General features: G+C 40.3%; 4 protein-coding genes across 8 annotated transcripts; 2 read left to right on the top strand and 2 right to left on the bottom strand.

Annotated features, from left to right (window-relative positions):
* Nucleotides 1-7069: 7069 nt before the first annotated feature.
* AGT (angiotensinogen) lies at nt 7070-15572 on the top strand. 3 transcript variants are annotated; one of them, XM_058834103.1, is made up of 5 exons: nt 7070-7287; nt 9684-10500; nt 12701-12965; nt 13394-13538; nt 14050-15572. In XM_058834103.1, exons 2-5 carry the CDS (start codon nt 9711-9713, stop codon nt 14239-14241), a joined length of 1392 nt encoding a protein of 463 aa, XP_058690086.1. In that variant the 5' UTR covers nt 7070-7287; nt 9684-9710; the 3' UTR covers nt 14242-15572. The 3 variants fall into 3 exon arrangements, with proteins under 3 accessions (XP_058690086.1, XP_058690085.1, XP_058690084.1); XM_058834102.1 differs by having other exon boundaries at nt 7070-7291; XM_058834101.1 differs by having other exon boundaries at nt 7281-7421.
* Nucleotides 15573-19471: 3899 nt separating this feature from the next.
* On the bottom strand, nt 19472-46503 carry COG2 (component of oligomeric golgi complex 2). Of its 3 annotated transcripts, XM_058834096.1 has the most exons (18): nt 46386-46503; nt 45704-45865; nt 44916-44981; nt 43924-44004; nt 43216-43319; nt 41900-42008; nt 39975-40154; nt 38837-38961; nt 37408-37534; nt 33581-33720; nt 30393-30454; nt 28999-29150; nt 27483-27683; nt 26623-26695; nt 25377-25519; nt 24777-24916; nt 21493-21673; nt 19472-19905 (listed from the first exon to the last, which is right to left on the bottom strand). In XM_058834096.1, exons 1-18 carry the CDS (start codon nt 46452-46454, stop codon nt 19804-19806), a joined length of 2217 nt encoding a protein of 738 aa, XP_058690079.1. In that variant the 5' UTR covers nt 46455-46503; the 3' UTR covers nt 19472-19803. The 3 variants fall into 3 exon arrangements, 2 of the variants coding, with proteins under 2 accessions (XP_058690079.1, XP_058690080.1); XR_009277116.1 differs by lacking the exon at nt 19472-19905 and having other exon boundaries at nt 21656-21673; nt 24777-24881; XM_058834097.1 differs by lacking the exons at nt 44916-44981; nt 45704-45865; nt 46386-46503 and having other exon boundaries at nt 43216-43321; nt 43925-44004.
* A 51307-nt stretch (nt 46504-97810) lies between these two features.
* PGBD5 (piggyBac transposable element derived 5) lies at nt 97811-157520 on the top strand. Its single transcript, XM_058834100.1, has 8 exons — nt 97811-98063; nt 98160-98246; nt 123661-124088; nt 132166-132300; nt 143236-143418; nt 150109-150304; nt 155745-155850; nt 157325-157520. The coding sequence occupies exons 1-8, from the start codon at nt 97811-97813 to the stop codon at nt 157518-157520; spliced, it is 1584 nt and encodes a 527-aa protein (XP_058690083.1).
* Nucleotides 157521-179949: 22429 nt separating this feature from the next.
* On the bottom strand, nt 179950-266985 carry GALNT2 (polypeptide N-acetylgalactosaminyltransferase 2). The gene is made up of 16 exons (XM_058834098.1): nt 266781-266985; nt 218051-218141; nt 216039-216192; nt 211076-211174; nt 210460-210527; nt 209476-209541; nt 206296-206417; nt 199606-199693; nt 195764-195851; nt 195128-195231; nt 191141-191267; nt 187606-187698; nt 187315-187398; nt 185423-185549; nt 181668-181787; nt 179950-180436 (listed from the first exon to the last, which is right to left on the bottom strand). Exons 1-16 carry the CDS (start codon nt 266901-266903, stop codon nt 180281-180283), a joined length of 1710 nt encoding a protein of 569 aa, XP_058690081.1. The 5' UTR covers nt 266904-266985; the 3' UTR covers nt 179950-180280.
* Nucleotides 266986-286173: the final 19188 nt, after the last annotated feature.

The following is a 286173-nucleotide window of genomic DNA, read 5'->3' as shown; positions in this document are numbered from 1 at the left end:
AGTGAGGAAGGAGCCAGTCTATTTCTCACTAATGAGCTGCACAAACTGCATGTGATTAAAAACACTCCTCGAGTGAAGCAGGAGACCACCACACACAGTCTGCTCAGAGGAGCACCAAACAGTGCCCAAAATAGCGGAGTCCTGCTGACTGCAACTATTTTCCCACCCAGGCAGAGGAGCAGGAGGAGGGGTGGAGGTGTCTTGAGAGAGGCTGGGAAAAGATAAAAGGGAACCTGAGTTTGTGCAGGGAACACAGATATCCCATCTTCCAAAGGTCTTTCTATGGCTGTGCTTTGAATTTCCAGGCTAGGAGACAATAACAATTGTGCACAGTGCCCCGTGGACAATTCGGCCAGGGTACAGGAATTACAACCAGAGTTTCAAAAATTTCAGTAGTGCCAGAAAAGATCAGCCACCCAAAGCATCACTTAGGAGATCCCTGGGGAGTAAATCTCAACTGAGCTTATTGTAGCACCCTTGCAATACTGAGGGCAGCCAGATGTTTGGTGGTGGAGGCTTTTGGAGCTGAATATTGTGGCATTTCCCAGACAGTGGTCAACTGGCCACTTCCCTTGCTCAACCTGGGTGACAGCTTGAAGACTTCAGTGCCTGACCTAGCTGGCAAATATTGGGACAGTGCAAAATCCCTCCCTGACACAAGGACATCTGCCAGGGTTCTGATAACAAAGCTAGCAGTAGCTCTTTCAGGCACTTTGCTGTGCTGGCCCTGCCATCCCTGCTGCACTGCCTTATCCATGGGACTGGATGAAGATAGAGTGTGACCAAAAAGGTAAACTCACTGGGCTGGGAGTAGAGAAGCCTGGCTGATTGTCCTTGAGATGCTGCCAACCTGTTGCATGACTGAAGGTGATTCATGTCACCTCTTTGTGTCCACTTTCACTCTCAGGACAGGCTGCTCTGTCCTGGCTGCTTCAGTCTGGGATTGTCTCTTGCTCCTCACAGGCACAGCATGTGCCACAGGAAAGGACCCAAAATAAATTACATGTTGCTGATGTAACTGTTAGACTGAAAAGTATTTTGAGATCCTCAGGGAAGGAGGTTTCCTCTGCCCACACACACAGTGGGCCCACAGTCATGCCTCTGTGTGCATGTGCAGGCTGTGCACAGATCATTCTTAAAATGCTCTTAAAAACTGCATCTCCCATTGGGACAGGAAAAAAATAGGGCTATGAAAATTCGAAGCAATCTTTACCCTCAGGGCCTGCAAACACAAGCTGTGACAAACCAAATGTAATTTTAGGCTGGAATATGTACCAGTGTTAGTACAAGCTTCCTTGAGAAGCTGAAAGAGACGGCAAGACGGTGATGCTCCCTCCTCCAACAGGGAGGATTTATGGCACTGCCAGGGCAGGCCAGGCAGCTGGCTCAGCCAGGGCACCTCTCCTGTGGGGAGGGAGCAGCGTGCCACACCAGAGTCAGATCACAGGCTGCCCACTCATCATGTGCATTTTGGCATCATGCGGGCAGACACGCTGTTTCCCTCCACCCCAGCACAGGAATGGCACACGTGATCCTTGGGGTTTATGGGAGCCAAGTTACCAAGTTTTCCATTGCTCCTTGCTGTGAGAACCCATGGCAGAAGCGGGATAATCCCTCTCTTTCATCATCTGTACTTTGAATGTTATTATTGAAAAGCATTTTTGCAATCCTCTTTACACAAAAAATTGGGCAAGCTCAGTACATCCCTCATGCTAACCAGAAGCTTTCACAGAAAAGTGGTTCCAGCCAGCATGGGCAGAGGTCAGGCATACAGAGAAAACACAGGAAAAATCACAGGCAGACCTATCCCTGTTTTATTAAAACAACCAAAAAAAATATTACTTTACACTGCCTTTCCCCACCAGAGACAGCAATAATAAACAAATAAAATCGGGCCCATGGCAGCTTGCCACAATTCTTACGGAATGGGAGGAAAATTGGTTTACTAAAGTATAGAAAATTGCCAGTGGTACTCCTTTCCTACTTATTCACTCTAGAAAAAGTTACCAAATTCTCTGTGTGCACCTGAAGTTAGAACAGAGCCCACAGGTCTGTGGTCTGACAGAGATACATTTTAGACCCCAATGCAGTAACTCTGATTAAAAGACAAAAAAACTGAAACGTGGCTAATTAATATGAAGAGCCTACCCACAGTTTTTGAAAATTGTTCATATTTCCCAGGGTTTATGTTGATTTTGAAGAGATAGCAGCGTGTTCCTAAATGCTCTTTGCACAGGAACAACGCTGAGGCTGAGGGTCGGGTTTGCTGAGTGCAGTGTTTCATCAGTGTAGCTCTACTGAAGGAGTGTTTTCAGTCTGTGCTGCAAAGTGAGTCAGCATAAGCTGGCCTCAGCTCAGACATCTTTATTTCCACAGCAGGTTGAAGACAATCCCTTGGAGAGAAGCATAGGAGATGCTGGAACAAGCAAAATTCATGACAGCTGTCTGTCTGGAGATTTCCCCAGTTAGCAACCACACCTGGACCATCATATTCTGCAGAGGCCAGTGACCATGCCCTCTATTACTTCATTTAATCTCCTTTTGTACTGAGACCTTTGGTCTCTGCAGCATCCTGTGGCAGTGTCTCCTGAGGTTCAAGCATGCAAAAGGATTCTTTCTTTATATTTGTTGCCTGATAATTTTACCAGGAATATGCTGATTCTGGCAATATTACAAGAGTGATTCAAGACTTCCTGTTCACCTTCAGCATTTTATGTTTATGCTTCCCATACCAGTGGATCCTCTCCCATATTGAAATGTCTTGGTCTCTGTAGGCACTCTACTGCTCTACAAAGTTTTTTTCCCTGATGTCTCACAAATAATCATTTTTCCATTCCATCCTTACGACTGACTGCCACACCTGGGGTGACCACTGCAGCAGCTGATGAAGCAATAGTCACCGATCTTCCTTTTGTCAGATCCTCCCACACAGGCAATCTCTTTTGCCTTTCCTCCCTGTCCTTTTCCCAGTGCCTGCTTGCCCTCTCCACTTGGAGCCTTGTTAAGACTCCAGGCTGTGTTCCCTTACCAGAACAGATGAGAAAGGGAGCACTGTGAATGTTGATGGGATGTAGAGGTTCACGGTTACCAGTGTCAGCTCACAGGCTGTACAAACAAACTGTTTGTGGCCTATTTCTCACTCAAGATACTTTTAGGCTTAATAAAAGAAACTCTCAAATTTAGTAATGAATTATATATGCCATGTACATGCTATTATGCCTAAATTATCCATATATTAATTAATAATCTATGTATGTCAGACATGCCAACCCAAGTTAGGAAGACATTATGTGAAGGTGTGTGGTCTGAGCCTGTGAGCAGAGTAATTTATCTCTCCTCCAGTTCTGCTGCCTCACAGGAGACAAGAGCATCATCACAGGAGTACCTCTGGTCCTTTTGAGTTCAGGTCTCAGAGCAAAATTTGGGAAAGTTGGAAAACAAATGGAAAGAAACAGAATAAAATATTTACTATTGTCTCTGCACAAAGTGCTGAATTTTATGCAGCTTTTCCTGGAACAATTCAGATCAATTAAAACACTTCTTGACAAAGTGGAGACGCAATGTTCTTCGTCAAAAGAATAGCCGCCTGGTCGATCAGTCAAAATTCTAGCTTGGACTAAAACATTTTCCCATTCAAGGCTGAATTACCATGCTGCTGTCAGTAGGGTTAGTGTTCCTCTGCCAGGCTTAAAATTTCTGAAGCTTTTTTGGCAGTATTTGCATGAAGAAGTACTGGAGCACCATCACCAAGAAATTTTTCATGGGGCAGGGGAGGGCTTCCACATTAGCCCTTCAGAACAGTGAGGCTGACCAGGAGATCTGATCCCTAGGATGGCTGCAAGGAAACCCATAACTGCAGCACCAGTGTTTTTCCACCCCTCTTTGCTCCCTCTCAGCAGCTACCATGAATAACAAGCAGGAAAAACAGAGGCAGGTTTTGAAGAGAAATGAGGGCAGCGGTGGGGGGGAGCGGGGCGGGCCCGGCTTATGCAAGAGAGGGAATAAAAGGGGGAGCCGAGTACCCCTCCAAAATCGGAGAGTGGGGCAAAAGGAGAGCACACACCTCACCGCTGAAGAACAGGTTTGAGAGGTCTGCGTTTCTTTGTACCTTTACTGTGGCTGCTGCAGGGAGAGGCTCATTAGAAAACGTGTATGGGCCTCAGGCTTGTTTCGGATAGGGGATGCTTGTAGAACAGCCTTGCTTTCACCTTCTTGGGTTCCTTGTTGCCAGAAAGCTTTTTGCCCAAATTTGGCCCAGTGCAAGTTCTCTGGCACAGCTCTCTTTAAGGGGCAGATTCCTTGGACACCGGAGCTGAAGGGCAGGATAGAGACTCCGCTTTCTCAAGTCGAAGCTCTATCTTTAAGCACACTCTCATTGCTAAAACCATGGCAACCCAACAAAAAAAGCCTGACAACAGAGTCCACATATAGTAATTGGAATGATGCTCATGCACTCCTGCTTAAAAATGTCTCAGAAGTAAAATGAAAGACTAACTGTCTTTAAGTTCTACTAGGATAAAATATGTTGCAGGTGTGGCAGGATTTGTTCTTTGTAATCTGAAACCTCCTTTAGAGGAAACTGTTAGAAGATAAAAGACATAGATCTAAGAGGTGCACTGGTGTGTGATGCATCTTAATAGGGGAATATTAATTGAGTGAGCACGAGTGACCGGCAAATGCGGGGGGGAAACTGTCTGAGCTTTTAGTAGAGTGTGAACATAAGGTGAAATCAAAAGTTCTCCCTCATTACTGGGGCCAGCCAAATTCCCAGTGGCCTGAAGCAGGAGGAGGACTGTGATGGAAACAGGACATTGAACATTACCTGGTGAAGTAATCTGAAGTAATTCTTCTTTTTCTGGAGAAAGCTGGGTATTTTAATTTGATTACTTTATTGATGTGGGAGCATGGGTGGGGGGCAAAAGATAGACTTCTGTGTTCCTCAAAGACACTGACCATTTTTTAATAGATGGAAAACAACAGAACTGAGTGCACAAACACCAAAAGAAACACCCAAAGATCAATCTGGCTGAAAACTCTGAGAGTATTCAACTCAGCTGAACTTTATATGGCAGAGCCACCAGACCAGCATGCTGGATTTATTATTCAGGTGACTCCTGCTCCTCCTCCTCTTCAGGGCAGCATCTCCTGCAGCCAGGGCTGCCTGTTTAGGGCTGGTACTTACGGCAAAAGGAGACCAACAGCTGCAGCACACCTTGGTCATGACCTTCAGGGGAGCTGGAAGCAGGGGATACCCAAACAATATTGTCTAGATGCTACAGAACAAAGGCATCATGATTAAAGGAAAAAAAATACAGTGAGGGTGAGGGGTTTGTGATTTCACCTTCCAGTGTTTATTGTCCACAGAAAACACATAAGTCTGACAGCTGTATTATATGTTTTTAGCATCACTTGGAGCTTATTAGCCAAAGCCACTAATTCTTTTTAATAAGGATACTTCTCAAAGTTTTATGGAATACAAGGTGCCCTACCATGAAACAGCTTTCATTTGTGTGTCCTTGATACAGAGGGTACTGCGATGGGTTTTCTTTTTACCTGTGTTCCAGCCTCATCTAGGGGGACACAGGAGACCAGCTATAGCTCCGACTTGGTGTGGTCTGGCCATTTGTGTGCGCTGCTGATGCCTGCCTGGTGCCTCAGGTGGACTCACATGAATGGTGGTGCAGGAGATACAGATTTGGGCTGTGCTCACATCCCACCCGCAGCTCCACTGGCCTCTAAAGGACCCTGGTGTGCCTGTGGGAAGGAGTCTTCAGGGTAGAGGGGAAAGAAGGGGGATTGCAACCTGAAACCTAACTTGATCGCTTAGCATTTAGCTGAGCAATATACATTTTTCATTTTTCATCCTTCTCCCTTTTGCCTGTATTCTTTGCTTGGCTAGAAGTGTTTTAAAGCTGTCTGGAGATGGTACAAACGCTCAGGGATTGTTCTGTGGGCAGATGCTTCCTCAACTGAGAGGCTCAGGCAGCAAGAGGACAAAACACCTTGAATGTTTCAAGCTGTTTGTTTAAGCCTTCAGTGCATGATAGCATGTTATACAAGCCCAGGCTCAGAAACACATTTGGACCTCATTAGAGTGAGGGTAATCAGATTGTTTAAATGAAAAGCAGGACCGCAGAGGCAGAAATTTCTCATCTCTTTGGTGTTAGGCACCTGGCATACAGCCCTTAGGCTGGCAGGACTCAGCTGTCGCTGTCTCCAACTTCATCTCCACCAGCTCCAGCTGCCCAGGCACACTGAAAACATCCTCCTCTCTCAGCTCTCTCCTTGAACCCAACATGTAGCTGGGCACTGCAGTCCAAATCATCCCTGACTGGCCCTCTAAAATCGAAGCTCAGATGATAAATCAGCCCTACTCCTGTTTGAGCCATAGGATTTTAATTGCTAAGAATAGCAGGGGCACCGAACAAGACCCAGTCTAACCAGTTGCGTTGTCCCTGGTTTGATTCACTGTTTATTTGCTTCAAGAGGAAGAAGGGGTGCACCAAAATTGAAAGATTGTTTCAAAAGCAGCAGAAAGATCTGCATATCCTAGCCCCTTTTCCTGAACATGACTTGGGAGGCTGAGACTGGGAGGGATGAAGTCTTTGTGATCCAGCTCTGGCAGTCTCACCTATCTGGCTTTCATCTTCTCCATTTCTACATGTTTTGTTCAAGAGGAAAAAGACCAAAGCCTTGACATTCTGAACAGTTCAAGAGGGAAAGAAGGGGTAAAAATTAATAGCTTAATCACTTTATTCTGCGGTAGCACGCACACCTCACACACTCCTGGATCCCCAGGCTGCAAGGTAGAGATTAAAGGCAAATTATCTTGTGAAGACAAGAATCTGATCCAAACTGTACAACAAACCTAAGTACAAAGAAATCTGTATTCCTTTCAGTCTGGTGCAAAATGAGATCTTTTCAGCTCCTATAATCAGTTACTCTGCAGAGGAAAACGCCTGTGTCTGCCTCGGTCAATGTGTAACTGCGACTTCGTAGGTGTGCTGGGTCTGGCTAAAGGTTGTGTGTCCATCCCTGGAACTTTCTGTGCAGCTGGTGTTAAGCGGGGCTCAGGTTTCATTGGGCCCTGCCTGGCCTGAGGTAACTTCTCTGGGCCCCCAGGCTGTGATGTAAAGCAGCTTTGCGCAATGCTGCCGCAGCCCTGTGGAAAGGGCAGAATTCCACCTGCAGCCCCACTGCCCCGGGGGGAGAGGTGTCCTGAGGAGCTCACCTGAGCAACAGCAGCATCGGAGGGGCAACAGAGGGGAGACACCCCCCAGGACAGAGGCGAGTAAGCGCTCTTACTGCATTGGCTTTGAATGCTGCTTTTTCAACTCAGGTGCTCATGCTTTTCCAAAGGGCTCGGGGCTCTCTTCTTTAGCCAAATAAACCACGCTGACTTTCCGCAGATGGGGCTTAGGGTAAGTGCTTGGCAGTGAGAACTGCTCCTCTTGCTTCTGCTCATGGGACAAAAGCTGATGGGGGGCTCTGGCAGCCAAAGAGAAGTGACCACTGGCTGCCAATGGTGCCTAATGGCACAGCCTGCCTGGGTGGCACAGGGTCACCCTCCCTGCTGTGCAGGAAACATTAAGTAATGCCTCAAAAGAATTGTATGATGGAGAGAACAGTGTGGGAAGGGCATTCCTTATAATTTGTGGCTTTTTGTTTCATTTTCCTGATCATCCCAATGTGAAAAATGCTTTGAGTAGTCTAGAAATCCACTAGCACAGTAGCTGGGCTAACTGTGAACGTGAAGTTGGGAAGGCACCTCCCAAGATAATTTTTTAACCAGTCATAAGCAATGAATATGCTCTGTCATGAACATCACATGCTACCAGCAGGGTTGGGAAGGTGAAGAGGGGCTGGGAGCAGAGGAGGCAGCAGCACGACTGTGTCGCCCATACAGTAATTTAGAGGATGAGGTGGGAGTTAATGGGGAAAGAGCAATTCTTGGGTGAAGGCAGGGACAGAGATCTACAGCAGGTCCTCCCCTGTATGCCTCTGGGGAGCAAATAGTTTCAGGCTTGACCCACATGCATTCAGGAAGACACTTGGACATCCTGAGTGACCATCACAGCAACAGAAACTCAATTTGCAAATTTTGCAATAAACAAAGCTGTTAGACAGGAACCTGGGAATATAGATATCCATGCTGGCAGGCAGACTTACTTAGCAAGGTCTGTCTAGTTACCAAGCATCTGCACATCTCAGTTTTTGTATGTGCAATAGAGTGGTGATACTGCAAACCGGGATATTATTAGACATTAAATACTTGGGGATCCATCAGGGGAAAGAATGAGGTTATACATTGTAAATTAGGCTGGGAAAGGGCCAGGTCTTGAATAGATGGATTTAAACACAAGTGTTTCTACCCTGTGTAAAATGTTGGTGAGACAGACATTGCTGTATGTCCTCTCAAAAGGCTTAGGCTACCAGAATTACAATACCTGACAGACTGGCGTGATTCAAAAAGCCTTGGAGACAGAAAGCACAGAGCAGGGCTTGGGTACTGGCAAGGCTGATAGCACTTTGCCCATCCAATGAGCTCTGCAGAACTTGAAATGAGTGAGAGGGTGAACAAAGCTACAATAAAAAGGAATTACTAATAGAATAAAAATACAGCTCTGAATAACAGCATCTTGGCTGATGATATGTGTTACCAGATGCATAATTTTCAACACACTTCAATTTGGATTTCAAATATACAGATTAAAAGTCATGTACTAGAAATCTAAGAAAGTTACAGCAGAGCTATTAGTTATCAAAAAGTTTGATATAGGAAAAGAGAGAATTCTAAAAATACAGTATTTGTCAGTGGGTATAATTTTTCAGTGTGTGTGTGTGTCCATGACATTCTCATTCCCAATATGCATTACATCCTCTGTGCTAAAACACCAGTGACATCCACATACAGTAAAATTCACTGCTTCTTGTCAGGAAAAACAAGAGCAGCAAGTGGTCTTTTACCACAGGAGAGGACTGCCTGCACAGCTGAGTAACACTCAGCCTACCCCTCCTAATTCTGTATTCAGGGATAGAAGGTGCAATGAAAATGGTTTCGGTGTGAGCACATTTGTATAAGGGAGCCTGGAGTATGTTTGCCTAGAAGCTAGAATGAATGTTTGCACTGGGCTATGAAAACATAACATGCTCTGCTAGTGCCAAGTATTTTGCTGACTAGACATACAAAGCAGGACATTTTTGCATTTGGACCTTAAGAGAACTGGTTTCCAAACCCACTTCCTGTGTAACAGCAGGCACACTGCTTAGCCCGTCCGTGTGTCTGCAAGGCTCTGTGCAGCAGTTTGCAGAGATGGAGCTGACCAGGTCCCAGGAGCAAATGTTGTTGCATTTGCTGCAAAACAAGGTTTCACAGAAGTAGCATGGTCTAGTTAGTAGGCACAACCAGCATCTGCAACCATTCCCATGCTAAATCCTTAGGGCACTACAGCGGGTAATGGAGTCACATCTGCGCTTACCATTTCCCACCTGCTGCCATTGAAACTGGTGTCTGTCTCATCCTGGGCTTTTTGGGGGCAGAGTCAGACCAAACACCACTAAATACTGAAATTTTCTGAACACCTTTGTAACTCCAGCAGCGCTAGCACCTCACCCTGTGATTAAGAGAAACTGTACTTGAAACAGACTGACCAGTCTCCTTTCCTCCTCTTTTTTTCTTTCAGAAGACACCGTGGAGGCAATTTTCCAACATGAATCTGGTGGCAGGTCTTCTCTGCTTGCTGGCTTGCCTTACCATGGTGACTTGTGACCGGGTCTACGTCCACCCTTTCAATTTGTTTTCTTTCAATCAAAGTGAATGTGACAAGCTGGAAAAATTGGTTCAGGAGGGAAAGACTATTGTCCCTGTCTCCATTGAGTCCCAAACTACACCTGAATATGAAGGTGACGTGAATGACAAGAACAAATTGGAAGCCCCAAGCCTCAACACCTGGGGGAAAGAGGAACGAGGCTACCTGAGTGGCTTGGTGTACGTCCCGGGCATGCGGTTTTACAACGTGCTGCAGAAAGCACGGACGGGCCAAAATGTGCTCCTGTCCCCAACCAGCCTCTACAGCTCCTTGGTGTCATTCTACCTGGGTGCCTCAAACCAGACAGCACTTGATTTGCAGGGATTGCTGGGATTTGTTCCCCCCTCTGGAAACCCTGACTGCACTTCCACGGCAGTCGGAAGCAATTTCCTTTCCAGCCTGAGGACGATCGAAAGGCTTGTGAAGAGCGGGGACGAGGAGCTGCTCTTTTCCAAGACACTGAGCCTGTTCTCTGCCCCTGGCATACCCCTCTTCCAGCTGTTCATAGAGCACTTGCTCCCCAGTGCTGATGCATTCTACGCCCGAGCTGTTGACTTGACAAACCCAGGCGAGGCAGCAAAACAAATAAATGCCTTTGTGGAGGCCAAAAGCGAGGGCCAGAGCAAATGCTTACTGGCAGACATCGACCCATCCGCAGAGCTGCTGTTTGCGGTGGACGTCCGCTTGGCAGGTATGAGGCAGCGCTGCTCACTTTGGGAACAGGCTTGGGGAAGGATGGGCAGTAACCCTGCTCCTGGGAAGGAAGCAAGGTCATGCCTGGCCAGTGGGGAAAGGGAAGGGCTCAGATGAAAGGCTGGACCTCTGCTCCCCACAACCGTGCAAGGGATCCTGCCTGCACTCTGCCACGAGCCAGCAAGCGCAACAGGGAGTGAGAAGGGGGGAGATGGCCTCCAAGAAATTTTCCTTGTCCAGGAAACTAAGGATTAGGAAAGGTGTGGAAAGGTGCATGAGAAAGAACTGTGCAGCATTTCTGGCTGCAAAGGAACTAAAAGTCATGAGGGGCCTCCAGCAAGATTGATCAGGGTGTAGCTTTAAAGAAAGCCGAAGGAGCTGGGGGTAGCAGGCCAGAGGTACAGATACATAAAAGGCTAAAAAATACAGTGGACAAGACTCCTCTAGTGGCTATTAAACACAGAAGTCAGGAGGCAACATCTGGCTCAGGAAGCAACCAAACATCATCAGTTATGGAAGCAGGGCAGCTTTTAGGAGAAAAAACCTAGGAGAAATAAGGCAATCCCTTCATTGCCTAGGGTCATTCCATGCTGCTGTCCCAGAAATCCCCCTGCACTACAACTGAGCCTTCTCTTCTGAGTGTAGCTGCTTTCCTAGATCCTCGTGACTGAATCCAATACCAAAGACTGCACACTTCAGACAGCTTGCCTACCTGGGACTGTATTTTAAAAAACTTGCAGTGAGGCCCAAGTTCCTGAGTGGGCCTCTATTGCTAAAGGTGGAGTTGTGGTGCCCAGGACACCTTTTTGTGCCTCCATCCTCCCACCTCAAAATTTTATGTCAGGTTTTCTTTGCCTTTCATGGGTGCTGTCATTCTCTCAGCAAGCTGTGGGCATCAGCTTTCATTTGTCATTTTAAGATCTAGCATAGATATGATACTACAAAAGTAACTGGGTTACAGACTTGGGCATGGTCACAAAAGCTGAGTTTTCCTTTAGCAGAACCATTTTTTCCTCTTCCTCTGTATTGGAAACTTGTAATTTGTATAAGCTTAGAAACACATGTTCAAGGGTCTGCCTCACTGGGTCAGCTCTACTACCTTCTCTCTCCGAAGATGCATTTGAAAGTCTGCATGTTGCAGTCCCCACAGGTGGAATGGACAAAATTGGCTCAAGAACAAATGAATTACACAAGCAATTATCTTCTAATAAACATAGAAGGTAACTTTAGCATTTGGTTTGCCATTTGGTTGTGAAAGGGCATCCATGACAGCTGATGCTATCGTGCTCCATGTCTGTCCCAATAGCTGCAGAAAGGAAAAAGCCCTTTTCTTTTTCCTCTCTGAAACACGTTATATAAGCTCTAAGATGCTATCAACAGCCATAGCATTGATAAAGTGACAGAAATCCATACAAAACATCAGCTAAATGTTCCAGTGGTCTCAAGTGTTGGTCACTTGCACACAGCTTTCTTTTTCATTTGTAGACTTGCTGCCAAGCAGGGCCTACCATTTAGAATTCAATGCAGAACATCAGGTGCAAGCTTCATTGAGGGCAGTAGTTTCTTCAGTGCTGAACAGGATTATCTGCCCAGCTGGGCTGCAGCATTGATCTGTGGCAGTGAAAAGATAACGTATTGAAATGCAGAGCTGCACAGACGTAGTGTAAGGTGAGAACAAGGCCTCTTATAATTGTGAACGGGGAAAGAAATTTATTTTAAGGTCTAGTAAGTGTTCAAGTATGTTTTTTTTAACCTCCTTGGCTCAACCAACACTTCAGTGTTGTGCTAACAACCTTCCCCATCGCTTTGGTTTGTAAGATGGTGAAGGGTGAGACCTCAGGCAGAGCTTGTGCTGCCTTACCTCTCCTGAGACCACCCAGCTGCCTGAGAGTGCTCCTGCAGCAAGGGCTGGCCCTGATGGATGTGCTTCCAAACATGCCATCACTGCACTTGAGAGACAGAAAGGAAACCAGTACAGCAGTCACAGTCCTGATGGCCATGGTCCCTGTGCTGTGAGCTTTATGGCACCAGAAGGCAGATTAAAAGGGGGAGACATATGATAAAGTAGTTAAATGTGATTTTATACACGCAGTCCTTCTCTAAGGCACAGTGTGTTCTCAAAAAGACCAGCTAAGGGGCAGAGGGGAGGAGGGAAGGACGAGAAGAATCAATTTCTCCTTTCTTGATTTGTTTTTCAGTGAATGTTAAGCAAGCCTTCCCACTCAAAGAGCCTCAGGAGTTCTGGGTGGATTCAAACACAAAGGTCTTGGTCCCTATGTTGTCTATCACGGGGACACTCAAGTACAAAACTGACGCCAGTGGAACTTTTTCTGTGGTGGAAGTCCCCATCAGCAAGACGGCGCTGCTGGTGCTGCTGCAGCCCATCAATGGCAGTGACCTGGAGCATGTGGAGTCCGAGCTGATGTCGCAATCCTCAGCTTGGCTCCAGAGGCTGTCCCCAAGGTAGGGAAGGGGCACGTGCATCCTCTTGTAGTAGGGATGGATGGGATGAGCCACACAGGCCTGCCCCCTCACCCGGGGTTGGATCCTGCCAGGGAGACTTTACTACGGAGCACAAAGAGAAACCCCTGCACAGCCAGGGAGCTCATTTCAAAGGAGCTCCACTTTGGTGGGATCAGCTTTTTATCTGGGGGTATTTCAAGGAAACAACAAAGCCCCTTTGCATCCCACCCACAAAGTGGGATGCTCTGGGGTTTAGCCTGGGTGAAGTCTGCGAGAGTTCACACTTGGAAACAGTAACAGGCACCCACTGTGTTTGTGCCCCTACACCAAGCACTTGTTGCAGCTGTTCTCACACTCCCCAGGACTGCCCAACCACGATGCTTTCACAGTGAACACTCACTTGCCTCTCTCTCTCCCTCTCTCTGCAGAGACATCAAATTAACGCTGCCAGCATTAACACTAGAAGACAGCTCTGATCTACAGGAGCTTCTTGCAGATATGGAACTGCCTACACTGCTGGGGAAGGGGGCAGATTTCAGTAAGATAAGCAACGCCAGTCTAACAGTTGGAAAGGTACAGTATATATCATTGTATTATTTATTATTTATTTAGTATATATCACTATTATTTATTTATTAGTATTTATTTTAAAAAAATTACCTTTCCTGCACAATTTCAGCCTCCTAAACTGAATAAATTTACCTACAAAAAAGCAGTCAGAGCCATGTAGGGGACATGCTTAGTAGGGGACTGAGTATCACATAGAATATATGTTTTGGATTTAGTAGGAGAATAATGCTGATAACACAAGAGTTTTAGTTGTTGGCAAGTGGTGGGAGGAAGGAGTGAGCAGCTGTGTGGTACCCAGCTGCTGGCTGGGGTTAAACCACGGTACAAGAGTAACAGGATTACAGACCATCCCAGCGTAAAAACAGTTACAGAGCTTTTGCACGTTATAGACAAGTATCCAACATCTTTTTAAAACATCTATGGAGTACAATGTGCTTTATCATTTACTCAGAGTCTCCTTTGTCCCACCACAATCATGCTCTGATGACTCCAGAGTTATGTTTTTTTCTTGCAGGTAATAAATAAAGCCTTTTTCAAGCTGGCCAGTGATGGAACAGATCAGGCAGAAGACCCTGCAGCACAAAAGGAAGATGGGGCATACCTGGATGTAACACTGAATACGCCATTCCTTTTTGCTGTTTTTGAAAAGCAGTCAAGGGTGATGCTTTTTCTTGGCAGAGTAGTAAACCCTCTGCATGAGGATTAAATGCAAACACAGAGGATAAGAAAGGAGTGGAATGATGCACATTTCCTGTCACCTTTTTCTTATTCATCAGATATTTTTGTTGAGTGCTCTACTTAGCTTTGAGATGAAGCAGTTAGTGTTTGAAATACAGCTTTTTGAAAGCTAACACCTTGCAACATTTCATCCTCATTCATCTATTTCATGTGAGGTGACTCACATGCTTCCTCCAGCTTCCATCTTATTCTCTGTCTCTCTTTTGCTCCTAGTTCCCTTTCTGGATGCAGTGGGGCAGAGCATGGTTTCGATGCAAGGCATCAACTTGAAAAAATAGATAAGCAGCTTCTACTATACTATTTTTTTTTTTACTATAGAAAATAACCACTTCATTCTTTAAAAAGCTTTTTAACTGTATGGTCAGTTTTCCAAGAGAGACTCCCTTTTACATAACAGTGAAGATTTTACAATTACCCACTAAGATTTCTAGCTTCATCAGCAACATTTCCCTTTAAAAAGCTGCCAACAGTACAGGCAGGCTCCACTTGTCCCACTGAGACAAGATTTTTTGCCTTGGAAGCAAAAACATGCTTAGGGGAAGTTTCTTCTTTCTGCAGCCCAGATGGATATGTTCACTTCTTAACTCTACGGAAATGCTAAAAATAGTGTTTGGTAGTATTAATGAAATGTGATGGATAAATCCTCAGAGTCTGACAGAATTATCTCTTATGTTTTTTAGGAAAAAAATCCCACAAGGTCTACTATTCCAATATAATTCCATTTCTTGGATTACTTTATAACCTGTGAGGCATTTCTTATAGCCTTACAGCAAAGATGGACATTACTGGTTAGAGTCCAATTCTGTAAATTTTAACATATCCAAACCATATGTTCTTTAAAAATAGCATTAATGGCAATAATATATATTAGTATAAATAGTGGATGTGGTGCAACTACTTGTGAATAAAATGATTACAGCAGTCCAGTCCAACTCTTAACAGAGTCATAAAAATTTGAAACATTAAAGTGGAACAATCGATTATTAGATGACTCTTGAATTAGGAAGTGAGGAACTGGGAGACAAACCTTGGTACTGAGGAAAGCCTGGAACAAGGATTTCCACCTCTCATCTTGATTTATTGTTAGGACTGATGGCACTTAAAAATAACTGCAAACCTCTTTGGCGAGATGTATCCCACAGTGCACAGCAGCTCATTATCATCTGCAGTGCCCCAAATGTGTATCTAATCCAAATGCACTAATGCCAGCAGCTTGCTGTCAGTGATGTAGACATGTCCTTGTAGCTCAATGGAAAATGGCATAACATTGTAAACAAAATAACCCTCAGAATACTAGGATACAGCATCCATGTATTTACCCATTTATACTCTATGTACTCCAGATGCTCTAACATCTAAATACTGTACTTGTATTAGATACAGAAGTAATTAAGTATGAACATGCAGAAGAAGAAAGATGCAAATAAACTCACTTCCAAGTTTCTTTGGCACAGCTCAGTTGGGCTTTTGTCCATACAAATAAGTTCTGGATTCAAAATCTGCTCCAAATCAGATTTATGTTTTTAAGACAGTAAGTTGCATATTATCAAGCACAACAGCCAATGATATAGCTCTAAGCATGGAAGAGGCAGCTTCATACTAATTTAAATGTTATCCTGTTTACTTGTTGAAGTCAGAAGGTAGCATCATCTACAAATAAAATTTCAGACCATGAAATGTCCCATTTTTATGAAGAAGGTGGAAAATAACCAGAGGCAGCCCTTGGATACACTGATGGAAAGCTCAAGGGAAAATGTCTTTATATTCTCAGGTGGGAGCTGCATGCTCTGGAATTCCATATCCCTGTTCAGTGGTTACAGGCAGAAAAACAAAACAAGTCCGTCAACACACTTTTCAGAATAGAAGTTTTGTGGTGGAGAGCACCTCTCCACTGACACCCTGGAGAAGAAAAGGAAGAAGGAAAAGGCAGAGACAGGGAACTAAAAGTAAACTGACCAGAGTAAGGACTGCCGAGAGAGATGTACTGGAGCAAATGCTACAATACCAACAACATAAGCTATCTGTACAGGTACCCATTCTCCTATATAATCAAATGATAAAAAACAACCAACTAACCAAAAAAATAATCTATGTCCAATTCCCAACTAAGTCTCTGCTTCCACAACAATGTGCACTACCCTGAGACTTGTTTCTGACATCAATTTTATATATAAATTTTTTATGGCATTTTGCACTCTTCACTCTCCTCTAATTTTACCAAATTCCTCTATCAGGCACACCACAATGCAAATTCCAAGCATCCTAGACACCACTCACATACTGAGATCCCAAATGCAATCTACAGCCTAATAATCCAGTGAATGAAGCACCTAAACTCAGCCTCTAAAAAGGTGGGAGATTTGGAGAAAGAGAACAAAGACAAGGATGAGCTTTTTAGGTTTCAACAAACAGCACAGTTTATCCCTGGGCATAGCTGACAATTCACTGACAGCTTAAAAAACAAAACAATTTGTAAGAAATCTATGCAGTGTGCTTCCTCATCCCTCCAGTTCAACCTTGAAAATACAATGGTTGATGGAAAAAGGAGAGTAAATATTCCTTGAGTGGTCCAGCCAAATATACATACTGGTAGTTATCTTTAGATGATGAGGTTAGAACAGTCTGGTCCACTTCTGGTATAACCTACCAAGTTGAGAACCCAGTTACCCTTTTAGAGGAAGACATGCCATTGCTCTTTCTCTCCTCAGTATTGCACAAAAACTCTTCCAGCTAAATTCCTTCCAAGATTACAAAGGCATAGCAAGTTTTCTAAAGTTCCTAGAATGGAAGAAGAAAAAGGCATAAAATCAAAACTGTATTACTGTCATGAAGTGCACATCAAAAATTACCTAATGAATAGAAGAAATAGGATTAGCAGCAGCAGACATCTCCATCAGAGCACACTTACATTGTATATCCTCTCCTCACTGATCCACAGTGTTTGAAAATGCTAAAATTCAGGGTACCAAAGGCAAAATTAGTTCACACCTTTCTTTCAACAGAGGGTATCACACAAACTTCTTATTCATAAGCAGTAAGAGTTACATCCACTCAGCAGTGTGTGCCTAAGGCTGAGGATTTCCACGTGCCTGCAGGAGACAAACAAATCTGTCATCTGACAAGTTGGTTTATTTTGCTGTTTCTTTTTCCACCAATAAATTTGGATGCTCCCTCAATTGTGTATGTGCCATGAACAGAGAGAAGCTAAGCAAATTAGAAAAGCCAAATCCTGCTCTCCATTACTCAAGATTGAATCCAAGCACCACCACGTACTTCTAAGCAGCAGGACTTTCCTCACTGCCACCCTTCAAAAAATTAGTATTAGAAAAGTCGTAACAGCCACTTTTCCTAATTGCTTCAAAAGCACTATGACCACATGGCTGTGTCTTCTCAACTAAAACAGCATCAGTTTCAAACAGTGAGGAATGAAAGCCCTCAAGATGTGAAAGGTTTGCTCACTACAGCTTCAATTCACACAACAGCTACGAACTTTGTATTTCTAAGTACTTGGAAAATTTGCATGATCTTGGCAATAAGCCCCAAGATCTCTAAATACTTTAGGAAGCAATAGGTATTTTTAATTAATAAATGGGAACTAGAATTCCAGTGTTAAATTTTCACAAGGTAAAAAAAAAAAAAAAAAAAAAAAAGTAAAAAAAATCAGTACAACAAAACACAAACAGAACCAGGGCATTCTCTGACTTTAAAGCCTTAAATTCACCTCCTACTGTGCCTAGACTATGTTGCCTGTCCTTCACATATGAAAGAGAAGCATCAGTAGGGAGATCACTCTAGGTTCAAGAAAGATCTTTGTTAATCCTTCTACCATTTTAAACACTAGTAACACTTTCGAATTTCCTGCTATATAAAGATGTACCTTGCACTGATCTAACTAGGTCTGAAGTTACAAAAATTCTACATGTATGCAGGTGAATTCTAATGGATAATGTAATACAAATCAGAAATATGCTAGGCCTGAATAAATTATACTTAGTGAATTAAGTATTAATTTGAAGGAAAACAGTCTGAATGTAATAACCTCTAAGTTAGATACTTGCAGTAGAAATTATGTAAAAAAATTTGAAGTACTTTATGAGATTTTGTCACACAGCCCTTCACACCAACCTGGTCTGTGAAAAAAAACAACACATCAGTTAAATGAAGACATTAAAAAACCAAATAGGAGCTAACCATATCCCATGATGAGGGAGGGAAAGTAACTGCAAAACAGTAATGAGAAATAGCAGAATCCTACTCCTGCGAGTACTTTATCCCAGAAGACCTGGAATAACATCTGGAAGTTTTTGACACCCTGTAGAGTTAAAGCACATAGCTGCCTGTCTCAAACACTGTCAAGGCCACAGACAGAACTTGCCATAAGATAAGCAACCACAACAGGAGCTAGAGATAAGCACAGAAGGAAGGAATTTGTGACAGGAAGGTGCTGATTCCAGACCTGTCAAAGGTGACATCTGGTTAATGCATCCAGACAAATTCTCTGGCAAACTCTGGGAGAGAAAGCAAGTGCTCATACTCGTATCACTGCTCAAAATCACCCTAAGTTATGGGACAGATGTAGTCTGTGACCACCACCAGCCCCGATTTGCCCCAGACGAATTTCTGGGGCCTCCCACCAGAAGTGATCCACAGTGTTAACATCAGACAATGTAAAACTCCTGCCCAGGGGATGTACCAGGGCACTCCCACCTGACCTAAACATGTATGAACCCACTGAACTCTTTGTTTCTTGGGCTTCCCCCACCCCTGATGCATCAAGACCTTGACCATCACTTTGACCAACAAACATCTAAAATGGCAACAATCAAGTTGCTGGATCTGTGGATGGTGTTATCTTTCATCTCTACTATGTACTCACATACTTTCTTTTCACCATATATTTTCCTAAGTGGTACTTTTATACTTTCATATTGTTCTATTTCTATAGACAATAACCAAAACAGCTACATACCTTTCTTCCATTGCAACCAAACTGCTCTAAAATAAAGCTGACATATACATATAGATATATCTCTCTCTATATATATATATATAGATACATACATAAACTCTGGTCACTCAGTGTCGTTTCACTCTAAGCAAGGGTTCTGTTAACAAGAACCTGACTTTGCCCCTGGAGCAGGTTGTACACAGCCATCAATCAATCCATTTTATTCAAAAACATATCTGGACATCAAAAGTTAGGAAGACAATTTATTACATATTACTTTCAACATAGAACTTTGTTCCTGTATATTTCAAGTTATACAACAAAAATAAGAAAAACATCTTATTCTACTTCTATTCTATAGTAGAAAGTTTAGAACTTTGATTGCTTTCCATATAATGGATAACTGATAAATGCTCAGTCTTTTGGTGAAGCAAATTTATCAAGGCAGAAGATACACTGATTTGCTGCTCAAGATACTTTAGGAAGCACTTCATTGCTATTTATTTGGTAAAACAAAGAAGAGTTAAATTCTCTTTCTTTCAGGAACATTGTTCATCTTCAATAACATGCTTTCAAAAATATCTAGGATGGTTCCATTGTAGCCTGATCCTTGGCAGTCAGAACCAGCTCTGCAAGGGCTGAAAAGCTTTTTATGCTGCTTGTTTCCAGTCCCATCTTTCGTATCTAAAAAGATACAGAAAACCCATTAATTTTCTTTAAAACATTAAAAACCCACTAATTATTTTATTTAAGACATTTAGTGAAGCCTATGTTTTGTCCTGCACTGACATGTGGCAAAAACCACAACTGTATGCATATACTGCAAACTATAAAAAAATTCATCCAACTTTGCTCAGTTAAGTCTCTCCAGTTACAGAAGTGTCTTTCAGGGAATTATTTCACCATCTTCTTGTAACTAAAGCCAACTGGAAGTTTTCCAGTGAAGCAATCAGAAAGAGAAACTTTGCTGTAGTTGGTTTTAATGCATTGATTTCAACTGATTCTTTTTTTTCCAACTCCAAATGAAGTTTCTGGGCAATACTTAAAAGATCAACGTGAATACATCCAAGAAGAGCCAACAGCATGACAGTGAAAGCATTTCAATAGGCTGCAAGAGCCTATGGTTCTAGCCTTGAACTTCCTGGGAAACAAAAACAACTCTACAATTACAGAGGTTGCTGCAAGTAATTTCTTAGCCAGGAAATCTATTGCTCTGACTATAAGAAAAATACAGCCATGAAAAAACTAAGCGTGCAGTGAAGCAGAAAAATCTGGATCTAACTAAAACCATAATGAAGTGATTCTGAAAAGGTGTTTGCTGCTGGAACTCTTTGTAAGAGTCACATGTACCAAAACATTTCCCAAATGATTATGAATAATCTGTCCCAGTTCAGCTTAAATTCACACTGCAGCGATGGAAAAGAACAACAAAAGATCAACCCCAGGCAAAAACTGACAATAGGTTTTTTTAGTGAGATTTCCACAGTTCCACCCAATTGTGGTTAGTCTCATATTTGAGAAAAGCATCTGGTCACACACAAGCATTCTTAATCTACCTGTTACAATGCATCAACAGCATCTGCTCATAAACAAGATCAATGACAATTCCTTGGCAACTAATGATACGGACTCTTAGTTCAAAGTTTGTTTATACTTAAATATGATTTTTAGAAATAAAGGTGTACAAAATGGTATGTTTATACAATTTAATGTAATTACTGCATATATTTCCTGGAGTAATTTATTCTATGTTTTGCTATTTAAAATTTCATCTTTGGCACTGAAAAGCACTTACAGTTGTGCAGCACAACAAATCAAGCTGACATCTTCAAAGCTCTTGGGAACAGACCCTGACCACAGAGAACGTCAAGGCTGGAAACACCCCAACAGAAGGTGAGCAAAAGAAGAGCCATAAAGAAGTTTCTATCAGACCTAAGTCAGGTCTCTGCCCTCTCATCTGTAAACACAGGGCTTCTTCTTAATGCTTCCAAGCACTGAGCAGTACTTGAATTTTGAGTAGTAAGAAATACAAGCTCTGCATTTGTGTAAGGAAGCTCAGGAAAGGATGCATTGCTAAAGTGGTATCTATAATCACCAAGGTCTGAAATCATCTCCTTTATGCAAATGTGAAAACACCAAGTAAAAATCCAAATCCCAAACCCATACCTACATAGCTGTCAAGACCAAAAGCTGAGTCAAGGTTCCCTTTCCTCCTTCATCTCCCTTACAGATCTATTAATAATAATAAAAAACTTGTCTCTCATAACTTACTTGCTCTCCAAAATACTCAACATCTAGGGCCAGCTGCAGTCGGATTTTGTTGTCATCACTCATGCCGCCATTTGTACCAACAGGGTTTGAAGTTGCAGTTCTTCTGGCTTGCTTCAACCTTTTTAGACTCTCTTCCATTTTCTTAACAGAACTGAGCACATCTGATACAGTTTCATAATACCTGAATTAAGGAAGGTTAATGAGAAAGAAAAAATCCACTTTACTGAAGAGTCTACTTCATACAAAGAAGTACATCACTGGCCCTGCTGAGCAATACCAGAAGGAATGGCTTCCCTTGCAAAGAAGCTACTTATTAGCATTATTAATTAATCAGTATTTCCATTATTTGTTCCAGAGGTTAATCTGAAGATTACTATTCAGTCTTGAAGACTCCTCATCACAACATTTTTGACTTTTCAAAATGTTTGTACTCAACAGTGACCAAGGAATGCAACTGCTCAATTTTAAACAGTCAAGATCAGCCCTTCTTTACAATCAATAGAATATTGAGCAAAACTGCTTTTACCAACAGCACAGGAATAACAGCCTGACAGACCACCCATGTATTTTTAGGCAAGTTATAAAAGTGTATATTCGAGCACACATGTGCACACCAGTCAGAAATACCTATTTCCAAAATGAAGAAACTGATTTAAACAGGAGTCTCAGGAAGCTGGCAGGAAAAGTCAGAAGAATCCTAACCCTAATTTAGAAATGGTAGAGATAAAATCAAACACCACTGCCCACAGAGTGGGATCCACATTAAAGAAAACATAGAATCAAACAAAGTACACACATCAACTAGTCAACAGTTGTTCAAAAAGACTTACGGACTGAAGAAATCAGAGCAGCATATCATACAAATTAACAGATTGCTAATTTGTCCTGTGCCCAGGATAGTGAGTTAAGAAGAGAAAACAGAACAACAGTGGGAAATTAAAAGATCCATGAGAGATGTGACCAGATTGGGCTCTGTTCTGCAATTTGCTAAAATATCTAACTTTCAAAGAGCCTATGAAAATTATTATTCTAAGAATTAAAAGAGTTGGAAGAATCTTCCTGATGATTACTTTTAAACAAGGAGGCAACAGAAAGAAGACAAGATTTTTTAAAGGGTAGTTGGAAAAGGATGGTTAAAGAAAAAGTGCTTGCCAGTGCCATAGAAACTTGTTTCACGATACCACTCTATGAAAAGAAAAAGTATTCCAGTAAAAGTCAGTCATGTCCTCTTTTCATATCTTGGTATTTCCTAGTCCCACTCACTTGTGATTAATTCCTATTTCTGTTGTACTCCCAAATCCTTCTGCCATTTAAGCAAAGTGATTTTAAACTAGTTTATGCTGTTTTCTGTTTTTTTTTTTTGTTTGGATGCAAGAATCTATTATCACAGGAAGAAATTAATTATATGCATCTGTATTCTCAATAAAGAAACTACAATATTCCTCCATTTAAGAATTCAGTTTCTTTGCCTTGTCTCTTGTCAGTGAGGATAAGATATTTTAAAACAAAATGATGAAAATAGTAGCAACAAACCACAAAAACAGAACTTGACAGAAAATTCTAACGAATTAAGAAATGAACCTGCCAGTCTTACTGGTGTTTAACCACTGCCACTGGGTTTAACCTAGAACTTAATTCAGTTTTGAAAAGTGAAGAACTGCTTTTTGGGGGGCAAAAAAGCTCTGGCTGGGTCCAAGGAACTACATAACAGCTACTTTGCATGGTGTAACCAGATTTACTGAAACTTTAAAAGCAAGACTAACCAGGCACAAAGACATAAAGAAACAGACGAGAATTCATCCTAAGATATTTTAACTCAATAACCTTGAGTGGCTTGAGATTCCAGGAATCTTTGCAGTTCTTCAGCAAAGTTACTTACCAAATGCTGTGGGTTAACAGTAAGCTTTTTTCTATGCACTAAAAACTGGTTAAGAGACACCAAGCTTGAAAAAAGAGGATTTGTGCAAAATGAAGATGACCAATGCAGTCAAGACCAACCTAAGCTTAGCCCTGTCCAAAATACGTAAGAAAAATTTTAAGAATAGTTGGTGAAGGTGTAAAATTGTCTTACAATTTTAAGTATATTCTGAAAGGTACCAGAAGAGTAAGAGTAGGGAAGCATAAGGAGGTAAAGGGCAAGAAGCTATGTTCTGACTATGGTTTAAAACCTCAGTATTACTATGCAGTTAAATCTCAGAAAAAAAATATCAATCTAAGCTCAGCAGCAGCCAACAGACAATATAATATATAGAAATTTATTAGGAAAACCATTTAAGGACAGACAGGAAGAACACTTTATACTTTAACCTGCATAGATTCTTCTGGTATTATCATCTATGGTCAGATAGGTCAAAGAAAACCAACAAAGCAAAACTACAAAGATGGAAAAAGGAAAAAAAAAAAATCCATCAAAATAGGCTAAGGTGACTCTTCAGTTTTAGGCAAGGTTAGAGATATAAAAAAATATAGCTACCACAAAGAGTAAATTGCCCACAATGCAAAAAGTAGATGGTACCTGTGAAATTTTCTGGCAGAACTTTCAAACAAAAGCAAGTATTGCTGTCTCATGTTACATGCTTTAACTGGCAGAAGTCACAGAATGTAACATCTGTGCTCAGAAAGAATTCAAAATTCAGCAGTAAGAATTTAAAATACAGCTAGAGAAAAGGAAAAAAAATCCATTAAGGAACCTAATGCATATGACTACTCATGGTCAAAAGTCCTCAAGATGCTAACTAGGAAACAGAAGATCTGCCAAAGAAAGTATTGCTTTATGACAGCCTTATTAAAACTGTGAAAAATTAGCTCTTCAGCAGTTTAAAAGGCCCAAAGCTTTTTTTTTAAACCACTAAAAAGTTGGATAATCATTACATACATTAAAAAAGTCAAAGAACAGTAGAACTCAAGTTCTTGAAAATTCAACCACCGTTCATTGAAAATAACACAAGGTTAAGGTCTTACATCAATTCTGAAACAAAATGCACATCTTCAGTTCACTGTTGCATTCCCAGAACTAAGCAATTTTTCAAATGCCCTATCCACAATGTCATGGTTTGCAAGATCTGAGCAGGAGCCAGGTCTTTGGATTCCCTGCCCAGCTTTTCATCTGCCGAATACACAACACGAGAGTAAACCTAAGGAAATATATCACACCTAAAGAGTGCTGCATTTTGGTTTTCTTTACAGTTGTGTTAATTCATAGTGTTTTGTTTTTTTCCTGTGCCTGTTCAACGGACGTTGGAGTTTTTAACTAAGGCAAACAATGTTCTGTACGGTTCTCTTACTTCTGTGTGCTTTCAGAGAGGGCACCTTCCAGCCACTGATGAATCATGGGCTGCTTCAAGGCATCTCTGTAGTCATTCTGCAGTCGGTGGAAGGGCTTAAGAGCACTGTCAACATAAGGTGAAGCTTTAGTTGGCACCTCCTGGTAGATGACAGGGAAACAAGTGGGGGAAGAAGGAACCAGTCATTTACTTACATAAAGTATCAACACCCAATTCTAGCTTATATTAAAAATGCTAAGCCTGTACCTAAGCAAAGAGATACATAAACCATTTAAGACAAGTCAATGAAGAGATCATTGTACACAGGAAAGACACCATCACAAAATTATTCAGTAGTGTTATACAGCATGATATAATATAGAATATAATACAGAATATAATATAGCTCATGCTGATTCCAGAGAAAGCTGAGCAGACTCAGTGCCTAAAACAGACTATTACAGCTTTTTTAAAATACCTACAGATTTGTGCTGTATTTCACTAGGTTGAAGACATTGTCATGGGCTCTGTTAAGCAGATATGGACATGCCTGAAGAACTGGTAACAGCCTCAGCACAGCCCCTTCTGAGATTTATTTTTTCACTTGCAAGCAGCACTGACCTTGTTGGTTCTCCTATATAACCTTGGAACTTCCAGTGCACTCTTCAGGTATGCAAAGGAGGAATCACTGAGATCCTGGATAATCCTGTTATTCAAAGTGGGCACACAGGCTGATAGAGAAGTCTTTGAATCTTCCAAGGCTCCTATTAAAGTAAAAATGCTGAAGTTTAAACTGAGCTACCCTGCCCAATCACAACACAAATTATATGAATTTTGTGAATCCCCTTATCCTCCTAATCCCACTCACTGTCTGATGTCATGTACAGGACATGCTTACCAAATAAATACACACCAGCCATTTATAAAACACTGACAGTAACACCAACCATTCCTCAGCCAGACAAGTGGAGTAAAGCAACATTCTCCAGGTTCAAAGTTTTTCCAGTATTACCAATGAAGCAAGGGCTTGAACTGCTCTGACCTTCCAAAGAAACTATGTGAAATTCTCTCTAAACTCCCTATGGAATGACTGGAATATGTTCAACTCAAAGCCGTAATTGGCAACAGATCATCTACTGAGCAGGGGATGTGCACAGGCTCCTACATCTCTAAGAGACTTGGACATCTACCAGTAGTTCTGATTTAGAGATTTCAGTGGAATTCATGATGCAGAACTTCTGGCTATGCTTGCAGACAGGGACTAGTTCACTTATGCAGCTACATGCCTAGCTTTAATTATTAAATTAAAATCAAACTCTGTATTTCACATAAAGAATGATCAAGTAAAAAAAACAAACAAATGAACCAGAGACAAACCCAAAAACCAAACCAATCCAAACCAAAAACCCGGAAAGAAAAAAGGAGGCTAAAATACTGAATTACTTCTACCCTCTGAAGTTAAGGTATTTAACTATGATACTTTGATAACCCCCTGCCTCACATGACTCATCAGGCCTGAGAGAGAACAGTCAATTTAGAAAAACATTTTAGTTTCAACCAGATAATAGAAAGCTTCTCCTTATGTCTTCCCCAGTTCTTTCAAAAGTTTAGTGATATGAATGTTCTAGGACAAATTCCTCACTTTCTGGAGAAAAATCCTAAAAGCACTTTAGACTCACTCAATTTTAATTGTTAAACATTTTCCAGACTCAATAGGTCTGTTCAAGATTGTTTCTATTTAACAATTTAAACAAAAGGCAAGTTTTATTAAGTATTTTCATCCTAAATAATGAAACTGTAAAAGTTCATTTTCTTTCCTTTGACAGAGGGGATTTGGGAGAAAAGGGAAGGAGCCTCTCAGCTTTACCTGCAATGCAAGATATATTCTTGAAGCCAATCATTTCAAGCTTTGGTTTAATCATGTCTAAGATGTCAGGAATCTGAAAAAAAACCAACCCAAAACTGAGAGGGATACAGTCATGTTATAAACATTTTAATTACTTTTTCTACATCCTGTAAGTCTGAAGGGCATCAAAAGACACGTTCAGTTTCTATGGTTTTACTGCATTTCTGTGCAATCAATACCAGAAGTTCACAATACACACAGGAATTTAGGCTGACACACTAAATCCTCTACCTTACTATTGTACTCAGAGGAAGTAATTGAGAATTAACAAAATCCACCTGCAATTTACAACTTTGCATACTACAGAAAATTCAGCCTTTCTGAAAATAAATACACAGGAATCATCCTGTGATGATTCAATTAACACCATACATCTCTCCTAAAGATTCTGGATTGTTAATCAAGTATAATCATAATGATAAAACCTTTTCCAACCTCCAAGACTAAAACCAGCAAACACTTAAAAGAGAAGATAACATTAAAGCTGAATGTTGCACCACCCTCCAAGCTGCAACAGGGACTTTACTACAAAAGGTAAGACTGGCAGATTCACAGCAAAAAATTGTAGAAAGGTATTATTTTAGGAGTTAAGTCCAGCAGCTCTGATAGAAAAAATTTAAATACCTGAACTAGTTTGTCCATAATCTGCCATTCCAAATAAGCCCAGAGTAGGCCATGTATTTCAGGTATCAGACACCCCAAGTTTTAGCATTTAAGATTAAAAAAAAATTATGGTACATTATTTTAAACAGTTTAATGCCTTTACAAGATGCCAAAAACATTGATGAAGATTCTTTCTAAATAAAGCCAAAAGCACAAACCCGATCCTGGAGTTTGTCCAGATCTGCAGCAACATATACCAGCTGAGTACTAGATATAGAAGACAATGGCAGACTTTCTGTAGAAGATCCATTCCCTTGGTCCTCACTGGGGTTGAGGCTTAAAGAGGACTCCTTTCTACCAACTGGCACAGATTTTTTGCTTTCCTTTGTATTCTCACTGGAAATGGGCCTTACAGAAACCTGAAACATCAAATTGAAATGTGAACCCTAGTGATAGTGAAGGCAGTTGAAGTTGGATAAACTGAAACAGTATATAAAGGATTTGTAAGACTTCAGCATTAGAATGCCACACTTTCAAAGGATATCACCAAATACCATTACTAAATTATGTAAAAAGGAAATTTTAAAAAAATTTGAGTGTGCTACAAAGTTGGACTTTTTAGAACAAATTTGTCTAACTAAGGTTAGTAGAGGGCAGTCCTGTCCTGCTGTCAAACAACTCCTTTCTCCCACCTCCTCAAGCTCTGTTGTCAGGCGGCAAGTGCTATCAGGCAAGTGCTTCCCCTGACTACTCTGTTTTAACTCTGGTACTTATCAGTGCTTCCCATGAGCTAATTTAGCTGAGAGAATTAAGTCACTGAGTCACAAAAGAAATTATAAATGGATTATAAAAATTATAAAAAGAAACTATAAATCTTACTGCTGTTTTGAACTACCAAAAGGGCATGTAAAGGGAAGACAGAATCAGATTTTTCCTTCAGGCACAGTGACAGAGTAATGGGCAATGGATATCTACTGTAGCAAAAGAAACCCTGATCAAATAGGAGGAAAAAGCTATCAGTCATTGGATCAGGGTCCCCAGGAAGGAGTGCAATCACCATCTTTGGGTATACTCAAAATTCAACTTAAGAGGCTCTGCAGAACTTCATCTAAGCTGGACCTATTTTGAGTAGGAATTGGGACCAAATGATTTCCAGGAATCTCTTCAAATCCCAATCATTCTATTGCGCTATCTCTCTATAGCACAAGAAACAGGGGCTCACTTGTATGGCTGGGACCAGGCAGAACAAGAGCAAAGCACAGTTTCTCTGCTCAGAAGCAGTAATCATTGATTGCTGAGTCAACTGCCCAGGAACATTCGGTTTGGCATCTTCAATACGAAACAACTGATCCAGATTATATTACTCCTTATTGCAGGGTTATTTTTCATCTGGCTCTGTTTCACAACTTCATTTCCGCTATCAACAACACGGAAACAGAAGAAAACGAAGATTTTGTCTTCTTGTTTCAGTTGCAGAGGCAGCACTAAGCAGCATGAAGTACAGCTTTGGCAACCACCAGACAGCAACAGTGCAATAGTACTAATATTTGTGGTTAATCACGTATTTTGCAGTGATACTTTTTATAAGCCAAACTCATGAACTGCTTGAAGGTTAAAACACATTAACTTCACAAAAAAAACCTCTTAAAAAGAGGTCACATACTTTGCTTCAAAAAGTCTCTTTTTGATGGACATGCTCCATCACCGACCCCTTAAAGCAGGCTGCTCTCTCACCTCACTGATGAACACAGAGTAGCGTGCCAAGATCTGGAGGCTGAGTTTCCATAGGCGGTGCGCTAAAAGTGGTAAAAACATCTGATCTGACCAGCACTTCACAAGACTCGTCCAGACCATGTGAGTAGCCAAGAGACAGAAGGAGCTCCCACCTAGAAATTATTAGGCAACAAAGGTCAAGCTCCTAAGCATGTTTTTAAAAGATGCAACATCAGTGTAATTGCATTACCCAAAATTTAGAAAAGCAAAGTCTTACTAAAATATACGATCATAAGATAGAAAATGTATTAAGCATTGCCTGAAATAAACTCTTAAAATACTATCTCCTCAATGCTTTAGATTTCAAATTCCACTAAAGTCTTGCTGTAGCTGTGCAGGCAAAAGCAAGAAATGAGAATTTGCCTGCAAAAAAGGCAGAAACAGCTTGACCAAATAATCCACTTCAGGAAATAACATTTCCAAAATAATTTCTGGCAGTGTTTTGAAAAAGTTACATTAGATATGCCTGCCAGCCATAACATAATACTCCCTTAGCACTAAACTATTGCTCTTCTCCCAGTTACATGAGATATTTGCTATAAATATTTATTTAAATCACTGTACAAATATCCGTATTTAAACAAAATACTTTAAAAGGCATTTACACAGTAACATTTTAGAGAATACAACTAGAAAGATAAGGAATGTGTCTGCAAGTTCCAAGCCTATGCCTTGAAGTGGCAAGATTTATACATTTTGTCTCCATTAGGATTTTTTTCTCCTGGTTTGCTTCAGATGGCATGTGTGGATACACACACACATTTAGGTGGCCTATATCTACCTTCCTCGTAAGTATTTACTCTGTTAGCTGAAATTAGCTCTTCTGATTACAATATGCTTCTAATGCATGCATCATGTTACACCCTTCCACTCTTACTCTCCCTGTGCATACCTCCTCATCTCCTCATAAATCAATGTATGTTTTTGGAGCAGACACCAACACTATGAATGACAGCAAGTCTAAATGCTGCCAACAAAGAACCATTTCCACCTCTACACAATGCTACAACAATTAAGAAAAATATGCCCCAATAACACAGCACAACATTTAGCTTGTCACTTAGAGGATGTTAAATGCTAACAGCTCCTTCTTGCACTGAGGGGATGGTTCCATAAGTATGTTAATGGCAGCTGCTACAGAGGAGATTTTTAGTAAGCAAAGTGATCACTGAAACTAATTCTTACATTGCCATCTCTATAACAATGTTTTATACTGTTTGATCAGTTAATGAGAAATCGGGAAGCTCATGTGAACCACGGGATGCATGTTACTGAATACTCAAGAGACATATTGGTCACTGCTACTTATACAACTGGCTCCTTTACAATAAATATTTTTTGCAAAACAAGTTTACCTGGTGCCTCCTCTAGTGTATCTGAAAGTGCTTCCTCTAAGGCCCCTGCTATTTCTCTGAATCTGAGGGAAGGAAAAATTTTGAATATCACAATTCAACAGTTGCTTAAATTGATGCCTAAACATTTTTCAGTGTTTAGTGTTATTTCAATGTGCTATCATTCGACATACACAGATTTGAAACCTAGGGTTATTTTTGCCCAACTTAACACCAGCATTCAAACACTGGAAAGAGAATCTTTGACATTTTACAGGCATATACAAAACTTATACTCTGGGATATTATCAAAGTCGCCGTTGCAAACATTATCAAAATGATAGCTCACAGAGTGACAAATCCTCAGCTTTTTGAGGAGAGAAGCTTTTTTTGTTTTGTTACTGCTTTTAAACTAAAAGCAAACAAATTGACACATGCTTTCTTTAACGTTCAGATATGTCAGGTGATACCAGAGTTCCAGCTTTCTACATGTTTGTTAATGAGAAGTAGCATTAAGTTCTGCAAACAATTCTGTACCTAAAAAAAATCAATAGCTTCTCAAGGACACCTTTTTTTTTTAAATTCCCCTTTTAAAAATACATTTTTTTAAAAAATTCAAAGCAAAAAAAGAACCCCAAATCAAAATGACACCTCCAAACTTCTTTAGGTATAACAGCAAAAGTTATTAAAATGTCTGCTACTTTTCCATACTTGAATCATTTTAAGCTTCCCTGGAGGTAGTTCTGTTGTCGCCAATTTCCTCTTTTTTGCTTTTATGTGCATCATAGTAACTCTGTAAGTCTTTCTATCAAACTTACTAATTACAAACCTGTAGGGTTTCTTTAAATTATCTTAAATATCATTTCCAGATCAGGAGAGGGGCCCACCTAGCTTTTCTTGTTCAAACTCCTAATGGACTAAGATGAATATTTAGCAAATAAACCTGTTTGTGAAATGGCTTCAAAACCTTAGTTCTGCCTATGCACTGCTTCCATCAACAGATCAGTGTCTTTAAGTCTTATGGTGAAAAGGATTAAAGAATAGAATAAAGTTTTTAACAATGCTGTAATTTTTGCTGAGTATTTCTTACATAGAAAATAATTTCCCCAGTGTGGGTTTCACTACAGTTCCACCATCAGCTGTACTGACATAACTGAAAGACTGTAACACCAGAAAGAGTTACTGGTGCTGTTTGTGCCAGCACTGCAAGGAGGAAATGCCTGAACATCTCCATCTGTTCCTCAAAAGATCACTTCTAAAGGCTTTAGTAATGGCTGACTTTTCTGGGGAATTTCTGTAATTGAAAAAAGTAAAAACCAAACAACCTTAACTATAAACCATAAACTATAATGCCGAAGTGTGACATAACAGTTCAATAAATATCTTGAATGACTTAAAGGATATTAACACACATCAGGAGAAAGCTTCCCTGATAGATATAATTAATATGCTGCATTATTTTCACAACTGTGCACTAAAGAATTCATGGGCACTTCCAAAGTTAGCAGATTATTCCAATATAAAGGAGTAATACAGTTGAAGATGAATCAGCTGCTGTTATCCAAACATTTCTCAAAATAGTACACTATCTAGACTTACAGCAACCTTGGATTAAAGGAAAATGATTTTTTGAAAGTGTTTTAATCAATCAGAGCTCAGAATACCTAATGGGAAACATTTTTGAAGAGAAATAATATCCTGAAGCTCCATTTCAATTTTACGAGCAAGATTATCAAAGTTTGATCAATTGGTCTCCTACTAGAAAAGTTGCATTTGAAGGGCAAAAAGGGCAGACACAGAGACCTGTTAATGATACATATCTGTTAAAAGGTTCATAATGGCTTCAGTTCGACAGACACTTTTAGTCTGTGCACCACTATGTAGTGAATACTCTTGCCCCTTCCCTTGGGCCAGCATGAATATTTGTACAGTTAAGTGGTTTGGGAAAATTGACTGGAATTGAACATCAGTCTTTTTTTTGTCCTGAGTAACAGATCCTTATCAGTTCCCTACAAAACTGCAGGAACAGATGTTCAAGCAAAAAACCAAACCAGGGTATCAGATGCTGTGACTACTGTTTGACAAAAAACCATGAACAACCAAAACACTAAGGCCCAGCTCCAAGCCCCAAGCTCTTGTCACTTATATTAACTCTGTGACTCCTAAAATTCCTGGATGGAATTTTCTGGCACAAATGTAGATTCACCCTGGATTAAAGAAACTGTATAAATGTGACTGTGGTAGTGTTATTGCCAATTACATACTTGTGCAATAAAAAAGGCCACTAAAGTGATTCAGGTTAAAAATAAACATCAATTTCTCTTCCCCATCTTTTGGAAATTACACTTTTTTACTTTTTTTTTAAGAGGCTCTCAGAAGGCTTTGGACCAAGAGAGATCACACATGGCACACTTGGGTCATAGCAGACCTCACCAAGGGTTCCTTGCCTGGAAGGTTGCCCTCCAGCCCTACATTCAGACCTCTAGACTACACTTTCTAAAAATACAGTTCTACATTCTACTTTGTTCATTAAAATTCTAACATTACTAGAATTAAAAGAAGGCTTTTTTGGGTCTCTCTGTTCTTTTCTAGATGCAAGGTCTGTAAAAGGAAATATTACAGATACATCAGACCTGCTAGTAAAATAACCTATAAGTTATTACATAGCTCCTCAGGAATAGGGAATAGGACAATCTTTGGGAAAGCAATGCTACAAAACCCAGCACTTTAAAGAGTGAGACAAAAAGAATTTCAGAGACATGGCTAGATCTGGAAAAGCTTAAAGTTCTTAAGTCCTTTATTTCTCTATGTCTAAGAAAAAACATTTCTTCCCTAACAGTAAGCATTCCCCCAGATTTGCACAAGTAGCATCTTTCAACATACAGCTTAGTTTCAGGGACACTGGAGAAAAAGAATTTGAAACAAGAGCCCAGGACTTATTTAGATGTGTTCCTGAAAGTCTTATGAGTAGCTTATCAAATCTGATGTAACAAGGCAGTACATATTGAAGAGTAGTTATGTGTTTTTTTGCTAAATTGGTGAAAGTTACATAAAAGTTACTTGACTTAGTAATTGAATTCTTAGTTTGATTTCCACTATGAATTGTTGACAAGTGAGACTTTGAACAACGAGGAGGTGTGACCTTAAGCCAGATGATCTTGCCGTGACTAACCTCTGCTTTTGCAAGAGTGAATAAAAAAGTGCATGCCAACCTTATTTGAAAATATACAGGCAAATTCCATTTATTGTTAAAGCTGTGGTAAGAGGGATGAGCTCTTAACCGTTTCACACTGGCCTGGGAGCCACACTGTCGTTCAAATTTCCGTACGAAATCCATACTGGTGGTGTATTTCTGCAGGAACAGAAGGAGCATAATGATCACACAAAGGCTCCCAGCAAACAAGGAAGGCCATCACCCGTTCAGCAGAACTTTTGTATCATGTTGACACTGCCCCTCATCACCTAATCACACAAGGCTAAAAGCCTGAGCTGCAGCAAAACCAAAACCAAACTAACTGGAAAGTGTTACTCTATGGTAACAAAAGCTAGACCAGGACACTTCTATAAAATTGTCCAAACACAGTGATCAAACAGAACTGATCAGAGATTTGTGAGTATTTCTGAGCTCAATCACTGGGTCATGCTGCACAGTGCTAACAGAGACAGGTGCAGCAGATAAAAATTATGCAACAAAGAGAAATAATCAGGAATGAAACTCAGAAGTACACATAGCCAACCACACATGAGAATGGAAGCACAATTATTTTTGTCTGTTACACAGGCCCTGTACTGTAAGAATTTCTAGATCTGGTTCCCTAAAAATGTTTTGCAAAGATCAAATATATGCAGAAGAACCTTAAACAATTTCAGATAAATTAACTTAATCCAGAGTATACTTCTAATAAGATGTTTATGAACAATATGAAGTTGGTTGCAAGCAAAAAAAATTTTACATTAATCCCCAAACACACTGTGGATTTTGTCTCAACAGTATGAGAACACTGAAAATAATGAAATGATAAATCAAATCATGCAGAAAGCAGAAGGCCAAACACTTGTGAAAACCAGAAGCAAAACAGTACAAAAAATGTTATTTCATACAAAATAGACCTTGCTAACAGACCACAAAACTTACATAAATGAATTTAAAACCAAAACATAACTGCAGTTAAAATTACTTCTATGGAATGAAAACTAATTTGGTTTCTGTGTAAGTTTCTTCTATTATAAAAATAGGAAAAAGCCATAAAACCTACCATATAGTCTCATAAATCCCCTACTGAATTAATGAAATAAGCCTGACTGAATGTCTCAGTGCTTCTGACTTCACTGCAGGGTCAGGGTTCAATCCACAATCCAGAGCACAATGGGAATGATGTGATTTTGCCTCTTGTGAAGCAGTAAAACCTTATCAGGAGAAGCCCCTGCGTTGCTGCTCAGAGGGTCTGCTCTCAAAAACTCTCCTGTGAGCAAAGGACATGAACTGCTAAAGGGATGCTTTTGTATTTTGCATCTCAGTAAGTTCATAACTTTCTGTTAAAGGTATAATTACGGACAATCTTTCTTGTCAACATAGTATTTTGAAAGATGTACACAGAAGCTTTTATGTAACTTCTTTTCTCCTAACCTGTCTGTATTTATAACACAATGAACCCGTAAAAGGTATGGGAGGAGTTAGACCCAGAGTGAGTGACAGATTAGCTCTCTTTCAGGCCTCCCTTCTTAGATAATAAACCCAGCACTGTTAAAAGGCAAACAAGCTGTTAATGCTCTGCTACCCTAAGTGCAAATCAGAGATTACACCAAATACTCTGTAAAGACATATCACTTTCAAACTAGAAGGCACCTCCAGAGACATTTATCTCAGTATTGAGAACATTATATCCAGGAGGGGGAACAAACTGCAAGACTGGTTCCTATTTCAGGTTGTAGGATTGGATTGTAGCACAGCTATTTAAGAGAAGTAAAATAGGTAACCAAAATGGAGCAGTTTTCAAATAGAGAAATCTAAACTTAATCTCAAATAAATGTTTCGGGATAAAAGAAGTATTCTTTTCAAATACCCATAAATCTACACATCTAACTCAAATAAGGGCACATCAACCTGAAACAATTTTTAAAAACCACCTCGCACAAACTTAACTTACTTAACATTGCCAGTCTGATTTTTAAAGGATTTAAAACAAATGTTTCAATCCCTTTCTCTCTCCTCTACACCCAAAACCCCCATAACAGATAATACTGCATATTCAAACTTTTCAGCATTAAACCTATACATAGACATATATGCAAATAAACATGGAGAAAAAAACTTTTCTGCATTTCTGTCAACCTAGAAAACAGAGATGAAAGATTGTCGTCTAAAATCTGTGTAGCATTACTTGGCTCATCGTCAGTGCCGAAACAATTTTAAAGGGCTTTAGCCCTCTTAATTCAGAACTATTAGTCTTTAGATAGGTATAATAGCATTTTTACACTTGGCATTTCAACTTTGTATTGATTTTTAAGTAAAATATTATAATGATTTTAAAGACTCCAAGTAACTTAAGTAGTCAAAAGCAGTCTGGAAAGTACTTAGCACTTACTATGTGATTTACCTGGAAGTCATGGGTGGGTGTTGGCTTTTTATGGTTTGTTGTTTTTTTGATTGTTGGGTGTTTTTTAAATAAACACAATGCCTTTGTTGGCCAGTATCAGTGTAACACAAGACGGGCCTTTTAAGCAAATATGGCTTTTCTGAAGACAAAATACACTCCTGTACGTCATGCAGCACAGTACAGCAAAACAGGCTGACAACCTGCAGTATGCAGAGCATAAGGTGGAAGCTTGAAGAGTGGCTAAAACTTCATGGTAAACGAAGAATTCTCATGAGGGAGGAGGAACACACTATGGTGTCACCTGCATGGCACTACCACAGTTTTCCTCAAGATCCATGTAACTTGCTTCTTATTCAGAGATAGCACTGCAAACACATTCAGTCATGCCTACCTGCCTTCACTTATTCAATCTGCCTGTACAAAACAGATCTTAAATTCCAAGAAAAAATATCTAAGTGTTTAGTAAAAGCAGTTTTGCAGGAACTCATGAAGAACCATGTGTGTTATAAACCTCCACCAGCAAGCCAGCATTTTCTTAAGTCATCTGTCCTGATACGCCAACAATGCCTTCTCTCAGACAATTTATCACTGCTTCCCATCTCTATCTTGAAAATAAAATGTTTCACACTAATCACAAGTCAAATTGCCAGAGGAAAAAAATCCAAATTTTTTCAATAATCACGGTTAAACACAAGTAGACAGGACATGAGGAAAAGCAGAAAGTTCTTATTTTCTACTTGTAACACACTTTAAAGCATTGCCAGAGCCAATATTTGTACTAGACCATGCAATCTATTTCACCATTAGTAAAAGATGATGTTTTAGAGAAAGAACAGCACTATCAATGAAGAAAATACAAGCATGACAAGTACTTTAAATTCATTATTTAATATAAGCTTGTAATACCAGAGAAATACTATCTCTGTTTTCTAAATCTGATGGTGCTGCCAAGTATTTTCAGGTTTCAGTTGATTTGTGCTTATAATCACAACATAATCTGCAGTACTGCAAGAGAGCAAAAGCTAAAATAAGCAAGTGAAACAAAGAATTTTTTTAATCTTCCCATAGTGAAAAACAAGTTGCAACCCAAGCATTTAATTAACATGACAGCTCCTGCTATACCAAAGTTCTAAACTTAAGTGAACACTGGAGTCACCCACTCCCACCTTCAATAATGTTGCAATTCTACTCCCAAAATGAACAGTAATTAATCTAACTAAACGGCGTCCAATAACTTCTGTATGAGCTTTCCTAACAAACTTGAGGGGAAAATTAATTCCTACGAAAACTGAACCAAGCGGTTTGAGAACCTCCTCTTCCAAGCCATGCAACAACATGAATTTAGACAAAAGCAGCAGGGGGTAAAACATTAGAGAACATCACTCTTTCAATTCTCGTGTGTGTCACAGAAATTTGAAAGGGAAAAAATGAAAATTAATTACCTCATGAAACACATCTGGGTTTCCAGGGTTAAAAAGTGATGGTAGTTTCTCTTCCAAACCACGTACTATTTCTGGCCACACCGAATTCACTAAGAAATCATATCCAGGAACAATATCTGCTTTTTCACTGAAAAAAATTGCAATTATTCCATGGTTGTATTTTACCACCAGGCTTCTATTTGGAGGCAGGAATCACTAAAAAATAGATGCAAGGCACTAGACAAAATGCAATTAAATTTTCTTACATATTTATGCTGATTCCCTTAAACTGCTCTTCCTTTGAAGAGTCCTTATTTGATTCCAAAGTCTCATCAAATCCAAAGTGATTTTTTGTAACATTCAAAGCGTTTTAAAAATTTATCAGTTATATATTTTGCAAGTGTGTACTAGAAAATCAGTACATTTCAGCTGAGAAATCCTATTATTATTGGCATAATTCAAGTTTTAATAGCTCCAAACTTGCAAGACCTACCAAGTAGGAATAATGTGACTAATGCAATTAAAAGAACTTTTTCCTAATTGTTCCAAACTGTATTTATACATGATATTGTGTTTGATCAAAAGATTAAAAGCTACCTTGATTATGAAAACTTAAAAATTGAGAGCAGAAGAGATAAAAGCATTCAATTCCAATTTTATATTGTATAGTGTACTGCATTACAAAGTAGAAACATTCCATTATTAAGAAGAACAATTAAAACTTGCTGAGGGATTAAAAGAATTAAAATGTTAGTAAAACTTAGGAGTCATAAAAAGCTCGGCAATGGATGACTAATTAGAAAAGTAATTCTGCAGTCCCTAGGGGCTACATCCATAGTTCTGCTAATTACAGCAGCCTACCATATTAACCATCCTGCAAAGAGATGAATAAATTGATACAATCCAGTAGACCTGAATTATTTAAGCTTGAAAACAGGCAATTTAATTGCATAAGGAATTAAGCATTTTTTGAGAACACAGTGGAAGCACAAATCAATTAAACCTGTAGTTTCTGTACATGCAATAAATCAGTCAAACCTCTGAGGATTATCCCCACTTTTCTGATGTGCACTAACAACTCAATAACTTCTGAACTTGTATTTTAATAGCTTTATTATGCTCTTCTCCTTGGATGAAGCGTACAATCATATTTAATGAGTTCAAAAAACCAAGTTACCTGACACATTGTATTATGCACAGAACTCACTTCTACTACTGAAATACAGAATTGTCTTTGCTTCCTCTAAAGATCTGGGCTGCAGCATCAGGTAAGTGTTCACTGTTTTGTTTTGAAAACACAGGCGCGAGATAGAAATCAAACTTGACTATCAATCTTCAGGAGAGACCAGAGAAATCATCAGTGCATGAAAGCTGATAAGGCAAAGGATTTACAAGCATACAATACTTGTTGTAACTTCAGTGCAGCTGAGAGAAAGCCCAAGATATTTACCTGGAAATTGCTCCCCCTGTTACTTCACGCAGGAGACGGCAATGATGAGGAACAAACTCCAACAGCCTATTGTACATAGCCTGGAGGCCATTAGGGTGGGATTGCACATACTGCTCCACCATCACCTGCCAGGAACAGCTCAATGTTAATTGCTAGAAAAGTGAATATAAAATATGCTGTAATGCAAGACTCACAAAACGCTAACACTATAACCTCAAATACTGGAATAGTCAGTATATTACTTCACTATATTTTCCAAGGACAACTTGCCAGCTTGAATTATTACTTCCTTTCAAGCAGCACTTTTAACTGCCAAGATTGGCCTCAAAAAGGAAGGAACTCCCTTCTTTTAAATGTGAACCACTGTGTCTGTCCTCCCAACCCACTGCCACATCACTGTCACTTGAAGCAGTCTGCCAAGTTAAACAGGCAATTGGTAAGCAAAGTGCTAAGCAAACTCAGAATAAAGTAAAAACTTCTGAATGTTGGGGTGTTTGGTCCAATCCCAAACACAGGCAAACCAAAGCAAAGAATCTTGTGTGACATTGCTAAGCCTTTAATGCAGCTAGCAAATCAGTTTGTCTGGACAGTGTCTCACACTCAGTGAAAAGGGATAATCTCTGCCATAAAGAGAAGGAAGACAGTAGGAAAAGAACAATAGCTTGTTTATTGGTACTCTTCCACATGTCTGAACACATTTGCTTCTTGCTACATAAACAAGTGGAATTGTGCAAAAGTGGTGAAAACCTGAGAAGCGGTGAGACCCTGATAAAACCAAGGGGAAAGTGACACATCCCACACTGCAGCAGCTGCTACAGCACTTAGCAGACTTCCAATGGAAATCTGTCCTAAACAGGAGAGGTTTGGGTTTTTGATTCTTCAGCCCAAGAAAAATGGAAGTAAGAAAAAGCATCCCAACTGAATATAAACTGCAACTCGTAACAGGTAGGTAAGAGAATTCCTCCATACTTTTTTTCTTAAATAGCAACAACAACCAAATTGACATTTTGTTGCAGCTCAGTTCTGTTCTCTCCACAAAGATATTTTGAAGCTGCTAACAAAAGTTGGAGGTTCACAGGAAAAATAAGCCATTTATTTCCAATTGGTAAACAACCGGAATTTTTTTTCATTATTTTACCTCATCTACATAAGGTTTTACAAGCACTTGACCAACTAATGCCTCTGCATCTCGTGTTTTGTCAATTGTTGCATAAGTGCGTAGACAGTGGCGTATTATGTCAACATTTGAAGTTTGAAGGCCTTCCAAGAGCAGCCCTTCCAGAGACTGCTGCAACATGGCTGTTATTCCAGCTATACGCTACAAAGAGAAAGAAAATACAGTCATAAAAAGCCAAAATCAAAGCCTTGTCATCATTGTTGAAGTAAATTCATCCAGAAGTATCTAACTTAGCTTTCTATCCTCACTTGAAAAGCACAAAAGTTTTGATAACTGCCAGTGTTGAACAAACATTAACACAAACTTAATGAGTTACTGATGACATAAGATTATATGCAAGACAGGATTTATTTGAATAAATACAATAAATTATATAAATTAATATAATAAATATAATAAATTATAATAAAGTGAAAGGCAGTTATTTTCTTCTACATGTTGTAAGTTCTATGGTAACTTATGTCAGGTCTGCTTTACCCTGAGGAAATAAGTCAGTAATTATTCCTTGTTCAACCAGGATCCAACAATAAACAAAAGATTTACAATAAGTGACCAGGGATAACAATTGTAGCATTTATCCCTTACTGTCAGAGACTAAACAGTGTGTACCCAGCACTGCTTGTCAAATTACCACAAACAAATGACACTGAGTGATACTAGCAAAAACCAAAGTAATTAGATTCCTTCTGGCACCTGCCAAACATATTCTCCTTTTTGCAAACCATTTTTCCTGATCACCCATGGCATCCTTTCTACTAGATTGAGTCATTGCTGCACTACTTGCAGATATACTCCCAGCCCAAGATGGTCCCTACAACTCTGTATTCCAAGGAAGTTCAGCAACACACATTAAGGTAGTCAGAGCTGAAGTGTGAATATAGCCAGATCTCTCCCTTTTTACATGCTACATTGTGTTCATCCATCCTAAAACGATTCACAGAATTTGCACTGAACATGCAAAGTCAGGAACCCAGCTGATGACTAGTCATGAAAGCTACATTCTGATGAGCCTTAGCAACAACACGTACAGGACAGAAGTCCTGGCAAACACCACTAAGGAAGCTGTGTGACAAATGTTCTCCCACCACATACACTATTCTGCTGCTCATGCTCATTGCTGCTATTATCCAAGTTTGCTAACTCAGTGGCCAGAGGAGTCTTGGGAACTGTCCATGTAACAATAAGATTCCATGGATGTCTGGTGCAGAAACAAGTTTATATTGCCAACAGGCAGAGGCACAAAGTGAAAAACTGTAACTCTGAACTACCTCACTAGCTTGAAAGCCATTAAGAATGACACCCTCATGCTAATCAGCTTAAAGCAATACCCCATCTCCATATTCACAGCTTTCTTTGACCACAAGTTTTCATTTATTCCCTCTCCCCACTGAATAAAAAGAAGAAAAAGAAATCCCACCAAAATATCAATTAATCTTTTACAGTAGTAAAACAGCATACTGGGAGATTAGTAACGGCCAGCATTATTTCATGAGAAGACAAACCTGAATATATTCAAGCCAGCCACCGTGTAGGCACATTCCATTTATATTCTGGTCTGTACACTGCAGCTAACAAAGCCAACATAAATTGCTAGAATGAGGCCTCAGTATCAGTAAGCAGACAAACTGCAAGATGCATTAGGCTGACAAAAATGTCTGTCATATTTCCTACTCTTATTCTCAGTAATTTAGCCTAAGTAAGTAAGCAAACAGGGCATAAATCCTCAGACAAAGCAATAGTACTAGTCAACGGATAAAAATGACCTCATGAAACCCATTTTTTCTCCATAAATTAATTCAATAAAACTCTGAGGGAACAGGCATTTGTCTTCCAATTATATTGGTTTTGCTTGACTGCACAAGTGTTAAGTGTCATGCAATACTTACTGGTCTCACTTTGTCTAAAAGGGGCATTCCTTTGCTTTGTACTGCATGAAACTGTAGTTGATTAAATTCTGTGGCAATTCTCTCTAAAACTTGTCCAGTTAGAAGTGGACTAGAAGAGAGGTGATACAAAATGAGAATACACAGTTAGATCCTTTTAAACCAACACTCTCATCTGTAACAGATAGAGCTCTCCCTCAATTTTTTGTAGTTTAAATATTTTGAATTCTGATAGGTACTAGTACAATTATTGCAATCAAGCAATAATGATCTGAAGCACACTATATGATCAGTGCTGTTTTGCAGCTCTAACATGAAGTGGGTGAAGCAGAAGCTGAGAGGAACATAAGCTCTTGCCTCAGCAGTATGAAGCACTTTTTACTAGACGGCAGTTTTATTCTCACATGAAAAGTCAGTCTTAAGAGAGTTCTGAAACTGCACCTTCAGGTGACCTTCGCCCATATTTGCTTCTTTCTTACTCTGTCATATAGTAAAACTAATGACAATTATCTCTAGAGAAAAACAGTCCTACCCTTCTCAAGTCCACACAATCCAAATAATGAGCCAAATTTTTAGTTGTTCAAGTATGATCTTAACGGCAAACTTAATTCTGCAAAATGCCTGACCTGACTGAAAACATCTGCTTTTGTCCCTCTAGGTAGGTATCAACCTACTTTGTGGTACACCTACCCCCCCCACCATGTGATCCAGCACACTGAACTAAAGAGACTCTCAAACCGTGTCCTCCCTCTAGTTTAAACTGTACTTGCATCCCAGTCATGCCTTTCACAGGTATGACTGGTACATCAGTTCTAAAACTGGCTGAAAAACATCTTGCAAAGGCAGAGGAAGAGGTTTGACTGGAATTTGTCACAAACCTTTCTTGTACTAGGTTTGCCTTGCCTGCCTTCAGCTATTCTTGCAGCAGTCCTTTCACTTACACGTAAGCAGAGAAAACAAGAAAAACTATTTTGTTTCACTTCCAAATGACATTGGGATAAACTGTAGACAGTATTTCAGATGTGACAAGATTAGTGACTTCCAATAAAACAAAGTAAAATAAAATAACTGCGCACCAAAGAACTGGCTTACTGAAAGCACCTCAAGTAATTTGGAAGTCTGGAGTTTGAGTTACACATTCTGTGAATGACTGGCTTGCAGAAGACTAAAACCAAGAAAATACTAAAATTAGAGTAATTTATTCCATCAGAGTTACATTCCAGTATATCCTACTGCTTGTAAATTCACCTTCAATAACACCATGAAATTAAGTTAGTCCCATCAATTACAAACAAAACTGAACATTATAAATGTTTTACCTGTTTCCCTCTAATGAGGACAATTCTTTAGTGCCTTGGGAATGTAAAATCTTCTCAATTTTCTCAACAGACTGAATAACATGAATAAGTCTCAGGACACACATCTGTAATTAAAGAAAAAATTTTCATGTCTAACCCCAATCCCAATTGACATCACCTGAAGAAAATATTTTAGATTGTTTCTTAGTTCTTTGGGTTTTTTCTGGTTTAAGTTTTTTCCTTTTATCTTAATACTTGAGTCATGTCTCAGCTGAAGTATTGCTCGCATAAGTCCATAAAACACCACAAATAAACGTTTGCCACAAATGTAGGACAGCTGTTCCTATCCTTGATGTTTTTCAAAGTTAAGCACAAAGACAAATGTTAGTGTATCACCTGCCCATAAAAATTAAACAGCTGTACTTCAATTCCATTCATAATAAGTAAGTTTATATCCTACTGCAGTCAGAAACAAGAATAACTATAACTAAAAAATCCAATTAAATCAAACACATATTTTGGGTAACTACAGTAAAACAAATATTTATGATCAACTAGACACTGTAAAATATGAAGTCTGTCAAGCAAAGTGTCAATATATTTTACAAGTACAAAATCCTACACAGTGTCCATCTAGACAGCCTAGAACTTTCTAAATTTCATTTTCTCTGGCAAAGTCAAAGTCATCCTAAGGATGATCTTTTAAAGGCAGTGATTTATCTGTTGTACCTTTTTTCTTCTAATATCTTCTTGTTTAGTCATCCGGTCATCTATTGCTTGAATTCCTTCACTGACACATGACTTAAGACTCTGTGAAAGAAAAAGTCAGTATGTAAGGCTTGCTTCCCATTTAAGGGTTGAAAAAAAATCTAAAAAAAAATCTAATCCAAGTTTAAGACAAAGATTAATAAAATTATGGGACTAATAAAAGCTACAGTACATCAGGTGAAAAAGCCATAAATACAACTAAATAACTGAAAGTAGGACCTGCTCCTTAGGCATTGCCACTGCAAATATAATTATTTCCACCAGAACCATTCTTTTAGTACCTTAGAGAGAACAAATGACTTTTGCCTAAAAACAGGCAATCAACCCATTATGTTTTTATGTCTTGCAACTCAAGTTATAAATCAGCTCTAAATAATATTTTTCATGTAATAAGGATTTCTCTATGCTAGCTGACCCTGTTTTCTGTTAGACATGAAGGGTGTGATATTTTGAAGACACATTTATGCAGCAAGCATCCCTTTGAACTGGCTGCCAAGATGATCAAAAATTTCCCCTTCCCATAAACACTAAGTCAGTGTGGAAGAGCCAGAACAAGATCCACCTTCAAGAGGGTGATATTTTATGTTTAAACCACGCACTGAGCAAAGGAAGTCCATAAAGGGACAGTGGCATCTGAATTTTCTACCATTTTTAAGTTACTCAAATATTAAAACGGTTTCGAGATATCTTCATAGACTTGTTTTGCAAGAGTCTATTCACTTGCAAATTTAAGAAACTCTTTATCTCTCAGTTGAAATACACTACAGGAAACATAAATTTAGTGCAATACAAGTGCTTGAAAACACAATGTTTCCTCTACTAGCAGTGTAAGTCATCAATTTTCAGAGAGAAGTTTACTGCAATGAATATTAACTTGAGTAGAAGACATTCTGTACATCATATGAGAGTGAGCCAGTTTACCAAGCTGCTGACAGTGATTGTTTTGAACATACCATAACTTCTTCCCTTAACTGTCCCAAGGGTACTGACAGCTGATTGAGAGCCTTGTCCATGCCAACCTAAAGAAATTACCACAAACCCATTTATTTTTTTTAATAAGATCATACGTGAATTACTGACAAAGCCTATAATTTTACAGATATTAAACAAGACCTGAAAAAACAAAACTTCCTTTATAACTTCTAGTTTTAAATTCAATGCAAAAATATGCTATCTCAAATACAGGCATAAAGATATGAGACCGCTTTCACACAAAGCCAAAAGATAAACAAAATTTCCACCTGTGGAAATTTTTCCTCTCAGAAGTATGTCAAGTCTCAGTCTTTGAATCTGTGCAATTGGAACAGTCACAATTTTCAGACACAAAGTTGAGGTTTTTTTTAAGATACTTTGACTATAGAAAAGTTTAAAAATTCCCAAAAGAATTCTTCAGAATAGCCTTACTTTTATCACTGCTATTCTCTTTTAATAATTTATTTCCTTCAATTTTTAAAGTGCTGACAGTTTGAAACAAAGTTTGCCCTGAGTCTCACTCCCTAACGAATCAGCTTTTCATGACAAAATACATACATCTCAAACATTTACTACAGGCCAACAGCAATTCTGTACAGCAGCTAAGTACTACAGGAATGGTGTCTCAGGGCAAGGATTAGAGACCTCAGTTTAAGATGCCTTAAATAATAAAATGCCAAAATAAAAGCCATATATTTTTCACATGAAAAATAAAAATCCCACTGAACCATATTAAGCCTGAACTACACAGTACAAGCAAGAGACTTACTAGATTTGTTGAGAGATTAACAAAATCTGCATAGTCCTTATTTATGAGTTCTACCATAGCAGTTTTAAGGAGTTTGTAATAGAGCTCCAGATCCTCTCTGAGCTCTTCCAACTGCACACGTTTCCTGCAGTCTGACACAAAATGATCGACATCAAAATCTGCCTGAAAGTGAAACAGGAAAAAGAGAAGGACGTAAGTAAATAATGCTCACAAGGAACACACCCGAAATAAAGTACTCCGTATGTTTGTGAGTTGACCAAACTAAAGCTCTCGGGGACAAAAGGCTTCTTAAGGCAGTAGTTAAACTCTTGGTTTTTAGGCTGAAAAGCACAGTGCCGTGGGACTGAATATCCAAAGACCAGCTCTCCAAAATACAGACTTAAAAAAATAAACAAACCACGAAACAACAGCCAAGAGTCGAAATTCAGTACTGGGAACTACCCCAAGCTCTCCAAGTAGTGAGGCCTCTCGCTCCCGTCAGTCTCAGAGCCCGGCCCTACCTGGATGCCCCTGTCAGTGACACCCTCGGCGCTCCTGGCAGCCCCCGGCCGGGCGAAGGGCCGCGGCGGAGCTGTAAAATCCCGACCAAAGCTCCGGACCGCTCTCTCCCCGCACGGAACCCGCCACCTTCATCCTCAGGAGGCCCCACCACAACCCTCCAGCCCCGGCGGCGCCCGCACACCTTCATGAACTCGTCCTTGTCGAAGCAGAGGTTCTCGGGGCCCCGCGGCAGGTTCATCCTGGCCTCCATGCCGGGCCCAGCGTCCGCACCGCCCCCGCGGCCAGCGCGGCTCCGCCGAGCGCGGCACCGCCGCAGCGCCCTCTGGAGGGCTCCGGGCGGCGCTGCGGGCGGGTCCCGTGGGGCGGCGTGTGGGGCGCGGCCCTCAGAGCCGGCCCGCCCAGGCCCTGCGGGGCACGGCCGAGAGTCGCCAGTAACATTTTTTTCTAGTATGTAACCTGAATGTCTCCTGTCTCAGCTTAAGGCCATTTCCCCGTGTCCTGTCAGTGCAGGCACAGAAAGAGACCAGTCCGCACCTCACCTCAGCTCCTTTCACACAGAAAGCAAAGAGGTATCCCCTGGGCCATCTCTTCTCTAGACTAAACAAACCCAGCTTCTTCAGCCGGGTCCAATAAGACACGTTTTTAGACCCTTCACAAGCCTTCCTGCCCTCCTTTGGACTTGGTCCAGCACCTCAATGTCCTTGAATGATTTGGATTGGGAAGGATAATTCCTTGAACGGGTTAGGTTGGAAGGGACCTTAAAGATCATCTAACTTTAACACTCATACCATGGGCAGGGACACCTTCCACTAAACCAGGTTGCTCAGAGCCCCATCCAACACTTCCAGGGTTGGGACACCCACAGCTTGTCTGGGCAACCTGTTTCAATGCTTCACCACCCTGACTGCAAAGACTTACTTCCTGATACAGAATCTAAACCCATGGTTCTTGCCACCTTGAGGTGTCAGGGTAGCTGAGCTGTGCTGCTGGTGTGGGGGCCTGGTGTGTGCCCCACGGCAGGCACCGAGCACACCAGACTGACCCAGTCATGCCAAGCTGCAGGGCCCAGGGCCCACAGCACAAGCCGTGGAGTCTCAGAGCTGCAGAGGAGGAACGGGGCTCCAGGGGATGGACCCTGAGCAGGGTCACCCAGGTCTGACAGCCCACTGCCACGACTCCTCAGGTTTTATGTGTTACCAGGGGTATAGGATACCCAGCCTCTATAGGCAAGAAGTGCCAATTCTGACCATTCTTTAGAGCAAAATAAGCTTCTCCTCATGTTTAAATTTATTGTAGTTTGTGCCCATGTGATCCTGAGTAACAGGAACTGAGTCAGAGCGTGATTTACTTCCCCCATCCTTTTCAGCAGACTCTCTTCTTAGGCTCTTCTTTCCTTCAAAATCTTTTGTTCAAGGTCACTGATGCCTTAGTGAAGACAAATTTAGCTCTAGAAAGCCTCCCTGCTGTCACTTACATTTCTGTTTGTGCCTCAGGATGGAAGACAGCAAATGATCTCATTTCTCGCATGAGCATTTTATGGATTTAATTTCGTCTCAGTGAGCTCAGATGAGGAGCTCTCCCAGAGCCTTACCAAAGAGTTGTAAAGGTGCATCCTCTACAACTGTTTCTCTGCCAGTTGCTCTGTGGATAATGACAGAGAAGAATCCCCAGGACTGATGAATGTGGGCTCAGTGGTTCTCTGGTCTGGAAAACCCCAGAGCTCTTGAGCAGCCAACATTTTGACAGCACCAGCACATACCTCCCCTCCTAAGTCCTTCAGTGCTGCCACAGAGCCTGGCTGGTCTGTAACCAGCAAAGATTCATGCCAGTGATTCATGACTGGCACTGAGTTTCTCAGGACTTCCCTGAGTTACTAGGAGTATGAAGAACCAAGTGGGTCAGTGGTGGACATGTGCATCTGTTGGCTGCTTCTTGTGTGTTCATTGGCCCCGCTTGCTTTCACCCTGTCCCTTTGGAAAGCTTTTCAAGACTGATGTATCTCAGAGTCCAACCCTCTCAGAGATCTCAGAGGTTGGCAGGCGTGATTTATAGCTGTCATGTGTTGTCAGCTGAAGAGCGGGAAACAATACACCCACCTCAAAAATCTACACTGGCACTTTTTTGTAATAGCTATGACTGTGCGTGTCAGGTTTCTTACACTGTGATATTTAAATGTCTACATTCTGTACAGGAACAAAGCCACATTATTTCTTAGCTATATTTTAATTTCATGAGCTGGATGCTTGAAATTAAAATTCTAGCCAGCTTTTAATGTTAATTTTTTAACAAGTAGTTACACCTACTTTTTCTAGGTGTACTAGATAGGACAAATCTTGCTCTAAAAATAATTGTTGTTGCCATTTATGGTTTTGTTTACAAAACTCTAATTTGAGTGCTTTGAGGAAATAAAAAAAGTATTCTTCTAACTTGAATTTGTTTATTGATGAGCTCTTACAGTCTTCATATTTATCGGTGTAACTGTAAATTCAAATATGAAGTTTGTGGAACTTAATAATTTACCAGCGCAGACTGAAATATGGAATTTTCACTAAGTTAATCCGAAAACCAGAGTTAGGAGTTGAAGGTTATTTCCACATGCCTCGTGTCTCTGTACAGCCATTTTCACCTGGGGCAGTGGTGCACAAAATAAAGTTTCTCCAAGATGGAAGAGACACGCAAAGCAGTGAGGGAGCTAGCCATTCCAAAGAGTCCTACAAAGCTCCCTATACTTCCATTACTTTTGTTTACCTAGTCCATTTGTACTACAAGCCTCTTCATCCCTTCCCTCTCCTGATGCTTGTTACTGTCATTCCTATACTTCATGGCTAAGAAAACACAGTTTTAAATGTTTTTTTACCAACCTCAAAGACATGTCACCTAAGAATTTCTTGAAAACTTTTAATCACCATTTAATCTGCAGTTTTTGAATAACGTATGATTAATGGACCCATTAGGTGAATGAAGAGAGAGCACCTGAAAGTCTGTCTCAGTATTACTGTTATTATCTGAATAAGGATAATGTAGGTGCTTGAGAGTAAAAGAGCTACTTTTAGCTGTTGTGTGGGCGCCAAATTTTAAAGATTCCAGGACCCTTTCTTATTCTCAAATAAAGAACATTTCAAGGGAGGAACAATGATACAACAAATTATGTTTAGGATAATTGTCTCATCATTTTACTGAAGGCTGCCAATGACCAATCCGGTATCTTGGAATTATCGGTATGTACCAGTTAAACTTGGAAGGAAAGCAGTTAGTTTTACCTTCCCACACATTCTTTAAAGTAACCTCTCGTTTTATCATTTAAAAAAAGTTGAAGACATCACCTACAACTTATGATAAATGGGATAAGTGTGACTCTGTACAACACGTATATATGGGACAGATATACTACAGCTAAGACATGGTACAATACTCCAGGTACTGAGAAGCTTCAAAAATTTAGGCAATATTAGGAAAACTGAGGTGTCAGTGTTAATGTATTATTTTGAATACCTTGCCTTTCTAAAATGACACCTCCATCAATGTATCTTCTGGCCCTCCAGCAAAACTGTATAAGAAATATTCTGGGTTAGCTGCTTTCAGTAGATGTTAAAAACTAGGAGCATCAGTTAATAAATAGAAATTCAGAAGGCAGAAAAGGATATTTTCCTAATATTGACATCTTACTGAGTGCCTTCGTTTTGTTTTCTTTTGGAAATTGAATTAAAGACACTAAAAAGTGTGGAAGAGTTTATATACCTGACTCCATTCCTGAACACTGAAGTCAGTGAGTGAATGCTGCTGATTTCTGTAGTCAATCACCCAACTCCAGAGGTGTTAATAAGCCTACTGAGCTGGTGAGGGTCTAGTCATGCTTAATGTCAGTAAGTAGATTAAAAAACACTTGTTCCAAATAAACAAGCTAAAGAAGAAGTTTGGAAATTCCTCAGGTGATGGGTCTTGGAAGATAGCTATAACATTGCATTAATGACATTGGTATGTGGATGTATCAAAATATGAATTTATATGTATGATATAAACATGTATCTTGACATAAAAATTATTTTTTTTAAACAATGATTCACTGGAGCAACCTTCCCAGGGACATGGAGAGGTGTCCATGACAGCATCACTGGAGGTTTTCAAGATGCAACTGGACATGGTGCTAAATTATTTCACCTAGGCTCCCCTTCTAATGAAAAGTTGGACCAGATAATCTCTGGAGGTTTTTTCCAAACAGGGTTATTCTATGCTTCTGTGGCACTACAAGATCTGTAGTGAATGTATGTAAAATGTAGAATTGCAGTATGAAAGTATGCCAGCCTAAAACCAGTTTTGAACATACATCATCCTAAAATGTTTTAGAATTGTCCCCTTGCCCCGATGGAGTAAGTAAAGACTGATACTTTACACTGAAGATATTTTGAGTACAGTGACATAAAAAAGGAGAGAGGCGGGAGCAGAGAGAAGTGAAGGAGGTTTCAGCTCTCTCATGCTTGAGTTGCCACGCCCAGACAAGGCATAGCATAAAGGAGATATGTAACTTAAGACATCCTGCCTCAGGGCCCCACATAGCTGGAAAAAAGGCTGGTTTTCCACCATCAGCTTCTCCTGACATGCTCACAATGACAGTTAGGAAAGCTCTCAAAATGGAACTTAATTATTTTGAGTTAACCTGAAAGTTTCTTCTCCATTGTTGAGTTAGCTGGTTGATTGGAGTCCAGTGATATTGCAGGCATTACAGAAGTAGCAAGACTGGAGCAGAGATAACTGCATGTGCCTGATTCAGCAGACTCTTATTCAAAATTCAAGGATTATCAATTTATTTCCATCAGGAGGGGAAACAAATGGCAGAGTTGTTTATTACTTTGATAATGTGCTTACTACAAGAAAATACAAAAGGCTGCCTTTTTAAGACAGAACATTCAAACAACAGCACAATGTGTTAGCTTACAGAGCCAGATCTCCTTTAGTCAGTGCTTTGCCCAAAAATATGTGTTAAACTTTTGATCAAGGTTACATGGTTCACAAGCAGGGCCATGAAAATGATTATACGGCTTGGACAGTCTCTTAGGAAGAAGAAAGGCTCTCTTCTTTCAGAAGAAAGGCTGAAGGAATTGAGGATTTTCAGTCTGAAGAAGAGAAAGGTCTGTGATACCTTATTTCAGCCTTTTCATATGTAAAGAGGGCTTATAAGAAGGATGGAGAGACTTCTTACCAAGACCTGTAGTGTCAGGACATGGAGCAACAATTTTTAACTGAAAGAAGGTTGATTTATATTGGATATAAGGAAGAAAATTTTTTACAGTGGGGCTGGTGAGGTACAGGAATAGGTTGTCCAGATAAATTGCGGATGCTCCAGCACTGGGAGTGTTCAAGATCATGCTGGGCTAGTGAAAGATGTCCCAGCCTATGGCAGGGAAGTTGAATTAGATGATCTTTAAAGGTCCTTTCCAAGCGAAATTTTTCTTGAGTTCTGTGGTTCTGCAATGCTATGACTGTCCAGAAGATCACTGCTGTTTCTTTTCTTTCATTCTGTATTGTTTCTTCAGCATATCTCATTCTGCTGGACACACCCCTACCTGGAACACTACCTAGTGAAACTCTTATCTGCATCTGGTTTATATTTTTCAGCACTTTCATGTTTGTTTGTTTTGCATTGTGATATGTATCTGTGTTTTGATTGAAAGTGGCATTGTTTCAGCAATTTGATTTCTTAAGGAAGCTCTATGGCTCCTTAGGGGACCTCTATAGTTTATTATAGTTATCACAAAGGAGAGATAACAGTTGCATGTTACAAGTTCAGTGAGATTGAATCAAATCCACAATGTGTTATAGAAGAGCTGTGGAACAGAATTTTTTAACTTTCTCCTTTTTCTAATAGGTATCTCTTAGAGAGAGAAAAATTTAGGTGTCCCTTGACAATAGGAATTAAGAATTTTTAGCATTTTAGCCACTGGATGTCACTAAGGATTCACAGAAACATAGACATCTGTGCACTTTTTCCAAAGGATAAAAAATTATTTAAAGAGCACAAGATTTGGAGAAGCATTTCCATCTGAAATGGGAGCAAATTTTATTAGCGTGCAGTAAGCAGAGATCTGGTTGGCCTTGCCATGTTTTGTTTAACTTGACCTTTAAGGTGGCAAACAGATACTCTGGTATAAGATTCTGAGCAAAGATTTTTGCACAGCTCATTTAAGAGGCATGAGCTAACCAAGCTGGAAGAGAAACTCTGCATGGGAAAATGTGAGTTGTGGTGTATATATCACAGATATTGCATGTAATTGTATACTTACACACGTGGAACCCCACCTAGCAACACCAGCAGAGAAATAATGAAAAAAGGCTCAAATGTGCCATTATTGTACAAACCAATTAAGAGGAAAAATACACATCTGAGGACTTTAATAAATGTGCTTTAGGATGGCAAAGAATCTTCTGGCCTAAATGCCTGTTGCCGCTGGTGCTGAATAGATCACACGGACACAGGTCGAGGTGTGGTGAAAGGAAGAGAGAGTTTATTTTTCCTCCCAGGATTTAGAGGTTTCTGACCACAGCCAGGGATTGGATGGTCAGGATAACCCTTTCTCACAGCACTGGCCATGAGAGATGCCCATCACAAGACATGTAACAGAAAGAATGTACACATATCTATGTTTACAGTTCCTGTCCTGGGAAAGTCTTTAGAAAACCATGTCAGCAAGCTCAGAAGCTGAGTTTTCAGGGCGACACATGCCCATGTAAGTGCCATCACTGCTGTGCCTTTTGCACTGCAAGTCTCAAGAATACCAAATGACTTAATGCTGTCGTGATTTTTGCACTAAATTAGCAACCCCTACAGGACCTGTTACAGATGTGTGTAGGGCTTCTAGACTTCTCTTCAAGAAATCCTAGAGAGCTATTTCTATTTATGCAGCACACATGCCAGATACCAGACATAGCCCAGCTGCTTCAGACTTGCTGTGAACATACAGATCAGCTGTGCAGCCACTGTGCAAGGGACGCTCTCTGCTGCAGTCCAGGCAGGGGTTTGGTCAGGTCCACTGGCCTCAGACACATTCCTTTTGACTGGAATGCCATGAATTTCCTGGCATACCCAGTAGATCTTCTCAAGCACCACCAGCTATCTGCCAGGGGATGCCTGATTTCTAGAAACTGCAGAAAAATAACCAGAGACTGCTTTTTCTTCTAGGGCCTAAATTGCAGGAAGGAAAAGATGACATGCCAATCAAAAAATGAATCTATAAGCAAAATACAGAGAGATTTTATTATAGATTTAGGCAATAACACTATAAATACAGAATAACCATTTCAGTCTGGGAGTGGCCCACATGTTAAGGCAAGTTGCTCTTATTAATAAACACATATTTGACCAAATTGTCACTTCAGTCTTTGGGGGTTTTTGCTATCTCTGTTTTGAATACTATTATTTTTTGGTTTGCCCATTATCATTTCCATTTTAAAGTTTCATCCTGGTTTCTAAGCTGCAGTCAAGTTCTTGTGCTTATTAAAGCCTAGGCACAACTGAAAGTGATAGTGGCAGTATATTCACGGTGACATTTCTACAGTATGGGTTACAAAAAAAACTCAGGCAGACTTTAACGAGGCTCAATGTACTAACCACCTTGGTACAACTCTTATTATATGAATTGAATAAAAACTTAGTTTCTCAATGTGTACAAAAGGACATGCTGTGTCATGAGGCACAATCAGTCAGTGGGTGCTGAACATAAGAGAGACATCTGTGCTTTTAAGGGACTGATCATTCACAGACAGCATACCCATAGCTCTCTTTTATCAGTGCTAGGGGCCAAGGACAGACACCAAAAGATGTGCTACCAGCTCCTTTGTGGGACTGAATCCTGGTTTAAGGCCTTGGGGAGCTGAAACTTAAAATCTCAGCTCTGACATTAAGTTACTTTTTGATCAGAGACAATGTGCTTACTCTTTGCTTGTACATTTTTTAATGTACATTCCTGTACATTTTTTAAAATTGCTCTGCCAGCTAGAAACTGTGACATTATTTTAAAAAATAATGTCCTCAACTAAAAAAAAAAAAAATACAAAAGAAAAAAAAGGAAAAATTTAAGTAGAGAACCACCTAAAAATAATAATCCTAAACTTATTTAAGTAAAGCTTACCCAAGGCTCAGAAAACTTGTATTTGATTGGAATTAAGTTTGCCTGTTCTTACCAGGATGCTGTCAAGCTGCATCATTTTTTTCTGAGAAGAATTCTTAATCCTCATGCAGATGGGAAGTAACAATAAACACCATCTGCTGCAAATTAGGTTACTCTCTTAGCAACGGGTGAGATCAGGCTCTGTCTCAGACTCCCTTTTTCTGTGCTGAAGTACACACTGGCACTTCACCCTGTAACAGAGCAAGTGATCAGAAACAAAGTGGAAATAAGAAATGAAAAATCTTTCTTACTCCCCTCCTGGCAAGATCCTTCCTGTCCCTGACAACCCCACAGTTTTATTGCTGTATGCCAGAGGGGCCAAGATCCGCTCATCGCCCCATCTTCCTCTGGCTCCTGGCTTCTCCCGTGGGAGTGGGAGCAGCATCATGAAGTGCTGGCAATCTCTCATGACTACTAGGTGCTGGGAGCCAGCCCAGGAAGTAAATAGCATCAGCAGGGGAGGGCGACATATCAGTTGAGAGTGGATTTAAAGCTGGCAGAGCTCACAGGGAAGAGGGCCAGTGAGACATTCTGCCTGGCTTCCCCTGGCAGAACGTGTTCCCTGATTCGGCTGCCCGTGGGTGCTGTTCACCTTCCACCCCCAGCTCCACCCCAGGACTGCTCCATGATTACAGCACGTCAACTTGCTAAGGAAAGCAGGTGTCAGCTTCTCATTAACTTGGCATGACATCTCTCCACACAAAGCTCTCCTGTACCATGACAGGGTGATTTTGAAAGAGAATGGTCTGGTTTTTTCCAGTATTTTATACTGTGTCTGATGAACTTTCTCTGTTGGTAATGTTCACAGTGTCTTGACCAGGTTCAGGCAGCTGTTAATTCCAGTGCTATGCAGATCACAGATTTGTATACACTCTTAGAAGATAAAAATTCATAGACTTTGGAAGTCATTTAAAGCATCTTTCTGATGCAGCTATATAAGGAGATGTTATATTTGCCCTTAAATCACCAAAAATACACTTAGAGTTAAAGGGCTCAAGTTTGACTCACTACCAGGGGAAAGTTCTCTCTGCTCCTTATTCAAATATTTGTGGAAAAATCTGCATATCTTGACAGTTCCAAGACCTCATAGAAATAATGTTTGTGTCATTTCTTTTTTGTATTTGCCACACTATGGTTTCCAGTTAATGCACAGGTAGGTGAGTGTCAGCACCATTAGTCACAGGGAACCAGGGAACCAACCTTTTTTAATATGCTCAGAAAATTTTACTGGCTCTGTATTGGATTTGGTAAATTAACATTGGTGATGTTTTGTAAATTTTAAGACTCAGCTAAATACTAAAAGCCATAAAGAATATTCAGTTCTTCTATGATACATCTCCTGAGCATGTACAGATGTGCTCATCAGCTGTTGCTCCTGAGAAGGGTACAGGTCATGAGCACACGTGCTACACCATCCACGTGGCCATGTGCTGGTCCTGCAGGCCAAGCACTACAAATCTAATCTGGTGCTCTGAGGAAATTCCCCTGTGTTCCAGACATACAGTAGGCTGGCTGGAGCTAGTGAGAAATAATGCCAGCTGCCCAGAAATCATAGGCAAATGTGAGATGAGAGATCCCTTCAGTCTGCCCAAGAAATTTTTTGAGTGGAAAGAGACCATACCTGAGACAGATGCTATCCTGAACTAGGGTCACACAGGGCTGTGAGCCACTGCCTTTGTCTAATGCTGTACAGATAGAGAGGGGAAAAAACCCCAAACCACACGGCTGTGATTTTCAATCCTCATCCTGTCCTTAGGCTAGTTTTGTCAGACTCTCACTTGGGCTACCAAATAATTTACACACAGCAATAAATGATTGGACATGAGCTCATATTTTCTGTTGATCCCACCATTTTCTGCTTGTCTTCTGCCATCTAATCTTAAGAAATGGCTCTTGTCAGGACACTTGTGCAGCCCAGTGCCTTCGATAAAAAAGTTTTTCTCTTGTCTCAGCTGCAATGAAGAAAGATATTGCAATTGCAGATGAAATTTTCAATCAACTGGTTTTATGGACCTTTTGGTTTAGATAACTTACAGAATTTTGAAGGGACTGCATATTTAAAAACCATGTTTGAGGCTTCTTATGAATCAGATCCCTACAAAATGGACCACATTCAGCATCTGAAAAGCAAAGCAGGCACAATCATGAGTCATTGATTAAAAAAAGTAGGACATATCTGTGCTTTACCAGGGGTGTAATTATATGCACTAGGTTAAGAAAGTTTTTTTGATTAAAAAGAATTTTTAGCATGCACCCTCCCGAGATATAAGCAAAGAAATTAGCAAAAGAAATTACCTGATTGGTCATTAAGTCCATCCCTTCACAGCAGGATAATTGCCGTGCAATAAAGAACACAAATCGCTCCAATGAGCTTAAATTTGTCATGGGGAAGACTAAAGACAAGATATAATTTCTTTATACAGATTAAAAGGACTTGTTACGATGAAGTGGTCACCATTTGTTATATAAAAAAATAAATCTTTGTGCCAGGAAGGCAATGCCCAGCCTGACCCAGTTCTTCAAATGCAAAAACTGTGTTCTCATCTTTTCCAATATACATTGGAATATGCTGTTCCTGTGAGATATGGAAAAGATGTGCAATGGAGATCGATCAGAAACAGAAGCACTAAATATCTTTTGCTATGAGGAACTCCTACTCCTCCCTTACAGATCAAGGTTACTGGCATTGTCCACTTTCTGAGAAAATACGTGTGGTCCTATTCTGCAAATCTTACATGAGGAGCACTGGACATATGGAGTTGCTGGGGCTCCTCAGACCCACACGAAATGTCAGGATGGAGGGCAGGATTCTGGAGTGCCCACAATATTACCTGTGGCCTTTATCTAAGCTGACAGACCCAGCTACCGCTGGGTCACCTCTGCGGGGGAAGTGCCAGTGTGAGGGAGGAGTTTATGTCAGCTGCTCTCAGTGCTCCCACACCTGCCACTTGCTGGGAATTTTCATTATAAGTCTCACAATGCAGCACTTGTTTCCTTGAGCTCCTCTTGCATTTCTCTTTGTCATAGCCAAGTGGCAGAGTGGACAACAACTGTTTTTCACTACTTGGATGAATCCTTAAGGCCATGTACAGGGGATGAGGCGTATGCATTTGATTGACATTTAGAGAAATTAGGAGAACTTCTCAGACTGAGATCAGACTTTTACACCTTGCTGATACCAGGTGCAACCTAGAGATTGGCTGACAGGTGTTCTTCAGAGTGTTCTCTGGGTTGCTCTCTTTAAAAGGTTTTGGCATTGAGGAAAGCCCCAGAGCACATCGAGTGCTACTTTGCATTTTAGAATACTTGCATCTCAGGTAAGAAGAGTAGGAAAGCAAAAACAGAGGAAGAAAAATAATGAAGGAGCCAAAGTGGTCTGATCTTACTAAATAAATACATATACAGATGCTGCTAAGATGCCCAAGAGTGCTGTATGAAGCATTTCAGTTAGTGGAATCACAGGAAATGAACCTGGAAGTTACAGGACATCTGGAAATGCCAAAGAAAGTGGATTGAACTCAAGGGAAGGAATAGCTCCTGCTTCAATTATGGGAGACACTCATGAGGCAAACAATGAGGCCGTAATACTTTAAGCCCTTCTGAAGCTCACGTCTGAATTGTTGCCTTCAAAATTCTTGGCAGTGCTGAGTCATCTGGTGCTCTGTGATGACAATTTCCCTCACTGTTCACAGCTTGATTCCACTTGACCAGGTACCTCTAGATCTACCTCCATTACCTGATTGGTTTTGTACACACCTGAAGTCTCATAAGCTGCATTTCACAGGGCTGTAGTAAGTGATTCCCAGCTGAGTATGTTGTCATCCACAGCAATGACATTGTCTGATAAAGAGAGAAAAGAGCCTGGGAGAATTTTCAAGGTTAAAGTACATTTTGAGTAGATATAAATAGACTAAAGCTATCACCACACCTGCTTCTCTTCTCTAAAGTCCCGCAGATCACAGGCTCTAAGTGTCATACTCAGCAAGGACAGGAGAATACAGGAGAAAGAAACGAGTGCTGTGGGCAGTATAAAAAAATACAGGGTTTAAATTTATTTCTGACTCATAGACCCTAAACCATGACTATTTTGTGCAAGTTGTGAGTTCAGCCATGAAAGCACCTTGGGTCACCTTGCTACAAATAAAACTCATTGCTATTTTCTCACATTGTCTCATAAAGTATGGCAGGTGAAATTTCAGTTCTGCTCTGCTGTTCCAGCTTTCTCACATTCTGCAACATCCATCTCCTAAAATGTTTTCTCTAGTCCCCTTTTTAAATTAAAAATGTTTCTAATTTAGGTTTTGGGTTTTTTTAAGATGATAGCAGTTGCTACAGAAAGTCTGATTGACAGCTCAGCTGGCCCCTCATTCTGTCTTTGATGGTATCTAAAAAGAAATAAAAATATTTATTAAATTCTTGAAAGATACTCTGCTGAAATATCTCCCTAGATAATACTACTCAAAGGGTAGATGCCTCAAAGCAAATTAGCAACCTGGGATGTCAAAAAAATCTCTTCTTATGCCAAAAATTGATTGCAATATTGTCATTCAGGAAACAAAAGAGCTAGAATTAGGCCTACAGTTAGATCCAGCCTCAGCCAGATCCAGTGACTGTCTTAGCCTTGTGCTTATAAGGACCCTGCCACATGTCAGACCCTGTATCCTATCAAGGCAGCCCTCTGCAGCAACCACTGCTTGGGGGATTTAACTGTAGATAATTGAAGATCTCTTTCCCTTGGAAGGAAAGACAGCTTGATATGCACTGTAGCACAAGTTAGTAGTGATACTGGAGAAACAGATGTGTTCTTGTGGGATGTGGTGGGTTTGCAGCTCACAGATCTTTTCTGCAGTGCCTCATGCAAACGCTGAGCCTGTGTTAGGATCAGCACTGCCCTGTAAAAGTCCTGGTGAGGCTTGGGAAGCAGGGTACAACGTGGGAGGGACACACTGGAGGTGAGTAAAGAGAACATGGGAGAGGTGGAAAGGATGATAACAGTCATGGGATGGAACCCTCACCACGTGGGTAAAGGTAAATGTGTTTATTTTAGGACAACTTAGAGCTCTGAATCCAAGTTTGGCAGATGGCCCGGTTTTATTTCAGGCCAGTCTTTACAGCACACATTCACTCCTCACCAGAGAAGGAGGAGAATTTTCTTCCCAAACATGTCAGCTGACAGGGCTAGCTGGAAGCAGATAGCATGGAAAAGGGAAAGCAGGCTTCAACCATCTTGGATGAAGGCAATAATGTAATTTGTTCCTTCAACTCAGAGGCTTTGAAGAGAGTAGTGTCTCATCAGCATCCCAATTTATCTTTGTGACCCTAGGACAGAAATCCATGCTTGCATTTCTTGCACTGACCTCTCAGATTTTTGTTTGTTTTGTTTTGTTGTTGTTTTTTAAAGAGGGCACAAATGCTCTAACAGAATTTGCTGTTTATTATCCTCCATCTCATTCAGATTATGGCTTGCAGCTTTTGCTCGCTGGGGAAGTTTGCATAATAGTTTCAGTTCACTTGTTAACAGTAATTATTTTTTCCAGTCTCTCTTTTGATGTAAACTGAATAGCTTGGCCTCTAAGAGATGTAATTAGTGATTCCTGCAGTTTGCTATGGAACGAGGCAATAGCGTCATTAAATTCAAGATAAGTCTTCACTTGGTGTTTCAGACACTCACATAACATGTTATGCAACAAGGAAATAAAAGCTACACAATCCTGCCCTTTAGAACTTTCGCCCAGTTTTCTCTCCCCACAGCTTCAACGCAGAGAGGCAACACAGATTTCCCATTGCTGATGAAAGGACATCAGCTGCTCAGATAGCTCAGCTGGCATGTGCTTGGCTAGTGCGATGTGGGATGAGGCAGTGCAGCTCTCCCTCTCCCCACACCCTTTTGTCCATTCAGCTAATGTGGTCTGGGTATAACATGTGCAGCAGCAAAAATGAGATGTGACCCTAACACAAGAGGGTGGAAATAAATAGTCCCAACTTATTTGGATGAAATATATCTAGAGAAGTCAGGCCTTTCATTCAAGAGGCTTATAATTTACTGTTTTCTTTCAGTTTGTTTATTGTCTTCTCTAGAAACCCATTTACTGTAACAACAGCACTTGAAAAAATTTTAGCATTTAATCTCAGTAGATCTTAAAATACTTAGTGTTATTTAAGCCTTATCTCACTCCTTTTCTCAAGAAATCATGATGTCATTAATAGAAACACTTATGACTTACTTCATAGGGAAACCAAAGCACAGAAATTGTAATGTTGTTTGTGTATGGCTGTGCACGAAGTAAATGATAGACCAAAGAACTGTCCTCCAGTATCATGCAGCTTTACCAATTCCCTACCTCCCCCTTTTATTCCAGTAAAAAAATAATTCAGTAAAAAAATCTAATCACATGGAAAAAATAGAATTTTATGTAGTAATATTGAAATCTACTGTTTAAAATGTTAATTACTATTTTCATTTTATTAACACCCTTTCTTTGCCGATAACTAGGGTTGATTTTAAAGTAACAGTTCCTGAAGTTTATGTAAAATCTCCTTTAATAATCCTTGTTTTGCTTCTGTCCTTTCCTCAAAGTCATATGGCAAACCTCAGACATGGCAGTGTTGTACCTGCACACAGAAATCCAAACTGCTGTGAAGATTAATAGGACACTGCAACATAGGAGACAGGAGCACATTTTTAACAAATTTCAGTCCTGTCCAGGAGTGTTATGCAGACGTGCATAACACTCAAAAAAAGTGGCAACTACAGCAAAACTCATCCATTTTTTTTCTATCTCCCCTGACCTAAAAGCTATCACATAGCTGGATGGGCATCTCCAGTATTTCTTATTAAACCATCAGTTGTTCAAACCATGCAAAGCCCACACAGTCATTCTTTGACTGTTCCCTCAAGTGGGAGCATACATACAACATGCTTCCCTTCCACAAACAGAAGTTTTAATAGGACTAGTGCTCCGTCCCTCTGATATTCTCAGAAAGCAGAGAGAGAGCAGAAATGTTTTCTTCTTTCCTGAAGTAGTCTTTTTTCACTTATTTTTGTGTAGTGTATCTCTTGCCTACATACATGTTGTGAGATGCACTAATTGTCTCTTCCTGCCTCCCCCTTCTGTTTTCCAACAGCTTTTTCTTTCTGTCTCTCCACTCTTCCCTTCCAATTCTTCATTTTTATATTTCTAGGCGGATATTCTAAATATCCCAATGGATTCTGGGACAGATTTAAAATCCTTTTTAACCAAGGGAAATCTCTCCATTTCTGCTGTAGACAGAAATAGCATATCAAGAACTGTTGGCTGGCATATCTGGTGTCTTCTTCCACAGCACAGATCACACACTGGAATTTGGCGGCTCTGTCCCATATGTTGATTTTTTTATCTTTGCAGAGATATTGTTCATATGTAGGCCTTGTGCATGTTTCCTAATTTCTGAATTAGCCAGAGTTCTTTCAGTTTTAACATCCAGACTGTCTAGTAAATATGTCTTATTACAACAGTACCAGTATTCCCTTGAAGATAATATCCATTTCAATTTTTGTTTTTTTGGACAAGCTGCATCTTGCCTAAAACCTAAAACTCAGAATCAATTTTTAAAAAAGTCCCTCTACACTCAATTGATTTTTCTGTTGTATCTAATGTATGAGGCATTTAGTTCATTATTCTTGCTGTGGCCAATAGACAAGAGGAATTCCTCTAAAGCTTGTTACCAGAGGGATCAAGCCCAACTTCCTAGGATGATCTATGGAATATGCATGGCTGTACTCAGGTGGCTGATCCTCTGTTTCTCTTCCCCACAACTGCCTGTCCCACTGATGGATGCACTTTCTTGAGATCTGTGATGTGAGAAGGACTGTGTAGTGTATCTCTTCCCTGCTTTGTTTTTGCCAAAAAGAAAAAAAAAACAACAGGTGAAAATCTCTGATTAGGTTGGGAGCAGAGACTGTTCTAGTGACACATGTGAAGAGCAGCTCCACTTGCATTCCCAGGAAGATCAGCTATCAATAGATGATAATTAGTTCATTAGCATCCCCATTAGTGTCTGACAGCATGTGATTAAGCTGCAGAGAGCACAATGTAGGAGCCAGTCAACAAGCCACTCAAGCCACTCTGAAGAAGTCTGCCAACAACAGAGCATTGGGAGATGCCACTGAGGTGTCAACACAAGTCACAATGAAAGGGATTGGACATCCCACCAGATCTGAGCGAATGTGAAAGGTTGATTGGCTTGTTCTCCACTTTCTCAATCTCTTCTTTCACCACATCCCTCAAAACCACAAACTTTTAATTGATTCCCAACATGATGCAGTTCCATGGAGAGCACTGTTCATCTCTGGACAATAAAGGCCCAGGTATTTAATTCTCTCCTCTCCTTAAACCAAGCTTTAATGACTAGCAGCTCTGAGCAGCATAGCAAGGCACAAATGCAGATAGATGTTCAGGAAAGCAGGACCTGTAAGCTGACCCTAGAAGAGTATCACAGACAACCTAAGTGTGACTGCCCTGTTGTTTTGGTGGTGGCTTTGGTCCTGTGGCTGTTGCAAGTTGTCATACTACCCTAGGATCAGTACATCACCCAGAGCAGGTTTCTGTGTCCTTAAAAAGGCCTCTGAAAAATAACTGGATGGGGAATTTTTAAAAGAACAACTGTGGGAATTATTCATCCCTTCATTGCTAAGACATTTTCTTACACCTCTGTCTTCTATTGTATTCTATATGTCTATAGCAAAATTTTGCTACCACAAGAAAGCACTACCCAGTACTAGTTCTTTTGTTTTTTGCCCTCTTTCATGTTATAAACTGCGTTGCTGATGGAAAAAGCATGTCTTCTTACCTATGACATAGATTCCATGCATTACCTCTAAGTCCTTATGGGTGGTATCTTTGACAACCAGAATAGAAAATAGTCTGGACTTCATTCTGTTTCACAGAGAGGGAAAGACGTATGATTGTTTGCCTTATAGTTCCTCTATTTCCTAGGACCTGCAAGGCTCCTCTCATTGTGTGGGAGGTGGGTAAGAACATTACTTTTGCGTGATTCTGCCTTGAACAGCTGCTCCATACCTCAGACTTGACAGTGAAGGTGTGCAGAGGTTCAGATGACACCAGCAGTTGCCTGGACCAAGGCAACTTGCAGAGGCATTTCCATCAGCCATGCTCTGCCCTGTCCAGTCCAGTCCTCACAGAGCCACCCAGAAAAAGAGCTGAAGAAAAACCAGAGTCCCTGTTCTAGTTGTTCCAATTTCCCACTCTTCTCAAATAAAGAGGGCATAGCCTTCCAAGGCAACACACACACAACCCCAAATCCAACGGGTAGCGTGCCAAAATCCAGAGATGTGGTGTCCCCTTAGGGCAGTGTAGCTGCTAAAAACACCTCCTCCACAGTCACTAAAGATTGCATTGTATAACATTTTTTACACTCACCTGGGGAAATATTTTCTCCATGCCTTGCCTATTGCAATGACTTTGCAGTTTGTGAGAGGCCTAGGCTTTACTGATTTGAAGGATTTGTTACAGTATACTCTTTATTTTTAACGAAGTGGCCTAAGAAAGTTCTGGTAGCTCATTTTCTCATTTTTCCCCTCAGTGTGTCTTAAGCACTATTTTTCCTGTAGTTACCTCTCTTTTAAGAGAAGCATGAATCATCAGTTGTATAGCACTGTAGTGGGGATACAACATTCAAAAATGTGAGAAAGAAGCCAATTACTGTAGAAATTATTTTAGATAGCCAAAGAAAGCTGTCTTCATATGCCAAGCTTAGCTGTCCTGACAAGACGTTAATATTATGTTGGCAAACCTTTTTTCTTTTAATCTGTACTTTTAATTCAGAGGCTACACCAATTTTACAAAGACTAATAATGAACTAGTACAACCTGTGTAAAATCAGGGCATAAAGTTACACAGAAAAAACAATGAAAAGGAAAAGAAACATGAAAAAGCATATTGTGGCAGGGACTGAGTTCCTATCACTGCCTGTAAGTAAGTTTGCCTCACACTTCCCAGATAAGACTGCTTTCTGTTGACTATAATTATATAACTTTTTAGCTGTTTAGGATGAAACATGCCTTGCTGGGTGACTGCCACAAATAGATTTTTTTATTTTTTTAAGCCAGTCAAATACCAAATAGCAGAAATGAACCCCAGGGAAGCTTTCTCTGATGTTCTGATGTTCACCATCTGGAACAATAAATTTCAGAATGGCATTTTACAAACCAGAGCTATCCAGAAAAGTATTTTTAATGGATTATGATATATGTTGCTCTTGATATAAGCAAATAAAAACACCCTGCCTGCTTCTTTAACCTAGGCAGCAGTTCTCTGTCCTTGGAAGCTTCAGTCTTATTCAGTGACCTATCCATTTTAAGAACCCGCTGTTTCTGTGATGGGATGTGACAACTTCTCAGTTTTGCAAGGCAGTGCAGTACATTAGATCTATTTTTCTGCAGCTTTGAGGACAGAAAAGGTGACTGGCTTTGCTGGTAATGAAGAGGAGAGACTAAACCTCTATATGTATTTTGATCCTTGCAAGAGGCAGCTGTAGTCAATGTTGTGAGCTGCAAATGCAGTGGCACATCTTTTGGTGAGGAGGCAGACAGTCTTTGCATGCTAACTTCACAAGGTCCTTTGTGCTTTGAAAGCAGTGCTCCAAAAGTGCTTTGTGACTCCACCTGTCAATGGCTTAGATCCCATCTCTTCTGTGTAGAAGGATGAGTTGTGTAAAAGCTGTCACTCTACCCTGGACCTCTCTGTCTCTTTCCTCAGCCCTCAATCCGATCTGTGTTTAAATTCATTGAGGCTCATGCTCATGCTTCATTTCAGTCATATCCGCACTTGGTCAGCTCTGAAGGATGGATGACTCCTCCTTCTGTAAATGCTGCCCACATCCCTTAGCTTCAGGTCCCTCTGCAGAAAGCAAATAACAGAAATACCTTTCCCTGGGGTCTGTGATCAGTGACCAGCTTTGGCTGGGTAACTTCAGGTCTGCAATTTATGACAAACTCAGACCTCATTTCCAGTGAACAGAGAGCACCCAATGGACCAGTCTGAGGCACACAACCCAGAGAAAAGCCACAACAGTTTTAGGGACTGGTCCTCACTTCTCTGACGTGCTTATGGGTGTCATGGTTTAACCCCAGCCAGCCACCAAGCCCCATGCATTCACTCACTCACTCACTCACTCACTCACTCACTCACTCACTCACTCACTCACTCACTCACTCATTCACTCACTCACCCACCAGTGGAACTGGGGAGAGAACAGGAAGGGTAAAAGCTAAAAAACTCATTAATTGAGATTAGGACAGTTTAGTAGGGAAAACAAAAGCCATGCATGCAAGCAAAGTGAAACAAAGAATTAATACACTGCTTCCCATGGGCAGGCAGGTGTTCAGCCATCTCCTGGATCCCCCTTCTCATCCTTCCCTCACTGTACATACTGAACATGATGCCATACAGTCTGCAATTTCCCTTTGGTCAGTTGGGGTCACCTGTCCTGGCTGTGTCTCCTCCCAACCTCCCTTTCATCCCCAGCCTCCTTGACAGCATGGCAATATAAAAAGAAGAAAAGGCCTTGGCTCTGTGTAAGACTTGCTCAGCAATAATAAAAACATCTCTGTACTATCAATCCTGTGTTCTGCACAAATCCAAATACAGCCCTGTACTAGCTGCTGGGTAGAAAATTAACTATACCACAGTCAAAACCAGCTCAGTGAATTATATTAGTGGATAAAGGGCACATTGCCTTTGGAAGAGACAATCATGTCTCAGTCTTATTAACAATGGAGGAAAACAGTCATGACATAAACTCACTAAAGCTATACTTTTTCTAAGTGTGACTTCTGAAGCTCAAGAGGTGCTGAGCTTTTCACTCTTTTTTTTTTTTTTGCATTCTCAAGGCATTCTTCTGCAACAATTGGAAGTCAAAAAACATCAGATTTGTGCTTGTATGAGGTAGAAAATATTTTCTTTTTGTGTTCTGATATCCTGGTCAAAGTCACATTTTTAATATGACTTACAGCAGGTCATTGGTTGTATACATACTATTGCCAGTTCTACCAAATCAGCTAAACAAAGCTGAAAAATCAGACAGTTGTAGCTGGATTCAGAATGCTGGTCTATAAATATACTCCAAGCTGAAATTTTTGTTAGCAATAGGATTGGTAAGAGTTGTCAGATTCTGAGCAATTTTTGCAGCTCTTGCCTTCAAATCTTGATTTGATACTAAACTTTGAGAAATAAAATATTTGAAATGGATGGCTTAAAACCATGAATCTGTTACTTTGATTGTCTGAATTTACCTGTCACAGGCTTTTGCATTTTGTCAGATTTGTAAAAATTATTATTATTATTATTATTATTCACTTGCAAACCTCATCAATTTCCAAGCTTCTGGTAGCATTGCTACCAGAAAAAGTTGTGGCTTTTCGTGAATAGAATTGAGCTGGATGTTGCTTTCATAAGAGGGTATGAATTGATGAAACTTCCAGACTGCAGAACTTCAGAGAGATTGTTCATTGTGATTCAGTAGCAAAGGGAAAGATTAACGTTTCCATCTGATGTGACATACTGCACCATTCAAAGTCTCGTTCCATGAACTTTCACTGCACCCTTTCAAAACACAGTGTACCAGACAATTTTAGAAAGTAAAGCCAATGCCTTTACACAGACAGTTCCTCTTGTTAGATTAAAGACATGCATGCCTAATGCTGTGACTAACACTTCCCACCTTATGTCCTGAAATGCAACATCCTGTTCAGATCATCTTTTGCTTCCTTTTTCTTCTCCATGGAGTTATATAAACAGCTTTTGGCCTGTCTCTTATGGCAGTTTTGGCTCATTGCATTCAGAGCATGCCTGTGGCAACAACTACATGTAGCTCAGATTTCCTTCTGTTGCCATCTGCTTTCTGCACCTGATACAAAGCCTGGCCTGTTAGCAAAATCATCATTGTGTATGCTCTATTTTTCTTCCACAAGAATCTGTTCTTGTTCCTCAGAATTGCTAAACTCAATCCCATCCTTCAAGAACTTGGGGGTGCTGGTGGATGAGAGGCTGGACATGGCCCAGCAATGTGTGCTTGCAGCCCAGGAAAGCCAGCTGTATCCTGGGCTGCATCCAAAGCAGGGTGGGCAACAGGGTCAGGCAGGGGATTCTGCCCCTCAGCTTCGCTCTTACAAGAACTCACCAAGTACTGCATCCAGCTCTGGCATCCTGAACACAGCAAGGACATGGGCCTTTGGAGCAGGTCCCAGAGGAGGGCAGCTAAAACGATCCTAGGGCTGGAGCATCTCTGCTATGGAGAAGCACTGAGACAGCTGGGGTTGTTCAGCCTGGAGAAGAGAAGGCTCTGGGGGATACCATGCAGCAACCTGACAGTCCCTAAAGACACCCTACAAGAACCCTGCAGAGGGACTTTTCAGCAGGGCCTGCTGTGATAGGCCAAAGGACAATGGTTTTAAACTAAAAGATGGTCAATTTGAATTAGATAGAAGGAGAACTTTTTACAACATGGGTGGTGAAACACTGGAACAGCTCCAGAGAGCTGGTAGATTCCCCATATCTGGAAGCATTCAAGGTCAGATTGTTTGTGGCTGTGAGCAACCAGATCTAGTTGAAGATGTCCCTGCTCATTGCAGGGGGGTTGGACTAGATGACCTTTAAAGGTCCCTTCCAACCCAAACTGTTCTATGATTCTATGTGACTTGTTTATTTAATGTCCTTCTGTTTATTTATAGCTCATTTGAAATCATCAACAGCTCCTCCCTCATGCAGCAGAGTATTTGACCATGGAAGCTGGTTCACAAAATTGCCCTGAGCAGGATGGCTCACAAAGGTGCTTATGCTAACTCTGCATCCTAATATTGAGGCAACAGAAGATCTAAAAAAGACTCCTCCTTGCCTAGATTGTTTTCTTTTGGGGTGGTTCAGCACTAGACATGCAATTTCTGCACTTAAAAATATGGTTGTCTCTTTGGAGGCTGCTTTAATTGCACACTCAAAGTACCTGGGCTGGAGACTGTGTTTACTTGTCTCCATTCTCAGCTTAAAGATGCTTTTGATAAACAGTTTCTGTATAACCTTTTTACTTTAATTACAGGAAGGTGCTTGTACTGAGTCAAAATAAAGACAACTCTAACTCGACATCATGTCTCTGATACTGGCCAATACCAGCTACTTAGAAGAAGAAACTGAGGAAAAGGGCAAATATGAAAAAATCTTTATTCTATTTATTGATGCCTCAGCATCAAGAGCTGCAGGTTTTTGGACTGGGAGGTTTTTTTCACCTCCAAGATTTAACTGGGCTTATGTTAAATATCCCATGGCCAACTTCCACACTAATGAATATATCTAGAAGGGTTTTTTTAACCCATTCTTGCTTTGGTCTCCCTAACACCTATGGCAAAGAGTTACATGGTTTCACTACCTGCTGTGCAAAAAAAGCACTTATATTTTTATTATATTTGCTACTGGCTATTTTGGTTTTGTGCACATTAACTCTTTCATTATAAGAAGCAGTGAAGATCTGTTGTCCTTTTCCAAACCATTATAATTTCATAAACGTTGATCATATTTTCCTTCAGTCATGTCTTTTCCAAGTTAAAATGCTCTGAACTATTTCCATAGCTTTGAACAGACTTTCCTTTGTCCACATCTTTTATGGAAAAAAATATTCTCAGAAAAAGCGTGGGCACACTGTACTAATCCAATTAATGATGGTTTCTATTTGTGATTCCCATTCTTTTTTTTCCCCCCAATGTCAGTAGCTAAATTAGAGCTCATTCACTTTCATGTATACATGGAAGTGTTTTTCCTGAATGTGATACAATGGTCTTAACCTTATGTTTCATCTGCTATTTTATCTCACAGCTATTCAACATTGTGAAATCCCTCAGACACTTCTTGCAGTCAGCTTTAGAACTGATCTTACTAAACCATTTTTAATCATCACAAAAGGTTTTTCACCTACACATGCACCTTCCTTGCCTGTCTGTAACTGCTTCCCATGTCTGAGCACATTATCTGTGGGATTCTTAGTGGCAATTTCCCTTCTTTGTGAAAAGTGACCATTTGTTCATATCTTCTTTTCCCTATGTCATTAGCAGATTTTAAATGCAAGAATGACTTCTCTTCCATGCCATGATGACTATATTTGTCTAAGAACTTTCTGTGAGAGCTCACTGAAAACACAAAAAGGAGCAGTGGAGCAGCAGCAACCTGTGAAAACTGGGGATTCAGATTAAAGAAGCAAAGCATCTGGGTCAGCTGGAGGGAAATAGAGCTGCTGAAGGTCATGACAAAACAGAAACCTAAAATGAGGTCTGTCTGAGAGAAAATCAGCTGGAGAGGCTGAATAATCAGCCCATATCAGGTCTTGCTCAGAAAGCTAATACAGATTAAGCCATGCAATGTGAATGCAAAGAATTATATTAAAATCATGTCACAGAAAAAGAATTACATTACTTGAGGGACATGCTGTATGTCTCATTCCTATTTGATTGTCATTTCAAATCCAGATTAGGGCTGTTCTCCTTAAGACTTATTAGCATCTCATGGCCTATCTGAGTACATTAAGAACCTATATTTACAAGCAGTCATTCAAATAACAGAACACAGAATTTCCTCTGGGTGACTCCTCCATGCCTGGGCCAGTTCTCATGACAAAGCCTGCTACTGTGTATGGATGGCATTTTGTCCCAAAATTTCATATTAGAAACTGCTCCTCTTTGGGTGGCAATTAATTCAGAGGAGAAATAGCACTTGGTTTTGTCTCACAATAAATTTTGAGGAGACAAAGCATGAAACTGGTTTTGCTCCAGTCTGTTAGTGATGAAAGGTGCCAGCAGAGAAGCCAAAGACTGAGTGGATAGGGAAAACATCATTCACAGTCCCCAGCAAGCCCATTTCCAATGGGCTTGCACTAATGGCTGAAGACACACTATTTTGCTTGGTGAGATCTTTCACTCAGCCTACTCTATTTTGTCTTTATGCCACTGCTTACCTCTGATCCAGCAGATTTATTTGTTTCATCATTTTGAGAGAGAGGTTGAAAATTTGTTTTGAAAAATATTAGGAATTTCTTCTTCATTCCCCATTGGCTTTTTGTATGTGCTGCATGCCCACTCCATCTTTGTAAGGGTCCACGGAGCTTACTGCCACCAAGTTGTCCTTCTCAGTAACAGAATTGTGGTACTTTATCAAATGTATTTTTATTCTCCGGAATTACATTTTCAACTGCTCCTTCTGCAGTGTTAATACACATTTTTAAAAAGGCAAGGAAACAAAAATACTACACGATCTTTTTGAAGCAAAGCAATGGCTGACTGCAGACTTGAGTTTATTAAAAAATATACACGGTTTAGTTGACTGAGACAGGGCTCTAACCACATATCAGAAAATTCCTTCTGTATGTATAGTTAAGTGACTGACAGAATTACAGGGGAAAAGAGATTGCATTTCTTTGTAGAGCTCTCTCATGTTTCATCACAGAAATGTACCTGGTTCACCATTGAAGGAATGTTTTTGCTGCATGAAAAGACAGGGCTTGTTATGATGTGTGGCTGTGCTGTGCTAGTGGAGGTTTTTGTTATGCTGTGCACAGAGCCAAAACTTCTTTCAGTTTGGATGACTTCAATTAAAATTTCAGATAACAAAGGCAGAAAAAAATTCCATGTCACAGAGAATACAGCATGTGTCTGTGTGTCTTCTGCTCAGACTGTTGTAAACTCCTAGAGGGTTATTAGCTTGAAAAGCTAGACACTGGAAGGGTAAGTTGTATTTCCAATGCAAAGCCTTTGTCTTGAGCATCTTTGTCCCCAGCTTTCCAATTTAGTAAATAGATGTCCAAAAACCTCCTTGCCACCTTCTCTGCCTTTATCCCAACATATCTGCTGATCAATTTTCATTGGGAATTTGATAATTGAAGACACCCATTCTGAGAATGCCCTTCCGTTCCCACCCATTGGGATGGGTGAATTTGTGATGGGTGAATTGTGAATTCATTCATAGTTTCCAGGCAAAAACTTTGTGTTGGGTGAGTGTGGGAGAGTGTGAATTAGTGGAGAATGCAGAAGGTGAGAGAATCAAACTAGCAGAGGGAAAAAGGATGCCTGAAACAGACTATTTAAAGTGGGGGGAAATAAATATTGAGTTTAAGTGTTTGCTTGAAAAAAAGGGGCAGAGAAAAGCAAAAATGCTTGAATTAAGAGAGAAAAGGGCAAACAGAAAGCCAATGATCACAGAGAAGGAAAGAATAAAACCATAGGGGGAAGGTAACAGAAGGGATGAAAGCCTAGGAGAATGGTATTAAAAACCCTCAGTATTTTCATGAGAAAGCAGTTTGGTTTTATGCCCATGCCTTAGTGAATGAAGTTGGCTGTGGTGCCAATTAGTTTCTGAGAGTTTACAACTTGTCCTAATTTTTCACTGCACTTTTCCTCTCTTCTCAACTGCAGTTTCATTTCACGAGCACAGCTGTAAGTCCCTTTTCTCTTGCTGGAGTTCTGGGAACTGTGACCTTCCATGCCACCAGAGTCTCACTGGACATGCATGAAAAACTGCAGGGACCATCCAAGGCAGGAGAGGCTGTCTTTAGACAGAGCTTCTTCTGCAGCCACACACATTCCTCAGAGTAATAACCCAACTTGTCAGGGTCCAGCTTCACTTTCGCAACTGCTCACACGTTCTCAAAATTGCATTGTCACAGTCTGGGGCTTCAGAAAACATTCATTTGTCTCTAGACCTTTAAAAGGTGGAAATGTACAGTTTTTCAGAGGAGTTTGTGTGCTTTCTGTAGCATTTTAAAATTGTGGGGAAGACATCATTTTTCCTTAAAAATGATGAACATTTTAATATTCATTTCAGTTGAACTCCGTTTTGACACTTGAGTGTTGCTCCCAGAGACCACTCAGAGAAAGAAAGATCTTCCTGAGGCCATAGGATGTTGTGCAGAAGGACAACAGGAGCAGCAGTTTTGAAATATTCTTTTTGGCATAAGGAATAAAAATTAAATTTTACTAAAGAAAGGAGAAGCCAGAGAAACCTTTCACACTTCCAGCTGAAGAGCGCATAAGAACCCATTTCCAGAGCTCCCTGAAAAAAGTGATGAGCTTCACTTCTACTCTGCATGTTCCACAGTGGTGTCTCAGCTCTCCCTTTTATATGAAAGCAAGGTACCCTATGACTAGTTTGTTTAGCATCAAAAAGATGCTAAAAATCCTTAATTCCTCATACCCTGTAAAAAATCTGCAGTGAGACAACAGCAAAAAAAAAAAAAAATTGTAATTTATATAAAAAATTTTTCTTATAGTTTTCTTATGCATGAATACTTCAGTAAGAAACTCTCTGGAGAGTATTTTTATTAACAAAAAGGAAAGTAATGATAATAATGATTGCAAAAATGAAAAAATACATTTTGCCTTTATACAAAGTTAAAAAATACCTAGAACTTTGCTTCCAACAGTGATATTCTTCTAGGGACATGCACTTACCATGTTTCATATATATCAAATGAAATCTAGACAACCATGATCCAGGTTCAGGTATCTGATATTTTTAATAAACTGTGCAAGAGTAAAATCCATCTGTCAATAGCATGAAGATCTTTCAGGGACAGGTTTTATTAATGTTTATTCCTGCCAATGAGCCCTTAGTCACATGAGGAATCCTAGTTAAATGAACAAGAGAAATGTGAAACTTCTGCACCTCTATAGATAATTACATGTAACTTAGGGAAGAAATCTTCACAATATTTTCTTTGTTCCTACTCTTACTGAAGGTAAGGTGGCTGAGCAAAACATTTATAAATCACATCTAGAGATTTGTAAACAGTGCCTGAAATTAGGGTTTTAAAGTCACTTTCTATTTGTTTTGATCCAATTTTGGGATGTGCATGGTAAACATGAATGTTAATTAAGTCCTTGTGTTGACTCCAGCTACTAACATAGAATGCATTCTGGTTATCAATAATGAAATGCTTTCCCTTGCATTAGTGGGAAACTGCCATGTAATATCAGATTTGCATGGTATAATCTTGAGTCTCTATTTTTCCTCTGGACTTGAGCCCCTTAGAATTCCCTTAATTATTCAAATGGTCAATATATGTTTTGGATTCTGTGTCCCTTAATTTAATTTTCTTAACATTGTTGTTGCTATTTTTACTAGATATCCTTCCTTCCTTCTTCAATGAGTTCCCCCAGTGACAGAAAGAATAAATGTGTCAGGTGTAAGAGACAATTTCTAAAGTCCACGCTTATAGAATTATTCACATCTCTCTTCACTCCCTCTCATCCTTTCTTTTCTCAGATACAGGGAAGGTAAATGATTAATCACAAAGTTGATTGATAAAAGCAACAATAACATCAAAATCCTTTGATTGTTTTTATTGTGCAGTAACTTCTTACACTTTTATGTTTTTCAGTGCAAGTCACATTCTGTTCAAAACTAACTGACAATTTCTTTCTAGATTGTAACTGTGGGGTATTACGCTGAGGATTTATTTCGATCCTGGAGTTTAGATACCTGCCTTTTCCTTCATTGATTTGCCCCTGGCATTCCAGGTACTTATCTCAGCAGAATCATTGACTTAAGCTAAGACAACCACAACAAGCATATGCAAAGCTACACACCCACACAGCAATTTCTGCCTGGCATACTACACAAATGACAAACGCTCTTTTGCCTGTTTATGCCAATCACCTATGTTCTACTCACCAGTTTGAAGGCTATCATCATTTTCCCTTTCATCAGGTAACTTTAACAACCTCTCCACTGCTGCAACAACAGTTTAAACATGAATGCTCACCCATCAGTGCTCAGACTCACTCTGAGTGAGCTAGCGCTCAGCTGGAGGCGTGAGTGGGTATACAAGTCTCAAAGACGATTTTTCTGGTAGCAGTTCTCCTCTGTGAGTCAGATTCCACAGGGACTATGAGAACACAGATTGAAAACCCCTCCTCTAATTTGATTCTGTATATTTTCTCTACTTTTCCAGGCTATGGTTGTAAGCAGGCATCATTAGTGCCTACAGAGGAGGTCACGGCTCCAAATGATGTGAGATAAAGTAGTTGGGAAGAACATCTGAAAATCAGTTTACTGTCTTTAAAGAGAGTATTCAAATGTTGTGACATCCACTCATCAGCAACTACAAAGGAACTGCAAATGAATATTAGATATTTATCTTGAAAACTAGGTCAACATTTGTCCCAAATACCGGTTCCTTAACCATGCTTGCATGCTTTCTTTTGAAACCTCCCTGGCACGTAATAGGAAACACATAAATAAGTAATAGAAAACGATGATTTTGCCTTCTTGTGTGCCTAGCCCATTACCTATTTTCAAGCCTGGGGACCTTCACCATCAGAATTCTGTTGCTCAAAGCCCTCTTGATTTTGCATTTGAAAAACATTCACGAATGGAGGGAAGAAGCCTGTTCTCTGCAGTAAACACTCCTCTCTGTGCTACTTTTTTGCTTCATGATGCTTTTCCTATTTGGGGGAAACAGACAGCATTTAGTTGAGTATTACCATAATGCCTTCTGAAAGCACTTTCCATGATTGAAGAGACCACTGCTGGATTCCTCATATGCCTGCTTGGTAGCCTTGCAACAAGCTTATTTAAAAAAAAAAAAAAAAAGAAAAAAAAAAAGAGAGAGAAATCTACAAACTGAAATAATTCCCCACGTTAATAAATATTTCAAATCATCCCAGTAATGCTGCAATTTTCTAAGAATACCCAGAACCTTTCATTAATGACCTCTGCTAATGCCTTTTACTGGCTGGAGTCGTTCCTCTCCGTCGCACTAATAGCAGCATGACAGACAGGCCAGTAATGGCATCCTGGGGGCCGCAGCCACCGCAGCTCAGCCGGGGCCTTGCCAGGGAGAGCAGGCTGCAGGGAGCCAAACCATCCCTCGGTGATGGCCAAGGGTGGCTCTCAGCCAAGGATGTCTCTGTCAGGGCTGGTCAGGGAAGGAGTGGTGCCCACGGGACAATAGGGATGATCCAAAAAAGGGGAAAGGTGGGGCAGCCCATCAGCTGCTCTGAATTATGTGGGGGACTCAGCACACCCATGGCCACTTCAGCAGCAGGGAAACAGTGGGTGAAGGTTGTAGGAGCCCCTTCCTCCCCACCTTAGCTGCTGCACTCGGGAATATTGTCCAATATTTATAGCTAGCATTTACCTTTGGTATTAACGTTTCTGCAGCAACATCTCCTAAGAATATGAGGGACTAGGAGCAGAAGTTAGCTATGTAAGAAGGTAAAAAAATCCAGATTTTGGTAATCACGACCCAGTCATCATTTTGGTCCCCATATGCAGACAAATATTCTGAACACTTCTTATGGAATATTTCTCATGCATTTTTCTGGCATCTGTTGAAAATGTAGGTATGCTCCTGCCCCCACAGAGGCCACTGAGGGGTGGAAACTGTCATCATCTAAGTGGGGAGGAAAAGGCTGCTGCTGCTGTCTTTGATGCTCTGGGACACATTCATTTGAATATGTCAGGGAGAAAAGGCTGAGAGCTACAACAGCACCCTGAAAAGGCCCCTGCCTGTCCTCAGGGCTGGCTGGGAGCCTGTTGTCATGGCCTCTTACACTGTAGGATCTTACTCTGTCACTGGCACAGAACTCACTGCAGGACCCAGCCCTCCCTGTGCCCCTGGGAACACAACTATCTGGTGTCATTTTTGAAAGTGCCTTGCCCACTTTTCAGTAGCAAACTTCTGGGGGAGACCTTGGGACCACCACTGACACTGGGACTGACAGCTCCACCCAGAAACACCCATACTGGCAGCCATTCCCAAGCTACTATTTCCCCAAGGAAACAGGGTCCGGGTTAGGTTAGGCACTGTATTGTCCATGCATGGCCATCACAGGAACAGGGGTCGTTCTTGGGATCAGCGCTTGAGCTGGGTGAAGCTGAATTCTTGAGCATAAATTGTGTTAGGTCGGCAGACTGATGGGGAGCAAGACTGATCTCTGAATCCTTGTTTGAAGCAAAAATGTCTAAGCTCCCTCTGTGCTAGAGACAAACATGACACCGTTCCTAACATTTTCCAGCACTATCTCTGTCATGCAGGAAATTATTGACAAACAACTCCAAGTTATGCAGTACAAATCTACCTGGTGTGCACCTCTGTAGTGCCTTTCGTCCATTCACAGCATCAGTGTCTTTTCAGACAGATGCCAAATGGTGGTTGCAGGGGTGGTTTTTTTTTTCATAGGCTTCTGGTGTGAAGATCTTTTCCTGGAACCACAGATGAAAAAACCTAGATCTATAGCTCAGCATGAACAGTTCTCTTACAGCCCTCAAAATAGCTTAGAAGCAAAGAATTTATAAGACCTGGTGAACTGAGTTTGTCCTCCACATTCTTCTTAAACATGCACAATTAAGTGAGAAGCTGAAGAAGCAAAGTAATGAAATAGGACAGGTACTCTTGACAGACATATCAAATATACCTGACATCAAACTGAGGTGAAATCAGCTTTGCCTCTGTATTGCATCTTGAGATTTCTAATATTAACATGACTGAAGGACATCTTTGCTTGCTCTGCACTGAATGGCTTGGGGCAAGTACAGACAGGGCAGTGGCCAGCTAAAGCAACAGGTAAGGAGCAATAAAGGTCTCTCCTGGCTAGCATGTGATTCAAAACAAAGGGCCACATCTGCAGGTGATAAATCTAATTTCACTGTAACCCAAGGACAACACTGGTCTGTTTGCTTACAGGATATGGCCAGCTCTCTTTGTCACACGTTCTTGAGTAATGCACTGGAGACTATCACAGACTACAACTTCTGCAGCTTTGACTTAATGCTTTATGGTATGCCACTTGTGTACCTTTCAAAGAGAGGAACAAAAAACTCAGTAAGGCAAAGTTCTGGTTAGTGAGTTTCAAATGTTCCACTTTTGGATATATTATCTAGAAAAATACTACCTGTAAACCCCACTGAAGTGATAAATTAAAGGATTTTTCTTCTTGATTTTGACTCTTGATATTAATTAATTGTTTTTCTTAAAATACTGTCCTTGATGAAGATTATGTTACCTTGCAAAAACCTTTGTTTGTAGTTTTTATAAAACATTGAGCTATAGCGGTCCCTCCACTGGGGAAGTTAAAATGTTTAATAAATGCATATCAACTAACCTCACCACTTAGCCAAGGAGCAGAAAAATCATTCTGTTTCTGGTTTTACAAACAAGGACAGGATCCTGAATATGCCAGAGTCAGTGGAAGAAGCAGCTCTGGTTGTGCTTCCTGATTGCATCCCTTCCCTCTGGAGGACAGGTTCCTTAGTATTTGTCTTCCTGCATGCTACTGTGATCCCAGGGACATTTTTCATCAAAAGAGGGATCACCTTCATGTCTAACATTTCACAGAGCTGAGTGCCTGATCAGTCCAAATTTGGATCAGCCTAAAACCATTTAAAACCAGCTTTTTTTTTCAATTGGAATGTTTCCACTGAAAACAACTGGCATTTTCTAAAAACTGATCAAATTCCCTTCCAAGTTGAATTAATGCTTTAGCACTTAAGAGAGATATTTGGACTCAGCCAGCTATAAAAAGGCAAGTCCTTCTCTGACCACTGCTGAGTAATTCATGCATCTAATTTCTAAATTGATTTCTCTTAAATTACATACACCTGAAGAAGTCAGAGAGCCAAAGAAATTCTGTTTAAGTTTAATATCAAAAAGTCAAATTGAGATGAGACTGAGAAATCAGATTTCAACACCCTCTCCCCCCATCAAATCAGCTGATCCAAACTCCTTCCTTGGACATAATGGAATTCCTTAGAAAGTTTTTTATCAAGGAAAATATATGCATTTAGGTAAAGGACTACATGGAAGTAAAATCTCCTAAAAAGTTCTCATGTCAAATTTACTCATTATTGAAAATTATAAAACTCTTTTGCATCAAAGGACTGTGGTGGGTGACACCTGTGGTGCATAATCATCGGCTTTGAATGAAGCTTTGGACAACCAAGGTAATTTTCAACAAGCTGGTTTCTTAAGGAATAATGCTGAATCATTCAAGACAAAACTTTTTGCAGGAAAGTGTCAGTTCTGACATTTCTTTTTACTCTTAAAAATTTTCAAATTGATAAAAAAATTCAATTAAAGTATGTTTCTGATTACTAATTTATAATTACAGCATATTTCTATTATGTTTAGAGAATTTCCCCATGTTGAAACACTGATTTATTACACCATGGTTTAAGTAGTATAAGTATGAAAATTGGCAAAAAGTTAAAAAAGGAAGGAAGGAAGGAAGGAAGGAAGGAAGGAAGGAAGGAAGGAAGGAAGGAAGGAAGGAAGGAAGGAAGGAAGGAAGGAAGGAAGGAAGGAAGGAAGGAAGGAAGGAAGGAAGGAAGGAAGGAAGGAAGGAAGGAAGGAAGGAAGGAAGGAAGGAAGGAAGGAAGGAAGGAAGGAAGGAAGGAAGGAAGGGAGGAAGGGAGGAAGGGAGGAAGGGAGGAAGGGAGGAAGGGAGGAAGGGAGGAAGGGAGGAAGGGAGGAAGGGAGGAAGGGAGGAAGGGAGGAAGGGAGGAAGGGAGGAAGGGAGGAAGGGAGGAAGGGAGGAAGGGAGGAAGGGAGGAAGGGAGGAAGGGAGGAAGGGAGGGAGGGAGGGAGGGAGGGAGGGAGGGAGGGAGGAGGGAGGGAGGGAGGGAGGGAGGGAGGGAGGGAGGGAGGGAGGGAGGGAGGGAGGGAGGGAGGGAGGGAGGGAGGGAGGGAGGGAGGGAGGGAGGGAGGGAGGGAGGGAGGGAGGGAGGGAGGGAGGGAGGGATGTCCAAAGCCCACCTAATCCCAGGATTTCACCCCTTGATCTATAGATAAAGAAAATTCTTTTATTTGTTCATTTTTCCTAAAAAATCTGGGTCAATATATCTGCATTTAGCACATAAGTTAGTTTCTTAACACTGACTAATATTTGTACTGGTCTTTTTTTTTTTTTACCGAAAGACCCTGATTAAGTTGTGAAAGAAACCAATGTTTTAAAGTTCAGCACCACGAGGAAATTACAGGTGGTGCATCAAGCCCATGAGAGCCTCGCTAACAGAAGGGAATGAGCCTGTAGTTATGAAAACACAATAAAGGTCTATGAATTCCAGTGTGAATTCCATAGGCTGTTCTCAGCCCTCCAGCAAAAATTAGCACCAGGGAAATTTCTGTAGCTGAAAGACTCAAGCCCAGTCTCAAGTTCTGCTATTAAATGTTAACATCTGTGGTTGTATTGTATAGTACTTCCAGAAGATCTCTCACTGAATAAATATGATCCATTAATAACATGTTATTCTTCATGTTGACCTTCAGCCTCATCTTGGTAATTAGAAGATGAGTTTGAGTCATTCAACCATCTTCTGTTCCGAGGTAGCATCAGGTAGCATCACTTCCACCCCTTATTCACACTGGAACATTAAATCCCCATGAACTAGTTACCAGCATTTGCATCTCTCTTCCAGAAACAAAAGGTAGCCTGGGGCACGTTCTACCATTGTTGTTTATTGGTTTAGCATCTCTTGGTCCCAAGAATACTAACTTTCAAAATATTGACACATAAATGGCAAGTACAGATGACAGTGACATGTATGTTCCTGCTATGACCTTCATTTCTATTAGCTTTAAAACTAATTTCAGTCACAACTGAGCAGCTCCACTAGCATTGCAGGGGTGAAGAAAGGCATGACCAAGACTGAAACAACCTTTGTTTGTAATTGCCCTTCTCACCCTGGCACCTTATGTGAGTATGTTTTGGTTTATATTGGCATTTGTATTCTCAGTATCTTTAGCAAACAACATCTGCATGCAGCTGTTTGTGTTGTTAGAAAGAGCAAGACAGCAAACAGCACAACACAAGACCGTCCCTGCAGGTGAAAAGGACTTGCCTTTTCCCAGAGGACCTTGATCCAGCTGAAGCATCCTGTTAACCACATTGATTTTCGAGCTGCTACCGGGGTTTCAATAGGATCAGATAGGAACCTTCCACACTGTCCTTGTGCCAAGGCTTGATTTGGTTTCCTGAGAGCACAGGTATTCCCCACCTCCCTGGACTGTCCTCAGCAAGACAAATGATCAATGTCTGCACAATGACAGTGCAGTGACAAAATGGCCTCTCAACTCCCTCACTTTCCTCTGGATAATTTGTTACTGTCCTTGTCTGTTTAGCGATGCATTTTATAGTGGCGGCTGATTCTTTCAAGCTTAATAATGCAGCCAAGCTGCTTTCTGACATTATCCCAACATAATCACTCTAATTCCTTCTGTTTCCAATATAGGTCAAGTTCTGCCTGATTCAATAAAACACCATTTTTAAGTAAGCATCATTCATCTTAGGATGTATTAGTCGGTTTCATTTTGGTAATTGGTCTCTATCATTTTTTGTTTGCTCTTTCACATTTTCCTTGCTCCTTAATTATCTAATCACACTATGGATTATTAAAAAGCTGAATCCCTGTTAAATAAGGTGACTATATACATAAATTTCTTTGCAGTTTAATTTCCATTCTTTCAGGATTCAGAATTCTTGGAGTTGAGCAAATAAGTGAGTTCTGACTTTCAATTATAGGCATAGAAAAGAACAGGAAATAAAGCCTCTAGTTGTATTCAAATCTGTAATTGAATAGAAGAGGAAATAATTTTAAAAATAAATGGATTTAAAAATAAATGGACTAACAGAGATGATGTAGGGGGCACAGGGACTGGAAATTCAATATTCTGTGGCATACGATAACTTTTGGAATGTGGAAAACATCACCAGTGTTGGAGAGGGAAACAGGCAACTGTAGATGTAAGGGATTGTACTTTTCTTTATTATTAGATGTATCTGAGCCCAGTGTCCAAAATGACAGACATGCAGGTCAAAGAGATTTGCAATTAACACAGTAAAAATAAATACTAACCTATTTTTTTTTACTCTAAGTGGCTTCAGCCTAGAAGGGGCCTCTCAGCCACAGGCAGAGGCTCCTCAGCAGATGAGGGTCCCAAACGTAACGACTTAGTTTGGAAGAAGCAGGTTTGCAGAAAGTTCCAAATATTTGTGGAAAGAATGCATGATAAAAATCGGCCTGGTCTTCAGTATCTTTTGGTGGGTAGTAAAAAGTTGCAAAAAGAGGTTGTATTTTGTATCAAAAAATGAAATTTGCTTAAAATAATAAATGTTTGCATTCTGAATTTAAATTAATTCATATGTTAAATACTTAATTCTAATTCTACTGAATCAGTTAATAAAGACTAAACATAAAACAGAAATACGTTTAGTACATGTACTGATAAATATAATATTAATATTTTAATGAGTCAAAATTATGCTAATGAAAACAATGCAACCTAAATTAAATTATCAAAACAAGACAAACCCATGCTATTTATGTCTGTTCCCTACTGAACATGTGAAAAAAAAAGGCATATTTCTGTGAAATATGGAGAGGGGGAAATCACATTTTTAGGGAAAATGGAAATAGAGATAGTTTTGCAGACATGTTTCCAGCAGACATTTTTAAAAACCACTCTGCTTACTGTCTGATGGCAGTTGAAAGTTTAGCTTCTACTGTACAAAGTGATGAATACTGAAAGTAATCACAAGTAATTATTATATATTATTTATTCTTACTTGTATTCACAGTGCTCTTATAGCTCCATAGACCCAGCAGAAGGAGTGGTGCCTTCCCAAGAGAGAAGCTAGAAGACTTTGATCTGTGACAAGCTTTCTACTCCTTCCAATAAAATAAATATAGAGCAGAGGTCTACCTCCTTGTATTCTGCAGAGAACTGCCAAATAAAATTAATACAACCCTTGTCTGATTTGACATTTTTTGCTGGCTTGGCCTAGAAGAAACTTTTGCCACACTGAAGAACAATTCACCATGATGCGATTCCTTACACTGATTAAGTCTTTGACGTGACTTCTTGAGGGATCACGTCTTTTGAAGAAAACAATTTTATGTAAGTGTGCTGTGATTTCCAAGTGTATTCATGTGGAAAAAAAGGCAAGCTCCTCAGTATCAGGGACAGCAATTAAGGTTGTGAGTTCCTGAAGCAGCAGCGACTGGCTTCTAGTTGACTTAGAAGATGACTGAAATCAGAATACGAGATGAAGTTGCTGTGTAAGAGGTGATTTTAAAAGTAGTCAAGGCATGATTCAAATAACAAGTGAAGTGGAAACACAACTGTCTTAAGGAAAAGAAAGCATTGAACTTTAGATTTTCCCTAGCATTTTGTTTTATGCAGTCCAATTCATGGAGGCCCAAGAGACTTCATAATTTCTGCAGAGTCTCTGCCTGTGTAGGGGAGCTTCTGCAAGCATAACAGCCTCTTGATTTGGACACAGACAAAGTCTGACCCCAGGCACTGGAGGAGATGGAGGCAGACTTTTTCTGCTGTTTCACTGCCAGTGACTAGTGCTCCAAGGCAACAAAAGGTTTGTCTACAACACCTCTTCAATATAGGAGCTAGCTGGGTTATCAGGTCAGACTCATCCAGCACAGACGTATATACGCAAGAGGCAGAAACCCCCAGGTTTGCTGGATGCTTTAGCCTGTACCAAACATCTCCTTTGGGTGCATGGTGTGGCCTCAGGACTGAGCACACAGCAGCCCCATCCAGCTGTCCTGCATGGAGCTCAGCTGAGGCCCAGGCATGTACAGCTGCATCAGCACAGACTGGTGCTTCTCAATGCCTAGGGACAGGATCCACCGAGTTGAATTTATTGTTCTCACCACAGGGAAAGGGGGCAGAGTGCCAGCAAGACACAATAGATTTCCCTCTTGTAAGATTTTCTGTCTCTGGTGCCCAGAGGACACCATCAGGGGACTGTGTGGGCCATTCATTATCTCTGTGCGAGACCTCCAGTGAAGTAGTGGGACAAATCAGGCACTCTCCAAACCCTGGGGAAACCCGCTGTAATTCTGCATTTTTCTGGAAACAGTGTGGTGTTTGCTTTTGTTTGGAAGAAACTGCTTCTTTCCACTGTGACCTCTTTATATAAGAGGACAGAATAAACCAGTTTCCAAAGATGCTATTATTTTCTTCAGTGCTGGCTCCCAGACCTCATTTAAGTCCGCTTTTAATATGCTTTTTAAGTCTGCTAATGAGTACATTTATCACATTTCCCAGATATTCTTTTGTAATTCACTGACTTGACCATTCTGGAAATTGCCACATTATTCTAAACAATTATTTTAAGGCAAAGATATCTGGAAAAAAAAGGAAAAGACATTTATTTCCATAAAACTGTTCCTTTTTCTTCAGGCTTTCAATATCCATTGTTTTCCTTAGATCACAAAGTAACCAAGATGAACTAACTGAAACCAAATCAATTATTTAATTAAAAATAATAAATGAGGAAAATTAAGATTTATAACTAGAGGGAGAAACCTTCCAGCCTTCATTCTGGCTAGCAACAATTTTTACTAAACTAATCAGGCTACAACAGGTGAATTTAAACATTCTTGGGGTGAACAGGGAAATATAAATACCTCTTTGACCAATGGTCATCTCCTTGTAAGGGACTGAAAATATTAAACTATTTAGATTTCATAAAGCAAACATGTGCATCATAATCCCATAAGGGACAAGAAAAATGAATAATGTTTGGAGCACATGAATTTTCACATGAAATATTCTAAGACAGAACTGCTGGAAGCCTCTTAACGTAACAATGGCTGTAAATTTGTATATTACATGTAAATAACCTTGCTGTCAACAAACACAGGGAACATTTTAATCAAAATAATTATTTTCATCCTTTTACAGTTTCAAAAATAACAGAAAGGGAACTGGGGACTTGTCTTCTAGTTTTGCATTTGTTATTAATGGTACTGTGGGCTTAATACAGGCAGCAGCGCAATAATCAGAATGAAACTGTTTGTCCTACCAGCTGCTGACATCCACCCCTTGCTTCCCCCATCCTCCTAGGCTGCACCTGGGCCCCTCTGGTAACTGGTCCCTGGTGTAGTTGTGTGCTGAATAGCTACATCATTTCTCCTCTCACCTTTTCATCTCCTCCTGTCTTGACTGAAATGCCACCATTTTCACAATGGTGGCATTTTGATTATTTTTGTCCTCATCATCATAAGAATTACAATAAATGCTGTTGTTCCTCATTGATAATGTCTGCTTCATCCAGATGTGAAAAGAGAAGTTGTATGGTCCACATCTTGGTCATCTCTTACCTCTCACTGCAACTTGGTTCTCTGTAACTTCCTCTCATACAGCTACCTGTTCTTTCTGAAGAAGAGCTGAGGAAGAAAAAGTCCGCATTACGTATTTTCTTATGATCGTATGCACCCTTGTTTCCTTTTCCATACTTTTGTCTCTGTTTTTGCATGAGATTAAAGCACCTCAGTTCTGAAGCTCTCCACCTCATTATGCTCTAATCAGCAGCTGTTATCCATGAAAGAGAAACTGATTATTTTTCTGACTAATCCCAGAAAACAATTCACTCTTCAGCATCCATGAAATAGGAAAGCAGAAGGCAAAAAAATAGTGAGAAAGGAATAGAAAATAGAAACATCAATAAGTCTTTGCCAAAGTCTGCAATGCACTCACACCTAGAAATCTTCATGGAGCTTTCATCAATCAATGTTTAAAAGGATATAGTGAAACTAGAACAAATGCAAAATTAAATAAAATAATAATTTAAAAACACATAAATGTATAAATTTATTATTATCACAGAGAAGATTAATCAGGAATAATTATTAACTTTTTCCTGCAGTACAAGAACTGAGGGACATCAGATGAAATTATCAGGTGACAGGTTAAAAAAAAGAAAATACTTCACAAGCTGTTCTTAAATTGTGGAATTCATTGCCATAAGTGTGTTGCAAAGAGTGTTGAGAAAGCTGAAAGTACAAGTTTGCTCAAAAAGGAATCAGAAGATTGATCGGAAGTAAAGCCTACCAAGACCATTAGACAGAAAGGTATAGTTACATCTGTTTATGAAAATTCATAAGCATTATAATTCTTATTTTGTTTCCTTCACTCTTGCTGGGACTACTTTTCCTTTTCCCCTCCTGAAGGCCACCATTCCTATTGTAATCCTCCCATGTCCTTCACCTCTTTCATAGGAATTTCTGGGTTTTGATTTGTCCTGAAAACACATCATGATAAGACTTATACTTTTAGTGCATATGTCATCACCTAAACTGAAACATCAACTGGTTTTCCTAAGGTTTCGTCCTTTTTTAGCATTTGCACACTGTTGAGAATGTCTCCAGGGATGAAGAAATATGACTATATCTTCCAGCTTCATAATATCATGCCTGTATCTCACAGACTTTCTTGTGGTAGCAGAGATCAATATGAAAACAAAAATAGGAGAAAGAAATAAGAGATGGATGGGTACACTCTGCATTCAGCATTGATCAAGGGGATGACTTTTGCTTCTGAGTTAATGCAGAAAAGTTATGACAGTGATGGAGATATATGAAATCCTGACCAGAAGAGCATTTATGGAAAGGAGGCTCCATGCTCATGTCAGAGAGGGATGCTTCTGATGGAAGGCACAAAAATATGGCCCAACATCTGTCTGGTGACAGGACATTCATGTGGCAACTGAGCATGGCATCTGGCACTCTCTGTCAAAGCCTGACACACCCATCACCCAGTGGCAGCACTGCTCTCTTAATTAACATGATAGATGTACATCCAGCCACTCCTAGCCGGCTGCCACTGCTGGAAATACTCCTCCAGCCAGCAGCTGGCTCTCTGCTGTTTCTGAAGTGTCTTTCTGAAAGAATGTGGCAGAGCCTTTACGAAGGAAAAAAGGATAAGGTGGATCTTGTCTGTGTCTCATGGGATACAGGCTGCAAGCCTGCATTTTTGTGTTGCTTCCCATTCTGCACACAAGGCAGAGGAAAGCACTGACCAATGGAGGCTTCCCCAACATGCTCAGTATACATCTTATGGCCAGATAAAGCTAATAGAGCTGAATATTACTGAATCACTGCTACAGCCCCAGATTATCTGTCCTAACCTATTGATTGATCTCAGTACATTCTGCAAGCACATATCCTCATGAACCAGCAATCATTCATTGATGTGGAAAATTATAAATGCATTTATGTGATGAAGAAGTAAGGAGATTTTCCTTAATATACGAGTACATTGGTGCCAGACTCTTTTTGGAGCTGTGGCCATAAACTAAAACAGAAGAAGTTTCAACTCAACAATGTGAAGAGCTTCTTTACATTGAGGGTGGCAGAGCACTGGAACAGGCTGCCCAGGGAGCTCATGGAGTCTCCCTCTCTGGAGACATTCAAAACCCACCTGGACACGTTCTGGTGTCACCTGCTCAAGATGACCCTGCCTGGGCAGGAGTGTTGGACTGGATGATCTCCAGAGCTCCCTTCCAACCCTAACTATTCTGTGATTCCATGATATTCCACAATTACAGAAATTCATATATATGCCCTTATTCCTAAAGAAGTGTACATATACAGCCAGCTATTTTGTCAGTAGTCTTTATTTATTACTTTCTCCCAGTGGAATCAATGTCTCTTTACTTAAACCACCAGACAAAAGGTGCCCAGTACTGAACACATCTGTTTAACAAGCTTTGTAAGATAAATCTTGCAGAATATATATTTGGAAGTACATTTCCAAGACAGTTAAATGCTCAAGGTTTTCTTTTAGATTTCTGTGTGCTTTTGTGTATTTCAAGATCAAGGAGATTTATGGGATTTGAGCTTGCTGAACTAGAAGAAAGGGGACAGTGTTACAGCCAACAGCTGACGATTTGACCTCTGCTCATCTTTGTAGAGCCTCTGCTTGGAAAAAAAAAGGAGTTGAAATTAAACAAAGTTGGTTTAAAAGTATAAATCCAGCTACTTTCATCATACATTATATTTGGGGCTATGAAATGACTGAACATTCAAAAATAACCCCAGTAAGTGTCCTTGGAAAATAATTGTATCAAATTATTAATCTACATTAAATAAATTGGTTTGACTTGTACTGCAGCTGCCTGCAGCAAATACCTACTTTACTAAGAAGTTCAGGGCTCCAGAGTAATGTAATTTACATACCAGTCTTTAAGTACTGCTAAGAATAATTGTCTTTGGGAGAGGGGTGTAATACTCAGTGTGTTCCTGAGGTATCACCTTGTTAGTAGGTGCTGAAGTAGTTGAAGATATCCAGGAGGCAAAAGTGGATGGAAAGGTTTCCTGAAGACATTTGTCAGACACCTAGTAGCAGTAACTGAGGATGGGAAGAAATCATGAACCACATTTTGCCTTCTTTCTATAAGGCAAAGACATGGGTTACATAGGAAAATGGAGCCCCAGGAATGACAGGTACAGTTACCCAGGGACATTTCTTGGTGTTTCAAAGGCTATTCAGACCACACCTGTAATTGCAGCACAGCTTTAAGAAGGAAGGTTGAATCAACAGAGCAGTGTGATTTCCCCTCTTTAATGGGTAAGGAATCATAGTCAAAAGAGAATGTTCCCTCTGCCAAAGGGGAAATCAAGCCATGCAACTTTTATTTTATTTTTTTAGGTAATTACTATAAATCCAAAAACCTACAAGATGTTTTTGTGTCATCTAAGTTAGTCAGTTCCTGATTCCTCATTGCTCCACAGGCGTGCATACACACACACCAGGGAGTGATATTAATTTGTAATTTTTTTCTATATTTTGAGCATGGATGGGGGGAAGAGGAATTTTTAAAAACCCAGCAAAAGAAAACAGAACCAGCATGTGAAAAGACTCCTAAAATCAGATACTCTACCAGGGAAACCTTACAAGGAAGATGAAGTCCATGAGCCTGTGCATAGCTGAATCAGTGACAAAAACCCTTACTGGTCCTGATGAGACAGGTGGGCCAGATGGCCAATTCAGGGCTGTGTGTAAAGGAAATGCAGGAAACCACTGTCACTGTCACCAGCCTACAGTCAGCACAGAAAGCTCTCATCTGTGACAGCAGATTTCCCAGACAATAGTTGTGCAAAATGGAGAAGATTAAGGAAAATGAAGGTGTTGTATATATCAGGAGAATAACACCGTATTTCCTTAGGTTGTTTGTGCAATCTCCTCCAGGGCCATATCTTACACATAAAATACTTTGAAAAGGCAGGTGGCCCAAGTGAGGAAAAATTAAGCAGACACTGCAGTGCACAAATGAACAGTTTGACAGCGAGCAGCTGGAATATTTTGCATAATATCTATCTTAAGCTTCAATAAGTCAACTGGAATTCAGAAGTGTTTATCTTTTTCTTTTATATTAGACTCCATGTTACAGACTAACTTTGAAAGATTAATAATTAAGTACCTGACAAATACCAATGTCCCTCCAAAATTTAGTAAAGCCTTTACCCACTGTGGTTTTTCATTTACTTGCTGAAATTAAGCAGACTAGGACGTGACACATGAAGCACAGACATTTATAGTCATGGCTGAATTTCCATGAACATTCTGCTGCTTTCAGCATACATAGCTTTGCCAAAAAAACAATCTCAGGAAAACTGTGCTCACCTAGCAGGATTTTTAAATTTATTTTTTTGGTATATATATAGAAACATCAAAAAAATTGTGATTTTTTTGTCCCTTTTTGGAGAGAGGAGACAATGGGGAAGGCTGATACCCTGCTGTCTTAGAAGGTGCATATTCCAACCCAGGCAAATGTGCTCTGCACAATTTTTGTAGATTTCTGATAGCTGAACAATGATCTGATGGAAAATCCATTGTAAATCTCCAGATAAACTACACGTGTAGTGTTTGACCAGTGACAAGAGTAAGTACAAAGACAGAATTGATCTCTACAAGTAGTCTCTGATGATTTAAGAAGAGCAATCCCCACACAAAGCCACTAGGAGATGTTCCAAGGTCTGAGAAATTGTCTGCTCTGCCATGAAGCCTCAGTGAGAGGGAAGTAGCCCAGTACTCTGGGACGATGTCCTGCAATAAACTGAGCTACAACAAGAAACAGTGGCGTTACAGCTCTTATGTTGGACTTAACCTCTAGGCTGATGCTGTCAGGGGGAAGCCAATGCAGTACCTGGGGCATTGCCAGCTCTGCAATGGGGATCCGTTCAGCAATCCACCACGTGGCAATGACACAGCACACATGGAAGAGCAGCCCTCTAGCTTGGGGTTGCTGCATCTGGTCACCAACACTGCTTTAATGCCTCTCAGACCACATCATCTCCCTGCAAGAAAAAAAGAATAGGATTCCATCACATAACAGTGTTCTTAAATTTTCTTAAGTCAGTTGGAACAGGCTTTGTAAAAAAAATGTTAAGCTTCTTTTGAAATGCAGACAACCCAACACACAACAAGGCCACTGATCGATGAAGAAATAAAGGAGTTTGTCAGAGCATGCCCATCTGAATGAAAGTAACAGTCATTAACCAAACTATCTAAGCTACACAAACAACAAAGGGAGAACGTCAATCTGACGTAAAAGCTGATTTGTATTATTTCTTTTGGTTTTGTAAAATTATTTTCTGCATTACTTATAGGAAACTTCTAAAAATGCATTTCAATTAATAATTTTCTCCATCTTGCAGTACCAAAAAACCTGATTTTTATGTTGACAACACTCTTTGGAAATGATCCTCTTTTGAATCCTGACTGCATATTTGGAAAAAAACTGGCATGCAAATAAAGCCATTTCTGACAGAAGATCACAAACACTTTTTTCCAGATGTCTTTTAAATATCCTATTTCCAACAACATTACAAGCTATTTAGAGACCTCAGCTTCTGGAATTGGTAGCTTTTGGTGGTGCATCTCAGAATAGAAATACAGAGTGTGCTGAGCCAGCAGCCAGTTCCGTGCCCTGAAAGGACCATCTAATGGGCCAAATCCTGAGAGCTGGGAAGTGTTTGTACATTTCATTCACTGCTGCAGCTGTTCAATTACCCTTAAGAGCAAAACCCACTTATTTTGTGATGGCTGAACATTCAGACTTTGCTTGGAAAAAGAAATTATCTCCCTTGGGGGGGGGGGGGGGGGGGGGCGCAGATGTCAAACAGAAGGTATTTTTGAGATTAACAATTATTTTTGTTAATGAAAATAGTCTGTCACTCTTCTTCCCTGCTCCATCACACATTTTCAGTATTGCCCCCTTTTATGATCAAAGTTTGACTTCTGAAAGACTTCTTTTGCCACAGATAATTGAGACCTGATCTATTTCATATTTGCACTGATTGAACAGAGTGGGTAAACTCTCCTAATTTAATGGTGACTAACAGACATATGCCACAGTCTGTGGCTAACATTACTCTGTTTTTGTGAGAAGATGTGATTCCATTTCAGATCCTTAAGCGATTCAAATCTCCCTATAGAGAAGATATTTTGACTTTTCATCCTTTTTCCCGTCTCTGGAAAGAAATTGAAATCCATAAAAAAAGTGATGAAGAGGGCTGCTTTTAACCACACTATAAATGAATATTTGGTGTCTGATGAAATGCAGCAGAGCGTGAGTCTAAACTCACTTTGCTAACCTGCACCGCTTTGCAAGGACTACCTATTTCAATAGGATTAAAATTGTTTGACAAGTTAGTAGAAAAACAAAATACAGAAAAAAAAAAATCTCTTATGAGAAGGTTTAGCACAGGTTATTGATGAGTTGGAGCATGTTTGGATAATGCTAATCAATGATCTTGGCAACTGCCAGATGGGATACTGTATTTCCTGATGGCTTTAAAAGGGCATTTTAGAAAAACATGCTAGAAACCAGAATGCATTTCCCCATAGAAAAAGAAAGTGATGGTAGATGATAAAGACAAAGAATTCTAGGAACTGGTTTTGGGTACTATGGCTTATCTACCTACTCATGGGCTGTGTTTTCTGTATCCAAGAAGAGGTCTTCATAATGTTAGTGCATATTTGGAGCCTCTTTTCAATAACATCATATCCTAATTTTATTATATTATTATTATAAATGTTAATGGTTTAATAATAATAATATGCATATGATAATTTTAAATAAACCATCAATTATTAAATGTTTATTATAGAAGATTAATGTTTACACTATTTAACAATTTTACCACTTCTGTAAAGGAAAGGTAAATTAACAAGCTGATACTCAGAAAGAATGAGCACATTCTGCAGCTGAAGAACCCTCCAGCCTGAGCTGCAATGGGAAGATGACAGTGTATCTGTGGAGAAATAGACAGAATATGGCTGTACCAATGCACTCAGGCAAGCATCTGACTTGGCAGCTGAGGCATCCCTCAAGAAAAATCTCAAGAAGGCAAACCTGGGAATCTGCAGACCAGTGGTGATAAAGCAAGGATGGCCATGGCAAAGCAAATACTATGCAAGACAGCAAACTAGGAACCAGCCTGGCTGGGATCCCATTCTCTAGTCACTTCCTTTATGTGTTTCCACAACACAGATTTCCCTGAAAATCCTATTATGTTTTTACCTAATAAACTAATGAACAAATATAGGATAGGAACTGAAATTATAATTGGCAGCAAACAGGGTTGTAGATGATAGAAATTCAGATAGATTTGCATGTGTGATTTGCATAAGGAGTGTTATCACAGACCTGACTCTGAGTTGTAGGTCACAAAGATCCAAGTTCTTATCACTAACTTTGGGCATCAAGCCCTGCAAACTTAATAATCCTGCAGTGTGCTTTAATAGAATTACCTAGCTAAACAAAGAGCCTCCAGATGGTTCCACATTACCAGTCCCAGGGACTTTCTAGGTTCAGCTCCCATGCTGATCAAAAGTCAAACCTGATCTACACTGCAGGGGACACAGGCTGTTGTAGAGCATTGGCTTAAGGACTTTAAGAGTGCTCCCCTGAGGCTCTACCTTATTCACTCAGTTCTTACTGTGGACTGAGTGCATGGGGTCAGCCCTTCCAAAAGTGCATTTCAAAACTGCATGGTTTTCAATGAAAAAGCAGCCTTACAGCACTCTGATTTTTGAGTGACAGCACTACTCTGTGCTTCTGGCCTACTGCACTTAGCTTCTGCTTCACACTCCCACCAGAGAGGAAAGGTTTTTGCAGACCATTGCAGAACATCCTATGAACCCTACATAAATTATTGATTAAACAGTTGATTTTCCATGCATGCATGAGCAACACACCTTATCTTTCCTTTTGGAGCTTAGGTGAGTCTTGTTCACAATACAGCTTTCGGTAAAAATGTACCAGGCATGCACAAAAATGTGGTTTCCAAAGGCTCTTAATCTGAAAATCAAAATTGTTCATCACTGAAGCACTGAAATTTCTCTCCTAAATTTTTAATTTCAGTGCACTTTTGCTTCAGTATTAGAAGAGTCAAAAACCATCTCTCCCTCTCATACTATAAGAAAAAAACCCGTATTTGTTCCACGTCTCTCATGTGAAAACAGGAGCTTGCTTTTTTTCCTCAAGTTTTCGGTCAGCATTATACTTGGGAAATGTTAAACATCAATCCAAGAAATACAGGGTTCAAACAATACAAAGCAGCTGGAAAACAGAAAGCAAAAAAGAAATACCTAGACAAGCACTTTTATTGTATTCAACATGCCATGTGCTGTAAATACTTGATGAATTTAAAAGAAAAAAACCCAACCCACATGTATTATAAGTGTTACTTCCAACAAGAGAGTTGCAGGGTGGATGAGAAAGAGCTCCACAACAACCTGCATGGAGCTGTTTATTAGGCAGGGCAGGACAGGGGCAGATCAATCCCTACTGAGCTGCTTTTCCCTGTGCCATTGCTCTGGTTTAGGGCAAATCTGGGAGAGAATCTCTGAATGGGGTCCCTCCAGAAAGCAAATTTCCCTAACCAACTGGTTTGGGAAAAAGAATTTCCTTGGAAAGTGGAAAAAACTAATTATTTAACAGAAATTGAATAATATTAAACAATAAAACCTCTTGCTATTCGATGAGATGGGCAAATCCAGGAAAAAAGTCCTTTTCATGGGGTGCAGCTCAGCTTGCTCAGGTTCTTATCTCCGGTGCTGGAAAGTGCCGAGGCCCAGGCCCTGGTGGGCCACAGACGTGAGCTCCCGGGGTTTGGCTGGGTTTTCAGTCCAGAGTAGGTTTGAACAGATCCAAGCAAAAAGCAAAAAGAACAGTCTGGGGAACTTCTCTGCCTCAGCTATCTAAAAACTAACTAAAATCAAAGGAGAACTCTGTCCTGCTGTCTGTCCATGCCACAGACACCACAGTCCAGGAGCAGGATCTGGGGCCGTGAGGGCTCTTTCTGAACACAAACCACATGCTTCTTCTTCACCTCTTTGCACTCAGAGCCAGTCTCAAAGGTGCAGAAGTTAATATGTAGCATAAGGCAACTGGGGATACAAGCATCATAAAGTCCCCCCAGGACAGCCACACAGCATGATGTAACAGGAGCCTTTGTGGAGGCTGTGCAGAGCAGTAACAGCACTGGCTGTGGTCACAGAGATTTCTTCCCTGCAAAGTAGGGACACCAAATGGTGATGTGTTTGAGAACCAGCCTGATCCATGGTCTCTAGCCAGGCACGGGACAGTCCCTCCCTACCCTCTTCTCAGGGGCTTGGGAGGAAACAGTCCACTGGCTCCAATTCCTTATTGTTTTCAGTCTTGATGAAGCTTTTCCCCCAAGTTTTTCTGTTCCTCTGAGGCCATGCAATAATGGAAGAGGGAACTGAAGCCTATTGGCCTCACATTGAGTAATCAACTCGACTCTGACTCTACAGACTCCTCTTAGTGGGGCGTTGAGAGAGAAGACAGTTTGAAATTCAGATTCCAGGCTGCACTTTCAGAAAAAGGGATTAGAAAAGAATAATTTTGTAATCTGATTAAATATTATTCCATCTCAGTGTATTTGTGCTATGAAAGGACCAGGCACACATCAGGGCTTGGGTGTACAAACTCCGTGAAATCAATAGGAAGTGAGGCAGCTTAGGTAGGAGACAGAAATGTCAATATTCTGTTGGATCTAGGCCAAGGTTTGACAGTGTAAATATGGTGGAAGATGGCATGAGACCCTTCCTCAAAAAGCTAACTATGAAAAATGAGTTACTGAGAACTGATAAACACAAGATTTCTCACTATCATAGTCTTAACCATGAAGATTATCAGGGTCAGAAGGAATGTACAGAAGGCATATTTGCTGTTGCAATAAAACCAGAAAACTTCAAGGATAAAACACCAAACATTTTCTCTGTAGACAAATTAAAAGTAGATCCACAGGTTGCCATGGCTACAAAAGTCCACTTACTCTAGTAGTGTTTTCTAGCAGCTAAACACAAATTTAAGTGATTAAGGAGAAAACACAGCTATGTTTGTAACATTCCATTAGGTTTATATAATTAGATCTTTCAACTGCAAACCACCCCTGGTAATGGTTTTCTTGACTGTTCACAAAAACCCAGTGGACTTATGTAACCATTTTTAGAACCATCCATCATCTCTCTCTGCCTCTGCAATCATTTGGGATCAAATGACTAGTAGCATGTCATACATGGCAATTTTCACAATCCAGAATATTCATTCTGGGTTACGGTAATTCAATCAACAGCATCTGAGGATGGTTGGAGGGGTATATATGGCAAGCTAGGTCTTAGACCATAAGGCAAGCTAAAACCTTAGGCGTGCAGCCCCTGTGTGGGAGCCTCTATAGTTCTGCCTTAGAAAATTAATCTTCCCGTACATGCACAAGAGACTAAAGCAGTTTCTCTGCTCATGGGACAGGCAGAAGAGGGACTTCTCATTGTACAGACTATGCTGAAAGAGGGGAAATTTCCATCAACAAAAACTGCATGTGTGTGCATGGCAGCAGACTCCATCATTAAAATGTCATGTTGGATTGGTAAATGAAAGGGTCAGTCTCACCTCTCTCCATAAATTGAGTGGTCTCTTCCCAGAGCTCTTGTGTCCATCGCTCTCTTAAAAAAATGAAAACTGAAGTTTCAGCCATTAGCTGGGAAGTTTCTGGAAGTGTGCATCAGTCAGCTGGGATGGGAGCCTGTTTTTTGGCACAAAGCATACATAAGTTGGGAGACACTGTCTTTGCTGCAACCAGCAGCTAGAAAGGGCTATGTGGGTTTTTTCAGTCTCTGGACTGTTCCCATCAATTCTTTTACTTGGGAGCCCATTCTGAAAAATCTTCTCTTTCTGTCTTGCGCTTTGGAGCAATCCTTCCAGCTTTTGTGTTTCCCAGAAAAGAATCAGCAAATTTGAAGACATTTGAGTGTCCATGGACACTTCCACAGAACCTGGATGTCAAGGTGAATTCTACATCACCTGGAATGACACCTCCATCCTTGTAAAAATCAAAAGTTTGTTTCAATGTCCCTACTACAAAGAACCTGTCAACATATTTAAAAGTGGCTTTTCTTCAGTCTTAAAAACCATTATGTGAGAAGGTTAACAAAGGTCATCCCTATTTTTTTTTTTGTTTCATGAGAACAGCTATAAAACAGACAACATTTGTGAAGAAGAATCTGTGGCTTTCTACATGTCAGCCCAGCAACGAGGATTCATGAGATTCAAGTCGGTCAGTCATCATTACCAGCAAGAAAGGTCCTACATATCCAATCATGCCTTCCCATCACAGTATTCTGAAGACACAGGGTGCCATGGATTAATTAAAATGATAGCTTGGCTTACAGAGCTAAGATTTCTGGTGATCAGTGAGATGAAATGAAGACAGTGCAATGCTCAACTCACAGGCTAAGCTGGCTGAGCTTGCAATTAAAAAAAAAAGGTTTGTATATAAGTTTGTATATAAAGTTACAGATTTATTAATATAATCTGTTTTGGCATTTTTGAAAGTAGAAAGTAGACATGCAACTTAAATCTCATCCTTCAAAATACACTGGGCTTTACTATTCACTTAAGGATGCAGAAGATGGATTCTTTTCTCTGGATTTGCCTGTATACATTATGCAGAACTTTAAAGCTTCAGTGAAGCCATTGCAATTAAAAAATATCTGAAAATAACATAAGGTTTGTCTTTTAAATACCTACACAGTCCAGCTTTTATAATTTTCCATGTTGTGCTAGAGTCCTTGACAATCATCAGAAGGTCATTAATCTTTCTTTTTTAAAGACAGAAACATTCAGTGTTATAAAATTTGTTAAATCTGTAGCACTAACAGATCTTCAGACCAACATTACATTGAAAGTTTGCATCAAAAATTGCAAATAATATGCTGTGACACCCCCCCCTCCACACCGAATCCTATTACTGTTTATTTTGAAAGTAGTGCTGTGAAAGGGTAAGCTCGATAGCTGGTATTGTTGTTGACAGGGGAGGGAAGGACTGTCGTCCTAATAAGTGTTTGTACAGTAACCAGCACAGCGGGATGCCCAATAGCAAATAATAAACCTTGATCAAAGATTTCAAACATTCCTGAAACATGAGAGAGACGCTTCTGACTGCTGTGCAACCAGGGGCATCAGCTGCTGTATGAAATCCTTAGATTACTCCAGGGATACTTCTGAATAATGTTTAACTAACCCAGTCAGGGCACGGGTGTTTCCACTTCCCTCGTTTCTCTTGTGCCATGATATTGCTTTTAAATCGGTGGCGATTTTGGAAGAATGGTTACTTCACTCTGTACTCGCTGGAGAAACCAAAGCATGCACTGGAGGCGCTGAGCCCCACGCCCTGCAGAGAGCTGGACAGGCAGGAGCATGTGTGTCCCCCAAAGGCAGTGCAAAGCCTCCACGGAGCACAAGCGGGGTGGTAGAGCCTGGCGGGTGTCCCACAGCGCTGTGCTCCAGCGCCTTCCCCACATTCCCTCAAGCGCTGCCCCGGCGCTGGAGTTGTGTCCTACTCTGTGCCCTGCGGCCCCCGCTGCTCACACCGTCCTGCATGACGAGCTGTGTGGGCCCAGCCACGCTGTCGGGGGTTAGCACCTCGGCGCCCTTCTCCTCCCTCGGGGGCCCTTCACCCTCTCCCCGCAGGGCGGGCGCTACCGAGGGACCCGCAGGCACCGAGCCCGGCGCTCCAGCACCGCGGCGGCGAACAGCTCCGGCCAGCATCGGGGGCCGGGCCGGGCCGGGGCCGGGCCGGGGCCGGAGGCCGGGATGGAGGCTGGGATGGAGGGCTAGGTCTGGAGCCAGGCCCAGGAGTTGGAGCGCGGCTGGGCTCAGAGACCCCCTCCCGGTGTCGGGGCGCAGCGGCGGCCCCGCGGTGCCGGCACTGTGGTTTTAAATGGGCGGAGCGGCGGCGGGCGGCGGGGCGGGCGGTGGGCGGCCCGCGCTGGCCCGCGGCGCCCATATAACCCCACCTCCCGAGCGCGGAGTGCCGCGGCAATTGGCTGGATGTGGTACTTGGAGATGTTGAGCTGGCTCCTTCCCCCCATGTCCCTGCACACACACAGGGGCGGGTGGTGCGGGCGGGAGCGGGAGGCAGGGCTCAGCCCCGGTGGCGGCGGCGGGGCTTCCCCTCCTCGCTGCCTGCCCGCCGCCGTGCCGGAGCCGCTGCTTCTGCTGGGCTGCTGCCTGCGGCCGCAGGACCCGGCCGAGCCGGGCCGAGGGGAGCGCGGGCGGCTGCTGGCGGCGGCCGAGATGATGGCGGAGGGCGGCGGCGGGCCGGCGCGCAGGAAGGCGCTATCGCTGCTGGAGGCGGCCCGATCCCGCTACGAGAGCCTGCAGATCTCCGACGATGTCTTCGGGGAGTCGGGCCAGGACAGCAGCGGGAACCCCTTCTACAGCACCTCGGCCGACTCCCGCTCCGCCGCCTCTTCCCAGGACGAGGACGACGACGAGGAAGACCAGGGGCGCCCGGGGGTGCCGAGCCCGCGGGGCAGGGCGGCCCGGCGCCGCGCTCCCCGGGCGGCGGCCACCCCGGCGGAGCGGCGGCGGCAGCGGCAGGTCTGCGGCGGCAGCGCCGTCCCGGGCGGCCCCGGCCCTATGGAAGAGGAGGAGGAGGAGGAGGAAGCGGAGAAGGGGGGCTGGACCCGGTCGCTGCGAGACGTCCCACCCCCTCATTTCAAGGATGGCAGCGGTACGAGGAGAGCGAGCTGCCGGGGCCGGGGTGCCGCGGGGATGCCAGCGGGGGATGCTCGGAGCGCGGCCCCGGGCTTGGGTCGCGGCGCAGCCACGGGAGGGAAACCCGTACAGGGGCCCGGCTGCGGCTTGGGCTGCTGCCCGGCGCCGGGCCTGGTGAGCGGGGGCACGGCAGGTGCCTCCTGCCCGGCCCCTTCCCGGGAGCGGCCCCGCTGTCCGGCCGCTGGTGCCCGGGGCCGGGCGCGCCGGTGCTGGAGAGCCCGGCCGAGGCGGTGAGCGGGAGGGCGAGGAGAGGCCGCGTGTGCTTAGTCACAGGCATCCGCTCCCCGGCGGGGCTGTGGCGGTGCCCGGAGCACCGGCAGCGCAGGGTTCCCCGCGGGATGAGGACAGGCGCTGGCCCGAGCAGAGTGGCTGCCCAGGCCCCCGGCGTGGCTCCGCTCCGGGGTGCGGCTTGGCTCCTCGTCCCCACTCTCGGGTGGGGAAAGCCGCTGGTCAGGGCGCTGCGGGTCACCTGCCCTGCGCTGTGCGGGGGACTGGGACGGGGATTCCCCCTGGTTGCAAGGTTTTCTTTGCGGCTGTCCCTAAACTTAACCCTCCCTGCGTGGTTTTTGGCCCGAGCGAATAGCAAGAGTGTGGTGAAATGACACAGCGCGACCTACAGCAGCAGTGCACAGCACGGAGATCTCAGTGGAGTGGCTTGTGTGGCAAGTTACACCGCTGAGGTTTGCCGAGGGAGCCATTATAGCATATATCTGCAGGCCTCGACAGCCAGGTTGACTGTGTAGCAGAGCAGCAAGGCATTGTAAAAACAGCTTAATGGTTAGGGAAAGCTGGGATGTGAAATTCAACATGTGCATCTGTGCATAGGATAGGATGGTTGCTGTCCGTTTTGACGGTTTGCCTGTCCTAAGGTTGCTTGTCTTTGCTCTTTTTTGGTAGTGTTTGATTTCTTCATTTGGCTATTAGAAGAAAATGCCAGAGTGCTGCTGCACTTGGTATAGTGTGCTGAAATTTGTGCAGTGGGGCAGGCAGGAACCTATCTGAGGAAGCAGCTTGGGATGGTTGAGGAGGAAGGTGGAGCTAGCACTGGAGCCCAGAGAAAGTTCAGTTGTGCTTCTGACAAATGTGCAAAAATAGGAGCTGCGTTTGCCTCTATAAATAGATGAACCTTGTAAAATGTTAAAAAATCATTGTTATATGCCTTTGTAAAGAACCCAGTTCTATTGCAGGTTCTTAATCATAAACATATCTAAGATGACGTTCTGGATTACAAGCTTGATGTGATGATATTTCAGCATTGATTATCATTTAAATTTTCTGCCTTTGATGGCTTATTACTTCATATTATTACTTTATAGTTATAGTAATACCCTTTTTAACACAGAGAGAACTGGGATTAGTGGTTTAATACTGGTTTGGAAAGGAATTGAGTTGACCTGTTAATTCAGGAATTCATATTTCCTTTGAAATAAAGGAGTCAGATTTATGGTTGACAGGAACAATTCAGATGTCTCATGAGAGAGGTGTATGGATATTGCTGTGAATATTTCCTTCCACTAATAGATGCAGAAGAGGTTACTTCTGCCCTTTAGTTCTGTTGATTGTGATGATGATGATGATGATAGATGCTGCATGCTCTTCATAGAATGGTGATTTGGTTTGGCAGAAGTTTAGGAGGTGTCGTGATTTGATATGTAGGAAACATGTATCATCTGTGATATTTTTATTTTTGACTACTCAAATTCCAAGCTATGAAACTACTACATTGTATATAACTGAGCACTTATCTAGTTTGTACATTGACTGGCTTTAGGCCTTGCAGATATTGTCATCAGAGTCATGCTATACCTGCTTGTGCTGGCACCATTGCTGCTTCATTGGACAGAATTCTCACACAAGTTTGTATCCATACCTGTTGAGGAAAAGGTCTCCACTGAGGTGCCTTGCAGTGACAGCATGTCTTTCATCCCCTTGTGGAGTAAAAGCAAGAAACACAGGGTTAGATAGAGCACCAAGAAAACTGTATTCTCTGTTCAAATGTGTTGGATTCAAGATCCTTTCTTTCTAGGTTCTGAGATTAAAAGGAATAGGTTTACATGAGACTGAGATAAAAGTTACCTTTGGTTAGCACCAAAACTTCAGAGCATGGCCTTTTGGTCAAAATCCCAAGGTTTGCTTAGGGGCAAACATCAACTTGACATCATCTGATGCCAGGAGACAAAGATCTCATGAGACTTCAGCCTCATTGATGCAGGAGATAAATTTTTGAATCAGACTAGGGTCAAACCTAGTGTCAAGCTCTTTGGTTTGGGAGACTGTCCCTTCATGAAAGGGAGTGTGTGGAGGAGGAAAAGGTTTGAGTTAGTTATTGAGTGAGCTAAAGCTCCCAAGAGAAAAAATAAAGAACCACTTGGTCTTTTTAACTACAAGTAGAAAATACTAACACTTCCCTTTTTTCTTTTGAAGAGATTACCTACTACTGCCTTTCCCTTCCCAGCCTCAATATTAAACTTAGGGCTTTTAAAAGCACTGTATCCATACCTAGAATTAATCTTAAGCACAGACAGGCTAACTTATACTTCATCCCAGAAATACACTCGAGGCCCAGATGTGCTGGGGGCTGCTGGCAGTGTGTTAGATGGTTGAATATGTCCTCAGTCTGCATGTGTGTGTGGCGATGCTGCAGTGCTTGTGTGGAGGTAGGTTCTGACAAGCTGGGAAAGGTCTGGATTGACTTATGTGTGAGGAGATAAGTGACTGGCATTGCTATGCAACACAGTGCTGTTTGTGTCCCAGATTTTTTGTTTTCTGCCTCTTCTTCAGGGATTTCCAGTTCCTGTTGTTCCTGTTCCATTTAATAAAAATAGTGGGTGCTTAGATTCCCTGGGGAAAAAAAAACCTACCCAACATGAATACCTTTAGCTGATTTCCTTTGTTGCAAAATAACTGTTAACTTTAACATAGAGGTTAGAACAGATGGCTTGCTGGTACTTTGTGTTATTTCCTGTTAAACTATTTTGCAAATCATTCTGTTAGTTGGTGAGAAAATTCCAAACCATACAATTTGATACCCTGATTTTTAAACTGGCAACTTGTGGCACTGTGCAGTTCTAATGAAGTCAGGTTGAGGAAACAAGTGTCTATCACAAATACCAAGGCAGTAATAAAAGTTCTGAGGTACTGGGATGTCAGTAATGGATAGGAGGTCTTGGGGCAGTTGCTGAAATGCTTTTCCTTCACACAGAGCACCTGGCTACAATGGGTTCATGGGTAGGTCAACATGTGTGTTTAAAAAGATGATGTAATCTATGATCAAATGCTGGATCCAAGCTTTTTGACCTAGTTGTAGAGTGCAGAAAGAACAAGAGGACAAATTGCTGCTAGGATAGGGAAAGAATAATTGAAAAGGAGAGAGAGAGAGTAAGCAACTACTGTTACAAGCCAGCATGTGCCAGTAACTCAACATAAGCCCTTATTTCTGGTTGCTCCTGCCTCAGACTTTATTGGTGTGCTTTTCCTTTCTTTAGGAGCGGGGTGGCTCTGAGTGATGCTTTCCCTTGTTAGTTTAGTAGTCTGGCCAGGAACGGTTCTATAATACAAAGAGGCACTATTGCTTCTGTTCTTGGTTCTTTGGGGGTCTTTGGAGGTGTGAATCTCCTGGTATTGCTGCAGCTTGATGTTCCTGATTTGGGGTCTTCTGGCATTTTCTTCCTAGGATCCAATGTGTCCTATATCCATGTAGTTCAGCAACCAGAAAATTTGACCTCGGATGTAAGAGCACGTCTTACTGTTAGGATGCTATGTTATATTTATGTTTTAGGGTGGCAGCAATAGCAGGGAAATCAAATTCAGAAATTAATGTTGAAGTCCTCAAAGATACAGGCAATCAGTGCTACTGTTTCCTTCATTTTCTACGCCCTCCAAACCCTGTTCTTAATCCTAGACCTAAAGACAAAATATTAAGAATGTTCCTTGCAGAAAGAGCATAGCAGATCCTCTTTGAGTTGCATTTAGACAGTGAAAATAGCTTTTATGAATTTTCAGAGTGTTTCTCTGAAACAGTTAATGTGCCATAAGTTTCCATCTTTGAAAGACATGTTGCTGTGTAACAGAATGCTCTCAGGAAGAAGCTGCTAAGACCATGTTTAGCAATCTTGTCACCTTGAAGAACTTTAAGCAAATATTTAAAGTAGTTTCTAGTATTTTCTGTTCCCAAGAGCGTGGACAGTCAGATGGGAAGGCAGCAGCATTCTAGTAGCAAGGAGCCTGGAGGAAGAGCTCGTGGGTCAGGCTGGGCCATAAGAGGGCCATGTACATGCTACCACCTAACAATGCAGGAGCTCTTGGTTCAAGTCCTGAATAGAATCTGAAGGCTTTAGTCTTACTAGATTGATGTCAATAGTTGAAGGTTTTAGAGTAAGAAAAGTATGAAAGCTACTTAGTCACTTATGTCAGAGTCTGCTTCAGAAATATCTGGCCCAAATTCTCTGACTGTAAGTGGATAAAGTGATGCTGATATGATTTGTTCTTATTTATGTCATCATAGAACTTAGCTGCTTTTGACTTGCATAACTATGGAAGATACTGGGAAAAAAATTGCATATTTATATAATCTGTTCTTGCAGTCTACATAGAAGTTACTTATAATGACAGTATCACAACATTTTCAGGAAGATATGATAAATACATCTCAAAGATGTGCATTACTACTTTGTAAAGCCTTTATAGGATGACAAAGTCTTGAAGTTTTGCTAAGTAAGTGAATTGTGCAAAGGCTTAATATCTCATACATCTTACAAAATCTAGATGTGCTTTTCAGGAGGTTTTAATGGCTTGAGAGCACATTTTTCTACTTCCATCATCACTGGAGAGAACAAAGTGCATATGACAGCTTTATTGATTAAAAAATTTAGTGAAGCTTTGCTATCTGTGTTCCCTTGCTCCTTTTGCCCACACCTCTGACTTAAACATGCATTTGAGGAATAACCTGGTATTTAGATAGACTTTACAGGAAAAAAATCCAAAAACCACAACACTGTTTTTTCTCTGCTTTTATAAAGAGAATCTGTTTTGGTCAGTACTTGAGACATGAAAGTCTAAAAGCACTTAAGGTCTTCTCCATAGATACTTGTCTAGCCTTTTACAGAGAAAAAGCATATTTACTCCTAGATCTGTTACTGCATAAAATGAGTCTTTTCTCCTTGTAGCTATTGATGGGGTCATTTAAAGTAGATCAGTTCCTACAGCTACTCAGGTCCTTTAGTCAACATCTCAGAAACAGTACAGCAGTTTCCATGTCTGTATACCTTTAAGTCAGCCTAGAGAGGAAATCAGCCTCTCTGCTCAGTCTAATGAGGATGCTAATGGTGGAGTTGACTTGCAAACTCTGTATTGACTGCTAGGTCACAGAAAGTTGCCTTGGATGCTATAGAATTAAAAGAAACTGGAAATATCTCTTACATATTCGTGTTCATACAAGAGTTTTGCTTTCCTCCTGTGCTGAAGCTTCAAAATTTTTGGAATAGATGGATTTAGCAGTTTGGAAATCCAAGATATTTCTAAAAAGGAAGGTAATCATGGATACAGTTACACATCCTGTTTAGAGGTCAGTGGAGTATAATCCCTGAAATGCCTCATTCTTTCAAGTACTGCCAAAAATTTGGCATGTTATTAGAAAAGAGAACAGATGGACTCAAAAGGAATGCATGGCTAAGACAATTGCATGAGGATACTATTGATGCCTTAAGTTTTAGCTTTCATATTTTCCAGATTCTGTCCTGTATTGGTTTATAACTTTGAACTTCATATAAAGTGTTAGCAAGTTCTATTCACAGTGCAGTTAGGCAAAACAATCCCTTTCCAGCCTGAGAACCAAAGATACCGTTGCAGCTTCAGGCCCAAAAAGTATAAACAGTGGCAAATTGAGGGGTGGAAACTGGGAGGATGGGACTTCATAACCTGAAGCTGTAATTGGACAATTAACCCAAATATGTAAATGGACCAAAACTTATAAAAGTGTGAAAACTTGTGACTGGTTGTCCATCTGGCATCCATCTTGGGTGGAGCCATGGCCAGGCTCTTGTACTGCCTGAGGTGTATGGTTTTTAGGAGCTTATCCAAGTGTCCACTTCATATTCTTTAAAGAACAGGATGTTAACCAGTCACTGGTTCTGTGTGAAAATGAATGAGCACATACCTGAGTAAGTCCTTTAAAAATTAAGCCTGAGTTCCTTGATTGACAGACTGCAGGGGAAAAAAAAAGGCTTGGAAAGCTCCACAGCTGATTTTGTGTCTGTATAAATTACTTCTGGACTATGCCCTTATTTTCTGTGAGAACAACTGGTATTCATGTAACATGATTGATAGAGAACATCCTTTTGATTCTGCTTTCTTGGATAACATGCGGGATTCACATGACCTCTACTAACAAACCATACATGGTATTAAGGACAAAGAACAAAATCAAGGAACTTCTTTCTATTCAACAAGCAATACGAAACTGTAACTATGTAGCTGCATAGTGGGCAAGTTGAAGTGCAGTAGATGAGGCACACTGTAAGGATGCCAAAATCATGTTGTAGAGGGATACACAGGAGACACAGAAGAAGAATGTATGTCTGTATGGATGGGGGCAATTAGCTGTGTCTTGGACAGGAAGATTATTGGACTGACATGAAAGATACAGCAAACCCATCAGTGGGCACAAATGAAGGTGTTATCTCTAGTGAAGGAAAAGCAGGAAAAGACTTAAAGCAACTGCTGTTATAACTGTGATTCATTTCTGATTACATATGGCAGGGAGGTGGGTGTGTATGAAAGATTAAATTCAAGGAAAATATGAATATCTTTCTTTTTAAAAGTTACTTACAAAATTCACTGTTGTGGAAAGTCTGACTATCCAGTGCATGTAGTCATCTCTGCTTTTTCTGAAAAGGTGGTTAATGTATGAGTAGGGAGCACCTGTAAGTGTGCAGTACTAGGGGTCAGTGTGTAGCTGTGGGTGTGTGGCTCTGCCCATTGATGTCATGGTGCTGTCTGCTGCTGGATGCACCCTATTGACAGAGGGCTTGGGCAGTAGTAATCTTGTCAGTTCATGCTCAGGAAAACTATTTGGAAGCGGGTACATGTATTGAAACTCACACATGTGATCACTTACACATTGGGAATTGCAGAATCATTAAGGTTGGAAAAGACCTTTAAGATCACCAAGTCCAACTGCCAACTCAGCACCACCATAATGTCCACAACTAAACCACATTCTCAAGTGCCATATTCATAGGTGTTTTGAACACTTACAAGATGGTGACTCCACCTCTTCCCTGGGGAAGAGGTCATCCATCTTCCGCAGAGGGCAGGGTGGTGGTCCATAAACCTTGTGCTGCAGCAGCCAGCTGAAAATGAACCACCTTTGGTTTGGGGCAAGGATTCCCAGAATGATCTTGAAGAATGTGAGATGCTCTTAAATCTGTCTTGCTGGATGTGTTGCATTATGGATATAAATATGTGGATATAAATTCTTATTTAGCCTTTCAAAGGACCCATCTCTGCAGTACTGGCTCTGAGTTTCACATTGTACTTTGCATTACACTACATGTGTTGCAACAAATCTTATAGACATTAAAATATATAGTGGGGCAAAGCAGCCAGATGCAGAAATATCTGATTAGATAAATACCATCTAGTTCACATCAGGTATTCTCACTGAAATTATTATTACTGAAAATGCCTGTTTGTCTCCATTTGAATTGGATAGGTGTAGCCTAGCATCTTCAAAAATGTGTGGCATAAAGATCTTTAAAAAGCTTAACTGTTCTGATGGGACATTTTTACTTTTATTTAATTTCACTTAATTTTATTTTTAGCGATTAAGAACCCAAAAGCGTATTCCTGAATGGAGCTGGACTTCTTGAATTTGTTTATTAAACCTTTAGATAACATGAAGTTGGGAGTGATTCCATGTATACTGAAGAGCAAGCTGGGAATTTCCAAGGTTGTTGATAGCTTGAAATTGTCTGGTGTAGGAAGCACAATAGCATGGTGCAGGAAGGAATGCCTAGTGTGAAGGCAGCAGTGACTAACAGCAGAAGTGGAAAATGGAGAGGAGGAACTGTCTAGGTGGAAAAGGAGCTGGTGGTTGAAGCTGAGCACCAGACAAATGCGACTCAGTGTCATGCTGTTGTGAAAAAGGGAACATCCAAATGGATTGTATGAGACTTAAAATGAGACTGTTTTGCCACTTAAGAGAGAGAGTCTGGGTTGCCAACCCAGGTGAGAAGCACATAGTTAAATATGAAGAGAAAGGACAGCAGGAGAAAATCTACTAACTTGGCTGCCTTTTAGTATTTTGGTTTTAAGCCAAAGGGCCATATGGGTAAGTAAAAGAGCTATTATAGGAAAGGGAATTATCTGCATTACCTGCTCTGAAAACTAAATATGAGGAATAATGGGTATAAATTGGTGGATAATTGAATCAGACATGATAGAAGCTCTCAGGCAGTGCAGTGGTGCAGAAGACAAATGTGTCACTGCAAACCTAAGAACAAGTGTCATTAACCCGTTAAATCTGTTGTAGCAGACTGACACCCAGTATGTGTGCTGAATGGGGATAGAGGCCTTGGACTGAAGGACTTCTAAGGTCCCTTCCAGCACTCTTTTCCTTTGTTTTACATAGGCTAAGATAAACTAGCAAACTGCTTAGTGGCAAGTTTAATGTTGGTGTGTTAGGGAAAGGACTTGCTACTTGCATCTTCCATGTCAACTTTTGGAGTGGGGAGAAGGCTGTGCAGCTTCTGGGAAAGAGCTGTGTGCTCACAGAAGGCTGCCTGGTCTGTTAAGGTGAAATTCCCTGCTTCCCTGTGGCCCAGGCAGACTTGATGGTTACTTAGGGTAACCATCTCACTTCTATGGTAATGAGCTGTGTGTCCATGAATCTTGTATCTTTACTCAAGTCACTTACTCTGAAACTCCTTTATGTTCAAAGCACTAATCTGCTTATGTTAGGGATGGCTGGTGTGCCGCTACCCAAAAACTTGTGAGATTAACAGAGCTACACTCTGGAGGCAGTGCATCATCCACTGGTGCCTGGGTTTGTACCTGCCTCTGTTCATGACACTTCTTGAGGTATAAGGAGCTTCCTTGCAAGTGAATCCCAACACAGCCCTCTGTAGACCACAAGGATGGATATGTGGAGGAAGACAAGCACAGGTCTGGAAGAGGCCCAGCTAAGTCATGGTGTGGACACTTGCTATTGTGTAACAGGCGTCCTGGCAAGAACAACAGAATGTCTGCTCCATGTTTTTCCAGTTCATGGGTTGGGTATCAGAAGGTTGTTCCTCTGCTTCTCTGTGAGCATTGCAAAATTGTTTCATCTTCAAAGACTACTTTTTGGCCCTTACATATTCTTTTTTCCTGATATTTACCTCAACTGTGTTTAAAGAGATTTGCTTTTTAGTTGTCTTGTGGTTTTTTTCTTTCTCTAGCTATTTCTTTCTCTCTTTTTTCTTCTTTCTTTTTTTTTTCCCCCAGGCTAAAAATATTCTTCGCAATATTTCCCTGCAAGAATACACCCCTACTTCTAGTAGTAGTTCTCCGCCTTTTCCAGTGCAGGATCAACTCTTTGTTGACAAATTGCACAAGTCCAAGCAAGGTCTCAAAGTTCCTTGTTCAAAGGTACTAGCATGTCACTATCCCCACTAAAGATAATCAATAACCTGCTTTATGCTGTCCAAAAAATGACTCTTCTAGAAGTCAGTTAGGTAACACTTCTCTGCAGAATAAGAGATTGTGTCTGATTTCAGCAGATAATTAGAGAAAAAACTTTCAATATGGGTTTTTAAGATTTATTTTGGCCAATAAATTCAGATGCTATCTAGTAGGATGATCAGCCCAGTATTTTCTGACAGTGTTTGAGCATAAAATTGGTTCTGATTTCATGTCCTGGTAAAAGAATGAAATAATGCCTTTCCCAAAGTCACCTCCCTTCATCCAGGGAACTTTTTTCTCAGTCAAGGATCTGGGTAAGAAGGACACACTAATACTCTTTCTCACCTGTGCTGCTGCCAATCTACAAGTATCTAGCTAGAAAAAGAACAGATAAATTCAACTTTCCTGTAAGTAATATCTTAGAAGCTTACCCACAAAAATGGTTTTAAGGTGACCTGTCTTACGGTGCAAATGTCTGCATTTGTCTTGATGTCTTTCATTAGTCTTTCCTTAAAATCTCTTCCATGTTTAAGGAGTATTAGGTTCCGAGCAACAAGTTAAAGTCACCAAGGCTCTTGCTTCTTTTAGGAGGATTTTGTTTTCCCAGCTTAATATGTTACCTTGAACTTGGATTCACTTAGGTTCTTCTTTTGGGACTTCTAGTATCTGAGGATTAGAAACAAAAATATATACTAAATTGCAAGATTCAGATTTTTTCTCTGTCTTTGTCACAGGTATTTCAGCTTCTGGTGTCCTGTCCTTAGACTCTTGAAACTTAATCTGTTGTGAACCTTATTAGTTGCCTTGAGAATGAAGCCAAAATCCCTGCCCTAACAGCTGATACACACCTAGGTTATCATGAATCTCTGTCAAGAAAATTGCTCTGGCTTCACTTCTTCCTTCTTCCCCTTCATCCCCCTTTTATTTTATTGAAGAGCATTTTGGATCTTTCTGTACAATGCATAGCCGTTTCTGGTTAAGAGGAGTGTGAGTTCAGCCGGCAATACCAAAACCTATAATCCCACTAGACTCGGATAAATTCAAAACATGTTGAACTATGTTGAGTGCAAATAGTAGTGCAGGCACCTAACTGCTTTCTGGGGACAGATGGTGGATGTAAAATACTCAGCCATGGATATTTTTTAATTGGTGCTGTCAGAGTGGGTACTGACTATGAAATGGTTCTAGAAATATGAAATGGACTTGACACTGTTAATGTGACGCTGTTGTTGAGATTATACTAGTTTTTAACTCTCTCCTTGTTTTGTTTTGTTTTGTTTTTGGCTGCTGGCTATCTCTCCCTGAATCAATCAAAAGATACTAAGTGAGCATTAGTTTTTTTTCTAAAAGCAGCCATTTGTATCATATGATGAAGCAGAAAGGTTTGATAGCATTTTATGGACATATATTGCTGGAGAGTGAGTGAGATGTTAAAATAAAAACTGCCTTTTCTTCAGGTCTTTTGCCAAAAGGTTGACTCAGAAGGGGTCTGAGTACTGACCTGAAGCAGCTTGACATCGAGCAGTGCACTGCCAATTGTTCTAATGTCAGCTTTCTTCCTAAGATAAAAGGGTGATGGGATTCTTTTTTTTTAAGCTGAAATGGGCAGCTAAAGGGAGAATCTTTCAGCACTGTACTTTAATCAGAAAAAGAACAAGAAATAAGTGTAACAAAAACTGCTCAAAACTTTACTTTCAAGCTTTCAGTTTCTACTGAATCCTTTTGATCTGTACTATAACCTCTTTCTAACCTGCCCTTCTGTGCTACAGCATTTAATTTCTCTAATTATATTTTGTTTTCTAAAATCTTCTCCTGTCATAAAAATGAATGTATCTCTTATATCTTAATATAGATTCTATCAATACTTCACATTTTAACATCTTGTTCTTAGTCATTATGAAACTTCCATCTTTTTATTCTCTGGGCTCTGTTGGATACCATGTCTCCACTATTCTTGCTAAAATTAAAGGTAGTCAGGGGCAGGAGTTCGTAAAATCTTGCTTCTTAGTAAGCCAGGCTTTGTGTAGTTTTTCTCTGTCCCATGTGGTCAAGTCCATTCTTGTGGAAGGAGAAGGTAAAGGTCGCCCAGATACTGAGTTCTTTCCTAACTTACGGGAAGATAGCGGATGGGATGACAGCCTTGTGAATTGCCCTTGCTGAAAGATGGCTCACTTGAGTTCAATCCTTGTTAGACAGCACATTTGTAATGGGAAAAGCCTGTAGGCTCCAACAGCATCTCCTGTGATGAAAAGGCCGGTTGATGTTGAGACGTGAGGTCATGTGAAACCAGACTCTGCCTGTTCTTGTCTCTTAATGTCACATAAAGACAGTAGCTGGTACTTCTAACATACCAAAATTATGGCCTCCTGCCCACATTGCTCACTGTCGCTGTTGGACATGAAATGATTCACATGGACACAGCTCAATGTGTGGTAGGAAAAAGAGCGCCATTTATCCTGTGACTCCAGTATTTATAGATTCTCGACAACGACCAGGGATTGGATGGTTAGGTTACCACCTTCCCAACCACAGTGGTCGTGAGAAACGTCCATTAAAAGACATTACTTTAATGGAATGTATAAACATCTATGTTTATAGTTACTTTCCTGGGAAAGTGGTTAGAAACTATGAAAACAAGATCAGAATGTTTAATTCTCAGGGTGACGGCTCACCCCGCTTGGTACAGCTGATGTTCCAGACCTGCTTTTGTGGGAGATACAATGTATGAACTGTCACACCCACCACCACATCAGAGGTAGCATTAAAAAGCTGGAAGAAATGCAGTATGCAGCTCAACAAAATGTAAGTTCAGATCTAATAGTGGTGTTTATCTATGTGTTTGGTTATCCCATGATTATTCAGCTTTCTTTTTGGATGAATTCTTTTGGTTGCACTTCAGGAGTGTCAACTGCCCCCACATGGAGTTTAGAGTTAGCATTTTATTGTGTCTGAGTTGTGAATGCAGCTGTGCTGCTGCTGCCTATTAGAAGAGACCAGTGCAACTTTAGAGGCTAATGCACCAAGTAATGAGCCCAATTCTTTATAGCAAGCATTTAAGGAGTATTCTCCCTTCTCAATCACCTGTATTAGCAGGAGTGGAGATTGTGTCTCTGTCTGGTTCTTTGCTCACCTTGTGAAGTATATTCTGTAGTCCCTTACCTGCTGGACATTGGTTCTAGAGGCAGGAGGATGTGAGCAAAATCAAGTGATAGTTTCTATAAAGAAAGCAAAATCTCATGGTTTTTATAAGCAGTTTTGGTATAGCTGTTGCTTTTTGTTTCCTCTTTGAGGCTGGCTGAACTCAATATTCTACATGCTGGTGGATCTTGAATGCTTCCTAGATGAAGGAGATTTCTCTTAGAAGAAACAAAGATTTAAGTTTTGCTTTCTTTGATTGCTGCTGTAGAGAGTCATTATTAGCTGCCTTATTTGTAATTTAGAAGAGGGAGGAGAAAGCAACCAAGTTTTTAAACTCAACTGAAAAACTTTTTCTAAGCAGAATCTTAAGCATATCTTTTTCTATGTCTTCAAGGACTCTCTACTATACTTGCCAATATTCATTCTTTTGACGTTATTTCTGTATTTTATTGTAGACTGCATCATTTGATGTTATTATACTTATACCATTCAATTGTTTTATTGGAGCAATGCTAGGCTAGAAAAAATATGCTTAATCTCACTTCAAAAACATGCACATCAGGGTAGTGTTGCACTGATGCCTAAAAATAATTTGATCACTGTAGCTTAAGGTTAAGTATCTGCCTCAAATGGCTTCTGCTGCGCTAGAGTGAAAAGGCCCTAGAAGAGGTTACTATTGTCAAACTGTAGCTGCAGTGTTCTTAAAAGACATCCCTTTGGATGTTTATTGAAAGTACAACCTGTTTGCTTCATATTGTCACAACAGCAGAAAGTTTGATGTCAGATCTGAGTGGTAGGAACTAACATTAAATCCCTTGACCAAAAGGAAAAATCTGTGCTTCTTGAAGAACATGAGTTCCAATTTGCTTGCTAAGGTTTGCGAAGAGTGATCAAAATTTGTGATGGTCATAAGGCCCAGGAGGGAGGGCAAAGGGGCTGCAGGATAGACTACAGAGAATTTTGGTAATAAAAAGACATTCCCCTTTTGTCCTGCCATGACACATATTGCAGCCTCAGTCTTGCTTTTAGGATGAATATATTTCAGGGCTGACTGCAAAATGAGTGTCTGCTCTGGAAACCTATTTCTGTTAGAGAAAAGCACAAGTCTCTTATACATTCTTTTGGTTAGTGAGTGACACGAATTAAAATTCAAAGGGGAGTGTCAAGGGATGTAAATATAGTGCATTATTCTTTGAATCCAGAGATGCATATAAGCATATGCATAGGTGGTACTGCCTTAGTGATATGTGACATATGACTTGAATATTACGTATTTCTTTAGTGACATGAAAAGTGTTATGCCAATACAGAAGGACCTCTGACTGACACCACTACTCCCCTGTTCTTACAAGAAGACAGTTTTCTTGGAGGACAAAGGGAAATGACTCCTTTTGATATTGGTATAAAACCTACAGATCAGCTGAAGCTTTTGGATTTGAGCACACATTCAGCTTTCTGCTAAAAAGTGGGTGAACTGTATCTGCTAGGCTGGTTTAGTCCTGAATGCAGTTACTGAAGAATTTTAGGGCAGTGTTCTCATAATTTTTGATCATTCACCCCTGTCAGTAGAAGTCTTTTCAACAGGTACCCCCAATCTATGTGTATTTAATCTATAGATTATATGCCTGCACTATTAATAAACTAATATAAAAGCATACAAAACCAGAATTTAAACCAGGATGAGATAAATATGAAATTAACACTATTTAATTTTTTTTTTTACTTTCTATTTGTTAACAATAGACAAAAATATTTTCTTCCAGCACCCTCGTAGATTGTCTTGTGGAGCACCCCATGCTGGAAAGCACTGTGCTAAGACCTATGAAAGGATCTTGATAAAAATTCATCTATGGCCAAGCTGATGGTGCCTGGATCCTGGCAAGGAGGACTGTGGTCATTTGTGTCCAGCTCTGCCAAACTGCTTCAGTCCAGGCCCCGAAAGAGAATTTCTGTGAAGTGGTTTGAATCCCCCTGCCAGGGATGCTACCAAGACCCAGATGCAGCAGTGATGAAAAGCCATATGTTCACCTGCTTTCTCTGTCTTCTATTGCCTTCCCAAATAAATAACATTCTATCTTGCCAAGTAGGCTTGGGGTTTTCTCACACAAGGCTATAAAAACTCCAGGCCCAGTTTTGCTAATAATAATGTGAAGGCTTTTTTAAACTTCCCCTAAAACATCAATGGGGGTTATAGAATCTGGACCTTAAGGGAGTCATGTAATAAATTCTTGATGTGGAAGGTAAAATTCTACCTATTCAGGGCCATTCACAGTGAGCAGGAAAGGAGCTGTATCAAAGTTGATGGAAGAAGCTGATGGAATTTCACAGTAGGTCTCTTTCTTAATTTTATTTTATGAAATAAAAATAAAGAATGAATGGAAAGAAGTGTAGTTTAAAAGAGAGCTTTGTGAATGTAGTGACAAATGGCTGAGGAACTGGAAGGGTCATGTAAAGAAGTAAATCTGTCTATAATATAAAACCAGCTTTAGCAGTTAGGTCCAGAAAGCTTAGGAAGCAGGAAGCTCCCTTTTTTTAAAATGTAAACACACAATGAAGTTCTTTGAAAATCTCTGCTGTGTAAAATCCTGCTGTTAGGTCCAAGATGAGAAATACAAGCTACTTTCTCCTTTTATAACCTTTTATATTCTCCTTTTATAACCTAAACTCTGTTCTTACAGTATTAATTCTTACGATATCTTTCAGCTTTCATTGGTTCATGTGTTGGCAGTCCCCAAGAAGCCTGGACAAGTTGACCTCGAAGTGTAGCTGTGATCTTGTGTCCTGGATGGCTACTAGTAAGCAATGCCTGTGTGGTGACCTTCAGTCTTTTCCCTGCCTAATCTCAAAATACAACACTAAACTTGTCCTTGAAGAGGTAGTCTTTGGCTCCAGAGTGACAAGGCATCTCGCCTGAAAGGCTGTGGGGGAGAAGTACACAATGCTTTTCCTCGCAAACCTAGTTCCTTGGCCTGGTTCCTGCTCTGTTTGTGCCTGCCAGCCGTGCAGCACAGCATGGGCCGTGGTGGGAGCTGCTGGGAGCCGAGCAGTTCACAGGCTGCACACAGCAGCTGGGCAGAGGTTGTGGGAGTGGTGCTGTGTTGCTGAGGGACTGCTGCTGCTCAGAGTGAGCAGTGCTGTCCATCTGAGGATCCCACTCTGACTCTGTGCACTGTTTAGCTCCGAGCTGTGTTTCTGGCTTGCTCTCTGCAAGATGCAACTCCATGAAAACCTTCCCTGGGGGGTACAATGGCTTGTAAACATATTTGTGTCACCCTGAAGTTAACATAAGCACTACAAGTAATAAATCCCATCTTTTTCCACCGGTGACTGCCTTTCTTCTTCACTCTCAATTGTTGAAGAAGTGCACTGACTTCTTAAAACTGGCAAGTTGTAGATTTATAAGAGTTATCAGGAAGCCTAAGCACTTGGAGTGCTGTGGAGTGTGTCATGTATCCTGCACGTGGTAAGAGGATTAGGGATGTTGATGTACATGGCATATAGAAGTCATTTATTGAGCTTTCCAAGTGCTTGCCTGTTTTGAGTTGAGGTGTTCAGACATCTTGAAGCAGTGGTCGCTTCTTAGGGCAGGCAGAAAAAGGATGGAAAAAGGCAGTGTAACAACAGGGGCAGGAGTAAGAGCAAAAAGAAAACAAAACGCACACAAAGGCATATTGTACATATGTAAAGGAGTCCTGACCCTAGCAAAGATTGCAAATACATGATCTCCACCCTGCACCTTGGGTGTCCTAAGAAAATATTAAGACTCTCATCTACCTCTGGTCCCAAGATTTTTGAGGATGTTGGGGAGGAACATGGAGAATATAAAGCGAGGGAATTATGAGTTTAAAAGCAGGTATGTGAATGTAAATGCAATATGGAGTGATGGGAGCTCCTTTGCCTCTTAGTCTGGGGTGATGATAGCAGAGAAGACTTTTCTTACCTGGGCAGTTGATGAAACTCACCTGGAAATCCAAGTGCATGCTTTGCTACAGAGAGCAGTAAAATCCAAGGGAGGCTGATACAACCTAAAAGAAACAGGTTTGAAAAAGCCTGAATATTATCCCCATGCAGCTCTTGTCACCAGCCTTCTTGGCAGATTCCAGGTTTTGAGGTCTTCTAGCAGAGCTGTGGCATCACCCTGCTGATCACCCTCTCCCAAGTGCTGCAGTAGGTGCTTATATCTGTTTGTAACATTAAATACTTTGGGGACCGTGCGCTCACCCTAACAACTACTCCCTGTCTTCTCCAGGAGGAGTCTGTTGCTGCTGGGAAGCAATTGCAGAGCCCAGTAGTGTAGCTACCTTAGCTTGTGTGGGATGGAGATGAATCACTAGGAGGGTCTGTACTGAAATTAATGTTCATGCATTATAAGGTTGTCTCCAATGCTTTACTGAACTGTCTGGATTTCTGGTTGCTATATTTGTTTTTTCCTTTTTTCTTAAATAACTGATTTTTAAACAAAACAGTTTCTTTGTGAGACTTACTCAAAAACTGGAGGTTCATTTTTCAATGGCATATGTGTGTGTTGTATGTAAATGGCCGGAGTTGATGTGAAGGCTTTCAGCATCTCATTAGTTGCACCACTTATATTGACTTAATTGACTTTTATTTACAAATGATAAACTAAATATTCTGATGATTTGCTTGGAAAGCATATCAGACTATTTTACCTTCTTCAAACACAAAAGTCCTACCTTTCAAGGCAGGGTCCTCCCATCAAATATTGCTGATGCTTATACAGGTGGATTTTTAATTTTTTTTAATTTCTGGAAAGGAGGAAGTTGCATGGGAGTAATGGTATTTTTGAACAGTGTGTACTAGAACAGACCAGGAGCCTGGGACAGAAAGATGGGATGGTGGGATTGCACCTGCAAGAGCTGCCAGTGCAAGAGGGGAGTCCCCCCATGGAACCACCCCAAAGCAGCCTTCTGGGATTTAGTTATGAAGGTCACCCTGCTGGTAATGGGAGTTGTGCTGACATAAAACTATCCATGCTGCTTTGTGCAGTTATTTCATAAATGTGCACAGCTGTGCCCACAGACAGATGTGTAGCTGCTACGTGACCTACTAAAAGCTGTATTACAGGTGGTGCATGAAGTCAGCAAATCGATGGTCATCTCTAATCTGCTAGATGCACCCAGTGTCAGCTGGGCTGCCAGGAGCAGTGCAGTAAAATGTTAATAGAAAACTACAGTGGCAAAGGAGCGCAGTGCACTATTGCCGTGGAAGCTGCTGCAGCACGAATTTGCCTGTGAGGAGGAGCATATGCAGTCCCACAGCCAAATAATGTGGAAAGAATTATGTAAATGGACACAATATGGTGCTACTTCAGCATTAACTCTGCTGCTTTAAGGTCTTTGGCTTTTGGAAATTATTTTAACCATAAGACCATGTACCAGTGTTTTGGGAGGTTCTGTTGGATGTTGGGAAAATGGTGATTGATAGGTTGCAAGATCTCACCACAGAAATTAAGTATATAATTAAAGGTGTCAACATCAGCTGCAGTGAGCTTTTTCTTCTTTGTACTTGTCACAGCTTGAAAGCTTTGTAGCCTTAAAACACAATGGTAAACACAAATAAGTACTTTCTTAATTAAACAGGTTTTTGCCATGGCTTAAATCTACAAGGCACACTTCCATGGAAGACTGCCACAACACGTCTGGCACGTTCCCTTTCTCAGACCGGTGCTGTTGGTGGTACAACGTACATTTGGTCAATGGCAAAGGTGTAAGACCTGCCTGCTTGGTCTCTTTAAAATGCCCCCAGATTTCTTCTACAGTGTCTTATCACACAAGGTAATTTACTGAGTGACAGCCAAAATTTTTTACCCTTGGTATCCCAGTCTTGATGCCTCATTGAAATTCTTCACGTTTTCCAAGCTGAGCTGCCAGCACATGGCAGTATGGAGGAGGAATGGGGCAGGGTGCCTTGGTTATCACCCCAGGCATTGGAAGGTCACTGTCACATCAGGGGAGGAGTTGTGTTTGGTGGAACAGTGCATTACTCATCCCTGACCTATGCCGCATTGACCTGCTACACTTAATGCTCAAGGGATTTGCTGTAATGCTTAAAAAATCTGAATGACGGTCTAGATCCAGTACACAAGCTGAATTGCAGGAAGATCCAGTACACAAGCTGAATTGCAGGAAGTTCCTTAGTTTGCTAAATCCTTCATTAATTTTGCTGTTTAATTTAAATTTTACTGTTTGATTTACTAAATAAGTTCTCTATTTAATTTATTTGTAACTCAGTGCTGCTTGCTGTGGAGACCAGGGACTGTTAGGACCAGAGTCAGCTTGGAGCAGCTCTGTGCTGGTTTTGAGTCCACTTTCATTTGTCCTTGGATTGCTTCTAGACACAGCTCTTAATGCTCTCTATGGATAAAAGTCAGACTGCAGTCTGTGGATCGCTTTATTGCTGACGCTGTGAAGAAAACAATCCTTTTTAATGCCGGGGAGGGAAGAGAAAGTGGCCTTTCAGAGAAGCTGTTTGGAACAATTTTTTGACTATGGTTATTATGTGCAGACGTGGAGGCATTGTCAAAGGCTTATAAATAAAGGTTGGAAGAGTGCAGTCGAATCACGCTTTGCTAAATAGCTTGGAATAGGCTTACTGAAACTAAATGTAGAGCAGAAGTGCGGCTACTGAGCTCCCACGCAAGGGTGCAAAGTAAGTTTCTGTAAAGGTGACCTTGCAAAAACTTACTCAGAAGCATGGGCTGCTGAGAGCAAGCCCTTATAGTTTACAAAAAGGATCATCTTTGAAAGGACTATATCCAGATTCTTCTTTCTCAGCCAAGAGTGTCTTCTTGGGAGTCGCTGACTTTTTTTTAATTGCGTCCTCCTAAATTTGCTCTTAACTCCAAGCAGTGCCACGGTATGGATCATGTTTTTGTCATTTATATTGAATTCTTGTGCAAGGCAGTCCCTAAAGGAAGCTAAGATTTTTCTACCAAAATAACAGATGCAGGCGTCTATTTGCCCAAAATACTGTGTCAGAAGCACAGCTGGTGTAAAGTAGGATGATGCCTTTGACTTAGCAAAGTAGTCCTGTCACTGAAGCTTTGGTAGCTTTTTCTAATGAATATGAACAAAAACATGCAGCATACTATCCTAAAGACCTGGATACTTGCCACCCAGTTCCTACAGGAGAGTGGTCTCTGAAATAAACTGGAATAAAACTCAGAAAAGAAATGTTACATGAATTTACTTCAAGCTGTCTTGACAGGCTTGTCGTAAGGCTGTCAAACTGGCCATGGCTCGAGGATGGTCTGATGTACATTTCCAGGCCATTAAGAATAGAGCTGATATGAAAACTGATGTTCTGGCAAGACAGATAAGCTCCAGTGCTTCGAAAGGTTACATGAGGAAATTCAGTGTAAACAGAAATTCTGAAAAATATTCACTTGGGAAATATTAAAACATCATTTTTTGTTTTCTTGCCTTTTTTTTTTTTTTTAGCTCTTTATAATGCTCTACACATTGAAAAAGATGAGAAATTGTTTTAACCGTCTGTCATATTTCATTAATTGACACCTTCCATAAAGACATCATGATTTTTTTGATGGATGAATATTTTCTGATGAAAGGCTTCTGTCAGCATTTTTTTATGTTCTCTAAATAAGACCCAAAAATCAAGTTGTGCACCTTTGCAAATGTAACTTTTCAGGAATATAAAACAGTCTATAATTGCTTGGACTTAGGAAAAAGGAATTAATTGGCTTTTTAAACCTTGGTTTTTGAAGGCTGTACCATATGCTGGAGGAGAAAGTTCTTCCCAATGGCCAAAAAAAATAGTTTCTGGCTTGATTTTTCTTACGTATGTGTCTGTATATAATATACTTACTGTGCTATTCTTATGGGTAGCTATAAATTGTTAGATTTTTCCTCAAAGAAGACAATAAAATTTCTTCAAAATTCTTGAACTGATACTTCTACCACTCCTGTTCTTGATTTGGGAATACTGGGGTCTGCCAAGCTGTTAATGAAGTTGCATTAATTTCAAAGTCAGCTGTGATTAGCTCTGCACAAGACAAACGGTGCAATTTGGGTTATTATACATAGGGTAACACCTGGCCCTGTCAGCATAATGGGATGTTTTATTGTGGGCCTCAACTGCAGTTTGAATGAGAGCAGGGTCTTTAGCACAGCAGAGCAAAAGAATTTTCTTTCACTGTGTTTTCTCCTTACATATCTGATTTATCCTGCCCAAAATGACGATACTTTTGATGTTCTTAACATTTGTTTGCTATGTTGTAAGCACTGATAGGTTACAGTACATTTTGAAACTTTCCATCTTCTGTCTATCCCTTATTCTGAGTCGGTGAACTCTGAGTTACTAAATTACAGGTTGGTAATCAGAACAGAAAAAATGGGAAAAGATGCATGAACCTCTTAAAAATGCTCAAAACTTCTTGATTCTGCAAACCAGTTAAATAAGGAAAAAGCATTTAATTCACTTGGGGTTCTTATTTTTTCCTATTGTGTTGCTCAGCAAGAAAGACTAGAAAGAGAATAAAGCAGGGGAAAGAATGTGGCCAGTGGGGACCCATTCAAGAGAAGACCAGAGATTGGAGAATGACGTGCAGGGGCTGCCTGAAGTTCCACCTGAACTTTTTCTTAAATCTTTCTGGGTGTTCTTCAGTGGCTATGTTTGCTGAGAAGCTGAATATGCAGCCTGCTCTCTTGCTAGACATCAGATTCAGCAGGGCAGCTGCAGTTTGCCATGAGCCAAGATAGGCTCTGCAAAGCACGCACTCCAAGGGCAAGGTGCCAGCGTTTGCTTCATAGTCCGATCGCCAGTACGGACACACAAATGGCTTCTCATGCTTAGGTTTTTTCATTTATTTTGATACTATCATACAAATGGAGATGTTTCTTTGTGGGAGTCATTCCTTCTGAGTACAAAAGAGGAAATGGAACCAACTAGTCAAAATAGAAGTAATGACTTGCAAGGTGGTTGCTGCTGATTGCACAGGTAAGTTTTTGCTGGCAGACAGGGTGGGAAGGAAGAAGAGCTTGTGTGGGTAGGTTGTATAATAACAGAAGTTGTTTGTTATTTTCCACATCCTACATCCTACAAGGTCACTTAGAGCAAGCCCAAAGTTCTGGTGCTGGCACGTGTACTGCCCAGTCAGAGGTTTCTCAGTAGAGTTCTGTCCCTGTCCTGACTGTGCACAGAATACTGGGTCTGGCTGCATGTTCAGACACTCCCAGAGTGCTTTTGCACTTTGTAATTTGTATCAGAATCCCTGATTGGCTTTTAAAAAAACCCTATGAAAGTAAATATATTCTCCATGCAAATACTCTGTAGCAGAGGAGAGAGAAAAATCTGAATTTTACATACAGTGATAATTGTGTAGTCATTCTGAGAATGGACAACTAGGAAAAGCCACTCTTTCATTTGACTGAGGAAAGCTTTGAAAGGTAAACTGCATGTATGAAACACTGAACTCTTCACATCAGTACTTCTGGGTAAGTGCCATTTAAATCAATGTAAAAATCCTCAAAATGTACAAATTAGCTATTTAAGTTCCTTATGCAGACAGTTAGCTCTCTCTATGGGATATATTTGTGTATTTAGAAAGTCATATTTTAATATTTTGCACTGGTCATTAACTATGCAAAACTCAATTCATGTTAAAAATTCAGTTCTTTTCCTACTGAAATTCAATGTCACTCTTGTTATATTGCGTATCAGTAAATTATGAATCAGTTGTGTTCACTTTGCCAGTAAAGACTGTTTTTTAAGACAATGAGATTATACATGGGCTTTCATAATTTTATTTAATCAACAGTTGATGTTTGAGTCAGAAAGTGATTCATCTTGCTTATTTAGAGCTGTGTGGGTTCTGCATGACCAATGAGATACAAAGCTTGTATATTTATTTCAGGAAGGAGACGAGATAGGTTCTCTGTGGCTGGAGCAGGACTGCTGGCTAAGAAAGGATTATCATATCCCATATACAGGTTTCATTATCACTTGTCAAGGGAAACTCGTGCAAATTGGCAAAATTGCCCTGCTGAAATTTTAATTACACCAAAATTACATATTTTGTGCTTCTGACTGCTCTTACCTCCCTAAAGATGGAGTCCAGCATGTCCCATATCCATTTTTATCTATTATATTAGATACTGCCATATCTATTGTCCATATCCACAAGTCTCAAGATGAACATATTTCACTTTGCAAGAAGTTTTTCATAAAACTCAATGTTTTATGAATTCTTGTTTGCTGTAGACAACAACTAAAACATTACTCCTACTTCCAGCTTCTGCTTCTGAAGCCTGGTATTTAAAAACTATCTCTGTGTGCTACCTGGGAGGTTGCCTGACTGCTGGAGTTGAGTTCAATAGGTACTCAAATTTCATATATAACTAAGAACACACTCTGTTCCATGTGTTGTTATCAGAAAGCCATACCTACTGTAGAATATGAAAACTTGGTTAAGTTATGGAGGAGAATGAAGATACAGAATCACGCATAGAGCATCTTTTGTGAGCTATAACAATCAAGCCAGTGCTAGCAGAACATAAACTTCCTGATCAAAAGAAGAAAACATTTGTTAATTTATTATTATTGTACTAGCAGTTAAGGTGAAGGAAATAGATCTATTCTAGCCCCATACTTTTCACTTGATACTGAAAACCTGTTGTCATTTAAACTGAAATTTTCTCTTCTGTCCTTACCAAAACATGGTTTGTGGCTTTTTTCCTCTGGTCTTAAAATTTAGAGGCATGTGCTTTCAACTGAAAATTTCTCAATCTAAAAAATTAAAATTGGAAAATAATCTTTAAATAGATGGGTTTTTTCCCACTGTGCTTACAAAAAAAAAAAATAAATCCTGTTTTGTTTGCTTTTTTGGCATTCTTTGCAATCTGGAGGTTTACTGTTTCAAAGTCTTGATGCTACTAGTAGCTTGAGTTCAGCAGAGTCAGCCAAACATTAAGACTTAAGAGCAAGTGCAACCATAGAATTTGTGTACTGTGTACTTTGTAGTTCTGTTTCATGGAAAATTTCTGCAAGCTGTAGTTGTTGCTGCAATGAGGAATGTGAACTGAGATATGGGGGTGCTGGAGAATGTGATCTGACCAACGTGCTAGTGGATCTTTGCAGAGCCAGACTGTGGAATGGTTAATCTCAAACTCTGCTGCAGTGGGGAGAGCTGATGCTGAGATCCGAAGAGCCCTGTAGTGCAAGAAAGACTCGGTCTTGTTGGGCAGAACTCCAAATGAGAAGCTGTATGCCTTCTCCTTTTGATTAAGATGAGTGTTTCAGACAGTCCCAGGGCTGAAAGCTGCTGCACTAAGGTGCGGTATTTCTTGGAGCCAGCTCTTGGCTTGGGATTATACCTATGACATTGTCTTTTTCACAGGGGTGTAGAGCTGCTTTTAAGTGCTGCCCTGTCTGCTGGGTTTGAAGAGGCTGCTTCTCTCAGGGTATTGGTTTTCACTGCTTCTGTAGAATGGAGAATGTTCCCTGCCTTTACCTGGTAACTAAAACACTACCACAAGGTGCAAGCATGAAAACTACTACTTTTAGAATGGAGCTTGGTTAGTTTGTGGGAGGGATTAGAGGAGAGTGGGCTGTAAATACTGGTGTCTGCATCCTTGGTATTGTGGATTTGATGTTCTTAATTCGGTTTAGTGTTATCTGGTGTCTGACTGGCTGACCTTGTAACACTGGTACAGGGCTGCCAGCCCTTAGAGCTTCCTTTTTGTTTTTTTGCCGTCCTCTTATGGAGTAGTTGAAGCTGGCAGAGAAGGTGCAAGATCAGTAAAATGCTAGAGTAATGACAGCATGGGACTGCAAGGCTTATTACATTATGGGAGGAAGAGGACCACTGCATGCATTATAGTGCTAAAAATACTCAGTGTGACGTGGGACAGTGACACTAGCCACATGGTAGCTGTGACTTGTTCTGGTAATGTGCTTTCTTGGGGATGTCGGAGTGCAAGATAAAACTCCAATGTGGTGGCAGAGACACAAAACTTGAAGAACACATAGGCATGACCTGTATGTGACTGTGTGGAGCAGGGGCAGATGTGAAAGTCAGAGAATTATGACAATGAACTAGGAAGGAATTTGAGGTACAAGAGAAAAGGTGGGATAAGGTTCTAGAGCCTAGGAATCATGTTATCTGGCATGAGGGCAGTGCTGTCTCTGGAGGACTTACACTGCCCTTCTGGGCTGTTTGGAGGAAGGCACTACTTTGACACACATATAGACAAATAAAAGACTACCCAGAAAAAGTCCAAAACAGCTGCTGAGGATAAAAGTTGCAGATAATGTGTAAGTGGAGAAATAAAATGCCTGCTTGTCTCACAGGCCTGCATACTGCAAAGTAATGAGTGTGCAGAGCAGAGGGAGAAACTTTTCAGTGTGTATAGCATCATACAGGAGGAAGAATATGTTGGGGGGTGGGGGGAGGGGAAGTTTCCTGATGAAGTCTGTCAGACAGTGGGAACATGCCATCATGTGCATTAGAAAAATTAGTCATGCTTTTAATTTCTGGTATTGTGCCTTGTGGTGATCAGGAGTGTGCCTATCATTCCTTCTTTCTTTTGTCCTAGGTCCAACACGGAAAATGCCCCTGACTGCCAGTGCCATGGACTTTTTTCAGCTCTTTGTCCCTGACAATGTACTAAAGAATATGGTGGTCCAAACCAACATGTATGCCAAGAAATACCAGGAGAGGTTTGGTAGTGACGATGCCTGGATTGATGTCACCTTGACAGAAATGAAGGCCTTCTTAGGCTACATGATATCAACCAGCATCCACCACTGTGAGTCTGTTCTCAGCATCTGGAGCAGCGGCTTCTACAGCAACAAGAGCATTGCACTTATCATGACACAATCGAGGTTTGAGAAGATTCTGAAGTACTTCCACATTGTGGCCTTCCGCTCGAGCCAGACAACGCATAGCCTCTACAAAATCCAGCCTTTTCTGGACTCTCTGCAGAATGGCTTTGACTCTGCTTTCAGACCTTCACAAGCCCAGGTAAGAGTTAAGCTGTTGGCAGGGAACATCTGAACCGTGCGCTCTGGTTGTCTCACTGTGACACAAAGTGCAGAGTGCAGCTGTCTGGGGAAAGAGCTGCGGCTTCCCAGTGAAGCCTGTGCTGCGGTGCCTCCGTGAAATGAGAGAAAGCAGCGCTGTCCTGTGTGAGTGCTCATCAGTGTCTGTACAGGCACAAAGCAAGTTTCAGTGGGAATGGTGCTCTCCAAGCTGGAGCTGCTTGCTTTACTGACCTAAACAAGCCTGGACACTTCTCAGTGAGGCTGGCACCAGTAGGTTTTGCTGTCCTGAGGATGGGAGGTTGCAGGTTGTGCAAGGGTAGAAAGGACTGAGCTGGTGCAGCTGGGCTGGGGGGAAGCAGGTTGAGTTGGATGGAGGAGTTGAGTTTGCTAGAGTGACTGTCCCTGACCTTAGCAGTAGGTGCTTGCAGTATGGTCCAGTAACACAGCTGCTTCCTCATGGCTGGAAAGGGGGACAGGTGAAAATCTTCTAATATTCATCATACTCTATTAAAACTTTGTTCAATACAAATGATCTGCTTTAGAAGCTGTTGCTACTGGTCATGTTCAGAAATGCAGAAAGAAAAAGGAATAAGCATGAAATATGTTACTGCTTGATATAACTTTTCAATCAATTCTGTATTTCCAGAATATAAATATTTCACTTAGGCGTTTGGAAAGAGAGTTGTGTCCATAGTCCTATTTTTCTTCCTGTTTCCCTTCTGAAGCATCCCATTTCTGCCCACAGCACAAAACTAATGAAGGCGTAGATGCATCACATCCACTAAAGTGTGCCTAAAATAAATAGCGAGTGATTATAGTTGATTTTTTTATTTTATAGACAATAAAAATCATACCTATATAACTCATGAGAACACAGCTGCCTAAAAAGCTGTTAAGGTAGAGGAAGGAGGAGTGTTCTCACTAAGCTATGCAAGGTATGTTTCCATTAAGACAAAACAGGCAGTGAAAAACATGGAATTGTTGGGACTGAGCTCCCATAAAGATATGAAATCTTATCCTTATGCCTGCTGAATTCAATGGGCAGAAGATAAAGGCTTCAGAAATGTGATTACTGTGTCTAATGCAAATGGGTATAATGGTGTGCTGTGGCACACACTGTGAGTGCAAATCCATTAAAGAATAAGATTTTATTTGCATGTATATCCCTTCTCCCGAGCAAGGCTTGAGAACTGAATTGACAAAATCACAGTGCCCTGTTTGCAGTGGTAAAACATCTAAATCTTTGCAAGCAAAATGTGTTCTTATCCTGAGCTTGGTAAGGAGATCCTACTTTAAAAAAAAATAAGGGGGAAGAAGAAGCAGAGACAGCCCAATTTTCTTCCTTCCCCCTCCACTTCTCTGCTCCTTTGTCAGTGTTTACGTCAGTGATTTCTATGCAGCATGTTTCAGTTATATTGAGTGGAACACAAAGCATTAAAATACGGCTTCAAAAATAACACTGTGAGAAAGAATAAGGTTTTGAATCTGTTGTTAAAAATACCCTAGTGTACCTCCAGTAGCCTACTGGGGGATGTTCCAGGCCTCCTCCTGAAAGAAGCCTTGTGCACATCCTCCTGGGTACCATCAGTCAAGGCTTCACACTACCTGTCTCAAGAGATGAGGACCCCATCTGCTCAAAACAGCAGGAAAGACCTCTCCCTGCAAATTGTCTTGAGCGTAGACTGCAGTAAAGAACAAACCCAGAATGCCCACTGAGAAATACCAGAAATAATTAAAAATAAGCCAGTTGCACAGAAACAAATGGAAAAATGAGGGGGAAAATCACTTAGATGGGCTTTTGGGAGTTCTGCCTCTGAAAGCCAGTTGGAAAGGGGGACCCAGGTTTCTGTGGTCAGCGATACCTGAAATCCCAAGTTCAGAATGGATTTGTTGCTTAAGGTACATCCATATTTTAAACACGAGACTTGTGGTACCTGGGTGGCTTCTGGCTGACCCACGAGCTTTATGCTGTCCTCTTGTAAGTGGCTTCAAACAGCTGAATCACCAGCTCTTGAATATTGAATCAAGCTAAATCACTGCTGTTGAATGTAGCAGGGCTGTTTGGGCTTATGGCTAGGCTTGTTACTGACCTTTTTTCTCTGGCAATGTAGATTCACAGAACACAGATTAGGAAGATTCCACGTTTAACTCACCCCTATGGACAGAGCAGGGACAGTCTGCATCCAGCAGGCAGTACAACATCTGCCTTCACAATTATTTCTTCTATAGATTTGATCTTTTCTTTGTGGAGAGCTGGAAAAGATTGTTCAAGTGGAACCTCTGTCAGAAAATACTTAGGGTTTTTTTTCTAATCTGTGACGCCTCCCCCTGCCCAAATGTGCCTGTAAAAATAACACCACAGTTGCTATGAAAGGAAACAGGGAGAAAGAACTAAGCCAGCAAAGAAAGCAATCTAGTGAATTATAATTATTTTGCTAAATATACTGAGCAAACAAAAGGAAATAATTACTCTTCAGCTTATGAAGGAATTGAAAGTCCAGAAAATTTTGATTGTGTATCAGCAATGCTAGCTGTAGTTTCTGAAGTTAAAAAAATGATGTTCTGACCTAGAAAAAAAATGGCAGAAATATTCTCTACATGTTATGCCTCCTCAGCATCATCTGTGTAAATCAACACTGCCTCTACCTGATCAACAAGAGGTGGAGACTTGGGTCTGTTCTTGTAAGCAGTGTTGTTTCTTTGCTACTTGGCTTTGCAGCTGTGCTACTGTCTGCAAGCCTGAAGGCAGGGAGGATGCCCTGCCTGGGCTCAGGAGGTATAGAGCAACAAATTCAAAGGTACTCAGCTGCCAAGGATATACATTGAATTCCAGAAACCAGAGGAGTTTAGGGGAAATAACATCACTGCTCAAATATCCTTCTGTGCCTGCTGAGTGTTTATATGCTCATCAGCAGGATGCGGCTAGACAGGATTGCTGTCTCTGACTGCCCCTGACTGGTGTGGGAGAGGTCAGGAGCATAACTCCAGGTACTCTCTGCTTCCCTCTCTCTAAAGTACCTTCTCTTTGGTGTTTTGGAACCAAACAGTCTTGCATCTGCCCAGTGAAACAGCAGCTGGGAATAGTCACCTTCTTGTCTCCAGCGGGAGTGAACCCCCTGGCAAAAAGAGGGGTGTAAGTCCAACCTCTTGCTCCAAGGGCAGGTGCTAAACTTTGGCCAATTGCTGGGCAGCTTCTTTGTATTTCACTCTTGGTGGTATCATAGGGTACACCTAAGCAGTTTCAACATAGCTGTTCCAAACCAGCTCACAGCTTTAGATGACAGCCTCTTTGAAAACACAGAGGGGCAAAACCAGTCTGCTTAACTTGCTTTTGTGTCTTCCTGATTAAATGTTCATTTGACATTGGGTATTTCCAAATGATAAGATCTTGCTTGTGCTGTACCTCTGTATTTCAGATTTCCTGTCCTCAAAATGATTCTTTAGGAGTTAAGGGAGCCGGTCCCAAATGAGAATCATTCTGTCTTAGGGCTTCTGTGAGTGTGACACAAATACATAAATATTCAAAGAACACTGGCCAAGTATAAGACGTCAAGCAAGAGAAAGACAAATGAGCAAAAGACTGTTGAATAGCAAGGTAAATTTCTGATGTCCTGTAGCTCTTGGCCAGTTGATCATTTCATGAAGATTTTAGGGAATTTGGCAACAGAAAATGATGAAACATCATTGCTAATTTTAAATTACCTAATGGTAATGGAGTGCTGTAAGAACTGACTTTTTGTTTTTTAAGATGATTGATTGAAGACTGAACAAATGGGCAGAGGAGCATGGAATCATGGCTCCATTGGAGGATAGCGTTAACCTTTGAATGATGACAAAGAGGATCTGTAAAATGTGGATAGGCCAAGCAGAACTCTGAAAATGAGAAGGGAAATGTCTGCTATATTGGAGAAGAACTATGAGAGAGAAATTAAGAAAAGTGATGTGGTCAGTGTGATGGACTAGGAAAACAGCTTTTCAGCAGTAGTCTGTAGGAGAAGGTTGCCTTATGTTGAGTAAAACTGTTACAGGGTGGTTGTGGGTCTTGGATGTAAGCTTGTCTGGGTGGGTGGGTTGTTACTCTAAAATGAGTGCCATTTTAGAGCTCTTACTCAGCGTGGAAAATGCAGGCATTGCCTGGATGAGGAGATTTTGCAAGTAGGAGGTAAAAACTGACACTCAGATTCACCAGCCAATGATATCGGCAGCAGGAGGAGAGGGACGTCTGCAATGACCAAAGAAGGAGATACTGAGGGGTTCTTAAGGGAATGGAGATGCTCTCAAATGCAGCATAATGAAATCAGAACTGGCAGCTAGATATGCAAGCAGAGATGTCAGACACCAGCAAGAGAATTTAGATTAGACAGGAGGAGCTTCAGAACAGAGAGGCAGAAGCATGAGCTACTCTTGCAGGAGGAATGACTGACTGCATCCAGCTGCAGTTACCCAGGGCTTCTGCAACTGGATGGTACCCCCCAAAAGCCAGAGATGAGGCAAGCTGGGGCAGCTTCTCTAGGAGGCAGGCTGAAGAGACAGCCTGTGTTGTGGATGGTCATGGAGCTCAGGGGGAGAAGTTTCCCAGATATGTTGGTTCACTATCTAAGTATATGGAGTCCAGGAGTTCCAAGTACAAAAGACTTAGTGATTTGGGGCTTTGTCTAGAAGCCTGTTTGGGCTCTGGTGAGAGAGGATGGGTGGAATTTTGGTGTGGAAAGAGCATTGGAAATGATATAAAATGGAGAAGAAAGAAAGGCACTCCTGACAGTGGCTGTTTTGTTCTGTGAGTGAAAGATATTGATGGAGTCCCATATTGGAGTCTTGTTTGCAACACTTGGAGTACAAATACATATTGAGGGGAAAACAGTTAAAGCTTGGCAGGCGGAAGGGAAGGGAAGGGAAGGGAAGGGAAGGGAAGGGAAGGGAAGGGAAGGGAAGGGAAGGGAAGGGAAGGGAAGGGAAGGGAAGGGAAGGGAAGGGAAGGGAAGGGAAGGGAAGGGAAGGGAAGGGAAGGGAAGGGAAGGGAAGGGAAGGGAAGGGAAGGGAAGGGAAGGGAAGGGAAGGGAAGGGAAGGGAAGGGAAGGGAAGGGAAGGGAAGGGAAGGGAAGGGAAGGGAAGGGAAGGGAAGGGAAGGGAAGGGAAGGGAAGGGAAGGGAAGGGAAGGGTGTGATAGCAGTGGGGGAACAAAGCAATGAGGATGAGGAGCTTCCAAGATCTGAACAGAACTGGGAATTCGAGAGAAGAGAATGGGGATGATTTCTATGAAGAAATCCACAAGCTATCTTGCATCAAAGGAAGTCAGAATAGGAAGAGGGGAGCACTTGGGGAGTGAGGAAAAGATGGTGAAGAGGCGGCCAGGAATAAGTGTAGGAGTCAATTAAGCCTGAAAGTAGATTTTTATCAAGGAAGATGAGAAGCAGGAAAGAATATGCCATGGGGGCAGTAAATTCATTCCTGTAAAAGTGTGTTGCAGCAACAGCAAGATGGTGAATGGAGAGAGATCAAATATAACTTTGCATGGGGATTTGGCAAATAGATGGATTTGAGATTACAGGAAAAGCAAGGAGACTGAGAATACAGGAGGGTGAAACTAACTAATAGGATGAGCCAGTAGCAACATGGCTAACTTTTGTCCTAAAAACACCATGTTAGTGACAGGAGCAGACACAGCCTATACAGTGCCTTGCTGGCAAAGTTCTTTACAGCTGTTGAAGCAGTGGTTGCATGTGGAGGGGTGACAACACTTGTTCCCCACTCTCTGAAGGAAGAGGAAGCTCCAGGATTTTCAGTTCATTTTCCTTGCCTGTCCACGTTTCGTCTCTGCAGCAACAGCAGGTCTTGCCCTAGTCTGTTCACATTTTTATTCTCTCTTCACAAAAGTTGAGTAGGAACTGACAGAGGAATTATTTAAATTCAGTACAGGGGAGCAAAGGAGGAAGATGGGGCTGAGCATGGGCAGGAGGAAAAGGAAGATGGAGAGAGGTTTTAAATATTCAGATTTGCTTTCTAGATGTAAGACTGACAGGCCTTACAGTGTCACAGAAGGCAGAAAGAGTGTGAAAGGTAGACAGGATGCAGTAGACCTGCTGTGAGGAGAGTTGATGCTGTGGTGCAGAGGGAAAGAAGCTAATGACCGAGGGTAAAAGATGTCCTAAGGGGGTGCTTGTACAGCCTTTTCTCTCTGCTGCTCTCCATCCTACAGCAGGGGAGATTATAGCAGTGGAACCACACCACTCAATGGGATCTGGCAGGAGTCTTTCCAGAAGCAAAGAAATCCTTAACCATGTATCCAACCCTATCCCAAAGGACTTGCTCCTTCCCCCTGCTCATGAGACCCAGCAGGGGAAAAGTGAACGAGGGCAAGTTTAATATTTGTAAAATGCTGTTCAGGATCCTCTGAGGTGGAAGCAGGAAATGCCCCAGATGGCCTTTAGATAGGAAGGGTTGTGTTCTGTGTGGACCTTGAGAGAGGAAGATTTGGCTTCAATAGGGAAACAGGACAGCTGCAGCTGGAAGAACAAATAGCTTTGTGTGCAGCTCTCCTTGCTCACATCTGCGTTTTGGTGTATAATTTGAACATTTCACAAGAGTGCTTTCAGATGGTCCTGTGAATGTTTCATGAGTCGCTAAGAAGTGGAGTGCGTATAAATGACAGCGCGCAGCCATCACTGCGTGGGGAGGGCGCGGGTGCCTATTTTGGGCTGACAGAGTGATGTTCAGCAAGCATCTTGTATTCAGGAGGCCAGCAGCTGCTCATCTCTGGTGCTTAACTGCTCACCCACCACATCTCTCCTACAAGCATCACTCCTAGGTTTACTGCAGCTTTGTTCTCAATTCTGCCACTGACTGTGCAGATGTGCACAAAAGTAGCACAAATGCAGGCGTGGAAAGGCTTTGTCTGAGGGTGGGAGCCTCTGCATACCTGTATCTGAGCCTGTCTCCTGGAGGGATGGTCACTGGAAAAGAACAGATTCCTTTAAATTATAATTCATCTGACTGTTTTGCACGTCTTTACAAGGGTATGAATTACGGCCTGCTGGGACTGCTTTCCCCTCATGTACGAGGAGGGCAGCCTGCAGTGACTTGCTCTGATTTAGATGTACATATCTGAATTTGGTCAGCATTCATCAGCTGAGACTTTTCAACAGTTTGCAAGTCTTTGCACTTTCACAAGTGGTTTGCTGGACAACTTGCACATCGTGCAGTCAGGTATGTGTATGTTACACACAGCTGCCTGTGAGCTGTGGGGAGCTACTTTTCTATAGGTGAGTTCTGCAGTGTGATACCTAGCAGTATGACACTCCAGTTTTGCTGCTAAGTTAATGGAGAGAAGTGTAACAAAACAGTTATAAGAAACAGGGAACCACTTACATCGTCTGGATGCAGAATGCAGAAACTATATCACTTTCACAGTTCTTTGTTACTTGCTCCAGTCTGCCTTATCTTTTTCTATTCCTGCCTCTGGTGGCTTATCCTGGTTTCCTTTTTTCAAATTTTTCAGCTCCTGAGGCAAGACAGACTTCCCTAAAGCTGCTGCTTCCAGGAAAAATATTTTCTGTCTCTTCACCACCTCCTTAAGTGGCAGCAGAAAGCATCTTTTTCTCCCTTAACTTCTCTCTCTCTTTATTATATGTTATCCTTTGCTATAACCAAGGAATGCACTTTACAACTAATTGTAGGGGATGTTTGGGTGGAAGACATTCTGGCAAGCAATATGAAGCTTATGAAGAAGCATGGAGAAAGATGCTGCTAACAATCCACTCTCCCTGTCCCATCCCCTGCATCATTTTGGAGGGGTGTTGAACTGTAGCAGATTGTAAGAAGTGAGAGCTGTGCCTTGCAATGTTTGCAAATTATGTGTGCATAATGGGGTGTGCTTGGCCAGGCTTTGTTTTTTGTTGGATGGTAGCATCAAACAAAAGTGGGTTTGCTTCTTTCTTTGGGGTGATGCACACAAGCACAGTGCAAGGGTTGTATTTCCTTGAAAGTTGTTAAAGCAACATTTTTTCAGCAATCATGTATTCTCCCATTTCTTTCCCTGCCTCTTTTTTTGCCACTTGCAGGTACTACATGAGCCCCTGATAGATGAGGATCCTGTTTTCATTGCTACCTGTACAGAGAGGGAGCTGCGCAAGAGGAAAAAGAGGAAATTCAGTCTTTGGGTTCGGCAGTGCTCATCCACTGGTTTCATCTGCCAGGTGGGTTTTACCTCTTCAAATGTCTTCATTCAGTTCCAGCAGGCCCTTAAATGTATTGCAGGAGCAAAGGTAACACTCTTGGTCACCTGGCCAGGGGCTATGGTCTGAATGCTGGAGCCCTCTGACTTCTGTGGATACAAGATGTGACAGACAGTGATGACAAGTTCCTGATGCTTTGTTGTATGATTTAACTGAGAGTTTCTGTCTCCAGTACTGCCCATCTGGCTGCCAGCCCTCAGCTAATTACATTGAAATGCAGTTTAAAGGTCTGCCTGTTTGTACATCCTAAGTTTATCTAAATGTCTACTGTGATTTGTGTCATTGTTAATGAGTCAGATTTTCTCTCTATAACACTGCACCTGTGATAGCCAGCAGTATCCAGTAGACTAAATCAATATGGTATCAAGATGTCAATTTTTCTGTGAGAAACACATTAGTTGGGACTCCTCATATCTTTTCACACATCTGGCTCTCTATCAAAGAAATACAATCTGATGTGACTTCAGGATGAGATGTCAGCTGGAGTGAGGGACACATTAAAGGGTTTGTTTCTATTGTTGTAAAGCGTTGGGAACATCTAAAATTCTCAGATTCCCCAGTTGGTGATGTATTTTGAGAGCCCTTGAAAGATCTGGTCATTCATTTTGATACTTAGAGGTGGGAGTGCAGATGTTTTCCAATAATTCTTTTTCCAAGAACTCCTGTGAAAATGTTGTGTCCCACGTGTTCCAGAGTGGTGGTTCAGAGGCAGGATGTGCACACCACTTGCTAAGGCTGAATACATGTCAGAGCAGGGCCTGTGGATTTGCTGCAGCTGAACATTTGTTCAGAGCAGAATTTGGTTGGTGAATCATTATGACTGTTTGAGTAGCTGTGCAGGAAGAGGCTCACTGGGAACAGAGTGTTTTCAGCAATGCTGTTCACTCTGAGAAATTTAGGATTCTACTTCTTCCATCTAGGTTTTAAAGCAGCTGTTTTGTCTGATACAAAATAGACTGTCCTTGTGAAGCATCCTTGGAAGTTTCTGCTCTCAAAGCTCTTGGAAAGTCATTTGCTGTATAGAGGCAGTGTCTCTGATCTCCAAGGAGAACTTCATCAGCCCTACATGCAGTTTATTACCGAAGCGTATTGGGTACAGCGAGCACAAAGTCTGCTCATCTCTCTTGCCATGCTCCCCACAGCCAACTGCCTCAAAACTAATAAGTCTTCAGACATGCCAGAGGTTTCAGATTCTGAGCTATAATTATGTTGCACCTCCTGTCCTGTCCACTGAGAGACTAAATTAATGGAATGTCAAATTAAACAGAATAGATGCTCAACACCACCCTAATCCTCCCTCTCCCTTAATGAATTAGATGCTCATGCTTCACTTGCATCCGGATGACGTCCAGGATTATCTTACCAGCTGCCTTCTATTTTCATTCCTTGACTTGGCTGTCGTTATCAACATGCTGAAATGACTGGGTGAAAGGGACCTTAGGGAACAATGAAAAGGAATATACCTTCATGCAAAAATGGAAAAACCTGATCTGGGAAGGATGGGCATCTTCAATTATGATATGATTGAAATGCTATGTTCATTTATGTGTCACGCTTCCAAGCGGTCTTGCAGAATCCAAAGCACTTTTTTGGTGGTTATTTAGTGCATTTAGAGTATTAAAACAGAGGTTTTGATTTTTTTCCTGAGTTTAACAAATGGAGAAAGTTGATCTAAACCAAAAATAAATCCAGTGTTTTCCCCTTCATGTACACACCTCTTCTATCTCTTGTGAAGCTGCCATCATGGAGAAAAGACTTGTCTGATAGTTAAGGACTGACTTGTCTATCACCTGCCAACTGCTGGAAGAACCTTACAGCACCTACTTCAAAACATGCATATTCTGTAATACTGTCTAGGTGAGTTCCCTCCCTCACTGCTTCCACGTGATGGCATTGAGGTCCTTTTATTCAAGATAAAATAAGACTAGCAACACCTCATAAATCAGGATAATTCAGTTTCAAAAATCTGAATATCTATATGATAGTACACATATATATATTCTCTATAATATATATATTATAGAATATATATAATAGTATCTATATAATATCTATATAATAGTGTCTATAAAAAGGCGAGGCAAGCAAGTCAGAAGAGAGGATGGTGCTATGTATGACTGTTTTTCAGGAATGGAAGGAACCTCAAGAGGTCTGTGATGCTCCTGGCCAAAAACAATGTTCTCCACTCCTGAATGATCAGCCTAGTGTTAAAAAAAAATAAATCTCCATTTGAGGAGACATCTTGGTTTTCCCAGTGTTCTGCATTTCCTATGATGAAAAGAATTGGTTGGTTTTTGCTAACGAGAAATGGATATGCCACGTGCTGAGTTACTCTGTGAACTCTGGCTGGCAGCTCATAGGTTAGTTGTTAAGGAGTTTCAGCTGTTTGTCTTCTCAAGTTCCTGTTCCTTCTTGTTAACAAAACTCTGAATCACATTTTTGGGTATTCAAACAGAGTAAAACACTTGTGTTAGATGGCTCATCATTTACTTTTCTAAGGAAATGGTGTTTGGTTAAAAATCTAGCTCAATAAGCCATTCATGGAACAGAAGTGGAATAAACCCAAGTGCTGCTTGTGGACATAAGAAGGTGCATAGGCTTATATATTCATAAGACAAATAATGTATGAATATTAGACTACTCTTCTATCTTTTGTACTCCAGATAACTTGACTGCACCCTGACAGTTAATTGTATTGAGATGGATGCACAATTTCAGATTATATCTCTGCTTCAGAAAATCTCAAGCAGGGCTTCTTGTTGCTGTGAATAGCTTTGTTGCTGAGCATCTCTTCACGGTCAGCTGGCCAAGTGGGAACATGCAGGAAGGACACATCATTCAAACAATGTAAATATATGTCTGCCGCAGTTGGGAACACGAACAAAACCTCTCAGAGAGTTCAGAAGGGCTCCAGGAGAGCTGACTTTGGCAAAGTAGATGACAAAACTGCCCTGATACTATTGCCTTTTTCATCTGCGCTTGACACTGGACATCGAGATGACAGCAGATGCTGTGGGAGAGGGCTTGGGCCTTCTCATTTCTTTCTCTCTAATTCAGGGGGAACAACAAATACACCTTGCAGGACTTCAGGTGTCCCTCTCTGCTCCATCTTCACTTTTCTTGTTTCTTTTCAATCTATTTTCCTACATACTACTTAGCACTTCTATTTCCCTACTTACCACTGAGACACTTTTAAAACCAATATTTTAATGTCTTGATTGCAGTTTAAATTATTGAAATAGCTTAGAAGTCTTTCTTACAGTATTTGCTCAGAGTATGTTTAAATAGTAAGTCATACTATTTAAATCAAACTCCAGCTGTGCTAGTTTTTTTGTGAATTCTTATTTCTTTCTTTTTCTCTGAAAGTCTGGAACACTTGATTATAAAAATCGTTCATAAAAATGATTGGTAGGACTATTTCTCATATTAGATATAGCAATATCACTCATCAAAAAATGATGAAGGGAATTCCCAGATAGCTTACCAGGGCTAGTTATTTTGTCCTGGTGGGGCATATAATGCTCTCTCTTAGCACTTCTTCTGTGGCTCTAAGGGAATGAGCATGGTTATGAGTAATTGTTACTAAGTGATGCCTAGCCCTTGCATAGCTCCTCCTGCACAAGAAGGTTTTCTGATCATTTTGCAGAAGGAAGCACAGGATGCTGGTGAACCCCAGCACATGGAGAGCTGGCAGGATGAGGTGTTCCCATAGCACCCCATCCTGAAGCACAGACCCATAGCCCAAATGTAACCTCAGACAGTCCCTGACCCAAAAAGCCATCAATTAACAAGATGAAAGACAATACATAGATGGTAGAGAGCACTACAAAGGGACAGTCAGGCAATATTAATCACTCTGATAGCCAGTAATGGAATTGGCTCATCAACGTAATTATTTGCTTAAAAAAAACTGGTATCATGGTGAGGAAGAAATTACTTTATGGATGTGTATATCCTTTCCTATTCATTGAGATGACTTTTATTTTCTGAGGCTATACTGGAGACTTTTCCCTTCCCACACCTCCTCCCTGCTCCCAAATATATGGGCTCTGCACTTGCTTTTATTCTTTGGCAGAAAATTATTGCAATAATGCATTTCATTTTCACTAATATCCCTGTGAAATATGTTACATAGATTTATCAAGTCCTTTAGGTCCTTGTGCTGGGACTGACTTTGAGCTGTCACCTTCTGCCGCTTCCCATGAAGTGATGAGTCAGAACAGAGTAAGGAAAAGTACCATGTCTCTGCAGCTTGAGTCTTTCTCTGGTCCTGAAGAAACAGTGATTGGCATGATACCCATGTTTAAAGAGTGAAATCTGGATCAGGGTGGTCTCTGCCTGAGAGTCTGAGAAAGGGCTCTCTTGCCAAAGATCAGCAGTCTCAGTGGAGAGAGATGTCTGAGGCTGTGCCACAAATCAGTGGCAGAGCTCTCAGTGGCAGCAAAAAAAAAACCCAAACAATGTAAACACCATGCTTTTGTAGTATATGCTGTAGTTAATTTCAGGTAGGGTAGCTACAGCCAGCTCAAATACTTCATAACCCTATTGATTTTACAGAGTAAGAACTTTCAGAATTTAGAGAAACTGAGATTGTGCCCCAAAGATTATAATTTCACAACACACCACATAAGTGCCTTCAGTCAATGTGAAAGGGAGGGGTAAATAAACCTGGAGTCAGTTTTGTTTTCAAGGTCAGAGTTGCAGGAGTTAGCCATCTGTGCACTTGTTTAATAAGCTGCTCAGAAATGTTGGTGTTTCGGCCTATTTAAGTTCTGTTTAGAGATTAGTCTGAGCCCTTGCATTTCTTTAAACAGTGCCCTGATAATTCCTCTATTGCTGGAACAGTGTCATCTGGAACACACAGATGTAGCAGCTGCTTTGAGGAGGTTCTCAAGGTCAGGCTTTGTCTGTGAGGGGATCCCAGGAAATCTGATCACCTTCATTTGTCAGTCACTGGTGACTGGAAAATCCTATCTACTTTCTTCCTCTGGCTCCCACCCGGCTCTGGCTTTTTTTTTAATGCATGTGGTTCTGTAATGTCAGCATCTGAGAATCCCAGATCTCAGCTGAAAGTCAATTATCCTCTTGCTCACCAGTGTTAAGCGGAAAGGTATTTTTGCAGAAGTGTGACGGGCCAGCCCTATTCATTTTTATGGACTTTACAATCTTACCATGTTTCTAAATGAATAGGAAACCAAACCTAAATGTGATCTAATGCAAAGATCTCTTACACTTTACATACAGTCTTAGTGTCTATTTTCAAGTGTGAATGAAAGTTATTTTTCAGTTCCCATCTGAGCTGCTTGGAATGTATGACAATAAAATTACCTGTTAGTTGTGTCCCTTCTGCAGCTGTTCTCACTCAGTACAATTCTGCCTGGGGAAGGAGACTAAAAGCACCAGAGCCTCCTGTTTTGTGCACTTAATAGGTTTACCATAGTAATTCATAGCTCCTCGTGAATTCCATCCCTTTGTGCTGGGTGCAGTAAGCAGAACAAAAAAATCCCTGCCCTAGAAAGTTGAGGACCTAAGTGCAAGAAGGAGGCTTAGGCTTCCTACAGCAAATCTTTTTAGTTCAGACACATTTTGGCTACCCAGAGAACTCTGGGAGCAGGCTGAGTGCAGCAGTTTTTCTTGGCTAATGCACATGGCAGAGGTCTGGGACTAACACACTGCTAGGTGCCAGTATACACCCTACTCCTGGTGAGCCTGCACGGGCTGGGCAGTCCTCAGCCTTGTAGTTCCTCCTTGGAAATGAGCTGGGTCCTTGATGTCACTGATTGGTCATCATTTAGTTTTGACTTAAGATTTTATGCCATTTTTATGTAAGTATTTTCCTCCTCGAGGAAAACATGTTATCCTTTCAACAGTCACAGCACTTCTGATAGTTTATACTGCTCTTGCTTTGCATCACCTATATACCTTCCCACTTACACCTCCTCACTTACACACCTTCCCACAGCTCAGCAGTAATTTTCATAGAAAAACTGAGCCAATGTTGTGCAGTTGTGTGTCACCAGAGTGAAGCCTCAGCCGTGGACCTGAGCTGGGCTGCCAGTTACACAGAGGGAGCAGCTTTAAGAAGGAACAGGACCAATGGGTTGATTAGAAATTGCCTTGTGGGGATTGCATCCTTTCTAAGAAAGATTTTAAAGAACAAAAGTAAAGAGCTCTGCTGAGATGGTGGAGATTTCCAACCAGGCAGGAGAAGGGCAGCATGGAAAGAGGGAAGAATGGGTTTGTTTGACATTGGTTGTTGGATGCTTGGCTTCACAGGGCAAGTAAAAGTCGTATGGTATAGGAGGATATCAATTGGGAAGCCTAGACCATAAAGGCCTGTCTCCATTTTCCAGCCCCATTTCCACCTGATATTGCAAAGAAGAGGGAACTGGCAGAAGTCTGACATGGTCAAAGCAAAGGGTTAGGCAAGTGATCTGAGGGGTGGAGCACTGTCTGAATGTCAAGATATATTTCAGCAAGGCCAAAGAAAAGAAAGATTACTGCAGTAACTGGGAGGAAAGCCAGGCAGTTCTTAGATATTTGAAAGAATAGGAAATTATTTATGTGGAGCTGTTACAGAAAACGAATCTGCCTGACCTAGATGTGGCTGCCTGGGAGAAGGTACAGAGCAAAATCTGTGTTTGTGTGATCCATGGGTTGTCTGCCATGAAGCTAAGATGTAGCACCCTCAGTGACAAAGGAACAAGAAATCGGGAAAGAAAATCAAAGGACTCTATGCCATATTGGACTTGCATTGTCAACTCTACCAGCATCTTTTTGCCAGTCCCACAAAGATCTTTTTAGAAACTTTGAAGAACATGTGCAGGCAGAACAGATATTTGTCAGTCCTCAGCACAAAGCTGTTAAGTGAATCTCCGTGTGTTAATGCAGATTGAAATAATTCAAAATAGGATGCAGAGGGAGAAAAGAAGGGGACCAAGTAAGGAACACCAGGACCTACCTGGGGACAGGCTGGGAACACTGTATGTTCTTACAGAACCCTTTAGAAAATAGCATTTAGAATAGCAGGAAGAGAATGAAGAGAGGCTCTAACAAATGAAAAAATCTGGTCTCGGTAAGAGCATAACCAGTGGTGCCAGTACCTGCTAGACAAGATGTCTGGGAAGAGATCATTAAAGAGGGAGAGAGTATGAAGTGCAGCAGGTTTAGGATGAAACTGGAGAGTGGAATCTCCCAGCAGTGTTGGCAATGGCAGCAGTTAAAGGTGAGGATTAGGATAAGGGGAAAACTGACCGAGGTGGGATCTTAACAGTAGTGCTAGGAATGTGCAGTTGTGGGTTGGCTGTGAATCCTGTAGAAAAAAATAAAGTTATTTTTTCAATAGCTATCGAGGATCAAAAAATCATGACTACTTTACTTTGCTGTCTTGCTTTTATAACTGTGTCATCTAAAATCATGGCTTCTGTTTTGTGGTTGTTTATAATCTGCCCTTTATTTGTGAAATATTTTTGCACAATATATCTTTCAAAATCTTCCTTCTGTTTATTATTACCTCTGCCCTTTTTTTGCTTCCAAATGTCATCTGTTTCATTTGAGAATTGTACCCTAGGGTGCTTCAATTATGTATGAAGGTGGAGTATTTGGGATGTGCTATTCACAAGTGCTTTCAATATGCCATCTTTGCTTTATATATGAGCAGAATCACCAATGTTCCAGTTTCTAAGGCATATTCTCTTAAATGCACAGTCAAGATGTAGCTTTTGTTCCTAAGTGTTCAATTTTTTACTCAGTTTCTGTGAGACCTGAACTTTCCACAGAAAGATAATGAAAACATATTGGATTGAAAGTATCTGGTGCAGTAGTGCAGCCACAGATAGAGAGAAGGCACAGTTGAGGGTGTCACTGTTCTGATAACAGATATCTGACAAATATTCAACAAATAATTGATGAATGAATAGAAAAAGCACTGCATGTTGAATATCTTCAGCCCATAGTCATCCTAAGACAGATGATGTCACATCTATACAGGTTATCCCAGTTGGTGCTGTAGATCAGATGCATCAGTAGCCATTAGAAAAGACAGACAATGAAAGAGATCTCTGCAGATATTCAAGAAGCACTGCTTGGGCTGTCCTGCACATGGAAAGAACACAAATTGTTATGTCCCAGGACAAACCAGAAGGTCTAGTGAATGGTTTAACAAACATTTTGGGGGAGCAGTTTCTGACTGTCCCTATGAAGGTCTAGCAGCCAGTTTCTGGCAATTGGTTCTTTTTCTGCAGATTCCCGACTCAAATAACTAATACACTGCAGAAAAGCAGGGAATGCTGTGGGCTTCAGTTGGTAGGATCTTAATGGCTTGAGGTAGAATGAAATAAGCTGGATGAGGGAAAATAAAGGCCATATGGGATCCTAGGCATTTGGAACGATATTTGAAGCCATGCCTTTGCCAGTTATCTGTACACAACCACTGGTTTACAGCAGCCTTTATGCCTTCCAACACTGTGCTGCTGTCACACATCATCCCAAGCTGGGCGTGATAAAGCTTTGAATGATGCTTCTCCAAAACAAGAAATACTGTGCCAAGAAAAAAAAAGCTGTTGTTGGATAGGTGAGGAAGTGCCCAAGGAGAAGAAATATTTAACATTGGAGGAGGAAGAAAGGGTATGGACATTCGAGTAAAGGGCACTGGGGAGGTGAACAGAGCAAGGGGGTTGAGATTCACAGCCAGATGCTCAGGGAATTCTACTAACACAACCTGTAAAGTGTGTAGCATCTTCATACGAAGGTAGTGGTACCTCAGTTGCATGGTGGGCATGCTCTTTAAGGGAGCTGCTTGCAGACACAAACCAGCCCACAGTGAGGGACCAGCTGGCACACCAGTGGTGCCAGAGAACTGTCCCTTGGAGAGGCAGCGCTCTACAAGGAACATGGAGCAAGCATGGAGCAGGAGAGACTCGTAACATTTACTGGATATGGGGAGGTAAGGTGTAAGGCACTTTTATAGGCTTAGCGAGATTCCTGCTTTGTTTTCAGCTCATCTGCTATTTCAAGGTCAAAACTAATCTGTCTGCATTTTCTGTCTCCACTGCCCTGTCTGTAGAGTTTGAGGGTTTGATGTGTGGTCTCTGTGCTGACACGCTAGTAACCTAATCTTAATTTTGTTGCCAATAATCACAAAATACCTTGCTGTAAATTTGGAACAATCAGTTCTTTGAATGCATTCCACTGGCTCTCTGGGGCCGTGATTAATAACCTGAATTACTTATCATAATTAGCTAGTCCTCAGTCTCAGAACTGGAGAAAGCACAAATTTAACAGCTATCAAAAATGAGTGGAGCAGAATCAGGGAGTCTGCAAACATTGCTCCTTTGTCCTCATCTGAGAGCTGTTTCTATCAATAAAAGAGGTTTTAATTTATTTTTTTTATGATAAATGATGTACTTAAGACTTCCTTTTAATATACACTCTACTTTTTGGAATTAATGTGCATTTGTCCTTGCACCAACTTTGTTTTCAGCATGTCAGTTCTTTCAAAATACAAATTATGTCTAATTTTGCAGAAATTTCATAGGTACGACATCCTGTTGAGGTCTATTCCATGATGCATGAATTTCTAGAGAGTATTACACAGAATACCAGTGCTGGGAGCTGCACCATCTAAAATAGGGAGAAGCTGTTTAATTGAATTTTCTTCTCTAAAATCATTGAGTTACAAATTACTGGGAGCACTAGTGCAAACATGAGCATTTTTGTTCTCTGAGGATTGCTATGAATTTTCATTTGTAACAGTGTCTGTTGGTAGGAGAAATAAGCTATATAGAAAAGTAATGCTATATGTTTTGCATGGTTGAGCTGTCAAACAAATTTAACGAAGTTGTTGTGGATATATCACTCCAAAAACCAAGGCAAAATTACTTTCCCCTGCCCCTGAATACTGAACAAGTTTCAGCTTTTTCTTTGACAGGTAAAATTTTCTGTAATTCATAAAATATTTGAGTATTTCAGAGCCAAAGTCAGGAAGGCAGTCCTGGGCAAAATTTTCTGAAAATTTGCATTTGTTCGTGTATTTAAATCTTTGCAAGTTCCATGGTATTACAGTAGTGTTTGAGTAACAGAGTACAGTGTTTGCTTCTTCTTATTTCTCTTTCCAGCAGGTTATTTCTGCTAGCTCTTAGAACAAGATGAAGGCTGGATGCTTAGCTGGCCTTATTAAGTGTTGAACTGGGATGTAATTTGTGCTTCTAAACTACTGTCAGTGAAATAAAACAGAAGGCTTGCATACAAACAAAGGGCTACACATTTTCTCCCTCTGCATGGTTCAACCTGTTTTGGTGGGTTGCTTCCAAATCAGGATCTATGTAAAGGATCTAAGTGTTAGCACTGTGCCTGGAGAGTTTGATGAGGGTCTTCTGGCTGGTTGGGTGTGCATTTTGTTCATTTATGAGGTGCACACACACTTGTGTCAGAGCCTGATAGTTACTGCAAATGGGAAATAAATCTGAATATTAATGCAGTGGAGGTAATGGGCCATTTCCTTCTGGTCACCTTATACTGGCTTTTCTTGAAACTGAAGTTCTCATGCTCTGCTCTTGCTGGCAGCAATGAATCTGATGCAGATTCAGTATAGCATGTGATCCCAGTTATGACTGGAGTCTTTTCCTGCCAAGCAAACAATCTTCAAACTACACAACAGCAACAGGAGCCTCAGAAGTGAGGTGAAGGATGCCATATTTTTCAGTAGCTGTGCCAGCTAACCTGAACTGGTTTAAAAACAAAAGGCCCTTGAGAGGGACTTTAATTAGCCTTTATAACAAGTGTCTGCTGCCTTCTCAGCTTGTCTCATGTTGGGCTGTGCAGGTGTGTTGGGAATTGCATCTACTCCCTCTGGATTCGTTATAACCTTCTGATTTTTCTTACCATTTCTCATTTAAGATTTACGTCCATCTCAAAGAAGGGAGTGGTGCTGATGGGTTGGATGCTTTGAAGAACAAACCACAGCTTCACAGTATGGTGGCCAAAAGTCTTTGTCAAAATGCTTCTGGGAAGAATTACATCATCTTTACAGGCCCAAGCATTACCAGCCTGAACCTCTTTGAAGAATTTGAGAAGCAAGGTGTGTATTGGATGAGTCATTGGGTTTTAATGTTGACAGACCTAGGGGCCTCGTGCCACTGAATTTAAAATAAAAAATTCCAAAAGTCTTCATTGATATTTCAATTCCTTGTACAGGTAAGCTTTTCATCTCTAAGAAAACTTCTCATTAGTGAGAAGATGGTTTGCAGAAGACTTTATAAGTTGTTCTTTAAATCTTCCTTTTTTACTTTTCAAAATAAGGGTATAAGAACAATTTTAATAAGGGTATTTAAATTGTTTCCTTTTGTTCTTTGACTTAGAAATGTGAGGTCAAATCTCATATGTGACCTGGGGACTTTTCAAGGAATTTTCTATCTGCCTGTGATTTTTCTATTGCTGTTGTGAAAGATGGGATGAATCCTTAGAGATGTGCCTTAGAAGTCTTTTTTGGTTTAATATCTGATGTGTTTTCTCTAGAGGACATTTTATGCTTTTACAAAAGCTCTTGAAAAGTTTGCTTTTTCATGTTTTGGGAGATTTTTGCTAGTATCAACATACCTTGAGAGGACAGATTTTGGTTTTGAAAGCACAGTGAAACTCGCCGTTAGCAAGAACACACTTATCAATAGAATGCCCATTGAAACAGCTCTCCCAAGCAAGTTTCTTGCTACTGCAAAGAGCAATCCCAGGTCATCCTTTCTGTCAAATGCCCCCTCACTTTGAGCATGGAAAAGCCACGTGTTGCTTTGCTTTCAGCGATGTTGAGGACTTGTAACTCCCCTGCAATTTCAGGATCGTGCACTCTTGCCAGTCAGTTCTAAGTCATTTCATGTCACTATGGTCTCGTTCTTCAGTCAGCACAGCCTTTCAGAGTGATGTGGTGCATAGAATAGATCCTTGCCAGCAGTGAGGCTGGAGGCTGCCATCATGCATCACAGCTACGAGGCCGTCTGCTGACACACCACTGCTGCCCAAGTTGGGGGTTTTGTGTCATTGCCGAAAATTAAATTCATGCAAACAATTATATTAATGAAACATGGCCCAAAGCAGGGGGAAAGTCTGAGAATTGAGAAAATATGTTAATTCTAATTTAAAATGAGGACATCAGTGAGCTGCACCAGTGCTGTAGTTTAGCACTAAAGACTGTGCTGGCACTGAGGGCTGCGTCTGTTGAGCTCCATGCAGGACTTAGCTCCTACATTAATCTGGGCAAGCTGGAAGCTCACTGGCTACAGTGGAATGTCTACATAGCTCATAAAAGAGCCATGGTTTCCCAAATGCTGCAAACAGCCAAATGGGAAGGGTGTAGAGCATATTTATAGTGCACTGGAGTTTTTCCTCTGAGCTGAGACCTATATTTGTTAGATGGCTTTTCTCAGCTGATGATAAGCATTACATTTTTAAGGCTACCAAACCAATGATGCAAAATGTGAGTTTAAAAAAATGCAGAGGATTACACACATACTCTTTATACCCAAGATGAAGTGTTAAGGTTTTTAAATGTAGAGACTGACAGCTTGACTGAATTCATCCTTTATGCTCAGCTAGAGAAGGATAAAGATGATCTGGCATGGTCCATTTGGTCAGTAACCCTGATGAAAAAGATACATGGCTGCTAAACCAGCTGAGTGTTTATTACTTTGGATAATTCAGATTGTTCACAGAATTGAATTCATAGGCTTTACACTGCACAGATCATTCAAATTAATGGTTTCTAGCAGGTAACAAATTCAGTAATGTCTTTTTAAAACATGTGATTTTAACTTACTATCTGTTCAAATATGCTAATGCAATACTGAGATTTCATTGTAGTTCGTGATTTGTTATATAGCTTCATGAGACTTTATGATCTCTGACAGCTGCCTCCAAAATTAAATTTCAGATCTGGTACACACTATCACCTTCCTAGGGGTGAAGCTATGAGGTGGGTGGAAGGTGGACACTGAGAGAGCAGATTTTTTGACTTTGCAGTATAGAGAGCATGGCACTTCTACCTAAAGAAGATAATGAAGAGAAAAGTGTTTCTGTTTGATAAGGTAATAGAATTGTCTGCATTTGCCATGAGCAGCTAGGGTCTAGTTCAGAGGTTTTGCAGGGGAATGTTGAGCTGGAAAGACTGTGGTGCACTAGGAGAGGTGAGATGCTTGAGATGTCAAGCTGTGGTGAAGTCAGTAAGAGTCTTGGAGGAGATGGTGCTTATTGACTCTGCTGCAAAGCAGATTGTGCACTGCCAGCACCTGCTGGGATCCTGCTGCATTAGCAGTACATTTGGGGAGAGGCAAGCAAAGAAGCCTGGACTGGACAGAGAGATCTCTCCTGATCTACCACAGAGTCTGTTTCAGCAATGAAGTCAATGTTGGGGTTTTTTGGTGTGTGACACTTTCTTGGTGTGTGACTTTAGCTAAACCTGAGCAGAGTGTCACCATGACCAGAAAGTGTCATGAGAGCCTGTTGAAAAGCATCTATGCTCAGGTGCCCATGACAGTTCAAGACCCATTCTTAAACTGATACATTTACTTTTTTGTTATTCAGGAAGATTAAATTTCTGGGCTAGAGCAGATCCAGTAGTAGAAAGATCCCATTGAGAGCCAAAATCAAAAAGAAATTGGAATTGGTCTTAACTGCTTTATTTTGTTTGGGGGTTTCATGACTATCAACAGAGAAATAGGGAAAGATATTTAAATAAGTTCATGCTTGGAAGCCATAAACTTTCTGGAAACATGAAAGTTTGAAGGCAACTAAATGCAATTCTGGAAAATCTGAAAAGTCACTCACTAAAACTCTTTATTAGTTCCTTTCAAAATTCTTGATGGAAAGGAGTTGGGGGTCTTGGTAACCAGCACGCTGAACCTGAGTCAGCAGCATGCCCTGGCAGCCAAGGCATGTGTTAACGCTGTCCTGGGCTGTGTTAACAGGAGTGTAGCCTGTAGGTCAAGGGAGGTGATTATTGCCTCCTAGAGCTTTAGACAACATGCCCCCAGTACAAGAATACTCTGTAGACAAATGTACTCTGATGTGGGGAGGGAGCTGTTCTTGTTCAGGTTGAGAAGAGGCTTTGGGGGGATGCAAAAGCAGCCTTATGCTACCCTCTCATGAGAATGGAGCTGGCTCTTTACAGTGGTGCACTGTGGAAGGACAAAAAAACCCCCAAAAACATATTTAGGCTGAAACATAAGATGTTCAGACTAGATGCAGTATTTTTCCTGAGGGCAGTGAAGCAGGATGCACAGACAGGGCGTGTAATCTCTGTCCTTGGAAGTTTACAAGCCCAGACAAGATAAAGCCCTGAATGGCACTGTCTGGCCTCAGAACTCACCCATGTCTGTCAGGGGCTGGGATTAGAGACCTCCTGAGTTGTTTTTCAGCCTGAACTATTCTTTAATCCGTAGGATCCTGTGATCCTATAAAAAATTTTGTGAAACCTTGACTATCATTCACTTTTCCTCACCCTAGCCCACACATACATAATTGTTAAAGACAATAATGCTCTCTCTTTATTGAGAGCCTGTGGTGTAACACCTTCACTGTACAACAGCAGACAATAGTGTGCCTTGTAATATAAAGGGATGTCAGTGAACATGATTCTAAGACCTACGTGAAGATACCGAGAACTGAAAAAACTTCAGAAAATAAGATAGAACACTTTGATCTTTTTCAAAATCAAAACCCTGAATAGACCTCTTTTTTTTTTTTCCCGGGGACATACAAAGAATTTCTCTCACTGGCCTCTGAATAGAACTGGAAACCTGCACTGAAATGCCCCAGATTCTCTGTTCTGTGAACAGACAGCTGTCACTGCTGTTTGCTGTGACATTCATTCATAGTCACATCCCTTTTTCCCCCTCTCTAAGCATTAGTAATGTCCTTTGTAGAGGACAAAACCTCCTAAGGGCCCATGTTCTTTGCTTCCCTTAAACGTGTGGTCCCTGAAAGTCCCTTCTGCATGTTCTGAACCAGCAGGAGCAGCTGGCTGTGTTCTGCAGAGGGGCTGGTGTTGGCAAAGCTGGAAGAGCTGCCAGCCTGGTTAACCATGGCATTCCCAGAAGATTTACAGGATCCTGCAACTCCAGCACATGAACTAAAGCAAGCTCTCTTTTGCTCCTCATAGCAGCCCCGCCCTGGTTTCCTAGCTCTGACTTGACCCAGTGTTGCATGCAGACTAAATGATTGCAGGATGTGTATTTTTGCCTGAATTAGCTCAAGCCTGATGGCCTTTTTGAACTATACTAGTGAAGATGTGGTGAAACAGGCTTCAGCACAAGCTCTATGGAGGCTGGAGACTCTGGGAATGAGTTTTGGGTGACTACACCACATTTCTTCTTTTTTTCTAAACTATTTTAGGTATATTCATTTATACTGCACCTACAGTCTAAGAAGACCAGAGAACAACCTGTTTCCACTGACTCCTGTGTGTGCAGCAAACACCTGTTGTGATTCTGATTTAATTACACACAAAAACTTCATTAAGCCAGATGGGTGTAATTTTTGTTGCTTCCATTGCTATAGTAACTGGGTGGTTTTAAAAACCCCTACAGCAGATTAAGGGTTTTGTCCATGATCAGAGATGCTAGTAAATCTGCAGAAGTGCTGCACATTTCTAGGCTGTACAGCAGGAAGGCTACACGATGTGTTCCTTAGAGAGAAAATTGTTCCCATTATTCTGCATGAGGAGTGAAACATCTGCTGGAAGTTTTCTGCAGGCTTATTGCTATAATAAAAGGAAAGGCTACAACTAATTATGATGGGATCTCAGAGATGGCTGTTGCTGTTTTGAAGCTCTAGCACAACAATGTAGTTATTAGCTTCGTTTTATTCCATTGCAGTCTCCTGGAAAAAGTATCACATTTCAATGAATAACAAACTCTGGGCAGCTAAGGAGATTCTTCTCAGGTTTGCTTGTTATCAGAGCAGGAAGATCTTAATGTTGGCTAGAAGAAAGCTTTATAAATGTTTGCTATGTTAATGGCAAAGTCTGCAGGTACATGGCCTACACTGTTTGGGTACCTCTTAGCAACAGAAGAAATTTTTAAAAAGAAAAATAAAAAATCAGCTTTCCACTAGAGATGCAGTTCCCTCTATAATGACTGTAAGCCTGTTGTCATCAGGCTTTTCTCGTTTGTGGAAGGAACTTACAGATTTCCAGGGATTGATTCATTCATTAGAAATAACTGGTGTAGTGCAGGTTTCTCCCTTGAGAACAAAGTTTTCCCATTGCTGTGTTGGTTGACCTTCTTCTCTCAAAGGTGGTTTAAATTTCTGATGGAAGAGCTGTAGCTCCTTGTACATCTGCCCACAGCAACTGGACCAATGCATGAGTATATGCAATTAATTTATTAGTACTCCTGTAGTGTCCGTGAGCTGTTGAGTGGATGCTCAGCATGCCAATCACTATATGGACCAAAGGCTGCACCTGCACTCAAGAACTTAGGTGCTTCCAGAAAGACAGAGGCAGATGAGCCACATAAATGGAAATCCAGGAACAGAGGTAATATGTTTATGGAAACATAAGAACAGAGGTACTGTGTTTAGGGGAAGACAGACACTGCATTCTGACTTTGCATTTTCGGTGTAAGGATATCATGCAAAATTCAGCATGATGGAAAATTTGATCAAGCAGACTTAGCTGACAGATGAGCTTTAAACCACCACAAGATGTGCACAGATGTCACCTGCTTCCATGCCCACTGTTTTTTTCCACTCAAATGGGTTAACACAAAACTGAGGGAGACGATGGAAATTTCCATCCAAGATTTCTTTGAGTCAGGGGAAAATTTGATCGAGAAGATCTGCTTCTCTTGGACTAACAGAAACAGGCTGTTAGTATTTCACAGCCTAATGGAAAATTTAGGTATTGTTGTTAATGTTGTTTTCAAACCTTGTTTGTGCCCACCTGGCTGTATTGAGATTCATTTTGTGGTGTTAGATTTTATTCATTGCCTCTTTCACATATGAAAAGGCCAAGAAGCTGTGAGCAACAGACTGTCTCCTGCAAGAGCCTCTGGTGTCCTTGCAGGACAAGATCAGTGCTTGTTTTAGTGCCCTGAAATAAGTTTTCACTGAACTTGAATTTCCATCTTCTCTATCCTTCTGGCATGTGCATTTTTTAAAATCAACCAGTGGTTTTAGTGGTTTTTAGCTGCTTAAGCAGCATTTCCTTAGAAAAGCAGATGATGCAGGTGCAAGGAGCATTGAACTAAAAACCAAGAACATGGCAGCACAGTGAAGCAGTAGATTAAACTATTGTGACTAAAAGCATCATAGGAGTCATGTAGGAGAAATTATTTCAGTTAACTTCTGAGATGCTATAGCTTTCCCTACCTCCCTGCTCCCTCCAAAATTTATTCTGTTAGTTAAATATCCAAGCTTCTCTTGGATCATAAATTCTGATCTGTCCTATAATGCATATCACCACTGGGGGATTTTTGGGACCAATTTTCAACATGGTGTAATGTTAAACACAGATCGTAGGTGTTACAGCTAGGAAAATACCCTGAATTTTTTTTCATGTTGTTTCATTGTTAACAGTGCAGGAGGTGTCAATACATTTCAATGCAAGATCAAGCTTTCTGCATTTGTCTGTAGGACACAAATCTTTGGTGTTACAGGAGAAAACCAGTTGGCTGACATCTGTTGGACTAGAAGGTTGTAGGGAGAGTTCTTGCAGAGCTGGTTTTGCTCTCTGGGTCCATGCAGTGGCTTGCTTATAGGGAATGTGTTTGTTCACATGCAGAGATTTACTGCTGTGGGTTGCTGAGCACCAGGAAGAGCGACTGCACAGGCCTACCTCCATCCATGCTGAACAATTCTGCAACTCCACAGTCCAGAGGACAGTACAGAATAAGAATGAAGGGAAACATGTCATTGATTTGCTGGTACAATAAAGGGCACTTTCGTTTTCTGACCAACGCCTATTCTCCAGTTCAACAAGGTAAGCAATATTCCTGCTTCTCATCTCCAAAGTGCACATGCTTTATGTCACAAGCCAAAGTGAGTCACTGAGACTGATAATAAGCCTGAACAAAGAGCTTGATTGTAACTGATCATACCTCCTAGATAAACAGTAGCTGTAGTGATTACTTCCCTTTTGTATCTTCATACAGCTATTCTTTCTTTCCCACACAAAGGTTAAAAAGCCTATTGCTAATGCAGCCTCCTTGCCTGAGCTGGTGGAGGCACTATCCTTTCAGGGATAAAGATTATATCTTTGCTGATGGTCAGAGAAAAGAAGGTGATTACTGCATAGGATGATATTAGCCTCATTTGCAAAGCATCTTGTAGGATTGCTGCTATGGAAAACTAAATAAACATTGTGATGTACTTTGAACTCCAAAGCAGACCCTACAATTAATTTTTCTTATCTAGTAAAAACTTAGCCACAAACAAGTATCTTTTTTGCCAGAAGTAGACATGATTAAGGTTTTCTGCTGTATGTTAAACTGATTTTGGCAGTCGATGAAAAGAAACCAAAACAGATAATTTGGATAGTTCAAATAATTACAGAGAGCTTCTTGCTATGGAAATATTTTCCTTTTTGAAAGTATAAGATAGTTTTAAGAACATTTGGAAACTTCTGTAAGATGCAATGACTAACTAACTTCTTGAAATTAGTTTTTCAGTAAGAATGTTATTTCAGTTTCTTACAATTTTTATGATTCAGATTTGTGTATAACTGCCAGAGACAAATGAATATAACATAAACATTTAAATATAAAGCCACCAATTCAGAGGCATCTTCTACAGTCATTTTCTGAATCCTTAGCAACTCTCACATGTGTGTATAGATTACAGAGACAAAGCTAAGGCCTAGAATTACTGTATGATAAAGCTGAGAAAGCTGACTTCATGTGTTGTTCAGTGCCTTGGCAGAAGGCTCATTGCCTTAGCAAAGCATGGCTGACCCTGGAGAATTGTGCTGGGCATCCCAGAAGAGTGAGGACTTGGTGATTCAGATGGACTGATATCTGAGCACAGATGCTGAAAATATGTATGTGAAGGAAGTATGACACTTGGAGACCCTGCTGAAGCCAGTCTCTGGAGCAATGTAGCTCCCCGTGAGGGGCTTTCACCATCAGGATTTGTGCTGTTTTTGCTGGATTTAGATTATTCAGCAGCACTAACTGGACAAGAGTCATCATTACAAACTGCTACTTGTTTTTTACAGACTAGCATGGAGCATTTGGTTATAATTAATAAATATTAGGAAAATAATCTGTTTGTAAACATCAGTGTTAACTGCCCTGTTAAAAAGAGGAGCAAAAGCAGTCTGTGCTGGCAGCATCCTTTAAAAGCAGCAAACAGAGGTGCAAGCTGTTGTTCTTGTGATTGACCTTGGGTTTGTTTTGGCATAGATGGGATTGTAGGTGGTGTGTGTGAAGTATTTATGATTACGACCTTTGTGTGTGATGGACAAGGCTTTCCCAACTCATTGCTCACCAAATGCTGGCTGGGACAGTTGACATAGTTCACTGTGAATCAGAGCAGAAAACAGAGACTGGCTTTTTAAAGAGTGATGCTGGGCAAAGAGTCTCTAGCAGGGACATGGGAACAGATGGAAGCTTGGTGGGAAGGCAAGAGACCAGATTGCTTGCCTCTGATTTGGCATCACTAAAGTCAGTGCAGCAAAGATAGTTTAAACCAACTCAAGAGAAGCTGGACCACCAGTCTCCTCTAAGGCATGTAAATATAGAGGAGGAAGAGGAGAAATCTGTGCTTCTTGAGGCAGGCCTGTAGCACAGACATGCTCAGCACGTGTTACATGGGAGAGGAGGTAGTTTAACAGGGTTAAAACCCACACAGGTTTTAACAACAGTGGGGTTGTCTGGTGATGCACAGTGCATGTTTGCCCTTGGCTGAATGTAAATGTGCACAGGCTGGAGGAGGCCATGAAGAGAAAACCTTAAAAACAGAAGGCAAGAGATGGTCAACAGAACACTTAGGATGAGAAAAGAGGTGGAGATGGCTAATAATGAACTATTTATTGCAATTTGAAGAAAAGTCAAGAGGGTAAATCTTGCCTGCACTTGGAGTGCAAATCCCACCCAAGCCAGAAGCACCAGGAGGGCAGTAAACTTGTCAGAGCAGATCTGTGAATACTATTCTTAGATGCAGCAGGTCATTTATTATGGATGTTTTAAACCAGCATGTCATAATACATCATCTCAGATACTCAAGGATGGATCTAATTCCTTTAGTCTTGCTAAAGGAGAGTAAGCACATATCCAGCTTCAAGATACTGATATCAAGTATGTAGTTTCTGCCTCGAATGAAATCCAGTCAGATTTTTAATTGTTCTTAAACTTTAATTTTTCCTTGTGCTTGTATTACAGAAGTGAGAATTCAAAAGAGATTGGGACCCCCAGAGATTAAAAAGTTACCTTATTCTAAAGCAGGTCATCTGTGTGCTGGCCCAAATCTTCCCATCTGTGTGACAAGGCTGCATTTTGGTTTTTCACTCTAGATCTGGTGCCCACTTCCCCAGCATCTTCGCTGTTGTGTTCTTTTCTACCTTTCATGTGTAGCACGATGGAGCAGGCTGCAACCTCACTTGCTGCACAGTTGGATGACCACAATAACATCTTCAGCAAAAAACTGTTGAACCCAAGATCTTTTTAAGTAGCTTCTTTCTGAGAAGACCTTCCACAGGTGCTTTTCACCAACTAGTTGTACTTAAAAGCTCAACAGTCAATAACTAAGCATAGAAAACTGCTGAATGTCAGCAATCCAGATAAAGAACTGTAAGAAATCAAAGTCCTGATAAAAAGCCAGATAGCACTTGAGTCATGCAATGCCCCTTCTTTTATATTGTTATGAAATCTCAGGGTTTGACAAGATGGATGCAAGTGCTGGTGTATTAGTGGGACTCCCATTTTTAAAAAAGTATGATTCTAGATAGGCTTAGGGTAAGTGTTTTGAGGAAACAAACATATGTAAACCTTTGTCTTTTGGCTTGTTTTATTTGAGATAGTATTTCCCAAGCTTTGCTTCACAAGCATACAGCTTAAAAATTCAAATTAAAAAGATAAAAGAGTTAGAAGAACCCCAAACCCAGAAGCTGGTGCCTTTCTATGATGACAGGATGGAGGCTGGCAGTCAGCATGCTTTCCAGCATGGAAGCAAAGGCAGGCTGTGGCTGCAGTGCAGGTGGTGTGTTCCCTGGAGTGCTGCCAGGGATGGGAACACAGCAGTGCTGGGGGAGGACCAGGAGGGGAAGTGGCTCATCGGATGTGCCAATGAGTCAGCTGGTTCAGGACCACGTGCCACAGAGACCTGCAGCTAGGAATGACCCAGCTCTGGCAGGTGCCTTCCCTGGGAAGGTGGGCTGTGGCTCTGAAACAAGCCTAGGAATGGCTAAAAATAGTATGCCTATAAAGCTTTTTATATTCTCAAAGCAGGGGAATATTATGGGGAATATAATAGGAAGTGATAGATAGTATATGGTTCTGTCACTGCAATGCATTCTTTTAAAGACAGAATACAAAGCAAATTGCAAAGGAAATACAAACCCTTCAAAGAAAGAGAAGGGGGAGAAAGAGAAGAGAGCAAGAGGAGAAAGAAGGTGATTTTTTTTTTTTTATAACACTTGTACCAGGAACATACTTACCTTCCCTGATGTGATGGCAAGTGATTTTGCAGCACTAATGCAGCAGGCTGGTGGTGTATCAGTTCCTTTTTACCTCATATGTTTAGGACTCATTAAAAGAATCAAAAACACACTATAATATTCACACATCAATGTAATGAAGAATTTTTCTGTTTGATTGGTTTTTCTCCCTGATTCTTGGACTATATTTACACTCAGCTTGAGGAGGCAAAGGTGAAAGGAGAGTGTGTTGAACAGTTCAGAGGTAATATAATTTTGGACTCTTGGAAGATCAGACTTTAAACACCTGAAATAAATTTCTGCATGGCTCAGCTGTAATATGACATTTAGTATGTGTCACATACTGGCTTCAAAATAGAGCCTGCCAGCTAGGACAGCACAGGGGGCTTGACAGAGATAATGGATGGAATGAGACTTCCAGCTGGAGCAATGAAATGGTGAAGTATGTAATCAAAACGTGAGTAGCATTTAAGGGCCCATTGTAAAAGAGTTGGCAGAAGGAAGGCGAAGAAAGTTTTCTTGAAAGCCTGAGAAATGAAAAAGCCAAGGATTGTACCTGTACTGAGATGATGCTGAGAAAGGGTACAACCAAACCTGTGCTTCTCTAGACCTGGAGAAAATAGTGTTGTACCTGAGAGAAGGGAGCCTGGCTCAGCAGTGTGCCGTAGCCGTGGAGTAAGTGCTGCTCCATACCCTGGAGAGCCAACAATTGAAACCTGTGGGGGCATGAGGTCAAAAGTTAGGGAACAGACTCCTATGCTCTAAGGTTGTTTTACCCACCCTTCCTTCCTACAGGGAGCTTTCCCCAGGAAGGAGGAAGAAGGATAGGAGTAAAAAATCAGGAAAGAGCTGGTGGGGTTTCTTAGGAGGGCATTGGACTTACAAATACTGCCCTAGTGTTGGATAAGGCCAGGTCAAAGATAGACCACATGAAAGAATGGGGCCTGTTTCTGGAGTAACCTGCTCTATGCAAAGAGTGGTTGGTAGAAGGCTGCAGGATGGTGCCTGTTGCCTTTCCACAGATATCTGCAGTAGGCAGGATGGCCATCCCCCATGTTGAGCTGAATTACCAAGCCAGCTGACCAGGCAGGACAGGAAGCAGCACTTTCAGGCAGAGAAATGTGTGCTCAGCTCCAGTGAACAGCCTACGGGTGCTTCTGAGCTCTGGCTCCCCACAGCAGGAGCCAGGCTGCTTTTCATTTCAAAGAGACCACAATCACCCACCAGCTTCACTTCTGGCTTCACTGAGTTCAGCCAGTTGGCTCCTTACTGCATTTTCTTCTTTGTGTCAATTGGCACCCACTGAAGAGAAGGGAATGTTGCTCTCGGCCCCCATGGGTGGAGATAAGAAAAGGATTTAATTTCAAGGGACTAATTTGGAACCTCCAGAATTCAAAACATATAACAGCAAGTCGCTGCTCTAGAGGTGACCAAGACCTCTTGTGACCCAAAAAAAGAGACTAATACTGTCTGTAGGGGGCTACTGTGGGACAATGGTAATGTGTGCTTTCCTTTGAATATATGGTAAAGATGTTTGTGTCTAACATCTTTTCATTTCCAACTGAAAAATTATCCCTTTTCTTCCCCTTCCGCTTGCTCAGTGTACTACCTGTGGGAAAAGAAATCAAATTAGCATCTCTGTTTTTTCCAGCTTTAGGGGGAAAACTATCAATAATGTTTATTTTATAAACCACATATAGAAAATATATTTTTCAACTGCTAGAATTATGATGTCAGTTTAAAACTGTTATGTTTCTAATTGATGCAGGAGTTATAATTAAGAGAAAAAGTGGAGAAATTCCATGCCCACTGGCAGTTGAAGCCTTTGCTGCTCACCTTAGCTATATCTGCAAATATGATGATAAATACAGCAAGTAAGTAAGAAGATGTGCATGTTTATGTGTACTTCTTTCACACCTTCTCTGTTGCTGTCAAGTTTGAATTCATGTTGAGCTGAATCTGAGGGCCCAATGCTGCTTTCACTGAGTCTTTGACAGAACTTCTGTTTAAATCAAAGATCAGATGCTGGCTCTGCCCAAAGCAAGAACTGCATTGCTGGTATTGGTTTGGCTCTATCCACCCATCCATCAGTCAAAAAAAAGGAAATATTGAGACACAGGTCCTTTGCATCTTATAAATGACTTTTAAGAAGTGATGGGAGGATGAGCCAGCAGACTAATAGAGAATTCAACAAGGGTCTAGCAGCCCCACAAGTCTCTCAGGCTAACTCAGCTCTCCACCTCTAACAGTAGATGGTTGATAATCTGTCCTGGTGATATTTGCGTCACCTGGAGCCAGAAGAAAAAAGACATTCATTTACACATGTAAAGCTGATCTATATATGATGAGAGAGCAGAATGTGTAACTTTTGGCTCCTGAATTCCAGTTGGTGTCCTTGGTGTTAGCTCTTAATGTAGCAGGGAGGAACAGAAGTGAATAAGAATAGCATTAGTGAAGCTTGGCTGTGGGAATAGCAATGAGGTGCAGAAGATTTCAAGAACTAGAAATTGAGAAGAGAGAAAAAGCAGCACAGATTTTTCAAGCCAGTTCTGGGCAAGGCAGCAAGAATTCAGTAGAATACATGAAAGAGGAGGAGGTGGTCGCTGGAGGATGATGTTGGGATCTGATCTGAGGAAATCAGTGCAGGAAAGAGCTGGGGTAGTAGATTTAAATGGTTACTAAAAAATCAAAGTAGGAAAATGGGAGAAGGGGAAATCTTATGACTGAAGAGAGAATATTCTGGCAGTCCTAGAATTAGTCAGAACCTAAATATAAAGATATCAGTTCTTTCTAGTTCTGCCTTGTGGTCCACCTACCAGCAGTGTACGCTCTTGCTCTACCCCCACATCCTCCCACCTACTGTTGACAGCAGCAGCAATCATTCTTTGCTCACAATAAACATGAGGAGAAGCATCAGCAAGCTTTCCTAAACTGTAATGTAATGTGACTGAGGCTTTTTTTTAGTTACAAATTGAAGGGATTCAGACCTACATCTCCCTCCTCTACATCACAAGGATATTTGTCATGGGTGAGCTCAAGGAATGTTTATCACTACTCCTATTGACATGCAGTGATACAGAGGTGAGAGTATTGCTGCAGTTTGCTTCTGAGAGCAAGGAGGTCTGTTCTTTTACACACTAACAGAAATCTCCAAAATTGTGCAAATTTGCTGTAAATGACTGTCAAATACGTTGTGCAAAATTTCTTTAAATAGTACTTCAACCAGGCATTAAATCCCAAGTCTGCTTCTCCTTTGGGACTGCAGGATCTTTGTCTGGGGTGATTTCTTGCATCCCGGCTGCAATTGTTTGACTGAACAGTGTTTTTCTCTCCTTTCTTGGCTTTTAGGTATTTCATTTCTCACAAACCAAACAAGACCTGGCAACAAGTGTTCTGGTTTGCCATCAGCATCGCTATAAATAATGCCTACATCCTCTACAAAATGTCAGAGGCCTACCATGTGACAAGGTACAGCCGCGCACAGTTTGGTGAAAGACTTGTAAAGGAGCTTCTGGGCTTGGAGGACACCTCACCCACCCATTGATGCTTTGCTCTTGGTGGCGTAGGCAGGGGCTGGAGGGAAAGCAGAAGATACCACACCTGGAGTGGCAAAGCAAGGAACTTGTGACACCACCAGTGCTGTCATCCAAAAATGCCAAGTGATGCCACTAGAGAGGTGCAAACTGTGCTCCTAGTATCAGCTGGATGTAAACATGTCATGCAGAAGGTGGCACTGGAAAAGCTGACACAAAATGCATATGTGAATGCCCTGTGGGAATCTGTACACCCAAAACAGACTTAAATTAGCCATCATCTCAATGCTATTTGTTGAACAGGGTCATCTTGTAAAGTTCCTCTTGGGCCAAGAGCTTGTCAGAAGCTGGCACAGCTCAGCAGTCCTAGACAGGTATTACAGGAAACTCTGCCCTTCCTTGGAGTTACTAAATTGCGGGACAAGCCCCGTGAGGCTGCACTGTGGGCTGTGGCTGAGCGCGGCTGCCATCCCGTGAGGCGTCACTGCCGTCCTCTGCTGGGACAGGCAGAGCAGCCCAGCACAGGAGCACTGCAGCAGGCATCTTGACAAACACCACCTTCACAGGCAGGCAGCCAGGAACTGAAGACCAGTCGTGACTTTTTCTTTCTGTGGTTTTTTTTTTTCCCCCCCCTTGTTTTGTTAATGTAACATAAAACAATTTGATCCCAGTTAGAACACAGGAAAATTAGGAGAAACCAATTACATCAGTGAATTTAAGATGACAAATACATGACACTGATTTTCTTTTTTAACCAGAATGAAATGTTTTATACATAAACAGTGTTTAATACTGTAAGTATTAACAGTGAGTAAACCAGTAAGTAATACTGCCTCACATCTTAACTGCCACGGTCAGTGTACAGGTGAGAAATCAAAATATATTAACTATATTTTTTCTTGATTTCAACTGTATCTTAAATGTTGCTTAAAAAGCTAATGTAATGGACTGTTAAAGTTTTAAGAACAGCAATTTCTTGCTTTTTCTTTGGTAACTGTCAAGACCTTTTTGGTCCACTTTAGAATTTTGTTTGGCACACAGTTGGCAGAGAAAAAAAAGTCACTAATAGCCAAGTGTTTCCCATTATCACTGTGGGGTGTTCTGTAGGAATTCTTTTTGGTAGAGTTCAGGGCTTGTCACAGTAGTTGTAATTAAACAGATTACATGTTTAGCAAAATAACGTAGCATTGTGTCTTAGAGAAGGAAAGAAGTCCAGTTGCAACCAACCTTAAACCTTGTTAAAACAGAGCAAGCTCAAAGAGTTCTTCTGTTTTCAGTGACACTGTAGAGGACAAGCATCATCATGAGCTGGTGGCCAAGGCCATATTTTGGTGCTTGTGGAATTTGGAAGTCACTGGAGTTTCAGAAAGCAATGCCAAGAGAGAGGTATGATTGAAACCAGGGAATCAATACTGAGGAGAAGTACTACCCTGCCCTCTACACTTCATTGATTTCAGTCCACAACTCATCAAAGAACTCCATATTCTGAAGGTTAGCAATGATGAATTGCATTAATTTACAGGGCAAAACCTATGTTGATTAGAGGACCCCAAGCCTGAAAAGTTTTACTCCCAAAGAATGACTCGAGTTGATTCAAGAGGAATGGAGTGAATGATTGATTTATCAGTGTAAAACTTACCAGGTTACATGTATCTATCTGACAAGAGGCAATAGAGGGTAACCAACATAAATGTGGAAACTCCTCAGATTTCATCATTCTGTGAAGTGCAAATGCACAGCATGTAAATAATAACAGAGGAAGAATCCAGCAGGGGTTAGTAAATGAATGACTAGCCCATGGAGTATCCTTGCACTGACACCTTTCTGTTTCCACCAAAGTCTTACTGTTTGGCATAGACCTAGAGGCAGATGTCACCTGGTTGCAAGGAGAGAAGGGGATGGCCAACTCCATGGTGGTTCTGCTCGTGCTACAGCTTGGAGCCTGTCCCACACATCCTGCTCTGCCTGCTAGCTGCACAATGAACAGCAGTGGGATTCCTAAGCCTCCTTTTCACTTCTCAGTCCACAAGGTCTCCAACCAGGAAACGTGAGAGAAAGGACAAAACTTTCTGCACTGAGGCCTCCACAAAAGAAGGGGGTGGGTTTGTACCACTCTAGCCCTTGACAATGCCAAGCTGCACAGGAACCCAAGGATGAGTTCAAAATTTCTTGGCCCTGCAGAGAACTGAGACCACCCCTCTTCAGACTGAGTGTGTTTGATAGCTGGTTCTTGTCAGTCTTCTAAGTATTCAAAGGGAGAAAGCAGCTAGCCTGAAGCATGAAAAATAAATGTTCAGCAATATAAACCTACAGTTTCCTTTTTTTCAGGAAATTACAGAGAGTGTTCTTATTGCTCCCTGCTTCAGACAAAGCCAGCTTATATTGGATCAGGATGTGTAGCTACTAGCTCATTACATCCCATAAATTTATATGGTAGTTAAAACTAGGGCAGTAAGGAAAAGTTTTGCTGAAACTTTGCTGATGGGATGGCTTAAATGAACAGTAGCTGCTTCCTTACACTCCCATGCCATGCTGGGGTATGTGCAGGATACCCATGCGCCCAGCAGACATGGGATAGTTTCCAAGACCACCTTGGAGCCACTTGGCATTTCTGAGGAGTAGGCAGACCACTCTCCAGCTATGTTGTAGGCCCCTGGGATAAATCTGGAGCCCTTGGCCAATTGTTACATAACTATGTATGCTTAAAGGCCTGGATCTAGGCCATCCCATACAGAAAATGCCTTTTCTTTTTTAGGTGACAGTAGGCCTGAGGCCTTGGAATATTTAACTTTTCACCAATGTATGCAGTTAATTATGTGGATTACTTGAGCTCAAATCATGAGATCCTAGCTTTTTGCCTCAGGGACTGGGTCCTGAGTAGTTTTCCCTAGAATTGGTGTTGACGGGGGATTACACAGTGGCTGACTATTACAGGGAAGATGCTTTAGTCTCCTTTGTAAAGGAGAAAAATGAAGACAAAATTATAGCTTTGCAATGAATTTAATTTTCTTAGCCTTAACTATCCCTCATCATTTTGAACTGTTGTTCTTATCATGCACAAACATTCCATAAGTAAGCAAAAATATTTATATATATTTGTATGTACAAAATGCCTGGATTTTGGCTCTTGAAGCCAACAAGCAAAAGCCACCAAAGTCTAGTCTATATCTACAGATGACTCTTCCCCTTCATCTTTTTCTTTTATTGACTGGAAGTGGATAGGACTGGGGAAAGTTAAGATTTCTCCTTGCTGAAAAAGCATCTTGCACTTTTTCTGTTACAACAACCAAGGCAAAGGAATTAAAGAAGATACAGGATAATTTTTAAAAGGCTAAAGTTTGTCAATTGCAGCTCAGCCTTTGTAGGATTATTTCCTTTACTGCAAACTGGCTTGCTCAGATTTGGTTCCCCACCTTCTTGTAACATTAAAGCTTCTCCCTAATTAAAGGGGAGGAAAAAAGTCTCGAAGTAGTGCAAGGATGCTCGTTATAGTGTGTGTGTGTGTCTAATTGTGCAATAGCTTGTGAAATGATAGTTTGGGTTGTTTGTAGCCTTAAGACAATCTGGGTAAGAGATCTGAGAACTCAGCAGTAGGTAAAATGCAGTCGAAATGCCGACCAGGTCACAGAGCAACGTCTCTAAACTTTTTCAGGAAAAAAAAGAAGTTTGACACTGAAGTAGTGAAGGGACCACAGCACAGCTCCTTTCTCTCCTTCTGAATTGAATTTTCACTGACTGACATGTACTTCTAAAAACTGATAATTACTTGTTCATGGTATGCAAACTTTGTTTCACAGAACTGAGACCACCAGTGAGACGTACCGACCACCTTCTATGCACAGTTCTTTCAGGAAATGTCTGTCGTGCCACGATCCATTCTTGGAAAACATTTCCCAGTGTGTGATACCGCTCTTGCCAGAGCTTAGAGGCCACTGGGAAGTGGTTTCCACTGTTGTCTCAGTTGAAAAATGCTTCAAGGGCTTGCAGGAATTCTGCCACTTTTTACTTCAGCCCATCTATACACTTGACAATAGGGCACAATTTAAAGAAATCTCATCAACATTTTCTGTTTCTATTCTCTATCCCCAGCCCTTCTATATACATTTAGTCTAGGAGTCATGGTTTATAGAAGTACAACTTTGTTTTCTTCAGAGAAAATTGAATTTAGCAACTCAAAAACAGCATTCCTGTTCTTTACCTCCAGCTACATTTCTGTGACCTTTTTTTTTCCTGAAGATGTTATTTTCTTTCTAACAGTTTTTTAGAAGTCTGTCTTGAGCTGGTGAGTAGTGAAAGAGGCCTCCAGTATCTCATTCTTCCACGCCTTAGTCCCCTCGTGCTAGAGCTGATTCACTGACGAGGGGGGGGTTATGCTGCTTTGATAATTCTGTGCATCTCTGGTACTTTCCAAGCAAGGATTGCAAAGTGCTGTAACAACCTCAGCACTCGTGAGACATCATTAGCTTATCAAAGCTCCTCTCCTACCAGACACCAAGGCACAGCCTAGATAAGGGGGGTGGTGAAACTGTAGAGTTTGCATTCCTGCTGATTAAGGCCATGTTCTGTGTTTTCAGTGACTTGGTTCTTGTTCAAAAGCACTTTTCCAAACTAGAAATGACAGCATGCCAAATATCATTTCTCCCTAAGTAAGGGGACTTAGCACAGATTCCTTCATACAGGCTGGCATGAGTCAAAACCAAATTGCACTAAAGGTGAGAGAAAATATGATAAAACGTAGGAGCCCAACAAGCCTAGAGGATCTTAGAAGAGATAAATGGAAAATCTGAAGCTCTGCAATAGTCCAGTAAACAGTGTGAAATTCAGACAAATAATGACTGAGATGAGAAAAGTCACTGAGGCTTAGATGGAATATGAAGTCTTCCATCCACCTCTGTTACAGAGTTTGCCATGGTACTTTCTTCAAGCTCAGATTGATGTAAGATTGGTTGTTTGTAAAACAAGCTCATCTCAGTCTGGCTGAGAAAAACATTCAAGTGTCAAAGGCCTGTTCACAGTTTCACAAAGGCAAGGAACTCTAAGTTCAAAGCAGGTATATATTTGGCCTGCTGTTAACTAGGATACTTGCACCAACACATCACATCATCTACTCAAAAGCAAGCATATCATCAGTGCTACTTGATATATATTCATTCTTGTTCCAATTCTTCATAAACTTACCTTCGTTACCAGAAGCATCATGAACTGGAAGCACCTCTGTATCATCACCTCACTGTTGGGAAGCAGTTGAGAACAGCTGTGCTTTGTAAAAAGAATCTTCTTCTAAGTGACATCTTTGTCTCTCTGGAAATCCAGCCCTGGAGAAGCTTTCTGCCCCACACTTTCCTTTGCTACCCTCATTCCTTGCATTTAAAACATATCCAAAGCATCCCGAAGGTTCTTGGTCAGTCTGGAAGACTTGACAACACAGAGTTGCCCTTCTGTTTACTTTAGCAGCGTGGCTTTGCTGGTCCTTTCTGCTGTTTTGCAGATCTCAGATGAATGAAGCAGGGTATTGTTTCTGCAGGCTGTTCCAATTGCAATCACTGTGAAAGTGTTGTCTACTTTGCTCTACTAGTGCTGCCCCAGCAGGTTTGGATGGACCCCAGAGAGGTTTCAGCAGCACCACACCCACTGCTCCAGCTGTAACATTCCTCAGCTCTGCATTGCTGTCATAGAGAGACCTTTGACAGGGTCTGGGGATTTTCTTTCTGTTTTGCTTTGTTTTTTGAAGCCCTTTCACTCTGATGGGTTTGGTGAACAGCTGTTAGGTATCACGAAAAGGCCTTAAGTGGTAAATCCCTTTTGTATCACACTTTAGAAGTAATAATTGCTTTATTGGATGACAAAGTGGTCCATGTGATGTGTAGTGCGAAAACCTTACCCACAAAAGCATCATTTTCTGTACCTGGAAAACCTTGGATGGCTGGGGGCCCTGGGTGAGGGGCCCAGTGGCAGAGGACTGTCATGCTGTGCTGTAGGACCGTGATGTACAGGACCTGACTGGGGAAAAAAGCTGGGGAGATACAAGATCACAAATTGCAATACAAGCTCCTTGAACAAGGAGACTTCATAGTCAAGCTGGTCTCAGAAGTTTTTCTAGGAAAGGGAAAATGCCAGGCCTGTGCAGTTTGCTCCCAACCCTGGCAACTCTGTTTCTATAATAAACACTCCAGCAAATGCTTCACACTTCAAGTATTTACACTGTGCTCTGGCCATCAGAGCATTTTGACCTATTTCCACCAGGTCCCCCCAGAAAGCCTAGAAATTGAAAAGCAAAGCACAGTGCACTAGGTTCGGCTGTCCAGAACCCCAACCCACTTGTGTCAAAGTAACTTTGTGGTCTTGTTCTCAAATAATCTGTGTCAAGGCATTTGCAAAATGTGACTGCTGAACAATTTGCATGTCTCTGTGAAACATAGTTTCTCATTTGATGGAAAACAGGTTGCAGGTCTCTCAGACTTATTTTGCAACCTGGATTTTTCTTCTGGACATAAACCGAATCTTTACTTGGTATTTCAGTACTGAAATAAAAAAACAGCTTGATCCCATGGTCTGCGGTGATGTAAGAGATAACAAAACTCAGGTTTATGCCAATGATTAATCTGATCCTGTAAAGGTGAGGCTAATCAGCATGGTCCAACACGAGGAGGAGTTCAAGGGTAACAGTGAGTTTGAGAAGGCAGAAGAAAGTTCAGAGGATGGGCACGTGGAGGGAGAGGAGCCAGGTGATCCCTTCTAACTCTCATCATTCCAGCATGTTTACCCCCTTCTCCTGCTGCCTTTGAATTAAAAGAAAAGGTTGATGTTTAACATAACCAGTCTGCATAGCTGATTTAGTAACACAAACCCTGCTTTAGCTACATCCCTGGCCTCACTGCAGGCCTTTCCTTAGACTGTACATGTTCAGTAGTCATCAGCCTTGGAGTCACAGCACTGCTGCATGTCAGCACAGCATGGAAGCTAAAGATCATGGAAGCACCACAGTAGAAACAGGAACAGTGGGGATTCCAGAGAAGGAGTCTCCCCCTCGACATTTTGTTTTCATTTATTTTTCAATGTGTGCAACTTACATTCCATCAAATGCAGTGACAGTTCCAAATGCGAAGATGGGCCTTAGCTGGCTGAGTGCTTTCAAGACCGCTGGGCTGTGCTCACACCATCAGCAACTGCAGTTCTGTTGCAAAGTTCCATATTCTTTATAATTCTAAAGATTTCTGTTGAAAACATAAATTACAGAGGTAAAGTATTCACTGTAAATGACTTTTTTTTTTTTTTTTTTCATTTTAAAAATCTTCTCAGAGCAATTTTATAACAGCCAAGTCTTTCAGGAAATGCAGGTGTGTGACCTCTTCACAGTAAGAGACACACAACTGTGTTTCTGCATGGGACAGGGAACTACTTTTGTGACACCGGTTTTGTTCTACACAAAGGCACGCTTGCAATAAATTTTTACAAGTTTTGTACACCATAAGCTGAATTCCGAGTTCCAAAAATGTGAAGTGTGGCAACAATAACAAAATGGATTTATAGTATCACTCTGATATCTTGTCATGTGATTTTATTTCTTCAACAAAGTTTGTTTACAATCAACAACTTTGAAATACAGTCAGATATATTACCCGTTGCTTTTCCTGTCTTGTTCTTTTCTGAAATAGGTGGGGAAGATGTTTGGTCATGCTCTGGATGCACAAGTGAAAGGACGTAGAGAATATACTGCGAGTTACATGTTCACACTCTGGAAACATTAGAATCATAAACCTACCATCTTTATCCAGCCATTGGTGACAAAGGAATTTTCTTTAGTAAGAACTGATTTGAAAAAGCCTTCCAGTGTAGTCTGCACCCAGGCATAGGAAAGGGGACCACTGTCCCCCCCCATGCCATCCTGACCCGACAAGCAACGCTCTCCAGCCACGTCAGGGCAGAGCAGGGTGGACACAAGGACAGAGAGAGCTCTCCCAGCTCTCAAGTATCTCTGCTGAACAGAACCAGCTCACTGCTCAAGCTCTTCCTGACGAGCATTGTCTGTACCACCAGTGGTAGCCACCAAACCCACAACCTGCATGCCAAACCAGTGGCATTTGCAGGCAAAACCAGACACGTGTGATCTGCAGATGGCAGCTGTTTCACAGCTCTGAGTCACCAAGTTGCTAGGACCTGGTTTAAACCTTACTCCAAAGCAGCAGAAGCCTTGCAGGAGAACACAAGTGGGGTTACAGTCGGTCTTTGCCAACAGCCACAGTAAAGATTTCCCCCCTGCCTTGGGCTGTGTGGCTGCAGAGGCTCCCCTGGGACCGGGCTGCCCGGCATCTCCAGGTGTGGGAGTGTGGTTCAACACTGACCTCTGGCCAGGGTCTGTCAGGCTGCCATGTCTGATTTGCTCAGGGTGTTTCTTTTCCACATGAAAGAATTGAGTTTGCACCTAAGCTGTGATAAGAAAAAGACAGAATTCCAGGGAAAACAAAACATTAACAGAAGCAACCAGCAGCAAGCCCCTTAACTTATTTGATGTCTTTATGGACACAGTTCCTTGGAGAGGACTATTTTCTGGAGGTTGCTTAGTATCACAAAAGTCGAGGGGGGGGGGGGGGCAAGAGATTCTGGCTGTTCAACACAGCCAAAATCTTAGGAATCTTTTCAATATGAAAGTAGCTGCATTGTCAGCCCTTAATCCTGGTCTGAAAGGCAGTCTGGCCTCTTCACACAAGAAACAGACTCCTCCTTTGCTGTGTGGGTTTTACACCACAACAGCCACTGCTGAGCAGCACGGGAGGAACTCGCAGGTTTCTGCTCTGAGAGGTCACATCCACGCTCGAGAAGCAATCAAAGCACAGTGCATGCCTGCAGCTCAGAGTGGAGGCTGGCTCATCCCAAAGGAGTGCAGAGGCTGGAAAGGTGTAGGTGCATCATCAGGGTGATGGAGCAGCGTGAGCACACCCTGGCTCAGGGCAGGGCTCCCCGAGATGGGCACAGCCGCGCACAGGTGGCTCCCTACATCGCTCCATGGGCACACACAGCTGGAGAGACCCGAGGAGAGGATTACAAGCCCCTGCAGCGAGACCAGCTACACACCAGATGAGATGTGCAGCTGTGGCATAAACCAAATGAGAATTTCTCCTTGCTCCCTGTCGTGGCTGGAGAGTTGCCCCCAGCAGCACAGCACTTCGTTCCCTGGATGTGCCATGAGCAGAGCTAATGCTGTGTCTGATCAGGCCACACCATCAGAGGTACAATAAACAATGCAAATCATCTCTAGCACACTAATTGAATAAAAGAAGGAATTTAATTTATGAAGTTATGAAACCCAGGATCGGATTGACACAGACACACGCGTTACCTTGGTGCTGTCATTTACAACACTGCCATACATTCAGATCAAGCCAGGGTCTGCAGTAACTCAGTTTCCTGTGGAATTATTCTCAGGAGAATTTGCAATTAATTCCAACAACATGGTCTTTGTTAATTAAGCCAAACTTAACATTCCCTTTTGCAGTGTTTTCTAACATCCTATTGCACTTGTCCCTCTGTCGCCAGAGAGGAGCAGAGAGAATAAAAATGCCACCTCACAGACACTGCAGAGAAGAACGCCCCCAGCTGTCAGCAAATCAAAGCACAGACTCTCCTAAAGCACCCTCACCTGAGATTTGAAAAAGCACTTTACAGGCAGTAACAAATGGCATCTCATCAGACCCCTGCAAAGCCAAGCCATCCCCTCTCTCCTCAGAGCCGGTCTGTGAGGCAGTTTCCTTAGATTACAGCACAGTCACAGTTTTGTCCTTGGGAATGAGAGGTTAAGAAGTCAATACCCAAAAGGCGATGGGAATTGAGAAGACAGAAACCTCTCTTGCTTCTCTGATATTCCCACTTCCCCAGGTGAGGACTTGGACAGGATTCTTCAGGAACACCTGTGCCAGGGATACTGGTGTGGGATTCATGTATTTCACCGGGGTTTTTTTGCAGATTACATTTCCTGTCACAGGTTCTGCCTGGGAACCTACAGTCCATCCTTCATCAAAGAAGCAAGAGCAGCAGCAAGGGAGGTTCTCAGATTCATGGGGAACTGGCAATCCACAAACTTGGATGAGAATCAGCTCCCCTGAGCAGACAGGCTCACCTCCTGCAGCGCAGCCATCGCCCTGCACTGGCCTGGAGGCAGCTGCTACCAACTGCAGTGTGAACATGCTGAGGTGCAACAAGCCAAAATATGCTCCTTTTTCTACTTCTGTGACTCAGGGTTGGAGTGCAACCTTAAAAGAGATGTTAGATATTCTCCTGCCAGATTCAGACTCCCCAAGGGCAACACGGCGGGATTTAAGATGGCAATGTTGTCTCAGACCCTTTGGGGAAACAGCAAAGCAAACCTTTTCCATCTCTCCTTGACACACACAAGATTTAGAAACAGTCAGCTGCAATGATGCCAAATAATAATCGCCAAAAAATGGAAAAGTTTGAGGGAAAGTGGGGAGGGGAGAGACATTTATTTGCTGTGAGTAAGACTAGCGTCTGCAAGGCAGCCACACCAAAATAAATTGCAAACCACTCTCAGGAACTGGAAGTGTTTGTTGCCTACTAGTCTATCAGTATCCCAGCCTTCTCAGATTGAAATTGTTTGGGATAAAGACAAACACATGAATTAATGGATATAGTTATATCTTGGACATACGGACTGTAGAAGTCGGTCTCCAAGCATAAGCAGCTGTATTTGTGCCTGGATGCAGAGGAAAGATCCCATCCAACACTTGCAAAATAAAATGTAATTCTGTGCCTGCTGGTGTTCCTCCGGAGTGTGTGTGCTGTTCTTCTCCTTGACACCCCAATTCAGCTTTTTTCAGTCCTCTCCATCACTGTGTCAAACAACTCAACACCGCCTAAACCCCACAGTGCTACTTTCTGGTACTGGGTGGAAGAGAGACATCCCAACAAGTAGCTTGCATAACATCAGCAGAGCATTTCTGTGTTTGGATAATCACCTTTATTTTTTCATTCCTGTCCTGTAATTAATATTGAATAGGTAGAGTGTTCTCTGTTCAGTAAAGCAATTTCAAAAGTGCCACTGCAGAGTTACACAGTTTGTCTTTTCAGACACCAAGTAATGTCAAGTATTTACTAAATTGGTCACGGATGATCACTCACAGTTTGCAGCCAGGCTGAGCAAGAAGAGCTATTAAATACTGCAAGTCAGGTTTAATAAACGTACTAAAATAGAAGAAATACTTGCACATTTAATGAAGAAAACCTGTTACTGCAGCCAGGAGCTTGAGGTGTGTGACCCTGGAGTATCTGAAAGGTACTTCAGTAGGACTCAGACCAGCTGTTAAACATCTGTGGCCCTTTCTTGGCCAGAGCAACAAACTGGCCATAGTTTAAATCAATCATCCATACACAGCAGCGTTCTCTTGCCTGAGATGACAGCAGCCAATTCCAAGGTATGGTGCACTACAGTGATTTTAGAAGCTGCTTTTTTGAACAAAAGAAGCCCCCCTGACCTGGGGCAAGTACACACAAACACACACCAGGCACAGACATTCAAGTGGACTCAGTAGCTGCCAGCAACAGCTTTCTGTGTTCATGTGATAAGCAAAATAAATCCAGGAACTTTTTCCCACAGGCCAGCATATATAATCTGTTTCTTGTGATTTTTCCAGTAGCATCACCACCACATTTCAATACAGAGTGGTGGTTCAGCAGGCCAGTGGTAAATCACAGATCACAAACAGCTCACAGGCACCAAGAGGGACTCCTCCCAGATTGCTTCCCCAAAGAGCAGCCTGCAGGGGTGATGATCAGGCTCCCTCTGAGCAAGGGAGAGCAGATCCAAACACAACCGGGCTGCAAGGGAGCTCCCAGCCACGGGGAGCTGGAAATGCTGTCCTGTAGCTCTGTGGGTGGGACCCAGCCTCATGCCTGTGCGTCAGGTTTAACCACCAGGCATGCCAGACCCTATTTTCTCCCCATGTGCTCACCCTACCTGTTGTCTCACTGGTTTTATGGCCCCTGGTCCCAAGCAGCTCTGCTTCTGTGCTGCAAATAACCAGATGGCTTTTATGCTACTTGGAAGGAGAAAACTGCAACAGAATGAGAAAGGACTTCCTCTCTTTTTGAACAACGAGGAGATGTTTATGACATGGTGAGGTTCCTGGTTGCACGAAAGTGGTGCCCTTTCCCAGCTCTCTGTCAGAGCCTCTCTAGCAATGACAGCCTCACAGTAACCTGCAGGATTTCTTTTTGCCTCAGGTAGCTTAACCCAGTTTTTCATGTGGATAATGCAAATCAGCGGTGGATGAGATTTGATGTGGCTGCTGTTCTCTGGGGCTCTACGCAAAGGCTGAAGCACCCAGGAATGTATGGGCAGCTCCACCTTCTTAGGGCAGATTTCTGTAAAAATGGGTGGTTGCAAAGCACCCTTCCCTCACTGAAAGCAAACCATAACACCTTATCTGAAATCATGGGAAGTTATACTTGGGGTTCAAAAAGTTGCCCTTCTCTCCTGTCAGCACCTCAGGCCTCACACCTCAGGTGTGATAGAGGCAGTCAGCAGAGCACAAACTGCTCCCTAGGCAGGTGACCTAAATCCTGCTTTGCCCAATGATGCTGCAGGGCACTGATCGGGTTTCTGTGCTGCCTTCCCTCCCCTCCCCATCAGCCAGGTGCTCCAGGGTGTCCATCCCCTCACTCTGGAGCAGTGCAACTGCTGCACAGTCCCTGGGGCTGGCAAGAAGTCTCCCCTAGAGAGGAACAGCCTTCAGAGGGAGGCTCTGGTAACAGGGGCAGTGTCACACACAGCCGATCTGTGTTCCCATGGCTGCACATCCACACTGGATGGCTGAAGAGCCCAACTCTGCCCTTCCAGCAGGAGCATCTCTGGCCAAACAGTGCCTGAGTGTCCTGAAGAAGTGGCAAGAAGAGCAGAGCTGTCAGATTCTGAGCTGCTCAAAGCAGTTGGAAGAAGATGGAGCCAGGAGTGTTTTAGGAAAGGGGGATAAAGGGTAACTCTTGGAGAATATTTAGGCATCTTCACACAGGCCTTGAGTTTCATAGGAGGCTCCTTGGATGGACCCAAGCCTCCCAAGCAAAGCTGTGGCTGAAGAACATCACTGTAGCATTGCAGCAGTGGTTGGGAAAAGGCGCAGGAGTTGCATTTGGAATGGCTGCCAAAAGTTAATTAAAACAACAAAAACAAACTGGAGAGAGGGCTGTGCATATGACAGGGTTCATCAGTCGAATCAGGTAGAGCTTGTGCTTATTACATGCGTCAGACCAAACTCCCCACAGCGATTCCTTTCCTCCTTTCCACCTCCTCGGGGCTAATTTAAGAGCTGTTCTTCGCAGCCCATAATAATAGCGAGAAGGAAAACCAAATTCTGTTCTGCCAAAATGAGGAAACTGGATCAAGGGAACCGGCAGAAAACTTGTCTTGCTGCCATCTCCGGCTTTCCTAAGGAATTCATGCTCCAGGGCAGCCAGTCAAAGAGAGCAGAGCTGCCAACAGGATGCACGACTCTGATCCTACCCACAAGGGAAGCCAAGTCCATCTGCTGGGAAAGGGAAAGACATTTCCCACAGATAAAACAGCAGTGGGGTGGGATGCATAGGTGGGCAGAAATAACCATCATGCACAGACAAGCATTTTCTCCAGGAATACCTTGGGCTCAGAACACCTCTTTTGTATGTACAGCTCCCCCTCCAAAATCTTTCCTGTGAGGGGCAGGTAACCTCCCCCACCCCAGCAGAGAGCACCAGCACAATAACAGAGCTCCTCACACAACAACACGAGCAGTAACACTGTTTGTGACTGCTCCTGCTCCGGCCTGCACAGGCACAGGGAGCCAGGCTGACGTGATGCCTCCTCCAACATAAGTGCTCAGGCAAAGCCAAAATTGAAGCAAGCAGGCTAAAGGGTCACCTTCCACTCACATAGATTTGGGTTCCCCCTTTGTGTCCCCCATGGAATGACTTTTTATTTAGCCAAATCTATATAAGTGAATGCTTTTCCTTTGTTTTGGTTTTTTTTTAAATCTTCCTGGAAAGTCATCCGATGGTCATTGCTACAAGGGCATTGCTCACTCCTGCCAGGCTCAGCTCTGCTCCACACAGGCTGGGCACATCTTCAGCTTCATTACCAGGAAGTGTTTCATCCATACAAAGTGGATCACTGGAGAACTGTACTACTGGCACGAGACAAAACAGCAGGGCTGGTTCCAACCAATCCTACAGCGCAGGGGCTGGTTCCCAGGGGCAAAAGCCATCTGCCCTTTTTGTCATAATTTCTCTAGTTGTGGAGCCCAGGGTGTCTCACCTTGAACCAGGACCCCCTTTCTGCCAGTTGAGGAGATCCAGAAGTTCATACAAGCCTTTCCTCAGGCACTGCTAGCAAAGGTCAAAATTCAAATGCAGTGCAAAGATCTTTGCATCCAGGCTAACTGTGAATCCCATGGCATGCTTTCAGAATTCTATGTAAACTTGTTTTCTTCAGAAGCTCCCAAAGACTGTCCTTAGGCACTTATGCAATGAAAAGACACCAGAATGTCAAAGATGCAATCTTCTATCTAAAAGACTATTGAAAATGCAGATTCTATGGGCTTATGTCTGTGGCACTTTAGCGTAGGAATAAAATTCTTGAAATTTGGACACCAAAGGCACTAAACTGCTATTCACAATAAAATACAAAATTTATTTACCAATCCTTTCCAGACTCATTTCTTCCCCATATTTCCTCAATGTGAAAGTCTGAAATTTAAAAACTGTCTGCAGTAATTTTCCAAATCAGCAGGAAACATCTTCACGTTTTACATGAGAGGTCAAGGACACCATTGTGAAAGTAGCAAGAAAAGTAATTTGAAATGAGAGCTGGAGATGGGATTCTCCACCCAGCACATTAAATATCAGCTGCTTGGTCACTTCTTCTGGGTGTGCTCACCTGGCACCATCCCTTGGCACCTTCCTGGTGCTGCACTGTCTTTTCTTGCCTGCCGTGCTCCAAAGGTGCTCAGTGCATCCATGTGTTTGTCAGGCACAAAATGTGAGCCAGTGTGGACAAAAGGATTTAATAACCCAGTAACCAATTGCCTAAGGAAAGACCAAAGGAATGGAATTAAAACCAAACAGCATGACCTCCACCTGCCCTTCAAGCTCCCATTAAGCTCTGGCTTAGAGACTTCCTGGTGCATGTTTATACATTTGCATGTTTTACAGCCCTGGTTTCCACTGGAAGGGCTGTCACATCCATGGAGTAATTTTCAACAATGTGAAGTGCTCTTGTCCTAAACCTGGTACCTGGAAACATCTTTCTTTTTTTATTGTTTTTCATCTTCTCACTCACTACTTTTAAAAAGCAGCCGTGAGTTAACTCCCTATCCATACACTCCTTACCGTTCATGATCTAACCTTCTTTTCTACAGGCACCCTGCCTTTCTAGCTCAAATAGGACAATTCTTGCTCCTTGCTGCTAAAGGACTTCAGATTTAGCAGGGAAAGAACTGGCCTCTGGCATCCACTCTGTGCCACCTGGTTTGTAATTAAGCTATGTCTGTCTCCATTATTCCCTTTTCCCCTCTTAACATTTACCAGTATGATGTGCAAATACTGTGATCCACTCCAGCAACCTAATCCTGCTCTGTAAAATGGGAACCACAGAGATTCCCAGGTGGACATTAAATTTTTGGCATGTCCCCTGAGTGAACTGACAGGCCCTCAAGAGCATCAATTCCAAACAGCTGCCTGCAGGCACTGCTCATGGACATCTAGCAGTGTTCTTTTTGCTGACTTCATCCAGAAAAATAAACAAGTATAGGCCCAACATTGATTTGTCTTGCCATGCTGGACTTTCTTGAAGGAAGATGTAACATCTCTCAGGATCATTCAGAGCACTGCCTGGCTGTCTTTCTTACAAAGCCCCAAGAACAATTTGAGTGAGAAGCATCAGTGGGAATCTCACACAAGTAACAACCATAGGGGTAACATCCCATTTTTCTGGAGCTGAGAAGAGGACTTTTGCCCCTCATCACCCCTCTGTCTGCCATGAGGACAGCTCAGGGAAGAGCTGTAGCAATGAACCTGAAAAATCTGCTTCTCACGTAGTTTAAGGGCTCAGTCTGTAAGGGCAAAAAGAAATGACAGAATCATATTCCAGAAGCTCTGATTCTATGAAAAAATATTTTAAGGAGTTAGACATAATCAGCAGAGAAGTGGCTGGCAGTTGAAGCTAGACATTCAGCCTGGAAGCAATTATTCATTAAAACAAACTTATATTGGAAGAGCTGACAAAAGGAGAACTAGATCAGCTGAAGATTTCCTGATTCTCAAATTCATCTGTTACTCAAGATGTTTAAACTTCCTGAATTCTATTTTTAAAAACTAACTGTCCTAAAAACTTCTGAAAATTTAGCTGGTCTTTTACATTTGAGCTCTTGCCAGAGGTCACATCCAAACAGAAGCTGAGCACTTGGCACAGATACCACTGTTGAAGATGTTACAGCTGATGCTGTAGAGCACAGGATAGCCTAATCTCATTTTTCCTTAAACTGTGAATTACTGCCTTTGAAATACATTCTGAGCACAGCTCTGCATCTGCTTCTCCACACCCTCTCACTATGCACCTCATTCTGCTTCACTTTTTTTTATCTTTTCTACTGGGACACCATGAAGAGATTTTGGTTGTCATTTTCTTTTAAAGCTCCTCCCATGACCGAAGCCCTGATCCTCACCAGTGACCTAAAGATGCCCCCCTCTCTCAAATAACTCACTCAACAGGAAAAGTAAGAACAACGTCTTCTTACAATTCTGAAACCAGCTGGCAGAGAGCCTAATGGTGAGGTATACCTAATACCTAATGGTATGGTGAGCTCCATGCCACACAAAGCACAAACTGCACACAGGGTGGAGCACTTTCCTTCTCCAGACTGTCTAGGCCAAAGTGTTATCCCTTTCTGGTAGGAAACTCCCTGTCAAACATTGCCTTTATGTTGAAACCAAGACCCTGATGCAAAACTTTAAATCTTTTTGTCTCTCTCACTCCTGTTCTTCCTCTTTTTGATACTACAGGTGCTGGCTTTAGATATAGCTATAAGGCTGTTTTGGCATAAGCTATTAATATTATTATTATTACAATAGGCATCTCAACTGGAAGGCAAACCAGAGCATCCCTCACTCAGACCCTCTTATAAAAACATAAGGCTTGATTTTATAGTCTAAGCTTGGTCTTAAGCCAAGCTCAAAGGGCTTTCAGCTACCAAAAGTGGCAACACCTTCTACGTTTGGGTTAAGTGACAACACTTTCTGTGTTTGGGTTGTCAGCTACTTTCTTTTTTTGTTTGTTTGTTTTTGCCACCTCCCCTATATTGTCTTATGGAATGGGCAGAAACACTATCCCAAGGGAGGAGAGGCAGGATCAGCATTCCTTTCCCTGTCAGCAGCAAGAAACAGGCTGGATCAGCTGAGCACAGAGCTGCCACCAGGAATGCACCCCTGTTCACTTCAAAAACAACCTGCTGGACAGGGAGAAAGGCAGTACGAAAGCTGAGAAAAGTATTTCACAGAAGTGGTGCTGATCACACTACCAGAGCACAACAGACCCCTAGTAGTAATTTTCTAACTTTGTTTTTACCAGACTACCAAAGGTGACCTTTAATTGATACAGGTTTGACAAAGCTATTTGCTGCCTCCAGATCATTTTTAATTAGAAAACACCTCGAAAAACCCTTGGATTAAAAACATCTGCTGTGTAGAAATAGGAACTTGAAATCAAACAGATCCCTCTTCCTGCATACAGAGCAGCAACCTGCTGCTGTGCTGCAAGAAATCAAGTGAAATCAAAAGGGTATTTTGCACTCATTCAGACCTCTTGGAGGGCTGTAGAGAGAACATCTGTGGACTGACTTTATTCCCAATTTTTAAGCTTGATTACTAGCAGATCTTAAAATAGCTACTGGATGCTAAGCTGTAAATAAAATGTGCAGACTAACAAAAGCTGCAACCCTGACATTTGTGCTCATTCTGTAATCATGGCTTATTATCCCAGAGTTTTTTTCAGTGGCTTAATTCACTTGAAATGATTCTGTAGAGGAATAAGCCTCTTGTTAGAGTGTTCTGTAAGAAGTTATTGCTGTGAAATTATTCACTGTGTTTCAGGCTTGAAGGAGGACACAGGTGATGCCACTCATGGCCATGTAAATTCATACAGCACCTACATTTAAAATAAACCTAAGTAAAGAAAAGGAGACATTAGTATTTGTGTACAGAAATTAAACATCTTAAAACAACTAAGGTTATGGCAGTAACATCTCAGAATGGATCTATAGGATCCACTTCAAACAAGACCATAGTCTTTAGCTCAAGCAGGTTGCAGCCTTTTTATCTCTCAAAAAATTCAGCTTCCTTTCCAAATACAGACAGGCATATTTTTGAAAATTCAGGATTTTAAATGCTTTTGTTAGTTCACAAAGAGTAAAGCTTAAACATTCCCTTATAAAAGCAGCATAAAGGCCTCTGCTTTTATGCACAGCAACAAGCAAGCAGAGTAAACCCATGCATAAAAAACTGCAAAAAAGCATGACCTGAATTTCCAGAAAATGAATGGGAAACTTTTTTTCCAGATCTATGTATTAAGGTAACATGGCAACAAGGGAGTTCTGGTCAGCACTAATGCAAAATTTGCTGGATAGTTCATACAGTCCTGCTACTTACACTAAGAAGTGAACTGAGAACAGCACAGACAGGAAACATGGAAGACTCTAGGCAGAGATATAACAGACTCCTACATTTAACACCGGATTAAATTAAAAGCTTCTATTCCCAGAGAGTTGTAGTAATTATGTTTAGGTATCACCTTCCAGCTCCCAGGTGTTAAAGGGCATTTAAGATAGAGAATCCTCATTTGAATTCTCAGCTATGATCTGCAGATGGAAAACTGTTCCTTTTGTTTACTGTAGCTTGACAAGGCCTTTTTATTTTTGCCAGTCATTAATATTAAAGACCTACTTCCTTGATTTAATTTAGATTTTGAAAGTCACTGACTTCTGCTACATGGAGAAAGTTTGTACTCATGACTTTTCCTTTCCCATAGGCTGCTAGGCAAAACTCTTCCTGTCAGTACAATTAAAGGAGTAGAAATGTTTCATTCTTTCCCATAGATGCTTCTGCAGGTTCTGCTGGCTGATCCTGCCCTTGGGGCTGACTGCAAAGCTGAATTTCTCAGACCAGGAGCAAAGAACCTAGCCCTGCATGCCATGGAATGGGATAGAATGATGTGCCCCAAAAGCTGACCTGTGGCATCTCAGAGGCTGCACAGAAGGTCGCAGATGACATTTTTGGAGCACTGTCCCCTCTCCAGCCCACTCAGCTTGCAGCCCAGCTTTGCCAGGGGATGCCCTGTTGGCATCCCCATTTCCTCTTAGGGCAGCAGGAATATTCTCCTTCCACACCCTCCAGAGTGGAACTTGCTCCCTCCCCACCTGTCCTGGTGCAGGTTCATTTGCAATCTCTCTAAACTAGACCAGTGGAGTGTTTGCCACCTAAAGATCCTTTATCAAAAAAAAAAAAAAAGAAAAAAGTATTTTTTTGTTTAAATATTTATAATCAATCATCTCCTGCAGCACAGGCACCTGAATGCCCACCCTGCACAAGAGAGAGCAGGGAGACCACAGGAGCCATGAGCAGCCCGAGGGGCTGAGAGCTGCATCTGCCCCAGGCCCTGGCACAGGGATTGCTGGGAGCAAAGAGGGGCACAGGAGGGAAGCTCCAGAAGCTCGGGCCCAGAGGGGCAGGACGGGGAGTGCCTTGACAATGTATTTTTAGGTGACTACACAAACAGCATTAGCCCTCTCCTCCGTGTAAAATAAGACAATTTCCTCAAAATTACAGTATTAAGCATAAGCAAAATCTCTTTTCATAAATACAAATAAACACCCACATATACACACTTATAGAACAGGAACTTGATGAAGCAACCAAGTGAAATGAAGTGTTAGAAAACTACTTCAATCACCAAGCTCCAGGCAGACTTTTACTGCCTTTACTCAGTTCTATTAACCAGCACACACATATCTATAAAGCGTTCTTCTTTATTTAAGTTAAACAAATTTTCAAGGATGGTTTCCATCTATAAAATGAACAAGTACAAGCTCTGTACAGCAGACTTTTCAAACCAACTGAAAAAAACAGTTTCCAAACTATGTTTTGAAAATCTGCAAAATAAACAGTATCACCATTTTTGTTCTGAAGACAGTAAGAAAAGTTCTCAGGAGACTCCATCACAATTTGCTTCAAGGGCTCTTAATTTATCTTTCAAATGGGTGAATTTCTTCTGCATTAAAAACCCCTAAAATCACAGTAAGTAACTTTGGCACACTGTCATGTAAACATAACAAAAGGATACCACTTCTTGTCTGTTCTCTCAAAGCACATGGCTCCTATATTAAAACCCCTATGCCCAACATCCATGGGGAATTACTGAAAAAATATTCCTACTTTATGAACGTTGTAGTCATTAAAGACTTAAGCGATGGAATATGGACTTTTTCTTTTAAATTTCTTTTTACAAGCAATTCTGATTCAGAGATAAGAGGCAGGTCAATATTCAGAGTTGCAGCTGCTGCTTTCAGGTAGTACCACCCTCAATGAGATCAAAGCTGTGAATGGAAATACCTCCACAGTTGAAGCTGAGTGGTTGGGTTTTTAACTTCCTTTTAAATTCTCTTTTTCAAAGCCTCAAACAACTGGTTTGCTGCTGAGCTCATACTGCAGCATTTGTTTTCCAAAACATGAAGGCATCTATTGCTATGTTTATGAAACACGTTCTTCAAGTTCTCAGCTAGGTTGAAAGGCTACAGGGAGAGACTAAAAGCTGAAAATACTTTATCCACTGTCTGGCCTTTAAAACAGGCAAGTTTTGGAGAAAGTGGATTGTGGATCAGCAGAGAAAAAGTATTAATTATTCATAAAAAATGTCAAATGATGATGGATGGGTAAAACTGGATTTAAGGGCCCCATCCCAAAGGTAAGCAGGTACCTGCAGGTCATAACTTCAGCCACATCAGGTATCTATGGGCACAGTGACTGGCACAGTGAAGCCACCTTGCCCATGAGAGTACCATCTCTATACCTGATGCATAGGTACAGCCAAGGTAAATTGAAGAATCAGGAACTACTCTAATTCCAGGACAAAGAAAGAAGGGGACAGTACCAGCATACTACAGTACAGCAGATGTTTTTCATCTCCTTATGATCAACCCTTATATTTTTCAAAGATCCATCCTTCCAAAACCACTTCCTGGCACGCCATGTCTGCACTTATTTTTGTCAATACTGTCTCACTTATTAATACTTATTTACTTTCCTTCTCATTTTAAAAGCTCATTGAAGCATTTGCTTTTAATAAAAAAGTATATAGTCTATGCAAACATAAGAAAGGACAGGTCAAAGTTGGGGTTACCTTTGACAGTATTGTTTTATAAAAATGACATCAGCTGGACTGAAGCTGCAAAATGCACAGGTTCTATGGTTAAAAACATATAGGCTATGCAGGTATCCAGGCTGATTCCCAGAGTCAAGCCTGAATGCATTCAAAAGCTACATTTAAAGAAACAAAAAGGAAGAAAATTCCCCAGTAGTAGATCTATAAATTAAGCATGTGCAATTCAGAGATATTACATAGCTGCTCATCCTTGCAAATTAAAATTCAGATCATGTGCTGTTGTCAGTGGCGTTACAATTCTAACTTATTTCTACAACTCAAAAGGGGAGTTTGAGAAAATTTTTTCCTCATTAGGGCCCAGAATAAAATTTTGCTGAACCAGCACGGCTGCACAAAAGCTCTGTGCAGTTTATGTAATTTTGTAACAAAGGAAGAAATATTTTAAAGACAAAGTACTACAGAAATGATCAACACAAATATCAAGTACAGGTTTAACGTTATCCAGAGCACAGGTGATGAATTCCCGAGCTGGAATAAACAATCCAAGCAATCATCTGGGCAGATGCATCGACTTCCTCTGCTATTTTCTTTCTCCTCCTGAGTTTCATGATCTCCAGCAAGGGTGAAGTGTTAAGAAGTAGATCCAGTTTGCAAAGCAAAAGCATCCAGTGTTAGCACGGACATCATACCCAGCAGCACAAAATCCGCACCCTCAGAGTTCCTCTCTCCTAGCACTCCAATCCAATTTCTGGTTATACATATGTCAATCACTTGGTTGAAAATTATAGGATGATGAAAACTGATACAAATCGTTGGGAGCTGACAATATATATACTTTCATATATTTATATTTAGAGTCCATCATAGAAAAGTTCATATTCAAATTACCAAGTACACACAGGAGAAAAAAAAAAAACTTCAAAATGACACTTCTGGTTCTGGAAATGACAAACCATGACTTCTATTCCAATGGAGTTTTCAAATTAGCTTCTCCTAGTAATTTTTCCCACCCTCCCTCCCACACTGTTCCCCACAGATGTTTCTTCAGATCCTTTTGTTTATAATACGTCAGTTGTTCCTAGAGTTAATTATCTGCTGTGCAAGTAGTAGCTGAAGACAGAAAGGAACAGTTGAAGTCTGCAGCACAATTCCTTCTTCCTGTGAAGTAATGCTCAGTGACATCTTTGCAGTGCTCCGAGTCCCCTGGATCCCTGGTGTCTGCTTCAGCACTCTACTTTCAGATAAAGGTGGAATACTGAGGTATATAAGTTCCGTGGAAAGTTTTAAGAAATACATCAGTAATTCAATCAAAACTTTACCCAATGTTTTTCAGTTGAAACAGCATTTTGCTTGCAAGTCCTTCTACTGCTGCAGATTAAGTGTGAATTTCCACTGCTGTGACAAAGAAGGATTGCAGATCTCGACGGTGAGACCACCATTTTTGGCATTTCGGCTATCCAGACAGAGGTTGCTGCCAACGTGCCTCAGTTTAGAATTGCTTTCAATTTGTTCCCATTTCTGGAAGAGAAAATACAGTTATTGACCTGGAAAAGCAGGAAAAGGAAGAATTCTACATCCTGTCCTTTGAAGTCTTCATAAGCTTCCCTGGCTTGTAACTGGAAAGCTCTACAAACTACAATAATAGGAGCAGTTTAGATGATTCTTGAGTACAAGTAAGTTCTGGCAAGCCTTGCCAAAACAGCTCTTTCTGCTAATACTCCGGAAGACACAGAATACACCAACACGTTTCCCTCTAGTTCAGAACTTCTCAAATACACTGCCTCACCCTGTTACCTGTGTGACACCTTTGGTCTGAAGAAAAAAATGAGAATCAAAATCCATCCATGTACCACTACAATACTGAGCATAGAGAAGCAAGAAGCACATTCACTATAGACAACTTCATGAAAATCCAGAAATTTGTCAGACACATTTCAATTCTACATAAGACAAGCAATCTGTGCTGTCAAAACTTCTTTGTCCAAGATGATGTCAAGGACAGAATAAATCCCAAATAAAGGATTTTTTTAAAAAAGGGAAGTGGTTTCTCTTGTATGTCTATCATATTATGCCTACAAACATTATCAAGAAAATCTCTCTTCCTTAGTTTCCTTCTGAAGTTTCCTTCCGTCTGAAGAGTGGCAAGATTATTCCTTCCTTCGTCAATAAAGAGTGTTTAAGTTACCTGTCTGCAAAAACAGAGATATAGAAGCAAGAAAGCTGGCAGATGATCAGAACTGATGACTGAGCAGAAAGAGATGAGTTGTTCTATGACTAGATCAAAATGCTGGTATGACTCTGCAAATGTGATTTTCTTCAGGCATGGGAAAGAGATGAAGTTACAATGCTACATTGATAAAAATGAATGTAAGGAGTCTAGTGCTGCTATAAACAGGCCCCAATTGAAAAGAAAGCAAGCCAAACCACATTCTTCTGAGACACAGAGTACATAATACTCAAACTTCACTGAGTGAGACCTTTCAAAAAGACATTATGGAATATATAAATTCTTTCAGAAGACACACGTGGCTGTTAAACACTATTACACAGGAGTGGGTGAATCCTTTACATAAGGCTCCTGCTGGGATAAAGCTTATCCTGCCTTTATGACACCATGAATCCTATCTTCACACACACAAACAACAGTAAAAGTAGAGCCTATAGAGGCTCTATATGATCACCAGTGTATTGTTTATTCACCATCCTTGTTTTCCCCACTGTTTGCAGAGTACAATCATGACATACTAACCTGTCTGCTGTCGTTTTCCCTACAGCCCTGAAGTTTTATTAGTGAACCAGGAGCTCTGTCCACAACAGTAAGGCACAAATCCATGTGTTTCACTGACTTGTCCTTTGTTAAGGCCCATTCCTACAAAAAGGAAGAAACAAAAAATGTACAAAATTGTGTATGTTAACACATGCTACCTCTGCATATACAGCACAGGTTAAAATCCTGAAAATAGCTGTGTACAAGCATTAGAACAGTTCATTGCCTCGCACAGGGCAGGAGATGGAAAGTCCTTTTCAAACACAGTAATTCCAATTGCTTCGGTGTTCCCACATCAGCTCAGGGCTGAGCTTGCTGCTTGCTCCCTCTGCTGGCTTTACACAGCTGCTGCAGGCAGTCACACGGCCTCGTGGAAGATGCTCCTCCAAATGCTTATTTAGTTAGATGTTCATTTTTACATGTACGTGTGTGTGTATTACACCTTTCCGCTGTCTTCTACATGGAAAATTTCTACATTTGTAAATATATATATATACACACACACAAAAACCCTAAAAGCTTGGTCTGCAGTGCCACTGGCCACCCTGCCCACACACTGAAGAAAGCACATGAACCACAGAGAGGAAACAGCAGTTCTTGATACAATAAAGGCCACCAGAAAGCAATACACAAAAGGGATAGACAGAATATTCCCTCCCATCCAAGGCATGATGTGCAACAGAATCTCCATTAAATGTATTTAAGTAGGCAACTATTAAATAGAGAGCAAAGAAAAGCTGTTCTGTATGTACTGATGCCCAGCTTGTTTGATCTCAGCATCTTGTCACACAGAGCCTGATCTTGCACTGATGTTCAGACTCTCTCCATATGCCTCTCTCCTTTCAAGTTTGGTCTCCAGGGTCCACATTTGTCTCCATTTGTCTAACTATCCTTTGAGGAAAGAAGCCACTTGATTAAAGCCAGGCTAATTATCCAAATCATGCTTATAAACTATTTAAAATGACATGATTAGCTTCTCTCGAACAACTAAAGAGGATTTAGAGTTGTATAATACAAAACCTTAGACATACAGGGCCAAGCCTGTATGTTAAATAACATTCAAATGTCATTTTGCACGTTATCAGTGTTTCAGAAATAAAATAAATGTATAATTACTTTGCAACTCAGCAGAATTAACAATTACTAAATCTCTCTGGGAAGAAATACTCAGAACAGTCAGAACTTGCAACCCAAGAGATTACAAATAATCACAATCATACTGGTCCCAAGCCACTAGATGGATACTGTATCCTACAAGCACCAGAATGATGACAACTGTGGAAAACAAAGCAAAGCCAGGAGAAATCCATGTATCCCTTTGTCTTCCAAACTCTTAAGCTGATAACTTCTCCTTTTACTCTCAGTATGTTAAACTCAGATGACTGAAATTACTTGCCTTCTCAGTTCTGTCCAGTTTATAAGATGTCAACAAGAACCATTAATATATGATAAAATATTAATTGCCACTTTTTTAGCCTAACAGCTGAAGGAATGAATCAAGTTATTTTCAGAGCTTATCAGGAATTACAAACGGCCCTGAACTCTTCCCTGATAAGATTTATGTTGAAAAAAATGTCAGTTGAAAATACTACCAGGGATGTAGTAAAACTTGTGTCTGAGAACCCTGCAGTTAGAACTATAGCCTTGAAATGATTGCCTTTATCCATCTTCACCATTCCATCAAAAGCCTGTACAAGCCCCAGCCACAACAGAAACGATGCAAGAAGTTAACACATTTAACAGCCAAAGTACAGATGCTTCATAAAAGCCCCAAGCTCGGTTGCTGGAAACATCTACATGATAGCTCTTCATGTTATGAAACACAGTGTATAGATACTTTCTTCCACTGATTAGTAACTGTGACCATAATGGAGATAAATGGAACAAGTTCCCCGACACCAGAGGAGAAGAAAAATTGCAAGCATTGCATATGCTCAGGGCACAGGCTGGAAATTGGATAGCTTTATGCAAAAATTGGAATATCTGAGAAAATCTGCATCAAATCAAAAATAAAAAGTTAGTAGATTTAACTAACCTGAAACTTTTCCCTTGCACCTAAGTGCATTTGCTTTTACCTTTTGCTCCTTATCACAACCCTTCATATTTTCATATTGTCAGGCACACCAGAAGCTGTTCAGCCCTCCAGAGGTACACAACTACCACTGAGTTCTACCAACCTGGGGGAGGGGAGAGCAGGGGAAAAGGGGGGCAGAAATCTCATTTTTACTTAGGTTTTGCATTTTAAGATGTGTTGAACACATGACAGAGTACACTCTTCAAGTTATATGAGAAGATTGCCACAGCCTATAATATTTGAGTGCCCTTAACTCCCCAAAGAACCTCTTGATAAGAGTAAGGTGCAAAACACAAAGTACAGATCTAAAGATTGTGGTTTGGTCCCTATCCCTCTCCTCCCATTTCATTATTTCTTTTCAACTCAATACAAGTTCTTCTTGGACATAAAACCTGGTTTTGACCCATTCTGCCTCAACCTGTCCTCTCAGCGGTATTTGTTCAGAGGAAGTGCATACTCGTTTATCAAGGTCAGTGCCACAGAAGAAACAACATAGAAAGAAGAGGGTCAGATTCAGGGGATGGGAGTTTGAAAGAGGAAGATAACTTTGTGTATCTACAAAGAATACAAAACATCAGCAGAAAATTCTAAGATTTCTGCTCCAAGGCACTTGTGACACATCTACCTTTTCTCCAAAGAAACCCACTGTGGTTTCTGAAAAGATGACGGTACTTTCATAAAGATATCCACAGATAATTTATCTTTAATGATAGGGGAAAGGAGGCATTTCTCACATGTTTATTTGAATGAATTGTCATCATACATCTTCCAGGAAATCACTTCATTTTAGGCTTCATCTTATTTTAGGTTTTTCTCCTAATTAGAGCAAGCTTCTGACAGTTATTCAAGAGTAGTTTTTAATTGGTCAGCCTTCTCTTTTAACAGCTGTACTTGACACACTAATATTACATTTGATTTAAAGTCAGGTTTAATCTGACAAGGAATTAGTGACAAAGCAGCACACAAAGCAGTGAGAACCTCTATGTGTATTTCATGAATGATAACTAAGTCACAACTGCATAAATAGATTCTTTGAAATAATTAATGCTCTCATTTACAGATCTGACACATTTGCAATTAATTTAGGAGTAGGATTAGAAAGGATTTGTTAAAATACTCCCCTTGCTGTGAGTGAACATTTAGGCACCTCTGTTTTCTAGAGGTGCCAAATGGGGATTTATGACAGAATTTTTTATATACCACTATTGCAAACTGTAAATGACTAATACTGCAGCATAGCAAAGAATTCTTTTACTTTGCTGACCTTAGGCCTTATGGTTGCATTAATCAATATTTTCTGAAGTAAAAATCGCCCCCAAAAAGTTAAACACCAGTTCATTGAAAAAAAGGTGTTCTATTCAAGTACAACCCTCCTGGGAAGGAAGCTATGGCCTCTAGCGCAAAAACAAATATTAATAGTGACAAAGGAAGGGGATAATGTGATGCTCACTAAATGAATCTCTGGGCTCAGATTCTAACCCTGAAAATGCAAAATTATATTTGAGGGAGAAGCTTTTTAGCCAATCTGTTACAACAACTGATGTGCTGGTTGGGATTCGTATTTCACCAGTACACAGTAACTGCTTGAGTTAAAACGTTTAGCTTCACTTACTTTGTTTTGTTTAAGACTTACTGTAGAGAACAAAATTAATGGCATACAGACCTGGTTTCCCCCGGCATTATGACATTCATAAACTCCAACAACACCATCTGCAAAATGGCCCAAAGTGTCAAGGCAATTGGTACCCTGCTGCAAAGCTCCAAAGGCTATATCTTGATGATCAGGTACCCTAAAACAAAACCAGAAATATCTGCTTGACTCAGTTTGGGAGGTTTTTCTTAGTTTGTTTGTTTTTTTTTTAAACTCCTTGTTTGTAAAAATACTTATTTTTAAGATGAGAGGTTAAGGATGAGTGGTACCTATCATCTGGAAATCTCAATAATATTTTCAGGGGAGGCTTATTATCAGGATTATTATCTAATCATTAATTCATCAAGCATGAGTAAACTTGCAAGCTTACCACACACAGTACCAGAGAAGGATGAACATACAAACTCAGCACAAAAATCAAATTCAAGATGACTTATCATTTAAAGTGACTCAAAACTTAATGTTATTAGTTAGCTCATCAAGTCCTTTTGTCTTTCCAGGAAACATAGCTTGTGGCAGAAATAGGACACTCTACATGTTTCTCAGACTGTTTTTACTGAAATGTTAAAACAGAGGTTAGGAATTTGAAAAAAGAAAGAAGTTTTTCTGATATCTATTTTCTAATGGTTGCACATAACGTACACTCCTAGCATAGAAATACCTAGGCAAGTTCATTCAGCAAAGTACAGTTGTGGGTAGAGCCCATGAGCTCATGCTGAGCAGTGAAACAAAGGCTCAGTGAAACAAAAGTGAAATATCAGAGCCTTTAAAAACCTCTGACTATAATATAATAATTCAAACCAGCAGAATGAGCACATGAGGGATGACAGGACAAGACAATATTACATGTAAGTAATGCTTATGGTAGTACATTTTCCAGGAGAGACATTTTTTTCTCACAGATTAAACAAAAGCAAATATCCTCGGGCACTTTTTAAGAGAAAATAAAGGAAAACTTAGTTCCTCAGTATCACCCTGGTTTATGAGACTCATCAGTGTGTATTGTTCTGCACATGTTGCACTGGGGCTGTAATAGCTGGTGTTGTTTTTGCATCTCAAGCCTGTATGTCACTAGCAGTTACCTGGCACCAATGACATTAAGTGGCCCCAGGAAAAAAACCTCAAGTGTTCTTACAAGATACACACAATATCTCTACACTACCAACTATATAACTGACCATTATCAGACTAGTTAGTGGGCTCAGATCTGGCCAACATACTTCTTAATAGGTTATTTAAACAAAATCTATCCTTTCAAAATGTATTTATTTTTGAGGATTTTTTCATCAGTTAGGATGTGTTCATGTTATAAACTCTTAGCAGTGTCATCCCCCACTTCCCCCTTCTCAGCCCTTCCCAAAAGTCAGTGCTTATTCAGTGACAAGAGAAAAGGAGACAAGGAGCAGCAATCTCAGCCTCTTAGAGTCTTAGGAATCTACCTTTGTCTGCCAAACACACAAGGCCCTCTTGTCTGCTGCCTGTCATCATTCGTACCACAATGAGATTCAGTCTCCTCACTTAACTAGGCAGGTCCTTAGGCATAGGCAGAAGCTTTAAAGAGATGACAACAGGATACAGAATAGGTGCTTTTGAGCAAATGGCTTGTATAGGAGACTAACTTCAGGCTCAGGTAAGTTCAGTCCTTTGGACACTGTTCTGTATTTTACTGTTTGTAAAATATTGCAGCTTTAGTTGACATAAGTAGAAAAAACAGCTAACTGGGGAAAAAAACTAGTCTTTGGGAGCAATACTATTAAAAAAAACAAACAACCTGCATGAGGCATTGCATTCACAGATAAAGTTAAACACATCCTTTACATCCAGGGATGGAGAAAGAAACCAATCATTTCTGGAGAGGGCAAAAAAGAAAACACCAAGTGAACTCTGTGTCAGCCAAAACTCACCGTAACTCAGGATAAACATTTTCAAGATACCACTTAAAAGGCTTGCAGCTAAGTCTCTTTCTGAGCTCCATTCGGCTTTGAATACTAGAGGAGAAAAAAAAAAAAAAAGGAGTTTTCCAGGTCAGGCTGTTGTGTTCATGTATTTTACAGACTACACAGAAAACTCAAGACCAGTAGAACTACAGAAACATACCTTAAAGAGACAACATCAGATTTAGCACTGCTTTCACCTCAGAAGGTGCTATGCAATGAAGAATAAACGAATAGGGCAAAGAAGCACTTGTGACTTACTTGCCATAAGGTACATTCCTGGCTGAAGGCACTGCTGCGTAATAGAAATTCTTATACTCATCCATCCAGACTTCTGCTGCCCTGCGTGTATTTCTAGGGACAATCATATGAAACACATGGGTTATATTTTCTCTAGGTGCAATTAAACCATGAAATTTTTCCTCAGGTTGATTTTAACCCTTCCCAGTACCACACAGTCAGCTGCTCAAAGTCAGGCAGAAGACTCCCTATAAAAGACCCAAGTAATAGAAAACCATTAGACATAACTGAAATCAATGCATCTATAATGAAATCTATGTCTTTTTCACACTCATCACTGCTTTAGGTTTTCATCCAGAATTTAACACACGTCTTTCAGTTCTTTCTGCAAATTTCATGGAATATATTAAGTTGATGTTTGGCTGATCTTTTTATAAGAGTAAACTTGACAGAAGACATGCAGTGAGTGTTCACCTGGATAAAGCAAGCTAATTGGAAACATAACAATTTCAACAACTGGCATTATTAAAAAATGTCTTTTAGCATATTTGTTTTCAAAAATGTAACACAGGCAAAATACTTTCACTCTTCATCCTTTTTCTACCAGTACAGCATTCAAAGTTCCAAAGAGACACAAGCTGTCACAATACTTAAGGCTATGAAACAAATAAGTCTTCTGCAGCTGAGGTAAGAGGAAATGTTTTAAAATTTGAGAGAGATTGATTATTATAAAAAATGTGGAAAAAAAAATCCCTAACCCAAATGTCTTACTTCAAACACATCTCTAACTAAAATTTCTGTATTTATGTAATTGGTGTCTAAATTTCCTTTTGGACTGCAACAGGGTCCAGTGGCTTTTTCCCTCCCCTGGATTCCATGTAAAACTGATTTACTTCCATTGTTCATAATTTTATGCTTTGAAAATTAAGTCTTATTTCACTTGTGACTGCCATGCTGTGAAGCTTATTTTACATTTGGCAGAAAGGTAATCTAAAGCAACTGGAGTGAACTCAGTCAACCACTAACTTCTTTAATATGATTTTCCAATTCAAAAGACAAAACTTAGTCAGGATTAAGTGAGAAGGCTTTCAGGTTGCTGAGCAAAAAAGATGTGGGGAATAAAAATTTCACAAGACAGACCTAAATAATTTGTTTGAGAACTGATTTTTTTTCTTGCAAAGATTCCTTTAATTTGTTGTAAGCAAAATCCTACTAGATTCAGATTGGAAGCTATGTGAGTGTATCTTCACCTGCAGTCTCCCAGCCCTGTGTGAGTGTCAGTCACTCAGGCCCTCCTGCCTGCTCAGCAACCAGCTTGGCTGCCCACAGGCCAAGCAGATTTCGGTGGTGAGAGAGGAACTGCTCGGTTTGCCAGGGTTTAATGACTCCAAAGGACTTTCAGGGCCAGAATGCCTGCCTGTATCCCACTGCCCCATACTCAGGGATAAAGAACAGCTCAGGTTTCGCGTGACACGAATACAAGCACTGTGTAGATGCTGAGAACTGCCTGAATTAGCAAGGCCCCAAAGAACTCAAGGCGCTGAGGAACACAGCATGGGCTGTACTCAACATTCAGCCAGTTAATGAAACAGAGCACTGGGAGATCAGAAGCAGCTTTGCTTGGAGCAGACTGGGGCCTGCAAGGCTCACTGGCTCATCAGCGACTACTGGGCACACAAATCCTGCTGGACACAAGCTGTACACAGCCAGGACATGGTGATGTGCTCTCCCCTCTCATGAAACAGGACTCCCAGTCTCTCACCCAAAACTACCAACCTGTCTGGGCTGCCAAAAGGCAGTGCATGCTGACTAGCCAGCTAAAAATAGACAAGTCCAGAACAAGCTGCCTACAGCCAAGAGACAGATGATGGCAAAAGCCAACACGTCCCAACTGCACCACCAGTAGAGATTCCATGCACCAAGTTTCTTGGCACTATGGTCCCATACACACCTGTATTGTAACACCTGTATCACAAGGATATCCTACTAGCTAAGGTTTCTCATTCCCTCATTGCTAAAATTTATTTTAAGGCATCCCATTATATTGGTTTGACGTCCAAGAAAGCTACTTACAGCACAAGAAAAGCAGTATTTTGGCAGCAGCCCAAAGATGGAAAAGCTACATGGAAAACTGCACAGTATATTCATACATTTATTCACTTTTATTAACCATGCTCCTTGTTATGACACTGTCATTTCAAAACCTCATTAAACTAAACCAGTTGCATCCTAAGCTTACATAATGCAGTTTAAAAGGTAAAGCTTTCTACCCTCCTGATGAACACTATAAATGCTGGAGGTGTGATATACTGAGGACATTACATTGCTAGATTTTGTTTTCACATAAGTACTATTACCCATTTTTCACTGCAGCATAAAATATACATCTCAAGGAATGGAGAAAAAGAAGAAAAATACTACAGTGCCTACTATAACTACTGAAAGAAACAGGACAGTGACTTTATTTTAGCAGATATTAAATTCATTAAAGTCACCTTGGTGGCATAACCAGCATGGAAGGGAAGAACTACACCCTAAGGGGATTCCTCAGTCTAAAGTGAATCATGAGTCCAAAAATATCAGCAGCTTAGAACATTCTTATGAATTTAAGTACATCTGCACTCTGTGCTGCTTCATGTTAAACAGAGTTTGGGCTGCACATCCCTTCAAGGGTAAATAAACAATTTTATTTCCAGCTCTTAGCCCACAGAACCTTTAGCCAAGACTTGTACTTCTTCAGCCCCCTGAGCATCAAGTTCAAGTCTCTAAAAAAAAAACCTACAGTGATTTTTCAGCTACAACTGATACAGCCTTGATAAAAACGCCTTCGGTACATTCATGCAATACTTTCATCCATATTAAGTCAAAACCACTATGAACATGAATCAGCACTGCTGTTCTCACTTTGTAGAAGAGAAACTGAGGAGACAGCTCAGTATTTCAGCTACTGTTATGCATGGGTATCAACAGCAAAATTAGCAGGCATATTAAGCTAAGCCTTTAAAACAGCAACCTCTTAGGTCTACAGAAAATGCATTTTTAAACACAGCACAGGAAAGGCAAACATTATAGAGAACCAAGTTGCCAACAGACTAGTACAAATACTGAAATCAGTCTCCATAATCATCTGCATCTCACATCCTGATCATGTATTAATGAAAAGCAAGCAAAGCATATCCATAAATTAGTGTATTCTGGCTTTTAGTGAACAATGAAACTGTTTCTACAAAACGAAGTTTCATGAGAGTTTTGAAAATAAAGCCTTCTTTAAAAATCAAATAAACACAATATTGACTAAATGCCAAGCTAAGCATTTCCTTATTTTCCAGATTCTCAGTCTGTGTCCACCAGAAGTTCCCTGCTCTCAGCTCTCAGGTTCTTCTCTCAATATACATAGCTGACTCAAAGTGATTAGTTTTTAACTAATTTCATTAATTAATATTTTACCATGATAGACAATACTGCAAATTTTTCCAAAGATGAGATCCCTGAAATGAAATTACTGCCATCTGCTGATCATCTGAGGAAATCCAAACCACTGCTATTTAGCACTTACCTGGCAAACACAGTACCACTCCCACCGGGAAAAGTGTAAGGATGCTGTTTGCGGAATACATGACCCACTCTGCTGCAAGGGATGATTTCTAGGCTCCCACCACATTGCCAAACTCTGAATGAGATCTCTGAAATTAAAAATGAATTTTTTAACGAATGAAAGACCAATGTCATAAAATACCATTATTTTGTATTAAATTTACAGAGAAGGCTTTTAGTGATTGGTGCTGAGAAGATCAAGCAAGACTTTTTTTTTAACAAATTCTAGAATAAACAAAGGCATATATCTAAGCATTTATGATTCTGCAAGCTCAGCAGAAATAAACATACTATCTTGGAAGCAAAATGTGTACCTTCTCTTATCAGAAGTTACCAGCATGGCCCAAACCCATAAATCCTGCTGCAATTTGCCATTGAGTTAGGTGTATATGCTTTATCTGAATAAACAATAATAACAGTAGGTTCATTTAACAAATAAATTAATGACTTAGTTTATAATAAATTTTTTTCAGCTGAAGATGGAATAACACAGTGAAATCAAAGCAAATTAAAATAATCAATAGATTTAGCTGCTTACTTATTACAGAAAATAAACAAACATTCCCAAACAGTGGAAGGAGTTAATCAAGTCAATGTTGACTTGAGGACAAACCAAATAAAAACAACTCCTATAATCTGAAGGTTATGAACAGTACATTTCTAAGCCAAACTAATGATCTGAGCCAGCTAGTGAGGACAAAAAGGTTTAGAAATATTTAGACACTTTTATCAACTTCCACCTTTGATAGCAGAAGTCACCTAGAGAGAGAACTTTTCCACATTAATTCCAAGTAAGTGCAGTAAGAAGGGTGCTTCCAGCAGCACTGTTTCAATTTTGATGATTCCCCCTTTAGTCTAACAGCTGCTACCAGATAGCCTTAGTTTCAAGCCTCTTCATAACTATTCAGTGTCTTTCTATAGGTTAAAAAAAAAAAAAGTGGCTCTAAATTAAAGTGTCTTTATGTCATCTTTTATGACAAACTATGTGGCATGCCTTCTTCCCTCAGAAGCCCTCCTCCACACACACACAAGTAATAATAGCAGAATTTGCTCCAAAACTAAATTTGAAAAAAACAGAACAAATATAAAACTCCTCAACTATAAGTTAGAGAACATGTTGTCTTGATTGCATGTCCAGGGAAAACTTTAAAAAAGTAAATAAAAAGAGGTGGTGTGACTTCAATTGGCAGTTGGCAGTGCAAAATTAACTGCCTTTCTTCTTGATGGCCATATTCACAAATCCTTGACAGTCAACATAGTTCAAGCTATACATATCTCATACTCCCAAACCCATGAATGACAACATCATCTTTGACAGTAACTTATCCAGTTGAATTCACATAGGACAACAGGCAAAACTAATTGTTAATTTTTGTGCACCTTCCAGCACCTTAAATTGTGAAGAATCTCAAAAAAGTGAACATTATGTAAAATAGCTCACTGGGAAAGGGAGCAAAGGACTAGAATATAGGGAGAAGCAAATTCTTATTTGCACCAACCATGGCTTCTAAAGCCTGCAATGAAAAAGAAAAAAGAATACACAAACTCAAAACAACCCCACAAACTCCCTTAAGACATCTCTTTTGTTATACTCAAACAGTAGGAAAAGAAATGTTATTACCAGAGTAAGTTCAATGGACATAGTTTTTAAATGAAAAGGCATAAGCTGCACATCAAAAATTCTTTATGAGACCAAGTTACAGTTCTAACAAATTTTGTTTTTTTTATTGTGTGTGTCATCAATATAGAAGATAAGGAATGTCTTACTCATTCCCTGATTTTAGGAAAACTAGTAAGAAAAGCCTAGGTTTTCAAATTAGATCAAAACCTTCTCATGGTCCACCCACTTCTCTGCTGTACTTCAATTCTCCTAAGCTATCAAAAAGCATCATAAACATACAGAGAATTGGAGTTTCTGAGTTGGAGAAGAGACTGAACTAACCTTAATCCACTTTTTGAACAGCACACACGCATTACCAGTTACATTTAGCAACAGTCTGAGAACGTACCTATCCTCATGGTAATTTGGGCAATTTAGAGAAAATACTGCAGGCTCATCTTAAAATTTGTCAAATTGATGCTGACATGTGAACGAAACCTCATATAACAGCTGCTTTGTACATGCTTGAAGGAAAAATGCTAGCTTTTATAAATGAATACGATGTGCAGAATTATTTTGCTAGTCCATTTAGCAGGTTATTTTCATGTAACACCGCACCCCCGATGTAGATCTATGCTTGAGAGTAAAGAGGCCTGACAAGTCTGCTCATTGGGTTTTGAGCTGCACTTCACAGATTTCCTGTTATCTGGTGCATGTGTCATTTATTGCCAATTAAATAATAAGCCATGTGATTTCTACTCATCTTCAATTAGTCTGACAGCTAGGAAGAAACCATTAGCTGCCTTCTGCCTGCTTTTCAGGCACCCCTACATCTCCATTTTCTTCCCATGGAGGTGGAGGAACTGAATGCAGCAGAAGCAACATAAACATCTCTTGGCACCCTTGAGAGAGGCACCGTTGTTTGTAACCTTTCTTGCTATCAAGGCCTCGATTATCAAAGCATAAAAGTAGTTGCTAAGTGTTCAAAAAAAAACCTCAGTTTCTCGAGAACATGCTTGTAACTAATCAAACATTTAAGTGTTCGAGTGGCTAAAGTGGTTTTCAGAGTGACTAAGAGTATTGCTGCATTAAATTTATCCAATAACTTTCCAGGACATATAAAAAATGAAAAATTATTATGTTTACATTAATACAATTTAGCAATACACAGCCAAAATAGTGAGACAACAGAAACATGGAGTGTAACTGCTCAGAATACCTGTAGGGTTTCTTTGAGTAGTGCATAGGATGGTCAGAGACAGGACTGTAGGGACGCCACTTCCAACTTTTCAGTGTGTTACAGCAGCATTAAACATTTGGTTACCACGTCTCCATACAGCAGACGTTTCCTTGTAGGGCAGGCATATGCTTAATGCATATGCAGATTTCAGTAACTCAAAATACTCGTGGGTTTTTACAAGTTCAAGGTATTTCAGGATTTTGCAGCTAGTATGTGCAGTAGAGAAGCTTCTATGCTTAGAAGTGTTCCTAAAACACACTACTTGGAATGTCTGAGATGCATCTCTACCGCAGAAAAACTAAACTAATGACAAACTGGAATTCTTGAGGAGGTACAGAATCCTGTTCCTTTCAAACATTTTTTGTTTTAACACAAAATACTGGTCTTAACTAAAGAAAATCTTTGTATAATACTGTAATACAAATAGACCAAAAAAACCCTACTAATGTCAGATTTTACCACCAAGTCAAAGGAGAATGGCTAAAGCACAAGTTCTCTCAGCCCCTCCTCCCTCTTGCCTAAATCTCACTCATGTCAACATCTGAAAAAAAGGACTTACAGAAAAAATGCCTTCTCAACCATTAATATCACACAGGGCTAAAGAAGGGGTATAAACTTACAAAATTCACTAAGGCAGCATACTACTGGCAAAGTTCAGAAACAGCTAATTCTTCAGTCAGCTAAATTAATTGATTTATTAAGGTGTATGTAATAACATTAAATTCATTCTCCTGTATTCTACTTTTCATTATTAAATTAAGTAACATCTTAAAAACATGCTTTCAGCTGTCAGCATGTAAACATTATAATATTTCACTGTCTATCTACAGCCTGCAACTTTTTTACCAACCAACTTCCACTACAAAAAAAGTCACTGCTCAATGAGCTAATACTTTTATTCCCTCATATTTAGCATATAATTTTTAATTTGTTATAATTCCTTCATTGAAATAAATGTTTTGGATTTTGCCAATAATGTGTATGAAATTTAAATACTGGTTTTAACCCTCTTTGCACAAAATCAGGAAAACCACGACTCCTTGCCAGAAAAGGAAATGATGAAACCAGCTTTCTTTCAAGGCTGATCAGAAGGTAAATAATACACATACCTAGGTTTTCTCCACCCCAAACATCCATCATCATATCATACTTCCCTAGTTCTTCAAAATAGGATTTGTCCATCACAAATAATCCACCAGCTATCATGGGTGTCCTAAAAAAACAAGAAAAATTAAATTAAATGGTTACAGAACATGAACATGGGGGTAAATTATTATATGTACATCAAAAATAATAGGTCCTTGAAAAAACTGGCAGTGATTTTGAATGCAACTTATTTTGCATCTATCACTTCAAATGTTGTTTCCACACATTTCTCTGGTCATGACCACCTCCTGAGGCAGCTTCCAAATCTCTGTTTGGCTCACAAGCTTCTTGTTTAAAGGGTGGAAATTTGTGCCAGCAATAAAACATTAAAACTGATGCTATATTTTTAGCCCTCAAAATACACGAACTTTAAACAGAGTGATATCCACTTAAGGGTAAATAATTTACTAGTGTGTTTTAAACTATTTTTAAAATACCATTTATTTCTGAGAGTCTCATAATGCTCCATATATATTAATGAGGTTTCAATATTGATGTAAGATATAGTAAAGATATTCTTTCAGACTCAGAGAAGATGATTTCTAACTTTACTTATTTGCAAACTACAATCTATTTGAGAAGTGATGATACAGACATACTTGATGGGAGCAACAGGATTTCCTTGTCGTGCTCTTCTTTGCTCTGGTGTCATGTAATCCCACTTGAATACAAGGTTCCAGTCAAAGCCTTCAAGAAGAAAAGAAGGATGTTAAAATTACTGTGGTCATCATTCAAATTGTAGTAACATAATGCTCACTAAAAACACCAGGAACTGTAACTAAAATTAAAAATTTACACTTCTGCAAAATTCTGGGTAGAAAACAAACAAGAAGGAGTCCAGATGAAAGGTAAAGGAAAAAGAGTAAATCTTAACCATCAACCTCAGATCTCTTGTCTTCATCTATGTCACAAAGTAGGAAACCCAAGAGGCATCCTTACATCAAATAGAAAAGATCATATGATGATCTTCCAGACATTATAAATGTTCCCAACCATCTTTACTGCATTTCCACTCTAGCAGTGATCTCAAATTTACATTTACACAAGCTTTATGCAGTACTTTTGAAGGTACTCTAACAGCAAGAGCTCTCCATCATGAAGGTCACAACGAGCTATGTAGGTTCCACTTATTTTCTCAACATTCATTTAACTTCGTACATTCCCATTTTGTTTTTTAAGTGCATCATTGTTTAAACCTGAGGCAAGTGCCAGAGCACCAAAATCTTACTTTCCTTATGCATATACATGTAAGTGTGAACACCCAGTAACAATTGGTCTGGGCCTGTTGTGAGTAAAGCACAGGAGCATAAAGATCACCAGAACAGACAAGATCAGTAGGTCACCTATAGCAGCCTTCTAATTAGAGCCATTAAATTACCTCTTTTAGCTGATGATACAGAGCTGGTGTAGGACAAACTTCCTACAGGAAACAGTTTCATAACAGTTTTTGTGCTGCGTTATGCTTATAATTATGAACATCTATTAAAAAACTGCACAAGACCCATAGCCCTCTCCCAGTACACCTAGCAAATCAGCCTTGTACACTCTGCCTGCTGCCAAACACATTTAGATCCTATGAGGTCATGTAATGAATCATTTCCAGATTTCTGGTGCACAGATGTCAATAGTTTTCATTCTCCAATATAAAGATAAAGCTTTGTAGGGAAATGGAAAAAAAAGCTAATGTAAACAGAAAACAATTACAGCTCTACAAACTGCCTATCTGCATCTGTAAAGGTGCATAGCAATGACTGACATAGGAAGGCAAAAACTCCGCAGTTTTCATTTTAACTCACAAGATACTTATCAAACACAATACAGAAATTACTCTAAACAGTCTTTACAGCATGCATGGCAGCTCCTTCTCTCTGAGTATTTAATGAAGCATTGCACTGTAAAAATGAAAGACTGTCAAATTGCTCCAAAATTTCAAGTAGCAAAACTGAAAAATGGCTACAACACACAGTACTGCAAAGCCTCTAGCATGAAGAGTAAAATGAGTTCCAATATTTCCATGCAGTTAAAAAGCTGCATTTCATCCCAGATAGCCAGCAAAATTACTTGCATCTGGGAGAAATTGAAAAACCCACTGTTCTCCGGCAGCAGCAGTGAGAGAGAGTTACTGTGTACTCCACTGAACACAAGGGGTCTCTTTTGGAACACAGCACTCTCACAAACCGAACAAGTGTATAAAGTCTCTACCCATTCAAAACTGATTTTCCATCTCCATTTTCACAGACTCTGGGAAAAATCTGCACTCAATGAGATAGTATCAGTAACTCTGTAAAAGGAGTATTTTTAAACACAGTGCATATCCAGTATGAAACTCCAGCCAGTGTAAACTGCAGCACAGGCATACTCTAAACTATTATATCTCAGTTAAATACAGCTTCCTCCAGTAATGATAGTGTTTCTCAGGGTGGCGTAAACACTTTTGGAACAGCCACCCCACCCCCCCAAAAAAAAACCCCAAAAACAAATACCAAACAAAAAGCCTGTAACATGAAGTGCATAAATTTAGTTTTGGCCAGACTTGAGAATTGCTTCAGATGTGTCTACTTAGAAAAAAAATGTGTACAATTTGCAAGGTTGCTCATCTTGGGTGATTAAGTCCTATCAAGACAGACCAGGCACAAACGCTGTCCCAGCTGTTTCAACTCTCCATGCTCTAGCCACACAGACACTTTACCTAACGTTGAAAGCATAGTTCAGTTTCCATGTTTAGACTTGGCCCCAGTAAAAGTGTCCTGTGGTGCCAAATGCTGTAGTGCCTCTAGCATGGCAATCTGTCTTTTGGGAACTGACAAGAAATATATTGTTTACATTTCAACTGACCCTCAAATAGCTTGGCACACTATCTATTAATGTTAAAAAAATTTCTCACTCCTCAGTTTCTCACTCCTCTATCAGAAGTACATAGGCTTCATGCACCTTAAAAGAATGAAAAACCCAATCCCTTATACTGTACAAAGGGAAAAAACGAGTACTAAAAAGTAATAGAAAAATGAATTGGGAAACGTAGATTCAAAGATAAAGCATGAAGGGCAGTAGCAAGTGAAACAATCCCTCAATCCTCTCCCACTTCACTTGAGAAGAATTTAACATGAACCCAGCAGCAACCAATCTAAGGTTTCAAAGAAAGAATTCCTCCTCCTGCAGACAACAATAAAAGCCACATAATGGTATAGGGACTTCTGTAGTTAATGTTTAATGAGCAGATTGGGTAAAGGCCTTAAGGTTTAATAATACTGGCACACACAATAGCACAGAACTATACATTAGCATACTGTGAATATATGCACTGTAGGTGTCACTTCAAACCATTAATTAAAAGTATATAGAAACTCTCACCTCCAGATCACTGCTACAAAGCACATGCAACATTATGCAAATATTGCTTTTATTTTAGTTCACTGTAACAACCTAGGTGAGCAGTTAGAGACTAGAATCTGAAAGAATAGACTGGAAACTGTTTTTTCCTTCCTCACTCAAGAAAGTCCATTTAGAAAACGATGTGACATTGAGAACAGCACTCTAATGTTTATACCATGGCTCATCTTACACCTTTTATGCAGACAGTTTGGTTTCCAGGGTTGTGGGAACAATTATTTACAAATAATAGTTATAAAAAAGGGGGTAAGTGGGTAGAGAACAGCTATTTTAAATACTAGATTATTGTTAGCACTGAAAGAAGTTTTAAAAATCTGTAATAAGTAAGGAGTTTAGCATGTAGCTGCCTTCTCCCTCTTCGAGAAACAAGATGAGAAGAATTTTTTTTATTTATTGTTATTTAGGGCTTCAAAAGTCATTCTGCTCTTTGCTGTCAACACTTTACACTACCTAGACATATTGATATTGTAGTACTTCTCAATTTAACAGGGTATTTTTTTAACAGCAAAGCTATAAAAACACTGCAAATTTTCATGGGTCACATGTGAGTGTTTTCACAATTACAGATCATAGCTAACAAACATTTATTTTTTTAAAACACATTCCAAAGCCTTCTGCTTATTCGGAAGAGTTTAATTTTTAAAGTAAACCAGCATCTTGAAAAAAACCTCATAGACACTGCATTGCTGATGGGCTTCTAAACTAGTAAGCAATTAAAGCCTGTGTTATCTAAAAAGAGAACCATAAGCTCTGGCTATTAGCTTTTTCTGACACATTTACACAATCCTATAAACCTTGGAGCAAGTCTTGCATATTGGTATAAGGCAGCATAAACTTATAAGAATTAGTATGATAAAGATGAACTTTTAAAGCAGAGAACAATAAGGCCAATTAAAATCCAAGTCAAGAAGCAAGTGACCTACAGAACTTGAAACTAGATCTATGAAAGGGAAGAACAGTATGTTAATTGCCCATTCCACAACTGCAGTGATTATGAGGTTTGATTCTTGATGGGTTTTTTTAAAGTCTGTATTCCAGTACAGGTACATACCGCCTTTTAAATCAGCTGACGCCCCCACGTACTGGAAGTTGTCCATATTAATTACATCAATAATAGGAGACACAACTCTGGTCTTGTCCTAAAATAAATGTTAGAAAGTAATATTGAAATAATGAAATCAATATATAAAGATTCAGGCAGGATGTGATGTTGAACAGTTCAGCAGGATTTCACTAGCATGTCTCCCCAGCTCTCCCCCTGCTTCCACTTACAGCTCTGAAGAGCCCATGCTGTGAACAGCACTGCTTCAGAGAGCAGAAACCATAGGATATGACTGGAAATCCTCTTTCTATTCTAGGCTACTTTTATTCAGTAATTCCCCTCTTCTGACTTGCTTTTGAAGAAGGCCATAAACTTGTGGTTCTAAAGGCAGTCAAGCAAACAGCCCTTCCATTCTTACTTTTTAACCCAATGCAAATAAATTCATCCAGGCAGTTCATATTTTCCACAGCAAGTATCCAGGCATGCAGTGGACTACAGTCTTATTATTTTAACCTTTAAGGGACACTTGGGCCCTTCTGCAATCTGAAAAGTCTTAGGTTAATGCCAATCCATTTCACACTTAAGAATCACACTTCAATAACAGATACTTAGCTAGGAAAGAGAACCTAAAAAGCACCTCAAACTCATGAATGCTATTAATTTCCAGCAGCCAAGGTTCCAGTGGCACAGATAACCACAGTCTTCTGTCCAACCATGGTCTTGTATACTATTCTGAGCAATGTTAATTATTTCAGCTGATAGTTTGAGAATAAAAATCTTTCCAACAACTCCACGTGTATCATCCAGCAGAATCACAAGACCTCAGTGTTCTAAAATAAGACTCATCTAATGTTAGAAATGCAGTATTATGGTTAAGCCAGTTTGTCTCCATGACTTATTGTTTGAATTTAAAAGTTTTGAGCTGCACCATTTAATGTCTTTCAGAGAACAGATAACTTCAGAACAGCATATCATCAAATCTGTGAATATTAGAAAAATGTTTTCAACAAACAGGAGATATTTTGGTAACTCCTATTATAGAGAAACTTCTCATGGTTAAAAAAAATACAACCTAAACATCTCCATTTTAGGAATATATTTTATGTCTTGAAACAACACCACATATATTCTAAACAGTGGTTCAAGCAATATATCCCCCTTGCTAATCAGTATTTTACGGAACAGATTGGAACCAAATTAGTATGAGAATAGCTTGAGCTCATAAGAAGATACTTAAAAGCAACTTAGACAAATGCTTTGCTTGGTCCAATAAGAACTTTTAACAACTTTTAACACCTCTTTTCTTTTATTGAATCTTAGCTATTGAATCCCTGCTGATTTTTAATAAGCCCTAATTACATAAATGGCATTTACTAGGTCAGTCTGCCTGAGTGAGCAAAAGGTCATGAAATTCTGTATCATCCAAAAGAAGAATGGAAGCAAACCCAAGAGAAAAAAAAAAAAGCAGAAGACACATTGCTTTTTACATTCCCTTTACTATCACTGTAGCTATGCCACCCAGGCCAAAAATCTGCTTTTATGAGAGCTGTAATATAACATCTGACCTGGTCTGCTATTAAGAATTAATTAGTTTGGTATAAAGTAAACTAGAAATGCAAACAAAAAAAGGCCAACCTGCCATGTTCCCCCATCGATCATATCATTAGCTCCTGTTTCTGCTAGTGGTAGCCTCAAGTCCATGTTTGCAATGGCAAGCAAGGCACAGTTTTGCTGTGCTGTACTTGGGTAAACTGTAAGCACTGTATTTTACTTAAAAATTGTAATTTACTGCACCTTCACTGCAAAGTCTTCTCTATGTGTGTACACCTTCCTGTATCACTGAAATGCCCTTATTTTAGGCATTCTATATATAGTGATAGAATTAGGAAACTTCCTTAAATAAAGACTGATGAGACAGAAAATCAAGTCCAGTAATTCACAGTATACCTATGAGCATGAAATACAAAAATGAGAACATCCTTCCCTTCTTTCTCATTTATTCCTTAGCTGAAATTGAGACAGCTTATACATCTATGCACCTCTCTAAAAACATTTTTAAGATTTGGGTTTTTTTAAATGGTTCTACTTGGCCAGGTTGAGCCTGGTGGTAAAAGTTGCCCAAATTAGCGGGTGTCACATTAGGCAGAGATTCATTTAGGCTCCAGCTTATCTTCATCAAGCTGCATAAGCAGGTAGCATGTTGTCTCTATACATCTGGGATTTCCTCAGGCTTTTACTGCTGGTCTGATTATTTCTATCAATATCAGTGTAACACCACATTAACACCATTTGCTACACCTAACATGTTTTAAACAAGTCCCACTTGTTTCTCTGACAGCCAAATACCCAGGCCATGTGCATTCAGCCCAAGGTATAAACCCTATGCTTGGACATGTGCTGTCCTTCAGTGACTTGAAATTACAGGATTTTCTCAGTAGCAAAGCAGAAAAAAGCTTTGTATATTCTTAAGGTGATGCTTTGTAGAGCATTAGAAAGTTGCTGATGCAGAGACTAATCTAAAAAACAGCTTATGGGTCCCCAAATTACAGAGTTCACTAATTTAAAAGCTTAAAAATCAGCTGCTCACTTTAATCACACCATGGATAAATAAGTACCTTGTATTAGGATAGTTTAACATAGAAAATCTTTTGCCTTCTAATGGAAGATGCAACTGGAATGCCATGTATTTCTTGGTGAAGGTAATGAAAAGAAATACCCTGCAAACACTGCAAGTCTCTAGCACTGAGAATTGGTAGCAAACGATTTCATCTTGACAATTTGTAAGGAAGTTATGAATGCTGTAGAGAGTTAGACTTTATGTATTTTTCTCATAAACCATGAGAAATTATCCTTGAGATTTTGTATGCATTGCTTCCTCCTTCTGAAAGTCTCAAGACCCTTCAGAGATTAAACTTAACAACACTCTTAAGAGAAAATATATTTTTTAGTATTGTGCCAGTTAAAGGTTGACTCACTCAAAATCAAAAAATCTGAGACAGACATGAAAAAGCAAACCACATCTCACTTCTTACTTTTAGTTATCTCTTCCTTTTAAGATCTTTATTTAAAAATACCTTCCTAAATGAGATAGAGGATTTACTGCTATGCTACAAAAACAGATCAGTTCAGTTCTGCACCAGAATATTTCAATTTATTTTTCTCATACCATTGCTGAATTCTAAGAACAGAATGTCGAAGTGTTTAGAAATTTGAAATGGAAAAAGCCACATAGACAAGTGCCCATGAAATCACTAGTAGCTATTGATGTTTTCAGGACTATGAGTACTTATTATTAAGCTGACATTTTTGAGGAATCAAAGGGTTAGCTTCCACTGTCTCCTCATTTAATCACATATACACACAAACAAAACAAAAAAAATCTAGAGGGCATAAAAAGCAGCCTTAAGAATCAAGCAGAAAACCACTCTCCAGGAAGGAGCAAAGAAGATATACCAGCTCCACGTTGCATCAGTATCAGTACACATTCTGAACTCTAAAGCAGTCACCATGTGTGTATGTTGCTTCTGCATTAAGCTCTCTGTACAAATTGCTGTAGAAAAATCCCTAGCAGAGTCAGACCCCCTCCAGAAATGCTAAGGAGACATGGCTCCTGAAAAAAGGAAGATATTCTAACCAGGAAACCATCTGATAGAAGAAAACTGTGGCATGGATCATGCTTCAATTCAGGAGGAAAGCTTGGTATCTCAGGTGTTAGAGGCAGAGCTTTCTAAAGTGGTTATAGAGTACTGCAGAACTGACTTGATTCAGACTGTTTCTTGGAAGCTATAAATTCTTGTAACACACACAACTAATCTCCCAAAACTTCAACAGAAATAAATGACAAGTGGGAAATTCTGGAACAGAAGAAACAAAAGAACAAAATACACTTTCCACCAGATATATAATAGATGCAGGCGCATATCAGAAAACACAGTATTAATGAACAGGAGCCCTGACCTGAAAAAAGTTACCAGTGAGGCCAGAGCAGAAAAGAGTTGACGTGTTTTCAGCTTCTTGTCACTGAGACTATAAAAAAATACTGCCAATTAACATCAACTAGCATACTGTCTGCCCTGTGAGCAGAATTAATCCATTTAAAATAACAAAGAGCTATCATATACAGTACATGAACGCTAACCCAGTCTTAATTATTTGAACAACCAGAAAGCTTAAAAGCTCCTCTTTCAATCCCCATATCTGTTGGCTGGGAGTTTTTGCAGATGACAGTTAAATGGAATCCTATATTCATTATTTATTTAACAGTACACCAATCTTTTAAGAATAGAAAAATATACTCATACAGCTGAAAACTATTCAGCAGCACACAATTAGTGTGTACTATGGTGACAACTGGAAGGAGCAAGTTTTGAAGGATCTGATAATTCACATGATACTAAAAAGTAGCTGCTGCAAAAAGAAAAATACACACCAGCTTCTCCAACCTAATACATCCAGTGCAATGCTGGATCTTGACAAAATTGCCAGCAATTTAATAAGAGGTTTTTATATTCTGTTACAATGAAAAGGTAACACCTCTTCAAATTCCATATCAGTTTCAGAAAGATAAATGAGTATGCCCTGCAAAAAGTCATACAGAAGAGAAACAGGAAAATGACTACGTAACTGTCTTAGCAAATGCAGGGTTTTGCTGACCAAAACTACCACTTCTCTTCTTATTCCTTGAATAAATAGATGCTTCAAACAGTTTACACAAAAGGCCTGAAAACAGTTCCCATGTCCGAGAATTCATTAGTGCTTCCTCTGCAAGCATTCTCCACTTCTTTTAGAAACATATTTAATGTCTTCAAGTTTATTTTCCTAGTTAATAATTACAGAGAAATTCCCCCAACCCTTCTGAGTCTGCAACACTTTAGATGGGTATGAAAATAGGAAGAAGTGCTATAGTATTCATGCTCAAGGGCTTTGTAGGCTCTGGGTACTTTTTTTAACAGTGTCCAGGTTTGAGCTTATTAGTTATTTCTATTCCAAAACAGGATTTCAACTGCTGATGTGTCTTTGGCAACTTGCAGTATTTCTGGAACAACCGGTAAATCTAACAGGCTAATTGTATGAGGTTGAACAAGGCGAAGTGCCAGGTTCTGCACTCGGGTCAAAGTTTCCTGTAGCGATGCTACAAGTTTGGGGATGGTGACTGACAGCAGCTGAACATGACCCAGCGTGTGGCCCAGGTGGCCAAGAAGGTCAATGGCATCCTGGCCTGGATCAGGAACAGTGTGGCCAGCGGAACCAGGGCAGTGATCATCCCTTTGTATCTGGCACTGCAGGGATCTCACCCCAAATTCTGCATCCAGTTCTGGGCTCCTCACTCCAAGAAAGACATTGAGGTGCTGGAGTGTGTCCAGAGAAGAGTATCAGGGAGCTATGAAGGGTCTGGATCACAAGCCCTTTGAGGAGGGGCTGAGAGTGTTTAGCCTGGAGAAAGGAGGCTCAGGGGAGAGCTTATGCTCGGTACAACAACCTCACGGAAGGCTGCAGCAAGGTGGAGATCAGTCCCTCCTTACAAGTAATTAGCATAGAAAAGAGGAAATAGACTCAAGTTATATCACGGAGGTTTGGATTGGGTATTAGGAAAAAATTCTGCACTGAAGGAGTGGTCAAGCATTGGAACAGATTGCCCAGGGAAGAGGAGAGGTCACCATCCCTGGAGGTATTTAAGAGATGTGCAAATGGATGCAGGCACTTCAGGGACATGGTTTAACAGTGGGCTTCACAGGTACTTGGGTAACAGTTGGATTAAATAATCTTAAATATCATTTCCAACCTATATGATTTTATGACTCTAAAAGCATCAAAACCAAACAGAATAAAGAAAATCAGTCATCAATTGATTGCCTCTTCATTTGCATACTGAGAATACAGGGTTTACTTCCTTCTCTCCCCCTTTCTGTTTTTGGGGAAATGCAAAGGAATCATAAGGTAGATAACTAAAGAACTGGTCATTAACCAAACAGAGTAGCCTAGCAAAACCATTTATATCAGAAGCATTTTGGAACCAAACCTTTCCTGAAAGACTAGCTTTCCAGAAAAGGAGCACAATTAAGAAAGAATAAAAACCCTGTTGTCTTGAGTACTCCACAGTGTTTTTTTGGAATCAAACTTCATTCCATTTCCACTTCAACTGAATTCTTCCAGAGCAAGTTAAGAAGTGTAACTAACCCCTGGAGAAAACAGTATCATTTCACTCTCAAGCCTCTCAATTGCTTTTCCAGGACAGACTAAGCATCATTTTCATAGATGCTGAAAGCCTCTAGTTATCGCTAGCTTCCATGAGAATTTTGGTTTCACAAGTCGTCCTCTCTCCTATTATCACACTGAAGTTTAATGAGGCATAAAGATTCAGGTAAACTGAATCATACCAAGATGATATTGGTAGAGGAAAATCATACTTTGCTCTAAAGATTTTCAGCTTACTAAGGCGGTCCCCAAAGAACCAAGAAAGCATATATTTAAATTACTTGCAAAGATAATAATAAATATTCAGATTTTATGTTCCTGTGTTCAGAGATTAAATGAACAAAAATATGTTTTAATCATAGAACACTCCAATCATCTCCATCATCTTAATTCAGGGGAGAAGGTTCTTTAGGAAAACAAATAAAATTAATCTAGTATAAACCAGATGGCTTTAAAATTTAAAAGCTGTTTCTTCAGGAAATTACTTTACAACCTTTTACTAACCTCAGCTACTCTTTCCAAAAGTGGTTCCAGCCAGTGTTCATTGCATTCACAGTGACTGTCCAGGAAGGTCAACACTTTGGCTTGTGCTGCATCTGCCCCTCTGACACGGGAGCGCATCAGGCCTGAGAAGTAAAGATAAAAAGTTTTAAGTACTTCCTGGGGAAAACAAGCAACAGTAGTGAGAAACTATTGCATTACAAGTAAGTAATTAGTTGAATTACTCAGATGAGGCAAATACACAAGCTCCATTATCAAAATCAGATAGTTAAGAATTCAGTGGAATGACCCCATACCAAACAGCCCGCAAGTGCCCAACCTACTGCACTCTACAGGTTTCCATCTGATTTAAGCAGAAGAAGCAAAGTACCTTTTCAAAACAAATAATACACACATACAGATGGGTCTGCATTACTCTAAGTGGTACCTACACCGATAAATCTTACTTATGATTGGACCTGAAAACAAGTATGTCTCCTAAAGTTCTACTATGCAACTGAAAACACCATCATTAATTTATTCTCCCCATCTTTTTGCCACTCCCATCTTAGTCCTTACCACAGTCTGTACATTCTTCTATTAACCTGCTCAAGAAATAACCATGCTTCATTAATTCCCATCTGAGAGCCTTACCCCAACCCATTTGTCTTTCCTCTGTGATTACAGCAATTCTCTTGTTTTGCAGTTTGTTTGGGGGTTGTCTGTTTTGAATGGATATCTTTAGGCAGAAACTTCTGGCAAGACAAATGTTCTTCTCTATGTCTCGATCACACAGATACCCTCACTGATTTACTCTGCTCCTTTCCTCCCTTCCCTTTTACTATTTGTTCGCTGGATGATCTCACCATTCCTTGAAGTTCCCTGCTATATATATATACACATAGCAAGCTTCCTCCCATTGCTTTGCAAATTTCCTCCCTACTTTCTTCTACTACTATTAAAAAAATCATTGATTTCTTTTTGTAATGTGAGACCAAAAGCCAAGTTTAGGGGTTTTTTCTTTTTCTTTCTTTATTGTTTCCCACTAAATCTGATCTGGTTTGTTTGGGCATTTCCCCTCCCCACCCCCACAACTGAAATACTGTAAAAGAGTCAAGCCTTTTACTTACTGCTCCCTTTAAATAAATATGCAAAATATAACTATGCCAACAGAATACAAGATGCTTAAGGGGAAAAGCTGTTTGCTCTCATCAACATTCAGTAACAGCCCCATCAAGATCCTTTTCCTATCTCTCATTTCAAGTGTGAGCACAGTTCCAGATATTCACTGTGTGAGTGGCTCTCCAACATTTTACATTTTATCTGTGGCACACTGACATCTAAGTGTACCCCACTGAATTACTGATGTTGCCTCAATTTCAGCCTTTGAATCTGCTCTGTTTCATTTCTGCTCCATTTTTCCACATCAAACCATCCTTCAAGCACTATGTCTATACTTTTTTTAAAAAATTTTAATTCCTCCCCCCAAGAGCTTATTATTTCTAAATAACGTTGTTGTAGAACCTACTGTCTTACTCTAATTCTATAGAAAACACACAATAGTGTTTAGAATTGTAGAGTTGGTGACAAAAAAATGGAGGAGAGCACTTTGGTCATTGAGTCCTCCACAATCACATTCAAGCTTACTACAAATAGAGCTGAAAAGGTTCCACTGTCCATAAATGAAACGTTCCACTGAGCATTTATTCTGTAGACTACCACACCCTCAAGCACACCTGTTCCCATAAAACTACAGGTAATACTCCAATGAGACTAAAAGCTACTAATATTTATTTCTGAATGAAAGGTGGTTAATGTCATCCCCTCCACTGACACCATCTCATTATTTCAAATTTCGTTTTAAAACACACTGCTTTCCTCTATTGTTCATACTACCGAGCTACTCTTAGAATCCTACACATTGGTTAATTTCACCAATTCTCTTAAATTTTAATTTGTGTAATATTTAATCTTAATCTCACACAAACACAAAGTAAACGAATACTCTGTCTTCTATCTGTAAACAGTTCTTATTTTGACATAATAGATTTGTCAAATGATAGTTAATTTTCAGATATACTGAGTGCACATTCCTAAGCATGTGGTTGTATATGCATTGCAAATTAATATTTCAAACTTAAAATTAAAAGAAACAAACATCAAAAATGTGTTACTTCATTCTGTTTTTTCCCCTAACTGCTCTCTCCATCTTCAAGCGATACACAGAAAAATGACATTGACTTACTCAGAACCTGCCAACCATGGCAAGTCATAAAAGACCTGCTTTCCTAATAAGCCTTTGTTCACAAGCATATGCCAAACAGAATATTTAAATACTAAGAACCCATCAGTTATTGCAATAACTTTAATTATGGGACAATACAGGTTTTGTGCATATCATTTCCACTTCCTGACAATCTAATGATTCCAGCTCTTCCCCAGGCCAGGCTAGCAGCCTAGAAGATACAGCTTATAAAAATTAGCAAGCACACATGTGCTAATTCAGTCAGCTATTTCAACTGTCAAATCTAAGTTATTATTTCAAACAGCTGTAGAACAGTATCTAATACTTTCAACTCCATTGTCAGTGAGCTGCTGACTGAAGGGCTCAGTGATGTGAGATTCACAAAGCAGCATAGAAGAAAACACAAATCTAAGACAAATTTGTAATAGGGCTCACTGACTTCATCAAAACCAGTACACTTGGTGTCCCAGCCCTCCTGGCTGCTCAAACCCTCTTAAGTCAAAGCAAATTGTTGGTCTGGTTGTCCATCAACTAAATCCATAAAATGATATCTAATAAGGGAACCATCAAAAAAAGAAGGTATTTTTCAGTTGCATCATTTCAAACACAGATACATTTTACAATGAGACCTTATGTACAATGGAAGCAGCTTAACTAATGATTCAGTACAGTAACAGAAAAGAAAGGTTGAAGATCAAATTAAATTCCTGAAGGAAGCTCTCACCACAGAAGTCAACAATGGGCAATTGTGCACAGACAGTATGGAAACAATCACAATTACTGTTTTTATCTGCACAGATAGATTTTTTTTATTCCTTCTACTAGAAGATTCATAAAGTGAAGACCTCTCTTCCAATAAGGAATATAAAGCAGAATGTTCCTTTAAAAGACTTGATGAAAACTAACAGAGAAAGCAACACAGTGGAATTTGTATCTTACCTCCATAAAAGTAAGCCTACCTTCTCGGCGATCATTTCGAAGAACCCGTACTTTTTCAATTTTTCCCAAGAGAGCACCATCATCAGCTTGAAAAAATAAAACAATAACAAATTTAAAAATCACCAAAAAAATTTAAAAAAAAATCAAATTATGAGAACCAGATTGACACCCAACACTGCATACCAGAAGAGAGGCCATCTTCAAAGAAAAACAAAAGCTTTGTAGATGAAAAAGTTTTGGGGTCGTAATTAGATACTCATCTCACAAGAAATAAAGAAAAATTACCAGGCTAAGAAATTACTACCTTCATTATGTTATTTAAAGCTAGCTTAAAGTCTTGAAATAATTTTATTTAACTACTTTTTTCTTTGCTTACTTTAGACAGTTTGTACATTGCATAGAGGAAAAAAACTTTCATAGGATTAAATAAACTGTTTTATTGCCTATAAGAAAGCTCACTTTCTAACCAACATTTAGACAAACCTGACCCAAACTAGTATTAGCAAAAGTAATGCAAATATAAACATTAGCTTCTTCTAAGAAATACTACTCTGATGTCCATTTCAATTGTTTAAACTTATATCATGACACCCTAGTACCTACAAGACAATGATTTATTTTAGATTCAGTAAGATTTTTTCCGAGAGACTGATGGAGACAGGCATTCATTTAAAACAGCACTACAACAATATTTGTTGCAAGCCCTATGGGATTTAATTTTACTTAACATAACATACTGTGAAATGGCTCTTTTTAAAGATACACTCTTGTCCTTCAGACAGAGAAATAATAACTAAGAGAAAATAATAAAATATACTGTAAATATTTATAGAAACTTCACATTACTACAATGACAGATACGGAAAAGTTAAGACCTGGTTTTGGCCAAGTCTCTGCAAACTCCTATTCAGGTGTCCTATTCTCAACTGAGTCACCTATCAGCATTCTACAGAAAATCTTACCAGAATTAGCACACTAAGGCAGGACCCTGTAAAAGTACTTACGGTCATTACTGTAGTCATCCACCAGTATGATTTCTTTAATAAGATGTGATGGACTTTTTTTAAGGACACTGAAACAAACCAAAACAAAAAAACATTCCAGCAGTGTTAATTTTCCATAACATAAAGCAGTTAATTTAAGCTTCAGCAGAACCTAGCCCAGGATGTTAGTTTCAACAACAGCTGTTGGCCTGCTCTTACAGAAAGCACGAAAAGAGGCATATATATAATTTTGTGTGTTCCTTCTGCCCTGCCTCCCTACTCTCCCACCTCCACTACTCCAGCCTCCATTAGACAATGTCCAACATGGAAATTTTGAAGATATCTTAGAGTCAAGTATCACCTGGGAATCCATCTACCCTGACTTTTTCTTGAAAGAGCCAGCCTCCAAGCATCATCTGGCAATCAGTCCCATGCTTTCATTCCTTTCAGTTAAGGTGTGCAATTTTGTTCAACATCACTACTTCAGGATGTAAGAACTGAAGATCTCAATGAAATTAAGATTTATTTTTTCCTCCGCAAATAGTTCAGAAGAACACAATGGGTTGTTACTTCCCTTGCTTATCATAACCTGACAGAAATTAATGGCCTTAAAGAATAATTACTCTCTTATGCATACCTGACAACTGTTCGAAGCAAAGCAGATCTTGCCTCGTTATGAAAGGTGATCACCACACTAGTGGCTGGCAAGTCTATCCTCCACTGCTTCCGTTGACACCTGAAAGAAATGATACCTTGTCATTTCAACATAATTTTTACATCCCAGGCTTGGCAGTCAGCCTTCACTGCAAAGTATTCATCCATTAAACTCATAGACACACTGCTGAAGAAGAACGAAATAGCTTGTTATCAAGTGAGATTGCAATCAACTTATCTTTTGACGCTTTTGGTAACTGTTTTAGTACACAAAAGACTAAAAAGTCAGTGGCAGAGATGGGCAGGTTCAGAAAAGTCACCACACCATCATCATTGCACTATGTCAAATGTCTTTTGTGCAGCTGAGCACGAAGAACCCTTCTTTTACAGTAAAAGCATTCAATACATCTAAAGGAATAGGCATATTTTCAACAAAAATGCACAGGTTCACAGGCTACCACACATTTCTTCTTTAGAATGGCATGTGTTTCACTTCTGTCTTTATTTTTAAAGCTCTTGGAACATCCTGACCTTCCTCATAGATAAAACTAGTTTTTCATTCTAATGAGAACTTGTAAGGATCATAACATTCAGAATCTTAAAAACAGAGCTAGCTGTGACAATGCTGAGCCAACTAAACATGAAACCATATCCTTCCAAATCATAAAGATAATGAAATATTCCATCTATGTCAAAAGATATTAAAAAAGATATTACGCTCATTGTATTAGAAACTAACAGTACTAGAAAACAACGTATAATTGAATTTATGCCAAAAGCATTACAATGTGACAGGTTATGATACTGATTGCCATTTGTGCAGTGACACACACCAGCAATGTATTTCTTCCATAATTAAAGGTAGCAATGTATTTCTTTAATTAAAGGTAGAGTTTTCATAGGCCTACTTGTCTTCAGAAGGAATAAACCCAACTAGCATACACCTGGAGCAAATTCAGTGATTGATTTCAGTACTTATTTCAGCAATTCAATTCCTGTAAACTGTGCAGTACTGATCAAACAAGTTTTTAAGAGAAGTTTGCCACCCACACTTCTAAAACTAGGCCTCTGCCTGTATAAAAGCCCCCTCCACACCTGATTAAACATCTGCAACATGCACCATAAACAATGCAACCTCCAACTTCTGGGAATCGCAAAGCAAGCAGCAATATGCTTCTTGCCCTGGCCCACCCTACAAAAACCTGTGGTGTTTTTGATACAACACAACCATAGTGTCACACACATTACTGCCTGCATGAAACAGAACTTTACCATGCTGCAGTGACCTCACTCAGCTCTGAGCAAAAACAGTCTATGTATGCCAAGCCTACAACTGCTGTGTCGGATTAGCAGGGCCATCCCTGGCTTTGTGGTGGGCATACAAGATGGCTTTGTCACTAGTGCCCAGGGTGGAACAAATAAATCTCAAACGCTTGTGTGCTCCCGAAAAATAAAGAGCAGCTCCTCTAGTGTGAGCTTCTGGCAGTTCATCTAGACAGATAAAAGACGTGCAATTATTATAATCCAAAGTCTGCAGCGCCAAAGAAGATATTCTTTATTCTGCTAACTTTTAAATTGCCCGCAGAGGACAGGGCTACTTTGCATGCAGTTATTACATGAAGCACTTGCATCAGAATAATTAAAAAGTCTCATTAAACGTATATCAATCTCTTTGCAGAAGAGAGCACTTGGGCCAGATCACATATTAGGGGGAATTACTCAAGGCAATGAAGCCTCTCAATTTTAAGAAAACTCAAGAGAAGAGCACTACTATGTATTTCTGAGGGAGAAACAAGCCTTCTGGACTTCCAAAAAAACCTGGAGGAATGTTTCACAAGTATTACTGTTTTCAGCTCTTCATAAATCCCTGCTTTAATTGACTCAGTATCAGTCTTCCTCCTGTTCTGCTGTGTCAACAGGGCCACAGTTAAAATTCAAACCAAAGAAACAATGTCATTATTTCAGGCACAAAGATTAAACTTTGTCTCCCCAAGCTGCAGCACTTCAATTTTATATGAATAATAAGAAAGTACATTTAGTTAAGATAGAACTTGAACTGAAAACTTCAATGAAGACCTTCAATGTTTAGCATAGGTCAGTAAAATCAGTCAAAACATAAAAAGTACATTCTTTCCCCCAGAGTTTTGGACTAGTTCATTTAATTAACCATTTTCCCCAAAACTTCTGTGATTTGTTTGAAACCACTTTTTGACAGAAATATGCATTTTAACCAGTGCAAGGAGAACATTCACTTCAACTGGTACTAAAGACACAGGAAAGCTTGTTTCTTCCTTATTTAAGAATAAAACTTAAGTGTGAAGTCAGAAGCTTCTAATAAGTGCCAAATTACAAAGAAAACACAACTTAGTGCAGCTATAGTACTTGGCAGTAATTCCTAAAAATCATCACAACACATCAGTTAGAAGATGTGATCAGATATCACTAGTCCAAAGCGTACATGGTGAACATTGGTCCACAAAAAACAGAGTATTTATTCCTTCATCCCACTTGGGAAACTATTTTATACTCACAGGAGGGCAGCTCTACGAGTTCCCTATTACAATTGTGACACTCACTCGTCACTTTCTGGATCTCCAAAATCTGCCATGAAACTAAAGGAAACCCAGAGGTTTCTTAGAGTTGTTCAAAGTGGTAGTTCCTGCTCAGAGTCCCCTCCACTTCCTTTCTGATGTTGTATCTGCCTGTTTCTCCCTTCTTCCTTTTGCTTAAAACAAAGGCAAGCAGCTAAAATGAGTGAACCAAAAGTGTCTTCTGATAGTGCTGGCAGGCTTTCACAAAAAGCATGAGGAAATCTTTTGTCTTCTTGCTAGCAAAAGTTTACATGAGGTAAAAAAAAGACTTAACCATATAGTATTAAAAGATGCACGGTTACACTTACATCTACATATCTAATGGAGAATCCTGATAAACTGCTTCTACACAGTCTAAAGAATTTTAGCAATTAAAATACATAGCTATGTAATTTTTTTAAGTCAAAAAGCCTCTTAGACACATCAATACAATTAATAAGTGACTTAAGAAGAAACAAACCATTTCCTCACCCAGGCTTATTTCCTTAAAGAAGATTGCAACAGCTCCACAAAAGATCTTAATATCAACTCAGCTGTCTTCAATTTCATTAGAAACTAATATGCTTCGAAGTGTCACGTGCTCAGATATTCTTCCTACGGCCATTGCTTTTGTTCTTTCCATTGCACAGCTCGCAAACAAATATTTCACACAGCTTTTTCAGCTGTTGCAGTGAAAGTTCTTCCCAGAATAGAAGGAAAATTAAATGTAACATGGCAGGGACTCATTAAGGACAGCTTGTAAGAATGATTGCTTCAGTTTGTTTTTCTGTTTGTTTTGCTGTTTTTTTTTTTTCTTTAAAAAAAAAATTCACAGACTGATAGACACTTAAATCTGCTCCATGGCAAAGTCTAAGTAATAATCCCAGCTCAGATATAGCCTTTCCCCAGTAACATCTCTCTCTCTGGGTTCTTTTCCAGCTCTGTTTAGTCAAAACAGTTAAGCAAGTCAGCATATAATCACAAGACTAACAGTTAAAAGAAACGTGGCCATTGTAAGATAATTTATTTCTGGATGTCTCTCTAAGTTATTCTCCAAGGACAGTCTTTGTCTGTTAGCTCATGTCCCCCTCTCTCCTCAAGGTTATTGAGTACCTAAAAAAATCCAAATTCAGGATCTCTGAATCATAGAAGCTTCTGAAAGGTGGTTATTTGAGTTTGAGCTCATGGAAAAGCATACCTGACCTAAAAAGTTAGAATACATTTCTCATGGGAAGAATAATATATGCTAAGAAGAAAACTCAAAAGTCATTTTAAACTCCTCAGTACAACACCACAGGCTTTTCACTGCTTTCTTGGCAGCAAGCGAAACACCAGATTCTTCCTACTTTGACATTCACTTCAAAACAAATTACTTGCTTTACTCCATCTACAAATACTTTGCGTAAAGAAACCTAAATCCACACTATTATACAAGGGATTTAAAAAATGACTGAGTTTCTATACAAATTTTCTTCACTAGGCTATTTCTGATTAAAGAACTTTGTAGGGAAAAAAAACCAGGAACCTTTTCTGGTGTCTTTTTCAACTTCTTCTACTTACAAATCTGTGAATGTACATTCTTCTAACTATAGAATTACTCAGGCAAATTAACTACATACGGTTGGTTAATTTTATGTTTCGAGCTGGCTTGCCTAGCTTTTAAAACCAAACCAACCAGGTTTTGTATTTTTAAGTTACAAGGTCCTAACGAGCAACCTTTTTTTTAAGCAAGATTCATGCAAGTTATTAAATTCTGTTTAAAATGAAGGTCTTCTCTAACCAGTAGTAAACAATATCCTTCCTTACTGTGAAGGGTACTGTTTCCTGAAACTGCACAAGCAGCCTGAAGTATAACTCGGTCCTATGTTTACCAGGGTGTGAATAAATTGATTTCTTTAGGTTTATAGTTGACAATCATCACATACAAACAGGATCACAGAGTGACTGAGAAACAAAGTGGCCCTGGAGATCTCTTGAGCCCAAATTCCCTCAAGGCAGTGCCTGCTACAGCAGGCTCTGCACTGGGCTTTGAATATCCCTAATCCTGGAGACTTCTGGGCAACCTGCTACACTATTTGATCATCCTCACTGTGAAAGAGACTTACAAATGTAGAAACCAAGAAATGCCACCAGATAAACAGGAACAAAGAGAGACTGAAACGCAGCACCAGTTTGGACATATAATACACGCTGATGGAAGTCATGGAAACAGAAAAATTTGAATAAGATGTATTGTTCTTTAACCCACTGTTCAAGGATCGGGGAGTTTACTGTTACTGTTCTTTCTAAAGCTGGAGAACTGCTTCAGAAAAAGCAGCTCAAGCAATAAATACAGAAAGGCTAATCTAAGCCAGCATGGCTCAGTTTGGCACTTACTGATCATGCCTAGTGTCAGGAATACTTCGGTCCATTCGCAGCTTGTCACTTTCCACCTGATTGAACTTATTCCGTGCATACGGATCCTGGCCAGATCGCACCACGGTAGCACCAACATAGGCGTCTTGATCAAAGTCTTGCCACCGAACTTTTCCTACAGTAGAAAAACAGGGAAATACCTAGTTTAATATTTGTGATTTAAGGAACAACATTCAGTAGGCCAAACACAACTGATGAAATATTTAATTAAGTAATTAAACTTCAACAGTACTATATGTAATATCAAAATTTACTTTTGCATATTAGATTTGTCTAGACAATCCTGCAAATTAATATCAATTTTTTTAAACAGTGCAAAGAATCTGCATAAAAATGAATAGCAAGCTTCACAGCCATAAGGATTCAGAAGTTTACCTATATTTATGGAAAATAAAGAGAACAGTGATTTAAGGGTGTATAGCTCTGTCTGTGACACTTTTGATGTTTGATTCCAGACTCTGATACTGCTTTGCAGTAACAATTCTCCTGTCTGTTACATCAGGCCATAAGAGACTACTAATCAACATATGAAATGAGAAAAAAAGCCATGACATGCTCTACTTTACACTTAATCTTTTAGTTTCGACCCTTCCTGCTTCTGATAGCCCTCCCTTTCAACCTGTGACACTTCTCACGCCCTTTAATACTCAAACAGGCTACTTAAGGCCACTGGGAAAGTATAAAGTTTGGTCCAGAATACATAAACACTCAAAAAAGGGGAAATAAGAACAGCTGGAAGGTGCAAAATTGGCTGATCTAACACCAGAAGCAAAATTTATAGACAGCTCTGTTAAGCAGAACAAATACCTGAAAAGATCTGCCAGAAACCAAGTTAAATAAGCCAAGCTCTGCATCTTTTGGGGATTTATTTCTCAATACACAATACAAATTAAAGGCTTTGCCAAAAAAAGTATACATAGATAACCATTCTTATTTCCATTCTCCAAACAGTAGCTAAGATACTAGCTAGTAGATAAAGTAGGACAAAGGATACAGAAAAAAGCATCAGTAGCAAAGAGCTTGTACTGCACCTGGAGAGCCTCTGACTGAAAAAGAAAAATCATATCTCACACGTTCCTGGGGATGGAAGTTCCCAGCTGCTTAACAGAAAACTTGCTTTGGTTAGTTCTTTCTGCAAGAACTCAGTATTTAAAATGTTTGGCCAAGACATATTTGTAAGCAAAACACGAAGATTAATAGAAGAGAAGCAAAACTTGTGATGCTATCTGATCAGTAGTTGTCCTTGCCACAGGTTGAACTTTTTCAATTGTATAAAATATTAAAATTAAATTTTCATTTTTCTGTATACTTTATGTCAATTGTAGCAATATATGAAATCTCATTGATATGAAACAGTACAGCAGCAAAAGAAGTTTATGGAAGTATTCACATGAAATGAAGATTCCTTAACAATTTTCTTAATTCATCCTCAAGACATGAGGATTTCACTCAAACAAAATAAAAATCACATTGCTCTGTTATTTTCCAGCATGTGACAAATGCTCAGCAAGCATGAGAAAAAATAAAGTACACCAGCAGCACAGCTCGGAAAAAACTGCCAAATCAAAAGCTAGGAAAAAAACCCAGAGAAGAATGAACCTTGGCTGAATCTTCAGTCAAAATAACAGTCCCAAGGTGACTTGTCTGTTGCCTGCCAGCATCATCCACCAAGAGAAATGGACTACTTTTGTACCAGAGGCCTTTACAGTATCTCAAACCTATTGAAGGACAATACAAACATACTAGCAAAGAACCACACTCCCTTACTGTTTTAAACTCAAAGGACCAGTGAAGCAGGTAAGATTTAAAGATGCTGAAGCTATAAGAAGAGAGAAGTACATGTTGCTAAAATAATCCTAGCACTTTCAAACTACAAAGACTTATTCGAATCAGAACAACTGTAGTGTTTTATGGCTTTCAGTGAAAAATGTTTTATGGCTATGGATATTTCACAACAAATCTTACTGCAATACCTGGAGGTAGTGTCTCCACACTTTGTGCCTTGTCCTCCCCATCACTGCCACGCAATTCTTTCCTTTTGGGGTCAATGTCATTTGGGTCCTCCTGAAAAAAAGTACACAATCTTTAAAATAATCAAATAATCCTAATTTAGTTTTCAATCTTCAAAGCAAACTAGGTTTTCCAGGTTTTAAACTTAAGAGTGGTCAAAGAAAACAAGGATTTCAGGAGAAACAATTATTATTTTCTCCCTTATTTGAAAAACAGATCAAAAATTGAGTCAGACTTTTACAGTTAATTCATGCAAAATGTCTTCTTTTGAAAAAAAAAAAAAAAGACATTTAGTAAGGAAGATGGAATTCTTTTTTTTAATCAGTAATGTTCCAAGGAGCTACACAGGCAAAAATGTTAAGAAAGACCTGAAGAAAGCCCTGCTCTAACAAGGAACAGCCTAAATAGAAAGTTATTTGAAAAAAGAAACCAGGTTATCTAACAATTATATAGAGAATGGCATCCTAACTACTGGAAAAATACTCCCAAAATATTTTCATGTGTTATTTTCATTAGAGTTTATTCTGGGTCTCAGAGGCAACTCTGCTGGATTTGTGATTGCAGAGATATTGATGATTTAGATGGGTGGGGGGCAAATAGTTTCACCAATGCCCTCCTCTAATTTCCAGCATTTATTCTGAACCTAAAAATCTCATTTTCATTTCAACAGGGAAAGAAAAAAACCCCAACCACCACACTTTTTCATTCTTACCACAAAAACACAAAATATGAAGCTGGAATTACCCCATTATGCATTTGGATTAAGTGGAGAAGAGGCTGACTTTGAAACAAAAAAAAAAAACCCAAACTAGCAACTGCATGGACTGTATGCCAATTTGCACACTACACTTAGCCAACTGATTTAAGTGTCATCAGCTTCTGTTGTTCTTGCACACTTGCCAAAAGAAATTCTGTCTCCTTTTCTAAATCTGCACTGAAGGAGTCCCATCTATAAAACCACTTACATTGGCACTATCCTGCTAAGGAAAAGACCTTTCCTACAACATGCAAGATAGAACACTATGCCTACAGTCATCACTGAGTGCACTGAAGCCAAGCAGTGCAGAACAGTTCTCATCTCTTATAGGAAATCTTCCAGAATCTCCAGAGCAGGGTGATGGTGTATGGAAGTGCATACTGGAAAATGCCTCTGCTGTCCCAGCTCCTAAGCCACATCTGGGAATTCTTTGATGGAATAGTAAGTAGTTGGAACAGGCCAAACTTATGCTGGGAAGCATTTCAACCACAAACAACACCACATCAGCTTGTCCCCAGGAATCTCAGAACTTCCCAATGTAAATTCAGCTTGAGAGTCTAAGTGCTAAGTTGGCACTAATATTTAGAAATATGTTGGAAAAAGGCAGCAGATTTCTAAAATACTGAAATTAAAAACTAAATACAGATGCTTTTTTTCCCCCCTTGAGAAATACAGCTAAATTAGTTAAAAACTGAGTACTACTAAAGCATGCTTTTCATAGCATCATGGATCAAGGATCCCAGAGAGAAGGAATTTTAACAGTTTCCTACACTACATATCACCATTGTACATGCTTTGGGATACTGGGCCTTGGGGAGGTCAATTGATACCTCTGCTTAAAGAAAGCTTTAGGACAACAATAAAAATAACAAAGAAAACCCCCACCAACACAAAAACACACTCCCAAAACCACATAACACATTTTAAGAAAATGTTTATGACTCACACTGATGAGGGAAATTATATGTCACTGTGCACTAAGTCCCTCCAGCACAGTGAAACAGATGCTTTCTGTGTTTTGAAGAAGTTATATTTCACTCATTATTTGGCTTCATGCATCATTTTAAGGACACTACAGAAACACTGAAGTCCAAGTATCAACTGTAGCTGCAAAATTCAACAAAGCTCTATACTATTCCAGATGACTATAATGGGTCTAAAAACCACTTAAGTTGAAAAATGCAAAACATCTGCTAAACAATCAAAATAATAATGCAGGGGTTTCTCCTGTAATTAAACAAAACAAAAACTATTGAGAGCTTCCTCATTGTCCCCCTCCCTTTAAGTCTTTGGGGTAAAACTCTGCCTTCCTATTAATTCTTCTAGCTGAGGTGCATGTGCCATTGAGAGTAATTATTTACCAAGTTCTTTCACTTTAGACTTTGTTGCTGTTGTGTTTTTTATTTTTATAACATAAGCATAAATAACCAAAGGCAAAGTTAGATTCAGAAATCTTATGGTTAAATGCCATTTTGAATTCTTAAAACTTGACCTGTCCAGGAAACTACTTGGTACACCCTTCAGATATTTTCAGGTGAGCCAAGCTGCCAGGATGGAAGTTGCCACTGCATATTGCTTGATGTTCAACTTGCCTCCTAGAACTCCTTATAAAACAGTACTGTGATGGGAGAGTATGGGGCATTAAGGGATATTAACCTCAAACTTTGTGCCCTAGATTAGGACTTTGTAGCTCTAAAATCAACTTAGCTAAAAACTCTGTAGTAAGCACTTTGATCCAATTAAGAATTTGGAAGGTACATGTGGGAAATCCCTACCATTTAGGTGCAAACAATATGTTATATCATTCACTGAGAACTTGAGAGCACAAAAAGAGATAAAAGCAGTTATTGAAACCATAGGCATAAACACAACCAGTTTATTTATATCTTTGATTGCAAATTGCTTCAGCATGGTAATTTGGTGCTAGATAGGAATCAAGCATATGGTCGAATGGCATTACCATATTGCCATCACCACAAACAGAGCTGCTTTTTCAGCTTGTCTCGAGTGAAACAAAATCCCAACTTCTAATGTGATCTCAAAAAGCTACTTGCTTTTGAGGAGTAATCTTCTTGGTAGAAGACAACAATGCTGGCACTGACAAAACTCATTCATACAGAAAGCTAAGCTTAAGGGCAGACTGAAAGCAACTTAAACTGCTTAAAAGGAGGCACAGCTCTTTAATCATGAGAGCACAAGAGAGATTTAATGAATAACAATTAAAAAGGCTACTGTATTTCTCTATATTAAACTACTAATACTTTAAAATAATATTTGCCTGACATTTTTTAAAAAAGGGCTGGCAGTTTCAGGCTACAACTTAGTATGTAAATGCATATGGACAACCATTTTGAAGTTGTTGAAAAATAAAAAGGTACCTGCCAACTAGCAGAGCCATTAACCACACATTAGATGTACACACAACACCGCTAGAATAAAACCTTTGTGGTCATAGTTCATGCAGTTATTTTTTTAGGCCAGGACACATATCAACAAGAAAATAAGTGCACACCAGCTAAAATGCTAGTGTTGCAGGGATTTGTCATATTTTAATTTTACACATCATGTCACTGCTTCCCATTAATTTCTGATTCACTACTAGAAGACATGCAAAGCAACAAAACTGCAACCTTACAAGTCCATTCAGTGGGAAATATTACAATGACACTACACTAATATTTTTAACATAACAAATAAATGTACATTAAATGTAATTTTCAAATTCAAGTCTCTAAATACCTTTGCTATTCCCAAAGCTCTGAAACTAAGTGATGTACATTTAATATTTTGTTAAAACATTCCTTGCAGCAACAACTTTGCACAATTCATTACAGTAAATTGACTAAACTGAAGGTGGGGTGGAAGTTTTTTTAGGCTGATTAATCATTGAGTTGCAGCAACTTTTTCTTTCAGGATACTGTAAGCTCTCCGTGCCTCAGAACTCCCACATCTATTGACAAACCTTGCTATTACCACTCACTTTTCCTGCTCAACTCACTCCATTTAAGACTAGCAGGAAGACAGAATTTGAGATACATTGAAAATGCAACATCAAGCTCCACTTCTGAGAACTAGACTCAAAAATGCCGTTTCAGGAAATGATTAGTTACATATTTGCAGCTGCTCTGCAGCAGGGGAAGGATGAGGTAGTTCAAATTCAAAGCAGGATTTAAACATTTTTTTACAGCATTTCTACACATATATAAGACATGATCATATTCCATGAGAAATTTAAGAGTACTCAATTTGAGTTTAGAAAACTGTAATTATACACAGATGTACATTAGCGGATAGTTTCATTACCATTATTAAATCTTCCAGACCACTTCCCTTTAGTTTTGGTATATTTGTATGCATTGAATATTATATTCCTTATAAACATTGCAAAGCAATTTTTCCTAAGTTGTTATTTCATTTGGCACCAAAACCAATTTTAAACGGTTCCAAATCCCTAGGTATTGCTTCTATATAAAAAAATTAAAGCTACTCTTTAAACTACTACTGATTTTCTTATTTTTGTCTCACAATACTTTTTCCTTTCCTTTTAATTATAGTTTCAAGTATCACGGATTTGACATTTAACTGCTACGAACTGGATCTCATTATAGCAGAGATTTCAACCCCACGGTGGCTTCCTATCAAGAGAACAACTTAACAACATGAAACATCCTTAGATGCATTTAGATACCACACAGACTTACAAGCAGCAACTCAACATAGATCTCTGAAAAGCACTTTGAGGTTGGAAATATCTCAAGTGGGAGCTGCTTGTGCTCCCAATACCAGCCATTCGTCTCATATTCTTGATGCTGAACAGCAAGCGACATTTATGCACAAGAGATGGCTGGGAGTTATGTGCTACCTGGACAGGTAGACGTTCAGAGAAAATAATTGAGAAATGAATCTTTGTTAGAAAAAATACATGTTAAGGCTTAATATCAGTTTCAGAACTTGCTTTTAGGCGAGGGCTGCTGCAGACAGATTTTCTTCTACTGGTGATTTTCTAAGAGGAAAATAAATACTGGCAGCACCTTCAAAGAGCATTATTGTATCCAGCTGGCCTAACACAAGGCTGTGCTGCATCCAGCAGTACAGATCAGTCAAACCAATTGATGATTTTGAAGGGGGGCTCTCATTGCAAGGCAACTCCTCACAGGACTTCATACACTTCTGTTCTGACCACGTACTTGGGACCAGACACGCAGAAGCACTTCCATGTTGTGTGGAGCAGCACTTGGTGCTGCAGCAGTGTAATGCCTGCTGAAGTTTACATCCCTAAACCAACCATAAAGGCGCCTCCTCAGAAAAGGACTTAAAGCCAAGCAGAATCAGACAGCTGACTAAGACACTGACAAAGCCTAAGCCCAAGCTTCTTTGCTACTACTTAGTATCTCCCTCTGTATTTAATATGTGCCCCTTCGTCTCACCCCAATTCAGTTTACAATCTTTTAATTATCTATCACATTAGCAAAGCTCTGAAGCACCAGTTCCTTCCAACACAGGAGGACCTTCAGCAGAGTGCAGTGTTCAGCTCAGTTTGCTCTCTGATCCAGAACTCGCTGTGCCTCCCAAGGAATCTCCAGAAACACAACTCCAGTCTCTCTTGCTGCAGTAAATGAATCCAGCCTTCCTGCGTGCCAGGCAAGCACTCTAACAATTTAATGTAATTACATGATGGGACAGCCACTTCTTCCCTCCTCAGCAAAAGCATTCTGTACAAAACAGAGATAAAGTACCCTCTGAAAATGCCTGGAATGCTGCTTCTTACAGAAAAGACAAGCAGGAAATATCCCATAAACAAACAAATATTAATTTCCCCTGACTGCCAACCTGCTTAGCATACTAAAGCAGATATTTCCAAGCACACCAAGAAGTGTAGCATAAATAAATAGAAAAAACATTGAAAAACTATATATTTTGCAATATTTGATTATCACTGTTAGTGTCAAAAATTATTACAGCGAAGATGATTTAATTTTCATTCTTACTTTATTCAGTGTAAGTAAATTGCTGTCAAAGGCACATTCCTTTCATATATTTGAGTACTCAGAACAAAAATAGAAGCTTCCAGCAGGAGGAAGACACACAGCTCTCATAAGAAGACAATTTTATATTCACAAAAAAAGCCAGGGAAAAGCATCAAGATTACACCTTGATGGCTATACATACAGGAAATGTGTTTAGATATACTCTCAGCAAATACATTCAAAACATTTTGAAAATGGCAATTACTATAAGCTGTACTCTCTAGACAAAATTAAATGCCTTAGTGTCCTACCATCTCTGTAAATGTTACCTTTGCTTAGTGTAAAGTACATTTTTTGTAGCTTACAGGCATTACCTGAAGCACTAAAACAACTACAAAACATGGCATTTTCTAAACCTAGAATAGATTAAACAAAAATAATGCTTTATCTGAAGTTTCTGGAAAACAAGTATTCATATTCTCTGAGGAAGGACTGATGAAACTTTGCAGTTGAAGACTTATTTGTACAGCAATTGGGATCAACTGGAAGTTCCGGTTCAATTTAATTTCTAGACACAACAGACGAAAGCCAAGGAGCAACAGAAAACCCAAAGCAGGGCAGGTCAGGCTATTCAAGAAATAAGTATAGATAAGCTATTAAATATGAAGATTTGCAAGCAAGTACATTTCAGATTATCTTCAAATTTTCATTAGTTCCCTAAAAATAATAGCATGACTTATCTCCTCAATAGCCACACTGGTATAACATACATTGGATTAACTGATTAGCCCACAAATGCTATACAGTTTAAGATTGTATTTCAGCATTTTACAAAAAAAAATTTTCTGTAAGTACCTATCAATAAATTAAAAAAAAACCAAACCTGCAACACTTTTAGAGCTTGGTGAGAATTCAGGTACCCAGCTCCAGGTGGCCTCTAATGAACCATGTTCCTTTCCACCTAGAGACTTCATCCACCTCAGTGATAAAAGTCAAAACTAAGTGGGACAACCTTATCACCTACCAGAAAAGCAAAGAATTAAATATTACTTGCCTTACAAAATTGCCAATCTAATATACCGTCAGAAAGAGGAAACTAAAAACCCAGAAACTACAACATCCCTTTAATTTCCTTGAGCTCTACAGTGAAAAAACAGTGTTAGAGCTAAAGTGCTTGTCAGACTGACAGCCAAGACAATGCAATGACACACACACCCACACACAGATAAAGTGTGGGTAAGAACACATCTTCTTGCTAGAGGCTACTTCTGTCAGTCTTCCATGCCAAAAGAAGCCCTGCCAACCAGAGATCTCCACAGAGGCCACCACAGACAGAAGCAGAATCAGCACCTGCTGTTAAGTGCCCAAGCAGCAGAAAACCAAATGGGTCTCTCTGGCTCGATTGTCACCTCTCCAGAGAGGCAGCAGAAGCAAGGGGAAGGTCTCATACACCAGACAGAACAGAAATGGACAAAAACACCACAGAGCAGCCATGAAAAGGCTTTACTGTTTTTTCCAAGATCACTCAATCCTCACAATTCATGAAGCTGCATAAATGTACAAGGATAGGCAGCAAGAAGAGAGGGGAGGGAAGAGGAGTAGGAGAAACATATAAGGGTACTGGGACCTATAGAAGGGTTTAATCTCATGTGCACCAGCAGCTTTGAAAGCAAGGAATAAGCATCTCTAAGAATGGCAGCAGGTCACAAAGAGAATCCAGGATTTCTGGATAAATTTATCATGTCTCAAAAACTCACATGTCTGCACTACCTGCCACAAATTATGAAAATAAAACATCACAACCTAAATCACACAAAATAATCTGCAGTAATTATTTAAATTAAGGATGACATCAAAGGCTATTATCACTGAATTTTAGTTTCCAAAAGGAAATATTGATGGTGACAAAAGACATTTCCTTGAAAAGTTAATTCATGGGGTTTTTTTAAATGAATGTTGAAAACAGCCTTCTACTCCAGAAGTATTTGTCAGTGCAGACACAGTTACATGATTTATACAGTAAGTGCACACTCAGCAGCAATGGTGTTTAAGTTTCTCTTTTAATTATACTAGACTGGGGAAAAAAAACAATACAGTAATCAGAAATCATCATCAATCAAAAGGAGCTGATTGATCTGATCTGTTAGAGATACGAAAGCAAAAAAAACCCCAAAACTTCAACAGCAAAAAAGGGTTTAGAAACAAAACTTTAATATTTGCAACTTGTTAAAAACATCTTACTAGTATATTAACCTCCAAGGAACATTTGGTCATATGTGATGTGAGTTTAAAAGTTTTGAAGTAGATACATAGGCATAGGCAACAGCAATAATGTTAGCATGCCTATCCCATAACTTCTAATGTTTGCAAGTAATATTTTTCTTTTTTGTTTGGGTTTTTGTTGGTGGTGGGGTGTTTTTTTTTGGGGGGGGGGGGGGGAAGGGGGGGAGAGGAGTGTTAATTGATCAGTTTCTGGATTGGGGAAAGGAAGAGAAAATAGCAGCAGCTTCCAGACAGGACATGGCCTGATACGCAGACAGTATCTGCCCAGCATGTTTCTCTCAAAGTCCATAGCTCTTGCTTGAGAATTACCGTGCATATTCATTTCTCACTTGAGCGCTTTCCAAGATGTGAAACCCAAACGTTCAAGTAGCTTAATACAAATACTCAGGCCCCAATTCAGATCCAAGGGATACCGAAACCATGTCATTCAAAAAATTAATGAGATTAGACAAAACTCCTGTTTAACAATCCCCATTGATTCTACTTAGAGCAGATGAAAGATCCCATAGAACTACTAGTCCAACAAGGGGAAGAAAGCAGAAGGACAACATCATCCTAAACTGCTGCAATGCTTTGCAAAGCGAGCATGGAGCTGGTGCTGCTTACTCTGACAAGGCAGCTGCTGCTGACAGGGGCTGTTCACACCTCACCACGCTTCTATCCCAAACTGCTGGATTGTCCCTGCTGCTCCCCTTATAGACTCCGCTGTGGCACTCATTTGGCTGACTTGACAGCGAGCTGGGGAGGGGTATGGATGTATCATTTCACTGGGTGGGGTTTTTTAAACCACAAATCCAACCGCTAAATTATCTGAGGTACTGGATGCAAGGGAAGCATTCCCAGCTAGGGCAGCAGGGAAAAAAGTGCTGAAAGGGGTGTTCCCATTACAAGAAAAGGATTACAAGTTTAGTTACAACATTAAACCACCCATCACTCAAAACCACTACAAATTTTCCTTCTTGAAAGAAGGCAATTACTCAACAAATGCTCAGCCATGATTTAATGCCACCTCTTGTTAATGCTACAATATCAGAAGTGTCTGATGAATTAGTCTGCATTTCAAAGTCCTACCCCTAATCCTCTTTGAATTCAAATTCATCACTGCTTGCTCTTAGCTCTTTAAAGAAAGACTCTCTAAAGAATAAAAGAAAAAAAAAGCATTTGCACAGGAAGAAAGGGGAAAGCACAGAAAGCAAAATTTTGTTTTAATATTTACTTATATGATAAAGTGCTACATTTTCTGGAAGTCCAGGGAACTGAAGTTGAGTAATTGAAATAAAAGCAAAGTACTGAATAAGTAAGCAGAACTCAACATGAATGCATCTAAAAATCTTAAGTATACTGAAGTACTCCAAAAACATAGGCATTTGCAAGTCTCCACCTATATACATCTGAATGAAACAATAAGAAAATTGCCCACCAGCAATACAAGAAATAGATGCAACAGGAATGAAGAATGGAAGAAAAAAAGTCCATATGACTTGTATATGCCTCTTGAAGCACAAAGAGCAGAAATAGAAAGCAATTGGAATGAAACCCTTCTCGCTTAATTTTATTTTACAAATATTTAAACCTGCAAATGTAACCAAGATCAAAAAGGTATCAGAAATTCAATTACATCTAAAACCAAAACTGCTGTGGCAGTCACAGCTACAGTTTGTTAGCAAAGGGGAAAGGTGAGTATTACACCAAAATAACACAGAAATTGTTAAACTAAGAAAACTATCTTGCATTAAGGAAAAAGAAAAAAATGCAGTTAACAAGTTGAATGTTTTGCTGGATGAGATCTGTAGGGCTACAATGCAATAAAGCAAGACAACATCATACCACGTTTTCTCAGCCATAATGGAAGGTTACCACAGACATAAGGAAAGTGAAGATGGACTGAGACAAAGGAATTAAAGTTGCTGTGTCTTGTAACTTCTCTGTAGAATGAATGCAAGGGCATTGTGTAAGTCTCTAAGAAAACATTAGGGAAAAAAAAGCAAGACTGATTGAAAAATCTTGACTTTTTTAATGGAAAAAGGTTAATCTTCAGATTCAGAAATCAAGGCACTGAAAAACAAGGAAACCATTTCATTACACCTCTTTCAAGGAGGTCATCTTTGAACACAAAGAGATGCAATACATCCCAGGAATCTGAAAAATTACTTGGTAACTCCTCTAGTTAAATAACCTTCAGAGAAAGCTTGTGCTTGACAGATGACTTTTGCCTCCAATAACTCTCTGCATATTTTCCCTCTATCCCAACACTAGGATTTATGATCAGGTCTCTGCAGCTCTGGGCACATGAGACAGTACACATAGCATTGCTTTTTGGCATCTGTGTTTAACTGCAGGCTTTGAAAAAAAATAAATAATACATATACATATATATATTTGTGTGTATATATATATGTTGTCCACAGCTAGAGTAAAGTTTTAATCCAGCTCAAAAATTCTGGCAGAAAATTATGTCTACTAATGCAATAAACATTAAAAGCACCATACTACAAAATTCACACAGATATTGCCAATAACATCTTTGATTTTTGCTAGACCCAGACAGCATCATTCATCTGCAATAGTCTGGACTACTAAATCAAAACTCAATCCCATAATGAAACAAATGCCTCACACAAACAAGACAAGAAGTGTGCAAGATAGACCTCTTCATCACAAGGAAGAAACACTAATCACTACTGAGATAATGGACATCTATACTTCAAATTTTCTCTGCCAAATTTTAGTACTAAGATATCCACCTGAAGTAGGCAATGTAGATCTTTGTATCTTTGTTCAACACAGAACAAAACTGCGTAACGTGATTCCTTTGGAAGACACCATTCTGCAATAAGGCACCACTGGAAAATAAAAAAATTGGAGGTTTTTTGTCTGCTGAGGTTAACACTCAAGCTAATGCTATTACAGGAAGCTAAGTTAGAGCACTCTTAGTAAAGTTTCAACCACACACTGACCACTGAGCTTCAAGGCAGGAAATCAGGCATTTTGCCTTGCTACTTCTCACATAGCACTGCCTTTCCTCCAATCTGGGCTGCATTAGTTTGTCTGTACTCACAGAAAAAGTAGTCCTTCAAGCTCAGATACTGTTAGTTCAGCCCTGAGCAAAGGCAGATTGTAAGGCACAGAGGGGAGCAGTAATTTTAGGCAAGTTTTATACCAAGAGGATAAATTGAGCCCATTAGATACAATTTAGGTCATGTGTGCAGAACATTCAATATTCCCACTGTGTATCAGATATATCTATCAGTGCTGGGAGCACACAAAGTTAAAAACACACGGACTTATTAATGGGAAAAACAATAGGGAAAAAAGGTTTAGAAAAGACTGGGCAATTTACTGAGGCACTCAAGGAATTCTGCACACATGCAAGCAGCAAGGCAATTTCACACTACGCAAGCACACTGGTGTTAAACTCCTTCTAAAGAGAGAGGGAAACCCCCCTCCTGGATGCTAAGGCCTAACAAGAAAAGGTTGGGGGCTCAAGTCTGCTGAAGTTACGGCCTATTCATCTGCAGTCTCTCAGAGGAGAGGCCACCAACTGTGCACCCTTAGTGATGATCTCACACAACCTCCACAAAGAGCCCTTATCATAGAGACTGACTTAAGAGGGGGAGAGCCCGAATTAAAGCCTGATCCAAGCATGACTCTAAGCCAAGTGCAGTGCAGAAAGCTTTTGTGCTGCTCTCAAACCTACCAAAATAACGACAAGTCTAGAAATTTAACAGCTCCAAAGACTTCAACAAGAAAAATTACTCCAACCCAGACTCCACTTTCAAGCTGCCTAACTCAAACTATTAGAAACATCCCAGTCAAAATTTAAACCATTCTGCAGAATTTTATGAGCTACCATTCTCTAGAATATCTTTGAATACATGAAATATCAACCTTAAGGTAAAAAAATGTCAAAAGATGAGGTCAAAGCCATCATCTAGTTTGGAAGTCATGAGTGGTATATAACAGGCAAGAGCAAAATGTCACTGCTATCATCTAGTTTTCACAACACATACTACCCCACTATTTTTAACACTGAGCTCTCCACCTCTTCTCACTATACATGACCATATACTGACATTTAAGTCATCCCAAAGTAGGCGAGAAAATATGAAGATTTGAAGAGAAAGACTCCTTGTCCTCATGTGCATGATGTGCATGTGTGCATATACACATATATATGCACACTCAAAAACATACACATGTGCATATACAGAGAGTCACTTTGTACTGGAAAACTGAGGAGGAGGCACAGGGTAAGAGACCAAGTACACTTTCAAAAGTACAACAAAACCCTAACGAGTAATTTAAACTTCCACTAGATGATAGAACAAAAAAAGTCAAATTAATTGGTCTCTGGCAAGAGAGAGAAGAGTTGAAATCACATTAACAGCACAAGAGCAAATACTAAAATGAAGAGATATATTGCCACTAAGAAGAAAAGACAAGTAACCAAAACATAACCTAAGGAGCAACAAGAATTCACAAAACTTACGAAAAACAATAGTAATAACCATCTTGAATCCAAGCCACAGCAGCATTCTCAATTTTAGCTGGTAGGATAAATAGTCATAGGGATTAGAAAAGTCCTTAAAGATAAGAGAGTTCCTAAAATATTTGGAGAATAAGAAACAAGTTGTTCATCAAACTTGGAGGAATGCAAGCTACATGAGTCAGAATATCCTATCTTCTCTATTACTTGCTTTGAATAGTGCGGATAAATAAAGAGGGTACAGTCAACTGGCTTGAACTTTTAGATCAGTCAGGCTGTCAAAAAAATTAGAGACACCAGGTTTTAGAATCCAACATATTGCTCTAATGCCTTACCCCATTTTGCTTCTATTTTGGGGAAAAAAAAGCACCAAAATATTGAGCCATCACACACAAGTTAAGCTTCATAAACTGAGCTTCAGAGAAGTAGTATGTACCACATTTTTCACACAGACTAATAAATGAAAAGCTATTTCTAGACTAATGAGTAAATATCATCTGTCAAAATTCCTTGTATTTTGACTCACATAACCAGATTAATAGTTGAATTGCAACCTAGATGCACCTTTACCAGAATTTAATATTTCAGTTAAGACTATAATGGGTAACAGAACTACACAAGCAGGAGCATTTATAAACTAAGGCCAGCAGAAATTAGGCTTTCTAATCTTAACCCACAAGGAGCTACAAATATTTAAATTCACAATACAGCCTTTCCTTCAGGGAAGTCATAATCTGATATGCCCTTATCTGCTACATCATCTAGTTTATTTCAAAAAGCTTGTCAAAGATGACACATTGAAGTCTACTTTGAATTGAGCAACAGATTCAAAAGCATAATGAGTACTAATAAGAAAGAAAAGAACAGGATAGTCCATCAAAAGAGTTTTCTGGGTCAGGGAGAAGGCCTATAAAAAAGCCTGACACACACATGCAAAACCAGAAAAAAAACGCAAACTTCCTAGAGAAAAGTGATGGAAAACTTCAGAACCACCAAGTAACAATTCCAAGTCCTTCTTTAACACTTATTCTCACTACTGGATTCATATGTTTCAGATAACAGCAGCTTTTAAAGGTTTATTATTGAACACATAGATCCCTTGAAAACTCATTTATTTCTCACTTGTAGGAAAGTACAGATAAAGACAGACATAGATTAGATCACCTGGTCTTATAATGTGTGTTATTCTGTTGACAGATACTATCCACATGTAGAGACTAAAGCTAAAAAAAAGAAGCACTAAAGGAAATCCTGAAAGAGAAAATCCCCTAAATTTACACAAACACATAAAGGAACATTTACAAACAATTTAAGAAGGGGGAGATACGTGTTAACTTCACCAGCCACTGAATGCTACTTTCCAAAAGCCAAGTGTCTGGTACCTTTGTGCCAGCCCCAAGCAATACTGATTGATGTCTCCAGCCTTTTTCCTTTTTTTCCTTTCTACTCATGCACTCACACTCTTTTCCTCTAAAAGGATTAATCAGTCCTTAAAACCAGAGTAGAATTCCTTGGTGCTCAAACTGATCAGGTGCCACTGAATCAAGCTGTAACACAGGCGGAAGTAGGTTACAGCAATTGTTTCTGATATTGCTTTTGAAGGTCACTAGCTCTATTTCCTCAACCCAGCATCACAACCTGTTCCAGTCCTGTCCCTCTCCCTTAGCATTGTTAACTGCTGGCATTATAAAAAGGAGTTGCTTACTACGAGTGTTACCTGAAAAATCTAAATATTATCATTCCAGGTGGTTGTATTTGGTTCTAAAACACTATTAAACACTGCCTATTTCCTGCTACTGCTTCAGAGCCACACACAGAGAAATTAACAATTTTATAATCTCTCATACTTGTGACCCCTTTACCATCAGCACCCAGGGCAAAACACTTAAAAACCCACTATGAGCTATATATCCAGTGCTAACCATTTGTTGCAATGGGACATATTTACAAATAATGCTGAGATTATGTAGAAGCAGTGTCTAAGCTTTCTTACACACAGAAAAATTGCCTTGATTAAAGTCAATAGCCAAGAGTTTCCCTTCATAGCAAAAGAAAGATAATAAATTGGTTTGGAACACTTGTAGCACAAAATTACTGTGTTCATTTTTGTAGAAGCTGCTTACTACCAAGAGAATTCTCTTTTCTGGTTGAGTTAGTGAAAACAACTAGCCCACTGCTAAAGATGAAAGAGGTGAATTGTGAGTCATAAGCAGGAACTTATAATTTTAGAATCATATTTAAGTAGGTGAAAAACAATAATAAATTGAATATTTGTTAAAATCCACAACCTAAAATGAGAGCCATTGGTTTTCTTTTAAGGAAAACCATTTTAAGTAAATTGCTTATTAATCAGGCTATTGGTTTAAATTGTCTTCAGATACAGTAATAGGAACATTTTATTTAATGCACAGCTACAAACAACAACTTGGAGAATGATCTTGGTTCAATCCATGGTTAAAGTAAGCCTGAAGCAGGGCACACAGACAGGTTTATTGATTATTTTTGGACACAGGAAGATCTTGCAATTATGAAATCAACCTGCTTGAGGCAAAGAAACTTACAGAGAAACTCATACACTGAAGTTTACACTGCACTTGAATGGAAGATATTGACCCTGTCTTAACCATCAGTTCATTCCACTAACTACAAAGCACTGCTGCTAGCCTCACTGAAGAAAAAATAACACAATTCAAGTTTTAGATTTTCACATAGTCTTTCACATCACTTTTCAGAAGTATTTTAACTAATAATAAAATTGGATTTATAGAATAATGAGAACTCATTGTAAGTAAAAAGCAGAGTGGACTTTTTAAGCCAAGGATACAAAGTTTAACCAACTATTATTCAAGACTTATTTATATTTATTGAATATAGTATTTGGAAACAGTACATTGGTAACCACACTTTCAGCTTTGTGGATTGCAAGCAGCAGCTTTTATTTCTTAGTGTCGCTTTATACAGGGATGAACCTATTGCCTGCATCTTCTCACCTTCAACTTGAAAATTTTTAAGTAGCACATTTTTCCTATCTTCTTTAATTTATATTTCTTAGCCCAGTCTTCCTACAAAATAATAGATTTTTGCTATCATGCTGCATTCCACTGGGTGTTTGCATTAAAACAGCTTATTGATTTTTTTTTTATCTACTTCTCTATATAGAATGATTTGAAGTACAAGAGGAAGACTGTCCCCACAGTAGTAGTAATTTCACTATCTATGCTGCTTCTGCCTTGCTCACCTTCCCAACAAAAAATGCACACTACTTCTCAAGCAGTTTACATATTTGATTGCAATTCTTAGGAATAATTTTGGGGAGAACCTACCTCCACCACCAATAGGATCCCAACCATATCAAGAAGGGGGAATACAGGGGGCAAGGGAATCAGTACAAAAGGTCATCTGGAGAATATAAGCTATCAGTCCTCAGATGTCATATTAAAAGGACTATCTTCTGAATAAAATAAAATATAATGCTCCTCCTTTTTAACCAATTAGTCCTTTCTATCTGCTTAGATCCACCCAGGTTAAATTACAGTAAACTTCATAGTGAGGGCAAAGATAAAGGAATTTGAGGGAAAAAATGCAGAACATGGACAACTAACAAAAGCAGAATCAAGAGACTTTTCAGAAGAAAGGGGCTCATCTGGAACTCTCAAGAGATGGGGAAAATAGAATATACTGTTTACTCACAAAACCCAAACATATGTATCTAAGGAAAAAAAAAAGCGAAAAAAAAAAAGCTGTGTACTAAGGTTTAATAATAGAAAAGAAAAGCATCCTGGGATTTGTTCTACCATAACTGCCAAGGAAGGCAGCAGAGATCACAAGGAATGGTTGTCCAAATGAAAAGAAACCTAGAGCTTTATACCAGTAGGATCAAGAAAAATAAATCTGCTCTGAAGTCCAAAATGAATCTGAATCATGAATATCTACCAGCTATATAACGGTATGAATAATACATAGTCCAGATGAGAGTAAGTAAATATTAGTTCTCTTAACAAAATCTATTCCTTTGGAGATGAAAAAAGATTGTCTATTTTTAAGTAGCTTAGCTCTCACATTTTCATCCCCTTAAAAGTGGAACTGCATCCCTGATGACAACACATTTCTCGGCAAAGTTCAGTATGACCTTAAGAACTCCCAGCTTTTTAAAAACTGTACTGAAGTCTTGTAACCTTTTGCCGATAAGGTGACTTGATTGCCAGTTAACACTAGCATTAATTTCTGTAGTTAGGGTAAAAAAATACAGTGTATGAAGCAGGAAATGAAATACAGTGTATGTGGCATGGCTCAGGGAATGCAAATGAGAGATCTACTAGAAGAAATATACCATCTTGCTCTTCCACACTACTGATAAACTAGACATGTCTGCTTTTCAATGAAGGACAAAATTAAAATTCGTTTTCCCTGCTCTCACACCAGACTTTTCACAGTTTGGATTCTTAATCCACTTTCTACACTGGTTCAGCACACAGAAGGACATTCTTACACATGCACATTGACAATATGCCTAGTTACAGCTGAAAAACTGTTCCAAAAGCCCTAAAGCTTATTTCTAATGAGTTCTATATATCTAATTCTGAATGCAAAGAAAAATAAACCCAGGTTTTTTTGTCATATGCACGATGCCACCAAAAGATCAGCCTTTTCCAAGGGGCAGAGCTGATGGGCACAGATTGTGTCTGTCCAGGTGCTCTTCATCAGAGATCTACAGAACAGAGAACAAAGGAAAGCTCTGCTTTGAAAGAGTTCAGCTCTTCTAGTAGTGACTCAAAACTATCAGAGAATACTTTGAAGATAAGCTTCTCATCCTTCCCACAAGGAAGCTATAAATTTCTTACTGAGTGACAACAGAGCACCACTTTGCAGCTTTTGGTTTCATTTTCCACTCAAGACACTTTCAAGGATTTCCAAGCAACCATTAGAGTTTGGAATCCAAGGCATGCAGCTATGTTAGCTATGACCCAGGCAAAAATTATGAAGCTCAACAGCACGCAAAGACTGACATGTGAACCCAGATGTTCAACAAAAGGTGTTCTTCTAGACCAATTACACTAATCCTCTTCGTGTGTCAGAGCTAGCAAAGCTGAGGGCACACCACAGGCAAAATATCTGGATAATGTACTGGGAGGGCATGATCCAGCCAGGGTAGCAAGCCGGGCTGAGCCATCAAAATGAGAATCTGGTCCTGAGAGCAGCCACCCTGACTGCTCAGAGCCCTTAGAACTAAAACATTTTGTGCCGTCCAAGGTTTTGCCTTTTCTTCCCAGATGTTGGAAGACCTACTAAATCTGATTTTCAGGCTGACCTGAAAACTCTGTACAAGACATTTTAAAAAATACATAAATAAATTCAATTTTTTTGTAATAAATTCATTGCATTTTTGCGATCCCTGCTGACCCCAAAGAAAGGATGTATTTTCTCAACAATGTTAACTTCTACACCAAAACTGCCCTGAATATAATTTAATAAAATTTAAATAAAACCCAAACAGCAAAACAAAAACAAAAAAATCCCCACACCTTTCCTGAAACCTTTCACACACACAAGAAATAGGGAAACTAAAAGGATGAGCAAACCCAAACCACAATACACATTTGACACTTACAAAAGGTACAGAACTTTGAAACGTGTTATTTTTTTCTATTAATTTTCCTGGTGCCTAATGGTTACAGGACATGTAGTGATACATAAGGGGAATGGTTTAAAACTGGAAATACTAATACAATACTAATACATTCTTTCCTTTGAGGGAGATGACGCACTAGCTCAGCTTGCCCAGAGAAGCTGTGGATGCCCCATCTCTGGAAATGTTCAAGGCCAGGCTGGATGGGGCTTTGAGCAACCTGGTCTGGTAGGTGGTGTCCCTGCCTTTGGCTGGGGGGTTGGAACTAGATGATCTTTAAGGACCCTTCCAACCCAAACTATTCTATGACTCTGATTCTTACAGGTAAACTTTCAAACAGATCTTTCTTACTTGCCACAGAAGTAAGGTGTGAACTTTTGTAACAAAACAAGAATCTGTTAGTAACAAACAAAATTTCTATCGTATGATCTCTGTGTAAAACAGATTTCACCTCAGAAGCCAACCTTTCCAGAAGCTAACACAGCTATGAGAAATAATTCTTAATTGTTTTACAGCACCTTACACAGCAACATGGACCAATATGACAAAAAAGATATTTCTCCTTTTCCACTGGTCTTTCATAGTACTTTGATACAATCAAATACCACAGCAGAAGCATAAAAATGTCCCCAGCCAAAAAAAAAAAAAAAAAAAAGAAAAAAAAAAAAAAGAAAAAAAAAATTAGATTAACAGATTTTTTTGCTGCACAACCAGCAAACGATACAGAAACATATTCCTTTCATAGGGATGAGAGCTACAAGGGAGAGAACAGAAAATGAAATAGCTGTTTTGGCAGTCAAGGCTTCTCTTATCCTAGAAAAACATACTATAAGTCATCCATCTTGAAAAATGTATTAATAAAAAAATTAAATTCTTGAATCCTCAGGCTGCCAATTTCATTGCAGTGCAAGAAAACCAAGTGTGGCTTTCTCTTCCTCCTACTCATGATCTTATCAAGTTCTTGCATTAGTCTTCCAATGACTCACAAGCAAAAAAATATCTTTTAAATAGTTTTTAATTAAATTACCACTGATAAGATTTATATAGAAGCAAACAAAAAAAGGGCTTTATCAAAGTCAGATAGGGAAAAATGAAAAAAAAAAAGCTAACCCTAAAGTTTCTGTGCAAATGCTTATCTGTGAGTTGATAGTAGTCCTGTTCTGAATAATACTTAAGTATTGAGAATAATCATAAGGATTTATTTATTAAGAGTGCACAAGATATGTATCTTGGTCTACCAATTAAGGTATTATTTGCTAAGACAACTCTGGTTTCAGATGACTGAAGAAAAACTTAGCAAATCTGTCAGAATTCTGTAATTTAGTACATTAAAATATTACCTAGTAACATTCCTTTCCCATCTTGAGAAGGTGACTGTAAAGAAAAGGATTTTCGCCTTCTGTTTTTAAACCCTTGGAGGAACGTATACTGTAGACATTGCTCCAGCTATCTAAAAGATAAAGTTAATAGAACATTACAGAACAAGTCAACTATTCAGCTACAGTCAGCTTTTCCATGCAGTTAACATATTCTGGCCCATTCACTTTCTCAGCCCTGCTTAGATCTAGAATTTAAGCTTTTCTTTATGAAATGCTTCCAACATTGAAGTCTACACACACACACACACACACACTTTAGTATTAAATCCAGAGTTTTTCCTGATTATTTTTTAAATGAAGCACAGCTATTCCTAACATAATGTGTTTGTAAGAGAATTTTAAGCATTCAGCATGAAAGCACAACAGCCATGTGCTGCAACATGATTCATACCTTTCTTAAGCATTAAACTGAAGAAAGAGAGCTGAACTAAATTGTTCAGCCAATCTGCCAGCACAAATAAGAACTTGAGTAAATGAAGTTTTCCTTTTAATTCAAAAGGCTGTGTTCAGGGCAGAATTCACTTCAGTGCCTCCACAATGACCTGCAGAAGAACTATACCCAGAGTTCATGGCTCACTGCTTGGCCCCAGGCCATCCCCTGCACCACACAGAAGTTGGCACCACCTGCCTGCTCAGAGCTGCCAGCTGAGCCGTGTGCTCTGCCAGAAAGCCATTATTCTGTGCATTCAGAAAAGTTTGGGGGAAAGAGCAACTGATAACCAATTATTCCTTAAAAACAACTTTAAAAGCAGCAAGACTAGACTTCATCACTCTTCTCCAGTCATATTTTCCACCATTAATTTACTGCAGTCAAAAAGAGCATTGGGGTTTGCTTCACTGACACACTTAAGCGGGCTCAAATCAATTATGTGCAGTTTCAAGTACATTTAACTGTTAAAAAACCAAACCCTGGACACACTTGCCCCACTGGTGCTTGCTGTGTATTCAGTCCCCTTGTTGTGGGGCCACTCATGGCAAATACAACTTGAGCCTCATCTGTGATCAGCCCATCAGCCACATCAGCAATAGATGATTTGTTATTAACAATAACTAATCAATAATCAATAAATCAAATTTCAGAAAATCAATAGATGATTGTTATTAAGTTCTTGACTGCAAGAAATGCAACTGACAAATATGCCTGAAAACCAAGCAACCCTCCACTTCCCTGGTGATGGCCTACACTGCATGGCCTGTAGAATGCCTCACTTTTTGGCACAGAAGTGAGTATCTAACTAAATGGCATAAAAACCAGGAGACTAACAGCCAGTTTTGCCGTCCATCTCACACCGTGCAGCATGGGTTCTTAATTCAAACAAAAAGTGTCACAGTAAAAGAAGAAATATTCAATTTCTCTTAATTTGCATGACTGGAGTCAAAGGCACCTAAGGACATAATTAGACCCTATCTCCTCCAAATACTTATATACAAAGCTACCTCGTTAACCCTCTGGTTAGATTCATACAGAGTCTTATTTTCATTTTAAATGGAGAAACTATCCCAGAATGAATCTGTGATAACAAAGGCAAGCCCATTTGTCAAACATCCAAAATTATTATTTTGGAAACAAATAGACATGTGGAATTTAATTTGATTTCACTTAGAAAGTGCTAAAAGCCAAGCAATGTGATACTAATTATTTCATGCTGACAACAAAAGAATTTCCCAGTTACTCTAAGGACAGCTTTTTGGAAGCCAACCTTTATTTGACCAAAAGTTCACAGAATGAAGATACTGCAAATGTAGAGAAAGGTACTGGAAAGATAAAATTTGCATTACAATAATTCATTTACTATTTTAACAGCTGTACAGTACTTTTAGAAAACAGAAGTCACTGTTTCACATGATTATTAGTTCTCTGCAATAACTAATGATTTAAGGATATGGAAAGGGTTAGCCTCATTTTTAGGTAACCTGATTCAAAGCCATAGCATTTCTTTTAAAGACAGTAATTTCAAGAAAAGAGAGAACTCAGATATACAGTCAAGATAGTAGGCAGGTTCCCAGATAAGAGAAAGAAAAAACTTAAAAGTCAGTTAAGAACCTCTTCAGTATTACACAGGTGGAGACAAAAAAGTTAAGCAGAAATCAGTTGAGACATTTCCATCCTATCTTACAAAAGCAATCCCCCCATAACCTCTACCTTCCTTCCCTCCCACCAATAGTTTATCTGTATAACGGTGAGCCTTAATCAAACTTTTTTAAACTGAGTTTCAGTGAAGCTTGAAAAGATTAACTATCTGGCTTACTTTATCATAGAAAAAAAAAAAAAACACATTAGGGTAGAGGAATTTTATAAAAATGCCAAGTAATAAAGCTGAAGAAATGTCCTACAGCTAGGCTCTTGAGGAAGAGATGTCATTCAGAAGGCAGCCATAAAGGTAGAGCTATAACAATTCTTCCACTTCAAAACAATAAGATGATACTAATAATAATTGGGGGTGGAGAAGGGAAGGGGGAGAAAAAATAAAAAAATCAAACCAACTTTGGTTTATCATTACATAAACACACACAAAAAAAAATAGTGAATTTTCTTCACCAATAACCAAGAAGATGCCTTGACAGATAGAGGGAGGAAAAAAAAATTCTCTCAAGTATGCCATCTATTAAGCCTATTTGGTATAAGTTTTAAGACAAAACTTTTACATAAGGGCATGTCAAACCCTACTCTGCAGGCAGATTGGATTTACATTTATCATGTAAAAGCACATCTTCCACATAAAACTCATTTCAAAGATGCATGTAGTTAAAAGTCTGTCATCATTAATTGGTAAAGGGATTTTGAGCACTTAAGAGCCACCTAATTGCTAAAGCAATATAGGAGATTAGTACTATGACATTTCTAATAACTTTCAGTTCTGCAGAGATGCTTTGGGGAAAATCTCATCTCTCTGGTGCCTTCATTGTAATTCAAAATCCTCATGACTACGAGGAACAGCAGGGGGAAAAAAAAAAATCAAACAATACCATAGATTCTTGGAAGGCACAATCTCAGTAAAAATACTGTGCAAATAAACCATGAACACTTACAAGCATGCCTATTTGAAGTGAGACACAGATCTCCAGCCCAAAAGTACTGAGCAGTTTCATTCACTGTTTTAATTCCAGAAAGACATTTAAAGCATCCAGCATCAGAAAAGGTACGAAATACCTTAAATGTATCATTACCATGCTTCTATACAAGGAAACTCTCAAGGGCCACTGGAGTATTACAATCCTTGCCATAGGTTTCAGTAGAGATCAAAAATAAGCTCCTGAAATACAACTTCTTTTCTCTTGCAGGCACAAGCAAAGAAAGTTTCACGTGAAAGGCAATTTCCCTCTCTACATGCATTTCAAGAAGCATCTTTGCAAGAAACCAGCTAGAATTCCCAGAGAAACATTTTATACTCAGCCTCCTGAGTCTTCAAAAGCATCCATGTTCCTTTCCTGTTTAAACTAAAGAAAGAAGCCTTGTCTTAATTGATCAGTCATGCCCTGAACAAATGTTTTCATAACCACAAAACCAAACCACTGCAGACTTCACAGCCTCAGAAGATGCAAACTCCAAAAGATATCCTTAACCGAACAACTTGCACTAGAAGAACAGCAAGAAATGAGATACAAGGCTTTTTCCAAGTAAAATCTTGCTTGACTGAAAATCTAAAAAGTCAACCCCAAAAAAAAAGGTCGGGTTGCAAGACTGCTCTGTGTCCTCAAAATTTTTTTCTAAATTTTGTTTTTAAATGAGAGAACAAAGGTTACAACACCAAATTCTTTTATTCTTAGATTTATCAAAGGACATCAACTATTAATTGCCACACTTTAGTAGAAGGCATAGGTGAAGGAAAAAAAAAAACCTACTAAAGATAGAGCATCTTCACATTAAAGAACAGGTAACATGTTTCTTCACTCAGCTGTAAAGGAAGAAGTAATTTCTCCCCTCACTGAACTGATAGCCTGTGTGCATCTTTTTCTCTGATAACCTGAACTGTTAAGCACTGTGTTGAATATCCAGGGTCTGCTTAGCCTGGAACACTACTTACACAGTAGGATTACAGTCATGTTTTTCACATATTCAATTTTCAAAAGACTTCTTTTCCATCCAGATAATTTAATGTTCATTAGAAATCACACCTTCTATTATTCAGCCTGTCCAAATTCACTTTAAAAACCATAATTTTGCAGCTAGAAACCTTAAAAATTAAAATTTAAAAAACTAAAAAGTCCCTAATTTCTTTAGAGCATCATGGAACTGGCATTCATGCTGGTTCAGAAAAAGTATGTTTACACCAAGCTGTGATCACAAAGACCTGCATATAATTTGTGGGAAATAAAGTATGAAGGGGTAACAACATTGGGAAACAACACAAGGAAGACGAAGTATTATGAGAATTCACATTTTGATATTTAATATTTTCTGCCATATAATTTGTATCAATCTTCAAGTACTCTGACAAACTAAGGACACACAAAAGATGACAAAAAGCTTGAATTTTAGCAAAAACAATGATCACATAAAGAAAAAAAACTCAATTTCTGCTGATTTTTCATATTAATTTGCACCGTTGACTACTTTTCTCCCCCTATTGTTACTATCAAAGAAATTCAAGTGACCCTAGAAATTTATTTCCTACAGACCTTATTCTTCAAAGAAATTTAGAAGGTACAGAAAAAGTCTTTAGCAACAGGCATTTAAACAGGTAAATATATCTCTATTTTAGAGTAATTTTCAGCTAGGGATACCTTCTGCTCTGGACAGTATCTCCTCAACTTCTTTCTAAAAGAGCAACAAACCACTAGTAACAGAAGTATCACATCAAATGAAGGCAGTCAAGATGTCTTTCAACTTCTTTCACAACTGTCAGACATTACATTAAACCTCACTTAAAGACAATTTTTCAGGAGCTAATAGAATGAAAATTTACAGTGAAGCATTCCTGTTGCAGTCCCAATATTCTTGTACAGAACCTTCCCAAACACTATAGAAATATGAACTTAATTATTTGAAGGATGTCATTATTACTCATCTGAAAAACTACACAACCCAGGAAAATCTGGCAATAAAAACAAGTGACAGTTTTAGATTAGTGACCTTTTTGCAGTACCCCTGAAGAAAATATTTACTTCCCTTGTTCAGATGGAGTTGAAGCTTAGATGAATGCTACACCTGCTACCAGAGGCTAGAAAAACTGTACTGCCTGGGAAGCCTTTTGTAGCCCCAGCAGGCAGAAGGTGACAATGAAACCCACTCCTTCCCAGAACCACAGTCCAGGATTAGAACCACTAAAACTTTGTTTAGTATTGTGATTACTAAGAGACTTTTCAAAAACATTAAGAACTGTAGAAGGCTCACTGGTGTTGGGAAAGGAGTGATCAAGAAACTGACTGAACACAGATGCCTGTACACCCAGTGTGCTGTGCAACACAACCTATCAATCAAGGGAAGAGTGCTCTGTATCTCTTTACCAAACTTTTTGCCTGCAGTAAAACAGAGGTGAATGGATAAAGTGGCTAAGGAGATAAGATATGGAAGACAAGAAAGTCAAATGGAAATGGTTGGAATAATGTAAAGAAATTACAATACACTGCATCAACTGTAACCCTCCTGTCAGAAATCACCACATTCAGACATCCCATTCAAAATACCTCAGCTGCATGTTCCACACAGACTATCAGGCTCCAACTCTTGTTTTAATTGACAGTCAAGTTTCAAAACTCATCATTCAAGGAAGACTAGTTCAGAGAGGAAAACACACATTTGACTTCACTGACAAATCACATTTTCATCACCAAAACCATTTTGAGAAAGTGGCAGATCTGTACTTTACTGGCTCTGCTCATTGTTCGCTGATGACAAAGAAGTTCAGTTCTGAAACTGCAGAAACAAGATACAGCCTCTCCTACTAAACCAACCTGCCTATAGTATATTAGGCAAAAAAAATGTTATTGATAGGGTTTCAAAAGAAAACCATTAAGGAACATAAGACATATTCATCCTTCCAGCAAGATGCTTTCCACATCTAACACAGGGCCATTAAAAGCTGCACAGGGGTGTGGGAATTGTAGCAAAGCTTCAGAGGGCACACTGGCAGTGCCTGTTTCCTGGGCAGCACACACAGCACTGTCAATTGCACAGTCAGGAGGCTCTTTATAATGAAACACTAAAAAAACCCCACATTTAGGACAGGCAAACAGATTTTATATAGTCATCACAGAGGCACACAGCAAGCTGCATCTCTAAATCAATTTCCAGAACAATCAATACTCCTCTAACACACCAGGCAGGCTGGATAAGTTGTTTTTTTTTTCACAATTGCTTGTGAGTGTGCTTTATAGCAAAACCAAAAAGCCAGAACCAAGGTCTGCTTCAGTACTAAGAATAATTTTCTGTGGTCACTCTGCCATGAAATCACTATAATCTCTCCATTTTCAGAGTCAACTAAAGAAGTATTATCACAAGAATTGCCAAGAATATTTTGTCTTATCTAAAATTATAATCCTATATATTCACAGTAAGTGAAGAAGTATTTTAAATCTACAAGGCTATAGGTGATACTTTTTTTAAAAAAATTGTTACAGAAATGCTATGGGATATTGAGCTTGTACTTCTTATAAAAAAGACTAGTATGTAAACTCACTGTACTGCACATAAAACACTGATGACTGAGTCTCTATAAAACCTTCTTGGAGTTTGGGAGAACTAGAGGTGCATCTTCAGCAAATTATATCATAGTTCTTGAAAACCCATGCCAAGCTGACAAATCACAGAAGAGTGCTGACAAGAGTGGTATCCATTTTTACCCTCTACTCCTCTAGGGACTCACTACAGATATACAACCAGTTATACCAGCTGGCACACCAAAAAGCAAGACTTACACTCTCAAATGCCAAAGAACATCACCAGAATTTCACCCTCTTCTAGATTTATGGTTAGTGTTTCAGGACATCTTTCAGTTTCCTGCAATTTCCATAGATAGTTGCTTTCTACAACGAATTGCAATGTTATTATCTCGCTAACTCACAACTTGAGATCTCCTTTACAGGTGCTCCACATTTGAGCCTTGTATGGTGCTTTGTGAAATGTAACTGAACTTTCTATTAGCTGAATTCAGTTAGTAAAGATCCTGCAGAAAACACAACTCTTTGCTATCCTGGGCCTCAGCAAAAGAAGCGTAGAAGTGGCTGGCAGGTCTAAGAACCACTGTAGAGGAAGATGTTCCCAGTAGGTGCCACCATTCCAAGTGAGCTAATTCTACAGCTCCTGAAGTTCAAGGAGGCCAATCACACAGTGATTCAGATTGTTTTCACTTTTGCTTAGACAGTCTCCAAGTGATATTTTTGTGTCTTAAAATATAGGCTGGAATAAGACATCTATAACTAGATCGAGAATTTGTACTTTCTAAAGCAGGTTTTTGTCAGCAAAAATCTAAAGCACTACAATTAGTCAACATTTAATTATCCGTGGCATGCAAGAAATGAAGATGTAATCAAGAATGATTAGAAAAATTGCAACTTCCAGTTGTGCAGACTAATACTGGTGCTACCTTATAGAAATCTCGGGGTTGTAATTTCATACAGTTTAGCGCTAGGACTTTCTGAAAACACAAACAAATATGAAAAAAAGTAGGCCATGGCTGTTTATCCATGTAAATTTGTAAGGGTTATACTCCTGTATGCCCTGATGGCTGATGAAAAAACATACAAGTGCAGGGAAAAAACCATCAGCCAACACACAAGGGTTACACTGAGGGAATTTCTTAGTCATTGAGGTATTTTAAAGATATGGAGTTGTAGTGCTCAGGGCATGCTTTAGTGGCAGACTTGGCAGTGGTGTGCTAAGTGTTCAACTCAATGATCTTAAAGGTCTTTTCCAACATAAATAATACTGTGATTCTATGAAATCAAGCATTCAGTAAGCAGATTGCAGCTCATTGAAAACATTAACAATGAGGTAATAAATGTGGCTCACACCAGCTGCATTTACAATAGCAATTCAGCACACCAAAGGGAACAAACACACCAACAAATATTTTAGAAGTAAGCTGAGGTGAAGTTTTAGAAGTGAATTAACATTTCAGCTTATTTACATTTCCTAAAAAGTGATGATAAAGAACAGGTGTTTGGTCTACCCACTGTCCCTTTAAAGGCACAAGATCAAAAATAACATGCTTAAATTCATTCTATGATCTACCCTCTTTTTGCTAAGACCCATCTGCTCCTACAGTTCTACAGTGCCCACTCCCTGTGCTCTGCCAGCTCATTTCTCCTAAAGCAGAGCAACAATTCCTACTGTGCTGTGTTGGTAGACTTTGGTATACATCCTTACATATTTTCTTCTTCTGCCCTTCTTCAACCCTTACTGTTTTGTTTTGGGTTTTTTTTTAGCTTCTTTCTTGCTCCCTTTCCCAATTCTGCTTTCCTACCTCTTTGCTTTACGGGCTGCAGCACAGCTGAGTCTATAGCAAACTCTCTAGCAAAGTACTCAGCGGTACTGCCCAGTAAATTATCTGCTGCTAAGTATTGATACACAATAATTGAGATCACATAAACCAATTAATGTTAATAAAATGCCTAAAAGAGGGCTCCTGCAAAAACCCAGACTCACACCTGAGCTAGTCTCCTTTAAGTTAGACTGACATTCACAAGGTAAACAGAAAATTATTTCCTTATCACTACTTGTTTGCTTCCAGATGATGCACTGGCTTACCAGACTTTATAGACCAAAAAAAAGGGCACTGGATCAAAGCCCTTATAAAACCACCTAAGGCTTAGTGACACATTTAAAGACAACCAAACTTTAACGGTGAGTCCGAGAAGACATGGCCAGCTCTCTAGAATGTTGTCTAATAACCCAGTTATTACATGAAAGACCTCACACACGTTCATTGGACTTCTACCAAGACTAGTAACTGTTTTACATCAATGGTGCTACACTGCACACTTCTATTTCCTCAAAATATGAGAGTGAACACATCTGTTTAGATTTGACACACACACACTGCTCCAGCTGCTGAATGAAACAGCAGCGATAACCTAGAGGTTTTAACACATGTGCTCATACATTTTTACTGCAGATAGTATCAAGTTGTAAGAGGTTCATGGTCACCCTATTAATGATACAGAAGTGCCTTTTTCCCAGTCATAGTTCCCATGTTTAAGAAAAGCTGGTGCATTTTGCTACAATATAAATTCACCTATGAACTGTGCACTGGATTTGTTGACTACTCTCTTGCTTTACTATCTTCCCAGAGCTTTAAGTAATGTCATTACTTAAAGTCACTCACCTAAAGAGGTGTTCAAGCAGAAAATTAAAAAACTGAGTTTTATAGTATTGTTACATGATAAAAGGGAGAAGGTAGAAGCCTCAAGAGTAGAGTTGAGCCTGAAAAGAATGGAGGGGTGGAGAAAGGTAGCTTTAGTTTTCGTTCTTAATTCTCACTATCCTAATCTGTTATCAGACAATAAATCAGTTTCCCTAATTGAGCTTGTTCTGCCAATGATAGCAATTGTTCAGTGATCTCCCTGTCCTTATCTCAACCCACAAACTTTTCACACTGTTTTCTCACCATCCTGATGAAGATGGGGAGTGATTGAGCAGTTTGGTAGGCACCTTGTGGCCAGTTAAGTTAACTGAGCACAGCTGAATAAAGTGCTGTAGTCCTGCACTTGACTTGAAAATGAATAGCCATCAAACATTCTTGGTGCTTCCAGAATGTCCTTTCTAACCTGTGGTGTAAAGCATTTTTTATACAATACTGTTGTACAAATGCAGTCTTATCATGGCTAGAGAGTAAAATCCTCCTGACAGTGTAAGCCAGGTGCACAAAACCATAATGTAAGCCACCCTAATATGCTGGAGAACAGCAAAGTGTATCCTATTCACTTCACAGAACCGAGGCTGACAATACATGGTCATTCATAAGCAGGAAGAGCAGGTCTAATCTCCATTGTAACACAGACACCCTGCTGTGTTTCCAAGGTACTAGCTATTTCTGCTGCAGAAATTCCATGGGCTTGCACTCTACTGTAGTTGTGAATTCACCCCACAGTCCTTTTGACAAAAAAGTCTCAAAGACAGCACAGTCCAACATGCAGACAGCAGTCATTTTGACTTACTTCCATCTATAACAGCCTTTTTAAATGGCACTCACTAAGATGTTTGTATCTATGAGTCCACAGTCTATGGATATTCTGGCACAGATACAAGAATCAAGAATTGTCCCATTACAAGAAAAAATATCTTCACAAATAGTAAGCACTACAAAAATAACTGAATTGTTTCTATTGGCTACACTTATTACTGTAGAATACAGCAAAACCAAAGAAGAAAGGCTATTTGCATGCCTGGCTGTGAGGCTTTCTGCTTCACTACTTGCCTTTTAGACACAAAGCAATGGAACTTCCAACATAACCCAGAATCACAAAGTTTATCAGGTTGTCCATAGGCTTGTTCTTTGGAGTATGACTAGACAGATTAACCATGAGAAGCAACCTATCACACTGCCTACCCCAAAAGCAGGGAGGAGATGGAAGCCTAGATTGTCTAGCAAGGAAGTCACTGCACTTTTAGAAGAACCAAAATACCTTCACTATTAGTTGACAGATTCAGCCCTTCAATTTTAAAATTTACTATTTGGATTTTAAAAAGACCCTTAAATACTATTGTGCTAGTAAGGGTATACAACCATGCAGCCTCTCTCACCCTTTAAAGAGATCTTCATAGCTGCTTGTATGTCACAACTGTCAGTACAGCTGTCTGAGCAAGAAACACTGTGAAAATTAGTACCTAAGAGTCCAACACCAGACTTCCTTTTTAATTCAGTCACACTCCTCTTCAGACTCTTCTCCTTATGTTCCCCCTTTTCCACAAGAAGGGCCACAAAGATTTAAAGTTAAAAATCTGTTAAAAATAATCAATTCAATCAAAACAGCTCTTCTAAGCACATTCTTTTTAAAAAATAACGATAGTTAAAATAATCAAAACCATTCATTTATTAAACATAGGAGCACCTGTGTTCAACACAATTCCATTCCCCTCAACATGTTCTTCCTGAGAAATTAAATTCTGAAAGAGAAAATGGAAAACCTGCTTTTTCTCCCTTACAGACAACTTCCATTAAGTTTGTGCAGAATTAGAAAGTTTTGGGTCTTGAAACAATTTCTAGAAAGACTGCTTTTGGACTTGATGCCAGCTTGAAAATTAAGTATTCCATTTCCCAAAACTTCAAGGCAAGGACCATTCCACCACAAGTCTGAGGCTACCAGACACACAATTTACAGAACTAGCCAATTACTGAACTAACCAATAATCAATTACAGTGAATCCAGCATATCTGAAATGTCTCTTAAAATAATTCCATCAGTTTACTTGCTTTCTGCGCAAATTGAGACAACTTATTCACCCATTCACAAGTGCCCATGCAGTACTTCATAAGACTTGCTTTCTGATCAGAAAGCAAGCTACTCAAGAGTTCGGCAATACTACCATTATGGCAATGGGAAATAAAGACTGCATGAAAAATTCAACCTTTCCACTGGAAAACCACACTAAATTGACAAAAAACACCCCTTACAAGCAGTAGTCACATGGTTAGTGTAACAAAAAACCCTTACAAGCAGTCATGTGGTCAGAGGGAGCAATGACAGACAAGAATTCCTGTGTGTTGTGTTAAAAAAATAGCCATGGAATGGATTGCTTTTTTCTTATGTCAGAAAAATTTGGCTTCACCAAAATACAATAACGTATAGCTTACAATCAAAAATGTTAAAATTATATTTTAAATTCCAGAAATCACTCTGAACTACTTATAACAATGTTTCAACTTCTGAATCTGGCTGTTGGCATGCAACCTCAAAGGCTGAATTTGAGGGGGTTTCTGTATTGTTGTAATTTCTACCCATAGATACGTGTTGATCACCTGCACCAATAAAGCATATTTTCCTGCAGCTCATATATTGTACTCCTGTCATCAGTACTCATCAAAATGGGCAAATCTCAGATGCAAAAAGCAGAAATGTTAATTTTTATATCCCTCTCACTGCATACAGACTCATAGGTTTGAAAGTCAGTCCTTCAAGCCAAGCAACTGGCAGTGTCACCAAGGCAAGAGAATTTTCAAAAAAAAATACTGAGGGTTATGTCTATTTCATGGAACAAATATCTTAGAATGCACAGAACAAAGACAGTTGATTTTGAATGCAACTAAAAGAAATAGCTACATCATCACTCTTCAAAAACAAATCCCCAAGCCTTTGGAGATATGCCATGCCACACAAACACACAGACTCCAAGATTGCTACTGCAGCAGATTTCTTCGGAAAAAGAAAACCCACAATGAAAACCCAGATCTGACAGAAACTCTTTCTCAAAATGCCCTTGTGAAGCCATCTTTAAGTTAACCTTTATTCAAAATCTTTGAAAAAAAATTCATACCCAAGATCAGCTTGAAATATCAAATTGCCTGATGCAGCAAATTGAAGCTCTGCCATCCACCCTTCTACCACCCACCACACACATTCTCACACAGAATAACTGGGGGTTTTTTACGACCATTATATTCCTTGGGTTCTGGTTACCATCAGCATAGCATTGTGTCACACCTTCTCACCAGCAGGAAAATAATCATGTTATTTTCTTTTGTTTCTGAACTTCCCCTGTCACACTGATTTGAGTCACTCTAAACAAGAGGGGGGCAAAATTATTGTTGTTTTATTACAAAGTTTTTATAACTCCCCCCTCAGAGGGTACTAGTCTGCACTAGGGGCCAAAAACATCAACAGGCAAGAAAGGGAACTACAACAGAATCTACACAGGTTCTTAGTTGCAGCAGCCTAATATCAGGAGGAAAGGAGAAAACAAGTCAAAGGGACAACACAGTTATCTGATGCAAGAAAAGCAAGCCAATCAGCACAGGAGAAAAACCTACTCAGCAATCTTTATCAACTTAATCAAAGCTCCCTTCCTGGAGCAGAGCCAATGATGCAGCTTGGTACAGGAACAAACTAATCATCTGAACTCAGAACTGAATGTTTTTCAGTATCATGTTGAAAATAAAGATTAATTTTAAGTTTGGTAGTCTCTGCACAACTTCTGTATAATGATTCAAAGAAAGCCTACTAAACCCTACTTAAATTTCAAGCATTTGGCTACAAATGCTACATTTGTTTATCGTGACAACTGTACGTGGAAGATGCTGTTCAGGCTCTGCAGAAGAAAGACTGTGTTATACCAAACAACATGCTCCATCAAGAGTTACCAGGAGTTACTTGATCTCCCAAAGGTTATCACTTTCTTTAATTGTCAAGGAAAATAATTGTGTATACTAAGATTTCATTCCCCTTACTTCGCACTGCACACTGAGGTGAGCAGAAAGGAGGAAAAAAAAGAAAGGACTGTCACATTTTTAATTAAGTCCACTTATGCGTTAATCATGGCCATATGGTTGTGGTATTATACCATGAGATAGTTCAGTAACAGTGCATTTGCTCCAACAGGCAAAAGTAAAACACAAATGACCTGTACGCATGGGTTTTATTCTATTTCCTCAGTCCTTTACAGAGGAAATTATTACAAAGTCCTTATCCCTGTCACATTTCAGGTCAATATTTCTCTGGTTTAGAACACATGTTCAATAACTAATAATGCAAGATGAAGAAAATAAGGTGTTGGTCTGCAGCCTTATGTAGAGAATTGAAGGCTCCAACAGCACTTGTGCTTCAAACTGTGGCCCAGAGTAAATGGTGATTTTAAAAAAGCAATGCAATGCTTTGCTATTCCCAAAAAGAAACAAACTCCAGCATATCTAGGAAGTCTTAAATTGTAAACAGTACAATGGCAAAAATATCACAAGTAGATTAAATTAGCCTTTATTTATAAGACATAATACTTTCCACTTTCACTCAAGCAGACAGTTTATAAAGTAAAATGGCATGCTTACATCAAATGGTAAAAATATTTTGGGAAAACAGGGCCTGTTATTTCTTGTTGCAATAGTAGAAATCTCCATTCCAATTTCTTTTACAGTAACATGACAAGACAGGTTTTGATTAAGGAAACAAAGGTGGACAGTGAGGGATGCTGAACATGCAACACATTCAGAATTAGTGTATCTCTAAAAAGGCAGCTGCAAAATAGAGCCTTGGCAGATGAACACTGCTGTGAAATAAACAGCTTCTCTCAATCAACAGTCCAAGCATACCACTGAAGCAGAGTTTGAAAAACACATTGCAAAAATAGCAAACAAGCTAAAATTTGTAGGTACCCAACCCCAGCAAAAAACCTGCATTGTCAATTTAACTTCCCTTCTGTAACTGCAGATCATCCCTCAAAACACCTTCTGATCTCTTTGAAAATAAGCTGAAGTGCAACATTAAGATAAGCATTGACAATCCTAGAGCCAGGGCCTATTACTAGCAGGAGTGAGGGCCCAAGCAGAAAGGAAGACTGAAAAACAAGCTCAGTGCCAACACGTTTGTACCATGCAAAGACACTGAATGCAGTGGAGGCCACAGGCAATCCATGCTCCAGAATCTGATGCACTGCCAGCCAAAAGTTACTGAGTTCTCTAAGAGCCATCAATGCAAAAAAGGGACGTGTACTCTTATCTTTTAAAATAACCTAAACCAAATATTTCAATAGCTGGAGTCACAGTGATGGTTACAATGTGTCCTAGGATCATACACCATGACTATCATATCTTTGCTTAGATTTGAACACCCATAAACAGCATATCTACTTTCTCTCTATATATGCCATACTTCAGAGCTGACAAAAAAGACACCATAGTACCAGGACAGACATGGTTTCCATTTCTAGAAGCCTCCTTCTCTGCTAATGCAAATCTGAAGGCAGCTGACAGTCTGAGAAAACCCCAATTGTCATCATTAAAATCCAAACGTGACTGAAAAAGAAATAAATCAGTGTTGTCAAGAAGTGACCTAATGGTCATGCAGAGGGATACAGGAGCCCAAACAATCAAACAGACTTGAAGAGAACAGCTTTCCACTCATGTTTGGTCTGAATAGAAAATAATTGCTTTTGTCTGCAAGCAAACTTGGTAAATAGGTATACTGAACAGCTCAGTCTGAAACTGCTTTGCTATTCTTAGCACAGAGACTATTTATTGTTTTGTAAAACTCAAAGCTAAGAGAATTTAATCGAATAATAAAATTATATATTGCTGCCATTAGTACAAATGAACATCAAGCAAGGAAGAAAAACTGCAGCATGGTATTCTCCCCAGATTTTCTTCAGTTCAACTGGATTTGACTCTCATGCAGAGTGCAGATAACACAGGCATGGTTTTATACTAACAGTAAGATTAGTGAAAACACATTTTTTCTCTTAGGACTTGTGATGATTTTCTGAAATAGACAAAAGGGAAGTAAAAGGCTATATATCTTTAAAATACCTTTCTTCTTTTTTATGACCTGCAGTTTATCTTCAACCCATTTCTTCCTTCTCTTACACAGGATGCATTACTGGCAACTAATGAAAATTATGTACAACAGCTACTAAGCCTTTAAAACAAAGCAGCAGCCTGTATAACTATCTCTCCCTTTTCTGTTGCAGAGAACAAGTAAAATGTCAGTGTGTGCCAGATAGTATTTAAATTACTGGATTCCTGTAGCCCTTCTTCCTTCACAGAAACACTGGGTTTGGGCATCAAAATAGGAACAGCCAGTTCCTAGTTTAAGTTATTTACTGAAATACTGAACTTTCTTTTCATATTCTACCAGTATGCAATCATTTAATTCCTAATCTAAGATCGTAAGAGTTCTAATTAGTGGAAAATAATCAAGGGTCCATCTAACTTTGTCTTTTTAAGCTCTTGGTTAGATGGTAGATCTCCCAAGGATACTTCTTACACTATATTCTTTATTGCATGGCAGGAATACACCATGTCAGTATCAGCAGCTTTCCCTTCTTGCACAGGAAAACAACAAGCAATTTATTTACACAGTACTTAATTTTCGACTATGATATGAAGAGCAAAGCAGCTAGAGATTCAAATACAAACCCAGGAGCACAGCACAGAAACTGGGCGAATAGAAGCAATACAATTTCTGCTGTACATATTCAGTCCTCAAGGGAGTAAGAGGGAAGGGCATGCAAAAGTCACTTCTCTTATTTGAATGGGTATAAGAGCTAGAACTGCACTTCCAGAAAAACAGGCAGAATTAAGTAGAAAAACTCCACAGTGCTGCATGTGAGATAGACTACACTAGCCTAAAGTATTGAGGGGATTAATCTTCAGGTTAACACAGACAAATGAAAACCACACATTTATGCATGCTGGCACTCAAAGAAACAGGAGGAATGTAGCCCATACCATGCTATGCTTCTATTCAAAGAGTACAATTGGAACAATTCCCATCTCACCAGTAGTTCTATCCTTTCTAATATCATTGCAGTAACTGGAAAGCACTGCTGTTCACTGGCAGACCTGGGGAAGCTTTGTTTCCTCCCTTCCAACTCAGGATATTCTGTGATTCTGTGGAAGAAAAGAACCAAGCGCTTGATCATTGTACTGGGGCAAATAATAGCATTCAGGCATGCAGCAACAACTCTGACTTCCAAAACCATAAGGGAAGCCAGTACTAGCACTTCCTATCATTCCACTGCCATTTTCTTCACTGTTTGTATAATGGCAAAAAGCCATTCAGATACGGGGGGAAAAAATTACTACACAATTATTGTCTTAAACAGATAAGCCTGAAAAAGAAGCCTAAACCATGTCACAAGAAAGCAAACATGCTGCCATCCCAGCTGCTACAGCCTACTGCCAGTAAGAGCATGAGAACAGTCTAAATGAAAACATCATGCAGTTGCCAGAACAGCAACTGACATACTTCCAAAAAAAATCTCTCCCATTGGAGACTCTTCTTCCTCCAGCTGACAAAATAATTCTGTGCTAGAAAGTTGATATCCACAAGCCCTAGCTGATCACAAAAAGCTTTTTCATTTTTCTGATAAGATGCTCATATGAAATCAGGTTTTCCAGACTGATCATTTAATGCTCCTCCTCTATCACCTTCCTCCAGGACAGGGAGCGCATTACTTTAGCCTACACAACACAAATGCAAAGTATCTTCAACTCACTTGAAACTGTAGATATCAAGCTGTGTTACTGCAAAGTTCATACATCCAAGCAAGAATACTGTATGAGAAATATGCACAGTATTGCATGAGAAACAGCAGCAAACAAATTATCAGTACCAACAAGAAGGCCACTGTCTTTAGTTTTAAACAAAAAAAACCAAAACACTGAGAACAGAAGTCACACACACATTTTGCCATAATACATTCTACATCTATCTTCATTTGTAAAATAAGTAGGATCTCTACCTAAAAATCCACCTTAACTAATCATGCTTAAAAAATACACACCATGTGCCATGAAGTTCTCACAAAGCATTATGACACTACAAGAGCAAAATGACACAGTCTCAAACCTAAGGGGATAAACTATATAAATATATAGGTAGTGATAAACTCAAAATAAGGTGGTATATAAGACTCAAAACACATATTAATAATCAAAGCCAACTACAGACATTTGTTTTGCATTATTTTAATGCATACATTAAAAAGTGCTTAGAGTCTTAAATTCAGATAATGTCAGTGTTTCTGTGGAATATTTTATAAGAAACTGCCATCTTAAATACAGTGGGGCTCGCTTTAAGCTCTACCAGTCACATCTTTTTTAAAAGAAGATAATGTCTTTGAAAACTATCAAGTACCTACACCTACCAACATCCAACACCTTGCTTATTCAACATTACAAACCGCCTTTCATCACAAACCAGATGTACTAAAACCAGCACCTCTTAATGTAGTTTTTAAAGTTTCTACAAGATTTTACCAAATCATTCAAGTAAATGTTTTCCCTTAAAAAAAAATATTCAAAGCACAACTGAAAAAGCAATCAGTTTTTACATCCATTTTCTTCCATACTTCTACACTGGAAACTTATCTCAGAAACTGGGATAACAACATCATGAGATGACAGTCACAGTCACAATTAATTTGAACAAATACCATGACATTTCCAAACTGTTGCCTGCCTCTGAGCTGTAAGCTGCTCTTGGAAATAAACATTACAATATCACAATTCTAAACCAAACTGAACATGTGTAAACTGAAGGTTTCAGAAGTGGTCAGCATCAGCCTCACTAAGATTAGACACTAGATGTGGTTCCCTGCATTGCCTGACAACTGTACCAGCTCCAGATCCACACTTCAGTAAGCTCAGCAAGAAGCATGAGATCCCCTTGTACTTCAACGCTGAAGACTGAAAAGCTTGAGCTGTCTTTTCCATATAACCTGGGACATTATAATTTCTTGAAGTCCATTCAATTTCTGAAACATAATCCATAAAAGCCAGGTATCTAATATAGTTTGCTGGGTACAAAAAAAAAGCCTGGTTTTGGGCAAAAGGCCACAGCAAGAGATAACCACATGAGAATTTCTACCATATGACCACAGTTAATGCTCACACTCAGGTATGTAAATCCTACTGGGAATAAGCCCTTTTCTAAGTTCATGGCATAGAAATAACCTGTTAAGACCATTCAATCTTTGGCACAATAGAACCAGGACTCTAAACACTGCTACAGCACAAACAACATTCAAAAGTGTCCCGAGCAAATGGTGGTATTTTTTCACCACTCTTTCCAATACAATTGAACAATGTTTACAACATCCAAGTTTATCAAGAAAAGGATAACTTGTACAGAGACAACCTAGCAAATATACTCTGAAATTGTCAGAAATATTTTCTACATGCTTAACTAAAAGAAGAAAAAACAGTGACCAAATCTGAAACATTTGCAAGCATTAAGGTACAATGAAAACAAAACAAAAAAAAAATTTGAAAAGTCACACACCATGATAATCCATGTGTATAAAATCAAGTTTTGCCCAAGTTTCTGGCTCTTAGAATTGCAAGCACATGAGAGAGAACATTAAATGATTGCAGGCTGAATTTAACACCTTGATTTTCTCACTATTGTTCCCAGGATGCAAGCAGCCATTAGTTATCTCAGTAGGTAACCAAAATGGATTTTTAAGCAAATAGCTTTTGCTTTGTATAAAGACAGATATATTATAGGCTAACGTGAATATCAAAATCAATGTCTTGCTTATTTTTACTAGAGTATTCAGAAAGTATTGGGAATAACTGAGAAATTGTTCTTTAACAAGACATACTGAATTCTTACCAAGCCTTTCACAAACCTGCTAGTCATTGCAGAGAAGCCTTTCAAAAAAAAAAAAGCTTTTATTCTCTGATCAGTGTACAATTTTCCCTAACATATTTCTAAGTCTTGTGATAACTCAGGGGTGGTATCAACAACCTGTCATTCAGTTCAAATCTTTCCCCTAAGAATCTACCAGGCTAAACAACACTTGCACTTATATCTCTATAGAGAAAAGTTTCTCAAAGAAGGTTCCTTTAGACACACTTTTTGCTGTACAAATAAGCCACATCTTTCCATCACTTTTTGAATATTAAACATGAAAGCTAAGAATGTAAAGAAGTGCTGATGTTTGCTAGCCCACTGCCTGCTCCTTTTCATTTAAATACCTTTATCAGATTCCAAACACCTTTTAACTGTCAAGACCTGTATATTCTTAATATGTACTTATTAACAGAAAGCACACAGCTTAGCATATGTGGTGGGGATATTGTCTTTGATAGACATCTATCAGTTTAAGAGGTTTTAAGGATGACTCTGCTCTTCTAGGAATCAAACTTCAACCTTCTCACCACGTTCTTACAGCACTTGCTACAATTACTGTTCTCCCACAGCACCTTCAGAGTGCAGGGAAAGAAAGGTATGCACTGTGTCAATGGGAGAAAAAGAACATTTCCTTAATTAAAACTTTAAAAAGTAGTCTCTGACATAGCATGTATGTGTTGTAACTATTCCACGTGGTGCAATGTTTCTTGAGGCTAAATGACATGGCAAAGCAACACGTGTTGTGAGAGCACAAGTCAGAGGACTAGAAAACAGCCCCTATTTGCTCCACTCAGATAATGCCAAGGCTGCAGTTGATGGATGTTCTGCCACAGTAACCGGAAGGAATTTGGCATTCCACTGTAGCAGGAGCCATGCCACCACCCATAGCAAGAATTTATTACATTGTCTGGACAACATATGCAGACCTAATTTTGTGACACACTGACACCCCAGAGGAGAGATACTGAGATTTCATCACCCCCACACTCTTGGTAGGCACACCTACCACAGCAGCAGTTTTGCCACAGGGATGTTTCCCAATCCTGGAACAATGTAACCTCCTCTAAGTATCTGCGCTGGTCCACCATTAGTCCGGAGCAGTTTGCTACCTACTGACCTACGTCAGGAGGAGAAAGCTTTCCTTTTTCATACCAAGGTCCCAAGAGAGTCCAAGTGTACTTGAGTAAAAAGACTTTTCCATTTCACGTAAGAGAACCAAGAGAAGAAAAACCAAGCAACTTAAAAATCTTCATGTCACCAAAGCATATATCCATTATATATACACGCTCGTGTATTTATTGACCATCTGTAAACCAACAGGCTAGACAGAGAAAATTTATTTTAGTAACAAATTTCAGCTGTGCTCGTATCTCCAGGGTGGCTAAACATTTGGAACTTAATACAAGGAGAAAACATTTTCTGTTCATCAAGTCATAGCTCTTTGAGAATTCATACACAATAGCATTAGCTGGGTGCCAATTCTTTGCAGTCTTTCCTTGGCCAAAGTTCTTTTCTTCAAGCAGATCTGTTACTCAGTACAGGCAGTCCATTGCACTCTGATAACGCTTGAACTCAGCAGAATCTCTAGTTATTCTCTGCTTCCCTTAATAAAGCACACAGGTTTCATGACAATTTTACAACTTTAGAAAAGTTATTAACAACTGAACTTGCAACCTTTTCAATAGGCTCTTCTTTTCCATACGAGACCACAGTTATAAAGAAGAGAAATCCAAATTACTGCTTTGATGTGCACTACATAGCAATTTCAGAGATATATGGAATGCTCTAAAATTCAAACTTGCTGTTCTTTTACTACCCTGTTCTTTTCCCATTTGAATTTCATAAGCAAAGCTCAAAACTAACATCTGTCTGCATAGTCTCTTTACACAAATGTGCTCCTGTCAGTTGATGGAGCTATTTGAATTAGCATATTTTAACTTGTTTAAATGACAATACAGGTACCCTGAGCAACTAACAAAAACAGCATACAAAAAAAGGGATAGAAGGAAAAATAAAACTGTTTAGACAGATGAAAAGTGAACTAGGAAAAAAAAGTCTTGATAATAATTTTAGCAGGCTACACTGGAAGGCAGTCATATTAACAAGTTACCTTGGTTTTGCAGAAGAAAAACTGCTTTTAACATTCAAGGTGATAGGATTTTGATATTGGCTGTTTGTGTGTTTTTCTTGGATGTATCTATAAGCCAAATATAAGTTTAAAATAGGCTACATTCCAACAGGGGATTCAGTTTATAGGAAAAAAAAAAAAATGCTGATTTTTTTCTCTTTCCTGATCATTAATGACTTCATATGACACAATAAATAGTGCAGGCCTGCTTAATTCATGGTGAGAATACATGGCAAATAAACACTTAAGAAAATAACAGGTAAACATGTACTCTGTATATGTCAGTAAGATACAGATTTACAAAAAAAATTAATTCTCCAAGTAATGGAGGAAAAGGGAAAAAATCAGACATTTAAATATTTTCACTTCCACTTATCAGGAAAGGTTCACTGTATGAAGATTCCTGTGAAAGAACTTTATGGACTTACAGGGAACATGAAATGGTTCAATTTATAGCATTAGTTAGATTCTCTTGTGCCATATTTTTAAAATCCCAAACACACAAACAAAACATTTTGATGTGGACACTTAACTTTTTTTCCTGTCTTCCCTCCTCAATCTATCCCTTATTCCTTTACAAGCTTAAATAAAAGGGAAAAGCAGAAGAGAAAAGGGCACCTTACTTACTCCAAAACAAACAGCATGAAAGACTGCACCCAGGTTTTAAAATTTATATAGCTTAAGATACCACCACTTGACATTATAGGATGGCAATATGTAATTTTAACAACCTGCTGAGCATTTCCTTCTGTAACACCCACACTGATATTCCATTTCCACAATATCCTGATATATTCGGGCAATGACATTCAGCCCCATATTCCTGAAAAAATTGCAAATGCCTCACTGCTTCCTGCAGATTCATTTTTAGAATTCAAATGATTTGCCAACACATGGCATTGCCAACATATTAGCAATACACATCTTCTCCTAAGTCCTAATAAAAATCACATTTAGTAACAATTTTACTGTTGGGCAGGGACTTAAAAACTGTTTGTACACCACCTGGCTGTATATTGCTTTGTACCACTATAGCTTAACTACTGTCAAGAGTAGGTTATTTAAGAAAAGTAAGTGGACTAAATCAACTTAAATCACTTGCACTGGCTTAATTTGAGCAGTTTACATTTACCACCTGAGCTTCACAGGACCAACTGTATTCTAATGTTTTCTTTTCAAACTGATTTAACTTAACCAAAAGTACTGCATATCAAATTATTTCTAAATTATATGCAGTTGCCAAAAGCCAAGCAAGCCTGTTTTGTAGGCTGCCTGGTGGAATTATTTTTAAACAGCTTCTAGGCAGGCAACAAGGGTCCTCTGTCAGGACACACAGCACCATTACAAAGGTGTCTCTTCTATTCTGTAGTGGAGTATCACTGCAAGCAGCTTTCTAGTAGACAATGCCACTTCTCTCATCTGACATACCATCGCTTTAATCAAACAGTATCAGTTATACACAAGCACTTAGATAACACATCACATTGAAAAACTGAAAAGGACAGGCAAGACAAAAGAGGAAAAAGTAATAGGATTTCTAAGGAAAAAAGTGGAATGCTCATGTAATTTTGAAGACTAAGAATTAAGTTTGCTAAGATCTGTTTAAAAGTTTATATCTATATAATTATATTTATAGATTATTCTAGGCTGGTCTAAAGAGCAAGTGAGGGAGCACCATTGAGATGAATTTGTAATTTTTTTTTTACTTCACATGAAGTCATATTGTGCCATTTATAAATTAGAAAAAAGTGTTATTATATCACATTTTATATTGTATTTTTGGAAGTGTCTAGAACACATGGAAAAAGTGACTGGCATTTATTTGCAATACACCTGAAATCATAAGACTGATGGGACAAAAACAAGCAAGGCACATGCACAGTTAGTTAGTGGACTACACATTTATTACACTATTATTACACTAATTTATTAAACTGCATCTGTCAAAGGACATCACCACAATTGGATACAGAGACCTCAGAAAGCAGCAAACCACAGCAGCAATGGAATAACACAGAAGTTCAGTAAACTACTACAGTACCCACATGAAAGGGAAAAATAGTGGGGAAAAAAGTTGTTACCCCATTTGATATTAAACTACCAAAGAAGTCATTCTTGTTTCTCCAACCCCTTCTATCTACAGCCCTGCTCTACTCTAAATGCATAAATTTGCATTTATGAAACAAGCAGCTAACAGTAATCCAAGAGCCATAGCATCTGTATCAGTTTCCAACCTAGCATGTTGCAGGGCACAACACAAGCCTTCTAGCAAAGAATTTCTCAATGTCAACAAGCAAAAAAAACCCTGCCTTAGTCAAGCATTTCAAAAAGGAAAGGAAAAGAGAATAGCCCAATACAGACCTAAAGAGACTACACAGAATTTGCAATAGACCACCTTTTCATTGCACCCAAAGTTAAGTTTTATGAAGTAATCCATAAAAATAGGAAGTGCCTGAATTGCCAAGACAGTAATTTTGTCAATTGACATATGTTAGATTAAGAAAATATACATGTATGACATTTACGTTCTAGTGAGAGGACAGATTTATTACTGAAGTGCCTGGGCATTTAATATCTTTTCCATTTATTACACAATCATATAAAAGAAAGATCTATTAGCAGAAACTGTTACCTGTTATAGAGAGGAACATCATTTTCTATCTCCTTACACCTTCTAGGAAGTGAATGATATAGAAAAGGACATATGACAGTTTGACTTTTTTAACCCCTGGTATCTTCACTTGTCTCAAGATCAAGGTATCCAAAAATCTCATTCAATGTCACAACATAAGAGAATAGTGTTACATTAAAAATGATGCCGCAAAGTAAACAGTATTTAGAAATTAAAGCAGGCAATGCCTTCCTGTGATGAAAGAAACCAACAGAGTTGAAGTGGTTACTTTTAACCCCCTTGTTTCACATACCTCAAGAGAAACACTCAAGTTCCACATAAACAGATTAATGAAGGCAATACACATTTCCTTTCCTCCTTACTCAGACCATCAAAGAAACACTTAGGTACACTAAATCTGTAGTTTATGCAGAAAGAGAGGAAGAGTGCCGTGTGTGTCATTATGTACAATGTCAATAAAAGCCTCCTTTAACATTAACTGAAATAGTAGAGGGGTAAAAAAAAAAAAAAGATTAAAAGGAAGCTTTGTGTATGCTGAAAGGAGTTATTTTAAAGTTTTGTGTATACACAGCAAGAACTTACAAAGCTTGCTTCTTTTTCCCCTGCTTTACCCAGTGTTTGAGACATTTTTAATCAGTCACATACTCAATATGAAGCATCACCTTTTACCTCCAGCTTTATTTCATCTCAGCTAGCTCTAGTACAGTCACCTACCTAAAGTCTGCTCCAAAATAAAGAGAAAAAGGAAAACAAACAAAAGGGAAGGGAAAACTAGCACTATGTACAGGATAACCAGTTCCACAGGAAAAGCCTGCCTCCTTGTGGCTCGACTGGCCCTAAATTCGATTTCTCCAGTTCATTCCATTACACCCAGTAAATCTGGTGAGCCAAGGCAGTAACAGCCTTTTAGTTCACGCTGGTTTGGGGATTTGGTTTTCGGGAGGGTAGAGTTGATGAAAAAGAAAAATGTTTCTAAATTTAGGAACTGCTTGTGAAAGCAATCCATCACTCCTTACCAAAATATTGGTTTTAGCCTTCTCCTCTAGATGGGGTGGAAGATGACCGAGATTCCACTTAAAAACAACTGAGATTCTTTACATGGCAACAAATGCAAAAGCTTGTCAGCACTCTGGTACCTAAATCCAGAAGGCTACAAATCTTGGTTCAGCTGCGACTTAACCTTGCAGGCCTCTCTGGATGCCTTAGCTTTCACCAATAAATCCCCATTCTGCCCACAGATCTCTTTCTGGGGATGCCTCTGAGGATTCCACTCTTGGCAGTGGCAAAGCATTTGGCACTTTGAACAAGATGCAGACCTTCCTCTGTCCAGCCTGAAGGGCTCAATTACATGGGGCTACTTCCTTAATACTTGGAAGAGCAAGTTCTTTAGACATCAGCTGGAGTTTTTGGCTGGTTTTGGTGTGGGATTTTGTTGTGCTGGGTGTTTTAATTTCCTTTTGATTTCAATCCAGTCACTCTATTGTGCAAGAGCTTCGTGGTTCAAGAACTTAAAATCTGTGTGACAAATACACAAGTTCACACCAGTCTTAGAAGTGGATCACATCAGGATGACTTTGGCTTTCTATCCATCTTGCAGAAGCTGTTCCATTTTTATGCAAGTCTGAGACAGAGCATGAACTGCTTTTGCTGTGGGTTAGGAAATTTATCCATGAAAAGAAGGGAACTTCCACTCTCCACTCCAAAGGCTTTTTAATATAAAACACATTTAGTGAACATAAAAGCAGACCACATTTTTTTCATTCTCACAATTGTTAGGCTTGCAACTTGCTCTCTTCTCTGTCACACCCTCTGTATGGGATGCATTTCTTTAACCTTTAGGCATGTGAATCACTCACTCTTTCCAATCTACAACTCTGTGATCCAGCCGGAAAAGGAGTCAACTGAACATGGCTCTCTCATGTTAACAAAAATTTTGATTAGAGATTCACCGGTGGGAAGAAGGGGGAAAAGTTCCAAACATCTCTGTCCCCTACAAGCACAACTTGAATGAAAGGCTTTGATTCTACCCTTTTCTTCTTTTCAAGCAGATATTTAAAAAAAAAAAAAAAGTTGTCACACACTAAATTCCAAGTGTGGAATACATCACATCTTTCTACTACAGTTTTTATGCCTAAGTCCAGAATGAGAAGCATTGCACCCTCTTTCTTTGGTTTGGTTTTGTTATTATTATTTACACATTTACCAGTGAGACATCTTGTCCTTTGTGTGCTTTAGACTTTCATGCCTGCTCAGACCCTACCAGGCCGATATAGTGCACACAGAGCTGTGGATTGCACCCCTGTTGAGAGGGGCCAAAAACTTTATCAAGGCTGTACCACACACTGCAACATCCAAACAGCTTCACAGGTCTTATTAGAAAGGTCGTAAACAAAGAACCAAAATAAGCAGGAGCTTAGATTAACTCTGACACTACTCTAATAAGAAAAGCAAATTCGGGAAAAAAAAAAAAAAAAAATCACTCTTTTCTCTTACTCAGGTGCAATCCTGGCAGAGGGCAAACACCTTCAACGCTACTGAAGAGAAAGAGAATTGGTGGTGTTCAACACATCACAGGACTGGGTGCCATATCAAACAAGTCCAGTATGTCTGAATAACACATTAGGTCTGTGCATGGGAAAAAAAAAAAAAGAAAAAGATAATCCTTATGGAAAAACACATTCTGTTTGTACAACCAGATCTGTAATTAACATGCAAATTACTTACACAAATGAAGAGCTATCCCCTCCTGGTTTTTGTAATTTTATAGACTGAAAACAGCAGAGACTGCAATTTATTAAAAGTTGTGTTCTCCTATAAGCAACTCTGTTTCCATTATATTGAAAGAGTGGGCAAGTAACAAGGACTATTTGAAGTCATACACATCAGGAACATTACTAGAGCCGGGTTTCTGCTCATAAGTTTAAGACAGTTGTGGTTTTTTGCTTTACACCAGTGTCTGACACTAAGTTAATAAGCCTTTTGTTGAGATTCAAAAGCTATTTCACTACACACATCTTCCTCTACTTACATTTGCTAACCTACACTGAAGCCTGGGATTAAATTTTATGCTTCACTGACAGAAAATAGAATCCTAAATCACCAATCCACATATAATAGTTAATTTCCCCACTTGTTTCTTGCGGTCGCAGTACATACTTTCTTCCTTACCATGGCTTTACTTTAAACTTTCGTATTTTTAAACACAGCACTGGGCTTCAGCTCAGCTCTATGAAATATCTCATTTTCTTTAAATTATCCTTACTACACTTTCCCAATTACCGAGACCAGTAAGGTTTACTAAATTTTGTGCATAATGATACCAAATTATGCTACTGAAACAAGTAACAGGCTTATTGATCTCTTAAAACCACAATAAAAACTGCTACTATTATCAATAATAAACAGCAACAGGTTCTAGCAGACAAAATACCAGACTCTTATTCGGAAATACTGGTTTCTTTCCTATTTTATTCTCACCAAGTCTTCTAGGTGACCTTGGGCAAATCACTACCCTCCCCATTGCAGTTTCCCCAGCAGTAAAAGCTAATTGAACAGAATTGCAATTCTGTCTGGAAACTCCAAATGTAACACATCATAAGAGTTAAAAATGTATTTCCCTATCTGCAGATACATTTGCCTTGATAGCTTTTCTTTATCCCATTACACAGCAGCAGTGTAAGATTGCTTTTACTTACTAAATACACTCTGGTGGTTCTTCAAGAACGGCTTTAGGCTACTGCCTTACTTTCTATCACATGCTTGATCTATTTCTTCTACTGTATCTGCTTTGAAGGACCAGGAGCTTGTATGTGGCAACACAGACTTACACTTATTTTAATATATTACGTCAAAAGTTGCTGTTGAACACATTCCTAAGGTACAGAGAGAATAAAAAAACAGGATGGAGAGGCAATTATCAGCGAGCAGTGACTCATTCGCTAGACCCCTGCTCACATAAGTAGCCATCCAAGTATTTGCTTCCACAACCTGGCACAGGAACTAGTCATCAGCATTTTTTTACAGGGAATACACACATTTGATGAACCAAACTGCATCAAAGAAACAAAAATATTCCTCTTGTTATGTATCAGCTAGACCTACAAAATACTACTTTTCATTTAGCAGGAGACAGCAATCTATTAGCAAACAACACCGTTCAAGTGTGGTGTACTTCATTCAATTGCCTTCTTGCCCTATTCTGGGTTTTTTGTAAAAAATTATGTAATCATGAGATGCTTTACAAAATAGAATGCTTAAACAACAGTTTCTAAAAGCTCTTGATTTTGCTAATCTTTATAGCAGGGGAAACACCACAAAAGAAAAAGCACGTAATTTTTCAAAGCAGATATAGTGGACAAAGTTGCCAGTTCCCATATCATGCCACAAAAACCCGTTCTGATTGACACAAATGTGAACTGTGATGTGCTTAACTTCCAGCTGTGCCCCTGATCGATGAATTACTACACCACCTTGAAAAATCTGTTTAATAACTTGATGGCCTGAACACTAAAAAATTACTCATGTATTGTCTGCAGGGAACTTCTTGAACATTAGTAACACTTGTAACATGAGCTGTTATGAGAAGGAAGAGACAGACCTTCCACGCCACAGACACAAAACATGACAAATCCGACAATTTCCTGGAATATTGCAAAACCGGTCGGAAAGCGGTATCCTTCAGGCACAGCGCTAAGGAGAAAGCGAAGCGCTGTGCATCCGAAGGGAAAGCGCATTAGCAGCTCGGATCCTCGTGTGTTCTCTAGGGGGGAACACGAGCCCGAGGGACCCCGGTGCCGGCGGAGAAGGCAGGAAGGGGCAGACGCCGCTCTGTGCCGGGAGCGGAGCGGGGCCCCCCCGCCCCGGAGCGCAGCCCTGGCCCTGCCCACCCTCCCTTCCCGCACCAACTTCCCCCAGCCCGGGACGTGGCCGGCCGCAGTTGGATGAGGAGCGACGCGACGGGACTGAAATCGGTCTGAAGTCCACAAAGAAGCCATCTGCCTCCGGGAAGCGGGCTGGAGAAGGGCGGGCGGGAAGGGGGAAGGAGTAGCCCGGGGCAGTTTCACGCCGCCTGAAAGCGGGCGGTGCTGAAGAGATCCCCCCCGGCCGCCGCCCCTGCTCCCAGCCCGAGGGCCGCGCAGCGCTGCCCCCCGCCCGGCCCGCCCCGCCGCCGGGGCAGCGAGCGGGCGCACCTTCCCCGGGCTGAGCTCTCACCTTCCTCCTGCCGCCTCCGCCGCCGCCGGCCAGCGCGGCGCTGCCGCCCGAGTACATGTAGTAGGCGATGCCCAGCACCCAGAGGAAGGCGAAGCAGAGCAGCAGCCGAGACCTGCGCCGCATCCTCCCTCCCGCGCCGCCGCCAGGCCACCAGGAAACGGCCGCCAGCAGCCGCCGCCTCCGCTCCTGCTCCTGCCGCCGCCGCCGCCGCGCAGGGTCAGGGGGCAGAGGGCGAGCGCCCGCCCCCCGACCAATCCCGCGCCGCCCGGCCCCGCGGGGGGCGGGCCGGCTCCGCCGCCGTCGCCATGGTTGCAGCACGCCGGGCCGCCGCCTCCGCCGCGCCTGCGGGCCGGGGGCTGCGCGCCCCCCGCAGGCGGGCACCGGCACGGCCCGGACCGGCTCCGCCCGCCCCTCCCGTCGCCGGGCACCCCCGGGCACCCCGCCGGCCGCGGGGCTCCGCGGGCGCTGCCTGAGCCGGCCCGCGGGGCGGGATCCGCGCCTCGCGGGCGGCGGGCGGGAGGCCGCTCCCCGCCCTGAGGCGGCGGGGCTCCGCGGGACTGCGCGGCTGTGCGGGTGTCTCCTCCTCGGAGTCGTCCCACTCCTTCTCCGCTCATACTGGCCGATTACACAGAGGCTGTCGCTACCACGAAAACTCCAGAGTGGTCCGCGCCCCGCACGCCCCGCCTGCCGTAGCCCGAAGTGTCGGTGCCCGCGCTCCTGCAGCGGTGCGCGGGTCCCTGCGCAGCTGTGCCGTGGGCAAGGCCGCAGCGGCACCTCGGACATGAGGGTACTCCGGGCTCACAGCCTTTGGTAAGGGCTGCGCCCTCGTCCAGTGCATCCTCCAAGGACCGTAATACAGCGCTGGTGCGTGGGTCTCACCTCTTTGGAGCTGTCTGGCTCCCCCACTCCTACTGGGTGATCACATAGAGGCTTCCGGGCTCCCCCAAATTCCAGACTGAACCTCAATACAAGTTTGTGTCTGACTTTTCAGAACGGAGCATGTGCTTTATGCAGGTGCTGTCCCTGAAGTCACTTGAGGTAGGTAGTGAGGCAGGTCTTCATCATACCTCAAAGGTCAGAAAGCTAAGTCATGTCCACTGCCCTCTGCATGACATTACTGAAGAGATTTTTCCATGGCCCTATGGGACACATCGAGGACCTAACAGCCCACCATCCCACTGAGGTCACACACCTCCTCCACTTGCGCTTCTGAAGTTGCCACTACAGCAGTGCCCAGTCTGGAAGCACGGGCACCACTAACGCAGGTCTAAAGGGATCTCTGGGGGATTCTGCCTGGATCTTCCCAGAAGGGGGACGCACATAAGACTCTGCTCTTAGAGGCTGGCCTGTTGATATGGGATCATTGCTGGGTAAAATTATCTTTCTTTCTACTTACCCAGTTCCACCCCTGAACACCCCAGGACAGACAATATAGTGCTGCTGCTTCACTGACTCGCATGTGCACAGCTCATGCTGCTGTTTTTCCATGCCAGTGGGTTTCCTGTTGTTCAGCATTTGCTGCTATTTCATCCCACTGTGAGACATCAAGAAATGAGAACACAAAACTAACAAGAGACACAGTCTCTAACAATTAAAAAGCGCCTCTGTTTCAGAGGCATAATATCCACTCGAAGTTGAACATTCCTGGTTTTGAAATGTGGGGGGTTTTTTTCTGTCATCCCACTGTGTTTTTATCAATAGACTGTTTTACTCCTATGTGTTCTGACTGTACCCCACATTTCTCCTTGTCTCCATACCAATGTCAGGCCTCTGCCAGTCCAGCCACACCAGTGGCTATAGAGCCTCTGTAGCAGACTGCTCACCAAGCTGGGCCAGGATGTGGCCAGGGTGTCTGGCATCAAGACTGTTGCCTAAGCAGGAAAAGATCCAGCAGCTAAAAGAAAGGGCATCAAAAACTCACCTGCTCACCAGCTCAGTCACTCCACTGACAGTCTTGTCAAGAAGGTGAATTGTGTCATCATTGGTGCTGCCTGGACAGAAGTTGCCTGGCCTACAGAGATTCCAGGGGATAACTGCATACCTTCCCACCTCCCAGAGCACTGCTGGAGAGATAGCATGGGTAAAAAGACAAAGGAAGGAATCCCAAATAAGTATCTGTTCAGGGAGTGTAAAACAAACAGATCGATTTCTTCAGAGCAAATGAATCTCTCAATAAACTGGGCATTATGAATTTAGTTTTGGAGGGAGCTGGAGAGAGGCACCGAATTTGGGCAAGATACAAGTTTTGGAATCAAATAGCTAGCATCTATTTGAAGTGAGTACACTGGAGAGTATGGGCTGCCAGGAGACACACAGATGTTCTAGATGAGAGTTTTTGGTTTATCCAGAGTGTGTTTGATGCAAGAGCAGTTCCTGCAAATTCACTGACTGTGTCTGCATCTAAAAAGACACATGCACACATGTACACATACACACACACCTCACTCAGAAACTAAATTTCCCTTAGCAAGGTTTTCTGTATAAATCAGAGCACTCAACTGCTCAAGCTTGGAAACATCCTGATAAACTCCTGCCTCTTGAGCTCTACAATGAGATGGAGAAGCAGTTTCCCTGCTGCTGGGGGATTCCTTTGCTGGGCAGATCTGCTGAGGGAAAGGGTGCTTCGCATGAAATATGTCTCCCCCGAAAATATCTCACACTTTCATGTGCTAAGTGAGGCCATAATCCCATTTAACTTTACAAGATCTGCAGACCACTTAGTTTTTAAACAGCCTGCAAAGCCTACAGGAACTTTTCTTGCCCTTTTCATAGTCTTAAAGACCTTGGGATGGTCTTCAAAGGTCTCCCTGCAGCCGCAGGTATTTTCACTGATTTTAGCAATGTGCTTAGATAGATTTTTCCCTTTCCGGCAAAATTAGCCAGTCATGCATGTACAGAAAATTCTTCCATAGCTGCACACTTCACAAGCTTATCGAAATAATCCACTGCACATGCTCAACCACAGTTCTCAAAGGATTATAACTCAGTCAAATCAAAACTCATTTCTTCTCAAACAAGCAAATACATGCCTACTTCAAGGAAGGCTATTTCCATGTCAGAGTTCATTTTTCAGCCTTCTGCTGATAAAGTTACAGAAATGCTCAAAAGAGGTTGTAATAGTCTATTTAGATCGAGATTTTTATTTATTTGGGGGGGGGGGGGAGTGGGGTTTTTTTTGTTTGTTTTTTGTTTTTTTTTTCCAGTCCTCTGATATTCTGAACTGGCTGAACCAGTCCTGTTCAAGTCTTTCCAAAATATTCACATTTGGACAAAGTCCCAATCTGGCAGATTTCATCCTGAATCATTTATATTTCAGAGACCACAGAAAACACAGAGGTTTAGAATGGAAAATGTTACGTTGATTTAACTCTAGGAAAAGCTGCCTGTTCTATTACAATGCATTTGCATACAGATATCTCTTTACCTCAAAAGTCCTAACATGTTTAGTCAGCAAAGAAAAACTGAAAAAAATGCACTTCAATTAAAGGAAAGAACTCAAGAAAAATGTAAGATATTTTTAAATTATTTTTCCAGTGCATTTCAAAAGAAAATATTAGCATATTTTAAAAACAGCATTGCTAGAATGATTCACAGAATATAAATGCTTCTGTGTCAAGTACAGCCCTTTAAACAAAAGACAGATCAAGCATGAGAGAGTACAAATGGGAGTGAAATTTACAGAAGGAATCAGCAAAACTTTGCGTTTGATCTGCAGTGCAGACACCTAGATTTGAGGGACAAAATTCTGATCTAGTTAGCTACGGTGTAAACCAGAAGGAACATCACTGAACTCATGTGAGAGAGGGTACAAAACCAGCCACAACTATGACCAGACTAATTTAGACAACACAGAAGTTGCTCATCGTTTTCTGGAGTTATATGATCTAGTCAAAGGTGAACAAATCCTTCTGCAGTGTGAATGGAAAGCAGTCCTCACCTTCAGGAATAAGTGAGTCAATCTCTTACTCATGCTACCAATCTTGTCCTTGCAAAAACAGGAAGGGGGATTTTCAGACCAGGTCTAAAACACAGAAAATAGGTTTAAAACACAAAGGCAAAAATATAACCAATGAAGATGTGGCAACCTCTTTGATGCATGGGAGCTAAAATGAAGGTGATCCAGTTCATATTTTTGCATTCTTTCATTTCATTACTGCATTCTTTCAAACCTATGCAGTTATGTCACAAAGTAAATAATTTCTTCTCTCTCATGAGAAAGGTTACTTATTAGCCTAATGTAGGGTGTTTTATAACACAGAAATCACACATTAATGTGAAATTTAAAATACATCTGTAGAGGATATAGGTCTGCTAATGTCTTGAAAGCTTGACTGAGCCCAAGCCCAGTATATACTTGTAGTGCTAGAACTCTGTTTGTAGTGAAAGATCCCGATCCTGAAAATATTTATGCAAATGTTTAACTTCATTCAGCGCATATTCCCAGTGGAGTCAGTTGGACTACTCAGACATTTAAAATTATATGCTTATGGCTGAGTACTTGCAGGATTAAAGGTTAAGTGCAGCTAGCAGGTCTGAAAATCTGTGTGGGTGTTTTGCAATTCCTCACTGCACAGTGGGTAACAATAAGAAACAGACTACCTCCTCAGCTAAAGACTTGGGAGTCAACATGTCCTTTCCCATCTGTTTAGATGCCAAGAACTATGTTTGTTTAATTTTTCAGCAGAGTTTCTGATGCTACCCAGAGTAGGCAGACGTGCTGGCGATAGCATTCAAAAGTGGCTCACTTCCAGAAAATCTTATTACCCTCCAAGAATGTTTTTTGAACTGTTAAAACCCCAAGCAGCAATATCATACATGCACATTTTACCTTGAAAACAGTGTGTCACCATGTCTGACCACAGGGTATGTCAGGCGAGGTCCAAATACGCTGGGGTGTTGCAGAACTAAAGCTCTCTCACCCTAGATTCTGAATTTGAGAAGGTATTATGTTCTCTTTTTAAGCATAAAATAATGGCTACTTCCTCTGATAGCACTGTTTTTATGCTGTTTCCGCATTAAAGATTGATCAACACATTAAATCATGTGATGCAGATATTGTAAACACTGCACTTTCTCACATGAGTTTGAAATATCAGCTTAAGCCCTCATGCTTCCAAGGCAAATTATCCAAACCTGGAAGCCTTTCCTCCCTATTAAATAAAGTTTAAGGTTCAACATTCCTTGGAATCATTCAGTTCTACAAAGAGAGGAAACAGATTCTTTTCCTATGGGTGGTGAAGACAAAGAAAGAACAACTCAGCCTTTGCTCAGCCTCCCGCTAAAGATGGCAGAAGCCAGTACAAACTGCCAGCTATTCTTCCTGAGTCACTTTGCATGTTGGACTGAACTTCAGCAGAACAAAACAAACCTCTTGCAGCATTCTGTAGGCTGCTGATCAGATATCAAAATGTGATATGGCTCAGAAGTCTCTCTCATAGGACAGTGATGATAGATGAAAGAGAGAATCGGCCGTGGAGAGAGACTTGCTGAAACAACAGCCTCACCTTTGATTGAAGTAATTTGACACCCCTTCATTGCAATTATCTGAATTCTGAAGGTCATAGCTGCCAGAAGTGGTAAAGACTGATGATCTACAGTCTGAGACGAGGCAGGAAATTCTATCCTTTCCTCTCGAGCAACACTACATAGCAGTGGAGTGCAGCTGTAGTACTGTAAGTCGTTTGAGGCTAGGGGTAAACACTGTGTGCAAATGCATAATACAAAAGTCTATTTTTGAGCAACAAAGACAAATGTGAACCCATCAGACAATGGTGCTGTAATCTCAACTGGTACTTTGTCCATTCAGATTTATAATCCAGAGCAGTAAGGCTACAGCCAAGCAATTTGAGACTATCTATGATACAAGTTTGATACAGCAAAGCATAGAAAATACAGCTAAGTTACACTACAATCAGATTTGTGGAGATCAAGAAAAATATTTTCCTGAGTCAAAGCATTCTACCAGAAGCAGGTTTTGCTTGTTTCTTTACATAAAGATTTTCTTAGCTACTTTCACCATCATCAGCTCACCACAGGGAATGTCATAGAAAAAGGGTAAAAGAAAGAAAAACAAATAAAGAAGACTGAAGAAGGCATGGTAAGAGGGGAGGTGAGAGTACAAGGAAGCAACACAGGCTTTTGTCTTCCATAGCTGCTGTACCATCTGCAGTGTCTGAATTTAAAAGATTGATAAGTGGTACAGTTCACCAGCTACCCAGGGTATCAGACCCAGATGGCAAGGAGAACCTGATGCTTAGAGAGTGCTCAGTCTAGGTATTGTAAATGTTTCTCTTCAGTGATTGTGTATCATTCAGAAGGACAGAGGAGAAAACTTTTCCTTGCTATACAATACTTCAGTTTCAGCTGGATAGTGGAAAGCATCTTCTTACTTCTTCCCCACTTCCCTTGTAGCAGGAGTTAAAGAATGTGCTTTCAGTCTGAGACATGGGAAGCAGGTCTCCAGTTCTCTGGAGAAACATTCTAATCACTGGCAATGGCAAGTCACATCAGAAATGCCATCATGAACAGGCTGCCTACAGCTCAGGTGTCTTTAATTAATTTTTTTAATATCATTTTCCATCTTCATACTATTGCCACCCACTCAGGTGCACATAGTGGAGCTCATGCCTCAAAAGTGGTGTGCTGCCCATAGCGACCTATTCCCACTGGACACAGTGCAACCTGACAGTTAGCAGTGCTGTACATCCCCAAAGACTCCTCTGCACCAGGAGAAGGATGCCACTCCCCCCCATACCTGCCTTAGCACCACACCTGCTTTTTGCATTAAAACAGTGGCTAAACAAATAAACCCCAGTGACATATTTTTATTAACGCTATATATTGTACTCCTGGATGTTGCTCAAGAATATTTTTCACTGTGCAATTAAAAGTGGTATTTTCATACAGCACATATCATCAATAAATACATTAGTCTGTCATGTTCCTTTTGCATATTTGCCAATTTGAAAAATTTTGTGTTTGCATCCCACAATCATTATAACAAATTACACACGTCCTCTCTATCACACTCAAGAACATATTTCTTATAAGAGGGGAAAGACATGTTTCTTTCAGTTCACATACTCTCTAGAAGTCATATATTGATTTTTCCCAAGTTTAATCTTTTAGTACTTTGGAACAGACAGTAAATAGGCTCACTTACCACAAGAGATGGAAATTGACCCCATTTGTAACCTTCATGACCAGTTTGGCTTCAAATCTTTATCATCATTCATTAAAATCATGAAAGATGCTGTTTCTGAAAACAGGACCAAAGCCAACAAACCTGGAGAAATTAGTTTTACACTCTTCCTTTTCCAACAGAAGTAGCCAGATCCACCCCCTCCATAATACAACTGAACCACAGTGACCTTGGCCCCAATACCTATCACACAAAATAATTTGAAAGAGAAACTGGGATTTCCCTGCAGAGACCATGTATTTTCCATCCTCTTTGTTCTTTCAAGAGTTTCAAGTAGAGGAGCAATTGTTTCCTTCCAAGGAGTCAAACATCAAATAAAAGGACTTTCTGTCCTTGTCCTGTGAGCTGAAGGTCTGTGACTTTGTCAGCTGAGGTTAATATCCCTTTTCTTTTCACATTCTACCAGGATATTGTTCACTGTTTTCTCCAGCTTTCAAAACTATACCTGAGCTAAGAGACATGCACCTTGGGGAGAGGTGGTCAAATAATGATTTTACTTTTACTTGTAAATTACTTTTTTCCAGCACATAGGGGTGTAAATGAGACTTTCCCTATGGAGATAACATTTTTTGCCTCAGGAATTCACTGTAAGCTCAAGGCAGCAATACTTTGTTCAATTGTAGTCTCACACACACTGGTGTAAATTGGGAGTGACTCTGTAGAAGCCCAAGTCATTACAACAGGTTACATTTATATAAGTTGAAAAAAACGATCAGGTTTCCCATAGAGCTCCTTCTCTTACCAAAAAAAAGATAATATACAGTGGAGAAAGGAAAAGCACTTCCAGAGTACTGCACTTCAGCATGTATGTCTCACCAAACACTCCTAAAAAATATCACCACTGGAAACATAGTGCATGAAAATACTGGTGGGGCCATTGTTCCAAAGGCTTGCGTGCAGTGATGGGGGGATGGCAGGGGTGACAAGGGTAAAGAAAATGTATAAAGAGGAAGAGGGAGAGGGAAAGAGAGAGGGAGAGGGAGAAAAAGTGGGAGAGGGAAAGGGAGCAGGAGAAGAAGGCAGAAAAGAGGCAAGAATTGAAAAAGATAATACATGCCCTCTTCTTGGTGATGTATGGGGATATACTGCTTGGGTCAGGTAGCCCAGCAATAGGGACCTGAAGCTTTTTCTCTGTAGCCTCTCACACATCACTTGTTAAAGAGAGAAACCTCACACATTTTGGCAAATGCTTCCTGCAGTGATTTTGGGAATAGAGAACTCTGTGAACAAGAAAAGCGCTGTTTCTGGTATCATATCTTTGCAAGCAGCACTTCTACTGTATATTTTCTTTTCTTTTTTGTACTGTCTGAGTCATCCCCTCTAGATGGATGTCCCAGGACACTTTTACGGGAACAAATATCCTTGAGTGTACTGCCCCAGCTAAAACATTTACCAGCTATTCTCTGTGTGTCCTTGTTACAGAGGAGCTCACTAAACACTTGCCTAGGGACACAGATGTACCTGCAGAGGTACAGTGTGACAGTGGTGAGACAAATGTGCATACACTGTACTGACCTTGGCAGAAATCCTAGCAATCCACCAGCAGGACTGTCTTTAACCCACACAGCCCCTGCCTGGCAGTGCCTCGCTTAAACCATTATTTGTCTGAGCCATCTGCCCTTTCAGGATCCTGCATGTTACATGTGATGGAGCAGCTGATGTTTTCTGATGGGACCCTGCTAGAGGCTGAATGCAATGGAAAGCCTCAGCTGCTGCAGGACCACTGTTAGCTTGCGTCTTTCTCTTTTCTGCTCCTACTTAAGATTTTCAGTTTCATGGATTTTGTCTTTTTTCCTGGCAGACAGACTTCTTTTAAACTCAATAAAGGGCAGTACATTTTCTTATTTAATTTATCACATATTTTCTGCCATGCGAGTAAATAGTAATTAACGTGGCAGCTGCAGATACCCTGAGTTAGATCATGATGCTCTGTGTTGGCTTTCCACAATGTTTCCTTGCTGTCAATGCTGCTTTCTTGGCTAGGTTATCTCCAGGCATACCATGTGCTTGAGTAACAGTAACAAACAGGAAAAATGAAGCAGTTCATAAGATTATTATTTTAGCTAGATTTTCTGTTCTAAAAGCCAAAAAAAATCAGCAAACCCAATACACTCAGGAGAGCTGCTTTGTTGTTTCTTTTTTCCCTAGTCACTAAAACATTGAGCTGTTATGCAGTTATATGAAAGAATTTGATAGGACACCAAACAAGTTCAGAATCCCACTGATGCTTCAGTAACTACATTTGATCAGCCATGAGCTCATATCATCACACATGGAGAGAGAGAGGAGAGGAAAGACTTTGTGTTTGAAGGACCTGAGTAGATGTGGATCTCAAGTGCTTGTCAGGGTCCCTCTGCATGTCATTCTATTAGTCCTTGAAAAATTGTACTGTGTCACTGCACAGGAAAAAAGACTTGCAAGAAAGGGCCTCCAAGAGCCAGGAGAATCCTGAGAGGGTTCCCACACCCCACCTCCACAGAGAAGGAAGCAGGGTCCTGGTGGAAACTAGAGGCAGTAGCTAATACATGCTGAGAGGAGTTAGTGTGCTTCTGACATTCTAAGAAATGCAGAACTAAAGGGCATGTACCTGCAAATATCAGAGAAGTCTGGATTTACCAGGTGGAGAGTTCAATTTTCCAAGAAGAATAAAGTCTTTAGAGATAAACCTCTCCAGTGTAGGACACCCTGCTAGAGCAGCGCTTTTACCTGTATGCCCCATGGCGAGTGACATTGTTTAGAGCTGAGAAAAGTTTGAATAAATAAATCAGCTGAGCCAAGGAGTCTTTTCAGTGTGTAATCAGTTACTCCCTTCCCATGTTAGTCTCTCTGCCAAGGTTTTCCTCTGCTTCCTTGAGAAAAGCCCCGAAGCATTCAGACTGGTCTTGCCACAAGCAGGGTCTTCATGTGTCTGCTGGGAGAGCTGGCAGCCCCAGGCAGCTGGGAACAGCACACACAGAGCTCCCAGTCTCTGCCATAGGGAAGTGGCTGCTCAGTCCCTCCCAGTGCTGCTTCGGTCTGTGAAATGGTCTGGTCTCAGCCCACTCAGAGTGGATCAGAGTCCAGAGCACAGCTTATGATCTATGTTTGCACTTGTGACAGGTACCTGGGGGGTGGCACCACAGCCAAGCGCCTGCACTGCTCTTAGCCCTACCAGACTGAGATACAAACCAGTAAGGGAGCCTTAGTAAAGCCAGCACCGATCCTGTTCCTGCTGTGTGGAAAAGAAAGGCAACATCAGTACAGAGGCTGCTGGCCCAGAACCATTCAGAAACATGAAATTTGCTAGAATCAAGCAAAAAAAGTGTAAAGATACAACTGGAATTTACTGTACTTTCAGTTCATTGTTCCATTTAGATCTCCAGGGGTGAAAACAACTCTACAGAGAAAAAAAAAAAACAAAACAAAAACACTTCAAGTGAAGGCAGAATGAATACCTTCTGGAAGAAAAAAGACATATATTGTCAATTGATTACACAGATGGGAAAATCATACAAGCAGTGGCAAGGTTGACAGCAATTTGGGAGAACTGGCAGCATCCCAAAGGCTAAGGGAAGTATCCTTTTCATCCAATGCTTCTTGACATTTTCTCAGAGACCAAATTCACAAATTGTGCATTTCTGAGTTCAGACAAAACCTTCCAAGCTTGTCAAGAGTATGGGTGCTGCAATTGCCAGCCCAGAGGTGTAAGACTTCTATAGGTGCTGCCATTTCTTTTCTTTCTTTTTTTTTTCCTAGAGATGGCTCTTGTAACATCTTGACTCCTGAGCAAGATGAATTCTGTCACTGTGCCAAGTCTTAGCATTAGGCAATGGAGGGCAAAGATAAGGCTTCAGACGTGTCCCACTTATATGTCAAAATACTGCAACATTGACAAGTACTTTAGTGCTGTACATTCCCTGAATACTAAACTTCTTCCTGGTACTATCTTGTACTATACAATATGGCTCTTTTTATACTTTAGTTTGCCAGCATATTTTTTTCATTTGAAGTTTGGCTGGTAGAGGAAAAAAATCTCGTCACAAAAATTAGGATTGCGTTTTCCCAATCTTTACTGAAGTGTGTAGTACATGCAAAGTAGTCACACAAACTGGGATTAGAAATCCTAGGGCTAAGATATATTCCCACATTTTTCATTCTGAAGTGTTCTTTATCTGAGTTTAGCTCACTATTTACCTTTGCAAGGTTTGAGAATACTGTTTTATTACCTAGCTCAGTATCTTCTTGCCATCCTCAGAGATGATGGAGAGAGCATTTATAAAATTTGCTGCTGACACCAAGGTGGGAGTGGATGGAAATAATTCAGAAGATGGGCTCAGAGTACAAAATTATCTCAGTATATTGGAGAAATAGTCTAAAACTATCAAGACAGAGTTTAGTAACAATGCATATGAAGCACTACATGGAGAAATGAAAGATCAAATGCACAAATACAAAATGAGAAATCATAAAAGAGCTGGAAGGGCTGGGTAAAAAAAGGTTGTGAGAACTAGAATATGACTCAAAGCAAATATGAGCAAAGCAGTTAAATCTTCTGAAGACAAATCTCATATGAGATATATTATTACAGGAGTGTCAAATGTAACAGGGAATTATTCAGTTCTTCAATGCACTGGTGAAGAGCCAGCTAGTGTATTGGATCTAGCTCTGGGTAACTCTTTTTAAAAAAAGCAATAAAATCATAAGACATTTAGAGAATATGGCCTATCAGAAACATCTCATATAATTAGGTTGGTCACTCCAGAAGCTTCATGGGGAGATTTGATAATAGCTTTCCAGTATGTGAAAGATTGTCAAAGAAAGGACAATAATAACTTCTGTTGCTCGGTTTTCAGGAAGGAGTCCAGTGGATCTGGCAGAATGGCAGTTAAGTGATGAAGGAAAATTCAGAGCTGGCTAATAACTCTTATAGAAAACTTTAGGAAGAGATCTGGCAGTGCTACTAGTATATCTTTTCCCACGCGGAGCAGGGAAATTTTCTCGGTCGTTTCATACAGCTTGTCAACATTCTCAATCCTAATTTATCAAAGGATCCATCCCGTTCCTTTTGTTTGTGACAGCACAGAGTTGAAGCTGAGCTGCAGGTGCTTTTCAGACACTTCAACACCTTGGCAGTTACAAATTCGGGATCAGACACCTTTCCTTTCTCATGCTTTTCCTGGACGAGCAGGGATCATTGTCATCATCCAACTCTGCTCCCTGCTTTCACATGTGGGTGTCTGGGTCTCTGCTCTCTTGTGTGCTGCTGACAGTGGTGTGGTATCAACAGCTGTGAGACAACCTCAAATTACAAGATGCAGTTTATCTGCAGGAGGATGGAGTAAAACACAAGCTGATTTGCCTTGTTTCACCGTGGCTCTTATTTGTTCGAAGCCCAAAACTGTCCCCCCCACGCCCCTCAATGCAATCAACTGAATGGCAGCCTCTGGCAATTGCACCTTTTTACACTTTCCAAGAAGAGAATTACTTGCAAAAAAGCTTCTACAATTTGCTTTATTACCTCTCCACATAGATTTGGTTGTCAGCTGGGGCAGGGAAAGGATATTTTCCAGCCATAATGAAAACACTGTGGTGATGCAACGAAGATCTCCAGTCTGATGACATGCCTTTATTTTCAAAATTCTATTTTTTTCAAAAAAGATTTTAAGTCAGAATAAAGGAAAGCTCCTGGTGAAGCTCTAACTTGCTCTTGTTGGGCTTCTGATACACCACTGTGCACCAAAAAAGGTCACTGCATGGATGCACTTTGGTGACTCCTAAGAAAATCTCGAGAAAACTTATGAGGTAGATTCACACTTGCGCCCAAATGCAGGGGCTTGCACGCACACAATTCGGCCACCACCAAACCCACCCGGTGCTCCTGCCTCTCAGCAGTTATGCTCTGCAGAAACAGAAAAATTAATATTTGTTGTCATAATGTTCTGGCATCAGCCTTTCCACAGTAACATTGATTTTTCTTTTTTTCTCTTGCACATCCTCAGCCAGCCAATTCTCCATCTACCTCACCATCTTGCCAGATTCTTATCCCTTCTCTCTCACAGACAGGCCCTTTGCTCTGCACAGCAACCCTCTGAGTTCTCTGGTTTAATCACACTGAGCAACAGATGTGTGTAAGGACAGTAAAGTCTGGTTCTGCTTGCTTTTTACTTCCTTTCACAGCCTGTGTTTTCCTATCACTAACTTCAACATGTTATTTTTAACATTTTTTTACATCTTTCAGCATCTTCCCTTTTCTCCTTGCTTTCACAGATCTTAATGTTTCTATTTCCTTTCTTCCTGTCCCACAATTCCCTCTCCCAACTTCCCCTAAGAAAAATGAACACATGGTAAAATACTCTGGTTTTCTCATTGCTTCTCCTTTTCTTGTCTTCCAGTACTTTCTCTAATTCTATCCCATCTTCCACTTACTTCCCTTATGACACTCGAGGTCATGTTTCCTCAATTATTTATGGATTTATTTACTTATACATGTATTGCTTTTGGCTATTGTCCTTACAGAAGCCCTCACATTTTTCACATTTCACATCAGCTCCCAGTTTTAACTCATGTTCCCTAGAGGTGGGATAAGTTTCTGTTCCCTATCCCTCCAGCTATGAGTACACTACAAGCCAAAGTACAATTACAGCTGAAGGAACACCTAGTTTTACAATAGCTCAGTACGAAAAACAGTAGGACTATAGCCATGCAGAGTTTAGCATGGACTGCAAAGTCTGTACAGGATCTTAATAAATACATGGAACATTAGCTGTGGCTCTACTCATTGCTGTGACAAAAATACAAAGCCCAAGAGAGGTGTAAGCCCATTCTTGCATAGCGAAGTAGCTTAAGAGGTGCAGCAGGAAGCTCACAGCCTCTGTGAGCAGGGCATGACAGCCTTTAGCCACCTGTACATTACCCCAGGCCACACTGCAGAATGCTCTGAGAAATGCAGAATCTCTGCTGGGCTTCAAAGAGGGTTGTTCCCCCTAGACAGGAAACATGGTCCTGTCTAGAAATGGCAGTGGAGAGAACTATGCTCCTTTTCCATGTACCTTTCTGCACAGCTCGTGATACCTCAGCACATCTCTGCCCAGAGTTTGCCAAATGCCCAGGAACAGAGCCTTTCAGCTGCCCCCTGCAGAGCTCAAAAGGAAATTTCCTTCACAAGGAAATGGCCTTCCCCCAGACAAGTGTGACTTTTTGTAGCCCCTCAGTAAGCAGCATTTAGGAGTCCAAGCAGGGAGGAAGGTAATGGAGTTTAACTTTTTGGCTCTGCAGCGCTTCACATCACCCAGCTCTCTGACTGTGTGCTATTCATGTCCAGGAGAATTTGGGCTTTTGTGCCCAAAGGAATAAGAGAAGCCTTGTGGTGTTTTCTTCCAGTAAGATACAGTAAGATACTTTTTCTGCATGCAAGAAGTGGTATAAAAGAAATTAGAGAAACACAATAAAAGGAAAAGCAGACTGGTGTGATTTAGGAATGAGGTACTGGAATTCCCACTGCAGCTGATTTAAGTCCCAGTTTCTCAGCAAGGCAGGGTCCCCAACAGTGTTTGAATGTACAGTTAGCAAATGCTTGGTACCTAAGGCACCCATGTGTGAGCCTTTGATGGTAAGCCCCAAGGATAAGAGAGTGAAAGCCAGACTCGCCAGAGCACAACGTGCCAGTTTAACTTGGCTGGGAGTCAGGCTCTGCGTGCTTTTCTTACACAGCGTACAAAACCGAGCTCGTTGGCAATGCTCGGTAAATAAATAGTGATAACAAAATCTGCAGCATAACCAAAAGGATACCCGGAAATTACTTGTGTGTGGAACTCCCTTGGACATGGCACATTGCCTTCAGCACAGGGAAATATACTTGCACTGCAAGCTCAGAGTACAGTAATTGTTACTTTTCACCAGCTATTCCAGTGTGATAGAAACAATAATCTGTAGGTGTGGTAGGTCAAATAGTATATAAATTGCCAGTCAGACTATATTTAGGGCCATAAAGCAAAAGGATGATGTTCTGGGAACAATGACTGAAGTGTTAACTATATCTGATTTTTTTCTAAATGTACAGTCCAACCTTTGCATCTTGATGACCTGCCAGACTTGTCTATGGTACATCACTTGTTTATTGTGAGAGAGGTCTGAGGGAAATAAAAAAGCCCAGATAAGTGCAGAAGGCACAAAAGGGTGTGTTGATGAAACAACATCTATCTCAGAAATTGTCCTTCATCTCATGTTGTTCAAAAGTGAACTACTTCAGCGAAAAAGGGGATTTTTAGTTGCTGGATACTGACATGCAGTGCTTTTCTATGGGTCTGTACTATTCTTTGGAGAGTGAGTGCAAGGTACAAAAGAGTAAACTGCAGCAATAAAATGTTGTGCAATGGCCAACAGGTAAATAATTCAGCACTATGGACAAGCAGATGAACACCAGCTGTTTCAAGCTGGTATTAAATGCATTTCAAATTGCAATTCAGTGTTTTGGATTGGAAGCTACTTGCTGTCAATTGGCATCTCAGCTATTCCCATTCTGGCACTTTGGGCAAACTTTCAAGAGCCACTGCCTGACTTAGTGCTGCAGAAACATTTCTGATTGGGGCAGGAACTGACCATCCCTCCAGACCAGCTTTGGATCCCCAGCTGTGACCAGAACGGCACCAGTCGCAAGACATCCCCACAAATCCACCCAGGCATCTGAGCTCTGCCCTGAGCCAGCAGGACCTCTGAGCCCCTGGTATGCACCTTGAAGGGTGATATTGATGACTTGCAATTGTAATGGACTTGAGCTTGCCTCTGCCATAGATAAGGAATTATCTGAATTCCCACAGAATTCAGTTGGAAGCAGGATGAAACCACAAGATCATGTCATCCCTGCTGTGATGATAAGAAAATATTGTGTGATTGTTGTTAATACTATAGCTAGACAAGAATCATGCTGTCATACAAGCACAAAGGGAAAAAAATCTCTAAATTGAATACATTTAAATCATATTTAAGGCATATCATCAAGTGCAAGAAGAAGACCTATAAGGAAGAAATTGAGAAATGAAGAGAGAAAGAGTAGAAATTATAAGATGCTTGTGTTCTGGGCACAAGTAGCACAGTTATGTTCTTTAGAAGATACAATTAGGAAATACTGAAACCATGTGATTAGCATCTAATAAGCATTTACTCAAAACAGTTGAACAGTACTTCACAATCAACATGAGATTTGAAGAAGATGAAATGGTATTTTTGCGAATGAGTTACTGAAGTTTATTCTGGGTATAGCAGAGAGCAAGAAGAAAGCACAAAAGCCATCTGCTGTGATGGAAAATCACTCATTATCCAGTCTTGTCTTCCATCACTACATAGAGAGGGATATTTGTCCCCTGCTGATCTTCTTCAGGTGATTTCTCATCTGTTCATCCTTCCCACATAAAAGCCAGAGGCTACAATATATTGATAAGTCTGGACCAGATGAGGTGTGTCTCAAAAACTGAGCTTCCACATCAGCAGTTAAAAACAGCCTCTCAGCCAACAACTGAGAGAACAAACTTGGGATCTTCTGTATGAATTTTTTTTCCTTTCCAAGAACCCAGGCACCAGCAGAGAGGGTGTCTCATATAACCCACTCCTTAGGGGTGAATCCTATTTCTGCGGTTTGCCGTGACTGGATAACAGGGCATACCTGATATGTGTCATGGACACATCCTCCCAGTCCAGGAGGACTGTGTGGGTGAAACACAGTGCTGAAAGAAAGTTGGATCTAGGGTTTGTGGTACTTGGATCTTCAGTGTGCATTTTGAGGACGAAGAAAATGAAAAACAACTCCAGGTTTAGATAAAATGGACTGGAAAAAAATTAGAGGTTTTGTGAAATGAATAACAACCCATCCACAACTAATTTCCATGAAATATTTTATTTGAAATAAAATAGTTTGTTTTCATCTCAAATGATGTTGCACAACTAATAATAATAATAAATAATAATTATATTCCCAAGATTTTCCTAAACAAAACAAAATCATGAATACTGGCCCTCAAAGAGCTGCACCTCTTCATACATGCAACTACTCTTACCCTCTGTGCAACACATAGAGGCTTATAACACATTCTTACAGGGGGCTACAGAGATGGTTGCCAAATGCTCTTCTGTTCTGTCCTGTATGAGCAGTTATTGACTTTTCAGGGGGTGGCATTCAAATAGCTCTCTCAAACAAACACTTAATTCAAAAGTACTTAAAATATGACTCAGGTCCCCTGCTGTGATGCTCTAGATGTAGTTTCCAACAGCAAAATTTTCATTGTTCTTACCAGCCTTCTCACAGTCCACAGTGAAGATTCTTCTGTCTGAATTGGCTGGGTTTGAACCCCACTATTTGCAGAACAGCAGTAACAAACACTGCATTCTCATTGTCATCCTATCACAAGAAAAAGGTATAAGATTCTCAGATTTACAATAGTACTGATATACATCTATGTTTTGGGCAAATTTGCACAGTACTTTCAGAACTGAATTTCAAGTCTTGGTATGCTTCCAGATCACTATGTCTCTTCTGGCATTCATCAAAATACTGCACTGTACTGACAGTCTGCCATGTTGTAGTGGTAAAATACTCAATACAGAGGTTTAAGTATTATTTACAAATTAAAACCTGCAAGAAGCAGCAAAAAAAGTAAACTTTCCTGGTTAAACAAGGTCTGATTTTGCTTAAAATTTACTGCAGCTGGAGACAATGTGGGCAGAAGAATGTGGGTTTGTTCATGGTGCTGCCTTCAGCTGCAGGAATGTGCTCTGGGCGTGTGAAGTGATGGAGTTGAGCACGAGCCAACACCAGCACCCGCAGGCTTCTGGCTCTCACTCCCCTGCTGAAGCCACCAAATGCCTCTGCTGACATGGACACAGAGGTTTTCACAGGGAAATCTTCACGGGATTTTAGAGAAATAGGTTACTGCCATGCCTCATGTGTGCCTCCGGTCATCAGTTGCTCCAGATGTCCTTCCACTTGGTTATCTCTCCAACCACCTTAGGCATGGAAGATAGTCATGTTCAGGGCTTGTTGATATGGGGACATCGAGAAGAATTAAATTGATTTATCTTTGGAAGGGGATTAGGTGATGACACATAATCAGCAGTGGATTAAACACTCATTCAGAAACAGAGAGCCCCTAATTCAGTTTATCTTAATTCACTCTGGAAGGGAGTTAGGGCTGTGACTGAGGCATAGGGAAGGCAGGCTTGGGCACAGCTGCTGCTGTGCTCCAGCAGCTCTCCCTCAGCCATTTGGCAGGGGCTGCCAGCCCACCCAGAGTGTTGGGAAAGGAGGGGATAAAGTGAGCCTTCGCTCCTTCTTCACCCTCACAGCTCACACCCCCATCCCAGGACACTAGGTCCTGAGTAGGATGACTTGGAGTCTCAGCAGTCCTCACACCACTGCATACCAGGCCCTAGCCCAGCTGATGAGTTCCCAGACCCATCTTTGGAAATCCCCCTTTCTCCATTCCCTTTAGATATTTCAAGAACTGAGGTTCTGGCAGGGTCACATAAGAGACAACTGACTGATTAATCTGACGCTGAGAATGAAATACAAAGATTTGGCTTTTGAAAGCTTGCCAGCAAAGAAATGGTACCAGAACAGGGCGAAGAACCCTGCAACATGTTTAGATGCTAGCTAACACTGCTGCACAATGGAGTCCTGCTCATCTTTAATTGTAGGCATTTCCCAGATGATGAGCATTTGTTATTTTTTAATAACTCAGGCTGTTGTGTGTTATTTACTTCATACTACGTATAGAAAAAGAAGACAAGTGTGAAGGAGTCAGTCCTCTTTATCAGGTCCTGCTCTAGCACACACATGGCTTTCTCCCAAGTGGAGGCAGCCAAAGATGCAGGAAGCAAAGCGGGCTCTTGGGACCTAGCTGGGTAGCCATAAGAGCATGCCCTAGGTGAGCATGCATCAACACCCTTTGCTAAAGCAGTTTCTCTCTCCCATTTGAAATCCCATCATCTGCAATAAGTAACCTCTTTAGCCCAGCTGATGCCGATGAAGCATCATGCAGAAAGTGGCTCACAGTCTGGTACATACTCTTGCAAACTGCAGTTTGCTTTCATTTAAGGTTGCAGTTTGGGCTTGCTTTATCCCAACCAAAAATCAGCTGCTTTGCTTTCAGACATCTGCTCAAGCTCCCAGCATAAGAGCAGCTCCCTCCCCTGACTTTTCTTTCCCAGATGCTCATAGTGATG

The sequence above is a fragment of the Poecile atricapillus genome, chromosome 3, assembly GCF_030490865.1.
Source record: "Poecile atricapillus isolate bPoeAtr1 chromosome 3, bPoeAtr1.hap1, whole genome shotgun sequence".
Classification (NCBI taxonomy): Eukaryota; Metazoa; Chordata; class Aves; order Passeriformes; family Paridae; genus Poecile; species Poecile atricapillus.
Note: the sequence above shows the minus strand (reverse complement) of the source record. Positions and strands in the feature narration are given on the sequence as shown.

Bases quoted from the DNA above. Each gene is read 5' to 3' on its own strand.
- AGT (XM_058834101.1), top strand. From the start codon at position 7,320: ATGCTGCTTTTTCAACTCAGGTGCTCATGCTTTTCCAAAGGGCTCGGG. The intron at 7,422-9,683 runs GTAAGTGCTTGG...TTTTTCTTTCAG, and splicing joins TTCCGCAGATGGGGCTTAGG to AAGACACCGTGGAGGCAATT. The intron at 13,539-14,049 runs GTACAGTATATA...TTTTTCTTGCAG, and splicing joins CCAGTCTAACAGTTGGAAAG to GTAATAAATAAAGCCTTTTT.
- COG2 (XM_058834096.1), bottom strand. From the start codon at position 46,454: ATGGAGGCCAGGATGAACCTGCCGCGGGGCCCCGAGAACCTCTGCTTC. The intron at 24,917-25,376 runs GTCAGTGCTGCT...GTCATCTACCAG, and splicing joins TATATAGGAGAACCAACAAG to GAGGTGCCAACTAAAGCTTC. The intron at 19,906-21,492 runs GTAAGTTATGAG...GTATCTTTTTAG, and splicing joins TTGAGTATTTTGGAGAGCAA to ATACGAAAGATGGGACTGGA.
- PGBD5 (XM_058834100.1), top strand. From the start codon at position 97,811: ATGGCGGAGGGCGGCGGCGGGCCGGCGCGCAGGAAGGCGCTATCGCTG. The intron at 98,064-98,159 runs GCGCTCCCCGGG...GCCCTATGGAAG, and splicing joins GGGCAGGGCGGCCCGGCGCC to AGGAGGAGGAGGAGGAGGAA. The intron at 98,247-123,660 runs GTACGAGGAGAG...CTTTTGTCCTAG, and splicing joins TCATTTCAAGGATGGCAGCG to GTCCAACACGGAAAATGCCC.
- GALNT2 (XM_058834098.1), bottom strand. From the start codon at position 266,903: ATGCGGCGCAGGTCTCGGCTGCTGCTCTGCTTCGCCTTCCTCTGGGTG. The intron at 199,694-206,295 runs GTTAGTAAAAGG...CATTTATTTTAG, and splicing joins TTTTGGAAAGAGTAGCTGAG to GACAAGACCAGAGTTGTGTC. The intron at 187,399-187,605 runs GTAAGTCACAAG...TTTCTCCTCTAG, and splicing joins AGGAATGTACCTTATGGCAA to TATTCAAAGCCGAATGGAGC.